This window comes from Trachypithecus francoisi, unplaced genomic scaffold (assembly GCF_009764315.1).
Source record: "Trachypithecus francoisi isolate TF-2019V2 unplaced genomic scaffold, Tfra_2.0 Lachesis_group8, whole genome shotgun sequence".
Lineage (NCBI taxonomy): Eukaryota > Metazoa > Chordata > Mammalia > Primates > Cercopithecidae > Trachypithecus > Trachypithecus francoisi.
Genome location: NW_022681473.1, coordinates 92,206,567 through 92,494,924, shown reverse-complemented (window position 1 = coordinate 92,494,924; position 288,358 = coordinate 92,206,567). Strand labels below are relative to the sequence as shown.

The following is a 288,358-nucleotide window of genomic DNA, read 5'->3' as shown; positions in this document are numbered from 1 at the left end:
ACTTTTGGTACCCAGGTAGGGTTGACAGAGTTAGCAAATTAAAACAGAAAACACCTAGTTAAATTTTGATTTAATATAAATAGTGAATGCATTTCTAGTATATGAATGTATTGTGCAATATTTGGTACCTATCTATACTAATAAATTATTCATTAGTTATCTGAAATTTAGATTCAATTTGGTGTTCTGTATTTTACCTGGCAACCCTATACCCAGATATTAGAGTCGTTCATTTTCTCAACACTCATGCCGATCAATTATTTCAAATCATCCAGGAGGCTTCGACACCCAGAGAAATATACCATTTTAAAACTCATGGTAGGTGAGAGGTAAGCCTGTCTTTTAAGGGAAGACAGAGAACCATTGTGAAAAGGGAGATGAGAAGACAAACCAACCGTGGCAACCTTCACAGTTCTTGTTTTCAAGCAGATCAGTTTTAGGAGAAACTACATATGAAAGTTGAGAGTCAGGCTATTAATTCCTTAAAACTATTTGAGCTCCCACCTCCCTGTTGGTAAGTCTTTGTAAAAACCCAGGGGCACACTTACCCCAAATTAAAGACTGTGGCTGGCCAGGCACATTGGCTCACACCTGTAATCCCAGCACTGTAGGAGGCCAAGGTGTGTGGATCACTGGAGGTCAGGAGTTCGAGACCAGCCTGGTCAACATGGCGAAAACTCGTCTCTACTAAAAGTACAAAGATTAGCGGGGCATGGTGGCAGGTGCCTGTAATCCCAGCTACTTGAGAGGCTGAGGTAGGAGAATTGCTTGAACCCGGGAAGTGGAGATTACAGTGAGCTGAGATCTCGCTGCTGCATTCCAGCCTGGGAGACAGAGCAAGACTCCATTGCCAAAAAAGTAAATAAATAAAAACAAATAAAGACCATGGCTTAAGAAATCCTTGAATTGACTGAGTCCCACGTTTTTCAAACTGATCATGAGAGCTAGGGTCAGGCCTACTAGGTTGGAAGCAAATTAACATGTCTCCTTTGCAACATTTTGCACAATTAAAAAAAATAGTTTCTCTAGATAAATGTGTCTGGGCAAGCACTGTACGTATTTGTTCACTGCGTTATTCTAGTACTAGTAGAGCGTCTGCTCAAAGGTGCTCAGTAAACCTTTGTTTACTGACTAACAAAAATGGAGCCAATCTATCCAAACTATCCACTTAGGATTTCTCTATTCTAAACCTGCATCCGTATCTTTAATGGTGTAACATACCTTGCATTTTCTTTCTAACTCTTTGTATATCTCACATACTTTATAACAAAAGCTCCTCTTTTCCTTTCAGCATCTAGCTGTTATCCTTGCGCAGGGGCCATGCTAATCTTCTCAGTGTGGTTCCAATTTTAGTATATGTGCTGCCAAAGCAAGCACAGCCTAAATATATTTTCTCTCCAAATACTCTTTTATTTTCTTCCAAGCTAGTGAATTCCAAGCTCCAAATACTCTTTTCACAACAGAAATACACAAGGAAACCTTTGAGGAAAGCGACAAGTTAGACACATACTGTATAGCCATTACTATCTTCAGTTTTCTAGGTTTGTTTATTTGTTTGTGGTTTTGTTTTTTGTTTAGTTTTTTCATTTTTATTTTTTTGAGACAGAGCCTTGTTCTGTCGCCCAGGCTGAAATGCAGTGGCACAATCTCAGCTCACTATAACCTCAACCTACTGGGCTCAATCCATCCTCTCACCTCAGCCTCCTGAATAGCTGTGACTACAGTCATAGGCTACCATGCTTGGCTAATTTTTGTATATTTTATAGAGACAGAGCCTTGCCGTGTTGCTCCAGCTGGTCTTAAACTCCTGGGCTCAAGTGATCTATCTGCCTTGACCTCCCAAAGTGCTGGGATTACAGACATGAGCCACCACACTTGGCCTCTCAGTTTTCTAGTTTTTTTTCTACTGTCAGTGTATGAGCAAGGTGTGAATGACAGAGTTTTTCACCCCATTCCTGGCTTGGAACTCTGACAATCCCTGAGAGTGATATGCTTTCAGTATCCTATTATTAAATAATCAATTTAAAAGTATGTTTCCCTTGAGGGGAATTATTATTAAAAATATTTCTTCTCTGAAGGGAATTTCACATAATGTTGTAAGAACTTTAGTTGTAGCCTAATGCTTTTTCACTGTAAGTTTTTAGATTTTTATGTATAAAGAAACCCAGGAATATAGAACTGAAAGTGAAAGTGAAATCTAACAGGGAACATGCTGTTCTGATTCCAAAGTAAATCTGAGAGTCCTTGTAAATGTTGAGAATTTCCTGGTCTGTTGATAACTTTATAACATCTTGTGAATAAAATACAATTAGACCAGCCTTGAATGAGTGCTAAAGACCAAATTTACAAAGAAACCTCCTCTAATGTAAAGCTGTAGTCAAGATGATGCAGTTTACCCCTCACAAATGGTGGCTTACTTTATTTTATACTGATAGTACTCTAATAAAATATAATTGATATCATGTAAAGTACACAGATATTAAAAGTGTGTAGCTTTATGATTTTGACAAATGAATGTACTCAGTTAATAACCATCAACCAGATCAAGATCAAGAACACCTTCCATTACCTCAGAAAATTCTTTCATGCCCTTTTCCAGTCAGTACCAAGCTATAATGCCCCCACCACCCCTCCCTCTCCCACAATCACTATTATAATTTATCACCCTAGATCTCATTTGTCTGTCCTTGAACTTCATACAAATGAAATCATATGATGTGTACTCATACTGGCTTCGTTTACTCAACATGTTTCTTAGTTTCATCAATATTGTAATGTATATCAGTGATTCGTTCTTTTTATTGCATAGTAGTATTCCACTGTATAAATATATCATAGTTTCTTTTTTTTTTTTTTTGAGATGGAATTTTGCTCTTGTTGCCCAGGTTGGGGTGCAGTGACACGATCTCAGCTCACTGCAACCTCTGCCTCCCGGGTTCAAGCGATTCTCCTGCCTCAGCCTCTTGAGTAGCTGGGATTACAGGTGTGCACCACCACGCCCAGCTAATTTTTTGTATTTTTAATAGAAACGTGGTTTCATCATGTTGGCCAAGCTAGTCTCGAAGTCATGATCCCAGGTGATCCACCGGCCTTGGCCTCCCAAAGTGCAGGGATTACAGGTGTGAGCCACTGCGCCTGGCCTACTATAGTTTATTTTTCCATTTTCCTGCTAAGGTACCTTTGTGTTGTTACCTGACTCAATCCCTTGTGAAAAGAACCTATAAACTTTTTTTTTTTTTTTTTGGAGACAGAGTCTCACTTTTTTGCGCAGGATGGAGTGCAGTGTTGCCATCTCAGCTCACTGCAACCTCTACCTCCCAGGTTCAAGTGATTCTCATGCCTCAGCCTCCTGTGTAGCTGGGACTACAGACTCGTGCCACCACACCCAGCTAATTTTTTGTACTTTTAGTAGAGATGGTGTTTCACCATGTTGCCCAGGCTGGTCTTAAAGTCCTGAGCTCAGGTAACCCACCCGCCTTGGCCTCCCAAAGTGCTAGGATTACAGGCATAAGCCACTGTGCCCAGCCCAGAACCTAGAAACATTTTAGATTTTTTTTTTGTTTGTTTTTCTTTAATAATATAGATGAGGTCTCACTATATTGTCCAGGCTGGTCTCAAACTTCTGAGCTCAAGCTCAAGGGATCTGCCAACCTCAGCCTCCCAAAGTGCTGGGATTACGGGTGTGAGCCATTGTGCCTGGCCCATGTTAGTTTTTCTTTTGGTGAACCTATGAATTCTTCCTGTTGGCTAAATACCTGGATATGGAATTGCCATTGGGTAGGTGTATGTTTTATTTTTATTAGAAATGGCCGAAAGTTTTACAAAGTCTTTGCACCATTTTACACTCCCACCAGCAGTGTATAAAAGTTCTAGTTGCTACACATCTTTCCCAAGACTTAGTATTGTGAGCCTTTTTAAGTTTAGCTCTTCTTTTGGGTATGTGGTGGCATCCCATTATGCTTTTAGTTTTTCTATCCCTGTTAATTAATGATGCTGACTATATTTTCATATGCTTCTCAACACTTTAGATATCATCTTTTGTGAGGTACCTGTTCAAATCTTCCTCCAATTTTTAAATTGAATTGATTGACTTAAGGGAATTCGTTATCTTCCCTGGGTTGAGTCCTGTCATTGACATGTGCATTGTGAACAGTTTCTCCCCATTTGTGGCTTGTCTCTACCCTTTTTTTTTTGAGAGGGAGTCTCGCTCTGTCGCCCAGGCTGGAGTGCAGTGGCTGGATCTCAGCTCACTGCAAGCTCGGCCTCCCGGGTTTACGCCATTCTCCTGCCTCAGCCTCCTGAGTAGCTGGGACTACAGGCGCCCGCCACCTTGCCTGGCTAGTTTTTTGTATTTTTTTAGTAGAGACGGGGTTTCACCGTGTTCGCCAGGATGGTCTCGATCTCCTGACCTTGTGATCCGCCCGTCTCGGCCTCCCAAAGTGCTGGGATTACAGGCTTGAGCCACTGCGCCCGGCCTCTACCCTTTATTAATACTTTCTTTTGATAAGTAGAATATTTTAATTCTGTGAAGTCCAACTTACAATATTTTTATATTCGGTGTGTTTTATATCCTGTTTAAGAAACCTTGGCCTATCCCAAGATTATGAAGACTTTCTTTTAGAAGCTTTGTGATACTCACTTTTATATTTAGGACTATTGAAATGTAAAAAGGGCCGGGTGTGGAGGTTCATGCCTGTAATCCCAGCACTTTGGGACGCCAAGGCGGGTGGATCACGAGGTCAGGAATTCGAGACCAGCCTGGCCAATATGGTGAAACCCCATCTCTACTAAAAATACAGAAATTAGCCAGACGTGGTCGCGCGCACCTGTAGTCCCAGCTACTCCGTGGGCTGAGGCAGAAGAATCGTTTGAACCTGGGAAGTGGAGGTTGCAGTGAGCCAAGATCGCCCCACTGCACTCCATCCTGGGTGACAGAGCAAGATTCTGTCTCAAAAAAAAAAAGTGGAAAAAGTTCCCTTGTCCCCCTCGCAGGGCTTGCAACAGGGACAATGGCTCACTTCTTCAGTGCCCCGCTGCTCAAACCTCTAGGGGGAGCATGCAGACGGGCAGGCTATGGGGCCCGGACCCGACGGCAGTGTCTAGGGGTGAATGTTTACAGCTGAAGACCTAGTGGGCATGTGTTACAGGGTGCTCTTTTAGTTTAGCCATCCGTAGGCGGCTTATGTTAGCTCAATTAGACCCTTGCCTTATCGCAAAGACAGCTTTCTGTATCTCAGGGTTCTTTCTTTGCTGTTCTAGAAGAATAGGATCACACATGGGGTTGGAGAATGAGTTCAAGCGTTTATTGAGTGGAAGTAGTTCTCAGCAGATAGCAGAGCCAGGAGCCAGAAGAGAAATGGTTTTCCCCTGGAGTCAGGCAGCTCGGCGGACTTGGGCTCTCCTCTGACTGTCCCAGACGAACTTTGTGTGGTTCAGCGGTCAATCGCCTGCCAGCCTGCTGGTGTGCTCCTATGCCAGTGCTTTCCTCTTGAGGTCTAGCCGCCTGTGTGTCTGCCTGCTCGGGTCTTGGACAAACATTGGAAAACAACACAAGATCATTCAAGTCAGTGTCTTCTACTTCTTTCCACAATTCCATAAACTGGCACCGATCTAAAGTATTTGCATATATGTATTGCACACCTTTCATAACTGTATCCACTATGCTTTCCATGAGCCTGATTCAGAACACTGAGCACAAATGTTTTCAGTATGTATTTATGATGGATGGATAAGGAATGAAGGAAGGAAGGAAGGAAGGAAGGAAGGAAGGAAGGAAGGAAGGAGGGAAGGAAGACATCAATTTCTTGTTTTAAAATTTCATAAATTCATAACTAGCTGAAATTCTTCTTTGACAATATTAAATATTAAAGTTTCAAATATTTCTATACCATGAGTTTGACCTTTTAGTTTACTAGTTGGCAACATTTCATAAATTTGGAAGTTCTTTGAGATGAAATATACCCAAAGTATTAATTGGGCATGACTTATCTAAAGGTAAAGGAAAACACTTGTAGTTTTTCAAAATTTTAATCAATTAAGTTGATATTCTTAAAAGGGGCTTGTAGGCTATGGGCAATTGTTTGGTAGCATAATTTAAAATATCTTACTTTTTGTGAAATATCATTTTTACTCTTTTCCTAATAATTTTCTAACAATTTCCATAACTATAATAATAATGTATTTTACCATGTCCCCATGGTTTTCTTTTGTATGCCAGAATCCAAGCCATTTAATCACCGCCTAAAGTTACAAGCCCAGATCCTGTTAAGCATAATTTTTTTAAAAAATCTGGGGGAGTTGGGCACAGTGGCTCATGCTTGTAATCCCAGCACTTTGGGAGGCCAAGGTGGATGGATCACCTGAGGTCAGGAGATGACGACCATCCTGGCCAACGTGGTGAAACCCCGTCTCTACTAAAAATACAAAAATTAGTCAGGCATGGTGGTGCATGCCTGTAATCCCAGCTACTCAGGAGGCTGAGGCAGAATTACTTAAACCCAGGAGGTGGAGGTTGCAGTGAGCGGAGATCGCCCCACTGCACTCAAGCCTGGGCGATGGAGTGAGACTCTGTCTCAGGAGGAAAAAAAAAAAATTGAAACAAGGGTATGTGAAGTTAAGTTGCACCAGACCAGCAACTACAGTTGCCGCTGTTCTAGCTTCAGTTTTGCAATGTTTCTCTTGGCCAAAAACACACTAAATCATTTTTGAGTTTGAAGCATTTAGCAAATAACAACAAAGCACAGCCACCAGAAACACACACCTGATTGCTATGCCAAATATGGTAATGCCGTGTTAGCTAGTGGAGCTAATTTCTGTATCACTGTGTGGACATAACAGCAACATAAATTGGAAGATAGTGGACCCTGCCCCCCTGTTGGTAGAATCTTACTCCAAATGAATGGAAAGAAAAGTAATCATCCCAGCTGGTATAATACTGAATTGTTTCAAAACCAACCCATCATTGATGCCAAGTAAAAGTACTGTGAACCCATTAAAATATAGCAGTATTGAAAAAATAAAGTACATTTAAAACCTTCAAAAATATTTTTTGTTAGAGATTTATTTCAGATTTCAGGTGACTAACTTAATCTATTCTTTTCAATTATTTTTGACTGTTGAGAGGAAACATCAAACTTGTTATATACTGTCTGAAAATATCTCTAATATTGTCTAATATCTTGTAAAAGTTTGTACACAACAAGCAAACAGCTTTTTTGTTTTGCTCTGCCACAACAAATTGCAATTCCCGTTCGCTGCAAACTTCAAGACATACTTTCTTCCAGTCTTTTACTTTCTTTACTGTTCTGGTTGTAGTACTCGTAGGCTCTGCATTGCCATTTGATTCTACATCACTAGTATGTCTTAGCTTTAAGCTTAAATGTTTTCCCATACTTGCTTTTAAAATTAGAACAAAATATAATTCTGTTATAATAATAAGCATTTTTATTTAATTACCAATTACAATTTATATAGGTATCAATTTAACTTGTGCAACCTGTATAAAACACTCAAATAATCATGTTACAATGTTACATGGGTGCATAGGAAAAATCACTTAAATGATTTTGTGGACACCAACTAGACTGGTGTTTATATGACATGACACACATGTGCACAGTGCACAGAACAATGTCACAATGACATTTTACATGATGCAACAGTAAAAGTGAAATGTAGCCCTATGAAACCAATGGAGTTGTATTAATGCACAAATATCTTACATTGGTTCAATTTTAATTTAAATATAAATAAAAATTAAACTGAAATTTAAAAATTTATTTTCTCAGTGGTGCTAGCCCCATTTCAAGTGCTCAAACAGCCATGTGGCTAGTAGCATCATTTTTAACACAACTGCTTTGTGCCATACATGATTGGTCCTGGCTTGCTTTTGAATCCTGACTTTGATCTTCTCATTGTTTGCTGTGCGTTGGACTCTCAACCCTTCTGGTGGATGTTAGCTCAGACTCATTGCCCCTCACTGTTCTCAAATAAATCAGACTATCGTGTTCTAGTTTCAGCTTTTCTGGTCCCTTCCTCTAGCAGCAGCTACTTGGTTAGTGCTTCTCCTAGACCAGTGTGACTTCTCTGCAAGGTTGGTGGAGTAGGATGGGGCAAACATTAGTAAGCAGGAAACAGAAGTCAGGATTAAGGAGGAGGCTATTACAAAGCAAATGGAAGTTCTAAATAATTCTTTCTTGTCTTGGACAAAGACTTTCAAAAACATTGCAGAAGGTATTACTTAAGCACAGACGTAATTATTTTTGAAAATCGCACAAAATAGTGGAAGAACTGAAAATGAGCCAATATTCTAATTTTCAAAAAGGAGAAGAAAGAAGATTCTGCAGACAATTTAGACTGAAGGCATTTAATAACCATCTTAAGCAAGATCCCAGTATGAATTTGTCAAAGAGTGCCATGTGAACTTTTAGATAGCGAAGTAGTGATTGCCAGGTGATAACTTGCATTCATATGAAACAATTTGGGCCCAACACACCCACTTCCTGTTTTGATAAGCTGATGAGACTGGTGGTAAGGCTGCAGATGTTTGGATTTCATTAAAACACTTGGCAAGTCTCTCACAATATTTTTGCGGTAAAATAGACACAAACAGGTTGAATGATAGTATCACATTGCATCTGATGTTCAATCCAACTTGATATTTGTTAAACTGGTTCTTTTCTCCCTGTAGAAGATTTGGGCAATGTCTCTGGACAGGGTCTGATATCAAATCTCTCCTTAATATTTAGTGAATATGATTAAGAGTAGATTGGCTGAGGACACTGGGCATCCTTTTTATAGGTAGCAGAAATCTCTGGCTTGATAGCCAGTAAATAGTCTCAGAATTCAAGCAGATCCCAATAGTTCAGATTTGTGGTTTAAATGTATCTCATCAGGGCATCAAATAGGCTCAAGAATGGAATTGCAGGCCGGGCGCGGTGGCTCAAGCCTGTAATCCCAGCACTTTGGGAGGCCGAGGCGGGCGGATCACGAGGTCAGGAGATCGAGACCCTCCTGGCTAACACGGTGAAACCCCGTCTCTACTAAAAATACAAAAAACTAGCCGGGCGCGGTGGCAGGCGCCTGTAGTCCCAGCTACTCGGAGGCTGAGGCGGGAGAATTGCGGGAACCCGGGAGGCGGAGCTTGCAGTGAGCCGAGATCGCGCCACTGCACTCCAGCCTGGGCGACACAGCGAGACTCCGTCTCAAAAAAAAAAAAAAAAAAAAAAAAAGAATGGAATTGCAGAGATGTGATTCGTAGTATAATTTGTGTTTACCTGAAGTCATACCAGCTTGGGGTGGGGCAGGGTACGGGGAGTATGTACAGTTCCATTACTGGCCATCTACCTCTTCCCCTCCCTCCCTCCACTCCCCCTCCCCCCTGCCCCCACAGCACACTGAGTGGCTCTCAGTGAACAGTTTGAGTTGGTTTTGAAACAATTGTTTCAGCATTCAAACAATTCAGTATTATACCAGCTGGGATGATTACTAATCTCACCATTCATTTGGGGTGGGACTCAGCCAACACGGGGCAGGTTCCATTCTCTTTCAACTTCTGTTGCTGTTTATGTTCACACAGTCATACAGAAATTAGCTCCAGCAGCTAATACAGCATTACAATATTTGTCACGGCAATCAGGTGTATGTTTCTGGTCTCATCTGCTGCTAGCACTGACCTGGCATTGCTGCCTTGTAGCCTCTGTCCTGCCAGTGGATGCAGGTTGTTGCTGTTGCTACCACTTCTACCTGGGCAAGCTCCAGCAGATCCTTGGTCCCACTGCCACTTTATCACACTTAAGTTGTAAGAAAGAAGTGCTTAACTGATCCCACCATAGTTAAGAAGTGCTCAGTTTCCACTATGCAACGCGGCATGATGATCTTCAAAGGTAAAAACTGATTTTTTGCTGAAGAAGCATTTCTATTCTAGAGGACAGAAATGGAAGTTGGAATTTGCAGCTGTCTGGCTGCTTTTCTAGTCCCCGCACATTGCCCCGAATATTGATAGTGGAGTGCCTTGGGGCTTTTCTCATTGCCGTTTATACTCATCATCTGAAGAAAATTATAAGCTGTACGCTTATAAATTTGTATCTATAGTCCATATTTCTACACTGAGATTTATTTATTTTCCTTTTAATTATTTGCTGGTATAGTATACCTAAGTGTGTTTCAGTGTAACCATCTGGCATCATAGTCATCTTTTTTTTTTTTTTTTCTGTTTTTTGGGGGTTTTTTTTGAGAGGCAGTCTCGCTCTGTGGCCCAGGCTGGAGTGCAGTGGCCGGATCTCAGCTCACTGCAAGCTCCGCCTCCCGGGTTTACGCCATTCTCCTGCCTCAGCCTCCGGAGTAGCTGGGACTGCAGGCGCCCGCCACCTCACCCGGCTAGTTTTTTGTATTTTTTCGTAGAGACGGGGTTTCACCGTGTTCGCCAGGATGGTCTCGATCTCCTGACCGCGTGATCTGCCTGTCTCGGCCTCCCAAAGTGCTGGGATTACAGGCTTGAGCCACCGCGCCTGGCCCACAGTTATCTTTTATTCATCTAGAATTTGTACCCACTAGAAGATAAGTCTGATGAGAGCAAGGACTTTGTATCCTCAGAACATAAAGTAGTGCCTGCCACTTAGTAGACACTTAATACATGTTTAATGAAAAGTTTAGTTCAATCTTAAGAACTTCTTAACCACAGAAGTGTTCACAAATGGAAAGGACTTTCCCCCAATGGCATTGAGTTTCCTATGACTGAATGTTACTTGCCAGGGATATTGAGCAATACATGCAACTACTAACCAGAAACAGGGAGGAAACTAAAAGAGATTCTATATTTTATTTGCATGAAATGTGACTATTATAGGATTAAAGGTACAAATTTAGTTGAATTTTTCATAAGCATAACCAGTTTCTCTCTCCATCCTCCAATTCTTTTTCTTCCCCATATATGTTCTCTCTTACACACACACACACACATACACACACACACACATTTTTACATAACCTGGATGCTGCTACTTGGAAACCATCCTGCCCCTTGAGATCTTGGTTGCCTTGAGCTCAAGTTGCATGACCTGGCATGCCAAGATTTCTATGAATTACTGAAAATTTCTGTGGTCCATAATCCCCTGAGCCTCAAGAATCTTCATCTATGCTATCACTGACCAGCCAGCACCAACATAGATGTGAAACCCAGCCTTTGCATAATTTTCCACCAGCCAAAGTATGTAGATTCTACAGAATCAGTGAGGTCGATCATATCACTTACTGCCCACAATGACTTGCACATTTCTAGGAAGTCCTTTGTAGACTCTTTTCCTCCAGTGTTCCATCCAACTTCTTTCTTCTTCCTCTTCCCCCTCTCCCTTCTCACCTCCTCCACTGTCCCCTTTTGTCCCCCCTCCTCCTCTTTTATCCTCTTATCTTTTCCTCCCCTTCCCTTACTTCAACTCTCTCCTTTTCTCATCTTTAAATCACACTGAAGAACACTAATTTTTTTTCCTCTGTAAAGCACTGTCCCAATCTACACCCAGGCTTTGGTATCCACCATTTATCTGACGTTTACCTATCAAATGCCTCTATTCCAAATAAAGATTATTCTTTACCCACAAACAATTGTGGTGCAAAGTATCAATATGATTTTTTAATTGCCACTTGCTACATCAATAACACATTTTGACCTCAGTACATATATGTCAGTCTTTACTCCTGTTTAATTGTTACTCTTTAGCCTGAATTAACACTAAGAAACCTAATACTGGAATTAATCCATATATGGTGATATGAATTAGATGTTGCCTCCAATCTCATGTTGAAATGTAATCCCCAATGTTGGAGGTGGGACCTAATGGGAGGTATTGGATCATGGGACAGATCCTTCATGAATGGCTTAGCACCATCTCCTTTGTAATGAATGAGTTCTCACTCTGTCAGTCACCTGAGATCTGGTTGTTTAAAAGAGCGTGGCACTTCCTCCCGCTCTCTATTGCTCCTCTTCTCTCCATGTGACATGCTGGCTCCCATCACCTTCTGCCATGATCGTAAGCTTCTTGAGGCCTCATCAGAAGCAGATGCCAGCGCCATGCTTCTGGTAAAGCCTGCAGGATTGTGAGCCAGTTAAACCTTTTTTTCTTTATAAATTACCCAGCCTTGGGTATTTCTATATAGCAACGCAAGCATGGACTAACACAGAAAATTGGTGCTGAGGAGGAAGGCATTGCTAAAAAAAAGATACCTGAAAATGTGAAATTGGCTTTGCAACTGAGTAAGAAACAGAGGCTGAAAGAGTTTGGAGGAGTCAGAAGAAGACAGGAAGATGAGGGAAAGTTTGAATGGTTGTGACCAAAATGCTGATAGAAATATGGAAAGTGAGAGCAAGGCTGACAAGGTCTCAGATGGAAATGAGGAAGTTATTGGGAACTGGAGCAAAGGCCACCCTTGTGACACCCTAGCAAAAAAACTTGGCTGTATTATGTCCATGCTCTAGGAAACTGCAGACCTTTGAACTTAAGAATGATGACTTAAGGTATCTGGCATATTGGTGCAAAGTATCAATATGATTTTTTAACTGCCATTTGTTACATAAATAACACCCTTTGACCTCAGTACATATATGTCAGTCTTTACTCCTGTTTAATTGTTACTCTTTAGCCTGAATTAACACTAAGAAACCTAATACTGGAATTAATCCATATATGGTGATATGGATTAGATGTTGTCTCCAACCTCATGTTGAAATGTAATCCCCAGTGTTGCAGGTGGGACCTAATGGGAGGTATTGGATCATGGGACAGTTCCTTCATGAATGGCTTAGCACCATCTCCTTTGTAATGAATGAGTTCTCACTGTCAGTCACCTGAGATCTGGTTGTTTAAAAGAGCGTGGCACTTCCTCCCGCTCTCTATTGCTCCTCTTCTCTCCATGTGACATGCTGGCTCCCATCACCTTCTGCCATGATCGCAAGCTTCTTGAGGCCTCATCAGAAGTAGATGCCAGCGCCATGCTTCTGGTAAAGCCTGCAGGATTGTGAGCCAGTTAAACCTTTTTTTCTTTATAAATTACCCAGCCTTGGGTATTTCTATATAGCAACGCAAGCATGGACTAACACAGAAAATTGGTGCTGAGGAGGAAGGCATTGCTAAAAAAAAAGATACCTGAAAATGTGAAATTGGCTTTGCAACTGAGTAAGAAACAGAGGCTGAAAGAGTTTGGAGGAGTCAGAAGAAGACAGGAAGATGAAGGAAAGTTTGAATGGTTGTGACCAAAATGCTGATAGAAATATGGAAAGTGAGAGCAAGGCTGACGAGGTCTCAGATGGACATGAGGAAGTTATTGGGAACTGGAGCAAAGGCCACCCTTGTGACACCCTAGCAAAAAAGCTTGGCTGTATTGTGTCCCTGCTCTAGGCAATTGCAGACGTTTGAACTTAAGAATGATGACTTAAGGTATCTGGCAGAAGAAATTTCGAAGCAGCAAATTATTCAAGATGTAGTATGGCTGCTTCTAACAGCCTATTAGTTCCAGATGCAGGAACAAAGAAATGACTTAAATATAAGTTGGAACTTATATTTAAAAGGGAAGCAGAGCATAAAAATTTGGAAAATGTTCACCCTTGCCCTGTGGTACAGAAATAATCCAAGCAGGCTGTGGACCAACCACTTGCTAAAGAGACTGGCATAACTAAAAGAGCCAGGTGCTAATATCCATGACAATGGGAAGAAGGCCTTAAAGACATTTCAGAAATCTTTGAGGCAGCCCCTCTCATTACAGGCCAGAGACCTAGGAGGAAAGAATTATTTCAGGGGCCAGGCACAGGGCATTGCTGCCCTGCTCAGCCGTAGGACACCGCTCTCTGCATCCTAGTGACTTCAGCTCCACCCATGGCTCACCGGGTCATAGGTACAGCTCAAGCTGCCACTTTGGAAAGTGCAAACCACTGTAAGCCTTGGCAGCTTCCACATAGTGTTAATTTTGCAGGTGTAGAAAATGCAAGAGTAAAGGAGGCTTGGCAACTCCCACCTAGATTCCAGAGGGTATATGGGAAAGCCTCAGCGCCCAGGCAGAAGCCTGCGGTAGGGACAGAGTCCCTACAGAGAAACTCTGCTAGGGCAGTGCTGAGAGGAAATGTGGGTTTAAGACCCTACAGAGTCCCCAGCAGGACACTGCCTAGTGGAGCTGTAGGAAGAGGGCTACTACCCTCCAGACCTGAGAATGGTGAAGCCACCAGCAACTTGCAAGCTCAGCATGAAAAAGCCACAGGAACTTAACTCCAGCCCATTAGAGCAGCCACGAATTGCATTCTGTAAAGCCATAAGGGCAAAGCGGCCCAAGGCTTTGGGAACCCACATCTTGTACCAGTATGCCCAGGATACAGGACTTGGAGGCAAGGGAAATTATTTTGGAATTTAAAGTTTAATGCCTACCCTGCTGGGTTTCAGACTTGCATGGGGCCAACTGCCTCTTTCTTTTGGCTGATTTCTCACTTTTGGAATAGAATGTCTACCCAATGCCTGTACCACCATTGTATCTTGGGTATAAATAACTTGTTTTGATATCATAGGCTTGTAGGTAAAAGGAACTCAACTTGAGTCTCAGATGTGACTTTGGACTTTTGATTGAATTATTGCTGGAATGAGGTAAGGCTTTGGGGAACTGTTGGAAGGGATTATTGTATTTTATAATGTGAGAATGACATGAGATTTGAGGGGCCAGAAGGAGAAGAATATGGTTTGGTGTTAGACTCCTCCTAATCTCATGTTGAAATGTAATTCTCAATCTTGGAGGTGGGGCCGAGTGGGATATATTGGATCATGGGGGCAGATCTTTCATGAATGGCTCAGCACCATCACCTTCATGATGAGTCGGTTCTCACTCTGTTAGTTCACCTGAGATCTGGTTATTTTAAAAAGGGCATGGCATTTCCTCCCTCTCTCTCTTGCTCCTGTTCTTTCCATGTGAAATGCTAGATCCCAATTGCCTTCCAACATGATTGTAAGCTTCCTGAGGCCTCACCAGAAGCAGATGCCAGCACTATGCTTCCTTAAAGCCTGCCGAACCATGAGACAATTAAATCTCTTTTCTTTATAAATCACTCAGCCTCGGGTGTTTCTTTATAGCAACACAAGAATAGACTACTGCATATGTTAAGTGAATTCTTATTTAGAATAGTTATAAAAAATTAGACATTAAAGCCATCTGACTGAGACTTGTTTTCCAAGACAGCCGAATAGGAACAGCTCCGGTCTGCAGCTCCCAGTGTGATCAATGCAGAAGACAGGTGATTTTTGCATTTCCAACTGAGGTACTTGGTTCAACTCATTGGGACTGGTTGGACAGTGGGTGCAACTCATTGGGACTGGTTGGACATGGGTTCACCCATGGAGGGTGAACCAAAGCAGGGTGGGGCATTGCCTCACTGGGGAAGCACAAGGGGTCAGGGGATTTCCCTTTCCTAGCCAAGGGAAGCCGGGACAGACTGTGCCTGGAAAAACGGGACACTCTCACCCAAATACTGCACTGTTCCCAAGGTCTTAGCAACCGGCAGACAAGAAGATTCTCTCCTGTGCCTGGCTCAGTGGGTCTCACACCCACAGAGCCTTGCTCACTGCTAGTGCAGCAGACTGAGATCAAACTGCGAGGTGGCAGCCTGGCTGGGGGAGGGGGCATCTACCATTGATGAGGCTTGAGTAGGTAAAAAAAGTGCCTGGGAAGCTCGAACTGGGCGGAGCCCACCAAAACTCAGCAAGGCCTACTGCCTCAATGAACTCCACCTCTGTGGGCAGGACATAGCTGAACACATCTTCTGCAGACTTAAACATCCCTGTCTGACAGTTCTGGTGAGAGCAGTGGTTCTCCCAGGATGGCGTTTGAGCTCTGAGAACGGACAGATTGCCACCTTAAGTGGGTCACTGAACCCTATGTAGCCTAACTGGGGGACACCTCCTAGTAGGAGCCAATAGACACCTCATATAGGCAGGTGCTCCTCTGGGACGAAGCTTACAGAGGAAGGATCAGGCAGCAATATTTGCTGTTCTGCAATATTTGCTGTTCTGCAACTTCCACTGCTGATACCCAGGCAAACGGGGTATGGAGTGGACCTCCAGCAAACTCCAACAGACCTGCAGCTGAGGGACCTGACTGCTAGAAGGAAAACTAACAAATAGAAAGGAATTGCACCAACATCAACAAAAAGGACATCTACACTAAAACCCCATCTGTTGGTGACCAAAATCAAAGACAAAAGGTAAAGGGATGCAAGAAGATCTACCAGGCAATTGGGGGAAAAAAAAAAAAAAAAAGCAGGGGTTGCAATCCTAGTCTCTGACAAAACAGACTTTAAACCAGCAAAGATCAAAAAGAGACAAAGAAGGCCATTACATAATGGTAAAGGGATCAATTCAACAAGAAGAGCTAACAATCCTAAATATATAGGCACCCAACACAGGAGCACCTAGATTCATAAAGCAAGTCCTCAGAGACCTACAAAGAGACTTAGACTCCCCCACAATAATAATGGGAGACATTAACAACCCACTGTCAACATTAGACAGATTAACGAGACAGAAGGTTAACAAGGATATCCAGGACTTGAACTCAGCTCTGCACCAAGCAGACTTAATTGACATCTACAGAACTCTCCACCCCAAATCAACAGAATACACATTGTTCTCAGCATCACATTGCACTTCTTCCAAAACTGACCACATAGTTGGAAGTAAGGCACTCCTCAGCAAATGTAAAAGAACAGAAATTATAATAAACTGTCTCTCAGACCACAGTGCAATCAAACTAGAACTCAGGATTAAGAAACTCAAAACCACTCAACTATATGGAAACTGAACAACCTGCTTTTAAATGACTACTGGGTACATAATGAAATGAAGGCAGAAATAAAGATGTTCTTTGAAACCAATGAGAACAAAAACACAACATACAGAATCTCTGGGACACATTTAAAGCAGTGTGTAGAGAGAAATTTATAGCACTAAATACCCACAAGAGAAAGCAGAAAAGATCTAAAAATTGACACCCTAACATCACAATTAAAAGAACTAGATAAGCAAGAGCAAACACATTCAAAAGCTAGCAGAAGGCAAGAAATAACTAAGATCAGAGTAGAACTGAAGGAGATAAAGACACAAAAATCACTTCAAAAAATCAATGAATCCAGGAGCTGGTTTTTTGAAAAGATCAACAAAAATGATAGACCGCTAGCAAGACTAAGAAAGAAGAAAAGAGAAAAGAATCAAATAGACACGATAAAAAATGATAAAGGGGATATCACCACCGATCCCACAGAAATACAAACTACCATCAGAGAATACTAAAAACACCTCTACGCAAATAAACCAGAAAATCTAGAAGTGGATAAATTCCCTCCCTGGTTTAGTCTTGGGAGAGACATACACCCTCCCAAGACTAAACTAGGGAGAAGTTGAATCCCCAAATAGTCCAATATCAGGCTCTGAAATTGAGGCAATAATTAATAGCCTACCAACCAAAAAATGTCCAGGACCAGACAGATTCACAGCCGAATTCTACAAGAGGTACAAAGAGGAGCTGTTACCACTCCTTCTGAAACTATTCCAATCAATAGAAGAAGAGGGAATGCTCCCTCACTCATTTTATCAGGCCAAAATCATCCTGATACCAAAGCCTGGCAGAGACACGACAAAAAAAAAAAAAAAAAGAGAGAATTTTAGACCAATATCCCTGATGAACATCGCTGCAAAAATTCTGAATAAAATGCTGGCAAACTGAATCCAGCATCACATCAAAAAGCTTATCCACCACGATTGAGTTGGCTTCATTCCTGGGATGCAAGACTGATTCAACATATGCAAATCAATAAACGTAATCCATCATATAAACAGAACCAAAGACAAAAACCACATGATTATCTGAATAGATGCAGAAAAGGCCTTTGACAAAATTCAACAGCCCTTCGTGCTAAAAACTCTCAATAAACTAGGTATTGATGGGACATATCTCAAAATAATAAAAGCTATTTATGACAAACCCACAGCCAATATCTAACTGAATGGCCAAACACTGGAAGCATTCCTTTGAAAACTGGCACAAGACAAGGATGCCCTCTCTCACCACTCCTATTCAACATAGTGTTGGAAGTTCTGGCCAGGGCAATCAGGCAGGAGAAAGAAATAAAGGGTATTCAATTAGGAAAAGAGGAAGTCAAATTGTCCCTGTTTGCAGATGACATGATTGTATATTTAGAAAACCCCATTGTCGACCGGGTGCAGTGGCTCACACCTGTAATCCCAGCACTTTGGGAGGCCGAGACGGGCGGATCACAAGGTCAGGAGATCGAGACCACCCTGGCTAACACGGTGAAACCCCGTCTCTACTAAAAATACAAAAATTAGCCAGGCACAGTGGCGGGCGCCTGTAGTCCCAGCTACACGGGAGGCTGAGGCAGGAGAATGGCGTGAACCCGGGAGGTGGAGCTTGCAGTGAGTGGAGATCACACCACTGCACTCCAGCCTGGGCAACAGAGCGAGACTCTGTCTCAAAAAAAAAAAAAAAAAAAAACAGAAAACCCCATTGTCTCAGCCCAGCATCTCCTTAAGATGTTAAGCAACTTCAGCAAAGTCTCAGGATACAACATCAATGTGCAAAAATCACAGGCATTCCTATACACCAATAAAAGACAAACAGAGAGCCAAATCATGACTGAACTCCCATTCACAATTGCTTCAATGAGAATAAAATACCTAGGAATCCAACTTACAAGGGATGTGAAGGACCGCTTCAAGGAGAACTACAAACCACTGCTCAACAAAACAAAAGAGGACACAAACAAATGGAAGAACATTCCATGTTCATGGACAGGAAAAACAAATATCATGAAAATGGCCATACTGCCCAAGGTAATTTATAGATTCAAAGCCATCACCATCAAGCTACTAATGACTTTCTTTACAGAATTGGAAAAAACTACTTTCAAGTTCATATGGAACCAAAAAAGAGCCCGCATTGCCAAGTGAATCCTAAGCCAAAAGAACAAAGCTGGAGGCATCACGCTACCTGACTTCCAACTGTATTACAAGGCTACAGTAACCAAAACAGCATGGTACTGGTACCAAAACAGAGATATAGGCCAATGGAACAGAACAGAGCCCTCAGAAATAATACCACACATCTACAACCATCTGATCTTTGACAAACTTGACAAAAACAAGAAATGGGGAAAGGATTCCCTATTTTAAAAATGGTGCTGGGAAAACTGGCTAGCCATATGTAGAAAGCTGAAACTGGATCCCTTCCTTACACCTTATACAAAAATTAATTTAAGGTGGATTAAAGACTTAAATGTTAGACCTAAAACCATAAAAACCCTAGAAGAAAACCTAGGCAATACCCTTCAGGACATAGGCATGGGCAAGGACTTCATGACTAAAACAGCAAAAGCAATGGCAACAAAAGCCAAAATTGACAAATGGTATCTAATTAAACTAAAGAACTTCTGCACAACATAAGAAACTACCATCAGAGTGAACAGGCAACCTATGGAAGGGGAGAAAATTTTTACAATCTACCCATCTAGCAAAGGGCTAATATCCAGAATCTACAAAGAACTTAAACAAATTTACAAGAAAAAATCAAACAAACCCATCAAAAAGTAGGCAAAGGATATGAACAGACACTTCTCAAAAGAAGACATTTATGCAGCCAACAGACACATGAAAAAATGCTCATCATCACCGACCATCAGAGAAATGCAAATCAAAACCACAATGAGATACCATCTCATGCCAGTTAGAATGGCAATCATTAAAAAGTCAGGAAACAACAGGTGCTGGAGAGGATGTGGAGAAATAGGAACGCTTTTATACTGTTGGTGGGACTGTAAACTAGTTCAACCATTGTGGAAGGTAGTGTGGCGATTCCTAAAGGATCTAGAACTAGAAATACCATTTGACCCAGCCATCCCATTACTGGATATATACCCAAAGGATTACAAATCATGCTGCTATAAAGACACATGCACACGTATGTTTATTGCAGCACTATTCACAATAGCAAAGACTTGGAACCAACCCAAATGTCCATCAATAATGGACTGGATTAAGAAAATGTGGCACATATATACCATGGAATACTGTGTAGCCATATAAAAGGATGAGTTAATGTCCTTTGTAGGGACATGGATGAAGCTGGAAACCATCATTCTCAGCAAACTATGGCAAGGACAGAAAACCAAACACTGCATGTTCTCACTCATAGGTGGGAATTGAACAATGAGAACACTTAGACATAGGGTGAGGAACACCACACACAGGGGCCTGTCATGGGGCGGGGGGATGGGGGAGGGATAGCATTAGGAGATACACCTAATGTAAATGATGAGTTAACGGGTACAGCACACCAACATGGCACATGTGTACATATGTAACAAACCTGCACATTGTGCACATGTACCCTAGAACTCAAAGTATGATAGTAAAAGAAAAAGACCAAAGGTAAATAAAACCACAAAGATGGGAAGAAACCAGAGCAGAAAAGCTGAAAATTCTAAAAACCAGAGCACCTCTTCTCCCCCAAAGGATTACAGCTCCCTGTCAGCAATGGAAGAAAGCTGGACGGGAATGACTTTGACAAACTGATAGAAGTAGGCTTCAGAAGGTCGGTAATAAACTTCTCCGAGCTAAAGCAGCATGTTCAAACCCATCACAAGGAAGCTAAAAACCTTGAAAAAAGATTAGATGAATGGTTAACTAGAATAAATAGTGTAGAGAAGACCTTAAATGACCTGATGGAGCTGAAAACCATGGCACGAGAACTTCGTGACGCATGCACAAGCTTCAATAGCCAATTTGATCAAGTGGAAGAAAGGATATCAGGGATTGAAGATCAAATTAATGAAATAAAGTGAGAAGACAAGTTTAAAGAAAAAGAGTAAAAAGAAACAAACAAAGCCTACAAGAAATATGGGACTATGTGAAAAGACCAAATCTATGTTTGATCGGTGTACCCGAAAGTGATGGGGAAATGGAATCAAGTTGGAACACACACTTCAGGATATTAACCAGGAGAACTTCCCCAACCTAGCAAGGCAGGCCAACATTCAAATTCAGGAAATACAGAGAACACCACAAAAATACTCCTCGAGAAGAGCAACCCCAAGACACATAATTGTCAGATTCACCAAAGTTGAAATGCAGGAAAAAAATGTTAAGGGCAGCCAGAGAGAAAGGTCGGGTTACCCACAAAGGGAAGCCCATCAGACTAACAGTGGATCTCTTGGCAGACACCCTACAAGCCAGAAGAGAGTGGGGGCTATTATTCAACATTCTTAAAGAAAAGAATTTTCAACCCAGAATTTCATATCCAGCCAATTTCATAACCAGACGTGAAGGAGAAATAAAATCCTTTACAGACAAGCAAATGCTGAGAGATTTTGTCACCACCAGGCCTGCCCTACAAGAGCTCCTGAAGGAAGCACTAAACATGGAAAGAAACAACCGGTACCAGCCACTGCAAAAACATGCCAAACTGTAAAGACCATCGATGCTAGGAAGAAACTGCATCAACTAACAGGCAAAATAACCAGCTAGCATCATAATGGCAGAATCAAATTCACATATAACAATATTAACTTTAAATGTAAACGGGTTAAATGCCCCAGTTAAAAGACACAGGTTGGCAAACTGGATAAAGAGTCAAGACCATCAGGGTGCTGTATTCAGCACACCCATCTCATGTGCAGATACGCATGTAGACTCAAAGGGATGGAGGAAGATCTACCAAGCAAATGGAAAGAAAAAAAAAGCAGGGGCTGCAATTCTAGTCTCTGATAAAACAGACTTTAAACCAACAAAGATCAAAAGAGGCAAAGAAAGCCATTACATAATGGTAAAGGGATCAATTCAACAAGAAGAGCTAACTATCCTAAATATATATCCACCCAATATGTGAACACGCAGATTCATAAAGCAAGTCCTTAGAGACCTACAAAGAGACTTACAGTCCCACACAATAATAATGGGAGATTTTAACAACCCACTGTCAACATTAGACAGATCAACGAGACAAAAGGTTAACAAGGATATCTAGGACTTGAACTCAGTTCTGCACCAAGCAGACCTGATAGACATCTACAGAACTCTCCACCCCAAATCAACAGAATATACATTCTTCTCAGCACCACATCACACTTATTCTAAAATTGACCACATAATTGGAAGGAAAGCACTCCTGAGCATTAAAATAACAGAAATCACAAGAAACAGTCTCTCAGACCACAGGGCAATCAAATTAGAACTCACATGAAAAAATGCTTACCATCATTAATCATCAGAGAAATGCAAATCGAAACCACAGTCAGATACCATCTCATGCCAATTAGAATGGCGATCATTAAAAAGTCAGGAAGTGACAGATACTGGAAAGGATGTGGACAAATAGGAATGCTTTTATACTGTTGGTGGGAGTGTAAATTAGTTCAACCACTGTGGAAGACAGTGTGGCAATTCCTCAAGGATCTAGAACTAGAAATACCATTTGACCCAGTGATCCCATTACTAGGTATATACCGAAAGGACTGTAAATCGTGCTACTATAAAGACACATGCACACGTATGTTTATTGTGACACTATTCACAATAGCAAAGACTTGGAACCATCCCAAATGTCCATCAATGATAGACTGGATTAAGAAAATGTGGCACATATACACCATGGAATACTATGCAGCCATAAAAAAGGATGAGTTAACATCCTTTGTAGGGACATGGATGAAGCTAGAAACCATCATTCTCAGCAAACTACCACAAAGACAGAAAACCAAACACCACATGTTCTCATTCATAGGTGGGAATTGAATGAGATCACTTGGACACAGGGTGGGGAACATCACACACAGGGGCCTGTCAGGGGGTTGGGGGCTGGGGGAGGGATAGCATTAGGAGAAATACCTAATGTAAATGATGAGTTGATGGGTGCAGCAAACCAACATGGCATACGCATACCTATAATAAAGTATAATAAAAAGTATAATAATAATTTTTTTAAAAGCGTCTGACCATTTTAACTTTTGGGGTAAATGGAAATTAAGTGACTTACTATTTTTTTTTTTTTTTTAGGCAGAGTCTTGCTCTGTCACCAGACTGGAGTGCAGTGGCATGATCTCGCTCACTGCAACCTCTGCCTCCTGGGTTCAAGCAATTTTCCTGCCTCAGCCTCGCATGTAGCTGGGATTACAGTTGTCCACCACCACACCTGGCTACTTTTTGTATTTTTAGTAGAGACAGGGTTTCGCCATGTTGGCCAGGCTGGTCTTGAACTCCTGACCTCAGGTGATCCGCCCGCCTTGGCCTCCCAAAGTGCTGGGATTACAGGCGTGAGCCACGACGCCCGGCCACTATTCGTATGGATAGGAATGAATTTAATTCCCTCCTCCTCTGTGAGAGCTATCTTTTAGAAAAAAGTAGTTTATTGTCTTTACTGGTTATAAAATTAACACATACACAATCATAAGATTAGAAAATATGGACAATTAGGATAATGAGTACGATAGCTAATAGTTTTTTAGTATGCATGATGTGTCCAGCACTCTTTTAAATGCTTTACATATATAAATATGTTGAATTCCTCATGTTACCCATGAGGTAGGAAATATTATTGCCACCATTTTGCTGATGATGAAACTGAGAGGTATGGAAGGGCTAAGTTTTTTTCTCAAGGTTACACAACCAGATAATAAGGATCACTGATAATCACATTATCTAGAGACAATCATCATTTCAGTGAATATCTTCCATGCTTTTCTGCATCATATCTTTATTTCAATGAGATATTAAATGACAATTTTGTAACCTGCATTTTTTTTAGTCTGTCTTATTCATTTGTTACTCAAAAAATCTTATTTTTGACTAGATTCAGACTTGGAAGTAGAAGCTTGCAGAGAGGACAGTCTGCGTCTCTTGTCAATCTGTTCCTGATGCTTCCTTCTCTTTAGCCTCCTTCATTTTCTTGGCCAAAAGTTTAGCATATTCTGCAGCCACTTCCTTATTTTTCTTAATTCTCTGTTTCTTCAGAGCAATATGCCACCGTTTGTGCTGCAGTACACGTGGGGTAAGTAACAAGATACTGAATCTTGGGTGCTTTAGTCCTAGGTTTCTTACCTTCTTTGTTTAAGGGCTATCTTACAACACACTGGTGGACATCATCATATTTAGAGAGACTGAAAAGTTTGCAGATTCTGCTAGCTCTTTTGGGCCCAAGGCGACAAGGCACCATAGTATCAGTCAGTCGGGGAATATCCTTCTCTCCTTTTTTCACAATAACCAAGTTGAGAATGCTCAGATTGGCATCCACAATGCAACCACAAGCAGATTTTCACTTCCTTTTTCCAGTTCTCCTTGGTCTGTAACAGGAATGCCTTTTATTCAGTAGCAGGTGGACATGGCCATTGGTCAAGACACCCTGATTCATAGGGAAACCTTGTTTGTTGTTCCCACCGCTGATTCAGACCACATAACCCTTCCAGTCTTTACCCAGAGCATCAGCAGCAACTTCTGTTGCCACACGCTTCTCATAAAAAGTATGAAGTTTGTGTTCATTGTCCACTTCAATGAGTTTCTGGCAGCCAGTGGCCGGGAAGGAGATGTTCAGCTTCATCTTGAAGCAGCTGATCGCTTTCAGGACACCATGAAAAAGAGCTGTAGCCTGCATTTTTAACTTAATAATATTACATCAGCCTGACATGGTAGCACATGCCTATAGTCTCAGCTACTCAGGAGGCTGAGGTGGGAGGATTGCTTGAGCCTAGGAGTTTGAGACCAGACTGGGCAATATAGTGAGACCCTGTCACTGAACAATTTTTGTAATTATCAGGGCATGGTGGAGGATGCCTGTAGTCCCAGCTACTCGGGAGGCTGAGGTGGGGGGATTGCTTGAGCCCAGGAGTTAAAGGTTGTAGTGAACTGTGATCACACCACTGTGCTCCAGCCTGGGCAACAGAGCAATATCGCATCTCTGTTTAAAATAATAACAACAATAATATTGCATGGATAGCTTTCCATGGCAATAAACACAATCTTCACCATCGTGTTTATGGCCACAGTGTTCCACTATATGAAGTTATGTAATGTAGCCATGATATAGTACTTTAAACAATGTTGAGATGAACATCTTATCCATTCATTTTTTGTTCACCTGTCTGATATTTTATCTTGGTACAAATTTCGAGAAGCATTGTCACTAAATCCAAGAGAATACATCAGTTTATTTTATATACTTGAGTCTAGAGATAATTGTATTTTTTATGTATTATTTTCATCACTTTTCTAGATTGAATATTAACAATAAAATGGATAATTAGGTGCCTTCCCATTAGAGAGGAAACAGATTGTTGTATGTTATTTTTTCACATCAAACTACTATCAGTAAATTTGGCAAAAATAAACAGATGAATATATTTCCTCATGAGCTCACTGGGCTTCTTCTCATAGTCTGTCACACTGAAAACATTTAATGGAGTTGTTAGCACCTTCTAGTGGTAAGAAAGCAAAATCTGACCATGACGGCTCAGGTTTGTATGGGTTGTTTTAAAGTAAAAAATCCAAACAGGAACAGAAAACCAAACACCACATGTTCTCACTCATAAGTGGGAGTTGAAAAATGAGAACACATGGACACAGGGAGGGGAACGTCATACACTGGGGCCTGTCGGGGGGTGGGGGACAAGGGGAGGGAGAGCGTTAGGACAAATACCTAATGCATGCAGGGCTTAAAACCTAGATGATCGGTGCAACAAACCACCATGGCACATGTATACCTATGTAACAAACCTGCACATTCTTCATATGTATCCCGGAACTTGAAGTAAAATTTTAAAAAATAAAATTAAAAGAAGAATGCAAAAAATAAAAATAAAAAAAAATCTATAGCTTCATAGTATTTTTACTTTTTACTTTTCTTTCGTTTTGTTAATATGACTGCAAAGACTAGGAAAGTCCAAAAAATAAATCAGATATTTTGATGTTCATATGAGCATAATTTCATCTTAAGTATGAAACCATGTATTGTAGTTCAGCTCTAAAGGTCAAGATATTTCAGGGAATGTTAGGTGTTTTTTTAAAAAAAGGTCAGCTTTTCCCACTGTCTCAGACTTGTAAACACCTACTTAAACTGTAATTGTCTTTGTGGTTAATTACTTTTTTTTTTTTTTTGGAGACGGAGTTTCACTCTGTCACCCAGACTGGAGTGCAGTGGCCTGATCTCGGCTCACTGCAACATCCACCTCCCAGCAACCTCCACCTCCCAGTTTCAAGCAATTCTCCTGCCTCAGCCTCCCAAGTAGCTGGGATTGCAGGTGCCCACCATGCCCGGCTAATGTTTGTGGTTTTAGTAGATATGGGGTTTCACCATGTTGGCCACTGGTCTCAAACTCCTGAACTCAGATGATCCACCCACCTTGGCCTCCTAAAGTGCTGGGATTACAGGTATGAGACACTGTGTCCTCCCAAAGTGCTGAGATTACAGGTGTGAGTCACCACACCTGGCCTGTGGTCAATTACTTTCTATTTAACCTCCAGCTCAGCGTAATACCACTGACTCATATTGACCTAGAAATGCTAACAGGATAGTATTGTGCTAAATCACATTCATCTGGCAACAAGAATAGATGTGACATTGTACATTTAGTAACAAAAGAAAGAAAATGCGGCCCTATTCAGACGAGAAAGTACTGAAGAAGAATTATCCTCCTGTTTTTTCCAATTGCATTCCCTGCACTGAACGGTACAGCGGATCTCTGTCCTCGTCTTATGGTGAGAAAATTTAAAACGCCACTATGAAGATTATCTATTTGACATGATTCAGAACTGTGAACATCATTAATTTGGCTCTTCCCTTATATGACAAGTCTTCCTAAGGTTTTCTTAGTTTCTTAGGACATTAAGAATGTCCTAAGAGTGTTTCATAGTTCTGAGACTTAGACCTAAGACTATAATAGGGTTATGACCAAGAGGGGATTTGAGTATAAGATCAGTTGTAACTCCTAGTTGTGTCCTTCTGTTTCCAGAATATTCCTCCCCACCAGAAGCTCAGGTAGCCTGAGCTTCTGTTGGCACCACAGAAGCTGCTGTTGGCACCACACCTTCTGTAAAAATAACAAGGTGGCATGCTGAGGAGGCAGTGAGATACCACAGGACACATGAGAAATTCATCCAAGTTGGGCTCAAAATAAGCCCTTCCTGGCCGGGCGCGGTGGCTCACACCTGTAATCCCAGCATTTTGGAAGGCTGAGGCGGGGTGGATCACCTGAGGTCAGGAGTTTAAGACCAGCCTGGTCAACATGATGAAACCCCGTCTCTACTAAAAAATACAAAAATTAGCCAGGTGTGGTAGGTGCCTGTAATCCCAGCCACTTGTGAGGCTGAGGCAGGAGAATCGCTTGAGCCCAGGAGACGGAGGTTACAGTGAGCCGAGATCATGCCACTGCGCTCCAGCCTGGGCGACAGAGCGAGACTCTTTCTCAAATAAAATAAAATTTAAATTTAAATTTAAATTAAAAAAAAAAAAAAGCCCTTCCTAGCAGAGAAGATGGTAGCAGCATTTACTGGAAAAAACTGGACAATCTAACCCTTCCTTTCTGAAAGCAGCTTTTTATAGGGTGGACAGTTGTTGCTGCACAGAGGTTGCTCATCCTTATTACTGCTGCTGTGTACCTTTCCCTGTGTTCTGGAACTCTTCACTCAACAGTCTTTACCAGAGGCCCTATTCTTGGGGCTGGGGATGCCATGAACAAGACAGGCAAAGTCCTGCCCTCAGTAAGCAGACATTGTAGCTGGGGAGACAGTGCACAAGTGAATAGTGGCTATGATCCAAAAGAAAAGACAGTGGGATAGGAAGGAGACAGCAGTGATGATTCTAGAGAGATGCTCAGGAAAGCCCATCTGGGGAGATTTCATATTTGAGCTGAGATCTGAAATAAGTGAGCCATGTGGGAAGGTCTAGGGGCAGAGAGAACAGCAAGTGTGGAGCCCTGAAGGGGACTGAGCCTAGTGCTTGTGAGGAACAAGAGGACTGCCAGGGTAGCCAGGGGGAGTACAGGAGGTGGGTGGGCAGGCGAGCAAGAAAGGCCATCGAAATAATGAAATGTTCTCCACGGCAAGGAAATGTTATAAGACAGTCTCTGAAAAAAATGCTGATGGCAAAAAATTTGGACAATCGGTAATAAAATTAATGACAAGTGCCACACTGTAACTAAACTGCAATGAAATTTACTTCTAAATGCATCTGGGATTTAGCTTCCCCAAACCAAGGCATAATAACATATGGAAAATGTTATTAATTCACTCAAGTATGTTTTCAGCACATAGAATATGCTTAGCACCTACTAGTGGATGAAGATACAGTGTGACGTTCATAGCATAGCAAGAAAGAAGCACAACAAAGTTCAAATAAATCTGGATTTGTGGATCATGGTGAGTGTCGTGGAGAAAGACATCAGGGGGATGGGAGCGAAGAGAACAGGAGAGGTTGGGAGGAACATGCCTTGAACATGTTGTCAGCCTCCTGTCTGGGGAAGCTGCATCTGAGCTGAGACCTGAGTGAGCATGAGAGGACCGGTGGGAAGACAAGCTTCTAGAGAGTGGGAACATGTGTCGAGGCCTGCGCTGAGCAAGCGCGGCTGGAGAGGAGTGAATGAGGAGAGAGAAGCAGTTTGAGAGGAGGGAGCCGGGTTTCTCAGCCTTAGCACTGCTGATATTTTGGGCTGGACAATTCTTTTTTGAGGGCTGTCCTGTGCATTGCAGGATGTTAAGCAGCATCCCTGGTCTGTACCGCTAGATGCCAGTAACACTTTCCTCTGCTCCACCCCAAGCTGAGACTACCAAAAGAGGCCCCAAACATTGCCAAATGTCCCCTGGGGGGCAAGAGAAGCACTGGGCTAGAGGCTCAGGCAAGGCCAGGTCAAGCGGAGCTTTGAAGGCCATGATAAGGCACTTTATTCTGAGTCCGATGGTGTTATAGAGGAATGTTATGCTCCCCGAAATTCATATGTTGAAGGCCTAACCACCACTGTGATGGTATTAGGAGGTGGGCCTTTTGGGACGTGATTAGGTCTTGAGGGTAGAGCCCTCATGAATGGGAATTAGTGGCCTTATAGGAAAAGACAGGAGAGTTTGCTTCCTCTCTTTCTGCTTTCTGCCATGTGAGGACATAGTCAGATAGACATCTGTAAACCAGGAAGCTGGCCCTCACCAAGTTCCAGACCTGCCAGTGCCTCCATCTTGGACTTCCCAGCCTGCGAAGCTGTGAGAAACAGGTGTTTGTTGTTTAAGCCACCAAGTCTATGACAATTTGTTAGAGCAGCCTGACGTGACTAAGACAAATGGAAAGTCATGGAAAATTGCAAGTAAGGGAACTACGTGATCCCAATTACACCATAGGTAATTGAACCATGTATTATTATCTTTGAAAGTTCTCTTTCAAGAGTATTGAACCATCGTAGTCACTACTATTTTGACTAGAACCTGCCAGTTCCAGTTTACCCTCAGCTTGTATCTGCCTGCATCCAAATCTTGTGTTAGGTTCACTCCCTGGAGTAACTTCTGCTAGTTCAGACAACCACCACCACTGACGCTGTTTTAAGCAGGCAGCTGGGGAAGAGTATGGACTGAAACATACTTTGCCTATCTGAAACATGGGATCTTATCCATCTCAAAGAGCTGTTGCAAGAATAAATGAAAAAAGTGCCTGGCACAGCATCTGAACATACTGACACTCTATAAGTCTTAGAAGGAAGTAGAACAAAATACTGGGGCAGACACAGAGGTGTGCCCCTCAGATCTCCTTTCAAGAAAAATTTCGCTGCTCAACTGCCAAGAATGCAGTGAGCTGACAGCCTCCACTGTTACCACCTCCAGAATCTGCCACTTTTTAGCTAAGGTCATCTTCTTCCTGGAGGGGCACCAGGGCCTGGATATTTCTGCAAAGTGCAGGACTCCTCTAACAGGCAACATTGCTCCAGAGCTCTCTGTTGGGTGGGTGGAGGCTCAGATCTGCAACGTTGTCTGAGCTTTTCCACCCAATACTGCTTCTCCAGTCTCTTTCATTTTTCATAGGCATTACTTCCCACTAAGCCTCTTGCACTAACTCTGTCTCAGATCTGCTTCCCTGAGGACCCAGCTGATGCATCTCTCTATTTACTTTGACTCCTGCCTGCAACTTTCTTCTTTTTCTGTGCTTCCAGATTGCAGTTTTCAGGAAACTCTTACAAGCTTCCTCCTCTGTTTCCACAAAATTTTGTTTATACCTTTATTATAGAGGAGGAAAAGGGAATAGTACTTATTGAACACCTGTTGTAGGCCAAGAGCTGTACTGAGGAAATTTTTATGTTTGTGTATCCACATTCACTCCGAGTTTTCATACTAGCCTGGTAGGTAGAGCTTAGCATTCTTATATTGTAGACAAAAACTCAGAGTTGCAGTGGTCTGTATTCCTGAATAATATTTCATTTCAGTCTGCTATTTATTTTCATTATACTACTAAGCATTTAATGTACTTGATTGTACTTTATCTGATTTCATGTCTACTTTGGGGGAGTGGAAATGCCTTATTTGTTTTTATAAACAATGACAGAACCTGGTTCTATGTAATATGCATGTAGTAAATGCTTACTGAATGAGTGAATGAATTATGGCTAGATTGGACTTGGACTTACTCTTGTTCTATGTAAAAAGGTGCATTTTGAATAATTGCTAAAATGCATGATAATGAGACTACCACAGGCCTGGATATAGCAGAGCTGCCCAGTTGCTGTTAAATGCTGGGATTAGATAAAATTAAAACCACCGGATTCTGTGGAGGCAATAATGGGATTTGCAGGTAGGATGTTTCAGATTTTAAAAACCTGTCACTTATGATGAGGAAAACAAGGCCAGGTCAGCTGGGCCTGAGGCCAAATGGAGAACGAGGCCAGGTTTAAGGATGAAAATGGCAGACCTAGTCGATTTGCAGAAAGCAAGGGATCCTTACAGCTTCTCAGGGAGAGAAACGTAAATATTAGATGTAAGTCTAGGGAAGGACCTTCTGGTTCTGCTACAACAGATGGAGGTCGGGGGAGGTTGGGGGGTGGGGGCATGGTAACTGCAGGAGCTGGATCATGATGAGCACAGGATGCAGGTGTTAAGTCTGCTGCAGGAAATTCTTGTTTTTTGGTTTTTATTTTTTTCTGAATGAACAAATAGCTCAGCATATTATCGTTATTTTTGGCTCCTAAGTTTGAGACATCTGAAAAATCAATTGCTGACAGCTACACTCCCACTGCAGTGCTTCACGGCCTGCCCCCCATTTTGTTGACCTGAAAATTTGGAGAGTTGCAATAGAATAGATAATATCTGAGATTATTTCTAAGGAGAAAATTTCATGATTCTCAGCTCCCTAGAGGGCTGGCGGGGGATGAAGGAACAGCCATAACGGGGCAGGATCAGGGGAGTTCAGACATAACATGACTCACTTGATCCCGACGAATAGCGACCACCTTCCCCCGGACTTGTGAAAATTTGCAACACAGATCCAGATAAACAGTGCCATCTAGTGGCAACTCTCTTGAACTCATCCGTCCATTTATCCACCAGCCATCCATTTAATATTTGTAACATGTCTACTATGTGCCCGCTACTATTTAACAGTAACAAGAAAGATTCTGAAGGCTCCTCCCTAGTGAAACATTCTAACCAGGGACAGACAAGTCCCAAGTCCCATAGTGGTAGTGTAGACCTCATTAATTGACAGTTCAGATGTTTCCAACTTGGAGGTCAAAATTAAATATAATACACTAAGCTACTTGTTCCCTTTTTTAAGTGAAAATTATCTTTTAATGTAGAGAAGATGAATCCAGGAGTTCCAAAATTAGCCTGGGCAACATAGTGAGACTCCATTTCAAAGAAAGAGAAAAAAAGTAAACAGGAGGTTTTTAAACTCTTTTATTATCATAGTCTGACTCCATTTTTGATGTTTGCTGACAGTTTTCAAGCCCCCCGCCCCCCAACTTCCTTGTCCTTGCCCCACCTCTGGGCAAGGTGGTAAGAAAGTGCTTACTTGAGTGCTTCCTCCTTTGGCACTGAAAGTGTGTTAAAACCATGCAAGCCTTGGCCAAGTAAGAACCCTACTCTCTAATCACAGTAAAAGCACAGTCTGTCTCCTTTCCCTGCTCTCTCAAGCCATGCTTGGACCTGCTTGGGAGCCACCCTGTTCTCTCCAGAAAGCCTCCATCCATCATGTGATTAATAAAATTAATAATTTTTTTTTTTTTTTGAGACAGAGTCTCACTCTGTCACCCAGACTGGAGTGCAATGGCACGATCTTGGCTCACTGTAACTTCTGCCTCCCGGGTTCAAGCAATTCTCCTGCCTCAGCCTCCCAAGTAGCTGGGATTACAGGTGCCCACCACCATCTCAGCTAATTTTTTATATTTTTAGTAGAGATGGGGTTTCACTATGTTGGCCAGGCTAGTCTCCAGCTCCTGACTTCAGGTGATCCACCGGTCTTGGCCTCCCAAAGTGGTGGGATTACAGGCGTAAGCCATCATGCCCAGCCCATAATTCCTATTCTTATATATGATAATGGAGGTAGTCCTATCTGTTCGTATGTCATTTCCAAGTTCTTTGTCTCACCCATCATAAGGGTCATGGCCAAAACTCCTATAACAAAAGACAGATTAGTAAGAGAAAAGCATAACAAATATATTTAATCAAAGTATTTTGTGATGACACAGGAGCCTTCAGAAATGAAGACCCAAAGTCTCAGAAAAAACGTTCTATTTTTATTCTTAGGTTTGATAAAGAATGGACAGCCATGTAGAAATGTGATTGGACGAAAGTCAGAGACTAGGGAGGGAAACCCAGCAAGGCCTGTCCGTTCAGATTCTTCTTGGCCTCTCTGTGTAGCATTCTTTCCTCCCTGGTATGAGGCAGGACCCCTCAGGAATGAAGGTCTTCAAGGGAGAAGGGAGAGAGTAACCTTTCTAGATATTATGGCTCGCTTTGCAGGGAGAGGGATTCTAATTTGTATGACCCAAAGTGGGGAAGAGGAATTATGGTTTCTATGACTCACTTCAGGGAAGAAAGGTGGGTGGGAAACAGGCAGGTGGGAGAAGGTCAGAGAAAGACTTTGCTTCTCTGTTTTGGGGGGTTTTTTGTTTGTTTTTGAGACAGGGTCTTGCTCTGTCTCCCAGGCTGGAGCTCAGTGGTGAGATGAGGGCTTACTGCAGCCTCATCCTCCCGGACTCAAGTGATCCTTGTGTCTCAGCCTCCCAAGTAGCTGGGACTACAGGTATGTGCCACCCCATTCAGCTATTTTCAAAATTTTTTGTAGAGATGTGGTCTCTCTATGTTGTTCAGTCTGGTCTTGAACTCCTAGGCTCAAGCAATCCTTCTGCCTCGGCCTCCCAAAGTGCTGGGATTACAGGCGTGAGCCACTGCCTGAGACTTTGCTTCTTAAACTGCCTCTGAGGCTTTCTAATCTCCTTTAGTTCAAAGTACTCAGAATATAAAAATTAGCCGGGCGTAGTGGTGGGCACCTGTAATGCCAGCTACTCGGGAGGCCAAGGCAGGAGAATCACTTGAACCTGGGAGGTGGAGGTTACAGTGAGCTGAGATCACACCACTGCACTTCAGCCTGGTCGACAGAGTGAGACTCCATCTCAAAAAACAAACAAGCAAAAAAAAAATCCAAGTACTCAGCAGGCCAAAGTGCCATATTTGGGGTATTGTTTCCTGAGCCCCAAGAGATGCATTCCCAAGAACACTAGAAAGTGAAAGAGAACTCCCATTCCTCATCTCTCCCCATGCCAGAATTTTCTCAGATCATCTTCCCCTCATTCCACTCTTTGAGATACCAGAACAAAAAGTTGCCAAAATACAAACTGCCTTTAATTCTATTTTACTAAAAATACACCAACAAATATCATATTAAACAATTTGAATAAGTCAAAATGCAGTGACAAATATTTTAAATACCTATGTTCAGAAAAGAATAGCTTGTGTGGCTTTTTCTTCTTTAATTTACTTTTCTCTATTTCCAAATAGAGAAAGTGTCAACCCATCCCCTTGGAATAGATTTTTTACTATAAAAACTGGCCATCTTAGCTTCCATTCTGTTTTGTTTTTCTTATAGTCTGGGCCCTAGATTTTTCAAGCCAAATACTAGTAAAGGAAAATGTAGAACTGAATAGAAATCCTAACAGCTGTGCTGGCTTCATTGGCATCTTTCTAGCTATTTAGCTCCATATTCCTGGACTTCAGAACAACCAAAGTTTTGCTATTTAAAGGTCCGTTGACCCTCTTAGGAAGATTTGGTCCCATTGGCACTTTATTTGTTTATTTATTTATTTTTTGAGACAGAGTCTGGCTGTGTCACTCAGTCTGGAGTAGTGATACAATCTCAGCTCATTGCAACCTCCGCCTCCTGGGTTTAAGTGATTCTCCTGCCTCAGCCTCCCGAGTAGCTGGGACTATAGGCCTGCACCACCACGCCTGGCTAATTTTTGTATTTTTAGTAGAGATGGGATTTCACCATGTTGGCCAGGCTGGTCTCGGACTCCTGACCTCAAATGATCCGCCTGCCTCAGCCTCCCAAAGTGCTGGGATTACAGGAGTGAGCCACCACATCCAGTCTCCTACTGGCACATTTTAATGTGCTAATGTTTATCCATAAAATGAAAGCTTGCTTTAAAATCAGGTTTGTGCCATTAGTCAACAAGTTCAAGATCAAAAAAATTAAATAGCTTATTTAAATAGAAAACATATGAAAGTAGATATCTCTGTTTACTATTCTTTGCATGTTGGGTTTACTATCCTGTAACTTCGGTATTTTACTAATTAAGGCTCTCTGAGTTGCAAAAAATGACCTGTGCCAGCTTCAGCAAATCCCAAAGCACAAATTAATCAGAATGATGTAGGTTTCCCTTAGAGTAAGCAGGAAGCAGAAACAGGAGGCTGCATCAAATAGCCTCAGGCCCTGTAACCCCCTATTTACATCTGTAGTTCAAAATTCCAGGCTCTTTTAAAAAAATGATCTGATAGGCCAGGATCAGGATTCATCCATAGACCAGTCACCCATAGCCTCTGGGCAGTCTGCTAGGAATGTCCCAGCTGTTGGCAGTTCCTGGAAAGGGAGGAATGATTCTGAGCAGGGTGTGCAACCCAAGATGCACCTGCCGCATGCACTTCGACTCATTTTCATAACATTCCTCCTCACGGTACAGATGAATGATGTTGCTCAAGTCCAACACCTACTTTTCTGCAAATGTAATCCTCAGGCTTAACTCAGTTAATGGGACTAAATGCCTATGATATGTGCAAGAAGCTACATATAAACAAGTATAAAAAGGCAGAAAAAGATATCCCCATTTCATGCTATAACTTCCAAAAAGAGTTTCGTGGTTTACATGTAGTTTCATACTGACTTCTCAGTAAAAAAAAAAATATCTATTTTCCTGATATGAGAGACTATGCCAGCACTTTATACCCAGAATATTTGATTATCATAATAACTCTGTTTAGTACACTGAATAGTATCTCAGAAAAAGTCACATCTACCTGGAATCACAAGATATGACTGTGTTTGGAAATAGGGTTATTGCAGATGCGATTAAAGTAAGAATGGAGAGAACATACTGGAGGGGGTGGGCCTCAACTCCAGGGAAATCGTCACTATAAGAGACAGAAGAACACACACAGACACAGAGAAGATGAGGCAGATTGGAATGAAGGGCCTACAAGCTAAGGAAGGCCAAGGACTGCCAGAAACCGCTACAGACCCAGAGAGGCCTGGAGTGATTTCTGTCTCAGAGCCTCTGGCAAGGAAGCAACGATGCTGATTCCTTGATTTTGGATTTCTGGCCTCCTGAACTGTGAGAGAATACATTTCTATTATTTTAAACTACCCAATTTGTAGTAATTTGCTATGGCAGCCCTGGAAATCCAATACAACCCACAAGGTAGATATCATTAAGTAATTTGCCCAGGTTAGGCAGCTACTATGTCAGTGACTACTAGTCGTCTACCAATTACCACCCTTTCCTTTTTTCTTACCAACAGAGAAAAGTTTTCTTTGGGTTGGCAATATGCCCATCCTAATTACTACTTTTTCCAGCCTACTCATAGTCACTGAGAGAGAAGCAGAAGTCATTGGGAAGACTAAATAGAGGAAACTGAGTTTTTTCTCTCAACCCAACACAGACATCATGACTGAGCTCCCATAGCCAGGAAAAAACTTGAGAATGGAAATCATATTCTATTTTTTTCATACAGGGTCTCACTGTCATCCAGGCTGGAGTGCAGTGGCATGATCACAGCTCACTGCAGCTTTGACCTCCTGAACTCAAGCAATCCCCCACCTGAGCCTTCCGAGCTCCGAGTACCTAGGACTGGAGGCTCGCGTTATCACTCCTGGCTAATTTTTTTTATTTTTTCAGACGGAGTTTCATTCTTGCTGCCCAAGAGTTTCACTCTTGAGCAATGGCGCGATCTTGGCTTACTGCAATCTCCGCCTCCCAGGTTCAAATGATTATCCTGCCTCAGCCTCCCAAGTAGCTGGGATTACAGGTGCCCATCACCAAGCCCAGCTAATTTTTTGTATTTTCGGTAGAGACAGGTTTTCACCATGTTGACCACGCTGGTCTTGAACTCCTGACCTCAGATGATCCACCCGCCTCGGCCTCCCAAAGTGTTGGGATTACAAGTGTGAGCCACTGTACCTGGCCTAATTTTTTTTTTTTTTTAATTTTTGATACGGAGTCTCGCTCTGTTGCCCAGGCTGGAGTGCAATGGTGTGATCTCGGCTACCACAACCTCCGCCTCCCGGGTTCAAGCTATTCTCCTGCCTCAGCCTCCCAAGTAGCTGGGACTACAGCCATGTGCCACTATGCCTGGCTAATTTTTGTATTTTTATCAGAGATATAGTTTCACTATGTTGGCCAGGCTGGTCTCAAACTCCTGACATTGTGATTCACCCTCCTCAGCCTCTCAAAGTGCTAGGATTACAGGCATGAGCCACTGCACACTGCTTTGCTAATTTTTTGTATTTTTAGTAGAGACAGGATTTTGCCATGTTGGCCAAGCTGGTCTTGAACTTCTGACCTCAGGTGATCCACCCACCTCGGCCTCCCAAAGTAGTGGGATTACAGGTGTGAACCACCACACCCAGCCCCTGAAATTTGAATTTAAGACAATTTTTAAAATGTCATAAAATGTTATTCTTTTGATTTTTTTTTCAGCCATTTAAAAATGTATCAACATTCTAGTCAAAACAAAACAAAACAAACAAAAAAACAGGCAGTAGACTGGATTTGACCTGCAGGCTGTACTCTGCTAACCCCTGCTTTAGACAGATGTACATTTATTCTATTTTTTTCTTAACTTGATACATTTTTTTAAATGCATACTAATGATGAACTTCTTAAAGTCACAGTGCTGGTTGGCATCTCGACCCACCAAAAAAAAGTGATTGCAAATCATAGATCCAAAATGTATCTGAGGTAGAAGATTGTTCAGAATAAAAATCACTGAAAAGATACATTTTTAGACATAACTCCTTTACAATTACTTCTTGATACACAATGGAATTTAACTCTGCACTTATATTCTAATTCTACTTTGACAACGGAACTATTGGAAAAATTTTGGCATATATTTCTCTAGTTTTGGTTTTATATTTTCTCTATAACTTAAAAAATCTAATTATCATTCTTTTTCAAGAAGGCACTCAAGAAATGCTTTTAGAATGAATGATCCAGTCTATTAAAACTGAAACATTTGCATTCACCCTGCCTTAGGCAAAATTGTAATGAAAGTTATCTTGAACAGGCACAGCCCGTATTTTTCTCTCTACACGGTATGTCTTCTGTTAATATTGTTTTTAAACCAACCTTTTCCCTTTCCTTCTCTTGCTGAGATCTCAATACCCTTGTGATCCCTTCCACTTTTTATTAAAACCTGTGCTCAGGGTGAATAAGAGCGTTACTCTTGCTATATTGTAAATAACTTCTAGCAGCAAACTGTTTTACTACTCTGTTGGGGTCATTTGCATTTTAACAGAATGAATGAAGCTTTGTATCTGGCATGTTAATACTCAGGGAACCAACAGGTGGGAAAAGCATTTCTTCCAGGAACCTCAGGTAAATTTCTGCTTCAGAAATCATGTCCCATAGGAAGTCACCTCCTTCGCCTATGAGGAAAGACGACCACGCTGTCACTGGGCGGAATGGTCACAGCTGGCCTGTGGTGGAATCATGCATTGTAACAGGCAAAGGTTCCAATCAAGCCTGTCCTCTACCCTAGATCTGGGGCTGATAGCATTCTGCGAGAAGAGCCATAAAATAAGAACAGGAATCATCTGCATTTTGGAAACACCAACACAGAGACCTATTTTGGAAAAAAACAGTGTCTGAAACGGAAAGCTTAGGGGAGACACTTCAAAGAACTCCCTGCTGAAATTTTAAAGCCCCACCACATAAAGAAAAAAGCTTGAAGTGTTTGACTAGCAACTGACAATTTATGTAGAATATCAACTTTCATATCACTAATATTTATATTGCCTAACTTTTATAAGGAACATAAAATATACACATGACTATTCAACCTGCCAAAAAATGCTAGCTCGGTACACTGTCATTGGCCTTGGATCATCGCTTGCATTGAGCAACATAATAATTCAGAGCACAGACAGAGTCTCAGACTCACGGGGAATATAAAATTCTTATCCAAGGACAGTGTAACCCGCTTGCAAATATAACAGCGCACGTGCAATTTGTCGCATCTCTCCGCTTTTGTTCATTTGCTCTCCACTAGGGGATGTGATCTCTGAAACTTTGCTCTTTATGCAGATGGTTTGCAGGGGACTGAGTGAGAGCGGGAGCTGAAAGAGAAACAAGACCTTCGAGTTCTCACATTACATTATACTTTCCAACCGTTTGAAGTTAGTGTAACCCTTTGCTAAGTACTTGGCAAACTTTAAACTATACATCTGTGAAGCTGGGTTATTTTTTTTTTTCCTTCACATTACCTTTCACCTACTTTAAAATAAACCACTCATTGTTTAAGAGGGAAAAATCAAATTCGTTTTTCCAAAGCAATCTATAATGGAGTAAAACATTGTTAGAAGGTTTGCAATTAACTAATTTACTGTGCAATCAATCTCAGAGGGAATATAAGTTAATGAGGAAATCATTTTTGACCTTCGATATTTAGGCTTCTTTTATTATTAACAAAACACAAACTTTTTTAAATTGGAAAAGTATATGAACTTGATTTTTAAAATGTTTGCACCATGGAGAAACATAAAATTAAAGTGAAGAATTAATAGTTTGTTTTCTTGTATATCTGGGTTGGTTTGGGTATTAAAATAATGAAAGCAAACATATGGAAATAAGAAATTTGATTGAAAATTTATTAGTTTAACTTTAGTTTTAACTCTATTTTCCCAAATTTTATCACTTAGAGATGACAAAAACCATTTTAAATCAGTTTAGAGTGTAAAGTGAAGGCCTACTGTGTTCCAGGCATGATGTTAGATACCAGAGGTGATATGAAGATGGAATGACCTGGAATCCTTAACTCTATAATAGACATTTGTATAAAATAAAATGGAAACTTCATACCTTGGCTGGTAAGGCCTTTAATGATCTGCTTTGCCTGGTTTCCACTGCTTTTATCATACACACCTTATCCTGCAAATACAGTTGTCTCTTGGTATCCGTCGGGGTTTCAGGACACTCCGCAGATACCAAAATCCAAGGATGCTCAAATCCCTGATATAAAATGGTGTAATATTTGCATATAACTTACATACATCCTCTTGTACACTTTTGTTTGTTTGTTTCTGAGACAGGGTCTCACACTGTCATGCAGGCATGATCTCGGCTCACTGCAACCTCTGCTTCTGGGTTCAAGTGATTCTTATGCCTCCGCCTTCCAAGTAGCTGTGACTACAGATGTGCATCACCATGACTGCTTGCCTCAGCCTCCCAAAGTGCTGAGATTACAGGTGTGAGCCACTATGCCTGGTCTCTCTTGTATACTTTAAACCATTTCTAGATTACTTATAATACATACTACAATCTAAATACTATATAAGTTGCTGCTATACTATTGTTTAAAAAATAATGAAAAGTCCAGGCACAGTGGTTTACGCCAGTAAACCCAACACTTTGGGAGGCTGAGGCGGGTGGATGACCTGAGGTCAAGAGTTCAAGACCAGCCTGGCCAACATGGTGAAACCCCGTCTCTACTAAAAATACAAAAATTAGTCTGGGCGTGGTGGCTCACGCTTGTAATCCCAGCACTTTGGGAGGCTGAGATGGGCGGATCATGAGGTCAGGAGATCGAGACCATCCTGGCTAACATGGTAAAACCCCGTCTCTACTAAAAAAATACAAAAAAACTAGCCGGGCAAGGTGGCGGGCGCCTGTAGTCCCAGCTACTCGGGAGGCTGAGGCAGGAGAATAGCGTGAACCCGGGAGGCAGAGGTTGCAGTGAGCAGGGATCATGCCACTGCACTCCAGCCTGGGTGACAGAGCGAGACTCCGCCTCAGAAAAAAAGAAAAAAAAAATACAAAAATTAGCCAGGCGTGGTAGCACATGCCTATAATCCCAACTACTCAGGAGGCTGAGGCAAGAGAATTGCCTGAACCCAGGAGGCGAACTGCACTCCAGCCTGGGCAACAGAGCAAGGCTCTGTCAAAAAAAAAAAAAAAAAAGGAAGAAAGAAGGAAAGAAAGAGAGAGAGAGAGAGAGAGAAGAAAGAAAGAAAGAAAGAAAGAAAGAAAGAAAGAAAGAAAAGAAAGGAAAGAAAGAAAGAAAGAAAGAAAGAGAAAAAAGTCTGTACATGTTCAGTACAGATACGATTTTTCTCCCCAAATATTTTCCATATGCAGGTGGTTGAATCCACAGACACAGAACCCATGGATGTGGAGAGCTGACTACTCATCTCTCTACTTATAAGGCCCTTTCCCTTGGAATTCTCCATGAAGCTCTAGTCATCTTTCACATATCAACTCAAATCACCACCACCTCTTTAATGACTGCCAGGTCCCTTAGGTAAGTAAAAGTCCTTGGGTCTGCCACACTCAAGACACGCCTATGTAACATATTTCTCACGATGGTTTCTTTTTCTTTTTCTTTTCTTTTCTTTTTTTTTTTTTAGACAGAGTCTCACTCTGTCACCCAGGCTGGAGTGCAGTGGCGCGATCTTGGCTCACTGCAACCTCCGCCTCCCAGTGCTTCAAGCGCTTCTCCTGCCTCAGCCTCCAGAGTAGCTGAGATTACAGGCACCCACCACCATGCCCTGCTAACTTTTTATATTTTTAGTAGACACAGGGTTTCGCCATGTTGGCCAGGCTGGTCTTAAACTCTTGACCTCAAGTGATCTGCCTGCCTCAACCTCCCAAAGTGCCAGGATTACAGGTGTGAGCCACCTCGCCCAGCCCTCACAGTGGTTTCTAATTAGTGATTTCTTTTTCTGTCTATGGTGAGCTCCTTAAGAGCAGGGGGTGGGAATTTGTCACCTTGATATTCCCATTGATTATCCATCGCACCTAGCACATGGTGGGCAATATTGAGAGTGCCGTGGAAGCAGCCAGGAATGAGTGACTTCCTCTTTCTGGCTGTAGGGAAAGACTTCCCAGAGAAGCTGACACGTGGCTTTGATCAGGAATTTCTCAAGAAATACCAAGTAAAGAAAATACAATCTGCCAAAGTATGTGAGTTGGTGTAGAAGCAAATGAGGCTCTAAAGTGGGTTGTGACTGGACTGAGAGGTCATTCCTGAGAAGTTCCAGAGTTTGGCAGCAGCATGATGGACACATTGGAAGATGATGTGATTAGACAGAGGGAGAACTGTTAGGAGACTATTCTCATAGTCTAGGTAAGAATAGATCATGGCCTGTGTTAAGATGACAGCAATGGGAATGGAGAAAAGCATTAAGATTAGAGAAGTGTTTAGGGCATAGAATTGAGAACTGATTTGATGTAGGGTTCTGGGATACGTTTTAAGCACTGAGTCATATGATGAGGCTTATACTTTAGAAAGATCACTGGCGGCGTCTGCGTGGAGGGCAGATGGGATTAGAGGTGCAGGCAGAGGAGGAGGCCATGTAGAATACTACTCCCACCAGCTCAATTTCAGCCATGTTGTGTGCTAAATAGACTTTGGGGAACCAGCCAGTTGACTGGACTTTTACTTATTACATTGTTTCCATGGAAAAAGTGATTTGAGTCTTAAACTGATTTTCAACCACGTTTTTGGAACGTAGCCCATTTGTAGTTTGAAACTGGCTGTACTGAGGGATGTGGTATGGTGAGCCAGGGCTTAAAGCAATGTGGGTGCCAGTCTCAGTTAACTTCACAATAAGGACAAACAAGTGATGTTGTGTATGTGAAGAAATTACCACTTTTCTGCATCAAATACAATTTGTACTTTTCCACTCCTATTAAGTGATTACTACCAAATTGCTAGTTAGTAGCAACAGAGATCAACTTTCACAATGTTTTCCTTGCCTGCCAGTAAGTCCACAAGCTATCCATTTCTCGTAAATAATAAAAAGTATATGATGACAGGAAACATTCATACATGCAACATTCGTATTGTGAGAACAAATGGATGATGATATGGGAAATGAAAATCAGGTAGAAACAGGTAAAAGCAGAGGTAACCACTTGAAAGAAAAGTCTTCCATTGCCTTTAGGTTTAAAACAGGAAAAAAATGTCATCAGTGCACAAAACAGTCTCAGGACAGGGAACTTTAATTATATACACTGTTTATAGTTTAAAACTTCAGTTTTCTCTGCAAGATAGATCTTGGCTCAATCATATGGCAATTAATAGTTAGGGATTTTTACATACTGCAAAATACCCTGTCCCACCACAAGATACGTCCCCACAGAACCTGCTGGCCCCAAGGCTAATAACTAGGTTAAGTCACAATATAACCCAGATGGGGTCATGCTGGGTCTGATAAGGAAGGAGAGGAACTGGTACAAAGAGGCTGCAGGTCCCAGCCAGCAAGTACTGGCAGCAGCCAGGAGACTATGCGTGGAATTAGACTAAGAAGAGTGAAACATGAAAGGATAAGGGAAAGGATAGTGGATAAGGGAAAGTGAGAGTTTATCAACTCAGAGCAGGATATAGCATTTAACACCTGGAAAAGACCCCCAGAAGTGTCGCAGATAGGCTACTAGGATGACCCCTAGAAGCAGGGAAAAGTGAAGGCCACACTAAGTGAGGTGGACATGCTGGAAAGCAGAAGGTATTAAAAGGCTAAGAGAGGCCTGGTGCAGTGGCTCATACCTGTAATTCCAGCACTTTGGGAGGCAGAGGAAGGCAGATCACTGGAGGCTAGGAGTTTGAGACCAGCCTGGCCAAGATGGTGAAACCCTGTCTGTACCAAAAATACAAAAATTAGCCAGGTATGGTGGTGCGCACCTGTAGTTCCAGCTACTCAGAAGGCTGAGGCACGAGAATCACTTGAACCCAGGAGGCAGAGGCTGCAGTGAGCTGAGATTGCACCACTGTGCTTCAGCCTGGGTGACACGGCAAGACTCTGTCTCAAAAAAAACAAAAAACAAAAAACAAAAAACAAAAACACACACACACACACACAAAACACCATCAGAGGACTATGTTCCATGGCAGGGCCATTTACCCAATAGATATATCAGTTTCCAAAGCAACAGAGAAGGTGCTGATGAGAGTGGCGCCAGTATCACTGCCATGGTTTGAATGTGTCCCCTCCAGAATTCTAGTGTTGCCAATGTGATAGTGTTAAGCAGTGAGGCCTTTAAGAGGTGATGAGGCCATGAGGGCTCCTCCCTCGTGAATGGGATTAAGTCTTTTATGAAAGAGGCTACACACAGCATTACCTTAGGTTGCTCTTCGGTTCTGGCATGTGAGGTCACAGCGTTCTGCCCCTCTAGAGGATGCAGCCTCACCAGACACCAAATCTGTTGGCACCTTGATCTTGGACTTCCCAGCCTCCAGAACTGTGAGAAATAAATGTCTGTTTTTTATAAATTATCCAGTCTCAGATATTTTTTTGTAGCAGCAAAAATGGACTAAGACAATCACCAATAAGTTCAGTAGGGGCTTTTCTCTCTAGGCCAGGGCTGCTATCAGGAGGCATCATTACAGAATAGGGGTCATTAACAGCCACAGGGTTTTAGGACCCTAAAGCAGAGGCCAGGTGGAAGAGCTTAGCTATTAAAAGGTGGGTCTATGCAATTATCATAATAAATGGCATGATCCGAGGGGCAGCCAGGGATGGACTGACCTAAAGAGTTATGGGGATGGTTAACAGAACTCAGCCTCCACACAGGCAGCCAGCAAGGGGGAACTCAAGCTATACAATCCAAAGAAATCAAAGATGGATAAACAGGAGGCTGAGAGCAGTTAGTTCAATTAAAAAGTCATAATGCTTTTCCAAGTTTCTGAACCTTTTTTTTTTTTTCTTCCTAAGATGGAGTCTCGCTCTGTTTCCCAGGCTGGAGTGCAGTGGTATGATCTCAATTCACTGCAACCTCCACCTCCCAGGTTCAAGTGATTCTCCTGCCTCAGCCCCCTGAGTAGCTGGGATTACAGGTGTGTGCCACCATGCCTGGCTAATTTTTGTATTTTTAGGAGAGACAGTGTTTCACCATGTTGGCCAGGCTGGTCTTGAACTCCTGACCTCAGGTCATCCACCTGCCTCAGCCTCCCAAAGTGCTGGGATTACAGACGTGAGCCACCATGCCCGGCCCCATTTCTGAACCTTGAGCCAGTTTTTCAACTTTGGAACCCACTAACTAAAAGAGAGGGTATGTCTCCAAGAGGAAGGACCCTGCAACACCATGGCAAGTTTATATGGTAAAGATTCTCCCAGCCCAAGAGACCAGTGGCCATGTGCTCAAATAGCTGCACACTGGAGAAGGGGCATTTCAAGAACCACTGGATGCCAATCTGATTTGAAATTGATACTCAGAGACTCAAAGCAATATCATGAGTCTCCTTGTAGAGTGAAGCATATGACAATAAAATAATAAATGGAGTTTAACTTAATTCATAAATGGAATGGCTGTGCATTCCAGTGGACATTCCAATGTCCATTTCCCTACCCCTTAAATGTGTTACTAGAATAGACGTATTCAGCAGAAACCCACGCTGAATCCTTAGCCAGTGAGGTAAGAACTATCCACTAACGTGGTAGCCTAAGGGAAGTTCCTGAAACTACCCTTCCCTCCTCCCTAGCCAAGATACTAAATCAAACATAGTGTCTCATCCACAGAGAAATGGCATACATTCATGACACTCTTTATGGAAGATGGAAAGGAATGCTATGGAGAAGAATAAATCGGGGAAGGGTGACAGACAGTGCTTGTAGGAAGAGAGTTGCCATTTAAAATACAGCAAACAGGGCTGGGCTTGGTGGCTCACACCTGTAATCCCAGAACTTTGGGAGGCCGAAGTGGGCAGATCATATGAGGTCAGGAGTTCGAGACCAGCCTGGCCAACATGGTGAAACCCCCATCTCTACTAAAAATACAAAAATTAGCCAGGTGTAGTGGCATGTGCCTGTAGTCCCAGCTACTCAGGAAGCTGAGGCAGGAGAATCGCTTGAACCTGGGAGGCAGAGGTTACAGTAAGCCAAGATCACACCACTGCCCTCCAGCTTCAGCGACAGAGCGAGACTCCATGTCAAAAAAATAAAAATAAAATAAAATAAATTTTAAAAAGTACAGCAGACAGGAGGGACTCACTGAGAAGATGACATTTGAGCAAATACTTGAATGTGAGGGCTGGACGTAAAATGAAGAACTTCAAGATCAACTCCAAGGTTTTTGGCTTCAGAATCTAGGAAAGATGGCGTTATCATTACTGAGATGTAAAGAAGAGAAGACAAGGCTTTGTTGAGCAGCTAGATACACAAGTCTGTAGTTCAAGGGGGAGTTTTAGGCTGAAGATGAAAAAGGAGATATTAGTATATACTGGCAAGCGGGGTTTAGAGCCATGAGAGTGGGCGATATCAGGAAGAGACTAAGTGTACAAGAGACAAGAGGACTGAACATTGAGCCTTGGCAATAAGGGAAATCAGGCTGTAACCAAGGGAGAAGAGGATCAACAAGGAATTTTACAATGCTAGAAATAAGATGTTTGCGATGGAAATGTTCCTGTAAAGAAAGGAAATTTGATCATGCAGAAGAGAAAGTGGAAACTGATAGAGTGACATCCTTAGGCATTTGAAGGGATGGGATCTAGAATACAAGTGGGGGTGTTGATTTTAGGAGTGTAAACAGTGCATGCCTAAAAGCACAAGGAAAAGCAGAGCATATGGGCAAAAAAAGCAGGAAGGTGGGTACTTGTGGTATCAGGAGGATATGCACATTCTCTTCTGATTGCTTCTATTCATTCAGTGAAATAGGAAGAAATGTTACCAGCCAAGAGGGCAAAGATGTTTAGGCTTTATACTCTGTGGGATAGAGAACCACTGAAGTATTTTGAGCAGGGCTATAACGTGATCAGATATGGGTCTAATGATCTAGGACTCAAGGTAGTGAAGGGCGTGAGATAGTTAGAGCCATTCAGACAGAGGATGATGAAGTGCCTTAATAATGTCAGTGGAATGGGAAGACGTGGTATGCAGGCTTTTAGGAGATTAAATTAACAGATATGGTCAGGTTTCCTAAAATAGCCCCCCACACTTCATCTCTTTATCTTTATTTATTTTCTGTATAGCACTTACCAATATCGGACAATAAAATCTACACTTGTTTGTAGGTTGACTGTGTCCCTCACTAGAATGAGAGAGAATGTGAGTTGTGTTAGGGTGAAGACTTTGTCTGATTCACCCTTCTATCCTTCCACATACAGAAACAGTGATTGGCACTTACTGGAGCCTTAATAAATACATATAGAAACAATGATTGGATGGAAGGGACAAGGTAGAGATAAGAGTCAAGGATAACTTCAGAGTTCTGGCTGGGGTCATTGGGAAAATGTTGGTTTGAAAACACCCAAGTAGCTGGGATTACAGGCACTGGCCACCATACCAGGCCTAAATATGCTAGTTTCATCATTACTGTGAAAGATACGTCTGTGAGTCACTGATAAAGGAAAATAGGAAATATATCTAGACAAAAAAAGATAGATGAAAGAAAAAAATTTGCTGGCGGCCAGGCGTGGTGGATCACGCCTGTAATCCCAGCACTTTGGGAGGCCAAGGAGGGTGGATCACCTGAGGTCAGGAGTTTGAGACCAGCCTGACCAACATGGCGAAACCACGTCTCTACTAAAAATACAAAAGTTAGCCAGGCATGGTGGCAGGTGCCTGTAATCCCAGCTACTCAGGAGGCTGAAGGAGGAGAATCGTTTGAACTCAGGAGGCGGAGCCAAGATCGCACCATTGCACTACAGTCTGGGTGACAAGAGCGAAACTCCATGTCCAAAGAAGAAGAAAAAAAATGCCAATTAATAAGCAAAACATATTTTTTAAATTAGAACCATGAGAGGTATTAAAAAATGGCTTTCTTTGGCAACAGAGTTTAGAATATACTGGTATTCAACACAGAATGTTAGACCTCTTAAATCCCTTTTGAAACAAGATTGAAGATTAATAAATGCAGGAAATAGTGATATCCCAAAAAGCCATTTAAAATGGACACTAAAGGGAAACCAAAATTTCATAGAAAAAAGTTTGGATTTCATTTTGAAAAACAATGAAATTATGAAACAAGTATATATTTATAATTCCAATAAATCAAGTATTTACTATTTTATTGACATCCCTTTTCAGGTATTTTTCACTATGTTTGACTTATCATTTTTATAAAAATGTAAATAGGCTTTGTCAATTTTTTTCCAAATGTCTCTATTAATCCTTTGCTAATCTAATCATTCTCTTTGGAAGTACTTACCTTGTCATCATTCTTGTTGATTTTTTTCCTTCAGCTTTTAGGTAATTTCCCTAGCAAGATTCCTGTTTGTGCAAAGAACTTGCTATCTCCATTATCACTTTCATCAGCTTAATGTAATCCTGTATATTTGACAAGATTTGCAATTTCATTTAGAAATCAATTTGCAATGACAAAGAAACTGCTTGCCAGGCAAAGATGTAGACCCAGAGGAGTGTTTGAGGATAATTCTTTATAGTTTCATGCTATGCCTTTAAATGTAGGGATTTGATATTAACTACTCTGATGACCAGGAGGCTCCCAGAGCTGGAAGGAAACTTCCAGCATTTTATCAAACTCTTGTTTTATAACTAAGCCTCAAAGAATGGAAAGAGCAATTCCAGATCACTGAACAAATTAGGAGCAACTCACGGCAAAATTTCAGACCTACATTCTGCCTCATATAACCACACAAAAGAAAGGACTTGGTGCTGACAAGATTCACTCTTTTCAACTTGCCCACCTGGAGGAACTCTGAGGAGGAGCCAATTAACTCATCCCCACACCAGCTCAGTCACCCATCCCATGCAATGATAGGGCTAGACAGAGAGAACCTGAAGCCTGCACTGAGCACATCTGAGATTAAATCACTGTTCACTGGGTTTAAATAGGGATGACAGCACGGTTATTCGCTAATCCTGCAAACTGCTGTTTCAAAAGCAATGTTTAGGGGTGAATCATTAAAATAAAAACATAACCAGCTCACATATCACCTAACAGGAAATGATGGGAGAGGAACAACCCAACTAACTTGTTTAGGCTTTTAATCCCCCAAACCAGCCTGCAAGCCTGAGCCTGAAGCCTCAGCCCTGCCCAGCTCCACCTGATTAAGCTCTGCCTCCAGAACATCTTCAAGGAGGGGCTGGTCTTAATGCAAGTCTGATAACACTTTTAACTGCCTCCTGGCTTCTTGATCCCAGAAGCTAGGCACGTGGAGGCGAGTGAGAACGCAAGTTTACAAAGCGGCAGTTGATTAATGTAGGTATAAACGTTTTATTTTTCCAACTGAATAATAAAATTTGGTTTGAAATCAAGCCTGGTTTACAGGAGGGATATTAAAACCCAACTCAATTTCAGTTATAAAGAACTAACCGATCCTTCTAGTCATTTTTGAAAATTCAGAATTACATGGCCTGACCTGAAAAATTCCAAATACTTTAGACTCTAGGGGAATTCTTTGTGTGACTCTCAAATGAAGCTGCTAATAATGAGCTTAGGAGCTAAACTGTGCCTTGCATCGATGTGATCTCTACCCAAAGGAATCTTTCTAAAATCCAAATCACATCATATTCTCTTGCTTAAGATACTTCAATGTTTCCTCTCTGCTTCAAGATAAAAATCTGTGGCCACTAGAATTTATAATTTAGGAATTCTTTCATGATCTGGCCCCATGATCCAGCTTCACCTTTCCAGAGGTGAAGCTTTCCCTGCTTTCCAGAGGTGAAGCTTTCCAGAGGTGAAACTTTCAGCTTCTCCCTGTCCTTGCTCTCATCCTACCTCTCTAACTAGCTGTAACGTGCTCTTCCTCCACAGCCCCCTCTACCTGTCCAACACCCAGCAATTCCACCCTCACAGCACTTCCCACTGCCCGTTTACCTGTTGGTCTTCTCCACTAGACAATAAGCTTCTTGGGGGTTATTTTGCCATTAAATCCCCAGTGTCTGGAAACAGGTAGACCCCCGGTAGCTATTTGCTGAATCAGACTGAATTTGGAAAGAAAAAGGAAAGAAACGAGCACTAATGAATACCTGTCAGAGCTTGGCACATAAACAATACAGATACATCATTCTTTTAATCCTCAAACAACTGTGAAATGTAACGATCATCAACCCCGTTTTGTGAATAAGGAAACTGAATCTCGAGAGTCCAGTCACTTGAGGAAGGTATATACAGGAGGTAGTACAAAATTGTCGCTAAGTCGGGCAATGCCCTCTGCAGCAGCCGAGCGGCGCTGCCTCCTGACTACCGGAGATGCCTGGGGCTGCCAGAGCTCGCTGAGCAGAGATCCAAGCTCCGGGCCCAAGTACAGGCAGGTGTTGGTGCAGAGGCCCCACCCACCCTGGCTGGAGCCCCGCCCCACCCGCATGCCCCGCCTACTCCGAGCGCTGCCCGGGTGGAGAAAGCAGCGAGGCCGCGGGGCGTGCAGGATTGACAGGGCATGCCCTGGCATTCCGGAAATGCCATGGAAAACAGCGAAACTTCAGCTCCAGGTGGCCTAGAGGCGTAGCAAACGAGAATGTGGAGGAGGTGTTCACTGCAGAAGGGTCGTCCCAAATTTGGGACCCAGGGTTCCCCGCAGCCCCGCAGAAGCCAGTCAGGCCGTGGTGCTGGAAGCTTCTCAGACTTGCCTCTCATTAAAGTCCTAGGGTGGTTATAAACTCCAACTGTCACGGCAAGTTGTGTTTTTGGAGACTCTTCCAACTCCGCCAGGCTGTAAACAACGACTTTGCCTTAGAAGTTGCAGTTGAATAGGAAGAGCTTGGAAGAGCCCTTTGAGTTGTATTGCCAAGTCGGAGCTTTTGAAGCTTCTCCGAAGTTTACTTGAATTGCAGCCCGAACTACATCTTTTCCACAAGGGCTGGACATATTTCAGGAATCTAGTGTTTCCTTGGGGAATGTTTTCCTCCCCCTGCGCTGGAAGCTGCTCTCCATGTTTTCCCCCCTCTTTCATTCCCATGGGCTGAAACTGACCCGCCCTGTGTAGAGCAAGTCCTCTGTAGGACTCTGGAGATCCGACCAGGACATCCACCAGGGCATTTTGGACCCCAACACCTTGCTTCTGTGTCTGATCTGCATTTGCCTTTCTGGACACCCTCTTCTGTGCTCCAAGACACCCTATACTTTTCTATCTTGACAGGGAACTTGACATCTTTAAACTTACCTGTTTATTTGTCCGTCTCCTCCATGAGATTATGAATTCCTTAGGTGAGAGACATTCTATCCTTATGTCAGTACCTGACACATTTGAACCATGGTTGTGGAGAGAATAAGTTCCCTTAGCCATTATGAAGGGAAACCTCCCCAGCTTGTAAACTGTCTCCTTGACTTATAGAGGACTGTTCCAAAATGAGTCAGAAGGGAAGATCCATCCAGATAAGTCGGAAGCACTGGAAACAAGCAGTTAAAACTTTCTTCATTTGATCTTTTATACGTTGGAGCTACTCACGCAGATAGATTTTTGAAGCAAATAACTGCATTTTGCATCTACCATCCCTTTTCCCCCACATTTAACCCACACATATGTAGATAAAATTTACTTGGGGAATTCTGGAACTGTTAAATTGTTTATATTCAATTAAGAGATTGTTTATTAATCTCCTCCTCCTCCGCATATTTTCATGCAAAATAATTATTGGGTAGTATAAGGGCCTTTGGGATCGTTTTAATGATCAAAAAGGCCTGAGTATGATTTTTCATTTTTTGAAGGAAGGAATTTGTGCTTAACTCTGATGTTAATTTGGTTACTGATGGTTTTTAAATTTTAACTTGTATATTCAAGTGAGTATTGTCTTTTCTTGTTATGTTTATTTAACAATGCCATCATTTCTCAAAGCATTTTATTTTACTTACTTTAGGCCATAAGAAAAGCAAGGTGGACATGGTGACTCACAACTGTAATCCCAGCACTTTGGGAGGCTGAGGTGGGTGGATTGCTTGAGCCCAGGAGTTTGGGACCAGCCTGGGCAACAAAGTGAGATCTCCCGTCTGTCTCTCTCTCTTTTTTTTTTTTTCTTAAATAAGAAGTTAAAAAAGAAAAAGAAAGAAAGAAAAGAAAAGCATACTTGTGGTAGGACACAGTGGCTCACACCTGTAGTCCCAGCATTTTGGGAGGCTAAGGTGGGAGGATCCCTTGAGCCCAGGAGTTCGAGACCAGTTGGGGCAACACAGGGAACCCCTATCTTTTTTTTTTTTTTTTTTTTTTGAGATGGAGTCTCACTCTGTTGCCCAGGCTGGAGTACAGTGGCACGATCTCGTCTCACTGCAAGCTCCGCCTTCCGGGTTCACGCCATTCTCCTGCCTCAGCCTCCTGAGTAGCTGGGACTACAGGTAGCCACCACCATGCCTGGCTAATTTTTTGTATTTTTTAGTAGAGACGGGGTTTCACCGTGTTAGCCAGGATGGTCTCAATCTCCTGACCTTGTGATCCACCCGACTCGGCCTCCCAAAGTGCTGGGATTACAGGCGTAAGCCACCGTGCCCGGCGGAGCCCCTATCTCTAAAAAATAAAATAAGATGTATATATTTTTAAAGCAGACTTGTATCTTTATCTAATACCTCATATACCCCAGAATTCTGAAGATAAGACGATCAGGCCAAGTGCAGACTTAGGGCCGCACTCCCCCTCCACGTTTTTTAGGGCCACACAACCCCTTCATGTTTTTTAAATTCACAGTTAGTGTTCTTTCAACATGAATAGACTAAAATATCTCAGTTTTCTGAAACAAAAAGGAACATGATTTATTGACCTTATTTAACCAGAGGAAACATATGGTGTCATTTAACACTAAGTCTAGATTTGGATCAAATTTTTAGAATGAGCAATGCCTCTGATTTAACTAAGCATCTCCTGCAGGAAAGGAGTGATGCAAAGCTTCATCTGCTCAACTGAGAACAGAACAAGCCAAAGTTTAACTTTATATTCCCTGGGATTCTTCAGGTTATTAAAATATTTGGCTAAATGATTGAATACACTTTACGAAAGTCACAATATTTTCATATACAACATTTGGAAATGAGCTAATTGCTGCTCATGTGCTTCTCAAATGACAGACAGTACAACCGCCTCAGAGATTCCCATAGCAATGGCCTATAGACTTTGCAAAATCATAGACTAATAGGGATGCAGTTTTTTTGGAGGATCAATTTTGCTGAATGGTGGTTAGCCTAAAATATTTTATATTAAAAACCAAACAGAATGCAACATTTGTATGAATTTTTAAGATCAAACAGGAAATTCTAAAGAAGTTTTTGTTTGCAGTGTCAGCATCATCTCTCCAACAGCCCTCTCACCCTCAGGATATATATTCATTTTCTTTTATTCAGGATTGTTTGGCAGAAGTTTAAGATATTCTGTAACCTAATATGTTGACATTAGTCAGAGCTCACTGACCTTGAGGAAAACTAACTAACCTGACTTGTGTTGTGGTCTTTATCATTCTGGTTCTTCCCTCCACCCACCATCTGTCTCCTAGGTAGGCTAACTCAAAAACAGGCACAACTAAGGCTTTCTTACCTTCACTTTTTTTTTTTTTTTTTCTGAGACAGAGTCTCACTCTGTCACCCAGGCTGGAGTGCGGTGGCGCCCTCTCAGCTCACTGCAACTTCCACCTCCCAGGTTCAAGCTATTCTCGTGCCTCAGCCTCCCGAGTAGCAGGGACTACAGGTGCACACCACCACACCTGGCTAATTGTTGTATTTTCAGTAGAGATGGGGTTTCGCCGTGTTGGCCAGGCTGGTCTCGAACTCCTAAAGTGATTTGCCCACCTCGGCCTCTCAAAGTGCTGGGAGGACAGGCGTGAGCCACTGCGCCCGGCCTACATTCCCTTTTAGAGGTTGCCTTTCTTCCTAGGCTGCACTTCGGTACTGCAAGAAGAGGGCTAAACCCTTATGAACTTTTTCTTTCTTTTAAAAAAAGTTTGTCAGCCGGGCGCGGTGGCTCAAGCCTGTAATCCCAGCACTTTGGGAGGCCGAGACAGGCGGATCATGAGGTCAGGAGATCGAGACCATCCTGGCTAATACTGTGAAACCCTGTCTCTACTAAAAAATACAAAAAACAGCCGGGCGAGGGGGCGGGCGCCTGTAGTCCCAGCTACTCGGGAGGCTGAGGCAGGAGAATGGTGTAAACCCGGGAGGCGGAGCTTGCAGTGAGCTGAGATCCGGCCACTGCATTCCAGCCCGGGCGACAGAGCGAGACTCCGCCTAAAAAAAAAAAAAAAAAAAAAAGTTTGTCTAGGCATACCTAAGTATTGTTCACAAGGCCCATGGTTTTAGACCATGCTGGTTTTCTCATATTGCATGTCCCTTTTCTGAGGTTGCTAATCCATGGACACACATGCACACTGGTCTCTCCCATCCTGCACCCGTACCGCTGACTCACCTGTTCAGATGGCTCCATTCCCTCTCTAGCACCTGCAGTTACTTCTTCCAGTTTCTTTCCATGAATACAGACCTACTTCTCCTGCTGTACTGTAAAGACAAGAGGCAAAGGCAGGAGCCGTTTTCTGTTAAAATCTGCTAATGCTGATATGGCATTTCCCACACTGGCTAAAGTTAAACATAGTTGATGATGCTATTTTAAATACTTTTTTTTTTTTTTTCTTAAGACAGAGTCTCGCTCTGTTGCCCAGGCTGGAGTACAGTGGTATGATCTTGACTCACTGCAACCTCCACCTCCCAGGTTCAAGTGATTCTCCTGCCTCAGCCTCCGGAGTAGCTGGGACTACAGGCACACACCACCACACCTAGATAATATTTGTGTTTTTAGTAGAGACGGGGTTTTCCCATGTTGGCTAGGCTGGTCTCGAACTCCTGACCTCAAGTGATCCACCTGCCTCAGCCTCCCCAAGGGCTGGGATTACAGGCGTGAGCCACTGCACCCAGCTTATTTTATATAATTGTAAAGCTTTGTGTCTTCTTTACTTTTTTCCCCATTATTTCAGCTCCTCCAGTTTTTACACAACACTTGATAAAACCTCTAAAATAAAACATTCTGTAATCAAAAAACAGGACCGTGCTCTAAAATGCCTGGAATATGAATAGAAATGATACTCTAAATGATGGTTGTATGTTAGAGATATTGTCAAAAACCTAACAAGCTCCCCTCTCTTCCATAACACAGAATAAGGCAGGACAGAAACGTCTATAGGCCACTGAGAGAGAAGATACTTACTTTCCAACGTCTCATTATCCTCTAGGGAATTAAAAGGCAGTGTCCAGGAAGAGACCAGAACAGGGTGTCCCACCTCTGGACAGATTTACAGTTCCCTCATCCACTGAAAATGTTATTTATGAGGAGCATGCAGTCAGGCTGGTGGAGAGAATAGAGAATGTATGACTATGGACTTGACTCTAAACCCCATTATTAACTACCACACAAATCATGTTTCCCATTCAAGCACACAGTAACTTAATGCTGGTTCTTGAGAGGTGTGCAATTAACTCATACCAGCACTGGGCAGAAGTTTTAAATTAAACAGATGTGATGTATATTAATGGCCTAATGGGACATCAAAGGAGTAGTTTGGAATTATTTTCTTTTTTTCTCTAAATGGGCTTTGATCTGGCTCTCTTGCTCTCATATTGCCAGGATTAGTGTGATGGCTGGAGGCTCTGAGTTAGAAATGGACTGCCACTTAAGGACTGTGTGTGGCTGCAGCGGCCCCTCACTGAACCCAGTTTCCTGCGAAGAGATGGGACCATCATTAGTTCTATTTAAAGCAAAACAAAACAAACCCAGGAGGGTTTAGTATATTGTACCAACAAATATTAAGAATCAAACTTTTTTTAAGACGCTGTTTTTATTATTCTCTTTGATGACTCTACTATTTTTCAAACATTTTTAATATTAAGACATATACTTTTGGATTTAATATGTATAAAATCTAATACTTGAAAATACAATAGGTTTAGCATATCAGTAGAGTACAAGGACAAAACAAGATATTATAATTCTCATTTTTTTTTCCTCCTTTTTTTTTTTTTGGAGACAGTAGTCTTGCTCTGTCACCCAGGCTACAGTGCAATGGTATGATCTTGGCTCACTGCAACCTCCACCTCCTGGATTCAAGTGATTTCTTGTGTCTCAGCCTCCCAAGCACCTGGGACTACAGGCATGCACCATCACCCCCAGCTAATTTTTGTATTTTTAGTAGAGACGGGGTTTCGCCATGTTGTCCGGGCTGGTCTTGAACTCCTGGCCTCTGGTGATCTGCCCACCTCAGTCTCCCAAAGGTGTTGGGATTATAGGCATGAGCCTATATCTTTTTTTCATTGTTGTTTTGAGAAGGAGTCTCACCCTGTCCCCCAGGCTGGAGCGCAGTGGCCTAATCTCAGTTCACTGCAACCTCCGCATCGTGGGTTCAAGCAATTCTCCTGCCTCAGCCTCCCGAGTAGCTGGTATTACAGGTTCGTGCCACCACACCCAACTAATTTTTGTTTTTTTAGTAGAGACGGGTTTTCACCATGTTGGTCAGGCTGGTCTCAAACTCCTGACCTCAAGTGATCCATCTATCTCACCTCCCAAAGAGATGGGGTTTCACCATGTTGGCCAGGCTGGTCTCAATCTCCTGACCTCAAGTGATCCACCTGCCTTGGCCTCCCAAAGTGCTGGGATTACAGGTATGAGCCACCATTCCCAGCCCAATATAAAGATCTTGAATGCCCCCTTTTTATTTTTATTTTTATTTTTATTTATTTATTTATTTTTTTTTTTTTGAGGCAGAGTCTCGCTCTGTCGCCCGGACTGGAGTGCAGTGGCCAGATCTCAGCTCACTGCAAGCTCCGCCTCCCGGGTTTATGCCATTCTCCTGCCTCAGCCTCCTGAGTAGCTGGGACTACAGGTGCCCGCCACCTCGCCCGGCTAGTTTTTGTATTTTTAGTAGAGACGGGGTTTCACCGTGTTAGCCAGGATGGTCTCGATCTCCTGACCTCGTGATCCGCCCGTCTCGGCCTCCCAAAGTGCTGGGATTACAGGCTTGAGCCACCGCGCCCGGCCAAATGCCCCCTTTTTAATGATGAGGAGTTTGAGAGATAAATTTACTCTTTTGGTGAGTGTCAAGTTATATGACCCTAAGAGGCCATTTGTCATTCTTTTTGGTTTCTCAGCTTTTAAACATTGCTTCCTGTATTTGGAGAGACTCACACCTCCACTACAGAAGCTGAAAATGCTGGGTATTTGCTTTCCCAAACTACTTTGCAATCTGGAATGAAGACATTGACATGAAGTTTCCATTCATCAGATGAACCTCTAATTGAACTGGAAGCAAGTGATTCAAACAAGCAGAAACCATACTGACTCTGTTTTGGCACAGGCAGCCTCGCTCCTACAGCCACTTCCCAGAGGAAGCAGGAACAGACATTTCATGTCCCTGTCCAAGAATGATGATGTTAGAGGTGCAAGTGGCTGTGTGTGTCTGCCCAACGGACTCACTCTGTAGCGTGAGTTTGGGCACGTGTGATGGATAATGTTGGGTGTCAGCTGAACTAGATTGAGGAGAGCCTAGATGGGACTAATGAGGCAATTACAAAGTCAGACTAAGGGGAGAGTTTTTGCTACTTTATATTAGGAGAAAAAAATAGACTACCTAAGGTTTATTCTGAGGGTGCCAGATTAAGTAGGAAAGATGAAAACTTTAGGCTGAAATCATCAATGTGAATGAAATTATCAGAGATTCTGAAATCACTAGGCTAGATCGAATGGCTGGGAGCAATTCTCATTGTATGCTCCATTTCTCTTTTAAAAGCTGGCCCATTGGCCAGGCGTGGTGATTCACATCTGCAATCCCAGCACTTTGGGAGGCTGAGGTGGGTGGACCACTTGAGGTCAGGAGTTCGAGACCAGCCTGGCCAACATGGCAAAAACCTGTCTCTACTGAAAATACAAAAATTAGCCAGGCATGGTGGCACAGACCTGGAATCTCAGCTATTTTGGAGGCTAAGACACGAGAATTATTTGAACCTGGGAGCTGGAGGCTGCAGTGAGCCCAGGTGGCGCCACCGCACTCCAGCCTGGGCGACAGAGTGAGACTGTGTCTCAAAACAACCACCACCACCACAACAAAACAGCTGGCCCACTGTGGCAAGCTATTGCCCAGACCTGCAACGACAAAGCCTCAAGCAGGTCTGAGGATGCAGAAAGGCATAAAAACAGCAGGAACCTGATTATGTCCCTGCAGTGAGACAAGAAGTTTTCTTTTTTATTTTCTGGAAATAGGTGGGACCCTTGAATAATGGTCAGCCTAAAGTGGTGTCAAAGGCAGTCATGTTTCTCAACTCCATTTACCTGATGAATTCATCACTCTGGGAGGGCTGTTGAGATCACCACCTGAGGGTACACCTCTGTAATTAATGATGGGGATCCTGCCAGGCAGGATGGCTCAAGTCTGTAATCCCAGATACTCCAGAGGCTGAGGCAGGAGTACCGCTTGAACCCAGGAGGGCAGAGGTTGCAGTGAGCCAAGATCATGCCACTGCATTCCAGCCTGGGTGACAGAGCGAGACTCTTAACTCCAAAAAAATAAAGTGGGGGATCCCAGCCGGGCACAGTGGCTCATGCCTATAATCCCAGCACTTTGGGACGCTAAGGCGGGTGGATCATTTGAGGTCGGAAGTTGGAGACCAGCCTGGCCAACATGGTGAAACCCCATCTCTACTTAAAAAAATATGGGCCGGGCGCGGTGGCTCAAGCCTGTAATCCCAGCACTTTGGGAGGCCGAGACGGGCGGATCACGAGGTCAGGAGATCGAGACCATCCTGGCTAACACGGTGAAACCCCGTCTCTACTAAAAAAATACAAAAAACTAGCCGGGCGAGGTGGCGGGCGCCTGTAGTCCCAGCTACTCGGGAGGCTGAGGCAGGAGAATGGCATAAACCCAGGAGGCGGAGCTTGCAGTGAGCTGAGATCTGGCCACTGCAGTTCAGCCTGGGAGACAGAGCGAGACTCTGTCTCAAAAAAAAAAAAAAAAAAAAGAAAATTATCCGGGCATGGTGGCGGGTGCCTGTAATCCCAGCTACTCGAGAGGCTGAGGCAGGAGAATCGCTTGAACCCAGGGGTCAGAGGTTGCAGTGAGCCGAGAATGTGCCACTGTACTCCAGCCTGGGCAACAGAGTGAGACTTCATCTCAAAAAATAATAATAATAAATAAATAATTTAAAAAAGGAGATCCTGAGACCCTCATTTACTCACACCAACATGTATTCTTAATCATGCGTGAAGGTTTTGAAGCAATTGTAAAGTCAAGTGAGACTTAGCTAAGTCTGAGCTGTCATTCTCACCAATGCACAAACCTTGGTTGCCTTTGTGGTCTGCCCTAGCTTACCCATGCTAACTGAAGTTGAGGTGCCAGAAATTCCTTAGTATAACACAAAGGAAGTAATTCAAAGGCTTAGGAAAATAGGAATGCTGGAGTGGATTTTTAATGGATGAACTGCTCACTCCTCACCTAAATATGTCCCTTAAAGAACTCGAAGACAGTGTTACCAATACTTTTTTTTTTTTTTTAAGATGGAGTCTTGCTCTTGTCACCCAGTCTGGGGTGCAATGGTGCGATCTCGGCTCACGGTAACCTCCACCTCCCGGGTTCAAACAATTCTCCTGCCTCAGCCTCCCGAGTAGCTGGGATTACAGGCACCCGCCACCACTCCTGGCTAATTTTTTTTTTGTATTTTTAATAGAGACGGGGTTTCAACATGTTGGCCAGGCTGGTCTTGAACTCGTGACCTCAGGTGATCCACCTGCCTCAGCCTCCCAAAGTGTTGGGATTACAGGCGTGAACCACCATGCCCGGCCAGTGTGCACCAAGACTTTGAGAAACATTGGAAAGGGAAGCACCAGCATCTTTGAATATTGCTATCCTGGCCATCAGAAAATGTCTACATTGAAATGAGCTTCCTGATTTCTATGGGGAGAAAAACCATGATCCAGGGTGGCGGAGGTTAGGCAAAGGCATGGTGGATGTTCTTAGAAAAACAGGCAGCATGGTCGGGGGAGTTTTCAGAATGGTCTGATCTCATCACCTGGCAGTAGCTAATTGATTATGGGTCCCCTATGAACAGATTATAGGGCAGCTGATGCAGGTTCTGCCTGATCTGTATAATAATTAAAAAACAAGAAAGTCTCTAGCATATGGTGAACAGAGGCCTGACTTGAATCACCCTGTTGGTGATTTAAAGATTCACAACTGCAGGACATAGCAGATGACCAAGATGGCTTAGTAAGACACTCACCTGCATTCCAGGAGGGAAGATAAATCCCACAAAAACACAAGATCCCAACACCACATCATGTTTCTTAGGGTCTAGAGGTCTGGAGCAGATTGAGAGATTTTCTCCTAAGTAAAGTTTAAAAGGACTGATAAGCGCAACCATTAAAAAGATTTCCATCAACATAATATCCCAAGCAAAGTCAAAACACTAGTGATAAGCTGGCAAACTTTTCTACAACTTCTAATCTCTTATAAAGAACTCCTTTAAATTCGAGAAAAATCTAACAACCCAACAGTAAAATGAGAAAAAGACCTGAAGGGACAATTCTGAGTAAAAGAAATACAGACTGGTGTCCGGGCGTGGTGGCTCACGCCTGTAACCCCAGCACTTTGGGAGGCCGAGGCAGGTGGATCACTGAGGTCAGAAGTTCAAGACCAGCCTGGCCAACATGGTGAAACCCCATCTCTACTAAAAATACAAAAATTAGCCAGGCATGGTGGCACGTGCCTGTAAATCCAGCTACTCGGAAGGCTGAAGCTGGAAAATTGCCTGGACCTGTGAGGTGAAGGTTGCAGTGAGTGAGACTCCATCTCAAAAAATAAAAATAAATAAATAAATACAGAGTGGCCTTAAATATATGAAAGATGCTCAACTTGATTCATCATAAGTTACATACAAATTAAAACTTTGGAGATACTGGCTGGGTACGGTGGCTCACGCCTGTAATCCCAGCACTTTGGGAGGCCGAGGCAGGTGGATTACCTGAGGTCAGGAGTTCAAGACCAGCCTGGGCAGCATGGTGAAACCACGTCTCTACTAAAAATACAAAAAAATTAGCTGGGCGTGGAGGCGGGCACCTGTAGCCCCAGCGACTCAGGAGGCTGAGGCAGGAGAATAGTGTGAACCCACGAGGCGGAGTTTGCAGTGAGCCGAGATCACGCCACTGCACTGTTGCCTGGGCAACAGAGCGAGACTCCGTATCAAGCAAAACAAAACAAAACAAAACAAAACGGAAAACTACTGAGATACCATTTGTTACCAATCAAATTGGCAAAATTCCAAAAGTAAGATGTCGCACTCTATCGGTAAGATTGTAGGGAAACTGAGACTCTCATAAATTACAGGAATACAAAAATAGAACAAGCTATATGTTCTAACATTTTTCTGTATGCATCAGATTATAAATGCACACATCCTTTAATTCAGTTCTTGCCTCTGGGACTGTATCCTACAAATATAGGTATTCTTGCACATGTACAAAATGATATGTGTGCCATGGTTGCAGCATTGTTTGAAATGGCAGAAGACTGGAAATAATACATGTTTCTCAATAAGCTATCAAATAACATACGGTACAGCTGCACAACACTGTGCAGTTGTGAACTTTTTTAATGTACTGATATAGAAAATACATATTGTGAAGTGAAAAAGTAAGGTACTGAAAAGTGCATATATGTTATGTGTTTAAGAAAGCTAAAAAGGAGGACTGGGCATGGTGGCCCCAGCACTTCGGAAGGCCAAGGGGAGGTGGATCACTTGAGGTCAGCAGTTTAAGACCAGCCTGACCAACATGGTGCAGCCCTGTCTCTACTACAAATATAAAAATTAGCTGAGCATGGTGGCATATGTCTGTAATCCCATCTACTTGGGAGGCTGAGGCAGGAGAATTGCATGAACGCAGGAGGCAGAGGTTGTAGTAAGCCGAGATCATGCCACTGCACTCCAGCCTGGGTGACAGAGCAAGACTCTGACTCAAAAGGAAAAAAAAAAGGATAAAAAGGATGTTTGTTTATATTTGATTGTATTTCTATAAAGGAACTTCAGAAAGATGCTGAAGATGCCTATATGTGGAGAAGGAACTGTATTAGAGGAGGACATAAAAAAGACAAAGAATGAGAGTTATGGGAAGTAGGGACAAAGCTTGGTGGCTCTTTAGCTATTGGAGGTAACACATTAAATGTGTGATTTGTTCTCCAGTCCATTTGTATTGAATGTTTAGTTATTGGTTTGGCTGCAAAACAGATGACACTGAAATTATCAATGCCTTCAACAAGACAGAAATGTATTTGCCTCTCACAAGACAGTCTTGAGGTAAGTGGCCCAAGGCTGGTAGAACAGCTGTGCTCCATAGAACATCCAGGGACCCGAAGTCCTTCAATTATGTGGCTCTGCTGTGCCTCGGGTGTTGTACTTTCTCACATGCTTCATTTAGCATGATAGACGGGGCAGTCATCGCCCAGCTAAAATTCTATTTTAAATTTTAACTTAAGATTTAAAACATAATGGGAAAAAGGGAGAATGGACATTTTGGGTCAACCCACATCAATATCTGACATGCTGAGTGACCTGAAAAGGCTGTCAACTCTAACGCAGCCCAGAGCATCAGAAGAATCTCCAGGTGGTTCAGGTTGGAGTACAAGATAGCTCTGCCACTTGGCCCTTGTGAGCCGGTGGATTTGATGGTGTGCAAAGTGTCTGTGGCCCTTCAGGAAGCTGTGATGTCTTTATTGGAGAATCACAGTGAAGATCCCTAACAAAGACATACTTTTTAAAGCAAATTACTATTCTTTCTTTTTTCTTTTTCTTTTTCTTTTTCTTTTTTTTTTTTTTGAGATGGAGTCTTGCTTTGTTGCCTAGGCTGGAGTGCGGTGGTGCACTTTCAGCTCACTGCAACCTCCACCTCCCAGGTTCAAGCAATTCTCCTGCCTCAGCCTCCTGAGTAGCTGGGATTACAGACACCTGCCACCACACCCAACTAATTTTTGTATTTTTAGTAGAGACAGGGTTTCACCATGTTGGCCAGACTGGACTCAAATTCCTGACTTCAGGTGATCTGCCCACCTCGGCCTTCCAAAGTGCTGGGATTACAGGTGTGAGCCACTGCGCCCAGCCCAAAGTACTATTCTTTTGAGAAACAGACCTTGTTTTATTACTGGGTGCTTGTAGCAAATAAATGCCTTATCACAGGACACTAGGAGCATAAGCAATCTGAGCTGTCTTTCATCAAGTTGATGCTCTCTGACCCTCTAAGCTATATGATCAGGCATGTCCAGGAAGATTCTATCATTAAGATGAAGTAGTCTGTACAAGATCAGACATGAGCAGGTCCTGAAGGCACAAGCAAGTTATGTGGGCAGGTGAGTCACACTCCCACCATTCCCGCCCCTGCACAATTCCTCCCTCAACACGCAGTAGAAGACAGACTAGACAGACACAAAATGAACAAATAGATCTGAAAGGCTGGGAAAGGTGCCTGTAAAAGGGAAATTCACATGCTTTCCTTTCTAAACTGCTGTTAAAGAGAACATCAGGCTGAGCACAGTGGCTCACCCCTGTAATCCCAGCACTTTGGGAGGCCAAGATGGGCAGATCACTTGAGCCCAGGAGTTTGAGACCAGCCTGGGCAATATGGTGAAACCCCATCTCTACAAAAAATACAAAAAAAAAAAATTAGCCAGATGTGGTGGTGCATGCCTATCGTCCCAGCTACTTGGGAGGCTAAGGCAAGAAGATCGCTTAAGAGACTGGGAGGCAGAGGTTACTGTGAGCTGAGATCGTACCATTGCATTCCAGCCTGGGTGACAGGAGTGAAACCCTGTCTTAAAAAAAAAAAAAAAAAGACATCAGACAAGGTAAAGATGTCTTACAGTTACTAAGACAGCAATAATGATGGACATAAAGAAGTCTAACAGAGAAAGCAGCGTATCAGAGTGCAGTCTAGAATGATTCTCCCAGAGGGGCCAACAACCAGGGAATGATTTAAGGTGGTCTCCTCAAGTTAAAGAAAAAATCCAGAATTATTATAATAGAGACACCACCTTCTATTTACCGGGATAGCCATACTAAATGGTGGCAGAATGTTAGAGCCAGTGATCAAAATCAGTGTAACACCAGTACAGATTGACCAGTAATTAGTGAAATTATTGGTAAGTTTCATTGTGCACACAATCATTATAGTGAGTTCAGAGTCATTGTTCTGAGGGAACCTAAGAATCCTTAGGAAAGGCTCTGTAAACGTGAGATTAAAGAGGAGCATGAAGAAAAATGATAAATTGCATCCAGGTATGAACTGGATGATGGTCTGACAGGGAAACATGTTTCCCAGCTGGAACTATCCAACCGAGGGAACTAAAAGTAGACAAGATGTATTTGAACAATGGCTGTTTTTCGTAGACCAACAAGTTATTGATTTTGTATCTCTCACCATAAACTACTTCATGAGACAAAGCTAGATGAATATGTTAGATAAATAAATAGGCAAAAAGGAGAGTACTGGATTCCAGGACCATAATTTTGCCTGGGGTGCTCTAGGGACTGGGGATAGTTTGTTTCTTCAATTGGTTGGATCTGGCCAGGTGCGGTGGCTCATGACCATCATACTAGCTCTTTGGGAGGCCGAGGTGGGCAGATATGTCTTGAGGTCAGGAGTTCGAGACCAGCCTGGCCAACATGGCAAAACCACATCTCTACTAAAAATACAAAAATTAGCCAGACATGGTGGCAGGTACCTGTAATTCCAGCTACTTGGGAGGCTGAGGCAAGAGAATCGCTTGAACGTGGGAGAATCGCTTGAATGTGGGAGACACAGGTTGCCGTGAGCTGAGATCATGCCACTGCACTCCAGCCTGGGTGACAGAGCAAGACTGTCTCAAAAAAAAAAAAAAAAAATTGGGTGGATCTAGCACCAGTGTTCTAATTACCTCGTGTGTATGGTAACTCAGGCTCTTTGAAAAGGAAGGTTCATGAAAGACTTGGTACTGAATTAATGCAGCTTCTGAGGTCATGAAGGAATGATATACTTTACAATAAGAGAAACTCCAGACTTTCCCTGTTGAAAAAAGCTTCAACTCTCACCCAGACTTGAGAACCGTGTAACTGAGGTTGAGCAGAATGAGCAACTGAACATTTAAAGTGCAGTTTATTTCAGGTTTTAAAATTTATTTGGATTTTAATGCCGTTGAACTTTAACATGCAAGGGGATTTAGGTTTTTGGACTTTAATTTTTCCCTGGGAATTTCATATTGGGAGGGGGCTTATATTCACATTTGGGACATTTTAAAAAATATTTTGGACCTTTTATTTTTGGAGTGTGTCTATGCACAGTACTATCAGAGGACCTTCTTTTCAAGATTTACTGTCATTGTGGAACTTCCAGTATGCTATGTTTGACAACATAGCTAGGTGTCTTGGACTGGGGACTGAATGTTTAGCCTTAGGAACACAGTGGACTTGGACCATTTGGGCCCTTTTTCAGTGCTTTCTTGGGAGACATTTATACTGCTCCCTAGTGATTCCAGGAGGACTCCCAAATAAGGAGGAGTAGTTGTAGGCGAGCCAGCACATGCAGCTGGAAGCTAATAGCCTCACTTCTGTGAATGGTGAAACCAAAAGTGTTAGAAAAAAAAAATCTGGGCCAGGCGTGGTGGCTCATGCCTGTGATCCCAGCACTTTGGGAGGCCAAGGGGGGCAGATCACTTGAGCTCAGGAGTTCAAGACCAGCCTGGGCAACATGGTAAAAGCCCATCTCTTTGAAAACTAAAAAAAATTAGCCAGGTGTTGTGGCACATGCCTGTAATCCCATGCCTGTAAATCCCAGGTGTTTACTTGATGGGGCTGAGGCAGGAGGATCACTGGAGCCTAGGAGGTCAAGGCTGCAGTGAGCCAAGATCACGCCACTGCACCCCAGCCTGGGTGACAAAGGGAGACTCTTTCTCAAAACACAAACAAACAAAAAACAACACAAGAAAGCAAAATCTGAAAAATTTGGGAAAAGTTAGGCAGAAACAATTTCTCCCTCAATCCTGATTTCCAGGAGGTGGTGGGATTTATCTTATCTACTAATCGGGGAAGCATAAGGTAGGCTAGTGGCTTTCTCCTTCCTCTTGAGTGGGAGCTGCATCCCCAGGAGCGCTTTTTATCTTTACTTGCATGTCTGAGACTTACCTTGAGAGGGGTCACCCGTCAGGAACTGTGCCCTGATCCAGAGCTGCCTGCAGCTGGGTGTGGAAGTCTGCTTAATTCTAGGTCTCTAGTATAAGGCCTGTTTGTCTCGCTCTCAAAGCTACAACATCCAGCTTAGCCTTTAGCAGAAACAAGGGGATGTTTTGGCTTCCATACAACTTTCTTGTTTTATTTCTCTCTCTCTCTCTTTTTTTCCCAAAAACCAATGGCGGAAGAGGTGTGCTATTTACTGGCCCTGCTAGGATTTGAATGTGGCCCCTAGAGTTCACGTGTTGGAAACTTAATCTCCAATGCAACAATGTTGAGAGGTGGGCCCTTTAAGAGGTGATTATGTCAGAGGCCCCTGCCCTCATAAATCAATTAGTTGTCTCTGGAGTGGGTTCCTGATTAAAGGATGTGTTCCACCCCCTTGGCTCTATCTCTCAGCTCTTTCTTGTCCCTCTTTCAGCTCTCTTTCCTTTCCACCTTCCACCATGAGATCACACAGAGAAGGCCCTCAGAAGAGGCTGACACCTTAATCTTGGACTTCACAGCTTCCAGAAATGAGAGAAATAAATTTCTTTATAAATGACCCACGGTCTCAGTCCGTGGTATTCTGCTATAGCAACACAAAATGGACTAAGACAGGCCCCCTGAAAACTGCAAACTATTTCTTTTTCATTCCAGGGTGGCTGGGTACCAGGCAGATTGGGGCTGCATAACATTTGTTGATCTTGCTTGAATTCAAAGAAAATGACCAAAAAAGGAGGCAATATACATTGTTTTTGCATAAATGAATAAAAATGGCATTTATATTTTAAATCTCTATTTCCCTGGAAATTAGGAAAGACCCTTTTGAAGTTAGCAGGAGCCAGCAAGAACTTCCAGACAACTTCCGCTTAACAGCTCATCTTATTTCTGACATCCCCGGATGATGGTCAGGAGTCAGAAGTAAACAATTCAGTGGCATTCAGTAGAGAAGTAAGAAGGCTGGAAGGGGAAAACAACAGCTGAGTCAGGGTACAAAAGTAAAAACCATTTCCTCCCCCTCCTGTATACAGAGGCAGACAGTGGTTGTGTTTTATTCCTCAGATTTCTCGCTTTCCATTCACTATTCAACCCACTGCAATCTGGCACCCACCCACACTGAAACTGCTTTTGACAACATTCTCAGTGACTTCCTAGCTGCAAAATGCAATGGACAGTTTTCGGCCTTCATGTTACTGGACCTTTTTGCCTTATTTGAAAGTCTTGATTTGCTGTCCTCTTTGTCCACATCTTTGACATAGGTTTCTCTTGGTTCTTTTCCTGCCTAGCGACTGCTCCTTCTTAGCCTGCTTCATTCATGTAAGGTCCTATGCTAGGTGCTGGATATAGCAGTAAACACAACAGACACAGTGTCTTCCCTTACAGGGAAAAGCAGACATTAAATCAATAATTATACATCAATTTTTTTTTTTTGAGAGTCTCGCTCTGTTGCTAGGTTGGAGTGCAGTGGCGCATTCTCAGCTCACTGCAACCTCCGCCTCCTGGGTTCAAATGATTCTCCTGCCTCAGCCTCCGAGTAGCTGAGACTAGAGGCGTGCACCACCACGGCCAGCTAATTTTTGTATTTTTAGTAGAGATGGGATTTCCCCATGTTGGCCAGGATGGTCTCGATCTCTTGACATTGTGATCTGCCCGCCTTGGCCTCCCAAAGTGTTGGGATTACAGGTGTAAGCCACTCACCTGGCTAATACATCAATTTTTTACTTAGGATTATGAAAAGTACAACAAAGAAGAGTACAAGGGGCTTTGAGAGCACATGCCAGGGGTCTAGTTTATACCAGGGGCTCAGCGAAGTCTTCCCTGAAGAAATGATATTTAAGCTAAGACCTGAAGGATGAATGGGGAATTGGGAGAACTGTCCTCCAGGCAGACGGAACAGAATGAGGAAAGGCTGTGAGATAGAAAGGAGTTTGCAGGTTTCAGAAACAGAGAAGCCAGCCTGGCTAGAGAAGAGGGAGTGAAGCGCAGAATTGGGAGGGACAAGATTTTACAAGGCCCTGCAATCATGTAGTGTTTGGGACTAAATCTTAAAAGTAATGACAAGCCACTCAAGTGTATAAGGTAGGAAAGTGATATGATTAGATCTGTGTTCTAAAAAGATCTCACCAAGTCTAAATCTGAATTTACCATATCCCGAATCTGTTTCTCCTCCTGTCTCCCTTATGTGGCACCACTATCCGTTAGAAACCCGGAATCATCCTAGATGACTTCATCTCCCTTAGCTTCCACTTCCAATCAATTACAAGTTTGTGAATTTGTCTACTAATTATTTCTAGATTCAAGCCCTTTTGCCATCTCTACTACCATGGACCCACTTAGGTCCTTATTATCACTCTCTTGGCCTCTGCAACAGCCTCTTTTTTTTTTTTTTTTTTTTTTTGAGGCGGAGTCTCGCTCTGTCGCCCGGACTGGAGTGCAGTGGCCGGATCTCAGCTCACTGCAAGCTCCGCCTCCCGGGTTTACGCCATTCTCCTGCCTCAGCCTCCCGAGTAGCTGGGACTACAGGCGCCCGCCACCTCGCCCGGCTAGTTTTTGTATTTTTAGTAGAGACGGGGTTTCACTGTGTTAGCCAGGATGGTCTCGATCTCCTGACCTCGTGATCCGCCCGTCTCGGCCTCCCAAAGTGCTGGGATTACAGGCTTGAGCCACCGCGCCCGGCCTGCAACAGCCTCTTAACTAATCTTCCAGGCTTGTCCTTCCTTCAAGCCATCCTCCACACTGTAACCTGTGTGCCTTTGCCTATCTCCAGCCACTGCTGCTTCCAGTCTCTCACTGGACAGCCCGGGAAAACCCATACTGTTTCACTGTACCAGTCTCTGCTTATATTTCCTTTTTTTTTTTGGAGACAGGGTCTCAGTCTGCTGCCCAGGCTGGAATGCAGTGGGTGATCATGGCTCACTGCAGCCTCAACCTCCCAGGCTCAAGTGATCCTCTCGCCTCAGCTTCTAGAGTAGCTGGGACTACAAGCGTGTGATACAATACCTGGCTAATTTTTGTACTTTTTGGTAGAGACGGGGTTTCACCATATTGCCCAGGCTGGTCTCAAACTCCTGAGCTCAAGCAATCCACCCACCTCAGCCTCCCAAAGTGCTGGGATTACAGGTGTGAGCCACTGCACCTGGCCTTATATTTCTTCTGCCTAGAATCCCCTTTCAATTTTTCTTTCAGTGGCTATCTCTTACTCATCCTTTAAAACTTAACACACGTGGCCGGGCGTGGTGGCTCACGCCTGTCATCTCAGCACCTTGGGAGGCCAAGGTGGGCAGATCATGAGGTCAGGAGATCGAGACCATCCTGGCTAACACGATGAAACCTTGTCTCTACTAAGAATACAAAAAATTAGCCGGGTGTGGTGGCACGTGCCTGTAATCCCAGCTACTAGGGAGGCGGAGGGAGGAGAATGGGGTAACCCCGGAGGCTGAGCTTGCAGTGAGTGGAGATCACGCCACTGCATTCCAGCCTGGACGACAGAGCAAGACTCCATCTCAAAAAACAAAACAAAAACAACAAAAACAAACAAAACTCAACACAGGTATTAGCCCATCCCTCAGTGGTTTTGGGTCCTCCCGAATGGTTAACAACTGGAAATTTTGAGAAGCCCCAGACACAGGTCTGTCATGCTTCTGAAGCTAGAGAATATCCACAGGCCAAGAGAATATAAATATAAAGTCTGGGTAGGCCAAGGGGGGTATCGACAATGCATCAACGGTACAGTTTCCACCGGAAGTGACACACATCCCTTCTGCTCACATTCCACAGGCCAAAGCAAGTCACATGGCTTCCAGACGGGCATAGAAGTCACCCCTACCATGTGCTAAAAAAGCAAAGAGCTGAAAGTATTTTCACCACCAAACAATGTCAAAATTAGTAAGTGATAGGAAGTAAAATATTGGACCAAAACCAATTTTCATCTATATAGTTATTTACTAGCCAATTTGGGGGCACTTTCTATGTGTCATGCAGTGTATTAGGCTTATAATATTCAGCTTATATGTTAACCAAGAAGACCAGAATGATTAAGTATTGAAATATTATTGTATCAATTGGTAAACAGTATAACTTCAGTAAGTTATAAAATGAAATAATAGTATAAATTCTAATGCAAACCATTTGTTGAAGCTAATTATTTAGAAAGTTGCAATAATAAATCAGTGAGCTCCTGTCCTTGAAACCTCTGAAGAACTCAAGCACTTTACTTTGGAGTTCAGCCTGTGTCAAGGTGGACACGATGGCTGCAGCTGCACATTCCTCTACAAGGCTCTCCGGGTGCTGGTGGGCTCACCAGTTTATAACTATCCTCAAGTGACATGGTTGTTGTTATTTCTTTTTTTTCGTTTGTTTGAGATGGAGTCTTGCTCTGTCGCCCAGCCCAGAGTGCAATGGCGCGATCTCGGCTCACTACAACCTCCCACTCTGGGTTCAAGCGATTATCCTGCCTCAGCCTACCAAGTAGCTGGGATTACAGGCACCCGCCACTGCACCCAGCTAATTTTTGAATTTTTAGTGGAGACGAGGTTTTACCATCTTGGCCAGGCTGGTCTCGAACTCCTGACCTCGTGATCCACCCACTTTGGCCTCCCAAAGGACTAAGATTACAGGCGTGAGCCACCTCACCTGGCCTTTTTTTTTTTTTTTTTTTTTTTTGAGACAGGGTCTTACTCTCTCATCCAGACTGGAGTGCAGTGGCGTGATCTTGGCTCACTGCAACCTCTACCTCCTAGGCTCTAGTGATTCTCCTGCTTCAGCCTCCCAAGTAGCTGGGATTACTGGTGCATACCACTACTGCCCGGCTAATTTTTGGATTTTAAATGCAGATGAGACTTCACCATGTTGGCCAGACTGGTCTTGAACTCCTGACCTCAAGTGATCCAGCTGCCTCGGCCTCCCAAAGTGCTGGAATTACAGGCGTGAGCCACACGTCCAGCCTGCTACTTAATAGTGTAGGTTTTGTTCTGGTTTTATTAAGTTGTGATTCTGGTATAAATAATAAGTATGTTGATAAGTAGGATTTTGAGGATTTATAATAAAATGTTAAAAAAACAGTATCAAGAGAAATGACAAAACGTGGATAAGTTTTTTTATGTCTATTTTAAATGTCATACACACGAATCTTCTGAATCTGTGTAAGAACAAAACAGAAATGATACTAAAATGAAGTATACCTTGAGCTGGCTCTTCAAAGAGGGAGGCAACTTTGGGACCACTGAGAGGCTCCTTGGCAAAGGGGTCCCTGCACAATAGCAGGGGCTGTGATTCCCGTGGCTCTCGGGGCAATTGTTGTGGCAATGTAGAAGGCAAGAGAAAGGCAGATGTGGGGACTGGGTGTGGTGACTCACGCCTGTAACCCCTGCACTTTGGGAGGCCGAGGTGGGAGGATCACTTGAGCCCAGGAATTCAAGACCAGCCTGGGCAAGATGGTGAGACCTCGTCTTTATAAGAAACATTTAAAAATGAGCCAGATGCAGTGGTATGCACCCATGCTCCCAGCTACTTGCGAGGCTGAGGCGGGAGGAGCGCTTGAACCTAGGAATTCAAGGCAGCACTGAGCCGTGATCCCGCCACTGCATTCCAGCCTCGGTGACAAAGTGAGACCCTGTCTCTAATAAAAAATATAGAAAAATAAGAAAGAAAAATGACCAACACCGGATAAGGAAAATAAAAACTACATACAATTCTGCCAGTAAGAGATAACCTCTGTGATTAGTGCATGTTACTCCCTTTTAGAAATGTATTAACGTATTTTTCAACACAAATGGGGATATATTGTCAGGGTGCAGTGGCTCATGCCTAAGTGCCAGCACTCTGGGAGGCCGAGGTGGGTGGATCACTTGAGGCCAGGAGGTTAAGACCAGCCTGGGCAACACGGCGAAACCCCGTCTCTACTAAAAATACAAAAAAAAAAAAAAAAAAAAAAAAAAATTAGCTGGGTGTGGTGGTGCATGCCTGTAATCCCAGCTATTGGGAAAGCTGAGGCACGTCTCACCCAGGAGGCGGAGGTTGCGGTGAGACAAGATCGTGGCACTGCACTCCACACTCCAGCCTGAGTGACAGAGCAAGACTTGGTCTCAAAAAATAAAAGGGATATATATAATAATTATTTTGCTACTTAATAAAGAGTATTTATTTTGTGTTATGCATGAGGTTTTTCCCTAGGAACATGATTTTGTACCCTGCCTTTTCATAAAATAATATACAATATTATAAACATCTTTCCATGCAAATCGACATGCTTTTTTTTTCTTTTTTTTTTTGAGATGAGGTCTGTCTCTGTCACCCAGGCTGGAATGCAGTGGCATGATCTTAACTCACTACCCTCTGCCTCCCGGGCTCAAGCCATTCCCAGGCCTCGCCTCTCAAGTAGCTGGGATTACAGGTGTGCACCACCATGCCTGGCTAATTTTTTTATTTTTAGTAGAGATTGAGTTTCATCATGTTGGCCAGACTGTTCTTGAACTCCTGACTTCAAGTGATCCGCCCGTCTCAGCCTCCCAAAGTTCTGGTATTACAGGCATTAGCCATCACGACTAGCCTCAATATGCATTTTTAACTTTTTTTTTTTTTTTTTCGAGACAGAGTTTTGCTATTGTTGCCCAGGCTGGAGTGCAGTGGCACAATTTTGGCTCACTGCAAACTCCGTCTCCTGGGTTCAAGCGATTCTCCTGGCTCAGTAGCTGGGATTACAGATGTCTGCCACCATGCCTGGCTAATTTTTGTGTTTTTAGTAGAGACGAAGTTTCACCATGTTGGTCAGGCTGGTTTTGAACTCCTGACCTCAGGCGATCCACCTGCCTTGGCCTCCCAGTGTGTTGCGATTTCAGGCATGAGCCACCGTGCCTGACCTTAACGTTGTTTTTGATAGTTGCATAGTATTTCATTTTGTGGATAGAACATAATTAATCCAATCAGTTTCCTTTTTTTTTTTTTTTTTAAATCTAGGTTATTCTCAGATTTTTTTTTTCTATTTTGCTAAATCTTTGTACACACCCTGAATTCTTTTCTTAGGATAATGTTCCAGAAGTGGAACCCACTGGCAACCTTGTTAGATGACTTCAGATTGGGTGCACCATTGCTTTCCCCTGTAGATACTGGGGCATCGAGCTCCCTTGCAGTGCTGCAGCGAAAGGGCCTGCTAAGCTCTGACCTCTGTCTCGGAGGTCTGTGGATCCTACATTCTGTACCTCCAGGACTACAGACCACCTCTAGTAAGGCCAAGGGGTCCCATTCACTGTACTTGTGTGTAGTTTGCTTTCAAAATATGCTAAATATATTAAGGAAAAGAAAGCTGGAAAAATTAATGTTTTAGTCCATTTGCAAAATGTTTTCAAGTAAATTTTTAATCTAGCACCCCCTCTCCCATTTTATTGCATATGTTAAATAATTTTGTAGTATGACACATTGAGGTACTTAGGTCAATTATAGGTTTTAAAATTAATATGTTTTGTACCCACTTTCTTGATCAGGTCCGATTATTACCTTGGATTATAATGTATAGTATACAGATGTGTTTTCCATCATTGGATTATACTCTAAGAATTTATTGCCAGTTGGCTGTTTGGAACCTGAATGAATTTAACCATGAAAAGCAATGTTATGAATAGTTCCCAATCTTGGCCGGGCGTGGTGGCTCACACTTGTAATCTCAGCACTTTGGGAGGTCAAGGCAGGTGGATCACCTGAGGTCAGGAGTTTGAGACCAGCCTGGTCAACATGGTGAAACCCTGTTTCTACTAAAAATACAAAAATTAGCTGGGTATGGTAGCGGGTACCTGTAGTCCCAGCTATTCGGGAGGCTGAGGCAGGAGAATCGCTTGAAGCCAGGAGGTGGCGGTTGCAGTGAGCCAAGATCGTGCCATTGCACTCCAGTCTGGGCGACAGAGTGAGACTCCATCTCAAAAACAAACAAACAAACAAACGAACAAAAGAAAACTGAGCCAGGTGTGGCAGCAAGTGCCTGTAATCCTAGCTACTTGGGAGGCTAAGGCAGGATAATCATTTGAACCCAGGAGGCAGAGGTTGCAGTGAGCTGAGATCACACCACCTCACTCTAGCCTGGGCAACAAGAGCGAAACGCCATCTAAAAAAAAAAAAAAAAATCCCAGTCTCTAGCACATAAAATTCATTTGCTGTATAGTGTACTTGCAATACTAATCAGGGGTCCTGTGGCCAAGACCCCAACCTTTGACCTAAGGATTATACAGACCTATGGAGGCTTAAGTCAAGAAGGGGAAGTTTTTCAAACAAGCCAGTTGCCTTCTCCCTGATGTCCAGCCCTGGTGAGTCAGTTGCCCTGGGGGACAGAGGCTCCCTGGTTGAACCTCAAACCCAGTCAGAGAACAAGCATCTGCTGTTGGGTGTGGAAACCAATGCCTGGCTTCACGGGGGGACTTTTTACCATCAGGAATGCTAGTTTGACTTTAATTGGCTCAGGGTCCTTAAAACTAAACGTTTCAGCTGGGACAGGGCCAGGTGGGTCGATGTGAGCCAAAGAAGCGTGGTGGGAACAGAGACTCGCTTACAACATGCCTAGGGTGACCCTCCCTCACTTCCTCCTCTGGAGCATCTTCCTGACCCTCAGGGTCTGGGTCAGGTGTCTGACGTATGGGCTCCCTTAGCACAGAGGGGTGACTCAGACTGAGGTACCCTCAGGTGTCACTGCCGCTCAACATGTCTGGCTCCTTTATTCTGGCCCGGTGGTTCTCAGTCCTGGCTGCACACAAAAGTGGTCAGGAGAGCTTTGCAAAAACCCTGACGCTCAGACTCCCTCGATCCCTTGTCCAATTAAAGCCAAATCTCTGGGAGGTGGAGCCTACACACTAAGGTGTTTAAAAAGCTTTCCAAGAGATTCTAATATTCAGCCAGGATTTAGAACCACTTCCCTTGACAACGAGCATTTTGAAAGCAAGGAACATGCTTATTCGTCATTGGTATTAAATGAGTTACCAAAGGTCTTAGAATAGTGCCTGACATACATTAAGCTCTTAATAGCTTGGCTGCTAGTAGTAGGTTTTTTTTTTTTTTTGAGATGGAGTCTTACTCTGTCATCCACTCTGGAGTGCAGTGGCGCAATCTCGGCTTACTGCAATCTCCGCCTCCCAGGTTTAAGGGATTCTCCTGCCTCAGCCTCCCAAGTAGCTGGGACTATAGGTGGGCACCACCATGCCTGGCTGATTTTTGTATTTTTTAGTAGAGATGGGGTTTCACCATGTTGACCAGGCTGGTCTCAAACCTGGCCTCAAGTGATCTGCCTGCCTCGGCCTCCCAAAGTGCTGTGATTACACGTGTGAGCCACCGTGACCGGCCATTATTAGTGGTATTAACTCCCCATTGTCCATTCCATTTCCTGACATACAGCAAGCACCTCATCGCCCATTCAACGTACATAAATTAAACCATATATTCTAGAGAAAGCAGAGAGAGCAAGAGAGAAATAATGTTTCACAAGCCTAGGCGATTCCACTGACCTTTCCACTCAATAAGCACAGGCTTCAGAGTGAGCCTGAAATGGGCAATCTGGACCTGCTGTTCTTCCATTGCTGTTAGTTCTCTAAGTGCCTTTCAGAGTGTGAGCCTTTGGCCCAACTGTATTACAGGCAAGGTCGTGGGGGTTTGAGAGCAATTTTGACTCTGTGGTTTTTACCAATATAGCTACAGGAGAAATTCATTGGGAGTGAAAAGTCTAAGGCTCTGTCCCCTGTTAGCTATATGGCTTTGAGCAAGTCACTTTGTCATTCTGGGCCTCGTTTTTCTCCCTAGAGTTCTGCAATTCTCTTTTCGTTCTTTCTTTCCCTCTTTCTTTCTCTCTCTCCTTTCTTTCTTTTTTTCTTTCTTTCTTTCTTTCTTTCTTTCTTTCTTTCTTTCTTTCTTTCTTCTTTCTTTCTTTCCTTTCTTTTTCTTTCTTTCTTTTTTCTTTCTCTCTCTTCCTTCCTTCTCTCTCTCTTTTCTTCTTTTTCTTTCTCTCTCTCTTCCTTCCCTTCCTTCTCTTATTTCTCTCCCTTCCCTTCCCTCCTGCCTTCCCTCCTCCCTTCCCCTCCTTTCCCTTCCCTCCTTCCTTCCCTTCCCTCTTTCCTCTCCCCTCTTCTCTCTTCTACCTTCCCTTCCCTCTTTCTTTTTTCTTTCTTTCTTTCTTTCTTTTTTTTTTTTTTATTGAGATGGAGTCTTAGTCTGTCACCCAGGCCGTACTGCAGTGGCGCAATCTTGGCTCATGCAACCTCTGCCTCCCGAGTTCAAGCAATTCTCCTGCCTTAGCCTCCAGAGTAGCTGGGATTATAGGCGTCCGCCACCAAACCCAGCTAATTTTTTGTATTTTTCATAGAGATGGGGTTTCACCATGTTGGCCAGGCTGCTCTTGAACTTCTGGTCTCAAGTGATTTGCCCACCTTGGCCTCCCAAAGTGCTGGAATTACAGGCGTGAGCCACAGCGCCTGGCCTATGATTCTCTCATTTCAAGACCTGGCTGAACTCTGCCTCACACCTCCTTGTCTGCTTCTGTGATCCTGAGGGATCTGGCTCCCGAGTCCTGACTGTATGGGGTCACTCCTGACCACCCTACTCAGGCTACCCTGGGCAGGGTGTCAAGGGTCTTGACCTACAAATATCATGAAGCACCTGTAACCCTCCCCACGCCTGGGGTGGTTCAGGGGAGGCTATCGGTACCAGTCCAGTGGTTCAGTAGCTATGTGAATAAGTGGTTTTGGAAACCAGTTGCCATTTATACCTTAGCTCAGAGGGAAAACACTTCACAGTAGCCAAAGAAAAAGAGGGTAGGGCTGTAGAAATTCTCCTCTTTCATAGATGCTGGTTCTGGGGAATAAAGAGCTCTAGGAGTCTATCTCAGGCTTTGGGACATCTCTCCCCACATCCCACCAAAAATGAAAAAGACCATCTGAACTTTCCTTTTTCTTTTTTTTTTTTTGAGACAGTATCACTGTCACCCAGGCTGGAGTGCAGCGGCGCCATCTTGGCTCACTGCAACCTTTGCCTTCCAGGCTCAAGCAATCTTCCTGGCTCAGCCTCCTGAGTAGCTGGGACTATAGGCATGCGCCACCATGCCTGGCTACATTTTTTATTTTTTTGTAGACATGAGGTCTCACTGTATTGCCCAGGCTGGTCTTGAACTCTTGGGCTCAAGCGATCCACCCACCTCCACCTCCCAAAGTGCTGGGATTACAGACATGAGCCACCAGGCCTAGCCTCAGCTGACTTTTCAGTCAGCCTGGCCTTTGTTCCAGTTGTCCCAATCCAGGGAGATTTCTCAGCCTGGCAACTCATCAGGAATAGCTGGACAGATGCCAACAACAGATAGTTCCTCTAGCAAATTGTAAACAAAGTGTGAGGTGCTAATCAAACACACACGTGGCATTTTGGTCAGTTTTTCAAAACACAAAGCCAATTGGAGAAATGAGGTCAATTTGTGCTAAGAGATGAAATAACAGAACTGCCAACATTCTCTTATTGTGCTTATTGGGCAGGGATTTGTATTTTATCCACAGATAGATAGGTTCTAATGGGATTCGTCCTGCGTTTAAAAATAGTGACATGACCAACCATTCAAATCCATGTTTTGTATTTGGGATGGTTGCATGTTTTGTTTTGGTTTCTTTCATTTTGCTAGATTTTTTTTTTTTTTTTGAAATGGAGTCTCGCTCTGTCATCCAGGCTGGAGTGCAGTGGCATTATCTTGGCTCACTGCAAGCTCTGCCTCCTGGGTACAAGTGATTCTCGTGCCTCAGCCTCCCGAGTAGCTGGGATTACAGGTGCACGCCACCATGCCTGGCTATTTTTTGTATTTTTAGTAGAGATGGGGCTTCACCATGTTGGTCAGGCTGGTCTCGAACTCCTGACCTTGTGATCCACCCTCCTTGACCTCCCAGGGTGCTAGGATTACAGGCGTGAGCCACTGGCCTTGCTGTTGATTTGAAAGGGGTTGTGGACTGGTCTTGTTATTTTGGGGGTTTCCTGTGTGTTGTGTTAGAGTTTAATAAGATCAAACACACTCTAGAGTTGCCCATTAAGTTCACCATCTAAATCAATTGTCCTTTATGGTAACACAGGATTCACAGAGCAGCAACCTCTTTTTGGATCAGGCAGCAACCTTTATTTGTGCTATGCACTTCACCAACATGTTTTTGTCTGGGATATTTCCCCGATCCCACTCTTCTGTTGTTTTACAGTACTTCTTGTCCTTCTCTCCCACACCTAGGCAGTTCCAAGCCTGAGCCTTTTCTCTCCCAGCACCACAACGACCATCTCCTCACCCCTGCACTGCCACTGTAGTTTCCACTTGGCCCCACCATGCTCGCCCCCTCCCTCTAGTTCACGTCACACAGCAGCTAGACACATCTTTTGAACATACTCATGTGACCACATCATTTCCCTCCTTAACACTCTTCAAGGACTGCCCATTGCTGGTACTGGTGACTCAGCAACCCTCCATGACACTGAGTTCCTGTGCCCATTGCACCTCCTCCTGCAGGCAGGGAGTCTTGGAGATATTCTAGAACAACGCATCTTGACATGGCAGCTGCCCTCTTCGACAGCAGAATTCTACTGGTGAGCCTGGTCTTTCTGCTGCCACTGGTAGATCTAGTAACCACACCAGAGCAGGGTTTGACTGAAGAAGTGTCGCTTGCTCACACTGGCTCATGATGTCTGCACACCAACTGCACATCACTCCCGTGCAAACAACCCACCTCTACTCCTGGGCAGTGAAGGGTTGAGTGAATCTTTGCATTAGCACATATGGGATCCTACTAATAATCCGTGTTGGCATGGCTACCCAAAACACATATTGGACTCTGTGAACTTAATGCTTTTATTTTCTGACCACTGGAATGTGCATTTTCCCCCAGTGATCATGATACTTTTAATTGCTTGAGGTCTGTTTTCCCACTAGACCATAAGATCACACTTTTTTGGCATTGCATTTCCAGGCCTAGCCCAATGCTTGGCATGTAGTGGGTGCTCAAGTATTTATAGAAAGCACCTAGCAAACAGTGACAAATATGACTAAACAGAAAATCTAGACTGGCCAAAGCATTTCCCTTTTCTGACTTCAGTTTTGTTCAGGCCTTTTAGTTGATCCATTCCTATTCAATGACCCCTAAATGGGTTTGCCATCTTTGGCTTTTGAGTAGCTGCTCGATAACCTCATGAATTTAGATCTTCCATAGTTTTTCTTTAGGTAAGTTTCACAAGTCAAGAATCTGCTCAGACGGCAGCTTCGCTAATTTTTATCTCTGTATAATAAATTGCACAAAATTATTTCCATTCTGTCAGATGTGGTGGTTCATGCCTGTAATCCCTGCACTTTGGGAGGCCGAGGTGAGTGGATAGCTTGGGCCCAGGAATTTGAGACCAGCCTGGGCAATGTGGTGAGACCCCATCTCTAAAAAAAAAAAAAAAAAAAAAAAAAATTAGCCAGGTGTGGTGGTGCATGCCTTTAGTCCCATCTACTCGGAGACTGATGCAGGAGGATCAATTGAGCCTGGGAGATTGAGGCTGCAGTGAGCCGTGACCATGCCACTGCACTCCAGCCCGGGCAACAGCAAGAGACTGTTTTAAAAATGAAAACAAAGTTATTTCCATTCTACAGAACCTACCACATGGGTAGATGAATTATACTATTGGGGAAACTGATTCAGTCATCTTTGAAATCACCTCTCCTCCTGTCTTCCATTTGCCAGTTAGAAAAAACCAAAACAGATCCACAGTATTATGGGAGCAAATCATAGGTACTCTGAGTTCACTGTTAATGTCTGGAAAGGTATATGCAGCTATCTGTGTTTTTTCTCTACTTGTGTGTTCAGCCCATTTTTGTTATCCTTTGGGTAAGTTCAATCATAATTTCCTCAAACTGTGATGTAATAGCCTGGACTTGAAATAATTTTTGCTATTATTGTCCTCTAGTTTGACAGACCTTCAAAGGCCTTCATTCTCATTGGATATTCAGAGTTCTCACTCTGGAATTCAAGCAATAGGCAGCACATGGTGGTAATAGGTCAGATTCTGGAGCCAGATTCTTGAAACCCCCTACTCAGATATGTGACCTCTATGTAAGTTTTAAAAAAATGTGTATTATCTTTTAACCAGCAAAACTAGGATACTACCAACCTTATTGTTGTGGGGATTAAATGAGTCAATAAGTGCTTGGGAAAGTGCCTGGCATATAATGGGCACTTGAGACATTATCATTACCTGGTTCTGGTCTGCCAAGAATGTAAACCCCACGAGGGCAGGAATTTTTGTCTGTTTTGTTGCTTACTGTATTCCCAGGGCCTAGAATAGTTCCTGGCACATATTAGACACTCAAATTATTTGTTGAATGAGTTAATCCATTATATATTTATCTATAGCTCAGCCAAACTATAATACTCCCTGACATGGTTTGGCTGTGTCCCCACCCAAATCTCATCTTGAATTGTAATCCCTATGTGTTGAAGGAGGGACCTGGTGGGAGGTGTTTAAATCATGGGGGCAATTTCCCCCATGCTGTTCTCATGATAGTGAGGGAGTTCTCACGAGACCTGATGGTTTTAAAAGTGGCAGTTTCCCCTGCACTCTGTCTCTCTCTTGCTGCCATGTAAGATGTACCTTGCTTCCCCTTCCCCTTCTGCCATAATTGTAAGTTTCCAATTCCAGAGGCCTCCCCAGTCATGCAGAACTGTGAGCCAATTAAACCTCTTTTGCTTGTGAATTACCGGTCTCAGGTAGTATCTGTATAGCAGTGTGAGAATGGATTAATACACTCCTCCTTCCTCCAAATATTCTTAGTTTTCCTTACCTAGTGCTTTCTCTGCCACGGACCACTTCTGTTGGGTTAGTCATAACCACTCAATGCCCAGCTTAAATAGAACTCGTGGCCGGGTGCGGTGGCTCAAGCCTGTAATCCCAGCACTTTGGGAGGCCGAGACGGGTGGATCGCGAGGTCAGGAGATCAAGACCATCCTGGCTAACACAGCGAAACCCCGTCTCTACTAAAAAATACAAAAAAAAAAACTAGCCGGGCGAGGTGGCGGGCGCCTGTAGTCCCAGCTACTCGGGAGGCTGAGGCAGGAGAATGGCATAAACCCGGGAGGCGGAGCTTGCAGTGAGCTGAGATCCGGCCACTGCACTTCAGCCTGGGCGACAGAGCGAGACTCCGTCTCAAAAAAAAAAAAAAAAAAAAAAAAAAAAGAACTCGTACAAGGTCTTTCCCTGATCATCCTAGGAGGAAGTAATCTTCCCACAGACTGTGCTCTCTCAGTACATTGTGTGAACTAACTTCAGCACTTAACAGTCTTACTTTACTCTCGGTAAGCTCCCTGAGTAAGTTACCATGCCACTTACTACTCAAGCTGGAATATTTTCCAAGTGTGCTTGTTGAGCAAATGTACATGATTTTTTAAAATGGATGGAAGATCTAACCTATTAGAGCATTGTCTTATTGTTGTGGCAATTTCCCCAGGATTCCCTCTGTGTGGAGAGCAAAGTCCTACCTGCAGTGGGGCCAGAGGTAGGGAAGCTCATAACTGAGAAGACAATTTTGAGCCCCAGGGAATACGGTTAGCCTTGAATACAGAAAGTATTTTCCAGTTATGGGCTACCCCCTCAACTAGTAGTCATCTCACAGCCATAATGTGGGATGTGAACCTAGGTTTGAGGCACACAATTAGGTTGTAATAATTACGTCTTATTTGATCTTGGTATGATCAAACAAGGAGGTCATATGTGGGAGCATCTCACTAACAGAATATTAAAACACTGAAAAATAGCACAGATATAAAATTGAAGAGGGTGTGCATCTTAATGACAGAACAAGACAGAGCCTTATGTACTTGTGCAGATGCCCTGGGTAGACCTACTCAAGTTTGAAGGACTATTTTGAATTATTCACTAATACTATGTCTTTAAACAAGATGATATTGAGAGGTCATAGTGATTTTAAAATACAGTATCACTTTTAATGAATGTGAATAGTTTACCAGTTGCTCTTGTAACACTTTGATCTTCTTTATCAGTGTCTGAGATAGTGTAAATTGTAATACGTTCACTTTACCCATGATGGAGAAAAAGTCTGAGAGATTATTGCTAATCCCACAGTAAGTGATGGCAGTGGGACATCAACTTAATTGGAATAATCTGCCTTTCAAATATGTCATGTTGACCAGGATAGAACAACAGAACTATGAGAACACTGGAGATGTTCAGGTATTGAGAATTTTTCTTCAGTGACTTTGGAAGACTGATAGGGATTTGGTCAAAGTTTTAGCTCCAATCAGTGTAAAATGTCCATAACAACATCCTGAATTTGGGGTCGGGTTTGCCACTGCATTCCAGATAAAGATGTGGCCTCAAAGGTGAGCTGTGAGTTGGCTGTTAAGCACCCCTCACCCCCATCCCCGCCTGCTGCCCCTCAATGAAGCATCAGCTGTTTTCTGAATGAACACTAAATGGGCTTATGCTGGTTTTCTGAAACTCCCATAGCAGAATTCCCTTGGCCTAGAATATAGAAAAGCTATGCTGTCTTTCAATGGTTTGGACTATAAAAGAACAACTAAATCTCAAATCCACATTCTCCGCTGGGCAGTCCCATTTGGGATTATTTTACAGGGCTCAAGAGACTTACTAGTGCTGAGAGACAAAACACCTCAGCAAGTGGCCTCCCTTTGGAAGATAATGCACATGTGGTTTTTGTGGTGTGACTTCAAATTACCTAATAGTCTGGTTGCCCCTGAATATGACTTATTGTATCTCTCATAAAATCTAAGGTCTTAGTTCATGGTCATTTAAGTGATCAGTCTTACCTAGTTGTGATCCTAGATTCATTTAAATTCCGCTGGGCTACGGCCCATGAGGTAGATGCCTCTGCTGAACTCTGTCTGCAGATGTGCTTACCTCCTCTTCCTTTTTTTTTTTCCTGAGAGTCTCGCTGTTGCCCAGGCTGGAACGCAGTGGTGCGATCTCAGCTCCCCGCAACCTCTGCCTCCTGGTTTCAAGCAATTCTCCCTGCCTCAGTTGCTGGGATTACAGATGCCCGCCACTGCGGCCAGCTAATTTTTGTATTTTTAGTAGATATGGGGTTTCACCACGTTGGCCAGGCTGGTCTTGAACTCCTGACCTCATGTAATCTCCCTGCCTTGGCCTCCCAAAGTGCTGGGATTACAGGTGTCAGCCACCACGCCCGGCCTTATCTCTTATTCAGTAGAAAAAAGTGCCAAATACAAGTTTCTGGGAGGTTCCCTGAAGGAGGAGAAAGTGTCTTTAGCTAGGTTTCCCAATGGCTGCATCACTACTGAAGCTGAGTTTCGAGTAGCTGGCTTCAGTAGCTCGTGGAGATAGCATTGAAACACAGGAGATTTTCCCTCAGATTCTACCATTTAATCTAGATCCTTGAGAAAATTAGTTTCTCTTTAACTTGCCACATAATGCCATCATTTTAATTGTGTAAATCCACTGTAACACAAAAACCTGATTTGAAACAGAACAAATGCTTTAAAAGGAACTGAGATGCGGGACCGGGCATGGTGGCCCAGGCCTGTAATCCCAGCAGGGGATTGGAAGGCCGAAGTGGGCGGATTACTTGAGCTCAGGAGTTCCACACCAGCCTGGATAACATGGTGAAACCCCGTGTCTCTACAAAAAACACAAATTTTAGCTGGGTGGGTGGCACAAGCTACTTGGGAGGCTGAGGCATGGGAACTGCTTGAGCCCAGAAGGTGGAGGTTGCTGTGAGCTGAGATTGCACCACTGCACTCCAGCCTGGGTGACAGAGTGAGACCCCATCTCAAAAAAAAAAATAAATAAATAAATAAAAAATGAAATAAAACAAAATAAAAATAAAAGGGAACTGAGATGTGGTTTCTAATAATATCCCAAATAAAATTACACCCAAAAGGTGAAGTTTAACTCATATTTTATATAGATTCTATGAAGGTCATGGAAACTACAATTTCACAAAAAAAATATACCTGGGACAAGACCTAAGGAAACATGGGGAAAAGTATGTCACAACCCTAAGGTTTTTTTTAAAGTTCCTTTTACAAAAAAATCAAGCCTTATCCACCAACTTGAGTGCAAACCAATACCAATTGCACAAAGTTACAGTACCTCTAGTTCTTGTTTCTTTTTTTTATTTTAACAGTTAAACAGGCCGGGCGCGGTGGCTCAAGCCTGTAATCCCAGCACTTTGGGAGGCCGAGACGGGCGGATCACGAGGTCAGAAGATCGAGACCATCCTGGCTAACATGGTGAAACCCCGTCTCTACTAAAAATACAAAAAACTAGCCGGGCGAGGTGGCGGGCGCCTGTAGTCCCAGCTACTCGGGAGGCTGAGGCAGGAGAATGGCGTGAACCCGGGAGGCGGAGCTTGCAGTGAGCTGAGATCCGGCCACTGCACTCCAGCCTGGGCAACAGAGCGAGACTCCGTCTCAAAAAACAACAACAACAACAAAAAGTTAAACAGTTTGCTTCTAAGTTAGACTAGGTGTTCAAAAATTTTATAGAAGTAGATTCTTTGCTAAGAGGTCTCCAAATAATTGCTTTCAGTGGCAAAGATACTAGGTTTTTTGTTTCTAACAGGATCATAGCAGCTTGTAAGTCAGGTCACTTTGGGGGTTTTGTTTTTTGTTAAAAGATGGCAGATTTTAATTCAGAATACCTTTTCAATATCATTTTGTTTTGCTAATGTCTTGTGCAAATGTTTTCATTTGTGGCAGTATTAAGGCTATGTTTATGGTTAATAAATTACCCATTTTACCTATGTCAGAGCTTTTTATATTCAATGTAGCAAAACATATTCCATGTGTGACTTGGAAAAACTATAGTATTAAATGTCACAGACTTCTCATCTGAATTTTAATTTAGTAGTTAAGCTTTAAATCAGAAAAGATTGTTTATCACAAGGTTCTCATGGCTAAAAAAGATTAAGTGCCAACAGTTTAAAGTGGAATAGGGATGACATGGCAGACATCCTGCCAGAGCTACTGTTGATTCCAACAGCATTAGCACATGTGGAAACCTGGAGCCAGGAATTTACCCGCAATAAAGCCAGGTTTTCAGTCAGTAAAACTGATGATTGCAGAAGCAGAGAGAGTCTGGCTGCCATTAGAGAAGGTAAGAAAACATCATCGGCTCCTTGGGGCTGCCTTTCTTTTGTAACCTCAGCTGTCCAGAAATGGGAATCTGGGTTGGGGAATTAAACAAAACCCACCAGTCTACCGATCACTTCTGCAGTAGTCACCTAGGTTTCCTTTTATTACTAGTTATTGCTCTTTTTCTCCCTCCCTCTGGAAGACTATTTTCTTGCTTATTGCAGCTGAGCAATTCACTTACTTACTGAGCTGCTGAACTTTAACTTGGGGTCTAAGAAAAACATTATGTAAATCAGGTTTTAAGTATGACTATTATACTTCTCAAGTATCTGGAATGTTCCTCCTCGTTCTTGTTAGAGGCTATTTCCAAATCTAAATACATTCTTCTGAGTATTCTGTTAGACTCAGAGTTAACTCAAGACAATTCTGGTTCAGAGATCCAAAATGAAGGCAGATTCACATTACTGGGCTTCACACCATCCGACAAAAAGTCAGAGCAACAAGCACAATGCCTACAGACACAAGGTATGGTTTCGAGCCAAGATGTACCACCACTGTATCTGAACTACAACAAGGAAATAATTTCAAGCTACACGAAATTAGTGTTCTAACATAAAGAAATTATATATTGTAAAATATGAAGCATTTTCAGATTTGCCTCACCAAAATAGATGTGTCAATAACTGAAGCTATTATACACACAAACACAGGTATCTTTTTTTTTTGTTTTTTTGAGATGGAGTCTCGCTGTGTCACCCAGGCTGGAGTGCAGTGGCGTGATCTTGGCTTACTGCAGCCCCTGCCTCACAGGTTCAAGTGATCCTCCCGCCTCAGCCTCTCAAGTAGCTGGGATTGCAAGCGTGCATCACCATGCCCAGCTAATTTTTGTATTTTTAGTACAGATGGGGTTTCCCCATGTTGACCAGGCTGGTGTCGAACTCCTGACCTCAAGTGATCCGCCCGCCTCAGCCTCCCACAATTCTGAAACTACAGGTGTGAGCAACCATGCCCAGCCATCTTTAAAGATATTCAAATCTACTTCTTACTGAAAGGTCAAGACCTACCACTTCAATTTGTAAATGTTTTTATTTATAAGCCAATAAGTAATGCTTTTTACTAATATATATATTCTCTCATGACCTCCAAAATAGAACAGAATATATATATATATATATATATATACTCAGCCTCCTGAGTAGCTGGGTTTATAGACATGTGGCATCACGCCTGGCTAATTTCGTATTTTTAGTAGAGATGGGGTTTCTCCATGTTGGTCAGGACAGTCTTGAACTCCCAACCTCAGGTGATCTGCCTGCCTGGCCTGAGAGAATATATTAAATAAGTAAAACCAAAGGCCATTCTGAAAGACAGTGCTGTCTTCTTATGTTTTCAGTTTCCTCTGTGCTGTCACATGTAGTGAAGTCATTTAAGAATGAAGCAGACACAATTCTGCTTAGACACTACCATTGATGAGGATGGTGTATGTGAAGAACACAAAGTTAAAAAAATTGTATATATCCATACTTCAAAAGCTCCAAATGCCAAGCTTAACTTAAAGCAAAACGAACCTTAAGTTTTACCTGTCTTCCCCAATCACCTTTTATTTCCAGTTCTTGTTCTATTCGAAGACCATTAAGAAGCCAAAAAAAAAAAAAAAAAAAAAAAGTTTTAAATATCAATTGTTAAAAACAACAAAGAAGAGTTTAAGGAAAGAATATATTTGAACCACATAAACAAATAAAAAGGTATTACATAAGAAAAAATAATGTAACAATTTATGTAAGTACCTAACATATGAGCATGCTCTTACATCTAAAACAAAAAATAAACAGGTAACATTGGTACTATATATATATATTTGACAAGTGTGCATTAAAGAATTCTCTAATATAAAACATTTAAAATGTGGAGAATACTTTTTCAAGATACAGAAAACAATTGTTATGATAGGCACACCCACAATTCTTATAAAAACATGCTTGCAAGGATAAAATCCACCTGAATACTCATTTCTCAGATGTACCAACGCTATAAAATTGTTAAGCACTGAATATTGCCACCCACTTTTGCAATGTTTGAGTTTCAACACTGATTGATATGAATTCTGAATTACACAATTATTTTTCAGTCTTTCTGCCATGTTCCATATAGAAGGCATGTATTTAATATGAATACTTAAAACAGGAACATTATTTGTAGCAAAGTCACTTCCCTGTGTTCATTTTTCCTTTAAAGGCACTATATTTAGAAAATAGTTATTACAACAAATAGTGCTTTGGAAGATCTGAAACTCCAAATCAATGTGCTCCATCAACCATAAGTAGATCTAAGAAGCCCTGACTGAAAAGAACACAAATGTAAAAAGCTGATAAATTTAAAGATTATAAAATTGGTTTATTGTAAAAGCAATTCAAGAATACCCAGTTAAAATCTTATCCCAATGCTACCCAATACAACCAAGAAGCAGTTAAGCACTTTTACATTAGGAACAAGAACATAAAACAAGAGACCACATCAAGACTATGATTCAAACTCAAAAAGGGAAAGGACTCTTAGGTCTCCTTCAGGTCAGTACAGAGGGCATCATAAGATCAAAGCACTGTGCCAGGTATCACAGTACTGCTACAACACTGAGGTATAACTGGGCAAATTAAAGTCGAGGGGAAATGAAGACCTCCATATTATTGTGTTGTGGGTGTACTTAAGTGATTGAAATTCTAGGAACAGCTGCCTTTAATGGCAGTAAGGTGTAAGACAAGTCTTTATTAAAGAGAAAGAAGTTTATCAAGTTCTCTATCAAGGTCCCCCTAAATCTTCACAACCCCCCAAAGTTTCCCACCCTCCCCCTAAGCTAAAGCTACTCTGCTGATATATAAGATATAATCTTAATTTGTGGCTACTGGCAAATTATAGGCACTCCTTCCAAGTAGCTTTGATCTTCTGCACATTAAAAAAAATCCCAACAACATGCTATATAATTCATATACCCAATTTTGCATTCTAGGTAGAATTTCATTACTACTCTAAAACTCCATCTGCAGTCGCCATTTCCCCCCAGACTTAATGCAAGATTTAATCTTTCTGCTGTTTTCTTAATAAAAGCCTTAGAGTCAATTATTCAGTGATCAACCTATGAACTATTATATACAACACAGTGATTGCATTTTTTTTTTGAGCACTGAAAGTACTTAAAATAAAACTTCTTACTTCCAACTTTTACACTCCTCCAAACTGAAGGGCCAAAATACTTAGATTTTGTAATTGGGGGGAAAAATCTATCTTCCCAAGCTGAGGCTTTTCATAGCAGCTTTTGCCAGGAGAAGAGATTTTATGCCTGTTATAAACCCTTGAAAATAAGGGCTTATTCTAGAAACATTGAAAGACCCTTAAAACATAGAGGTGCTAGCTGGTGCCACTTTAATTCACAACCAACTATTACTTCATAGCTTATACTGAAGAGTTAATTCATGCTCATTTTGTTCCTTTAAAAAATACTCTTTGGAAACCATTATTACTCCTGTAGACACATACTCTAGTTACATCATCTCTTCCTGTAAAAATAAAGGTATAATCATGATTATCTCTATTTCTTTGCTAAATTCAACTACCAATATACATTTATTAATCTGATCACTTTTCCAGCTAACTCATGACCTTATAATTCTATCCAGGGTCAATTTTCAGCATAGAAGTAGGAGCAAGTCTTATAAGTAAGAACAATCTTGAAGGCAATATTTTAATCTAGTCGTTAATGTGTTCATTACAAATGAGAACTACAAACTAGAATTTACTTCCAAAACTAAGGTAAAGGTAAACTTCCAAAGCTAAATGAAGGTAAACCACTATAAAGCTTATTTGTCATGCACATTATGAACCTACTCAGTGATTTCCAACCGAGACTTAAAAATTAGTCCAAGGGAGTCAATTAGTCCAAGGGAGTCCAAGGGATAAAATAAAGCCATTTCTGGTTTGCTCCTTTCCAATTCATCAGATAATATCTATCGTATGCCCAGAGGGCGTGGAGCACTCCCCTACAACTATCCATAGTAATAACTCTTTCTAGAACACTAAACTACTTCAAACATCTGCAGACTGCCCCAACCAGATTTAAACTACCAGTGAAATATAAACTACTAGTTACGTATTCTAAATGCATACAAAGCGCTACCATTTTAAAAATTAACTGGAAAGTAGGGAAACCTAAAAAAAGGATACATTCCACTACCACACTATTATAAATGTTACGTTTGGGTGTGTCTATGTATATAAAAGAGAGCAGATAATCAAGATTTAAATAAGGTGGTAAAAAAACCAGGAAATGAAGATTTTACCAAAACAACTATAATAACCGTCCCCAGCTACAACTATGAACAGATTCACTAATATGGTCATTTGCCTAGGTTCCGACAAAACCAACCAATCAACACCCCCCACCGCCCCGCCAAAAAAAACCCCCAACAAAACAAAATGCACACCCACAAAATTATCCATCAAAATCTATACTAGAGTATGTGGCAATAATTAATATATTTCTATGGAAATTGTCTCATGCCTTATAAGCTCCTAAAATAAAATCAAGGTCACTATGTGACTAATGATAGCACTAGGAGGAAAGGAAAATACTGAAAGTAAAACAGTCTTCAGCCTTGGTTTCAGCTATCTCTTCAAATCAGCATTAAGTATTTAATATCAGATAGAACATTTTTGGCTTGTCAGACCAGTAAATCATGTTTTTCCACTGGCCAAAGGCAGCTGAAGAAACAACTGGTGAGCAAACTAAATGCTGTGACATAAAGCATCTGACTTCTAAGTCTGAGTATTTAGTTAAAATGACTGGTGAACATTTAACTGGGCAAAAGGAATGGCATCCATCATCCAAACAGGCTCACTTCCCCCAGCCCCCAAAATGAACAGTAGTTATAATAGCAAAAGAAACAAAAAGTTTTTTTCTTTTTTTTGATTCTTTAGAGCCAACTGTGAAAGAGGTCAGCAATATATTAACAGCAGCAATGGACAAGGAAGAGCAAAATAGAGGATTAAAGTATCTTGCTGGACGTTTGTTCATCTTTTTCTGTATTAGCCAGAAAACTGCAACTGGCTTATGGAAATTTCAGGTGCATATGTCTCGTTAGATCCTTCACAGATTTAGAATTCAGTCTGCCTGAGGGCTCTATAACCATGTAAGAAAGCTTTCTTTATCTAGCTTGGTGGCAGCCAAAACAGACTCCATGTCATTAAGGATGTCAGAACTCAAAGCTTCCTGCAGACTTGGCATCAACTCCTCTCCTTCTATGTTCATTCCATCTCCTTCCAGTGTTCCAAGGTCCACATTTGTCCCAGGAATGGCTTCAAGGTAGTCTGGGAAACGGCTCTGCTGTGAGGGCAGGGTGCTTTGGTTGATAGTATCACCTAGTGGAAACACACACAGAGAGATAACGAAGGCCTTTTTGAAAAGCTAACATCAGGGCTGTATCATATGAGCATACAGAAATGCACAGGGAAAGAAAAGCGCTCCTGACTGACCTAAACTGATACCTAGAATTTGTATCAGATCAAACAACTCACAGATAACAAAATAACAATGCCGAGTTTACTTTTGCTTCAGCATTTGTTCAGATATCCAATAACAGCTCGATTGCTATTATGTGCTGAGCACTAAAGGGAGTCATTAAAAAAATAAAAAAGTCCTTGAAAAATTATATGCAGCAGGGAGAGAAAGAACAAGAACACAACACAACAGCATCACTACCCTGTCTTCCACATAAGCACCACCATAACAAGACTAAACATAAAAACGAGTGGTATAGAACTTCCTGGGTCTTAAAAACACTTTGGGAAACATTAAAATAAAAGGACTGCATGAATACTTTATTCCACCCTTAGGAAATGCACCTTCATAACAGCAAAACAAGCTTCCCAGAGGGCTTTGAAGAAATACATCTTCTTAGCCTTGCTTCTAGGTTTCCCAAACTTACTCGGCCACAAAGCCTTTTTTGCATATGACAACATTAACATTCCTCAGAGCTTCAATAGAACATACTTTCAGAAAAACTAATGTAAACCACTAAGTGCTATAGGGGTCTAGAGGAGAGAGAAATACAGATTAGAGGAGTAAGTAAAGGTGTTGTGTGTGAAATGGGTTTGAAGTGGCTCCTAAGGATGATTTAAAATCTAGGTAAGCAGAGAGGAGGGGGTAGTGCAGATTCTAGAAAGCATCAAAGCCAGGAGCTGGATGAGTACAGGCACAAAAGCCTTGCTAAACACTTTCAGAAGAGAAGTAGTCAGCGAAAGAGTTGGTAGCTAAAGAGCAGCTTCATTTCCCTGCCAATTCATGCAGTCTGGCAGTTGTCAAGTTTAAGGCAATCGTTGCCAGGTAAGCCACAGGAGAAATGCTTCCTTAATAATCCCTGTGAGGCAGGTATTTCTTAGCTCCTGCAAGACCCCTGTAATTAGTCCTTTTTTTTTTGAGACAAAGTCTTGCTCCATCACCCAGGCTGGAGTATAGTGGTGTGATCTTGGCTCACTGCAATCTCCGCCTCCTGGGTTCAAATGATTCTCCTGCCTCAGTCTCCTGAGTAGCTGGGATTACAGGCGCACACCACCACACATGGCTAATTTATGTATTTTTAGTAGAGACAGGGTTTCACCATGTTGGACAGACTGGTCTTGAACTCCTGACCTCAGGTGATCTGGCCACCTTGGCCTCCCAAAGTGCTGGGATTACAGGTGTAAGTCACCGCACCTGGCCTTCTGCAACTATTCTAATAAAGTAAGTGGGCCCCACCTCCTAGTCGTTCCCATCTGGTTTCCTGAGCCCCGTTAACACCTAAGGTGGACCAAAAACTCTTAGAGAAAAGATGAAGACAAACACTGAATTACATGTAGACATTTCTCAAAATTAAGGACACAAATCTGTAATAAGGAGAGAGACGTTCTAACAGGCTCTTCAGTTTGTCTTGCCAATTAAGATCAACATGCTAACTAACATTAAGTCATGTTGCCAGAGTTTTATTCAAATAGAGCTAATATATCCAATTTATGATTTTTTTTTTTTTTTTTTTTTGAGAAGGGGTCTCATTCTGTCACCCAAACTGGAGTGCAGTGGTGTGATCACCGGGGCTCAATCCATCCTCCCACCTCAGCCTCCTGAGTAGCTGGGACTACAGGCACATACTACAACACCGGGCTTATTTTTGTAATTTTTTTGTAGAGATGGGGTTTCACCATGTTGCCCAGACTGGTCTTGAACTCCTGGGCTCAAGCAATACGCCTACTTTGGCCTCCCAAAATGTTGGGGTTACAAGCATGAGTCACTGCACCCAGCCAATTCATGATATATATTTTTTTAAACTAGGAAAATACCAGTTACAAATCACCATACAGAGACAAAGCAGGCTCAATTTAATTCGAATTTACAGGATTCTAATTGGTTTTCTTCTGAATAATCTTGCTTACAATACCTTATTAGACCTGCTGATAACATATCCGACTGTAAGTCAGGTTACTAAGAGGAATAAAGAATACCAACCTGTATCCATCTCATCAACGCTGTTCAGGAAGTCATCTGGGGTGCGAGGGACACTGTAGCTGCTCATGCTTAGTCCACTGTCTGTACTCTCATCTCGAGAGTGATAGGTGCCACTACAAAAACATGACAGTTAAAGACCAACACAAAAAATTTTAAAAATCAATTCAAGGTAAAAATAAACACCTGCTGAGTACCAACATAATTCTCAAAGAGGATTAGTGAAAATTCCTGCTCTGCAATGTCTGAAACAAGCCCCTCCCTCAGGGCCGTAGACAGGGCTTGTGCTATGAAGTGAAATAGACAAGTTAATCCTAATTGAAGCTGGCAGCCCTAAGGAGCCAAGATTTCTCCTAAGGTTCTGTGCTTGGTGACAATAAGGGACAAAAAAAGATACCCCCAGTTAGTTTTCCTGGCTGGCAGACAATTCTCTGCATGAGTATTCTCCTCTCTGTAATACCATTTGAATCTGGAGGTGGGGAGGAACCCACACAACTTACTTGTCCCAAGGTCTCAATTCTCCAGGTGGTGGTGGCACAGACAGAGAGGTCAAAACACAAACTCCAGGTGGGCGAAGAGACAGGTCTGCACTAGATTCAAGTTAAATTCCTAGCTCTTGTGCAGAGAACATAAGCCAAGGAAAAATCAACCCCAAATAAACCACCAGAATTCCTTTTAGGACTGAGCCAAAATAGATGAGTCACTGCTGATAAGATAAGAATACTCATGGCTTGGTCTCCTTGCTTCTGTGTTTGGGCAGGGGAGGAAAAAGCCTCAAACACTTCAGTACGAAAGGAAACAGGAGATCATATAGCTCCAGTTAAAGGAAAGAGCAAAACAAAAAACTGCAAGGCACATCCCTTGAAAATAAAATGACCCGACACAGATTTTCACTTTAGACTAAGTTAAGGTTTCCCAGATTTACATTCGAGTATGGTAAATATCCATTACTCTGATAAATAGAACACTCTCCTAAGCTAGTAGCATCTAGACATCAGCAGGCATTCACTGAGTTCTACTAACTCTGGAAAATTCTCAGTTCTACTAACTCTAGAAAATCTTGGAGAAAAGCATAATATCAAGGCAGCTGTTATTCTTCAATGGTCTGTGTACGTGAGTGTGAACTTTAACTTTCTCTACAGCTTGTACATTTAATAAGCAGTTATTGGCCGGGCGCGGTGGCTCAAGCCTGTAATCCCAGCACTTTGGGAGGCCGAGACGGGCGGATCACGAGGTCAGGAGATCGAGACCATCCTGGCTAACACGGTGAAACCCCGTCTCTACTAAAATATACAAAAAAAATTAGCCGGGCGAGATGGCGGGCGCCTGTAGTCCCAGCTACTCGGGAGGCTGAGGCGAGAGAATGGCGTAAACCCGGGAGGCGGAGCTTGCAGTGAGCTGAGATCCGGCCACTGCACTCCAGCCTGGGCGACAGAGCGAGACTCCGTCTCAAAAAAAAAAAAAAAAAAAAAAAAAAAAAAAAAAAATAAGCAGTTATTTAACTTACATAAAAGTTAAAAAATAAAAACAAGTTTAACAATTGCTCAAGGCTACAAGCTCAGTCAGTACCCCAACTGCCTTCCCTAAACGATGCAACGCATTTGCCTTGTTCTCTCTCTCCCCTCATTCTATATACTGCAATCACTGGTTTACTCTATTGCTTCTGCCAGATTTTGCCAATGCTCAAAAGCTTCACACAGATCCAAGAAAACACGTATTTGCCTCTGAGACCATTGATATACAATGCAGCCACGGATGAGAAGGCCTCAGGATGTGGTTTGTTTGTATTTTGCCTGCCCTGATCTGGGACAAGAGCCTGGTCCTAGTCATCAGTCTATTCGGCTGCTAAGCATGGGACACATATCAGACATTTTAGTCTATTACTGAATAGCTGAACTTACAGAGTTGTGCAGAGTTCATTCCAAACCACAGGGGAAGCACATGGGCATTCCTGAGGACAGAGTTTACAGGGCCATTTTCCTGGCGAAGAACTGCTCCCTGCAGAACCTCACCTCCTACAGACTCCACTCATTCAATAAACATTCACTGAGCATCTGCTACTACATGACAGGCATTAGACTAGGCTTTGAGGATAACGAGGTTAACAACCATCACCACCTACAAACAATGTTTTGTGAGAGACTTACAACTTCAAGGAGGGAAATGAACAAATATACTACTGAATCATATACAGGGGCTATATGAACTATGTAAGCACAGTACTTTCAGAACAAACAGGGAGCTTGAAAGTAAAGGGTAAAGGTTTCATGGAGGGGGACATCTGAGTGAGCTTTGAGGGATCTCAAAAGTAAAAGGGAGATAAGGGAAGTTTGCATTACTACTAAGAGTCAATGCTATGGCAAGTTGGGGGAAAAAGTATTTAGAGCTTAAGGAATATATATAAATCAAATAGTAAACAAGAGAAAAACCATCAAGAGGTTTTTTTTTGTTTGTCTTTTTGTTTTTGAGACGAAGTTTCACTCTTGTTGCCCAGGCTGGAGTGCAATGGCATGATCTTGGCTCACCGCAAGCTCCGCCTCCTGGGTTCAAGTGATTCTCCTGCCTCAGCCTCTCGAGTAGCTGGGATGATAGGCATGCGTGACCACGCCCAGCTAATTTTGTATTTTTAGTAAAGACGGGGTTTCACCATGTTGGTCAGGCTGGTCTTGAACTCCTTACCCCAGGGGGTGGTCCACCCGCCTCGGCCTCCCAAAGTGCTGGGATTACAGGCACCATAGCCAAGAGTTTTTTTTTTTTTTTTTTTTTAAAGAACAAAAAAAAGTCAAAGTCAGATGTATGTTATTATTAGAAACTGGGGGTACTGCAGATAATGCATATATAATTCTGCCCTTAGATTAGTAACGCTGATTATCTGCCACTCTGATCTTCCCAGAAAATAGAATCTCAAATTGTAGCCCAGCTCTCATCAAAAGTTTTAAGAAAAAAAACTTCATAAGTGACTTTCAGAAGGATATGCAGCCTATCCATTTTTAAAATGGTCTAATTTTTATCCCTGGGATTAATATAGGTCCTTCAATAAGACAGGAGATGAAATTTTACATGGAGATGAAATTTTCCTTGTTGGAAAAAAAGTTTTGAGGCTATGCCTCTCTTAATTAGCCTCAGTTTAAGTCTAGAACTATAATCTTATATAAATACACTTACTTTTAGACAGAACTGTCAGAAGAGTAAATACAAACTTAAAATACATTTTAGGTGGCCTTCAAAATCAAACCTTCCAATTAGGCCACCAGCACTAACCTTAAAAACTGAGTAAATGGTGAATTCTATTGCACTAAATGTTTTTAGCAGGGTAAGATATTTTCTCTTGGAATTACTAAGTTTCCAATTTAATTGGTGAGAACTGAAAAGGTGATGTAATAGTTTTCCTAGTGCAAAATACCTTTAGGTGTTTAAGAAAGTGTGTTATTTAAATCGATTAGAAAAGGAATCCAAAGTGCAAAGTATTCCCATATTTTAAAAAGTTTGAAACTCCACAGATATTTTACAACCTAGAAGAATTAATTTTAGTTAAATCTTAATCTTAAATGACTTCCTAGGCAAAGAATATGAACTGTTTCAGCTTACAGACTTCAAAATGGCAGTTTATATAATATTGCAATCTGTCTGAAACCCAGGATTTGTGGTAACTCACTAAGAAGCATTCCTAAGCTATGTTATTTTCAAATACTGCCGTTAATCTTAATGCATTTTTGAAAGAGGCACAACCTTACACTTTATCTCCTTGGACTATAGCCTGTAAGAACATGAGGCCTTACAGTGCTGCTGGGTAAGACATTTTAGGTTGAATAGCTATGTGGAAAATTCCTTCCAGTGATCCTTACAATGCAATCCTAAATAGGTTTAACATGCAATTCATTTGCTTTCACAGAAAGGCATTCACATGTTCCTTCATGATTCTGTAATTTTAAGTAACTGTTAGTCAACAGTATAGGCAGAAGCAAACACGTTGTGACTTTGAGTAAGTATCCCTTGTACAAGTCTGAACAGCTCACTTCCTCTCACAGGAGACAACTTTTAATCCTCACCTCTGCATGTACTTGCCATTTACAGAGAGATTCATTTACAGCTATGACTTTTGGCCCACACAGATGTTCCAAATAACTATTACAAGCACTAAGCAGAATGATTTTAAAGCAATGATCCTTTTCAGACATTCATCAGTAGCAACTTTCACTAACCTGTTAAGGAAAGGATCTGAACTGTTGGTCGTCATTGTTCTCAATTCCTGAGACATCCCGGGAGAAGACACTGGATTTTGAGTCCCACCATCCTGCTCCAGTGTTGGTAACTGGCTACGCAGTGCTAATTCCTAATTAAAAATAAAGCAAAGTCAAAGAGAATCAATCTACTGATTAACATATTTAATGTTAGGTTTAAAGAAATAAAACGTTCATCAGAGTAACCGTGCAGACAGATTAAAAACAGATTAAAAGCATCTAGTTTAAAGTTAATACATTCCCCAATCAAAATGACCTAATTCTTCTATCCATTTCAAATGACTAAAAATTAAGTTACATATATTTTAAGTCTGTCTAGTTATATTAATCCCCCCACTCCCCTATATACATTTTGCTACTTTGTTTTCATTTTGTTATTTTCCTTACTGTGGCAAGACACTCCCAAATCCTCCTTTGGGTTATTATAGAATGGCAAGTCTGGCCTTTAAAATGTAATTCTTAAAGTTTGTTTTTACTCACCAACTCTCATATGGTTTTGTGTTTGGAACCCACAGGAGAAAAAAAAAAAAAGTAGGAAGAATAGCATCTGATGATTTTACTATAAGATATCAATCCTTCCCCAATCCCCAACACTATTTCACACTTTGCTATTAAATGTCTCATTCTGACTTCAGGTTTTTCTATCCTGAGCTGGATAGAATATGTTCTATTCTCTAGCAGGGAGAGAGGAGGAAAATGAAAAAAAGACATCAGAAGTAAAAACACAAGCCCAAGGCTTCTCTACCACAAACATAATATTTAAAATGGGGTAAAATGTCTTCAGGGACATCCAACAATTTCTCAGCAGGATTCTCCCTGGAAGCCTGAGCAAAGGCTGTGGGCTGCTACTCTGATGGTTCCAGAAGGCCTGCTTTCATGGGTTTCCAAACATCCCAGGTTTCAGCCTGTATTTGCCTAGGACCTCAAAAACGGTTCATCTCACTGTGACCCATCTCACTGTAGCACCCTCATTACTACTCTTGTCTTTTTTCTCTATCTGTTCACTGTTTCTTACCCTCCTAAGAATCACCTATCGTAAACAACATCTTACTATCAGCTTCCTTTCCCTCTACTTTTTGGGTTTGATTTGGAATACATACAGTTTCTTATCACAAAGGATACTGGCCTAACTCCCTCATCCTTCCACACAGCTTTCTGAGTCAAGTCTGCTCACTGAGGCACAGCCCCACCATCTCCAGCCCTCACCTCCACAACAGCCATGGGGTCCTGAAGTATGGAAAGCTTCTCCTAGCTCTACACTGCCACTGCTCAGCTACAATTCTCCTGCATGCAAATACCACTTATTTTTCTTTAGGTTTATGCCTTCTGGATATACCATCCTTTAAACCAGAGTTGCTTAACCAGCGGACCATAACAGAATTCAGTCTCTGAAGTGGGGTAAAATTGGATGGGGTTAAAAAAAAAAATTACACATTAATTTTCGCTAACTTTATTAACATTTTCTCCAATGTAGTATGTACCATTAGTATTCACTGTACCTAACTTTTCACCAATAGAACATAAAGATGTTTTTGTATCACATCGTAGTTGCTGCAAATATTTTAAAATACCATTTATGATCAGTGCTATTTCAATGTTACAGTGGTTATGTTATAAGATGTGCTTCTAGATTTTTTTTTTCCAATCTTTTTGAGACAGGGTCTCACTCTGTCACCCAATCTGGAATGCAGTGGTGCAATCATAGCTCACTGCAGCCTTGACCTTCCAGGCTCAAGTAATCCTCCTGCCTCAGCCTCATGAGTAGCTACAGCCAGAGGGGCACACCACCATACCAAGCTAATTTTTTGTATTTTTGTAGAGACAGGGTTTTGCCTTGTTGCCCAGCTGGTCTCAACCTCCCAGGCTCAGATGATCTACCTGCCTCAGCTGCCCAAAGTGCTGGGATTACAAGTGTAAGTAAGCCACTGCACCTAGCTTTAGATCTTGTTATTTATACATTAAAAAGAAGCACATTATATCACAAATTTCTATTTAATATTTTGTTAACAGTATCAATAAAAGTCCTTTTCTTTTCAATCCTATACATTAAAAAAACAATCCCCAATGTCCTGAGAGGGGACCTAGGGTCTTGGCCAAATGCCAAAATTGTTTGCCCATCTTCCCTGCAAGGCAAACAGCTTCTTGCACTCAAATGTACTGATCTCTTCGTTACTCCATCTTATATACGGGAGAATTCTGGAGCCTGGTCAAAGTCTCTTGCCACTCCAAGTATTCTCTATGCCTCAACATGCTTCAGTATTAAATGGACAATTCACTTAAACCTGACAGCTTCCTGAATGTTCTGGATTCCAGTGACCTTCATCTCCACCCCACTCAATCACCCATTGCACAGCCACTAAGATCCTGTTATTTGAAACCAAACCAATTCTAAAATCTTAAGTCATGTTCTGAGACGACGATCAGCGTTTCACTTCATTCCAACTGCATTTATCACATGGGAATTATGACATCCACACATAAAACCCATATAATAACCCATTGTTGAAATGCCGGGATCGCCTTTACACTGAAATGATACTGACCACTTCATCACTGTATTTCAATCATTAATTCTGTCAGTCATACCCTGGAACTGGCTTAGAAACTCCTCTCCCAAAAATCTTACATGCACTTATCCTACTTTCTCACCACATTTTTTCTAACCAGTTCCTGCATAAACTCATGTCCACTCTACCCGCCCTCCAACCTCAGAGACTCCAGACCCATCTCTCCTTACTATTCTAGTCTATTGGCTCTCTTTTGGTATCTTATTTTTTTTTCCTCCTTCCCTACAAGCTTGAATTCAGGACTGATCATTCAAAACAGCATAAGCACCTTTTAGATTCCTGATGTACATATAATTTTAACTCAGCCCAGCAAATCCCAACCCCAAAGCAATGCCAAAGTGTGTTTGTTCCGTTTTTAGACTGAGATTGCTGAGAAATGCTAAGGGAAAAGGAAAAAAAAAAAAACAAAACCCACACAACTATCCAGAATGTTATCATTACAAATTAATGGTCTTTGGTTTTGGATGGACCCTTAGTATCATTTATTGGTTTTTTTGTTTTGTTTCGTTCCTGGTCAGTTCTTTCTCACATCCTCATGGTCACTACTCCAAATATGGCATACTCTCTCAAGCCCCTATTCAGGGAAGTCCATTTCTTTTCTTTTTTCTTCTTCAAAACTTTTTGTAGAGACAAGGTCTCACATTGTATGTTGCTCACGTTGGTCTTGAACACCTGAGCTCAAGCGATTGGCCTCCCAAAGTGTTAGGATTACAGGCGTGAGCCACCATGCCCAGTCAGTGAAGTCCATGTCTATTTCTTTTACATCTACATTAGAACACTGAGGCCATCGGCCAGGTGCGGTGGCTCACGCCTGTAAACCCAGCATTTTGGGAGGCCGAGGCGGGCGCATCATTTGAGGTCAGGAGTTGGAGACCAGCCTGACCAACGTGGTGAAACCCCGTCTCTACTAAAAATACAAAAAAATTAGCTGCGCGTGGTGGCATATGCCTGTAGTCCCAGCTACTCAGGAGGCTGAGGTTGCAGTGAGCCGAGATCGCGCCACTGCACTCCAGCCTCGGTGACAGAGCGAGACTCTGTCTCAAAACAAGCAAGCAAGAAAGCAAGCAAAAAAACCCCAAAACAACAACAACAAAAAAACAGGCCATCAGGTATAATCTTTGATTTTTCTGGCCCCTCTTGCCACCTCTTCCTGCTCCCCTCAAAAGTAACTTCATTTACACTCACCATCTTTTTAACTTTTCTTGCAGTCTTATGGGGGGTCCCTCTTATTTCTTTTCTATCTTCTACTTTTGACACCTCCCCATGCTCTTCTTATAAAGTGAGAAGTGACTCTAAAAACAATGATACTACACTCATTGTAGTCTGTCTGTGGGAGGACACATCCTCTCAATACCATGCCTTTCTTCTATATTATTTAAGACCTGGTGAAGGCACTATCTTCTTGAAGAAACTCTCCGTGGTGATCCCATCTCAATCTTGAGATTGGATTAGACACAAAGATGTCATGTCTTTAACACCCTGAACACAGCACCTATCACACAATATTGTAATTATTTTTTCTGTGCCCCCTAAGGGCAGAGTGAATGGATTACTTTGGAGCATAAAACAACTTATAATTCCTTGAAGAATCTATATTGCTCTTAAAATATGAGGATGTATTTAACAATAAACTTTAAAATGAATACAATTATAGGCTCCAGATGAGGTGATGGCTAGGGTTCTGTGACAAAACATGGGAGTATTTGAGAATATCCTAAAGACTTTCATTTGCTTTTGATCAGAGAAGGTATGCTCATGTTTGTAGCACAACAAATATATAACACTAACCTGTAAGTCATAACTAAAATAACTGAATTGGCTATAATTTTCATATTTTTTTATAACTTTTTATTTTAGCCTTTAAATAAAATTCTGACTTTTTATTAGGTTAAAACTAGTATCCTGTGTAGACTAGACTCTCCATGTTTTTGATGCTTTGAATTTGGCCACTGTTTGTTAAAATCCATGAAATTTTTACTTTTTACTTCATTTAACAACTGAATTTCTATGTCAGCACACACTGCAGAACCAACTATGCAGATTTATAAAGAAAGATAACTTAGAGATGTCAGTAAGCAGGGAATTCATTCCATGTTACCTAAGGAGATATCTGACCCTTTGAAGGGCTATGGAAACACTCTTCTCATTAAACCTATATTTGAGCCATGACTAAGAGTAACTAACCTAAGGATTCACCTAAATTAGACTTGAAACAATCAATTTAAAAAAGACACTTTACTTACTGGTGGCAGGAGAGTGTATTATTAATCAAAGAGGGAAGAATTTGGCATGAAAACAAATATAGTCACCCTTTTATATCCATGGAGTTAACCAAGTATGGATCAAAATATTCGAGAAGAAAAATGGAAGGCTGTGTCTGTACTTAACATACACAGACTATTCTTCTTGCCATTATTCCCAATACAGAATAACAATACAGTTATAACAGTATAACAGCTTTTACACAGCATTTCCATTGTATTATTGTAAGTAATCTAGAAATGATTTAAGGTATACAGGAGGATGTATGTAGGTTATATGCAAATAGTATCCGTTTTATACAAGGGACTTGAGCATCTGAGGATTCTGGTATTCGTGAGGATTCCTGGAACCAATCCCCTAGGGGATGACTCTATAATGTAACAAGGCCAATGATACAAATAACATATATGCAGATTATGGCTAGCATACTAAAGGTATAAATACTTAGCTGAGTTTTGAAACTTTCAGTTACAGGTGATTAGATATTCCAAGTAAATTTTGAAAAGTTTTATTGATAGATAACTGATGTACAATAAATTTTAAAGTTCATGAATTGATGAGTTTTGAAATGTGTATACACCTGTGAAGCTGCCACTACAATCAAGATAATCATCCTTAGCCAGGTGCAGTGACTCACACCTGTAATCCCAGTACTTTGGGAGACTGAGGTGGGCAGATCCCCTGAGGTTGGGAGTTCAAGACCAGCCTGACTAACATGCAGAAACCCTGTCTCTACTAAAAATACAAAAAATTAGCTGGGTGTGGTGGTGGGCGCCTGTAATTCAAGCTACTCGGGAGGCTGAGGCAGGAGAATCACTTGAACCTGGGAGGCGGAGGTTGTGGTAGCCGAGACTGCGCCATTGCACTCCAGCCTGGACAATAAAAACGAAACTCAGTCTCAAAAAAAAGAAAGAAAGAAAGAAAAATCATCCTTAAAATTTTCTCCCACTACTTCTCACCTCCCCTACTTCAACCTTCAGAAACTAATGATCTGCTTTTTGTCATTATAGATTAGTTGGTATTTTCTAGAATTTTCTAAAATAAAATCTTACAGCATGTACTTTTTCACTTAGTGTGATAACTTTGGGATTCATTCATGTTATATCCACACAGCTCATTCCTTTTATTGCTAACTAGTATTCCACTGTGGGAATATATTACATTTGTTTATCTATTCATCTGGGTGGTTTCTACATTTGGGTTGTTTCTACATTTTGGCTTTGTGTAGACACACGCTTTCGATTCTCTTGGATACTCTAAAAAATTTTAAAAACCCTAAAAATATTCTAAGTGTTTCCAGACTACTGACTACTTTTACTGCCTTTCTCATTATTTTTCTAAATGATGTGGATCAAGGCATCAATTTTATGTAAGGCCAAAATACCTTAACTACCAAAAATACATGATCTTAGCATCTTTTTTGCCGTCTGGGAAATTATATTGCTACTTACATGAGAGGAGGGAAATGTAAGAAGAGTCAATGGCTTATGGCTAGGTCTTGGTTCCATAAAAGTCCACTAAATAAAGCAGGCAAACTCTTGTTTTCTTTTATGAACCACCCTGCAAAGTTTCCTCCAGAACAAACTGGGACCCTTAGTTTTACTTATAGCACAGATAGCTCTGACTCCAAATGCGTCCCAGATTAGCTAAGATTTACAAGCTCAATGGGAAAAGCTACCACATTTTTCTATTATTACAGAAGAAAATGGCTAAAAATACTTGCTTCAGTTAGAAAAAACTATTTGACCTTTGAAATACAGAACAGAAGCATGATTATGTTTTGGCTGAATTTCCTGTAACTTATTTCCGAAGTTTTGAAAGTTTGTCAAACTATTTATCCTAGTTACCTTTGGCAAAACAGAAGTTTAACTAACTTGTATTTTTAGTCCAGTATTCTAATTTTAGGCATTGTGTTCAGGATAAAATAATCCAAAAACTTCTTAGAGATAGAGGTAACTTTCAACATGAAATGTTTGAACTAAAATCAGTTTTGTAGACAATCCAATTATGTCCCAAGGCTTATGGCTCAGGATATAACTGGATTGTCTACAAAAGAGCTATGCCAGATTTACCCAATTACGAAATAATGTTGATATTCACTGAAAATGTGTTTTGATAAAATTACTCTATTGAAATATAACTGGCATTCTTTTACACAGGTGTAAGATATATACAGGCTTATTTTTAAATGCAATAAAATGGAGAATTTATATAAAATATTTTTGATTAAAAATTCAGATTAATTTGACTTCATGCTTATCCATATTATTTTTTAAAAGTACCTAGCAAAATGTCTAGATAACCCTGAAACAAATTTTCACTATTTTACATCTAAAATTCTTAAGTTTCCTAAGGTAACTTCCCTTTGACATTTACAATCTTTTGCTAAGAATACAAGGAATTATAACACTTACTCACGATGGAAACACATGATTTAACTGTTTCTCCCTAGAAGCAGAACACCTTATAGGAGAAAATTCTTTCTCAATTGTCTAACTTCATGGTCATTCTCCTTCATAATCTGACTAGGTAAAACATGGAGTAGGATACATTCCGAAACTTCCATTTCACTTCTAAGATCTGTCTCCTGAAACCTTCGTTATCTGAGTGTGTGCACACTCATGCACGCGTGACTGTGTGGGAGGTAGAGGTTGTTTTTTTTGGCAAGACTGAACTACAAAGACATGTTGTTAAGAAGGGGAGAAAAAGGATGGCCTATTTTCTTACATAAATATATGCAATTTCCCTACCCCATGTCTAGCAATTTCCTTAAATATGAACACTATTTTATTTTCCTTATTGAACCCAATGAAACATATTATATTCATTGCATATAAAAATATTAACATAGGCCAGGAGCAGTGATTCATGCCTGTAATCCCAACACTTTGGGAGGCCAAGGCGGGTGGATCACCTGAGGTCAGGAGTTCGAGACCAGCCTAACCAACATGGTGAAACCCTGTCTCTACTAAAAAAACAAAAAAATTAGCTGGGCGTGGTGGTGTGCGCCTGTAATCCCAACTACTTGGGAGGCTGAGGCAGGGGAATCACTTGAACCCACGAGGTGGAGGTTGCAGTGAGCCGAGATCATGCCATTGCACTCCAGCCTGGGTGATTTCATTTCAAAAAAATAAATAAATAAATAAAATAAGAATTAATGACTTGGGGAGCTACCTAGTCAATGTTACTTTCTTAAAGCTATTCTGTCTTTAGCAAATACTGCATTACACAAGAGTGTATCCGTTTCTGGATGATATATGGCATGGGAATAAGGGTTTTTTGCAGGGAAGGTGGTAATCAATTTGTTTAAGGAAGACTCACTTAGTGAACTAAAAATCCAAATTTAGAAATGGAGAATAATTCTAAAAACATATGCCTTGTAAATAGTTTGCCTTAGTGATACAGTTTATGTCAACAATTCTAAAAATAGAAAAAAAAGCCATTTCTTCCAACTATTTAAGATAGAGATCTTGCCATACCTCATTTTCCAACACAGCTTTAAACTATAATAGAACATTTTATTATTTCTAAAGTCATTAAAACACTGAGCCAATGCTTTATGTTTTTTTAACGTTTATGCCATTTACCAAAGAAGCTTTAACTTCAGAACAACTTTTTTGATTAAAAAAAGTATACACATGGATTTGGGGACAGTTATGAGAACTATATGATAATCTTAAACTCTGAAAAGTCATATCCAAAACAGGATGGCAGTTTGGTGTTCCCTTAGCATTATCCTAGCATTCTACACTCTTTCTCACAGACTTCTGGAATTAGGCCTTTTGTAATCTGTATTACTTAATCATGGTCTCAAAGTTACTACGGCACTGTTCAAATAACAAGGAAGAGGCAAGTGAAATAACAAATGAAAAAGCAAATGAAAAGACAAGTGAAAAAATAAATGAAATAGCCAGTTAAAAGTGTGCAGGGTGTGAGGCTAAATCTTCCCTCTTATACAGTTTTCAACATACCCATTAAAAATAAAATATAAGGCCGGGCGCGGTGGCTCAAGCCTGTAATCCCAGCACTTTGGGAGGCCGAGACGGGCGGATTACGAGGTCAGGAGATCGAGACCATCCTGGCTAATATGGTGAAACCCCGTCTCTACTAAAAAAATACAAAAAACTAGCCGGGCGAGGTGGCGGGCGCCTGTAGTCCCAGCTACTTGGGAGGCTGAGGCAGGAGAATGGCATGAACCCGGGAGGCGGAGCTTGCAGTGAGCTGAGATCTGGCCACAGCACTCCAGCCTGGGCAACAGAGCAAGACTCCGTCTCAAAAAAAAAAAAAAAAAAAAAAAAAATATATATATATATATATATATATATATAATATATATATATATATATATATATATATATAAAATATATCCATTGGAAAACATTCAAAAAAATCCATGATTTATTTAATATTAGAAGAGAAAGATAATATCTTTCAAAGAGAAAGATAATGTTAGAAAAAGTGTTAATAGGATTTTGAAAAGCTAACATGAAAGACAGTTTGAAGGGGAAAACGCCAAATATTTTACTTTTACTAAATTCAGGAAAAACAATGGTTGTTGGCAATTGTTTTCATAAAGGTCAGAACAATGGTATTATTCTGTTCTCATTAACTACAACTGTAAACATCTGAACCTCTTCACTACTGAGAGGTAATGGTGTAGTACAATATCCTCAACAGCAATACTGTGGGCTTTATCATTCATTAAACCAGTGACTGACCCTGGCGCCTATTCATTACCACCCATAAGGAAAGGCAATTACACATTATTCAATAGTTGCAAAATATTGATACTGTAATTTCTATACAGACTGAAGCAATTACTTGCCCAAATACAAAAGTAATCCCATATCACACTTTTGACCACCTAAATTGGAATTACACTGGCTACTGAGTTAAGATGTCTTTATACAGCAGTATTGTTCTTATTTCTGAGTAGTTTCAAGAATTCTCTAATTTTCTTTTTTTGAGGCACTCTCACTCTGTCACCCAGGCTGGATGGAGTGTAGTGGCACGATCTCAGCTCACTGAACTTCCCAGACTCAGGCCATCCTCTCACCTCAGCCTCCTGAGTAGCTGGGACTATAGGTGCATGCCACCAAGCCCAGCTAATTTTTCTATTTTTAGTAGAGACAGAGTTTCACCATATTGGCCAGGCTGGTCTCGAACTTCTGATCTCAGGTGATTTGCCTGCCTCAGCCTCTCAAAGTGCTGGGATTACAGGCATGAGCCACTGTGCCCTGCCTCAAGAATTCTCATAAGGGCACTTGGGAATTAATCTCACCCAAAGCCTTAAAAGAGAAATGAAGGGGGGGGGATAGCATTAGGAGATATACCTAATGTAAACGACGAGTTAATGGGTGCAGCACACCAACATGGCACATGTATACATATGTAATAAACCTGCATGTTGGGCACATGTACCCTAGAACTTAAAGTATAATAAAAAAGAAAAAAAAAGGTAAAAAAAAAAAGAGAGAAATGAAGAATCTTTACTGGTAAGAAAGGGTATAAGCAAGGTTCTTACTACGGGGAAAAGCTTGTGAGCAGAGTAACAGCAACAAGGTAGCGGAGTGCACCTAGCTAATGGAAGAGTTACTGGCTTAACTGAAATCAGTGAGTGAGAAGGCTACTGACCACAGACCATGAGCCAGTTGCAGAGTTTAAACTTGATCTCATAGGTACTAGGGAACCCCAGATACTAAGAACCAAATTCTCTCCTTTTTTTTTTTTTTTTTTTTTTTTAAAAGATGGAGTTTTGCTCTTTTCGCCCAGGCCAGAATGCAATGCCACGATCTGGACTCACTGCAACCTTTGCCTCCCGGGTTCAGGCGATTCTCCTGCCTCAGTCTCCTGAGCAGCTGGGATTACAGGCGCCTGTCACAACACCCAGCTAATTTTTGTATTTTTAGTAGAAACAGGGTTTCACCATGTTGACCAGGCTGGTTTCAAACTCCTGACTTCACGTGATCCGTCCGCTTCGGCCTCCCAAAGTGCTGGGATTACAGGTGTGAGCCACTGCCCCCAGTCCAAGAACCATATTCTTAAACACAAGAGAAGGTAGAAGTGTTCGCACTCAAGGGGAACTATCTTTCCTCAAAGTGCTTCTCTCAAAAGACCTTGAAACAGAAGCTAGAGTGCGTTCCTAAACCCACTCGCTCTAAAGGTCTCTCCAATTTACAAGTGCGCACTGATGTGTGACAGAGATACGACTAGAAAATAGCATTAACTGCTCAATCTCACAAAGCAAAGATGTTTACAGTTTCAAAAAGTTTCTTCTGAGAACGGAAATTGCTTTTGAAACATAGAAATCGTAAGTAATCAAAATAAAATTAAAATGTTAAGCTCTTTGGTCGGGCGCGGTAGCTCACGCCTGTAATCCCAGCACTTTGGGAGGCTGAGGCGGGCAGATCACCTGAGGCTGGGAGTTTAAGACCAGCCTGAACCAACATGGAGCAACCCCATCTCTATCAAAAATACAAAATTAGCTGGGCATGGTGGTGAATGCCTGTAATCCCAGCTACTTGGGAGGTGAAGGCAGGAGAATCACTTGAACCTGGGAGGCAGAGGTTGCAGTGAGCAAAGATCACCCACGCCATTGCACTCCAACCTGGGCAACAAGGGCAAAACTCCACCTCAAAATAAAAATAAAAAGTTAAGTTCTGTAAGGATGAATTTTTCCAAAATTCTGCCAACATAGTGTAATAAATTAAGGTGATAATTTCCATATTTAACTAAGAAGATATATAAATGCCTTTAAAGTTTTTTCAAAATTTTACATTTCAGTATCACTTGGGCCATGGATCTTGGAATTTTTCATTAACCTCACCCATACTGACGTTAGCATCCTACAACAGCCACGTGATTTGTTAATCCTGCTGGAAGTACTTAAAGACAGCTTTTGAAGTAATTCATAAGAATTTTGAAGTTTGGTGGCTTTCCACATCCCACAGCATATGAGGTATATGATGTGTCATTAGACAATGACACTGCTCTCACTATTCCTTGCTAACTCAGCTGCATTAATATCTATTAGAAAAGTATAACTTAAAAAACCAGTAACTTTGAACAACAGTGTCTGGTGTTCAGATACTGAATGATGTCTTTATACCCTCTGTTCTTTGGGACTGAAAAACCCTTTCTAGCTTTCTTGATTATTCTGAGAAACACTATTTAAAGCCATCTTCACTTAAGATATGACTCTTCTGGCCAGACATGGTGGGTCACGCCTATAATCCCAGCACTTTGGGAGGCCGAAGCAGGCAGATCACGAGGTCAGGAGATGCCACCCTTGATAACATGGTGAAACCCCGTCTCTACTAAAAATACAAAATATTAGCTGGGCGTGGTGGCAGGTGCCTGTAATCACAGCTATGCAGGAGGGTGAGGCAGGAAAATCGCTTGAACCCGGGAGGCGGAGGTTGCAGTGAGCTGAGATTGCGCCACTGCACTCAAGCCTGGGCAACAGAGCAAGGCTCCGTCTCAAAAAAAAGAAGAAAAAAGAAAAAGATATGACTCTTCTTTGTGATCTATTTCCTGACAACTACCTTATGGTTATTTAGAAAATAATAGGATGAGAAAAATATACACATGCTTTCTTGATACAAATACCTCCAGATTTCTTGATCTGAGCTATTTCAAATATAACCCTATACTTGATTTTCATACATTTAACTGTTAATTTTCCACAATTATGTCAGGTAAATATTATACATTGACAACTAAAGCATATATAACAAACCAATATTTTAATCTCCAGCATATGCAAATATTTTAAAAAACCTCTTTCAAGTTTTTTGCTGTGGTCTGGGTAAATCTAAGTAATTACCTCTAATCTTCACATCTTAGAAACTTTACTACTAATAAGCCTCATCTTTTCTAAAGCTTTACTATTTTAAAAAAATCTAAGAATTCCTGATAATTTTAATAACAGTAAGGATTTACTTTTCTATTCAAGTATGAAACAAAGATCAAGAAGAATTTGACTATTTACCAGATTCAGGGTATAAGACCCTGGGAAAAAAGGAAACAAGTTCTACATTTTTATGGCATGGAGGACTTTTTACCTGAATCCAAATCTCCTTTGAGTTAATTTCTGCTCCTATATTAGTTTCTATTTCATTTATCATGAATAAAAGTCTTCTTTCAGAAACACTTCAGGCCGGGTGTGGTGGCTCACGCCTGTAATCCCAGCACTTTGGGAGGCTGCGGCAGGCGGATCATGAGGTCAGGAGATCGAGACCATCCTGGCTAACACGGTGAAACCCCGTCTCTACTAAAAAATACAAAAAAAATTAGCTGGGTGTGGTGGCGGGCGCCTGTAGTCCCAGCTACTCGGGAGGCTGAGGCAGGAGAATGGCATGAACCCGGAAGGTGGAGACTGCAGTGAACTGAGATCACGCCACTGCACTCCAGCCTGGGCGACAGAGCGAGACTGTCTCAAAAATGAAAAAAGACAAAACAAAACAAACAAAACAAAACAAAACAAAAAAACAAACACTTCAGAGAAACGGCAAAGAAAAAATGGCTTCATGTTATAAAGACCCAATGCTATGCTGCACTTCACAGTCAAATGGGATATTAGTGCCCCCTCATCATAAGAATGTCTATGCTTGACTTTGGTGAAGATGGGTTATTATGAGTTATCCCTTGCTTGGTCTTTTGATGAATGGAGGCATTTATGAGACAGATAAAGAAGAATAGAGATTTTCCCTCTCACAAAATTAACTGGTCTCTATGAAGACTGTATCTGACTTTTATCATCATGGTGCTCCAATGGACAACTTAACAGTATCCAAAATGAGCAGAATTTTGCCAACTCCCACGTCTACAGCAGATTCTAAAACAATGTACTTATTTAGCCTAGTGCAGAATAAGCTACATAGAATGTGAGGCATTTTATGGTTGCTTTTGCCCCAAGAGAAGTGGAATGATCCTCTGGCTCCAAATTTCTTCGAATCTTACAGATCCCAAACACCTAAAATCTTTTTGGTTTTAAGAATGAGATTCTTCCCACAAGTCAGACAAGTGCCTGTGTTAGAAGAAAAAATGGCCACAATCTTTCCTTCTAAATAAGATGCCTTCACAACCAGGGCTCCCTGGGGTTCATCAGAGACTGCTGATAAAAGCCAACAAGAAAACCTGAAATACTATCCAGGCAGATCCTCTCCTGATAATTTTGATGTTTTTCCTTTAGAATGTTCACTAGAAAGAATTTTTCTCTTCCACATAGTATCATGACTAAAACTTCCTAAACTAGCCTACCCAAGTAAGTACTGCTTTTGTTACTGTTCAATTTATTAATTCCTTTAAATCATTACACATACTATTTAAGCTATTCAAATAAAAATTAGGCATACCTAGAAGCTGATAGGATGTACAACTGAGACACAATACATTTAAATATAGAATAAAAAAGACCTCCATGGAATCAAAATAAACAGAAACTCCCTAGGAGGAGCAGGGAGGGAGCAGACTGTGTAGACCTTCTTGGAAGGGCGATGTTAACCTCAGTATCAAAGATGGCTCAAAGTTATACTCTGGGCTGATGTCCAATAAGGATAGGACCCTGGAATGTAAGTTTATCTTTCCTAATTTAATATCTTTTTTTTTTTTTTTCCAGTGCTAAAACATCAGATAAGAGCCTACCTGACATTTTGGAGAATTTGCTGTGCTGGGATTGATATTCCGCATTGCCTAAGAGTAAAAAATAAGATGGATAAAAATTACTTTAAGCCACATGGTCTGGCTGTGTAGGCTGACTTACAAATTGTATCCAGACGTATCACCATAGCACAGAATTCCCAAGCTACCCAAGAAGAAGCAGACTGAGGAAGACAGGAGCCAATGGAGTCACCACATAACAAAACTGGAACCTCAGAAGTTTTTAACAGCATTGAGGATAGGGCAGCAAGACTTTAGGTGTCAGAACTAAAAAAATTTGATATTGGTCACGTAGGTTCTTTGCTTCTGAGTATTAGATAAAGCAGATACAATATATTTGATGTTTCAGTGGTAAGATAAACTATCAATGGAAGAAGTCCACAGGAAGCCAAAAGACTTAAGATACACTGAATTCATTGTGATTACTTAAAAAAAATCCAAAAAATAGTCTATTAGTATGAGAATAGAGCAGGTCTGTCAACTTTAACATAAGAAAAGACGACACAGTAGGTAGTAAAGATGAAACAAAGAAGTTACCTTTAAAGGAAGTGAAGCTATTCTGTCCAGGACCCATCACCCAGAGTAAGATTGAGAATTAAGATTTAGGGAAATTCTTTGAAAGTAGAGTTTTACAAATAGCAGCGTTTGCCCACCAAAAAACCCCAGGATGATCTATGGCATAAAACAAAATGTCGAATGGCCCCATTTCTAGACTTTACAAATTATCTTAAAAACAGTGTGATTTTAACATTAGTAATTAAATAACTTTTTTTTAGTTTTTTGATTTTGACAGTTTTTATTCATAGTGAAATTGAGACCTGTATTTACTCAGAACAACTACTACTCGGTAACAACAAAATGAAAAACAATGAAAATAGGTTACATAAAACATTTTTAAATTGCTTTTTTTTTCTATTAGCCACATAATTATATTTTTGATGGTTCTACCGTGTTCTAACAATAGCAGGTGAAAAATCTTCTTCTTTATGGTAATTTGTTAGAAAGTCGGAGGTACAATAATGCTTCTTTTCTCCATCTTTTTTATGTCAGATAAACATTTCTTTCAGGATCACTTTATAGGGGCCAAAAGGAAAACTTCCCCTCTGCCCTCTAAAGGTTCGCTGAAAATGAACTAATAGACAAATTAATTGGAGAAAAGGGCATACAAATTTATTTAAGGTACCCAAGCATGGGGGAAATTGCAAGAGAATGATTACCCAATAACCGAGTAAGTTCCAGATACTACATAATACCCTTCTTCACAGGGGAAGGGAACATGAGGGAAATGAGGCCATTTTGAAGGGCAGTAAATGATTTTTAGACAGAATGAATGGGCCTAGTGCTCAGACAATGGTTAGTAAATAATTCTCTTTGGAAACTGAATGGGATCTGAGAACAGACAATAGTCTGGGCAAAGTTCCTCTGAGCTTTCTAGGTGTGATATTTAATTTTTAGTCTTTTCCTTTGTCATACAAGTTTCAGTCTTCTCTGGTTAATGAAATTTTGGGGAGGGGATCAACAGCAATTGTATTTCTTTTTGGGGGGTCTGGTTTCTAGGTAGATAAAGGAACTTCAAAGAACAACCTCATCCTGTGCTTTGGGAGAGAACTTGAGGCTGCTTCCTTAGTTTAGTCTGTCAAAGAACCATATTTTGTAGCATATTTTCCGAGCCCCCAAAAGTTCCTGCCATCATATGTTGGCACGTACTGTCTTACTCCTTCTATCAGGGTTTACCTTTGATGTCAATCACACTAGAGTTGTATGGACAGATTACCGACAAAGCACAGTTTAAAGGTGAGCCTGTCTCAGAAGCCATGGCTTAATTTAACTCCTTAAATACCAGTTCCTCAAACCCCAAATCAGAGTTCAGGTAGTACTGAGTTCATATATTTTCACTGACACTCAAGAGATACTTTTAAAATATAGCCCTTAAAAAAAAACCAGACCTTTAAGTGCTTACTTCCTGGTAACAGAAATGTAGAGGGTTGTTTTTTTTTTTTTTTTAGAGACAGGGTCTCACACCATGTTGCCCAGGCTGGTTTCGAACTCCTGGGCTCAAACAAGCCTCCTGCCTCAGTCTCCCAAAGTGTTGGGATTAGAGGCATGGGCCATGAGACACCATGCCTGGCCGAGTATGATCATTTTTAAATGTCTATACTTAGCATGCTGTGATTTAGGTGGGGGAAAAAACAGCATAGATACATCTATTTTATGTATGTAAACAGAATATCTCTGGAAAAATGAACAAAAAACAAAAAATCTAAGAAACTCATAGTTATTTAGGCCCCATAGGAGAGAACCAGAAAAACAGGGAAAAGCTCTTATTTTGAGTGTACTTTCACCTTTTGTACATTTATCACTATTATACCATGTTTCTATTATCTATTCAAAAAAATTTTTATATAGAAATTTAAAAAATATCTACACTGTTTAACAAAAGACCTTATCCCCAATATCTGAACTTAGATTTAACCACTCTGAAATAAGTAAAAATTAATGTTGACATTAATTATATATATTAGGAACATAAAGACCAACAGTACCTTCTAGAAGAAAGCTGATGGAAATGGTGATTAAAGGGCTTCAAGCTCTCTACTGCTATGTCCTACTTTTCCCAACATAAAAAAAATCCATAAGCAGGTCATTTTAAAGCACACTGGTATCTTCTAAACTTGAAGATAACTTTTTGTTTTTTGAGACAGAGTCTCGCTCTGTCACCCAGGCTTGAGCGCAGTGGCACAATCTTGGCTCACTGAACCTCTGCCTCTGAGGCTCAAGGGATTCTTGTGCCTCAGCCTCCCAAGTAGCTGGGATTACAGGTGTACGCCACCACGCTTGGCTAATTTTTGTATTTTTAGTAGAGACGGGGTTTCGCTAAGTTGTCCAGGCTGGTCTTGAACTCCTGGCCTCCAGTAATCTGCCCACTCTGGCCTCCTAAAGTGCTAGGATTACAGGCGTGAGCTACCGCACCTGGCCAAAGGTAATGTTTATTTTGTTTTAAATGAAAATTCTTAGATTCGGTAATACTGAAGTATATTTGTCATTCAAGAAATGTCATATTGGTGTATCCCACCACGTTAAGTTATTAATAAAGGATATTTTCTCCCAAGTGATGTTCTAGAATTTCCCCTTTAGTGAAATCCTCAGAAAAACAGCAATCCACAATTCCATGTAGGTTAGAGAAAGCATCCTTGCTTCCTTCACTTTTTGCTCAATTGCAATGACCATGACCAAAACAGCTCTTCATGATACAGGTTTCCAAGTCACATCCCTTGTAACTTGATCAAAGGCCATTCACAGTCAGGAAACTAAGACAAGGACAGGGCTGGATAGAATGCTTCTGTGTCGCTCAGTTTTACAAAGACAACATTCTTCTGTAACTAATAAATGTTAAAATGCAATCTGCCCAACTTTAAGAAAACAAACCCCAAAAAGTGGAAGGCTGGTTTCTAACCTGTGGCCTCACCTGCCGAAGCAGTTCTTGTTGTTTCAGCCGCAGTCTCTCCTTCTCCATCTGTAGTTGCTGCAGTCGCATCTGTTGCTGCTGGTTGGAGTTGCTGCCACCCATGACGCCTCCCTGTGGGCTCTGGGGAGCCAGGGGTGGTGGCTGTTTCACTGGAGCACTCTGACTGATTCTCTGATTCATGGCTGAAATGAAAAGAAAAAAAAAAAATCTGTCCTAAAAAACTAGCGAAGGAAGAGAAAATGATAATTTAATTATTCAAAAGCAATTTGGGATATTCAATGTAGCTTTTTTGGGCAGGAAGACTGGAAATAACCTAAAAATCCATCAATATTACAATGACTACATTAATTTATTATTACTGTTGTCACAAGATACAAGGAAGTCATAAGAGAAAAGAAACAAGAGGTAGTTTTAACATGCAATGATGATAAGGAATAGTTTTTAAGGACTTACTAAATTAAAAGCAAGGTAAAGTGTTAAAAAAAAGGGGGGAGAGAGTGGGAGTGAATATATATTGCATATTCAGAGGATATAAAAATTGATGAAGAGCTAAGAAGCAACTAACATCTTTTGGTTCCAGAGATGGGAAAGTAGGTGACTAAAGGACAAAGTTGGAGAACCTTTTTTATAACTTCTGAAGTGTGAATGACGTAAATTCATTACTTCTTATGAAATATAAAAATGTAATTAAAAATTCATCCACAAAAAATAAGACAAAGCATTCCAAGCAGCAAAGCCCATGAAAATAATCAGCCCTTAATATATCCACATACACATCCCAATAAAGCAAGTAGATTAAAATGATATGATGCGTGCTCGTATCAAGTTGAGGTCACAAGTATTTGGATGACACAGATTTGTCTCATTTGACACCATGGTACCCACAGCACAAAGTCTAGATAGCAAAAAAAAAAATTTTTTTTGAAGCTGTAATACACTATTTGGTGTTCAGAAACGGACTGGGTTTTCATACTAGTGAATTTCTGTCACTGATACAACACTGATCAAACTGTGGATTAACCTCAGTGGGCAGAGGGAAGTTTTATGTGAAAATGTTAGTAAAAATAATAAACCCTTTCAGATACATATTCAACTTAAGTTGAAATTTTGGGTCACTGTTTCTACTAAATGTTTAGTACACAATGACTAAAGAAAACCCCAGGTCCCAATGGCTTTGTAGTCATTCAAGGAAGAAATAACACCAATCTTACACAATCTCTTCCAGAGCATAACAAGGATGGAATATTTTCCAACACTTATAAGGCCAGCATAACCTTGATACCATACAAGGATATTAAAAGAAAGGAAAATTACAGGCCAATCTCTCATATAAACCTTGCTACAAAAATCCTAAATAACATACACTGACAGCTCTTATAACTTAATGGTCTCCCAGTCACACAGCAAACTCCTCGTGATTTTTAATGTGTCCCATTATAACAGACTGGCTGCTTGGTAAATGCCATTTCTTCTTGGAAACTACTTGAGCAAAAACCTCACAAGGCTGAATCTATCCTATACATTAAAATTTTTCTTCTCTCAAGGAATTGCCTGGGAACGTTTCCATATTGTCTACTGATGTTTCCTGCCTGATTCTAATTTTTGTTTACAAATTTATATGCTCCCTCAGACTGAGTGCCAGAGTATGGGCCATATCCTAGTCATCTATGTGTCCTCAATACCTGGCACAGCATCTGGCACGAAGTGTGTGCTGAAAAAATACTGAGCCATTTCTACATAAATTGAGTAGTTACTCACTGAGGCAGATATTATTTAAGACAATAGAGAAGTCCTACTATTAATTTCTCTTTAGATTACTACACTTTTTTTTTTTTTTTTTCCTTTTCTGTCTTACTATGTTGCCCAGACTGGTCTCAAACACCTGGCTTCAAACAATCCTACTGTCTTGTCTCTCAAGTAGCTGAGACTGCAGGCAAGCACCATACCTGGCTCAGGACTGCCCAATTCTTCTATCAGGCTAGCATAGCACCGAGACAGAACCAAGGATATTACAGAGAGGAAAATTACAGACCAGTCTCTCTCAGAATAATGCCTTGGTTCAATCCAATCTTCTCAGCTACCTGTTAATATGACTGCATTATTAACTTATTTCCATTTTTTCTGCTCTTATTTTTTTCCCTCCATCTTTTCTGTATTTCATTTTCTAACTTTTGAGTTGAACTTAATTCATTTCAATCTTTTTTTGGAAGACTTAAATCAATAAATTTACCCTTAAGTCCTGCTTTACCTGCATCCCACATGTTTTGAAATAGTATAATTCATGACTGTTCTATTCCAAAAACGTGTAATTTCTATGGTGACTTACATTTAAGTCATGAGCTATTTAGGAATATATTTTTATGTTTCCAAACATATATTTTACATTTTGAAGGTAATTTCCATAAACATAGAAAAGTAGAAAAATTAATACAGATAATGAATCCTTGTGTACTCATCACTTGCATTCTTCCCAATTGTCAAAACCTGGCCCCAATCTTTTTTTACCTCTATCCTCAACTACTTTTCAGCGCCAATTATGTTCAAGTGAACAATATAGCATTTTACCCATAATTTCAACATGTATTTCTAAAAAGATGGGGTCTTCTTTAAAAAAAGAAAAATATAATTACAATACCATGATTACACTATCAAAATTTACCAATTCCTTAATATTATCAAAAGTCCATCCCGTGCCTACACTTCCCTATCATCAAGGGGATTATTTTAACGATTGGCTTGTTCAAAACAGAATCCAAACAAGGTCCATACACTGTATTTGACTCATAATCCAAGACTTTAATAACATGGTTCTGCGGTTTCTGGATCATCAGGAGGAAGAGCACCTAGCAATGTTTTAGCAATGCAAATTCACGGGCCCTGACCCAGGGCTAATGAATGAGAAACTATGGGATGAAGCCAGCAATCTGTGTTTTGACAAGCCCTCCCAGTGACTTTTGATTCATGCCAGCACTCTGAGGACCACTGTTTTAATACACAGGTTCCCCCTTTGTTTTTTCCTTGTCATTTATTTGTCAAAGAAACTGTCATTTGCCTCATAGACTTTTCTACAGCCTGGACTTTGCTGATTGCATCCCCATATTACTATGTAGCATGCTTTTCCACTTCTTGATTTATGTAAACAAGTTCGAATATAGAGGCCTGATCACAATTTTTGACAAGAATACCTCACTGGTGGCACATGAGGACAGAAGGAATACCTCACTGGTGGCACTACATGAGGACAGAAGGCACAAGATCACTGTCTTCATGATAAGGATGGATCAGTGGTGCAGATGTGGCAAACCTATTATATCCACTTTAGGTTATTTTTACCCAATGGTTTTTAGCAACCACTGAGTTTTTAAAACCTAAACCTATTATTTCATTAGAGGTTACAAAATGATGGTATCATTCCTTCCCATGTATTATTTGAAGTTCCATAAGTAAGAATTTTTCCATATTAAGCATTTTGTTACCCTGAAACATAATTTGTACAGGTAAGGTACAGAATAAATGTTTGATTCATTCCCTTTTTGTGTATATTTTCAGGATGATGAATTGGTCCCAGAGTCCTCCCAAAGGTAGCCAATAAGGGTTTAAAAAAAAAAAAAACCTTCCATATTAAGCATCTTGTTACCCTGAAACATAATTTGTACAGGTAAGGTACAGAATAAACGTTTGATTCATTCCCTTTTTGTGTGTATTTTCAGGATGATGAGTTGGTCCCAGAGTCCTCCCAAAGGTAGCCAATAAGGGTTTAAAAAAAAAAACATCGGCCGGGCACGGTGGCTCATGCCTGTAATCCCAGCATTTTGGGAGGCCGAGATGGGTGGATCACGAGATCAGGAGATCATGACCATCTTGGCTAATACGGTGAAACCCCATTTCTACTTAAAAAAAAAAGAAAGCAAGAGAAAGAAAAATTAGCCTGGCATGGTGGCGGGTGACCATAGTACCAGCTACTCAGGTTGCTGAGGCAGGAGAATGGTGTGAACCCAGGAGGCAGAGGTTGCAGTGAGCCAAGATCATGCCACTGCACTCCAGCATGGGCGAAAAAGCGAGACTCTGTCTCAAAAAAAAAAAAAAAAATTCTGATACTCTGCTACCTAGAGCAAAGGGAATACAATCATTATGAAATCACAGATTTTAAAATATGTTTATGATGGGTTTTAATCCAGCACAGTTATTCTGATCAATGCTCAAAGTGTGCCATATTTGACCAAGGTAAGCCCTTCAAGCTGGATCTTTTTGCTATGGCTACAGAGGGCTTGGTCTACTTCCTTGTTTGCTTTTAGGCATAAAAAGATGTTCCAAGGTCATCTAGTATATTCCCTGCCCCAAATTTTAGTCAGCCTTTTTTGAAGAAGCCCTGATTTCTTTGAGTGGGAAATGGTATGTAAGAGACATTAATCTGGGTACTAGGGAGTACCAATTATTATGTTGTCGCTTTTTTGTAACTATTTCTAGGTGGTACTCTCCTTCAGAAAATGCATATTTCCAATTCAGATTTAGGATGCATGGTTTTCACTTTGATTTCATAACAACTATTTTTTCTCATGCTGAAAAACTGGGTTCTAACAACATTAGTATGTATTGTCCTCTATACATATGCAATCATCTAAAAACAACATACTATGATCATTAAATGATTCAAGTTTCAGATTTCTTTGCAATTTTATCTCAAGATATTCCATTAAATACATAAAGTAAAATCACTATGCTTTAAAGTCACCTGAAATTATTCTTCTATAATTAGCCAACTACCTGAAATACAGGTGTACTTGTGACATTCTGCTTTTGAATTTCAGAGATGGGCTTTATTTCCCACCCACTTCCTCCTACCTCCAATAGGTAACAGGTAAACTGTATCAGTGTTTCCTTTACTCTACTCTTAGAAATGTAAGCAAACACATACACATCCCTTCTTCTTTGATATATGGTAGCATACTATGGATACTTCCTTCCACTTTGCTTTTGTCTTTCTAACAATACAACCTGAGATAACTCTAAAGCAGTATATAGAGATTTTCCCTCATTTTCCTAGTGACACAGCTGGTTAATATTCTATTCAACCAATTTCCTATTAGATTTCCATTATTAGTAAAGAGTACTGTACAGAATATACTCACACATAATTCTGTATTTCTGCTACTATATCTTTGGGTAGATTTCTATATGGGAGATTGCTTAGGTGAATGTTAAAAGCATAAATAATTTTGCTAGATATCGCCAAATTTGCACCACTGCCCCACCCTAGGAGTTGTACTTTGATGTATCCTCACTAGTAATGTAAGAGAGTGCTTTGTTTGCCCCCAAAGCCTTGCCAATTTTGGGTTTCTGCCAATCTGAAAGATGAGTAGTATCTCAGCATGATTTTTATTTTTGCTATGTCTTATTATACAATCTATACACGAAGGATAAGAAATCTGTGTCTGCGATGTAAGTAACAAATAATTTTCCTCAGTTTATCATCTTTTTTCTTGTTTTTCGTAAGAACTTGGTCTTAGCCCGGCGTGGTGGCTCACGCCTGTAATCCCAGCCCTCTGGGAGGCTGAGGCAGACGGATTACCAGAGGTCAGAAGTTCAAGATCAGCCTGGCAAAAATGGTGAAACCCTATCTCTACTAAAAACATAAAAATTAGCTGGGCATGGTAGCAGGCACCTATAATCCCAGCTACTCTGGAGGCTGAGGCTGGATAATCACTTGAATCAGGGAGGCGGAGGTTGCAGTGCGCTGAGATTGCGCCACACTGCACTCTAGCCAGGGCGAGAAGTGCAAGACTCTGTCAAAAAAAAAAAAAAAAAAAAAAGCTTATTTAGTCAAATTTATCAATCTTTTTAAAAATTTCAATTATGTTTTCTCACTTTCAAACTAAAGAGAAATTCACCCATTTTAATTAAAAAACTATAGTTCTCATTTACTTGGCAACTCAATCTGATCCACTGCAATTTATTCTGGTGAATGGCGTGAATGGATCTAATTTTATCTTCTTCCATATGGCTAACCATTAGTCCCAACACCACTTGTGTTACAGTGTATCTTCCCCCTCATCTTCTTTATCATAGACTAAATTTGACATTTTGTTATTTCCAGATTTTTTATTTTATTAATCTAACTATTTTTTTTTTTTTTTTTTTTTTTTGAGGCGGAGTCTCGCTCTGTCGCCCGGACTGGAGTGCAGTGGCCAGATCTCAGCTCACTGCAAGCTCCGCCTCCCGGGTTTACGCCATTCTCCTGCCTCAGCCTCCCGAGTAGCTGGGACTACAGGCGCCCGCCACCTCGCCCAGCTAGTTTTTGTATTTTTAGTAGAGACGGGGTTTCACCGTGTTAGCCAGGATGGTCTCGATCTCCTGACCTCGTGATCCGCCCGTCTCGGCCTCCCAAAGTGCTGGGATTACAGGCTTGAGCCACCGCGCCCGGCCAATCTAACTATTCTTATACTAGTATCACAGTACTGCCTTTATGTTTATACTATATAAACATGTAAGTTATATATATGTATATAAACACATACATTATTTAGTACATACAGTATATACAACAGTACAACCTTAGTAATATGTTTAATAGTTGGTAGGGCAAGACATGTTTTTTGAAACAATTTTTTTATTATGAATTTAAATTTAATTGCATTGAGGTTTACAAAAAATAGTCTATACAATATTGATTCTAGACAATTTGTGACTCTGTGACTTGACATGTCGTCAATCCTTGTAAATGTTTGTCCTAGGCCAGGGCCAGGTGAGCTGCACACCTGACTTTTCCCATTGAGCTTGTTATGTGTGTCCTCTTCCTTATTAACACTTTTAATTAACAGTTCTTCTCAGGAGCCAAATGGCCCCTAAACCTGGCAGCCCTCTAGCACTACCCTCAGTGCTTTATGTGGTTTTATTTTCTGCCCTATAGAGATTTTTTTTTTTTAATTCATACTCTAGTTGTGTCTTTTTGGTTATCTTGTTTTAATATTTTGTCTGAAGAGAGAAAGGATGTCAAAACATGACATACGGCTCCAGCTTGTTCAAAGCCTTATTAATCGCATATGTAAAAAAAATCGTACTTACTAACTCATGAAGACTTAGGAAATGGCTTTGTAAGAAAGTAAATGGCTAAAAATTTCATCCTTATAGGTTACAGTTTAGTATTTTATAGGGCAATGGATAGGAAAAAAGCCAACAGTTTTTGGGACCTAAGATTTGCCAGGCATCAACAACCTCATTTAATAAAATTGCTCTTTTCTGTTACCAACATATTTACATAATTGACAGGTATCATAGTATATATTTAAAAACATAGCCTTTAGAGTCAAATGAACTTGGATTAGAGTTGGGCATACTAATTCAGTAATTCACTTAATCCTCGGTTTTCTCATCTGTACCAAGGATACTGACATCTCCATTTGAGTTATTATGAGGACTGATTATTCTATCACACACCTGGAATAGTGGGTGCTCCATAAACCTTAGTCTCTCCTCTCTTCTCCAGAACTTCTTTCAAGACTCTGACTCCTACAGACTAATTCCATATTTTGATGATTCCTATACCTCTTTCCTCCTCCTCCACAAACACGCACAGACATATACATACATTCTCTTTCTCCCTCTTCCTATTTTATCATACCATTTACTGTTTCCAAATATTCCTATGATTCACAAAGACATGCATGTTTATCTTTCCTACAAGGTCTAAATAGAAAAAAGATGGGTAGTGGAGATTGAGCTAAGGGCATAAGGGGATCCTTCTCTTTTGGTGAAACATCTTCTTGGTGTTTCAATGTAACACTCAACATATTTCCACACAGAGACATTTAAAAATGTGCTGTGCCAGGTCTGATAGCATGAGTTAAATATGAATTGGGCAATTGAACTGAGATTCATCACATACAATGAACATGTCGTAAATTGAGGCCCAAGGTAAACAACTATTGGGGAAAAATGTTTTTGGTTCCAAGCAATAAAAAAGCAAAACCCCAAAAACCTGCTATAAAACAGCCCATCAGTAAGCTGAGGAGTGTTGGAATTATAAAACATTATTGATTTCAAAACAGCTTCTAGAGCTAAACATTGTTAAATATTTCATCCATTAAGAAACATTTGGATAAGCTTTTGAGCTTTCCACACTATATTTTCATTACGTAACATAACATTATTTATGAAATAACATACATTCTTGGTAAAAAAATAAAAAACTGAATAGTAATAAATTTGCACAAAAATAAAGTGGTAAATATCCTTTGCTTCTCACCAGTTTCCCAGAATTAGATACCATAAGCAGTAATCATTAATGACAACAGCCAATGCTGATGGCAAACTGAATTGGTTGGAAAGGTCTTTTTCAAATCTAAGCTTATCTGACTATTCAAAACCACGGAACAGGAAAAATAGGATATCAAAAGATGAAGGAAGAACCAGTCCACAGAATTAAACAGAAACTTGCACAAAATTATGTAAGAGAAATACTCTGATGACTATGGTCAGCACTTTTGGCTGTGTTTACCTAAATGTTGTTACCTATGGATACCAGCAGCACTACAAGGTTTCCATATAAAGAACTCACTTAAATGACCAATTCAAACAACCTTGTTTATCTACTGAAGCTGGGATTTATTCCTCTCTAGAAGCATCCTGTTCTTTACCTTCCGAGTATCTTAAGCCTTTCAACAAAGCACAGAGCGGTGCACCCACATGGGGTGCAGCAGAGACCTCACAAGCAGGCAAGAAACAAAACCGGCTTTGTTTCCTGGGGAAAGGGGGCAGGGCAGCAAGAAAAGAAAAGAATAGCATTACCAACTTCTTCCTCTGGCTATCAACTATTGAAATCCCAATGTTTCCAGTTTTTAAAAAAATTCTAAAAGGTAAAAACAAAACAAAAACTCCACAAAATGTCAAAATTTAAAAAATTGTAATATGCTATGTTTTAAAATTTAGAGTCTGTGCTTCTTGTACTACGAATAGTAACTGTTTCAAGTCTTGCTTAACAAATCAACCCTGACAGCTTTATGGTAGAAAACCAATGACTGAGCAATTACTGAAAAATAAGGGACTACTTTCTCGAAAATAAATGAAAGGGGTCATCACCATAGGTTTTTTCCCCAAGTTTTGTTCTAAACATGTGAATTTCCAAACTTCAAACAATTTTTAGATTTACATGATTTGTAACCTCAAAACTTGGATTATAACAATGTATTACAGATCTGTTAGTCATAAACTTTGGAATAATAAATTTAATTCTAGGAATCTTATTGGGTATACATTTAAAATAAGAAACAATTCTTAAACTATTAAAACATTATATCAAATCTCCCACAACAAAAGCTTTTGTCTAGCATTTTTTTCAAATCTCAGACACCGCATGTTTCCGTATTAGCACAGCTATATTAATTTGTTCAAAACATTTAGAAACAAAATTTGGGTTTTCCTCATACCTACGAGCATACTCAAAACTACAAAACAGTAGACTTGTTAAAAGAAATTAAGGTTCTTCTAAAAACACAAACTAATAGGCCATCTGTGGGTCTTAAAGCAATAAAAACAAAACACAAAACACCTATTCCTGGCTCTTAGTGTTTACTGCATGACCTAAGGGAACTGATTCATCTACAGAGAGTTGCTATAAAGTGGCGTAATCTACTTAAACATAAATACTTAAAACATAATCTACTTAAACATAAAATGTAGTTTTTCAGTAAAAAATTGCTTACTTCACACTGAAAAGCTGTCTTTTACAAAAAAAGGAAAGACGGGAGACCTAACCTAATGACTGAATACATCTTTTTATGATAAATATACAAAAGATATTTCCCAACTAAGCTATATACCTAAATGACATCATGCCTAAAAATAATTTTTTCTCTTTACTGAGATAATTCACCCTTGTTACATGTACTGTCTGATAGTCCTTACATATTCACAGAATTGTACACCCATTGCCACTAATTTCAGAACATTTTCATCACTTCAAAAAAAAGTCACAAAAACAAAAACAAACCAAAAAACCCTATATCCATCAGCAGTTCACTACCTACTGCCCTTCCCCGCAGTCCCTGGCAACCACTAATCTACTTCTGCCTCTATGAATTTTCCCATTCTGGACATTTCCAAAAATGGAATTAAGCAATATATGGCCTTTTGGGCCTGGCTAGTCTCATTTATAATGTTTTCAAGGTTTATCTATGTTTTAGTATGTATCAAGCACTGCATTCCCTTTAAGTGCCAAATAATATTCCATTATATGAATATACCACATTTTGTTAGTCCATTCATCAACTAAGGGGCATTTGGGTTATTTTCACTTTCTGGCTATTTATTATAAAATAATACTGCTGTAAACCCGGATACAGGTTTTTGTGTAGACATATATTCCCAATTCTTCAGCCTCTATACCGAGGAATGGAATTGCTCAGTCATATGGGAATGTTATAGTTAATGTTTTGAGGAACTGCCAGTCTATTTTCCAAAGTGGTTACATCATTTTTCAATCCCAACAGCAATGTATGAGGATTCCAATTTCTCCACATTCTGGCCAACATTTGTTATCTTTTCAAAAAAACTTTAGCTGTCGTAATGGGAGTTAACTGTTAACTCATTGTGGTTTTGGTTTGCATTTCCTAATGATTAATATGTGGGGACAGTTCACCTGCTCTAACATCCTACTCTAGGTTTTGTCACAGGCTAAGTAACCTCTCCATCCCACACTCTGCACTTCTTTCCCCACTTCTGGTACCAGTTTACTCTATTAGTTTGTTCTAGTTTGCTGTTAATAAAAACATACCCAAGACTAGGTAATTTATAAAGAAAAGAGGTTTAATAGATTCACAGTTCAGCATGGGGAGGTCTCAGAAACTTACGATCATTGCAAAAGGGGAAGCAAATATGTCCTCCTTCACATGGCGGCAGGAGAGAGAAGAATAAGTGCTCAGCGAAGGGGGAAGCCCCTTATAAAACCGTAACATCTTGTAACAACTCACTCACTATCTGAGATGAGAACAGGATGGGGGAAACTGCCCCCCATGATTCAATTATCTCCACCTGGTCCCTGGCACAGCACGTGGGGATAATGGGAACTACAATTCAAGATGAGATTTGGGTGGGGACACAGCCAAACCATTTCCCCAGTACCAACTTCCAGCCTCCCCAAACTGGATTAAAGTTTTCACATCTTTATCTGTTCAAAAATACTGTTAACAAATATCAATACTTTCGTCAATTCAACTTCCCCCTCCTTCAACCATAAAAATTCATTATAATGTTATTTTTCAAACAATACAATCATGAATGCAGCTTAAAGAAAACAAAAAGAAATCCAGCAGAACATTTTCTCCTCATCACCTCATCAAGCAGTTTAGGGCAGGACACAGGGGTTGGTAAATGAGGTGAGGCAGAAAAGACAGAATGTGTTCTCATTAGCTTTCAGCTCTCTTTGTCCCCAGAACACAACTAGACATTTCCCCCACTACAAAAACAAAGTTTAAGGTCTAGTTAGGAAAGAAAGTTCAGATAATGAGACTGTAGAGAAGCAGCCAGACATGGTGACTTGCACCTGTAATACCAGCTATTCGGGAGGCGGAGGCAGGAGGATTTCTTCAGGACAGGAGTTCAAGACCAGATTGAGCAACACAGAGACACACCGTCTCTAAAAAACTAAAAATTAAAAAAATAAGGAGAAGGGGCATTATCTTTTAAAATATACTTGTCACTATGAATTCATGTTAGATTAAGGAATAAACAGTTCAATTATAACACTTTATTTCTAATTTTATTTATTACTAGTAAAGCTCTTTCACAGAGGGGGATTTCTAATGTAGAAGTGATGCATACCTCAGAGTTTTTACTGAAAAGCACAAAAACTGCTCTGAAATTTGACTGGTGGCTTCCTATGTGTCTTTTTGAAAAACCCCCCTTGACCACCCAGGTACAAGCAGGTTCCCACCACCCTAGTTCCTGTCACCCCACGTTGTTTAGCACCCTTTACCGTACTTAAGACATTTGTAATGATTTATTTACTTGTTTAGTAGCATGTTCCTCCCCACCCATGGCTAGCATAGTGTCTGGCACATAAATGGCACCCAAACTTTTGTAGCATAAATAAATAAATCCTAAAACAGTTTCTCTCCCTAGTTAGGAGGATGCTATTAGTAATGCACAGGAGAATCTCCAAGTTGAAACCAGTCCAGAACGAGTTCTAAAATGACCTTAGCAACTAAGGTAGCAGAACAAAATGAGTATAAAACAAAAAACAGAATCTGAACCACTCTCCTTCTAAATCACTGCAATTACTTTTCAACAGAAATCTGACCTTTCCAATAATTCTATAATCTCTTTTTTTTTCTTATATCTGAATCTTTGGGTTGGTACACAAAGGAGCAAGCAACACCAAACACCTCTTCTTTTCCGGCATATAAGATGCTTGCTGTTAATACAGAGTTACTACAACTATACTTGAAAAACAGTTTTCTTTTAAAAAATATGTAAGGGGTTGGGCACGGTGGCTCATGCCTGTAATTCCAGCACTTCGGGAGGCAGAGGCGGGCGGATCACAAGGTCAGGAGATCGAGACCATCCTGGCTAACATGGTGAAACCCCATCTCTACTAAAAATACAAAAAATTAGCCGGGTGTGGTGATGGACGCCTGTAGTCCCAGCTACTCGGGAGGCTGAGGCAGGAGAATGGCATGAACTCGGGAGGCGGAGGTTGCAGTGAGCCGAGATTGCGCCACTGCACTCCAGCCTGGACAACAGAGCGAGACTCTGTCTCAAAAAACAAACAAACAAACAAAAAACTATTTAAGGTTTTTTTGAGTGTGTTTGATAGGGACTTTAATAACACGAATAAAGCACTAGTTTAAACTATCATCTCAGTGACATTGGTGGTCTTCAACTTTCATGTTTAAAAAATCTGGTATGAACAATGTACTCATTATGTAAACAAAGACAAAAACATTTCTTCATTGTATAATTAACTAATGGCATCAATGAAATATTAATCAAGTAGAAACTACCTATTAGTTTATCCTCCTTAACATATGTCTACTCAGCCTCGGTTAGTACAGGAGAGATTGCTTACAGTAACTGATAAACTATTTTGGCATTATCTTACTGGATCTTTTCCCTAGCTAACCAAAATATTTATTTTTAGATAAAAAATAAAACATTTTGAAAAGGAACAGCGAAATTTTACAAAACATACTTGAGACATACTGGACAGACGAATACACCTAAAATTGTTTACTTTTTAGAATATATCCTACTGAATTTAACATAAAATTTTAAAACAAAACTGCAGAGCTCAAGTGTGCAACTAATGTTGAAATATATTCTATAATCTTTTGTATTAAAGTATGCATTTCAGCAAATGCTTGCTTTTGAAGGAAAAAGAAAATGTAGTGAGGGCAATAATTAGTAACAATCTCTATTAGTATGTCTTAAATCAGGTTTTGCTAAGCACATGGCCTGGAACTAGGCTTCAAATCTGCTTACATTAGACTTTCTGTCATGGCAACTTTATGGGAGTTTTAAACTTTGGAAACAAAGTGTACCAACAAGGCATCATCTTTAAGGCAATAAAGCTGAACTTTGCTAACATGAACATGGTTAAACTCCCATATGCTTCCAAGAGTTTGAGAGTGTGGACAAAGCTTAACTATTCAGCTCAGCACTTCCCACACCCCCCATCAGATTTGTTTGCCTGGACATACTCACCATGTGATAAGGCTTATCTTTAGATTAAAGGTTGGAAGATTTCCCTGTCTCCTCTTCAAAAGTAATTCCACACTGTGACCAGAGGACCAAAGTTAAACTTAAATGGTGCAATAAATAGTTCAAAAGTATCTCTGAAACCTCAATGCACTCAAATCAAAAAGGCTATTGAGAGGTAACCTTAAGCAAGGGTCCAAAGCGGTTTCTGAGCATATTGCATTCAGTTAAAAACTGGAAATATTCTTAAAAGCATCCAGTCTAATCCAGTCACATTTTATAGATGAGTCAAATTAAGTCAAGAGAATTTAGGTATCTTTCTGATCCAGCTGGTTACATTGTGATAGCAGAACTTGGGTCTCTTGATTTCCAACTGAGAACGTAACTTTTTCTACATCCCAATTTAATTCAGTTGAATCAAGTACATTGTTGTAACTATCATGTGGAAAAGAGATGCTAGCCTCTACTGCAGATTGAAAAAAGATTTCTGGAGGGCATTGAAAATGACAGGTCAGAGCAATGCCATAACTATTTTTCTCACAGGATAATGTACATACGAAACACTACAGAATATAACACATAAAGAAGCACTAGCAAAATGAAGGACATCCAGAGGAAGTGAGTAAACTGATAAAGAACAGAGAACTCTGAACACATGAAAAACCAGAAAAACCACAGTTAGAAGACAACACTGCTGGGATTAGAGCTGTATTCACACACGTGAAAGGAAGTAAATTTTTGGGTAATCAAGAAACATAAACTTTGTGGTCATTAGAATTTTCCTTAAGTAGAATGGGCTACACTATAATGAAGTAAACTAGTAAAGGGAAAGGTCAAAGCTGAGATTGGTGAGGCATGAATTGGGTAAATAATTCAACTAGATGCCTTTCAAGTCTGTTCCAATCAGAGATCTTAAATTCTCTTATGTAATTAGAAACTTGGCCAGGCCCTGTGGCTCACGCCTGTAACTCCAGCACTTTGGGAGGTACAGGCAGGCGGACTGCTTGAGCCCCAGGGGTTTGAGACTAGCCTGGGCAACATGACAAAACCCCAAACCCCATCTCTACTAAAAACACAAAAAAATTAGCAGGGCATGGTGGCACATGCCTGTAGTCCGAGCTACACAGGAAGCTGAGGTGGGAGGCTTGTTTGAGCCCAGGAATTGAGGCTGCAGTGAACTAAGATTGAGCCATGCTGCAGTCCAGCCTGGGCAATGAAAGTGAGACCCTGACTCCAAGAAAGAAAGAAAGAATAAAGAAAGAAAAGAAAAACTCATATCTTTGGGTAATTTATTTAAGATGAGTCACAATGCAAGAAGCAAGTGCATTACCCACTATTTTTCTTCCTCTCAAATTTTCATGTATCAGCATTAGTAGGTATTTCTGAAAGATTAACTGCATTCAATCTAAATTTCTTATAAATTCTAGGTATCAAAAGATAAATTCAAATTTCAGTTTTGTCACTTAACTATATAACCTTGGGTATAATTTCCCTGGATCTCAGAGGAGCTCAGACTTTAGACAATATTCTGTAACTCTCCTAGCATTAAAAAAAAAAAAACAGTGTTGGTGGTCCGAGGACTCACAATGGCTGTGTGGATGTTCTGCAGTGCTCAGAAGAGCAGCATTCTCCCCACTGAAAAAATGATTAGAGGAATCATTATGAGGGCCAAATTTTGTGAGGTTTATCGGTTAATACATATATTTTTTTGAGATGGAGTCTCGCTCTGTTGACCAGGCTGGAGTGCAGTGGTGCGATATCTTGGCTCACTGCAACCTCTGCCTCCCAGACTCAAGCGATTCTCCTGCCTCAGCCTCCTGAGTAGTTGGGACTACAGGCGAGTGCCACCAGCCCAGCTAATTTCTGTATTTTTAGTAGAGACGGGGTTTCACCATGTTGGCCAGGATGGTCTTGATCTCCTAATCTTATGGTCCATCTGCCTCAGCTTTTGAGATGGAGTTTCGCTCTGTCTCCCAGGCTAGAGTGCAGTGCACGATCTTAGCTCACTGCTGGGTTCAAGCGATTTTCACGGTCTCAGCCTCCCAAGCAGCGGGGATTATAGGCGTGTGCTACCACACTTGGCTCATTTTTGCATTTTTAGTAGAGATGGGGTTTCACCATGTTGGCCAGGCTAGTCTCGAACTCCTTACCTAAAGTGATCTGCCTGCCACGGCCTCCCAAAGTGGTGGGATTACAGGCGTGAGCCACTGCATCCGGCCTGTTACTAATTTTTATTTTTGTTCTTAATTTTTTGAGACAGCATCTCACTCTGTTGCCCAAGCTGGAGTAGAGTGGCACAATATCCACTCACTGCAACCTCTGCCTCCTGGATTCAAGCGATTCACATGCCTCAGCCTCCTGAGTAGCTGGGGCGACAAGCGTGCCCCACCACTCCCAGCTATTTTTTTCTATTTTTAGTAGAGATGGGGTTTCACTATGTTGGCCAGGCTGGTCTGGAACTCCAGGCCTCAAGTGATCCATCCACCTTGGCCTCCCAAAGTGCTGGGATTACAGGCATGAGCCACCGCACCTGGCCATCTGTTAATAATTTTTAGTTAGCAATAGCTCTTTTTACCTAAAACACACATCTTTTCCTCTGTACGCTAAGTAATTAATATAGTCCATAACCACATACTGACAGCCCAGGATAACCAGGAAAGACTTAAAAGAGCTGATAAGGGGGGAAAAAAAGCCTCAAACCTCAAAACAAAACAAAACAAAAAACAAAAACACCTTATTTTTAGCATATGGCTATCAAGAGACTTGCTTTGATAAAACTGAAATAATTAGATGCTGACATTCTCTTTACTCAAGACTCCATAAATGAAGTTACAAATTTGGTTTCTAGAGACTTCAGTAGTTTTCCCTCAACACTAATAGGATGGATTCTTAGTTACTGAGTCGGTTGTTAGGTGCATTTTCATCAAAAGGAAAACATTATTTTTAACAACCGAAATATTTGGCTTAAAAAAAGAAAAAATGTTAATGAATGTCTCAAAATTTTTATAGATATTTAATTATTAATGCCAAATATTTAACTCTGATGAGAAAAATGTGAACAACTTTCGGCTTTAGTCTTAGTTTAATAAACTGCATATAGGTATTTGTATTTTACTTATCCTTTTTATTTATTTCAAGACATTATATTAACACATACACATACGTGTATGCATATGCACAGATAGCAAGTTTTAGGAAACTGAAACAAAGGACCTAAAAGCAACATATGAGGCTTAATACCGCTGACATTTCTACACATAGAATTTCTGTGCACAGAACTGTAGTTAGAAATTAAATATTCTGTTTTTGTCACTCTAGACTGTTTATCACTACTTTAAAACTCAAAGGTATAATTTTTCCCCCAAATCTCTGGCTCCAATATTTTCCCCAAATCTCTGTCTCCAATATTTTGTTTACACCAAATATTTTTATCCCAGTGGTGCCATCAGTACTTATTTTCTAAAACACAGATTGATAATAATATTTTAATACATCTTTTTATAATATAAACAATAGGGAAAATAACATTACATAAAAGATAGTTTATCAACTGTTAGTGTTTTAAAGATCTTTTTTTCATTCTGAACAGCAATTACAATTTCATTGTGTTTTCATTAGGCTTTTACTGGAAAATGTCCGTGATTATATTATACAAAATAGCAGATCTATAACATACAAGGTGATGTTTAAACCTGATGTTTGCCAGTACAAAATCTCCAGGAAAAAAAAATCATCTCCTATGTGTTTATATGAAATAATTTAATGGCTTGCATAATACTCAAGGATCCATTTTCTTGAACAAAGAGTAAAAACATTCCTAATATGACTCAAAAAAACAAAGCCCTATTTTTCTTAAAACTCAATAAACATCAGTGCATCCTTATTGCCATTTGATGTCACTTCATGATTTACTATAAATTACTAATGAATTCTCTAAAATTAAAATATTAAATAGCTTTTAAATGTTAAAGAAAATGAATCAGATAAAAAACTCAATCTACAACAAATTACTCTTTGATTCCCTAAAATTACATAGATAACTTATTAATTTCATGTGAGATGTGAAGGACTGATACTATAAATATAGTCATGTGTCACTTAACCAGGATACGCTTTATGAAATGGATCATGAGGCAATTCTGTCATTGTGCAAACATCTTAGAGAGTACTTACGCAAACCTAGATGGTAGAGTCTACTACATGCCTAGGCTGTAAGGTATAGCCTATTGCCCCTAAGCTATAAAACTGTACAGCCTGCTACTGTGCTGAACACTGTAGGCAACTGTAGCACAATGGTATTTGTGTATCTAAACATAAAAAAGGTACAGTAAAAACACAGGATTAGAATCATATAGGACCACGATTATATATGTGGTCTGCCGCTCACTGAAACGTTATTATGCAGCACACGAAGTGTAATTACTAAATACGGATAATCTTAAAGCAAATCACTGTATTCTAAATATAATTAACCTGGAAGCATCTGATAAATAAAAATATAAAAGGGGTTGATGTTTGAAGGAGGTAAAATTACGCTTCTCTAGAGGCTTAGTTCCCATTCTAGGACGCCAAAAGACACACATCTACTTGATTTAAGCTAAGAATTGACAAATATTTCAATATAGATTTGAAGAATACAGAAAAGCAAACTCCACAACCATGAAAGCAATATTCTACACCATTTGTTTGTGTTTGCATGGCTCAAAGGGTCAGAAATAAGGGGATAGTTTATATATCTTTGGCAGAGATAAAACATAATCCACTATGCAGAACTCTTGATTTCAAGGAAAACTTCAAATCCAGCAGCTAACAGCTTGTCTCTATTTGCTGTCACTCTAGATCAGAGAAACCCACACGTTTTTTTCTTTCCTGCCCCCCTTCAGTTACACTTGAGCTCTCTGAGTGAAAAGGTCTGGAACAGATTAAAAGTCGGGCCACAAAATAAAAAGCTTTGGCATATTGTCAAGCCTGTCTGGAATACACACACGGTGGGCCCAAAAAGGGAAACTAAATGCAATAAGAGAATTTTATGAAATTTTTTCTGGGCACATCTAATTGTACGCCTATGTGTACATAACATGCTGGAGGGTGGGAGTGTTTTTTTTTTTTTTTGAGTGCCTCCTCCACTTAAAACAAAAGACCAAGCTGTGTATGTAATCAATAGATTTACTTAAGCTTACAGAAAAGTTGTTTTATTTCACTGTTTTAAAGGAAAAACTTTTTTTCTTTAAAAAGCTTTGTTCTAATTCCTCATCTCTGCAGTTGGTAAAGTGTTCATCATCATCTTTCATAACCTTATGTCAGGGAAAACATTCTGCAACACCATTCTTTAGAATTCCAAAATGTGGAGAAATTGAATTCATTTCATTAGAGATAATTTAAGGAAACATGGTTGTTATTGTTTCAGTCCATACAAATGGCCGTATTTATTAAATTCTCTATCTTACTTGGTTTCCTGTTCCAACCACAAGGGCTAATTCAAACAGTAAAAAGAAACTGAAGTTGCAAATTATTAACATACTGCATTACTTTCTTAACACCCAAACAGGTCTCGAAGCTTAAAAGGCTAGTATTTAAGCCAAAACGGTTATCTGTCAAAATGACATCACTGCCCTGACCCTACGATTGACTTAGCTTGAATGGGGGTTTCAGTCAGTTTGGGGCAAACTTGAATTTTTTTTTTTAAAGGTATATATAAGACAAAAAATAACTGCTCATAATGTTCCTGATGGTGAAGTTATTTTATCCAACCAACTCCAGATAGAGTTTTTTTCTTTCCGCCCCGCCCCAGGGTTGTGTTTTGATGGCATTCACAGAGTTAACTCCTCTTTCCCATAAGGGCCCCGCAGTTGGTGTTAGGTCAAACCCTGTAAAGCTTCAAAGGTTCCGAGTCCCCTCAGTCTGACCTATTCAGTGATCTGCACATTGTTTTCATTTAGCTGCATCTAGTCCAAGATGAAGCTTCAAAACCACAATTATCCGCTCTTTTTTAGATGCATATTCCACGGCCTTGGAAAAATATCTCAGAAACCCAAAAGAAGAACTGAAAACACTTTAAAACACACACACACGCACACACACACACACACACACACTTTTTAAAAAAGCACTGAAGAACTGGTATACTCTTATAAAAATGTACACATTTGGAAGGGGAGGGGTTCCTTTGTGCAAATGTGATTTATTCATGAAATCTGGAGGGGAATATGGCTTTTTGTTTTCTGAATGAAGAAAAAAAGAACATTTATTTTTTGAGAGAGACAGAAGAGGTGGCAAAATGCTTTCACTGGGCCATTTCTGGGGTGCCATTTTCCCCCTTAGGATGGGAAACACTATAACACCCAGGCATGGGATGGTACTCATCACTCTCAGAAGCTAAGCACAAGCAGACATCAGGTCACTGACAAAAGCTGGTATTCCTGGTCTGAGGTGCTGCATGACAGCCTGATTATTATTGCAGCTAAAAAAAATCATTTTAAATATGATCACTGTGTTTCTCCCAAAATGTGAAAGGAACAAGTGATTTCTGGTTAGTCGGCCATTACGACATTTCCCAACCCCAACCTGAGGAGCCCCAAAAATCTGATTAAGATCTAAACTTCTCAAGTTTCCAATGAGAAGGATAAAAATTCTACTGGTAAATGTTGGGTGGGCAGGGTCATTTTTTAATACTATAAAGCAATGCAATTGTATTTAAATGTGCTTTCCCAAGTATATACATAAAAAAAAATTAGTAACCAAAAGCATCTAAAAAGGTTTTGAGATGAACCTTTACCAAAACGAGGGTCAAGCCTTGGGTCTAGCCAAGAGGTGGTCTTGTTCTTATGGTTTATATAGTAAATTTCTCCATCCTGAGTCATGGCTTGTTCCCATCCATCAGGAAGAGGACCTATAATACAGAAAAAAAAAAAAAATCACGGTTTTTATTTGGTGTACCTAAAAAAAGTGGGAGGGGGTACTAATTTAAAAAGAAAACACATCTTAACATAAAACAATTCATTGAAACATATTTAAGGCTGCGTTCAGAGAAGAAAGGTAAACCTATATACCTGCTTCTTCTCCACTAAAAAGAAACCACCAAATAATAAAATGAACATTCCTCAACACAGAGATGAAGAAAAAAAAATTTTCTCCAAAAAATCCTTTTGGAAGTCATGGCCCAAATAATTATTATTACTGTTAACACAGGACACGAAGAGTTTGCAGCTCAGAAACTACCACCCAATCCAATCAGTTCTGTGACAATACCTTCCTAGGAACGCCAAGGTTCATTAATAAGAAATATATGCAAGTATTTTTAGAACATTGAAAATCTCATAAACATTCTATTTAATATAAAGCACACTTTAGCTAAGACAGCCAAGCTCCATTTATTTCCATGTTTTATGTGACTGGCTGACACCAAGAAAACTTTAAGACAGAAAACTACAGTCCAAACAAAGCTTATTTTTAAGCAGACCAGAAATTGCTAATGGTGGGGGTTGCAGTTTGAAGTCTAAGCTTGTTGGAGGATTGTGAGGAGGCAAGATAAGTGCTAAAGTTGTTGGAAGGCAAACATTAAGGAATCATCAGTTGAGAGATAGGACTAAAGAATACGGTTAACTCTAAAAGGACTTTTCTATCTTTATGGGAATAGAGAAGTTAAGACAATTGCTCTTGGGAGGTAACAGCAATGAAAAGAGAGGCCCAGAATAAATTACTAAAGTATTCAAACATAATTCCTCCTTATTTCCCTGTCCCTCCCAACTCCCCCAGTTCCCATTTCCAAAAGGTATCAAAAGAGGCAGGGCAGGAGATACAAACTGGGATAGTCAGTACATGGCTAAAATTTTTTCTTCTGTGGACTAACACGAGTTGAATACTTATCTTGTGCTAGTCACTGTTCTTATATATTATGTACATTAATTCATTTAATCCTTACAGTAACAAATGACATAAGCAGTAGTACTACTTATTCTAATGAGGAAATTGAGGCACAAAGGGCCAGGGTGATCAGTCTGGCACAAGATCACAAAGCTAGTTAGTATCAGGAATGATAAACCCAGGCAGTGTGATTCCTAACCCACTGACTGCTCTTCACAACTATACTTCTTTTCATTCATCTCCCACAGATGACCAGAACCTAAGTATGCCTCCTATGCACAAACAGAACAATTCCCTTCTTCCTGTATTGGCAGTCCATACCAGTCTCGTGGGTGATGTTGAGTAAGTAACTTTGGTTAAACTGACCACTCACACAAGGCCCATGGGACCCAAAATCCGAATTTTAGGCTAGTTTCATTTGTATTAGGAACAGATCAATTTGCAGCTGCATTTTCAAAGGTCTACTCTGATGGGGTAAAATCCCGTTAGGAAATGCAGACGTGTGGAATTAGTTTTCTTTTTGCCTAGAATCCTTAAAAGGAAGGCTCTCCTTCAGTCCTGGCTGTGTAGTATACACTGCTAACCAAGTCCAGAGGTAGAATTTGCTGTATACATCCCAAGTTTACTAGAGGGTGAATGACAAGCAAACCTGTTTAACACGTGTATATCAAACCTTTTCCTACCAGTTTTCACTGTCATTTTGGGCTCTATTTCCTTCCCAGAAAGACAGAACTCCAAAACTGAATATTAATGGTTTGCTACTATCTTTAACTATAAAATGGCTGAATTGTAAAATGCTTTTAAAAAACAACTAACCGTATTTCAAATTTTTAGGTACTGAAAATACCATGTGACTATATCTGGTGATGAACAAGTCAACAGCAGTCACTGAATGCTTTTGGGAGCGTCAACTCAACAACCCCCAAGAGATCTCATCGTAGCTTTCAAAAGTGCTTCAATATATGGATTTCCTATGTGTGGTTTAAACACACACACACAGACAAACACACACACAGACACACACACACACCAGCATTATTCTCCACCTTAGCTGTCTGAATGAGAGCCACAAGAGATACCTTGGATACAAACCAACCTTCCCTATCTGCTCCACTCACTTCATTTTGTAAATTCCACTTATATTCTTTGCGATGGGTCTGTCCCAGTCCATCTCAGAGACCTCAGCCATCAATACTTACCAGCTCTCTTTTCTGACCACTTCCTCAGTAACTGGATTCTCATCTCTTCTCACTCCAGGGTCCTCTATCAAACAGTCACCAGGGGTTTCTCTTCTTAAAATATTTTCGAATCAAATTTTTATACATGTCATTCATTCTGACTAAAACACATTCCCATTGCTCTCCATCAAGAGGAAAATGCCTCAATTCTTTACTAGCTGGACTCATTTCTGAAGTCTTCTTCAGATACCCAGTTTTCCCACCAACTTTCCACAAAATCATGCCATCTTCTTGTATATGCCGTTCCCATTATCACACATACTCTGTACCTCCTAAACTCTTAGTCATCCTGCAAGAGACAGCTCAGATGTCACTTCTTTAATTCAGCCTTTCCGGCTGAATTAAAGCCGGATTACCTCAGACAGAAATCACTTTTCTCTTCTATTCTCCACGAACATTTAACAGGTAGAGTTGTAATTACTTGTTTACATATGTATTCTCCTGGCAATGATCAAGTCATTCATCTTTACAAGCTTGTAGGCTAATACCTGAATAGCTGCTCAATAAATGTTTGATGGAAGAATGAATGTCCTGCCTTCTAAGTAATACTTTGAACTTTCTGTAAGCTTAAAATCATGTAGAACATATACTATTTGCAATTAACATTTATACCAACATATATATACCAAATATAAAATAATGCTTTATATTCATTTTATCATTCATTTAGTACTCTCTGGGTAAAAATATAATGTTATGTGGAAAGAAATGGCCCAAAATAGGATACTTTCTTTATACTGAAAGAAAGCTGCTCACCAAAAGCAAGTAATAGACTAGAAGAGATTACCTTTAAGTAACTTTTCACCACACTATCTTTGTTATAGAATTAAGATAGAGAAAACTGAAAAGAAACAAATCCTCCAGTGTTAATGAAACAATACAGATCCAGGCTTTATTCACAAAAACAGAATTTTTAGTCAAGTGGTTCTTAGAAGAAATTCAGTGACTTGATTCTTAATGCAGGATTCCAAGTCATTCTCCTAAACTAAGCTAACTGTTGAATAACCATGAAAAGAAGAGAAAGCAAAAAGCGGTATGTTTTCTGAAAGTGAAACAAGTCACACTTAGTGAAAATGTGTTTCAATCATCTGTTTGGGCTAGGGTTAGGATGCAGTAAGGTTAAGTCCAAGGGGCGAAATGTAGGATTCCCACAAAAATAAATGCAAGAGGAGACCACAGGGGCTTGATCGAAATAAATTCAGGATGCCTTTATGTTCAATTTATATTCTAATTGTAATGTGCTATAAATATTCATCAGAATCACCTGGGGGGGTTATTAACATGCATGTTGCTGAGCCCTACCGCTATACTTTCTGATTCAGCAGGCCGGGGGCTGGGCCTGAAAATTTCCAGGTGATGCTGATGCTGGTCTAAGGAACACACTTTGAGAACCACTGATTTAAAACCACCACTTAGGGCCGGGCACGGTGGCTTACGCCTGTAATCCCAGCACTTTGGGAGGCCGAGGCAGGGGATCACAAGGTCAGGAGTCTGAGATCAGCCTGACCAACATGGTGAAACCCCGTCTCTACTAAAAAATACAAAACAATTAGCCAGGTGTGGTGGGGTAAGGGCCTGTAATCCCAGCTACTCAGGAGACTGAGGCAGGAGAATCACTTGAATCTGGGAGGTGGAGGTTTCAGTGAGCTGAGATCGCGCCGCTGCACTCTATCCAGTCTGGGCGACAGGGTGAGACTCTGTCTCAAAAAATAACAACAAAAACAAACAAAACATAACCACTTAGTATTCTTCAGGTAGTACAGAAGTATTTCTTAAATTTATCTGAATTATACACAACCACATCTATTCATTTTAGGCAGCTTGGAGATAAATCTATGAAGCCCTGCAGGTCTGGGAATAGCACACAGCCACATCTGCTAGAATTAGGCAAATCTACCATGACAAAACAGGCACCAAAAGGGCAGTACTTTTTTTTTTTTTTTTTAATTCCCATGGGAGTTATTATTATCTTACTTTTATTGAGACAGGGTCTTACTTTTTTTGAGACAGGGTCTCATTGTCACCCAGGATGGAGTGCAGTGGTGCAAACTCGGCTCACTGCAGCCTTGAACTCCTGGGCTCAAGCGACCTCCTGCCTCAGCTTCCTGGGGAGTTAGGACTACAGGCGCACACCACCACACTCAGCTATTTTTTAAATTTTTCTGTAGAGATGGGGTCTCATTATGTTGCTCAGGCTAGTCTCGAACTCCTGAGCTCAAGAGATCCTCCCACCTCGACCTCCCAAAGTGGTGGGATTACAGGTGCGAGCTACCACGCCTGGCCGAGAATTATTACTGGCCATTTTACTTCAAACAATTTTTAGTTGAGAACTTTTCACTTCCTCAATACAGATGAAGAGTTGCTTCTCTGTGCTAGTAAAAAATTTTGTTTGTATCTATGTCATAGCATTTATCATTCAGTATTTTCATTATGCATGTTTTCTTCCTGGCTAGACTGTGAAATTCTTGAACACAGGAGTATATATTTTGCATTTTCCATTTTTGTCCAGCATGGGACCTACTAATTAGAAATACACTAGGAGGCTGAGGCAGGAGGATCATGAGGTTAGGAGTTCAAGACCAGCCTGCCAACATGGTGACATGGTGACACCCCATCTCTACTAAAACTACAAAATCAGCCGGGTGTGGTGGCGCACACCTGTAGTTTCAGCTACTCGGGAGGCTGAGGCAGGAGAATCTCTTGTACCTGGGAGGTGGAGGTTGCAGTGAGCTGAGATTGTGCCACTGCACTCCAGCCCGGGTGACGGACGCAAGACTCCATTTCAAAAAGAAAAAAAAATAGAATAAATGTTGGCTGAAATGAATGTAATCAAAATGAAATTCAATTAAAATCCTTTGTTTATGCTTGTAAAACAAAATACTCTGTTTCATTCTTTCTATGTAAGCTCAGTTTCTACATTATTTTAATGTGTCATGTGAACTGAAGGGACAGGGATATAGCGAATACTTCTATTCAACAAGTATTTATTGAGTTCCTACTATATTCAGGCCCTAGAGATGGAGCAATAACAAACATAGCCCCTATCTGATGGAATTTATGTTCTAGACAGAAGACAGTACAATGCTGGCTAATGAAAAGGGCAGCAAAAATAAAGCAGCATGCATGAAAGAAAGAAAAATGAAAAATGGGAAAGAAAAAGATAAATGGGAAACAGATTTTTAGAAAAGCAGATCAAGAAGGGCAGGAAGTGACCTGTAAGCTTTGACCTAAATGCATTCCTAGCCAAACATGTGACATTCTGGGCATGGGCATTCCAGGCAGGGGAAAGCATGAAGAAGCTACTACGTGTGGATGGGGCAGAATAAACAGTTCACTTTGTTTTTAGGGTTAAGAATCTACCAGAAAAACTTTCATCATTTCAACCAGTAAAGGGTCAAATAGGTAATACTTAAAGGGGATTACCATTACTGAACAGTAATTCCAAACCCCCAAACTCATGACAACCTCTACATTGGTCAGAATGGGTAATACACATTTTCACCCCAATTAACTTTTACACACTCGAAAGCTGGGCCCTTAGACGCGAAAAAGATGTGGAAGCTTTAAGGCTGGGCTATCATGTCTGACCACCACACCAAAGCCTTAAGAAGGAAAGATTAAAAGTAGGCCCTATAGCAAAAAGGAAAAGAGAAACAGTCCAGCATTTCAATGAGACGTAAAGAGCATGATAGAGTTTGGATGTTTGTCCCCTCCAAATTTCATAGTGAAATGGGATTCCCAAAGTTGTAGGTGGGGCCTGGTGGGGGGTGGGGTCCCTCATGAATGGCTTCCCACCATCCCCTTGGTCATAAATGAGTTCTCATTCAGTTCACCTGAGATCTGGTTGTTTAAAAACCTGGGACTTCTCTCGCTCACTTTCTTCCACCCTCTCTCACTGTGTATCTCACTGGTTCCCACTTGCCTTTTGCTAGGACTGTAAGCTTCCTGAGGTCCTCACCAGAAGCAGACGCTGGCACCATGCTTCCTATACAGCCTGCAGAACTGTGAGCTAAATTAAACCTCTTTTCTTTATAAATTACTCAGTTTCAGTTATTCCTTCATAGCTACACAAAACTAGATTGACACAGGGAGAGAAATTTGAATCAGGATAAGCAAAAACAGAGTAGTAGGCAATATATAAAATAATTCATAAATCAGAATTACTTAAACTTGAGAGAAGCAAGTTTTTACGTAGATTTCCTACTAGTATTACTTGATTGACAACTTAGCTACTACAGCAAAAACCAACTCCCTGTGATATTTTAAAAACAAATACTCCATGTCATAATACTGAAGGTGACTCACCATCAACTTCCTGCTCTTGCCTAAGGACCTTCTTGCATTAGTAATGACTAACTAAAACCATCTGCCATGTCTATTCAAACAGGAAAGTCTTGATTAACTACACCACGAGTTAGACGACCAACCTTCCCTTGTCACCTGCCCCACAATTTGGGAATAAAGAAGTCACCCAGGACAGTGAAGTTTATACTAAACACAGCCTGATGAGTGGTACAAAGTACAGGATTATCGAGTAGTTTCCTTAAAAAGTAACAAGAGTAGCTGGAAAAGTAGATTCAATGACCTTTTAAAAGAACTGAATTCTAACACTTTGCCTGATGCTTGTTTTGAAATTCTGATCTCATGTATTTATGATTCACAAACTGTTCTTACTATATACAAGAAACTTTTCCTAAGTTCTTTGCAAGCAAATATTAACTCACTTAACAACCCTATGATGGAGGTACTATTATTATACCCACTCTACAGATGAGGAATCTAAGGCAAAGAAAAGTTAGCTTGTACGGGATCATTCAGCCCAACCTGGTAAATGGCAGAGTGAGATTCAAACCTTGACAGTTGGGCTCTCCAGAAATCATGCTCTTGAATACTGTGCCACAAGTATGACAAACAGTAATCATATGCTGTATTTTTTTTTAATCCTCTTTTCTTGGAATTTTCATGAAATCCCATGGCTTGTCATATTCATGTAAATGACTTCCATATCTTTAATGCCTCTCACAGGGTCAATACTAGTTTTTCTCTTCCAACTGGACATTTGACACCTCGCATGTATTCCCATATTTTGAGTGGGGTTTACTTTAAAATGTCATTTCCATTTGTCCCTCAAATAAAACTTTCACACAATTTTTTTTTTTTTTTTTTTTGAGACCTAGTCTCACTCTGTCGCCAGGCTAGAGTGCCATGGCACAATCTTGGTTCACTGCAACCTCTGCCTGCCGGGTTCCAGCGATTCTCCTGCCTCAGCCTCCCGAGTAGCTGGGACTACAGGCACCTAACATCACGGCTGGTTAATTTTTGTATTTTTAGTAAAGGTGGGGTTTCACCATGTTGGCCAGGCTGGTCTCAATCTCTTGACCTTGAAACTTCCACATTTCCATGACGAAGTTTTAGCAGTAACTTCCAAACTGATCTTATTCAACTCCAACACTAAACTCTGTATATACCACAGCCACATGATCATCTTACCTCACCTCCTCCAAGGAGGAAGTCCTCTGACTCAAGGCTCAGCTCCCTAAAGGAAAATTCGCAAATTTTTAGCAGGGTATCCTCTGCAGTCAGGCATTATATAGCACTGCTTCAGTACTGAAAGCATCCAACATACCAGGCTCTATCTATTCCTCCACAATTATTTCACATCCCTCCTCATTCAATCTTCTTTCAGTTCCTCAAACATCTCCTCTCCCACCTCCAGGACCTTCAAAAGTGCAGCTGCTCCCTTCAGGAACTTTTCTCTCCACCTTCGTTGCTTAGCTAACTCCCTCTCTTCCCTTCCCACTCTGAATGTCACTTCTTCCTAATAACTTGCCTACATACAGTTTCTTCTCCTACTTCATCAGCTGCTTTCTCTCTGGTAAGATGATTCTATCACTTTAGTAATTCATTCAGTCTTCCCAGCCGCATGGCTTGTTCACTCCTGTCTTTCCAGTATCTAACAGTGTCATGCACTTTCCACCTCCATACATTCTCAGTATGTCCACCCCAAAGCCTGTGTCTTCCTAGCCTCCACTGTTTTCAACCCACTGAAATTCTACTCACTCTCTTTTTGAGAGAGAGTCTTACTCTGTTGCCCAGGCTGTAGTGCAACGGCGTGATCTCAGCTCAATGCAACCTCCGCCTCCTGGGTTCAAGTGATTCTCCTGCCTCAGCCTCCTGAGTAGCTGGGATTACAGGCATGCACCACCACGTCTGGCTAACTTTTGTTATTTTTAGTAGACACGGGGTTTCACCATGTTGGCCAGGCTGTTCTCAAACTCCTGACCTTGTGATCTGCCCACATCGGCCTCCAAAAGTGCTGGGACTACAGGTGTGAGCCACTGTGCCCGACCCAATTCTACTCTATTCTTATGCCGTATCTTTGTGAAGCTTTTCTCCAATTCGTCCCACTAGTAAAACTCTTCCCCACCTATAAATTGAAATTGCACCTGTTCTGATTTCTTGAATACAGTATGTACTGTTTTGTGTTCATCACTCTTCTACACTGAGTTTAACTATAAGCTACATGGAATTATGAGAAGAAAAACTTATCACTCTGTCCTAGAATATCAGGAAAAAGTTCTCCATTTTTTATGATTGGGAATGTACAATTCTGCAAGGTTGCTCAGGACAAAGACAGCAGCATTGATTAGAAACTATTGCCTTGTTAGTACTTTGTGATACTTTGGTCTGCAATTTGTGCCGACTTTTGGCTTTCAATATAAATAGGAACTAAAATGTATCACCTCTGATTCTTCTTTAGTTTTCTTTACAAAGGAGTCTTCCATAAACATAAATATCTGAAATTCATTCTTGACGATATATGCCTTAAACAATCCCTAATCAAGTTCTGCCCACACTACTAAGATTTTTAGGCAGACGCAATGGAAAAAGTTATATACAAATTTGCTGCATAATGACATTTCAGTCAATGATGGATCACATGTAGAATGGTGATCCCAGAAACTTATAATAGAGCTGAAAAATTCCTGTCACCTAGAGACATTGTGGCTGTCATAAGGTAATGTCATAGTGCATTACCTCTTCTATGTTTAGACATATTTAGATACACATATACTTACCATTGTGTTACAATTGCCTACAGTCTTCAGTATGGTAACATGCTGTCCAGGTTTGTAGCCTAGGAGCAATAAGCTATATCATAGAGTCTAGGTGTATAACAGGCTATACCATCTAGGTTTGTGTAAGCATACTCTATGATGTTTATACAATGATAACATCACCCAGCAACCCATTTCTCAGAACTTACCCCAGTCATTAAGCAACACATGACTGTATTATTATCACTAACTTATTTTGTGGCTTCGATAAGCCGAATATGGGAAAATAAACACATTCACTGAAGAAAAGGCAGTCTACACATCAAGTTTTGGTGAAAGAAGTTTTTTTTGAGACGAAGTCTCGCTCTGTCACCCAGGCTGGAGTGCAGTGGCGCGACCTCGGCTCACTGCAGCCTCCACCTCCCAGGTTCAAGCAATTGTCCCACCTCAGCCTCCCAAGTAGCCGGGGATTACAGGGGTGTACCACCATGCCCAGCAAATTTTTGTATTTTTAGTAGAGACAGGGTTTCACTATGTTGGTCAGGCTGGTCTCAAACTCCTGACCTCGGGTGATTCACTCACCTTGGCCTCCTAAACTAACGATACTATAAACACACTGATGAAAATAAGCTTTGGGTAAACAAATGTAAGAGTGTGGTGGCTAACCCATCCTGCCCACCCTGTCCCGAATTCAGGTTCACCTGTGTCCTATAGGTAGCTAGAAGATTCTTCTGCCAAACTACTAGAACACGCTGATGAATCCAAGCCCCTTCTGGATTACAATGGGCAGTGTAGTAGAATAAGATGAAACTCTGGACCATACATATGAAGGCTTAGATTGGAATTCTGGCACTACTACTTACCTGCATTCTAGCACCAGCATACTGGTGCCCCAACCACTATGCTCATGTCCCCTTTATAGCAGATGCCTCTCTGATATTAAAAGTGGAAGAAAGAAAAATAGGCAAGTTATGGTCAGAGTTATTGACTGGGGATGGAGGGAGATGACAGCTTAGATTACCTTCTCCAGTGCGGGTCTCTGTAATTGACGTCTTTTGAGCAGAGATCTGAATGAACTGAGAGTGAGAGCCATGTGAATATCTGGGGAAGGGGGAGAATGTTCTACACCCCAATCATTTGCCTGCATCCTTCTGTTCTCAACAGACTCTAAGCTCTCGAAGTAGAGACACTGACTTTTTTGTCTTTGTATCCCTAGGACTTAGTACTGCTACCAAATACAACCAAAGTTTGCTGAGCTGACATGATTAAGAGTCTATCTGTGGAAAAGTATGATTGGTCTTTGTCAAGTTGCAATCTCTCAGAAACTTAATTTGTGACTTTATAAATAACAGATTTTTTTTTTTTTGAGACGGAGTCTTGCTCTGTCACCAGGCTGGAGTGCAGTGGCGCAATCTCGGCTTACTGCAACTTCTGCCTACCGGGTTCAAGCGATTCTCCTGTCTCAGCCTCCCGAGTAGCTGGGACTACAGACACGCACCACCATGCCCAGTTAATTTTGTATTTTTAGTAGAGACAGGGTTTCACCATGTTGTCCAGGACAGTCTCAATCTCTTGACCTCGTGATCTGCCCGCCCTGGCCTCCCAAAGTGCTGGGATTACAGGCGTGATCAGCCACCACACCCGGCCTGTAAATAATAGATTTAAGAAAAGTAGATAACATTTATTTTGCAGGGTTTTTATATTAAATAAAAGCTCATGAAATGATGGAACCACTCATTTGTATTTAGGTACTCAGTAAAGGTTTTATTCCAGCCTAAAATAAGAATGATAAAACGATCTCTAATGACATTTCTATGGATTTAAGTTTAAACCATACAACAGTATTCTATTTGTGTACTCCTTTAACCAGCAGTATCAGTATCACCTGGAAACTTGTTAGAAATGCAGAATCTCAGGTCCCAATCCTACTAAATCAGACCCACTGAATAAGAACTGCATTTGAACAAATCCTGAGGTAATTCCTTGACACATTACAAATTAAGAAGCACTACTCTAGAATACCAAAGACTAACAAGGACCACTTGTTCGATTAAACCTTTTCTAGAGTTACCATTAATTCAAACTTTAACAATACAGCAAAAGTACTACTCATTGGGTTACTTGATTTAAAAAATCTTTGATACATTATAAATAAAATTTATATGACTTTAATTTCATACTCAACTCTAGAGAGACAGTATAGTTTAGAGACTATAAAGCGTTTAGATTCAGACAGACCTGGGCTCAAATCTTGGATCCAGTACTTACTAGCCTTCTAACCTTGCTTAACCTGCTTGATGCTCACTTTCTTTATCTATAAAACAGAGATGAACACTCAATGGATCGTTGAGAGAATTAAAGAACGTGTGTGACACAGGTCATGGTTCACAGCAGGTGCTTAAACGTCAGTTCCCTACTCTTTCTTAGAACAGTTCTACCATTTTGTTCCAATAATATATTAAACTTTTCATGTATACTATACCTAAGAAAGTAGCTTTAAATATAAGAAAATGAGATATTTGGATTTCAAAATTCAAATGAGCAGATAATAAAAATAGGGAAAAAACCATAGAGGAAGACCCCTAAAGAAGATTTTTAATGGTATCCCAACATTTTCAGGACAAGACTCAAACTTCTTAGCTTATGACAAAAAGCCATTCTGAGGTGGTCTTCAGTCTCATCGCTCACCATCTTACCACTAGCGATATGGTATTAGAGGTTCCAGGGCTTAGTAATTGCCCATCTACTAGCTACTTTTATCTTCCCTTTTCTTCTAACTTAACTTCCCACTCGTCCACTAATACTCAAGTCCTGAACCCAATCACTTTTATCACCACCACTTTGGTCATCCTCTCCCTGGGTTACTGCAACTGCCCTCCAAGAAATCTCCCTATTTTTTAGAAAGTTACTGATACCATGTCACTCCTCTGTTCAAAACCTACAAGCACCTCTGTAATGAAGCCCCATTCTGCCTTTCACAGACTCTGTTCGTGGTGCAGTGGCCTTTTTGCTGTTCCCCAAACATGTCTCAGGGCCTTTGAACTGGTTGTTGTGTTATGCATGGAACATTCTCCCCCTTCCCCAGATATTCACATGGCTCTCACTCTCCGTTCATTCAGATCTCTGCTCAAAAGATGTCAATTACAGGGGCCCACACTAAAGAAGGTAATGCCCTCCATCCCCAATCACTCTGACCATAATTTGCCTATTTTTCTTTCTTCCACTTTTAATATCTGACTCATTGTATATCCATTCTCATAACTTAGAACCATGCCTGGCACATAGCATATATTCAATATTGGATAAAGAAATCAATGAACCTCCTTAAAGAAGTCTTAGCAGAGTGCGGTGGCTCACACATGTAATCCCCAGAAAAGCTGCCAAAAAGCTGGGACTATAGGCATACACCACCATGCCCCACCGTTTTTTTTTTGTGTCTACCAAAAAAAAAACACCGTTGGGCATGGTGGTGTATGCCTGTAGCCCCAGCTACTTGGGACGCTGAGGCATGAGAATCACTTGAGCCCAAGAAGGTGAAGCTGTAGTGAGCTGTGATCGTGCCACTGCTCTCCAGCCTGGGTGATGGAGCAACACCTTGTGTCCCCCCTCCCCCCTCCACACACACACAAAAATTCTTTACTGTTCTCCCTTTTCACTACTGACTCACATTGTTCCTCTCTCTCTCTACTACTCTCTCTCTACTTTCTCAGCACTCAGTACCATACATCTGCCATAACATTCTTCTTCTTCTTTTTTTTTTTTTGTTTGAGAAGTTGTTTTGCTCTTGTCACCCAGGCTGGGGTGCAGTGGCACAATCTCAGTTCACTGCAACTCTGTCTCCCAGGTTCAAGTAATTCTCCTGTCTCAGCCTCCCAAGCAGCTGGGATTACGGGCGAATGCCACCACACCCAGGTAATTTTTTGTATTTTTAGTAGAGATGGGGTTTCACCATGTTGGCCAAGTTGGTCTCGAACTCCTAACCTCAGGTGATCCACCTGCTTCGGCCTCCCAAAGTGCTGGGAATACAAGTGTGAGCCACCACGCCCAGCCCTGCCATAACATTTTTAATGATAATACACAAAAAGTCTGTCTTCGCTTGATTCTGCAATCACAATGCATAGCATAAAGCAGGACATTTGGTATTTGTTGAATGAATGATTTAAGAAGGGAAAAATACAATTGTCTCAAAGTAAAACTATGAAACTGTTTAAAAAATCATTTTCCTGTTTGTCAGGTTATAGCTGTTAAGAACTTTCTAGAAGAAAAGGTCAAGTGTAAGCTTAGTGAGCCCACTAATATGCAACTCTTCAGACTTTCTTCAGTGCCACTTAAGTCTTTTAGATTTTAACTCAATGAAATGGCTTAGAGAGTTAGTTTACTAAGTTTATTTATGAAAGACTAGCTTTCTGTAAAGATTTACTGAAGGAAAAACAAACAGCACATTTAGACTTCAGACTGCTCAAATAAATACCTGTCACTAAGATTTTAACCTAAAATAAGTTTTACCACTTCCTTACCTTACTAACATCAAAAGAAAACCTTATCTTGGAAAACTGTGACTATTGTTGCAAGATTTATTCTATTTCACTTATGCTGCCTATATATGGTAGTCTATGAATATCATTTTTAAAGAATTAGCATCTTAATCTTTCACACAAATATTCCTCCTATGAGTCATAAAATTATTGTAGCAATAGAGTAACCAGAAGGATTTAGAAATCAGTGGGAAAGACAAAAATAATATTCCAACACTTATCAAGAGAATAAAACAGGCATTTGAGCTGGTTCTTAAATGGAAATATTCTAATCTCTTTCTCGTTCTCTCGACTCCAAAACTGAGCAAAGTTTCCAAAAATCTACAAATAATCACTGAAGAAAAGTTGAACACAAATACTTCTATTTTTATGCCCCAATATGTAATAAGTCATTTTATTAAGAGAGCTGGTGGAAATGATACTCATGGATCTAAAATTTTTTTCTTTTTTTAATACGCAGTCTGGCTGTCTCCCAGGCTGAAGTGCAGTGGTACAATCACAGCTCACCTCTGTCTCCTGGGTTCAAACGATTCTCCTGTCTCAGCCTCCTGAGTAGCTGGGACTACAGGCACCCACCACCATGCCTAGCTAATTTTTGTATTTTTAGTAGAGACAGAGTTTCACCATGTTGGTCAGGCTGATCTCAAACTCCTGACCTCAGGTGATCTGCCCACCTCGGCCTCCCAAAGTGCTGGGAACACTTTGGGAGGTGTGAGCCACCGCACCTGGCCTACCTGAAAATCTTAATAACACTCAAAATGTAAATGAACTTTACTATCCCAAATGATTACTTCAAAGGTTTCTAGTAAATTTTTAAAAATATTTGACACGTGTGCTCTAAGATCAAGTCAAGAGCACTCAACAGCCTTGAGTTTCTATATGTTTCCCCCTTTTTAGAAGATAATCGCTAAAGTAAAGCAAAGAGGGCAGGAAAGAACTACCTTACCTGGAATAATCAAGCATGTAACTAAGTATACAAAACACAGTACTTCTCAACACATTTGAGATTTCGATAGTTATTGTAGATAATCATGATTCTCAAACTGAAATAATCTTTTAAAAATATGTGGCATTATTAGAAAAAAATACTGATCTGCAGCTACTGAAAAGCAAAGTAACTATATACCCACATCTCAGCTAATGAATGTGGGTTTCTTTAAAAAAAGAAAGAAGAAATTAATACTTTAAAAATCATGACTGGAATTAAACAACATGAGAGTGATTCCCAGTGGAGAGGAAGGGAAAGGCTCTCACCATCAGAGTCAAATCAAAGCCATTAGTTGCCCTGACATGAGTAGCATCTTCATTATGCAGGTAAGTCAAGAGCGATGATTAAAAAGTGCCATTTATCAGCCATCACTGGGTTTAACAAAGACTTCGGAAGAACTCCCATACTAGAGTAGATACAATAATTACAAGCTAATGCCATCTGCAACTTTGATATTATAATTGAATTACTTTTTCTATTTCAAAAAGAAAAATTTTAAGTCTTCATATTCCATATTGGCATCTTTTATTAAAATGAAATGGATAGGCCATAGTTTTAAGTAAGAAAAATGGTGGTTGTTTCTATAGTATCATTTTTTAGGAACTAAATCATCAAATAGATCAAGCCACAAGCTATATAAAACAAACCAAGCTTCTTAAGGATTGGTTATATTGATTCTGGATTATTATGCTTTTCCTTGTGCTATTTCTCCATTTCATAGGGCCATTTCTCTTAATTTACCTGAATTTCTACATGGGAAAAAGAAAGCAGCAATTTTGTTTTTTAAAAAAAAAAGTGTTTTTATTTTAAAAGTTTTTTAAAAGATATTTGGAATACAAGCCTGAGAGTAACCAGTCAAATACACTGTCTCTGTCCCTTCGTTGCTCTGACTTTGGGCTTTATTTGTTGTAGTTCATTGCTAACAGGTTTCCAGTTAGTATAGTCTTTTCCCATATACTGTTACTTCAGACTGACAACTTCCATCTTATAATAATCCAGAACTGTTAGAAGAATCAGGAACCAACTACTTGGATAAGAGCCAATGGCCTCAATTTGATGATAAAAAGCTTAGAGATAAACATAACTTCAAAGACAGTGTGGTAACAGATTTTTAACAAAGTAACAGTGGCTACCAGGTATTACAAACTCATTAAATTGTAAAATATCAGATCACATTTATTTACCTATTATATATGCAAGACACTATACCAGGCACTATATACTATTAATAATACATTTTAACTATGTGATATGGATTCTGTCTTTTAATGCTTGCAACAGCCCTATGAGTTATTAACTCATTTTTCCAAGTGAAGGATACAGGTAGATACAGTAACTTGTCCAAGATTTCATGGACAATAAAGGATGCCTGGGATTCAAACCAGGTCCATGGGATTTCAAGAGCCCTTGGTCTTAAACCTTACTGTAAACTGTCTCTCAGGTTCAAAGGTGAAAAGTAGAACTTTAAATGAACTACAGTACATAAAGTAGGAGTTACCAACACCTCAACCCTGTCGGCTCTACAACTTCTCACACATCTTTACCCTCTCTGTGCTGTTTAAAGTTAAAGTCTAAATCAATGTGTAATTTACCCATCATTTTTATATTTCACATCTATTTTCCAGCTCTGTCATTTTTCTTGGTAACAGTCTCTCATTTGATCTTCGGTGCTGAGAGATATTACACAGGCAGGAGAACACAAGAGGCAAACCTTAAGGCAGCTCTATGCTACTCACTTTGCTTGCTTCTGAACATTTTTCCCCACTTCAAGGAAGGTGCTTACTACATTCCTCTAACATGTATCACCTTTCATGATCAAGAGAGCATTTTCTCCACCCATCTTGAGGTATTTCCTAGGAATTCCTCACAGTTTGTCATAATAGAGAAATCTGAGTGCTACACTGGTAGAGTTGGAAATTGTCAAATAAATCCCAATAATTTCTAACTTTAAAGCATACAAATAATGAATTCTCTAAAATGTACCTGTAATAAGACATTTGGGCTCTGGATTGTTATCAAATGTACATTTCTCAAAAGCAGATAAATGGGTTGATTCTGCTTAATATAAATCTAAAGACATAACTTTTAATGATCCTAAATAGTCATTTGGCATAGTTATTTCTGGATTATCACAGAATATACTTTGACTTTACTGTCCCTTTAAGATTCAGTAATCTTGTGGATCAGTGTTAACAAGTATACTATTAAAAAATTTAGTAACACTTGGACTCGGGAAGGGGAACATCACACACCAGGGCCTATCATGGGGGCGGGGGGAGGGGGGAGGGATTGCATTGGGAGTTATACCAGATATAAATGACAAGTTGATGGGTGCTGACGAGTTGATGGGTGCAGCACACCAACATGGCACAAGTATACATATGTAACAAACCTGAACGTTATGCACATGTACCCTAGAACTTAAAGTATAACAACAACAAAAAAAATTTAATATATATCATACACATAGAGCTAAGGAAGTATCACTTTTCACTCCCCAGGGCTTTCTTTTCTAATGTTGAACACAAAAAACATGAAATGTTTACCTGACTCTCAATATGTGGAGAAAAACTACAGGTCCTAAGCAGGCATCAAAACGCTATTATAAATATATATTTAATAACTAATTTATATTATAACTTTTTCTTTCTTTTTTTTTTGAGACAGGGTTTCACTCTGTTGTCCAGGCTGGAATGCAGTGGTACAAACATGGCTCAATGCAGCCTTGACCTCATGGGCTCAAGCTATCCTCCCAATCTGAGTCACCCAAGTTGCTGGCACCACAGCAGTGTGGCCACCATGCTTGGCTAATTTTTATTTTTAATAGAGATGGGGTCTCCCTATGTTGCCCAGGCTGGTCTTGAATTCCTAGGCTCAAGCAATCCTCCCACGACCTTGGCCTCTCAAAGCGCTCGGACTATATGAATGAATCATCACACCCAGCCTTATAAATAATAACTTTTTTTTTTTTTTTGAGATGGAGTCTCGCTCTGTCACCAGGCTGGAGTGCAGTGGTGCAATCTCAGGTCACTGCAACCTCTGCATCCTGGGTTCAAGTGATTCTCCTGCCTCAGCCACCAGAGTAGCTGGGACTACAGGTGCGTGCCACCACGCCCAGCTAATTTTTGTATTTTTAGTAGAGACAGGGTTTTACCATGTTGGCCAGGGTGGTCTCAATCTCTTGACCTCGTGATCTACCCGCCTTGCCCTCCCAAAGTGCTGGGATTACAGGTGTTAGCTATTGCGCCCAGCTATAAATTTTAACTTTCAAAGGACAATCACCTCAAGTAATTTAATGGACTAGACTTTATATATACATATACTTATACATTGAACATTTTAATATAGAATAAAGTAAAATAAAACCATTATCTTAATAAATTATTGCATTTCCTCGTTTTTCTATTTTCCTCTTCCTCACCTTTCAAATTCTTTCACAATGCGGTGGCTCATGCCTGTAATCCCAGCAATTTGGGAGGCTGAGGCGGGTGGATCACCTGAGGTCAGGAGTTCGAGTCAAATTCTTTCACAAAGTTCACTGTCATATACCCTGCAACTTAAGTGGCATAGTTAAAGAATATAAATTAATCTTCTTTTAAGGGTGTACTGAGTGTTGCCTCTAGAACATTTTCCAGGTGCACCTTTGTTTTGGGTGATTCTCAGTTATAGATATTTGGATATTTGCTCAATCATAAACCACTGGTCTCTAGTCTATACATAAAATCCACCATTTCAACCTCATATTTTGAAAAAGGACTTATAAAAGCATAATCTGATCATTTTTGCTGAAGCAAATTAGAAAACAAAACAGGGTTTCATAAAATCTTAAGAATTGGAAAGAATCTTAAAAGATCTTTCAGCCTAGTCAACCACGAAAATTTGAAGCAAACAGGTTTGGGGAAAATGACAGTATCTTAAGGAAAGCAGTCGGATGAGGAACAAGAAGTCAGAGCAGAACATGAAGCTGGACTCAATTATGAATGACAAGAATTCTTTTTCAAAAAAAAAGCAAAGCGAGAAAGTCCTTATTAAATAATGAGTAAAAAAAAATGTAAATCAAGTTGCATTTAGCATGATTAACCCAGGAGAGTGCTTCAAAAGCATGGTGTAGCTTTCTCCTTTTATGTGAAGGCTTCAGGTCAGCAGATTCAGAAGACATTCCCTTCAGGGTGAAACTTTTCTGTAGACAGCCTGCTTCAATGGAAGCCATTTTCTGCTTTGTTACATTAAACGCCCTCAAAATTTACTAAATGCTCTCACAGTTGTCCTTGTTCCCTGTAAGATTTTTAAAACTCTGTAAAAGATCATTTTGCCAAGTAGAGAAGAAGAGCATCCTTTTGCTTACTGAAACTTTATTAACATGCTAACATGACGTTATGGTTATTTCATTGAACATGAGGTATATGAAGATTACAGTGACATTCATTCCAAAGCATGTCAAAACCATGGGCTTCCACTGAAATGGAAGAAAAGACAACAAACAAGTGCATGTAATTTAGAGGAAAAAGAGGCATGTGCTGCAAAGATATTATCAATACCCTCAGCACTGGACCAGCAGGCCTCCATATGACTCAATTCAGAATAATCCAGAAATAAACTTGTCTTGATTCTGGGAATTCATATATATTTAAGATAACACTTCACTCTAATTTTGAAAGTTATGACTGACTCCTAGTATCAGTGTTGCTGTTGATGTTTTTCAAAGCCTTTGGTTTTGGACCCATCAGCTAGTCTCTTGTCTCTTCCTTTCCCTATCATACCGTCTGACCGTCCCCATAAAAGGCAATGACCTCGAGTGTTCTCTTTGAATATTCTCTTCTCTTGAGGGAACAATATTTTATTTGAAACAAGACCTCCTTAAGCAGACATCATCTCCACACCCACCACCTTCTGGAGAAGCAGTTACTCTATATTATCTACTATTAATAGTATTTAAAAACAGTGCCTCCAGGATGCTCATTAGTGGTTCCTTGTCATTTCTGCCTTCTCTGAGGCTTCACTCTGTCAGTTATCCTATCTTTGGTTAACATACAGTGAAGAACATGGGATCTCAAATGAGACAGTGCAAAATGGACCTTCACTGAATGCCTGGCATACAAATAAGAATTATTATTATACTATTATTATTGTTAAATACCTTCTAGCACCATGTACACATACTCAAGCCTCTTCAGAGGTGACTCTTCCCATTTCAGTTCCTCCTTCCAACTCTCTCCTCGCAACCCTCTCCTTTATGCCTTCTCCCCCTCACTCCTAACCCTCCAGTCATGCTTTTTGCCACTCCACTGAAACTGTGTCAAAGTCACCTCTTTACTACACACAGCTCTATTATTTAGACATGTATATGCATACTAATTTTTATGTACTATATTAAAACATTTTGTATTTTAGAAACAAGACAAAAAAATTTTTTGTTGTTCTTAAGACAGGGACAGGGTCCCACTCGAGCCAGGAGTATGGTGGTGTAATCACAGGTCACTGTAGTCTCAATTTCCCAGGCTCAAGCCATCCTCCCACCTCAGCCTCCTGAGAGCTGGGTGAGACTTCACTTATGCACCACCATGACAGACTAATATTTTTTTGTAGAGACAAGGTTTCACCATGTTTCCTAGGCTGGTCTCAAACTCCTGGGCTCAAGTGATCCTCTCACCTGGGTCTCCCAAAGGCTGAAATTATAGGTGTGAGCCACTGTACCTGCCCAGGACATCCAGCTGAAATAAAACATCCACAATTCTTTTCAAACCCACTAAAAACGGCTGGGCACGGTGGCTCATGCCTGTAATCCCAGCACTTTGGGAGGCGGAAGACAGGTGGATCACCTGAGGTTGGGAGTTCAAGACCAGCCTGACCAACATGGAGAAACCCTGTCTCTACTAAAAATACAAAATTAGCCGTGCGTGGTGATGCATGCCTACAATCCCAGCTATTCGGGAGGCTGAGGCAGGAGAATTGCTTGAACTGGGAAAGCAGAGGTTGTGGTGAGCTGAGATCATGCCATTGCACTCTAGCCTGGGCTACAGGAGCAAAACTCCATTTCAAAAACAAAAACAAAAACAAAAACAAAGAAACCCCACTAAAACCAAGTTGATATATACCTTTGATTTAAAGCATAAATTTCAGCCAAAATACTCTCATTTCTCTAGACCATGACCATCAGAAAATGTAATGGGACACAACCAAACCAACGTTCTAAAAGAATTACAGTCAACCTTGTTAGATGCAAAATACTTAACTCTTCCAAAATAAAGTTTAAATTAATATTTGTCATTAACTGCCTAGATAATTTTTAGATGGAGCATGACAAAATGAATAATGTGAATCATCTTGTTTAATCATAAATACAGGGCAGATTTCACAACTTTATATGAAAATTTGGTAATTAAAAAACATAGTAATAGTTGCCAAGTAAAAATACTTTGTTTACATTAAATGTCTACATTAAATGTCACATATAAAACAGATTCTGAGAATGTATTCATATTATAATGAGTTAAGGATTTAAGGAATTAATTTTTCTTCAGAATTTAAAGTCTATGTCAAGAAAAGCCCAATCACAAATGTTGCCCTTTTTTTTGTTTTCCACTCTTAACTCTTTAGAACTCAAATGTTCAACCCACCAAAAGCAAGAGCAGAGGTATGTAACAACAGAAACATTCCAGCATGCTGGCATCATCTTCAGGGCCAGAAGGACGTTTCAAGTTCTGTGAATTCGCCTAGTCAAGGAACCCTCCTGTCAACTAATTGTACCACCCTTTCCATCCAACCACAACAGTCCCTTGCCAAAGACTGCTGTTTAAGAAATCTACTGTGTAGCTACTGAATATTATGTTGGTCAGCTTGTTGGCTGGGGAAAATGCCTGGGTGGTGGAGAAAGCCATCAAGTCTACTAGAGCTGCCACATACTATTGTTAATATCTATTTCCTGAACCTGGGCACTCAGCAGTGGAGTAATGTGTGGGGGCCAGGGGAGTGGTCAGAAATCCAGCCCAAATGCTCCAATCTCATATGCCAGGCATACTGTTACATCTTCCCAGAGGAAGGGCACCTTTCCCTAGCATGTACAAAGGTACATAATGGGCTAACTGTGGCCTTCGACCCACCTAACGAAGGAGAAAGAGGCCAGACAGTATCTGATAGGGAAGATGAAGGAGCTAAACTTTCACTTAGTACCTACTCTGTAATTACTAGAAGCTTCATATGAATTTTATTATTTCCTTTCATATCCTCCTTTCTATCATAAGGGGCACTGTTACTCCCCATTATGTAGATAAGAAAAACTGCAGATTCAAGTAAATTGCCAAATAAGAGGTAGAAAAAAAAGATTTATACTCTTCTGTAAAAAAGATGAAGATATGTTTAATAATCCATGCTCGCCCTGGGAATAAGAAATATTCTTTTGGGTTTACAAAAGTTACTGCCTTCTAAATATTTTCAGGGTAGAATGAATAACCACATTAAAAGTTGGGTTAAGAACACCATAGCAAATAAATAGATAAATAAATAAACAAGAACACCATAGCTTGGCTTTCCATCCAAACCACAAAGGGAAAAGGGTAACTTCAACTCAAATACCTGAGACCCAAGAAAGTAGCAGAACAAAACCAAACAGGTCAAAATTAACAGAACTTAAAATCTGAGATACTCGCTTCAGAATCAGATCTTAAAGAACCATTGGCTTTCAGTTATTGGTCCCCTTATGCATTAACGACTATACAAGGCAATAATATAGCTTATGTTATTTTTAAATAGACTATGTCTTCCGTATGAAACTGGAGAGACAATAAACATCACACATGCCCCAGTTTCTGTAAACAAGTAATGACTGTTTTCCACATCAACTTTTACCAATGCATAAGCATTATTTCATGTGCTGTAATTACAGTGTCTCACTCACCTGAGGCTGAGTTCATCATATTCTGCTGCACTGGTGGACTAGTGGGGGCTGTAACGTTCATCTGGGACAGCATGGCCTTCCTGGGGTCCTGCCATGTTGTTGTCTGATCGATGTGACTAAGACAAAACAAACCACTGCATTAGGAAACAAATACCAGGTTCCAAAAACAATTCTTATCTTGTGGGTTCATAAACAAAGGGTGCCAAGAGAGCGCTGTAAAAGCATTAAGTCACGGAATCTCACTGCTCCCACCAGCCTCCCTCTGCAACAGACATTTTTCACCCTTAAATCACTCAACTTTCACTTCTTAGATCTTACAAGTGCAACATCTGAAAAAGTTATGCCTGGAATTTTAAATGAAAGGAAATCATCTTCAATTAGTAAGATAAATATTACCCACTTTTAATGCAAAGATACAATGCAGTTTATAAACTAAAAGAGTAACCATATGACTAAAACCCAAGATTCGTAAGAAAATCATACACTTTCCCCCTAGAGATAAGAATGCCAAATAACATAATTTTTAGGCCTAAAACCCCTTTTTAAGGTAAAACACCACAGAACCCCAAAACTCGTCTTCTTATATACTCCAAAGCCAAAGCAGAATTTAAAACTTCATCTGTAAGTTTTCATTTTCTCCTGTGGCTGCTGAATAACATGTTCTTACACAAAGCTCTATGATATTTGCTGAACATTTTCTATATAATTGTTAACTTACTGAGAAATACATGTATACATATAGATTTCTTAATCTATAAAGTTGGGAATTAAAACAGCCAAAGACTATAAAATGTAAGACTGCAAGGTATCTAGCACATTATCTGATAAATAAACTTCCAGTAAGTACTAAGTTTTCTTGTAGCAAAGTTTCACTGTTTCAATGAAAGAAAAACTAGATACATTATACAAATAAAACTACCTGAAAAAGTATCCTGCATTAATAGCAGAAGTAATCAAAACTTTATATATAAACATCTCTTCAGTATCATTTATTACAGCAAACATTTGAAGCCAGTTAACATTTAATGATAGGGAATTGGTTAAATAAACATGGATATATATGATGGACTGTATGCAGCTGCTGAATATGTTTTAGAAGAATATATAATATGAAAAAATATAATACAGTTTTTAAAAATAGGTTATAAAACAGTATGTACTGGATAAGGCTAATTGTTTAAAGTGTGTGTGTGGGGGCTGTGTGTGTAGTGAAAGTATATAGAAAGAATTAACATCAAAATGTTTTAACAGTGTTTATTTCTGGAGGGTCAAATCACTGTTTTGTTTTCTTTTTTGCAGCTGTTTAAGTTTCAAATCTGAGTTCTCTCTTCTTTAATCATCCTATTGATAACTATGTAAATGGCAAAGAAATGACGCTTTGTGCCATTAGCTATCCGGAAATGGATCCAGACTGCTATCTCATCAATAATTCTATCTTACCACTAATACACTAAGAAAGAATCACAGGCTTTAGCTAGAATGGGACTTAAATAAATATTATTTATTGGAGATGAGAGAAGAATTCTTTCTCTGTGTGTTTTTTGAGATAGCCTCACTCTGTCACCCAGGCTGGAATGCAGTGGTGTGATCTCAGCCTTCCAAGTAGCTGGGATTATAGGTGTGTGCCACCACACTGGCTAACTTTTCTGTATTTTTAGTAGAGATGGAGTTTTACCATGTTGGCCAGGCTGGTCTTGAACTCCTTGACCTAAAGTGATCTGCCCACCTCGACCTCCCAAAGTGCTGGAATTACAGGTGTAAACCACTGTGCCTGGCCTGGGAGAAAAAAAGAACTATGTCTCTTTAAGGAATAAAGATGCTATTACCTAAATTTCCAACTATAAATACATGCACCCAGCCAGGCACGGTGGCTCACGCCTGTAATCCCAGCACTTCGGGAGGCCGAGGTGGATGAAACACGAGGTCAGGAGTTTGAGACCAGTCTGGCCAACGTGGTGAAACCCCGTCTCCACTAAAAATAGAAAAATTACCCAAGCATGGTGGTGCGTGCCTGTAATCCCAGCTTCTCAGGAGGCTGAAGCAGGAGAATTGCTTGATCATGGGAGGCAGAGGTTGCAGTGAGTCAAGATCACGCCACTGCACTCCAGCCTGGATGACAGAGTGAGACTCTGTCTCGAAAAAAAAAAAAAAAAAAAAACATGCACCCATTTAGATGCCAAAGAAAATGTCTTTAGAATATTTTGTTTTCATTTATTCTATAAACTATGATAAAGAAATAATGTTTTATCAATTTGCAACAGTATACAGTTGGCCCATGAACAATGCAAGAGTTAGGGGCACCAACCCTCCCATGCAGTCGAAAATCTACATTAACTTTTGATTCCCAAAAACTTAATTACTGACAGCCTACTGTTGACAGTCCCTTATGCTGTATTTATATATTATATTCTTACAATAAAGTAAATTAAAGAAAAGAAAATGTTATTAAGAAAACCACAAAAGGCCAGGCATGGTGGCTCACACCTGTAATTCCAGCACATTGGGAGGCCAAGGCAGGTGAATCGCTTGAGCTCAGGAGTCCAAGATCAGCCTGGACAACACAGCAAAACCCATTTCTACACAAAATATAAAAAATTAGCCAGGCATATGGTGCACACCTGTGGTCCCAGATACTTGGGAGGCTGAGGTGGGAAGACTGCTTGAGCCTAGAAGGTGGAAGTTACACAGTGGACTGAGATCGTGCCACTCCAGCCTGGGCAACACAGTGAGACCCTGTCTCAGAAGAGAACAGAACAGAACACCATGAAGAGAAAATGCATTTATAGTACTGTATTGTATCTGTCAATACCAATACCATTAAGTGTATATCCTTTGTTTACAAGATGAATCTTTTGTCTGAAATGGTGACAATCACAGCTACCTATCAAGGAATTCAACTTTTTCTTCTAATGCCATGACTCTTCTCTGCTTCACAGGCGTGTGTAAAAGTTTTGATAAATTTTAACTTCTATAATAAATTTATATGTATTTTATGGTAGGAAATGATAAAACAGACTACTGTCTATATATATTTTATGCATTCATGAGACACCTAGATTTTCCTTAATTTTTTTGATTATTTCCAGGGTATGAAGTTCATCTAAATTTTTCCAAATTGTCACCAATCTACAAAAGAATTTCCAATATATTTATTGAAAAAAATCCACATAAAAGTAGACCCACACAGGCCATATCAATATTGTTCAAGGGTCAACTGTACACACACACAAAATCCTTCTTTTTAATCACAAAGACTCTACAAAAACATCGCATATCACAAACGAACTATTTTTGCTAAGACCAAACGAATTGCTTGCCAGGTTCACTCGTCCCAGATACCTGCAATGGTGCCTTCTCTTACCTCCCTGTCTTTGCTCAAATGTCATGTTCTCGGTAAGGCCTTTGCTGGACATATCATCTAAAATTCACCATATCCAAACTCCTAACTCCCTCTGCTTGACTTTACTTTTGCTTGATAATACTTTACCTATTTTGTTTGCCTGTTTTCCCCAATGAGAACATAAACTCTAGAAAAATAGGAACTTCGTCCATTTTATCTAGTACTATATGGTCAATGACTTGAAAAGTGCTCAATAAATATTTATCAAATAAATTAATAAAAAGAAAGCTATTTTCTTTTGCCATCACAAACTTTCTCTAAACATCTTTGTAGCCTTACTGACTTTAGCAACACCTACCTTTTCCAAAAATGAAATCACAAATAAGGATTGCAGACCTACTAGGATTAGCAATACAGAAATTATTGGTGACACTGGACAACAGCCATTTCAGTGGGACAGTGAGAGTACAGTGAGTAGGAAGTAAAGAAGCAGACAAATTCAGTTGTGTACAGGAAATCAATAAAAAGCTAACTAGATGGTTATGAGTTTTCGTTTTTTCAAGAGGAAGGGACACAAGTATTTAAATGTGAACACAAAGTAGCTGAAGATGTGCGAAGGGATTATTGATGGGGCACGATCATCCTTCAGAGAGTGGGAAGAACAGGATACAAAGCATTGCTTCCACTGTAACAGGAGGTAAGAAAGCAAGCAAATAACTTCATTGGCTGGTGAAAGTTAAGCAAGTTCTCGTGTTACTGGCAACTGCAATGCCAGTTATGTGGTATCACCAGGATTAAAAACACATCTTTTAGCTTCTGGCTCAGGAGTTCTTGTCACTCCATCTCACTGGTCTCAAAGTGGAAAAGGGTTTTTCTAAAATGATAGTTTGCTGCTAGCCGAGTAGAATTTTTACAGAGAATAATCAGTAAAACCAGAATCCTTTTAAATGCTTTCTTTTTCAAATCATCTATTAAGACAAATCCAGAACTAGCACATAAACTCTGCTGTCAGAACAGAAAGCTACATATACTATACATAATACGCAATGTTCATGATTTGCTAACTGATCGCATTGGTTATGGCGGTATTATGCTTACTATTTCTACGTGGTTAAGTTGGTGGTTCGAAGCTTTAAAAAAATATGCTGGGCCGGGCGTGGTGACTCAGGCCTGTAATTCCAGCTCTTTGGGAGGCCAAGGTGGGCGGATCACCTCCAATCAGGAGTTCAAGACCAGCCTGACCAACATGGAAGAACCCCGTCTTTACTAAAAACATAGAATTAGCCGGGCATGGTGGTGCATGCCTATAATCCTAGCTACTCGGGAGGCTGAGGCAGGAGAATTGCTTAAACCCAGGAGGCAGAGGTTGCGGTGAGCCAAGATCACGCCATTGCACTCCAGCCTGGGCAACAAGAGCAAAATTCTGTCTCAAAAAAAAAAAAAATCCTTTATGTAAATCAAGTGTTGTCTTCTATACAAACTCAATATAGATTTTTGATTCTTTTTTTTTTTTTTTTGAGACGGAGTCTCGCTCTGTCACCCAGGCTGGAGTGCTGTGGCCGGATCTCAGCTCACTGCAAGCTCCGCCTCCCGGGTTCACGCCATTCTCCTGCCTCAGCCTCCCGAGTAGCTGGGACTATAGGCGCCGCCACCTCACCTGGCTAGTTTTTTGTAGTTTTTAGTAGAGACGGGGTTTCACCGTGTTAGCCAGGATGGTCTCGATCTCCTGACCTTGTGATCCGCCCGTTTCAGCCTCCCAAAGTGCTGGGATTACAGGCTTGAGCCACTGCGCCCGGCCAGATTTTTGATTCTTTTGAAATATCTGCTACATTTCTTGAGGCTACTCTTCCTCCAGAGGTAATGTTTTCCCCAACTGCCCACAAAGCACCTAATTTCTATCCAGCCTTTTAAAGACCTAGAAGCCTCCTCCTTTTAGAAGCCTCCTCTGTAGAAAAGTAAGGCAGACATATATTACAATCCCAGCTCTGCCAGTGACAATCTGGATTGTGTGGGTAATTTTTATCAATCTGCTCCACCTTTAATAAAGTGGGGTTGATTTATTTACTTACTTTCCAGGGTTGAGGTAATTATATTCAGCAACATATATAAAAGCAACCAGGACTATGACTTCTAGTACACAAAAAGCCCTCAAATATTTCATTCCATTGCTACCCCAATATTTAAAATAGGAAAAACTTCATGGTGAATGGGCCAAGAATATGTTTTGTTAAAAATGAGATAAGAGTTCACTTAAGCGAAGATGACGGGCCTAGTTTAAGAGCTTTAAAAGGAGTTTGGTTTTCACCAATAAGTAATGAAGAGATGCAGCAGGTAGACGCTACAAGTTTGAAGGCAAGGAATAGAAATGATAAAAATGTTTCTGGACCATTACTTCAACCTGCAGAGAGCTATCAGCTTAGAGAAAGAATGAACTAGAAGCCTGGACATGTGAACGGCGACCCCCCTGCCACAGGCCGAGCACTGCGCCCTGGGTACCTGCTGGCTGGCTGGGCTCTGAGAACCTGTGTGGCACTGCGACCTGTCAATAAATACCTCACCAGCAAAAAAAAAAAAAAAAAAAAAAAAAAAAAACACAGAGAGAGAATGAACTAGAAAAGGAACTCAGCAAGTGTAGACATACTGGCTCCTAGGGGAAGAGAAGCAACATAATAATTTGGAAATAAAATAAAAATCTCATTCTTATAACCAAATGCCACAAAATATTACTTGCTAAAAACCTTTCCATACAATCAATTTTTACTTAAGCCATAAGACAGTCAGATCTGTCAATATAAACCAAAGCAAAGAATAAACAATATTTCTTAAGTATTAGTCAAAGCTCATCCTAATACATTCTAAGACACACTTCAAATTCTTGGTTGTGTGTTTTATTTTCAAATGCTGAATTTATAACCCTTATTTAAGGAACACTGAACAACATAATCAAAATGGGTTTTATAGTAATGAAAACACTGATGACTTTCTTACATCTATCTTCAAAGTTTAGGATTATAATTTTATAATGCTAATTTGTGAAAGCACTAGTAGGAGGTTAGTACTCATGTAGGTTAGTAAAATAAATTACTAAAAATAATATACTAAGAAAGAGATTAACATTGATACTGTGACAAGGTTTGGAAACTTCAAAGAATGGATACTATCAATTCTTTCATATCCCTGCTACTCAAGTGTGGGCCTTGGGCCAGCAGCACTGACCACACCCAGGAGCTAGTTAAAACTGCAGAAACTCAGGCTCCACCCAAACCACTGATGAAGAATCTACAGCTTAATGAGATCCTCTGTATGTTCATTAACGTTTGAGAAGCACTGCCTTAGATACTACTTTGAGATTTGATCATCTACATTGTTTTAAGAATGACATATGAGTTAAGCATCCTCTGCAACTCTGTTTGTAAAATGATTCCATCTTCGTTAAAATCTAGAACTAGTATCAGTAGAATGAAGTTGTTTTTAAACTTAAACCTAACTATATTGTATCTTTTGTCCTCTTTTCATAATCCGTTTTTGAAAATACGTTTCTTCTAAACTAAAAAACTTGTAAAATCGATTTTTCACAAAATCCCAACAGTGTAATCTCAGATCGTTTGTACCTGTGCACAGCTACCTAACAAACTGGTTCCTTCCAAATCTGCTAAGATTTCGTGATGTCAGATGGCACAAATTAGGCATTAGGAATTTAACATAATCTACAAACGATAAATAGAAGCTTTCTTTGGACACTGCTAATATCATAATTAGAAACTTTTAAAAAAATGCAGCTGTCAAGTGTTTAAGCCCTTAAAACATCTTTAAGACCATCTTTGGCCGGGCGCGGTTGCTCACACCTGTAATCCCAGCACTTTGGGAGGCCAAGGTGGGTGGATCACAAGGTCAGGAGATCGAGACCATCCTGGCTAACAGGGTGAAATCCTGTCTCTACTAAAAATGCAAAAAATTAGCTGGGCGTGGCGGCAGGTGCCTGTAGTCCCAGCTACTTGGGAGGCTGAGGCAGGAGAATGGCATGAACCCGGGAGGCGGAGCTTGCAGTGGGCAGAGATCACGCCACTGCACTCCAGCCTGGGCAACTGAAAGAGACTCCGTCTAAAAAAAAAAAAGACCATCTTCATTGTGTTGTAAGGGGAAAAGAGAACGCGCTTTTGATGACAGTGACCTGCTCAGACACTGAATTTTTCCTGATAAAGGTGAACAAAGATAACATGACAAAAACGTGTTTTATGAGCCCAAAAGAGACATCTGGGCAACCAAGTCACCCATTTCCCTGAAGAAGAGTGAGAAAATTTAACTTAAATATATTTAAAACCCCCAAAGCCTAATATTTAATGAGAAATCAAGTGACCAACTAGTTTCTTTTTTTTATTAAGAAAAATTGACTTTTAGGAAACAGTAAGATTAAAACTGGAAAACCAGGAATAACAGAAAATGCTGTGAAGAATGTTTTAAGCTTCTAATACTGTCAGACCCTCAAAATACTACGATGGCTGTAGTGGGAGTGGGCAGTCAGCCCAGATTTACTGCTCACTTATCAAGCCCATGTTTGCTGTGCAAGTGTTACGGAGTCACATGCTAGAGGCTGTTCCCAAACTAGCTAAACCTACAAGCTTAATTGACTCTAGGAACAATGATACATTGTTCAATTTAATCCTTCCATGAGCCACAGTTCCTAAACCACAACTATATGCTTTTTATATTTGTATATGCCCACAGTGGACTATTTCTAGAACCTCAAAAATTCAGTGATTATGCATATACTATATTTCCTTGATATGCATGACAAGACTTATACATTTTTCCTCTACGGTAATACGGTTTCTGCATTACAGGAAATCAGAATCTTAAATTGAAATTTAAATAATTAAGCTATCACTGCTGTTAATGAGTTAAAATTATGAACAAGTGTGAGCAGAAATTCATAAAATCAAAGATGACCATTTATTGTAAGTCTACAAACTGTACACCACACTATAATCTGACCCTATAGCTTTAGGTTTGATAAAATTAACATTTGCCCGCAAGCATGAAACCAATTTAAACACAACTTAACCATGCTGACAAATAAAAAAAGTGACATGCTGACATGTTTACATATAATACATCTCCCCTGAGAAATGATTACTCCCTAAGGAAGGGATGAGGATGGACCAGCCATGAGAATAATGCCAACGCTCAAGTGAAGGCTTCCTGAAGCAAACACAGTTCTCTCAATCTTGATTCCAAATGGCGTTTATCTGAAGTTATGTTCGGCAAAATTGAACATCTTTTCCTAATGCCATAGTGACTGAGAATATTCTTCCCAAAAGTTCAACAATTGTATTTGTCCTGATTTCACGATATAGAAAATCATAGGTATCATTAGAGTATGAACTGAAAACAAAGACTAGAATTCCAATTACAAGGTCCACCTAGCTCTTTTCGTAATAATCACCTTACCGGGAAAAGGGAAGAAAACAGAAATGGCAGAACTAAAAATAAAAGAAATTTAAAAACAGCCCTGAGAAATTTTAGTTACAGAAAGTCTACTGTGAATGTTTTTCAAAATGTGATTCCCAAACAACCTGCATCAAAATTAGCAGGGGAGACTTATTAGCACACCTGGGTATCTTTACAAATAACAGTTATTTTAGGAAAATAATTGACCTAGCAGTTTTACATGTTCTTTCACAATCTCGGATCCTTACATACAATATGACACTTATTTACCCAAATGAGCCAAATTAGGAATTCAACTTCTTCAAAAGATGGTTAGTGGTTTTCTCATGTTCTACTGTTTTGCTTAAACTGACATTCCTGAGCAAATACTATTTTAAATGGAACTACTACATGTCAGATGTCAAAAAGAAGTGAACTTTCTTATACAGGTTAGAGACACTGGCAGTATTCTCTTTTCATTTTATAACTGTCAGTCTAGGCACAGAATAAAAACAAAAAGTGTGAAGATGAAACAAATGTGATGGGTACCAACTCTGACCTCATTTGTCATGACAAGACTTAGGAGTAATGCTCTCAACCAAGGACCAGTAAGGAAGACAGGTTGAGGCAGTCAAACAACGTTATAATCAGTGTTCTGTGGCCACATCAGACACCAGTGGCTTCCAAATAAGGATCTGTTCAGTCGGCTGGCTCATACGACTACAGTGAGGGAATCTAGTTACAAATCTGGAACCACATTCATTGTATATTTATGGTTACATTCAAATTTTCAACTGTTAACAACATAACAGGGCTTCAGCCACCCAAAATATTAATATAACACAAGTCTAACGGCCAGGGAAACATTTCCCAAAGGGTAATCACCAGGAAGAGAGTCAGGAAAATCCACACTAAACACTTCTTAGCTAAGTGGGCAAATGGTCTTCATCAAAATAAAGTGTATATGGAACTTGTAACATAAACTGCTGACACAACCCACTCCTCCTCCAGCCATTTTGATGAAAATAATACAAACAGAAAAGGAACCTTCTGTATTCTTTACCACTTACTTTTAACAAGTTTGGTTAACACTACAGAATGTCTTCAATCATCTAAAAAGATTCATAGTTAGTAAAATAACTTGCGGAGGGACCCCAAAACATAAAACAATTTAACTTTTACATATTCTATACATAATGTATGTCAAATAATGACATGGTTTCTATACAAATAGATACTAAGCACAGTCTTAACTACTCAATAAATGATACAAAACATCTATTTTAATGATGTTTCATTATTTGTTAGATGTCATTTTAGGAAATGTATATTTAGATAACTTTGAAACTTTGCTAATGCTTTCAGGGCTTCCACCATCAGAAGAGAGGGCAGCACAGTGGTGGAAAGGCATTAGATTTATTTAAGTTGGGAGCTAGGTTACCCAATCTCAGTGAAGTAATTTGACTTTTCTGAACCTCTACTTGGCAGCTGTGATATATAATAGGCCACCATTAAACAGGAACAAACACTTCACCTATTGATTGCCTACTGTGCTGTGCAAAACAAAGCATGTTATCCATATAACCATTTTTAAAGTAAATAAAATAATACCTGATGTCAACACTGTTCAGTCTTTTGGCTCACATGTGTGCTGTGAGGGAATCATATTTAGCTACAAACCTGAAACCATATTCATTGCATATTTATGGCAACATTCGAGTTTTCAAATGTTAGTAACACACTGGGGGTTAAATTACCAATAAGTAACAAATTACTTTAAAGTAAGTAAAGGAACCCTTGGCTAAATAAAGGTTACTGGTGATAATAATAAATTAATGAATAGATTTTACATGTAGGACTATGACAGATATTAAGGCGGTTTACCAGATCTGTGGATTTCATATGTGGCAAAAGAGTGATGGGATTCTTTTAATCATGGCCAAAAATTCTTGCAATAGTCACCCATCATTCTTCCATTAATATCTCTTTGTATGAGTATAACATGCTATGTTTTCTCTGTATATATGCATATACACACATACATATATACACACACACGCATGTATAATTCTTTTAAAAGAAAATAAATGCTAGACACTCATACAAATCAAGCTTACAGGACTGGCTTACTTAGAAGAGTCAGTAGTCTTTCAATACCAAATTATAAATACAGATTAAATGTCTCCTTTCTGTCTCCTCTGGATTTAACATGTTCACAGAGAGACAGTAAGAGAACACAGCGTGGTATAATCATACAAAGATACTTTAAATTCCCTAGGTCACCAGAATCAGAACATTTGTTCAGGCTGAAAACTAGGATTCAACTTGCTTTCTGTTAAGTTGCAGTGAAAAGTGATCCTGTCAGTGAAAATACAGCTTTCTTCTTTGAATCTCTCAAGTTAAATGACTATGAAATTCCATTATACTATGAAATATATTATCACCTTTTTGAGGGGAATTTTTATGGATATTGGTAGAAAATGTTACTAATAGTCACAGTCATGGTCATTAAAAAGACATTATTAAAAAGGTTATAATGTAAATATTAAATAACATGATCACTTAGAGACTGCCTCAATCTATGAGACCCATGCTAGCAGGTTGGATCTTTAGTGTTACTTACATGAGGATTACACAGAGCGTGTGTTCACAGGTTTCTAGGTCTTATGGACTTTTTTTCTTTTAAGAGTTCCTCTGTATGGAGAGGAATATTCTAGTCTCTCATTAAGATGTCAGATGTCAAATGCCTAGCAGCTCACTAAGAATAAATTCAAGCTCTGGGAATCTAAAAAGTTAGTAAAAAGGCTGTTTACTAAATTGGAAGAAGATAATTGAGTACAGCAAATATATTAGGAGTTTCATTGAAATTCTTTTCAAAATTCTTCCAATAGCTAAAAAGATTAATAATTACTGAGAAAGGTTCCTGAAGCAGGAACTCAATTTGGTTATCCACAGAACTCACTTCATTGAATTTCTAATTCACGTATAATAAATGCATAGAAAATAACTGATACTTTAATGCTGTATCAGAAAACACTCTTGGATTTTAAGGTGAGAAGACTGACATAGCTAAGAAATACAAAAGAAAGATGACTTCTCTACTATCTTTTTTAAAAAGAAGACAAAGTTCTATACACGTAAGAGCTTTCATAAAATGTTTTGTCCACTACAACTGTGGTGGGGAGGAGCAGTGGCAGAGTGGACAGTGACTTTAACCATCTGTGGATCACTCATATCTGTGATACTGTGGAAAATTTTGGTCACTATTGCTCAAGACTGACATGTAACTGCTACACAAAAGATGAACTATGAAAATGGCTTAAGGGATGGAACAAAGAGTACTCCTAACTGGACTTGGAACACCTCAGTCTATAAAGATGAAGTCCACGTGGAGATGTGACTAAAATCTAAGAGAAAAGGACAACTGGAAAGTTCTCAAAATATAAAAAACACTTCACATCGGAAAGGAAACTTCAGCCACAGATCACTATGTCATGTCTCCATGCCCTTGTTCACATAGTACCTCCGCCTTCAATTCCCTTCCCATCCCCACTCCTCTCCTGTCACGTCTTTGAGGCCAGCTCAAACGTCTGCTCTTAGGAAGGTTTCCCTGAGCTCTCTCAGCCTCCACACAGCAGCTAACAGATCCGATGCTCCTCTCCTGTATTTCTGAGGAAAAACCCAGAACACATATATTTCCAAGAAAGGCTGTTAAGTTTCCCTTTAATTACCCAAAGACAGCCCAACTTACTTCTACTAATTGAAGCAAACACTAAAATATATTCAGATTGCTCCGTTATGTTCCAGGCATAATCTGAATCTTTTGAAACACTCAATAGTTTAACCTTTTGAATGGCTTCATTTGGTGATTAAGCAAACAAAAGTTGAATTGCTGAAATCGAAGGGCAAACTTACACAGAAGAATACAATGCTGGAAGGAAACGGAGACCACCTGACCAACTGTTTCATTTTATACAAAAAGAAATGGACATTTAATTAAGGGCCCACAATGAGACTAAAACACATATTTTCAGACTCACAGAGTAGCCTGGCTTTCCCTAGACAAAACCCAGACTTACCTCTCAAATCAATGAGGCTAATCTACAGAGGCCAGAGTGAAAGGCACATGGCTACCGCCTTACTTGTCACCTCCCCAACAACTGCTAACATCGGGGTCACTGGTAGAAGCAGCATCTATGACTACTTTCAGGTCAATGACTGAGAGGCTGAAAACAACTCACTACAATGCTGTTTCGTCAGCATCTTACAGCTAGCTTTTCATTACCCAGGTGAGAAATGGTTACTGAAGACTATATATGAACCAGATTGAATACAATAATAGTTTACTTATCCAGGCCATCAATAAAGACAGTATAGGCCCAAAGTTCCTTCACAGATAAGTGAAAGGACCTCTTCATTTGGACTCCCAGGTGCTTGGCATTTCCTATTAACTACTGTTTCTAATCTGTTGTCTTAAGTTATGGGGAAAATATCTGGCGGTTACACTGAAGCCTGTTTATTCCTGGACACACAGCTGTGCTCAATAAGGTTGTCTGGCCTCAGTTAAGTGAGCTGTGGTACACAGCTTATGGGATGACTGCTCCTCTTAACTTTGTAGCCCAATCCTCCCTCACTCTGTACATAATTAAAGCTTACAATGGTCGCTCAACCATGCCTGAGGTGATGGCACTAATGCAGGCAGAACTAGAATTCAAGCCTCCTGTCAGCTTCTCTCCACAATCCCAACCCTCTCCATACCACCAAAAAAAACCACACGAAACCTAAGCCAAACAATATTATCTGAGCTACGGTTTGTCTAAAGCACTTACTGAACACCTACTAAGTGCTAAGTACTGCTGACATCAAAATGAATAACACATAGTTCTTGAACTGGAGGAGCTTATCTTCTAGTGGGAAAGATCCATAAAGATAAAACTTGAATACAAAATGATAGAGGTTAGAAAGGAATATAAAATGATCTATGAATGAATATAAAATGACAGAGGACAGAAAAAGGTTTAGGGTGTTTATGGAAAGGTTCTTGGTATAACCTAGCGATACAGAGGAGGACACATAAAGGTGATAGCCTCTGAAGGGAGTGCTGAATAATCTATAAAATTAGCCAGCTAGAGAGACTGGAGAAGCATTCTTGAAAGACAGGCAAGGGGAAGCCATGGGCTAAATTACAGAGATGTGATTTCTGTACCACTTAAATGAGAGAACCCAAGTACATTTCAACTAAACCCCTTTGGCTGAAAAAAGGCTTAACATGATTCTAGCAACCAAATGTATCTCCAGACATAGCCAAATGTACCCAGGAAGAAAAGGGACAAAATCATCCCTTGTTGAGAAGTACTGTTCTACTCTTAAGAACAAAGACCATGTTCAGCTGGGCACTGTGGCTGAAGCCTGTATTCCCAGCGCTTTGGGAGGCCAAGGCGGGTGAATGATGAGGTCAGGCATTCGAGACCAGCCTGGCCAACACGGTGAAACCCCGTCTTTACTAAAAATACAAAAATTAGTTCAGCATGGTGGTGCACACCTGTAATCCTAGCTACCCAGGAAGACAAGGCAGGAGAATCACTTGAACCTAGGAGGCGGAGACTGCAGTGAGCCAAGATCGTGCCAATGCACTCCAGTAAGAGTGAAAGAGAAGACTCTGTCTCCAAAAAAAAAACACTATTTGGATGTATGTGTTTTCATTGAAAAAAGATTTGCATGTGTAAAAAATTTTTGACAAGGTTCTATTAATATTCTTAATATGACTTAATATATTTTTTTAATGTTTGAAGGTTTAAAGCATAAATTAAGCCAATACACGTATTTTTAAATTACTGCAAGCCATACACAATTCTATAGACATGTGGGGGCTAAAAAATGAGTAGTAGAAGACAGAATCCCTACACTCGAGGATGTCATTTAAAGGGAGAAAAAGATTTGGGTGAAACCATTAGACAATCAAATACATTATATAATGCAGGCTTAACTTGGTAACTAAACTATTTGAGAATAGATTTTATATCTCGACAATTTGCTATGTAAGATAACTAAGCACTAAGTCATCATTTTAAAATCTCCCAAGACACTGACTGGCAATACTTTACCTGGCCAAAGATCAAAACATTCTGAAACTTCTTGGTTGGCAGACAAAAGACAAGAGACACTAAAACGATACCTCTAATTTCTGTGTAAAGTAGTAAGCAGGCCGGGTGCAGTGGCTCACGCCTGTAATCCCAGCACTTTGGGAGGCCGAGGCAGGAGGATCACCTGAGGTCAGGAGTTCAAGACCAGCCTGGCCAACATGGTGAAACCTCGTCTCTAGTAAAAATACAAAATTAGCCAGGCATGGTGGCGCATGCCTGTAATCCCAGCTACTAAGGAGGCTGAGGCGAAAGAATCGCTCGAACCCAGGAGATGGAGGTTGCAATGAGCTGAGATAGCCTCACTGCACTCCAGCCTGGGCCACAGAGCAAGATTCTGTCTCAAAAAAAAAAAAAAACAACAACAACAACAAAAAAGAAACACCACTCAAAATCTCTTTTTTTAGCAAATATCAGTAGAGGAGTGAAAAGATATGCTCCAGTAATCTGTATTTCTTCATATATGCAATTAGTTAATGAATGTTCCTGAGCAACAACTATGGGCAAAGTCATCATGCCAGGTGATGTGAGGTACAGAATAACGGAGATCCAGTCTCTAACTGGAGTCCAAAGTTGCAACAGAACAAGGAAGAGGAGGAAAATAAATTTAATCTTTTATGTAACTGAAAACAAAGGTATTCATCGTTCCTTTCCCAAATTCTTCCTACTTTTCCATGATCACAAAAGCAATATTAAGTTATTTACATATCATTTCTGTTTTTACTTTCTATACTCAGCAATAACAAGTTTGGCCAATCATTCACATACACCTTACTTAAAGTGTACTCCCTGCTGCACAAGCCACATCTTCAACACAATTCATGTTAGTCTTTCCCCTCCCTTGACAATAAACCTGCCTTCCCTCTTTCATCCATCTCCTGGCTTAACATCCATTTTGAACCCATTATCTCACCAGCTTCTTTTCTCTCTTGAAGGTGTCCTATCAATTTCTAATCCAGTATACATATCATATCCATTGTATTCCATCTCCCTGTACAAACCATGCCTCTTTCTTCTCTTATCCTACAGCTCCTTCAAAGCCTGGCTCTAAAATATGTCTGTTCAGGAGGTTGTAGGCTGACCCCAATGGCTGGTGATCTCCTATCTAAATGCGCTCAGGTTACATAGCATTAATATACCTTCAATTTGTTGCTTTATAGGAACAAGATTTCCTCCAAATCCTCCAGTATTGCATTTTGCCCAGAAGGGTCACTTTAATAACCAAAAGAAACTCATATTTCAAACTGTAACTAACAAAAACTACATAGCAACACATGAAGAGGTAAAAGATATCAAAATACCACACAAAGTAGTAAAAATGTAGTATTTTAACAGGCTCTATCATATGCAGCTAGTGAAACAACAAATAGTTATAACTGTACTAGAGAACTGTTTGGCAATATTCAAAGATTATAGTTAAACAGTCTGAAAATATACAGCCAATATGTTATCAATGGGTTACGAGATCATTTATTTGTTCTTTTGGCTTTTATATATTTTCAAACATTTCCTCCTATATTAAATCTCTACATGTGCAATAAAAGGCATAATTTGTATATGTTCTTAAAAGTAGATTGATATGGCCGGGCGCGGTGGCTCAAGCCTGTAATCCCAGCACTTTGGGAGGCCGAGACAGGCGGATCACAAGGTCAGGAGATCGAGACCATCCTGGCTAACACGGTGAAACCCCGTCTCTACTAAAAAAATACAAAAAACTAGCCGGGCGAGGTGGCGGGCGCCTGTAGTCCCAGCTACTCGGGAGGCTGAGGCAGGAGAATGGCGTGAACCCGGGAGGCGGAGCTTGCAGTGAGCTGAGATCCGGCCACTGCACTCCAGCCTGGGCCACAGAGCGAGACTCCGTCTCAAAAAAAAAAAAAAAAAAAAGTAGATTGATGTAATGACCAAGAACAGACAGAAGGTGAGGAAAGGCATTTCAGATACTGATGTCCAGAGAACAGTAAGATAAATACTATCTTAAAAATATATTGAATAAATACCTTATAATGATTCTAGTGCTCTATGGCTACACTCGAGTTGACACCAATACTGAGTATCATGAACTCTCATGGGTTCCTTAAACCAGACACATTAATGCCATCCAAAAATCATCAGCATGAAGAACACTTTAAGTACATGGGATTTACTGAACTGAGTGAACCACCAATAAACCACGTAAGTCTTTGTTATAGCTCTTGTTTTTTCAGTTCTTGTCTATTACACAAGATTTCTCAGATAAACTTAATCTAAAGCTTCTCTTTTTGCAGAAACATAAGTGTCATAAATGGACACTTATTTCAGCTCTCAAACCAATGATCTTCTTAGGCTCCCCCAAAGCCTTGAAACCATGTGTTTATAGACAAGTCAGATGTTTACTTGCAGCTTAGAGATCAAAGCTGCAATTTCTTATAAGTCAACTAAGAAACACCAAAGTTTCCCAATTTTAAGCATGCTCTATTAACTTCATATGTTATAAAACTGGGCCGGGCGCGGTGGCTCAAGCCTGTAATCCCAGCACTTTGGGAGGCCAAGATGGGCGGATCACGAGGTCAGAAGATCGAGACCATCCTGGCTAACATGGTGAAACCCCGCCTCTACTAAAAAATACAAAAAACTAGCCGGGCGAGGTGGCGGGCGCCTGTAGTCCCAGCTACTCGGGAGGCTGAGGCAGGAGAATGGCGTGAACCCGGGAGGCGGAGCTTGCAGTGAGCTGAGATCCGGCCACTGCACTCCAGCCCGGGCGACAGAGCGAGACTCCGTCTCAAAAAAAAAAAAAAAAAAAAAAAAAAAAAACTGGCTAGAATTTTAAAACAGAGTAAAACCATTCAAAATTCTTAAGTGTCTAATACAGACTGTACTCTGTTAATCTAAATAACCAAGGATAGCCATAAAGTTAACATAAATCTAGAAAATTCAAAGATGCTTTCAAAAATCCTTTGTAAAACTTTAACTTCCACAATACACTCCAATAATTTCTAAAATCTACATAGTAGACATTTTCTTCTCCTTTTACATGACTATCATTCTAATATCTCTAATATACCAGTTTTTAAAGCCCGTGGTATAGCTGGCAGAGAAATGGTGTGGTTAACATTAAGTAATATGTACACGGTTACGAAATGTTTAGTAAAAGCTGCTGAATATAATTAAAATACGTAAGCAAAGGACAGCTAATGATCTAGTTTTAAGATAACTTAATGGTGGAATAAAAGAATGGTGGAGAAGAAAGACTTCCTAAAAACCCCAAAAATAAAAATAATGTCACAGAGGCTCTGCCTGTGTAGAAGCCATTCTCAGGGGTGGAGATCCAATGCTGAAACTGATTCTGCCTGTACTTCTTGTTCAATAACCTGGTCATATTATTTAATCTTTAAACTTCCTCTCCTCATCTGTAAATAGGGATAATGTGCACCTGCCTTAAGCATAAAAGGTGCTCAATGTTAGTTCATTTCCACCAGAGTTTGGATTTATTTCAGCAATTAAATTTAATAATTTCAAAAGGTAGAAAACACTAGAAAGATGATCTTATTAGCCCTCAAACTCCAGCACGTACATGTAGAAATTTACTATAATATGTTTATCTCTTCATAGTATCAGAATAGAGACTAGAATTTACATCTAAAGATGACTACTGGAGTGCTCTGGCATATTACACTATAAATCCTCATGAGGCTATAATGAGGATTACATTTAAAAAAAATGTAGCTAAAGCACAAAGCGCAGACCTGGTTAAACATTCAAATACATTTTAGTATATAATAGTGGTTACATGGGCTTTGGTGCCAGATTAACAGAGCTAGAATCCTAAGTGTGCCACTTCTTAGTTCTATGATTTTGGCTGAACTGTACCCTAGCTTTCTCAAAAATAAAATAGAGATAACAGAGTTACTGTGAAGACTCACTGAGTTGCACCAAATAAAGGAATTAAAGCAGTGCCTAGCACACAATAAGAACTCTCTAAATGCTAGTCATTATTGTTATTATTGATAGATTTCAGAACAAATCATGCCCTTGAAATTCCCCTGAATACAGTAAAAGCCAGATACAGTATTTTAAATCCGCTTAACAACATCTGAGCATAATGAGTTGCCGTGCTGGAAGAGGAATTAGAGATATGGACCCAACGAAGAATGCAAGTTCCAGAAGTAAGGCAAGTACAGAATCTCAATTCTGCACCAGAATGGAAGTACCTTGTTTAATCAAAACTAAGAACCCATGAATTACAAGAAGTACCCTAATTTCAGAGGTTAAAATGTAAAAAATAGACATATTAGAGCTGAGGAAATGCTATAGGAATAAATATGAGTGAAGTAATGCTATGAAAATTGGGATGAGGGAGGGGTTCAAATGTTATTAGTACGAGCTCCAGGAAAAAAACTGTGACACATTTCAGTTAGAACTGAGCCTTAAATGATAAAGTAAAAATGAGGGGTGTGTAAGACCTTCTCAGGGTAAGTAGCCGAAGTAGTAAGAGCATGTACAATGCTCCAATGCATGCATGAATATACAACATGCAGAAGAGGTGCATCTCTTTAGTGCACTTGATTGGTGGTGTCTCACAGGCAGGAAGAGAGGAGTGAGGAGAAAAGGTGGCAGATGGAGATGAGGCTAGAGGCCGGGGCATGGTGGGTCACGCCTATAACCCTAGCAGTTTGGGAGGCCTAGGTGTGAAGACTGCTCGGGCCCAAGAGTTCAAGACCAACCTAGCCAACATAGTGAGACCCTGTCTCTATCTGTTTTTCATTAATTTAAAGAGAGGGAGAGATGAGGCTTCTTAGAAAGGTGATGTGGGGCCAGGCCATGGACCTTAATCTGTAGGTGGTTGTTGTATGACTTGTCCAAGTACCTTACTTGTATGTAATTTAAATAACTTAACTAAGTAAACTGATTCCTTGACATACTGACTTAACTAACTTGACCTAACTGAATTTTGATCAAATGATCTGTCTTTACTATCTGGGTCAAGGAAGAGGGTTTCTCTTTTAGTCTCTCTGGCAGATGGCAGTTTCATAGCCACTTATGTCCTGAAAGACTTCAAGACAGTCAGGAATCAAAACACTGCAAATATTGGAAAGTCCAATGAGCAAAATGAGTGAGCAAAGGAGTAAGGAAAGTAGAAATATATATAAGGCATCTTGGATCTGAGAATAGGAATACTGAATTTATGAAGTATTATTAATCCTGTCCATCAGATGGAAACTTGTGAAGCTCACTAAGTTCTGATTTTGAACAGTTCAAACTAATAGGTTAAATAATATAGTCAACATTTTACATTTACTGCCTCACAAATAACCTAATTCTTTACTTGTCCTAATAATGTCTTTTACCTTCCATTTTTTTCTCAGTTCAATATTTATAGTTTATAGAACTTAGGTCTCCAAGTATTAGAGACCTAGATGATACAATTATTATAGGTTTCTTATCAAATTGGTTACATTTAACATTAAAAATGGACACTTCTTTCCACAGTGTCTTTCCACATTTGATAGCAACTTCTATGGGGCAGGAACAGAAGCAGGTCATACATATCAGTGGTATTTTTGATATACCAGAATTCCTTCATGAACTCTTTGAAGAAATTACTCACATTACACCTCCCTTTATCCCTACAAAGTAATACTGCTTGGCCACTCAAAACCCAATTGGTGAGATTCTCACCAATTACTGGAGAACACCAAAAGCACCGAACTGAACTCCAATCATTATAGAGCACTTCTATTCTTAGGAAAAGGAAGGGTATGGTTCAGTTGGCAACAGTCCTGGCCTCTGGATCAAGAGGTCACAGTCTCACATTTCACATATGAACTCCGGTTTACAACTCTTGCTAATACTCCTGCAGAATAATTCAAGAGGCATTAAATGACAGCCCTACCAAAAACCAAGTATCCAGTAAAACTTCAAACCCAGAAATATAATATAGAAACAAATTTGATATACTAATCCTTCTTTTAAACAAAAGACTCTGTGCTCAGAAATAGCCAAGGGAGGAGGAAGGAGAAGGAGAGAGAGAGAATGAGTGTGTGTGTGTGAGCGTGTGTGTGTGTGTTTTGGCCAAAGGGAGTATAAATGAATTATATTGCATAACTACATCGACACATGTTTTTAAACACTAACCTATTCCAAAAAGGGTAAGACAACATTTGCAATATTAAAAGTAAGCTTCTGGTCTCTTAAACATTTCTATTAAATAATTTAACTTCATGCTAGGCTGGTGGGCTAAAAATACAGAAAAATTTCTTGCAGAAATGAGATGCCATATCAAGTGATTTCATGTGAACAATCTACAAGCACACAACTCAGACAGGGTGGCACCAAGTGATTAACAGCCCTTTACAAAAATAGATAAATAATGTTGCAATACATGAGCTCTCATTTGAAATACTAGGCTGAATTCCTGAAAGCAGAAGCTTATTCGGTTCTTTAAAAATATGCATCCTAATAAAATCAATAAGCCACATTACCAACTCATACAGCCGCTGACTTACTTTAAATACCAGAGGTTCTAAAATGGCATAAGGTAAATTTCTTTACATAAATTTTTTTCTCCAATTTAAATAATGCAATTGAATATGTATTTTACTCCTATAGGAATAATTTGGCTCTAAGAGCATGACAAGAACTATATAACCTGAACCAATTCTGTACATAGTTGAGAAAATATTACTGGGATTTCTCTATGTATAGAGGTATAAAATAGCGTTTCTACAATGCCAAGAATTTTTACTTTTCATTAAAAATGAGTTTCTCTGGTATCATTACTTTCAGTGCTCAATCAGCTATACTTACGGACTCTTCATCACAGGTCCGGAGTCAGAAAACACGCTGGAGGTCATCCTGTCTCTTCTCAGGCTGTACTGCCAAGGTTGGAATGCCCTCTACAAATACCTGTCAGCCTCTACATTTGCTTAATTTTCTTTACACGTCTTCATGCTGAAGGCCACTTTATCTAAATCAGGTACTATGAAAGAAATCATTCCTATTGCTTATCATTCCCAGAAGTGGGACATTCCAAGCAGGACAGTTCCATTAAGGAGGTTACAACAAATGACTGTCAATTTGAATTTGCTACTGCTTTCACAGTTATCATACAAAAACTGAGCAACACAAGCATAAACGAAATCTTTATCAACTTCTAAGTCAATGTGTAAGTACTAACAAGTAATCTGTTCGATTAAAACACTGGTTTTTAGATAAAACAAGATGGGTATGTATCCTTCCTTTCATGCCTACACTCTGTGACCTGCTGTTAGCAATAAACAGTCAGGTAATAAAGGGAAATATATATATATGGCCCTTTATAGTTTATGTAGTAGTAGTATCACACATTATCACACATACATAAAATAATCAAGGAAACTTGAGGGTTGGGGCAGAGATGGGGGGTGTGCTGGCTAATGCTGGTGAACATTTCCACATTTTTATAATGAGGGTCCACCCATCTCACGGCCTGATGGATGTATTTGATGATATGAAAACGTACATACCAATCGTATCTTGAATCTGAAATTTTTCCAGTTCATTCAACAACTATTTGGTAAGTGGACGGATACATCAGAATCACCTGGTGAGCTTCTGCATCAGTACTTAATTCTTCCTTATTCATGCTACTTCTCTTAAGGAACACAGCAAGCGCCCCAGTTTAATTCAACAAGTATTTACTGATCACCAAATGAGTAAGTACGCCATATGAGACACTACAGAAAACACAATATAGTCTGTATTTCTCTTAACCTATGCCAAAACTTGTTGAAGGACAAAAACAAAAGAAAACAACAAAAAAAAAACTTTTAATGGTTGTAGAGAGGCAGCCATAGGGTCACAGAAACTGTTCCTGCTTTGGAGTGACACAGACCTGGATGGGTGAACCTATTTAAGTTACTTCACCTCTTCAAAGCAGACCCCCAATTTATAAAACAGGTAACTATGAAGAGGATTAAAAGAGACAACACAGGCCGGGCACACGGTAGCTCACGCCTGTAATCCCAGCACTTTGGGACGCCAAGGCAGCGGATCACAAGGTCAAGAGATCGAGACCATCCTGGCTAACACGGTGAAAGCCTGTCTCTAATAAAAATACCAAAAATTAGCCGGGCGTGGTGGCGGGTGCCTGTAGTCCCAGTTACTTGGGAGGCTGAGGCAGAAGAACGGTGTGAACCCGGGAGGTGGAGCTTGCAGTGAGTGGAGATCGCGCCACTGCCCTCCAACCTGGGCGACAGAACGAGATCCTGTCTCAAAAAAAAAAAAAAAAAAAAAGAGATAACACATGATAAGAGACTACACCTAAGTATTTAAGACACAGTTGCTCTCACTTTAAAGCAGTAATATCAAATGCAGGACATAAAACAAATGTTATATGCTCAAAAGGAACCTCCTTTAATATCCAATTACTAAAAAGAAGTTTGAAAATATATTATTAGCAACAAATGGTTCTTTGAAATTAAATCTAAGTATACATCATTACCCTACTCACAAAATATAAAAATTCTTCCATATACTTGAAGGGATAAAGCAGCTAATCATCAGCAATTTTCATTATTGCCCTGATAGTTTTTTTTAAAAAATCCTAAGTTTTACTTGACAATCCAAATAATTTAAAACTGAAACTGATTGTAAAGAATAAATTCTGAAAGCTATGGAAAGTGACACACACAAAAATTCTGAGTTGTACTTGACAATCAAAACAGTCTAAAACTAAAACTGACTGTCAAGAATAGATTCTCAAAGCTATGGAAAGTGTCCGGCTATGCCATGGCTCTGACATCATTGAATAGCTCTTCCCTCAGAAGACTGAAGATGGCCCTATTTTGGCTGTCAGGAATGGTGACTGCCTCAGTCTTCACGCTAAGAGAGAAGTACAAATCAGTAACAGCTGCAAGTTAAAATCTCAAACTTCTTTAATTTCTTTTCTACAGTTTGACAGATAATCAACAATTTGTGATGTTAGTATTTTCTCAAACAGGACAAATATTGCTTAAAATCACTTTGCATTCTTACCAAAACTACAACCAAAATCTAATCATTGATTCTTTCTCTAGAAAGGTTGGCCCTCCCTTTTTCAGCCCTAAATATCAACTCACTCTTCATTTCTACCTAAATTCTATAATGTCACTGTTAGAGCTTTTACTCTTCATTTTCCTCCAAAATATCGGTTAAGTCACAGTAAGAAAAATCCTTCTGAAAATACTCCTCCTATCACTAAGTCTTCTGGATTAATGGTAACATTTATATATTAAACTTATTATACTTTATTCTAACTGAAAAACACTGCAAATACAATGTTATCACACCAGAAAATACTTACATATATAGACCTGGGAATTCACAGGAAATTGTTGAATTTCACAGCATTTTACAGCTGGAAAGGTTCTTACGAATCACATATCCAATCCCCGAATTTTACAAATGAGGAAAACAGCGCCCCAGAATTCAGTCAGTAAATCAGCCAGCACAACACATTCTTAAATATCTATTGCATACCAGACACAATATGCTACATGCGTAAGACATAAGGGTGAGCCCAATGGACCTTACCACATCTAGTGGAGGAGAATAAGCAATCAGGCAGCTAAAATTCAAATGAGAGGGAATTTTTTTAACCAAATGTAGAAATACTAAAATTATGTGTTATAAAACCATCAAAGATAAAGCAAAGTCAACAAAAGGATTCAATATAGAATAAAATCCTATTCTGTCTATTCTTATCCATCATCCAAATACAACCGAAGACCAAACTTCTCCAAGAATTCCAACACAGAAGAAAGTCTTTTTTCCCCTCCCTGAGTTCCTAAGCTGTATTACTTAGGGCTTACCACGTTGTTTAGCGCCAACTAGATATTTTTTCATGCCACTTCTTACCATTACACCCATCTTGCCTCCTAACTAAGGACAGGGACTGCATCACTCTCAATCCCTGTCCCATAGCTCTGAGCATGGTGCTGAAGCTTTATGAAGACACCAAAACAGATAAAAATAACTCAATGCTTCTGAAATGACTGGAAATAACATTTAAAAGTGGTTCTCAACTTCTTTTTGGTGAGCATTCATATTGTGCTGTATCACTATGCTAGGCACACAGGACACAACATCGAGTCTAAAGTGAAAATTCGTATTCCCAATGCGGCCTAGTCATGAAAGGCAACGAGGGACTCCCAAGGCAGACTTTAGACAGGAAAAATCTAGGAAGACTCCTTAGGGGAATTAACATCTGAGCTGAATCTTAAAGGAATGTGTATTTTATTTAAGTAGCTCCGGAAAAGATGGGGGTGAGGCACAAAAATGAGGCAACAACATCTAAGGACCAGTTCCCAAAAGCCACCATCTAGTGAAATAGAAATGTCCTCAATTTATGTAACAGAACCAGAAAATTTATCTCAGTTATAACTGCCACAGTTAAGAAACTCACCATTTCACCCAACCTTACTGAAACCCAAGTGAATTTAGGGATTAAGATGCCTTTTTTTTTTTTTTTTAAATGGAGTCTCACTCTAGACTGGAGTGAAACGGCAGGATCTCAGCTCACTGCAACCTCTGCCTCCCAGGTTCAAGTGATTCTCCTGCCTCAGCTCCCCCAAGTAGCTGGGATTACAGGTGTGTACCACCACACCTGGCTAATTTTTGTATTTTTAGTAGAGACAGGGTTTCACCATGTTGGACAGGCTGGTCTCAAACTCCTGACCTCGTGATCTGCCCGCTTCAGCCTCCCAAAGCGCTGGGATTATAGGCCTGAGCCACCATGCCGGGCCTAAGATGCCATTTTAAAAGGCCTAGTAATTTGGGGGACATCCTTCAATGACACTGTTCTTTCTCTTTTTAGTGTGTGTTGCTATCATGCGTAGTTGTTTTGGCATGGGCGGGGGTGCTGAAACAGATTAAAGAAATATTTCCCTTTTATAGAATGCCCATATGACTTTTAAATATCCTAGATTATTATATAAAATATGAACACTTTCAAAGAATCTTAATTTAGAGCAGATTTCAATCCTTAAAACATAATTTCTATCAATTGATGCTTTCTTGAAATGAAAATCATAGATATTGCTAAAAACTAATTTTCTAGTAGTTACATAAAATTTTCCCAAAATTGAATTTTTTCCAGAACAATGGAAAAATACAGATTTTTTTTTTTAACAGGGACAGAGAATATCATGCAACACCACCCAATTTTTTTACACTGTCAGACTACATACAGAAAACCTACCATGCTTTAAAAGTTTGACACCAAAATGTGAAAATGTTGTAAGATTCACAGGTTAGAAGAGTCCTATTTAGGATAAACCCCTGTTAATATTGTCCTGAGCAGATAAAAGCTCATTGATTTTCAGTTTATCATTTGCTGATACCAAATAAAATTTTCCAGCCAAATTCAGATAAGCCAATTTCATCCTTTGATGATAAAAAACACAATTAGGCCACTTATTTTCATTTTCTGTCACCATTTAAAAAAAAAAAAAAAGGCTCACAAACCCCTACACAGAAATAAATGATGTTTTTATAGATAGGCAACAAAGGTATCTAAAATCTAAAATCAAATTCTCCTCAAACCTAGATTCCAGGTCTACAGGATATAATTTCTTTGAGAGACAACCCAACTTCTGTTTTTATAAGCGTAAGTAAAACTGCTGGAAAAAGTCTGCATTTTATGGTAAGATGATTTCATTTTAAGTAACTAAAAGGGGATAGGGGATGGGGGAATCACTGTATTCTTAAACGCTGAACAACTTTCCAAAAACCCAAAAACTAGTTTATATCCTATAACTGCTTAATAATCTACCAGTTAACAAAGTGGGTTTAGAATGCCTGAAACCCTCTGCTCTTTAAAAAGTAGGCAACTGATAAACACTGCAGAGGGCAAACTTTGCACAGCAGTAGTTCTGAACTCACTCCACACAGGCTGCAGGATGGGGGCTTGAGTGACTGTTGGCCTGCAATCACGGACTTGCTCAGCAACTTTGCTATAATAGCTTCAAATTGCAGGCCTGAGGAAATGCTCCATAAATAGCTGCTCTTTTTTCTTGCAAAGCCTCTTCATAGACCCAATACAACTCCACTACCAAAAATGGAGGAGTCACCATGGACTTTTTTTTTTTTTTAAAGTCAAGAGAACAACTAGGAATATCCTGCTAATCATGTTACTCATTTTGGGAGTATGAATCACAGTGCTGAAATCTGATTCACTGTTTAAATTCAACTTTTGGATAACAAAAAATTACAATGGACTAAGTCAGTTTTTATAATCACTCAATTTTATGAAGAGAAAAAAAACTTGTTTTCATGGGCCTTTAGAAAAAGACATATACGCTTTGTTTTTGAAATTAAATGTTTAAGAATGTGTTAATTACCCTCCAGTGAAGCAGTGCTCCTTAAGTGTTCATTCATAAGAAACCTGAATACGTGTGGTGTAATCACAGAAAACATTTCTGGGAAGCAAGAACCACAGGAATATAACAATCATCCTAAAGCCACTGCAAGTATTCGCCTCCTGCATTACTTTACCTATATTTGTGTATATAAATACCCACATACACGTATGTAACTTGATAACTCAGGTAATTTACTAGTCTGTAAATTAACTGAAATGTTCAATGAAGAGCAAATAAAGTCTAATCCATCAGTAATAACAATGAACACTTTTCTCAACTTAATTGAACTCAGGGAGGGAGAGAAAGCAACAAAATAATTAAATGAAACACAGGTAACAGAAAATCCAGGATCCATTTCTGCTACAGTCTTCCATTTCAGTTCATGCCTAAACTAATCCACAACAGAATGTGGTAGAAGTGAAATTGTACAGCGGCCTCAGGAGGCCTTAAAGCTTCCACCTTCCTCCTCTTGGAATGCTCCCAGCAACATGTAAGGAAGCTTGGACTAAACAGATGAATGATGAGAACATGTGAAAAGAAAGGCCCAGATGAGCTGGCACCAGATATTTGAGTACGAGACCTTCCTAGACCCTCCAGCCCCAATATAGCTGCCAGACACAGATGCATGAGTGACTTCAGGCAATATCAGCAGAACTGCTCAGCTGAGCCCAACTCAAATGACTGAATTACTACTTGAAGCCATTAATTTTTTGCACAGTCAGTTAATAAAGCAATAGATAACCAATGTACCAAAGAACTTAGTTCTCCACTAGCTGGGCGCTGTGGCTCATCCCTATAATTCCAGCACTTTGGGAGGCCAAGGCAGGTGGATCACGGGGTCAGGAGTTTGAGACCAGCCTGGCCAACATGGTGAAACTCCGTCTCTACCAAAATACAAAAATTAGCCAGGCATGGTGGTGCATGCCTGTAATCCCTGCTACTCAGGAGGCTGAGGCAGGAGAATTGCTTGACCTTGGGAGGCGGAGGTTGCAGTGAGCTGAGATGGCACCAGTACCCTCCAGCCTGGGAGACAGAGCAAGACTCCATCTCGGAAATTTAAAAGAAGAAAAAAAAAAAAGAACTTAGTTCCCTTTCACCTCTCCAAAAATCAGTTAATTATGAGTTGTGTTGTAAACATTTTAAGAAGATCTTATAAGGTTAATGATATTGAGAAAAGGAACTCCATAACTTTAAAAAAAAAAAGAAAAAAAACTCAATGACTCTAACAACATGTGAAATATTTAGAAGTAAATCAGCCCACAAGAACATGTGTGTGTGCTAATAGTTTCAATAAAACATTTAATCTAAAAAGTCAGAGTTAACTTGGCTTTACTGTGATTTCACATGCAGCAGGGACAGACAGCAAAGTCTTTTAAATATTCTGTATTTTCCATGTTATTTTTTCTCAAAATTTTATGAAAATTCTTCACACACAGCAAAACTGAAAACTTGCACAGCGAACATTCATATACCCATCACCTAAATTTTACCCATATGTTACTTTAATAAATTTGTTAACAAGGATATTAAAAAATTATACGGCACCCAGTTTAAAAATGAATATCCCATAAACTCAGAGGACGACAGAGAGATGTAGTATAATATTAATTCCATTCACTAAGAGATATTTATTATGCACTAGTTTCTATACTCAGGGTTTTAACATGATACCTTACTCTCTTAATAACTTTGCTTGGTAGGTATTACCACTTATTTTATAGATAAAATAACTGAAGTTTAGAGAGTTTATGTGACTTGCCTGAGGTCCTAAGGCAATAAGCAGCAGAACTGAGGTTTCAACCCAAACCTTGTTGGTTCCATCTTCAGATTATAGAAACATTTACGTGAAGGGGCAAAGGAGGCAGACACTTATACCATTGTCATAAGACTAGAAGACTGAATGTAAAGATGCCAATTCTCCAAATTGTTCTATCGATTCATTGCAATCTCAGAATTTCAAGAGGTCCTTTTCAGAACTTTACAGGCCAATTCTTAAATTTATTTGACTATAACAAAGAACAGCCAAGACAAGACAAAAGGACTTTCTCTATTATCAAGACATATTCTAATGTTCTAGTAAAGAAGACAGTGCAACTGACACAGCGATAGAAAGACAACAAACAGGATACAGTAAAAGATCTATGCAACTTTTATGGACAGAGGTGGAATCACTAAACAGTGAGGAGTGAACTTTTCAGTAAATGGTCCTAGGAAAGCTGGATACCCATGAGAAAAAAACTCCTACACTCATACTATTCATAGTCAATTCCAAGAAGATTAAAGACATATATATGAAACTTTTCGAATATAGAAAAATGAGGCATGCAGTGGCTCACGCCTGTAATCCTAGTACTTTGGGAGGCTGAGGAAGGTGGATCACTTTAGCCCAGAAGTTCGAGACCAGCCTGGGCAACATGGTGAAACTCCACCTCTACCAAAAAAACAAAAACAAAATTACCTAGGCATGGTAGCAGTAACCACCTGTAGCCCCACCTACTTAGGAGGCTGAGGTGAGAGGATCACTTGGGCCTGGGAGATAGAGGCTGCAGTGAGCTGAGATTGTGCCACTGCACTCCAGCCTAGGCGACGGAGACCCTGTCTCAACAAAAAAGGAAAAATGGCTCCACGTCCTAGGCACATGAAAGGATTAAAAGCAAGCAGTTATCATACAGGAAAAGGGGAAAAAATTCAAAAGAACAGTGGACAAAACATTTGAGCAAGTACTTTAGAAAGTAAAATAAATGGCCAAAATGTATATGAAAATATATCAGATCCACTGGTGATCCAAGCAATGTAAGTTAAAACCACAATGGTATACTAACATAAACACAGAAGACAAGCAAAAATACCACGCACTGGACTGTCATGTTAAGATGCACATACTTATCCTGTGACCCAGCAATTTCACTCTTACACAGCCTAGAAAAATTCTTATATATGTACACAGAGAAATCCTTGCATAGAAAACATACACATGAATGTTCACTGCAACATCATTATATAACACAAATGTTCCTCAATGACAGAATGGATAAACTGTGGTCTAGCCATACAATAGAGCCATACAGCTAGGAAAATAACTATACAGCAATAAAAATGAACTACACTAACATTCATGAGTCCCACAAAATTGATCAAAAGATGCAAACTGCAAAAGTGTTTGCAGATATTACTTTATATACAATTTTAAAAATTAGAACTATTATAAGAACTGTGGCAAATTAAAAATGACCACCATTTTTTGCTATTCCTCCCACTGAAAAATGAAGTCTAATTCCTTTGGCTTGAATCCATTCTGGTCTTGGTGATCCGCCTGACCAATACAAGGGGACGTCCAAGGTTAGGTTGTAAGAAGCTTGAAAATTCTGCCCAAGCCTCTTGAAGTCGCCTCTCTAGGAAATCTCAGTTGCCATTTAAGAAATCCAACTACCTTCAGACCGCAATGCTAGAAAGGACACGTACACACACTCTGGTAGATAGTTCCAGCTAAGCCCTGCCTTCCAGCCGTCCACACCAAAGTGTAAGCAAGACCTATGAGTGAAGCTATCTTTGGATCCATCTGCCGGCTGAATGGCACTGAGTGACCTCCATCAATGCTACATGGAAAAGAATCGCCCTGATGTGCCTTGACTGAATTCGTAATTCACAAATTTGTAAGATACAACAAAATGGTTGTTTCAAGCCGTAAGTTTTAGGGTAGTTTGTTATGCAGTAGTAGGTAACTGAAACAAATACACATGTAGATGGTAAAACTAAAAAATAATCCAGCCTAGGCAACGTAGCGAGATACCATCCCTACAAAAAATTAAAAATTAAAAATTACGGTCAGGCTATAATCCCAGCACTTTGGGAGGTTACAGTGGGCAGATCACCTGCGATCAGGAGTTCAAGACCAGCCTGGCCAACATGGTGAAATCCCGACTCTATTAAAAATACAAAATTAGCTGGCGTGTGTCTTTAATCCCAGCTACTCAGGAGGCTGGGGCAGGAGCATCACTTGAACCCAGGAGGTGGAGACTGCAGTGAGCTGAGGTTGTGCCACTGCACTCCAACCTGGGCAAAAATAGTGAAACTCCATCTCAAAAAAACAAGTTAGCTGTTATGGTGGCATGCATGTACCTGCAGTCCCAGCTACTCAGGAGGCTGAGGCCGGAGGATCGCTTCAGCCCAGGAGGTCAAGGCTGCGGTGAGCAGTGATCAGGCCACTATACTCCAGCCTGGGCAACAGAGTGAGACCTTCTCTCTCAAATTTGAAAAAAGGTAAGATAAAGGCCAGAAGTTACCTCTGGATAGAGGGAAAGGGATATGATCTGTGAGAGGTACATGGAAGGCTTCTAAGTAACTAGCAATATTCTCTTTATTAACCTGGAGAGTGGTTAACCTGGAAGGGTATTTCCATCAAAATTGCTATTTAAAATAAGTGTGCTTTATGCATTCTTATACATATATATTTAATTTTTCATAGATTTAAAAAAAACCATACCATAGCATATTAAGACAAAGTACATACCTCTAATATGGAGAACAATACTGAGATGTAAAAAAAAATCCAACTCAATCGTATATCTGCACATAATTCCATGCTGTTTATAGCATCTTGGTATTTCTAAATCATAATAACAGACTAAGTATGATAATAAGGTGCTAATCTAGCACCTTGAAATGAGAAAGCGAAAGATTTCCCTAACAAGTCAATGCCAAATAAAGCGAGAGACCATCACTACCTAAATAGCTGATTTTTTCAAACATAAATGTCCCTAATGCAAACTCTTTTCAGTTAAGACGGTGTTTTGGACTAAATATCTGTGTCCTCCCAAAAGTCATCACTGAAGCGCTAATCCCTCAATGTGCTGACATTTGGAGACAGGGTCTTTGGAGTTAATTATGATTAGATCAGGTCATGAGGGTGGTGGGGTCCTCAAATCAGTTCCCTTACAAAAAAATGACATGAGAGTGTGTATTTTCTTCCTCTATGTACAAAAAGCAGTCGTCTGAGCAAGCAGAGAGACTGACAGCCACCTACAAATCAAGAGAAGAGACCTCAGGATGAAATCTACCATGCCAAAACAATGAGAAATAAATGTATCCGTTTGGGCCACTCGGTCTATGGTATTTTTTTTAAATGGCTGCCCAAGGTGACTAAGATAACCAGTAACCATAAATGACCTCCATGTGGCTTCCTATAAAACAGCAGAGTTGAAATCTTAACAGCCTAATATGCTATTGTCAACTAAATTTACTTCTTAATTATAAGCATTTGTGAAACTCATAACTTCCTTCCAAAACCATATTAAACTTTGACATTAGATAAAGAATTCTAGGCCAGGCGTGGTGGCATATGCCTGTAATCCCAGTCCGGTGGGAGGCCGAGACAGGCAGATCACTTGGGCCTAGGAGTTTGAAACCAGCCTCGGCAACATGGTGAAACCCCATCTCTACAAGAAATACAAAAATTAGCCGGGCATGGTAGCGCATGCCTGTAGTGCCAGCTACTCGGGAGGCTGAGGCAGAAGAATTGCTTGAACCCGGGAGGCAGAAGCTGCAGTGAGCTGAGATCACCACTGTACCCCATCCCTGGGGTAACAGAATGAGACTCTGTCCTCCCAAAAAAAACAAAAATCCTGTGTGCCACAAAAGTTTTATGAATAAATTTAAAATCCTCGAGTTTAGTAAGAATTATAGTTTTAAAAATCTTTTTAACTGAAATTCTAGTATTTTTTAAATGAATTTATTTATTTATTTTTGAGACAGTGTCTCACTCTGTTGCCAGGCTGGAGTGCAGTGGTGCGATCTTGGCTCACTGCAACCTCCAACTCTCGGTTCAAATGATTCTCCTGCCTCAGCCTCCAGAGTGCCTGGGATTACAGGCACATGCCACCACTCCCAGCTAATTTTTGTATTTTTAGTAGAGACAGAGACAGGGTTTCATTATGTTGGCTAGGCTGGTCTCCATCTCCTGACCTCAGGTGATCTCCTGCCTTGGCCTCCCAAAGCACTGGGATAACAGGCATGAACCACTACGCCTGGCCCCTATGCCAGTAAAAAATAAAAAAAGTATAAAATAGTAATGTTTTACACATTTTACTATTAATTCAATTTGCAGTGATAATTACTAACTAAAACAGGAGTAACCAATGTGTGTAAAAGGTTTATATTCACTTTGCACAATTCTAATAAGTTTATTGGTAAACAAATGAACATGAAGCTGAATTTACCAAAAAATGAAATGCAAACAATCCCTTTCAACCAGCATTTTCTGACAAACGGGGTCAAAAAGTAGCAAAAAAGGAAAATCTTAAACAGGTGCCAACATCAAAATAAACCTTTTAAAAATGTATATACTAGATACAATTATAGTTAACGATGTTCATGTAATGCATGGTCCTCACTTTGAAACAATCTGTCTCAAGCAGTGAATAAAACCAAGTCATTAAATGGCTTTTCAAGTGTTTTGATATCAGAAGAACTGTTTTTCAAAAAATGAAAAAAAAACTCAAAGTCAGAGTGCAAAGTAAACTGAGATTAATTAACAGCATCAAGCGAGGACTCTCTTGAGATGCAATGTCATTCAAAGTGGGGAGGGAAAAGACCTTTGGTTTTACCAGAAAACCTTTTGGCAGCTCTGTCTTTGATTCCTCCAATGTCCGCACAATCAATAGTTGAAAATGCTAACTCCTTTAAGTGTGACTTGAGTACTATCTGACCCATGCTACCACCTCATGACTTTTCTCTCAGCCTCCCAGAGTTGTCTGCTCACTGGTATCACTTTTTTTTTCTTTTTTTTGACACAGGGTCTCGCTCTGTTGCCCAGGCTGGGATGCAGTGGTGAGATCTCAGCTCACTGCAACCTCCACCTTCAAGTGATTCTCTTGCCTCAGCCTCCCAAACAGCTGGGATTACAGGTGTACACTACCATACCCGGCTAATTTTTATATTTTTAGTAGAGACAGGGTTTCGTCATGTTGGCCAGGCTTGGTATCACTTTGACAACAGAATTTCTTACTCATTTAATCCTAAAGCAATCAGATATTCACTGTCCATGGAACAAAATTTTTTTTTTTTTTTTTTTTTTGAGACGGAGTCTTGCTCTGCCACCCAGGCTGGAGTGCAGTGGCCGGATCTCAGCTCACTGCAAGCTCCGCCTCCCGGGTTTACGCCATTCTCCTGCCTCAGCCTCCCGAGTAGCTGGGACTACAGGCGCCCGCCTCGTCACCCAGCTAGTTTTTTGTATTTTTAAGTAGACACGGTTTCACCGTATTAGCCAGGATGGTCTCGATCTCCTGACCTCGTGATCCGCCCGTCTCGGCCTCCCAAAGTGCTGGGATTACAGGCTTGAGCCACCGCGCCCGGCCGAACAAAATTTATAACACCATATAATACCATATACTGTTGCTTTATATCCAAAAGACAAAGAGTACCTTTTTTTAATAGTTCCCGTTAAAGCTTAAAAATAACCTCAAACTCATAAAATTAACTTCAGAATACATATAGTAAATACTCTAGTTTGCATATGTAATTTATCATCCATTGTGGGATACTCTCAAGAGTGAAAAGGGCAATCGGAATTATGCAGAAACTACAGTTATCCATCAGGAAGACTATCGACCAATGGACTCTGAATAAATGAGCAGTCTATGGCGTGTCATCTGCCAATAAATGTATCAAGAGCTACACACACAATGCTGAACAAAGATGGCAAGATCTCTATTGAACTCATAGCCTCAATCGTGAGGGACAGTTACCATGAAAAGGCAAACAAGACAGACGACTAACAATGAAGTTTTGAGACCTACCCAGTCCATCAAGACTGACATGTTATTAATTTTGTCCCAACTACACAGAGTGGGATCCAGTAAACCCTTAGAACAATGCCTGCTACATAAAACTACTACATAGGTGTTTATAAAATCAAGAGATCAAAAGCACTTATAGTGAGTTCATAGAAAAGAATGGCAGGAAGAGCAACATTGACAATGGCCTACTAAAGACTAAGCATTGGCTACTTTTTGGGCTATAGTTTTAGAAACTATAACTACATCAAAGCAAGTAACCGAACACTTTATCCAGAACTATGTGGGTCTTTTTTGAGAAAACCACCCAGTATTTGAGGGACGAGAGAGAACTGGCTTATTGATAAGCTATGCAAATTCTTTTTTTTTTTTTTTTTTTGAGACGGAGTCTTGCTCTGTCGCCCGGGCTGGAGTGCAGTGGCCAGATCTCAGCTCACTGCAAGCTCCGCCTCCCGGGTTTACGCCATTCTCCTGCCTCAGCCTCCCGAGTAGCTGGGACTACAGGCGCCCGCTACCTCGCCCGGCTAGTTTTTTGTATTTTTTTAGTAGAGACGGGGTTTCACTGTGTTAGCCAGGATGGTCTCGATCTCCTGACCTCGTGATCCGCCCGTCTCGGCCTCCCAAAGTGCTGGGATTACAGGCTTGAGCCACCGCGCCCAGCCCGCAAATTCTTATCTGCAGTATGACAGGCACTAACTCAAAGCAGACAGGTATAAAAAGGGCATGATTTATCCTCAAATACAGAGGACAGTGACACTTATATATCATTGTGAAGAAACAGTGACTATTTTCTCACCCCAAGAAGAGATCCGTACTAGTTCTAACAGGAAAGCCTGCATACCCTCCAGCTGGGAGGGGTCAAAAGTTATCCTATTACATCATTTGGAACCCATCCAAACTACATGATTTTGGAAAAATAACCTATATCAGTCTGAACATGTGTAGAGGAAAAACAGAAATATATGTATTTGGACAACTCTTTACCAGTTTTTTTAAATCTTAAAAAAAAAAAAAAAAGTAGTTATCCAGGAGAGGCCAGGTGTGGTGGCTCATGCCTGTAATCCCAGCACTTTGGGAGGCTGAAGTGAGCAGACTGCTTGAATCCAGGAGTTTGATTCCAGCCTGGGCAACATGACAAGACCCCATCTCTACTAAAAACACAAAAATTAGCCAGGTGTGGTGGCACACTCTTGTAACCCCAGCTATTCAGGAGGCTCAGATGGAGAATCACCGAAGTCCAGAGGACTGAGGCTGCAGGGAGCCAAGATCGATCAATCAATCAATCAATCGATCGATCAATATCCAGGAGAGCTCAGGAAATTTTAACTGTGACCCTAACACTGGTAAGAATTGGTTCCAGGCAGGGTCTCAGGGATCTCCATTTATTTAGATCATTTCTAACCTTAGCACTTTGCTATTCGAACACACTTTCTTATTTTACATGAACTAAGGTGTACCAAATTCTGTTCCACTCTTCCTCACACCATTCACTATTTTAATACCTTTTACGACTCAGAAAACCCTCTTCTCTGACAGCTATACAGTGCTCTGGTCTGGTTTTGCTTGCATGCAGTTTTAAAAGGTTTCTGGCCGGGCACAGTGGCTCGTGCCTATAATCCCAGCACTTTGGGAAACTGAGGCAGGTGGATAACTTGAGGTCAGTAGTTCAAAACCCCATCTCTACAAAAATTAGCCAGGTGTGGTGGTGCATGCCTGTAATCCCAGCTGCTAGGGAGGCTGAGGGAGGAGTATCACTTGAACCCCGGAGATGGAGGTGGAGGTTGCAGTGAGCTGAGATAGCACCACTGCACCACTCCAGCCTGAGCGACAGAGCAAGATACCACCTCAAAAAAAAAAAAAAAAAAAAAAGGTTTGCTTCCTTTTCACCCAACAGATTTTCCATGTAACCACTTTTTACCTAAATAAGGATGAGACTGCTGAAAAGGGGAACTGGAGAAATTCAACTTGAGATAAAAAACAATAAAGGGTCCCAACACATCTCGGCCAACATCTATGGGTGAATTTTTTTTTTTTTTTGGAGACAGAGTCTCGCTCTGTCACCCAGGCTGGAATGCAATGGTGCAGTCTTGGCTCACTGCAACCTCCGCCTCCGAGGTTCAAGAGATTCTCGTGCCTCAGCCTCCCGAGCAGCTGGGATTACAGGCACCCACCATCACGCACAGCTAATTTTTGTGTTTTGGAGAGGCGGGGTTTCACGATGTTGGTCAGGCTAGTCTTGAACTCCTGACCTCGTGATCCGCCCACCTCAGCCTCCCAAAGTGCTGGGACTACAGGTGTAAGCCACCGCATCCGGCCTGGATGAATATATTTTAACCCAAACCCAGTCTTCATGAAATTCTGACTCATTCTCTAAAAATGCTTACTTGACCATATGATAGTATACAGGAAAAAAAAATATTCTATGACATCAACAGTGGTCTACTAAGGACTGAACGCAGGCTCCTCTTTTGAGTTCTCTATTAAATGAACACCACTTGCCAGGGAAAAACTGAGACAAAACCCAGTTAAATACATCTCAGGGTTAACCTATGCAGTATACTGCATATTTACAATTACTGAATCAATTTAGATATGTATAAACATTTTCCTACCACCATCTATACTGATGAGAGAAAGAAAGAGACAGCATCAGGAGAGTGGGGAGGGGACACAGGGTTTGGGGCAAGGGAAGCAAAGAGCGAGGGAGGGAGGTAAGAAAGGAAGAGAGGGAGAGGCAAAGGAAGAGAGGGAGAAGCCAATAATTCTATAAGGCTGTTCTACTTTAAAGCCCTAATTTTTAAAGCTGTGTATATTAACTAGACAAAGAACTTGGAAATGGCATACGAACAGACAAGACTACCTCCCTTATCATATGTAAGAATAGGAATTATGTCTCCAGTCTCTCTGACCAGAATCCAGACCTTCTAAACAAAATTCTGTCCAATCAATGCTAACTACTCTCGTGTCACAGTCTATAACTCTCCCTTTAAGAAAATCTAACACGCAAAAAGGTAAGCTAGCAAAACTGATACTGATAAGGACAAATATAACTGAAGTAAGCACTTGCTTGTTAAAAGCACTTAAGGATTGTATTAGTTCATTTTCACAGTGCTGATAAAGACATACCTGAGACTCGGAAGAAAAAGAGGTTTAACTGGACTTACAGTTCCACGTGGCTGGGAAGGCCTCAGAATCATGGTGGAAGAAGGTGAGACGCACTTCTTACACGATGGCGGCAAGAGAGAAATGAAGAAGCAGCAAAAGCGGAAACCCCTGATAAACCCATCAGATCTCGTGAGACGTATTCAATATCATGAGAATAGTACAGGAAAGAGCAGCCCCCATGATTAAATTACCTCTCCCTGGGTCTCTCCCACAACACATGGGAATTCTGGGAGATACACCTCAAGTTGAGATTTCAGTGGGAACACAGCCAAATCATATCATGCCACCGTTGGCCCCTCCAAATCTCATGTCCTCACATTTCAAAACCAATCATGCCTTCACAACAGTTCCCCCAAAGTCTTAACTCATTTCATCATTAACCCAAAAGTCTACAGTCCAAAGTCTCACCTGAGACAAGGCAAGTCCCTTCCACCTATGGGCCTGTAAAATCAAAAGCAAGCTAGTTACTTCCTAGATACAATGGGGGTATAGGTATTGGGTAAATACAGCAGTTCCAAATGGAAGAAATTGGCCAAAACAAAGGGGTTACAGGGCCCACGTGAGTCTGAAATCCAGTGGGACAGTCACATTTTAAAGCTCCAAAATGATCTCCTGTGACTCCAGGTTTCACTGACACAAGAGATGGATTCCCATAGTCTTGGGTGGCTCCACCCCTGTAGCTTTACAGGGTACAGCCTCCCTCCTGGCTGCTTTCACAGTCTGGCACTGAGTGTCTGCAGCTTTTCCAAGAGCACGACGTGAGATGTCAGTGGATCTACCATTCTGGGGTCTGGAGGATGGTGGCCCTCTTCTCACAGCTCCACTAGGCAGTGCCCCAGTGTGGATTCCGTGTGGGGGCTCCAATCCCACAGTTTCCTTCTGTACTGTCCTAGCAGAGGTTCTCCATCAGGGCCCCACCCCTGCAGCAAACTTTTGCCTGTACATCCAGGCATTTCCATACATCTGAAATCTAGGCAGAGGTTCCCAAACCTCAATTCTTGACTTCTGTGCAACTGCACACTCAACACCAAGTGGAAGCTGCCAAGGCTTGGGGCTTTCACCCTCTGAAGCCACAGCTTGAGCTGTACGTTGGCCCCTTTCAGCCACAGCTGGAGTGGCTGAGACCCAGAGCACCAAGTCCCTACACTGCACACAGCATGGGGACCCTGGCCCAGCCTACAAAACCACTTTTTCCTCCTGGGCCTCCAAGCCTGTGATGGGACTGGCTGCCGAAGGTCTCTGACATGGCCTGGAGACATCTTCCCCGTGGTCTTGGGGATTAACATTAGTTTCCTTGCTACTTATGCAAATTTCTGCAACTCTCTTGAATTTCTCCTCAGAAAATGGGTTTTTATTTTCTACTGCATTGTCAGGCTGCAAATTTTCTGAACTTTTATGCTCTGCTTCCTTTATAAAACAAAATGCTTTTAACAGCACCCAAGTCACCTTTTGAATGCTTTGCTGCTTAGAAATTTCTTTGGCCAATCAGAGAGATGCAAATCAAAACCACAATGAGATACCATCTCACACCAGTTAGAATGGCAATCATTCAAAAGTCAGGAAACAACAGGTGCTGGAGAGGATGTGGAGAAATAGGAACACTTTTACACTGTTGGTGGGATTGTAAACTAGTTCAACCATTATGGAAAACAGTATGGCAAATCCTCAAGGATCTAGAACTAGATGTACCATATGACCCAGCCATCCCACTACTGAGTATATACCCAAAGGATTATAAATCATGCTGCTATAAAGACACATGCACACGTATGTTTACTGCGGCACTATTCACAACAGCAAAGACTTGGAATCAACCCAAATGTCCATCTGTGACAGACTGGATTAAGAAAATGTGGCACATATACACCATGGAATATTATGCAGCCACAAAAAAGGATGAGTTTGCGTCCTTTGTAGGGACATGGATGCAGCTGGAAACCATCATTCTTAGCAAACTATCACAAGAACAGAAAACCAAACACCGCATGTTCTCACTCATAGGTGGGAACTGAACAATGAGATCACTTGGACTCGGGAAGGGGAACATCACACATCGGGGCCTATCATGGCGGGGGGGAAGGGGGAGGGATTGCATTGGGAGTTATACCTGATATAAATGACGAATTGATGGGTGCTGACGAGTTGATGGGTGCAGCACACCAACATGGCACAAGTATACATATGTAACAAACCTGCACGTTATGTACATGTACCCTAGAACTTAAAGTATAATAAAAAAAAAAAAAAAAAAGAAAAACACTATAAAAAAAAAAAAAAAAAAGAAATTTCTTTGGCCAGATACCTAAATCATCTCTCTCAAGTTCAAAGTTCCACAAATCTCTAGGAAAAGGGCAAACTGCCGTCAATCCCCTTGCTAAAATGTAACAAGAGTCACCCCTGCTCCAGTTCCCAACAAGTTCCTCATTTCCATCTGAGACCACCTCAGCCTGGACCTTACTGTTCACATCACTATCGGTACTTTTGTCAGAGCCATTCAACAAGTCTCCAGGAAATTCCAAACTTTCCCACATTTTCTTGTCTTCTTCTGAGTCTTCCAAACTGTTCCAACCTCTGTTACCCAGTTCCAAAGTCACTTCCACATTTTTAGGTATCTTTTCAGCAACACCCCACTCTACTGATACCAATGTACTGTATTAGTTCATTTTCATGCTACTGATAAAGACATACCCAAGACTGGGAAGAGAAAGAGGTTTAAGTGGACTTACAGTTCCACGTGGCTGGGGAGGCCTCAGAATCACGAGAGGCAGCGAGAGGCACTTCTTACAAGGCGGGGGCAAGAGAGAAATGAGGAGGAAGCAAAAGCGGAAACCCCTGATAAACCCATTAGATCTCATGAGACTTATTCACTATCACCAGAATAGCACGGGAAACACTGGCTCCCATGATTCAATTACCTCCCCCTGGGTTCCTCCTACAACACGTGGGAATTCTAGGAGATAAAATTCAAGCTGAGATTTCAGTCGGAACACAGCCAAACCATATGAAGGATTCAGTAAAAAGTGACTTTGTAATGTTTAAATCAAATCATAAAAAATTGCTAATAGTCACTGTTTTGCGTTTAGAAAATTGGCAACTTTCTATAGTCAACCTGTAATTATAAACTGGATTCACAAAAATTCAGCTTACATACAACTTTTTAAAAACCTACTGCATACCTCTCTGCTCAGCCCAAGGAGGAAACTGATTATTCAGATTTCAGAGAAACAGACCTGGAGACTTTGGATTCAAACACATGACATAGCTGAGAGCAGGGATGAGGCCCCACACTGTCAAGCCCAAGAACATTGGTATTCAGTCCTAACCCCCATCACCACTGGTGCTCTCCAGACTGGCAGACTTTTAGCTAGAGATAGTGGCTGCTAAAAGAGGAAATTACTAAGACAGTGGCATTCAGGGGTCCCTGCAACTTCAGGGCCTGGCCCTTGTTGTATTACTCTCCAATGAAGCCCACCTAGACAATGAAGGCATCAGCACAAAATATAAAAAGAAACAGTATAATATCCTGAGGGAGATATTACATTACTACATCCATAAAGTAAGAACAGCATGTTATTAAAAATAACAAACAAACAATGAGCTCACAAAAGACTCACTGGAGATTAAGAATGCTAAACAGGCCAGGCATGATATGGCTGACATCTGTAATCCCAGCACTTTGGGAGGCTGAGGTGGGCAGATCACTTGATGTCAGGAGTTTGAGACCAGCCTGGCTAACATGGTGAATCCCCATCTCTACTAAAAATATAAAAAAATTAGCCAGGCACAGTGGCAGGCGCCTGTAATCCCAGCTACTCGTGAGGCTGAAGCAGGAGAATCACCTGAACCCAGGAGGCGGAGGCTGTAGTGGGCCGAAATTGTGCCACTGCACTCCAGCCTGGGTAACAGTGCAAGGCTCTGTCTCAAAAAAAAAAAAATGAGAAATAGCTTTTTGGGGAAAAAAGAAAATCAGGCCAGGTGCACTGGCTCACATCTGTAACCCCAGGGGGGAGGCCAAGGTGGGTGGGTCTTTTGAGCCCAGGAGTTCAACACCAGCCTGGGCAACACGGGAAAACACTGTCTCTACAAAACATACACACACAAAAATTAGCCAGTCCCAGCTACTTGGGGAGGCTGAGGCAGGAGGATCACCTGAGGTTCAGAAGTCGAGGCTGCAGTGAGATCTGAGCGTGCCACTGCATTCCAGCCTGGACAACAGAGGAAGACCTTGTCTCTAAATCAATCAATAATTAATCAATCAATCAACCAATCAATCAATCTGGCTAGGCACCATAGCTCATCCCTGTAAGCCCAGCACTTTTGAAGGCAGACGCGGGCCGATCACTTGAGCTCAGGAGTCTGAGAGCAACCATGGGAAACATGGTGAAACCCCATTTCTACCAAAAACACAAAAACCTAGCCAAGCATGGTGATGTGCATCTGTGGTCCATCTACTTAGGACACTGAGGAGGGAGGACTGCTTGAGCTCAGGGGGCAGAGGTTGCAGTAAGCTGAGATCGCACCACTGCACTACAGCCTGGGCAGCAGAGTGAGACTCCCCTCCACGTCATCTCAGAAACAAAACAAAACAAAATCAACAGAAAAATTAAAGGTTAAATTTGAAGGGATCTCCCAGAAAACATAACAAAATGCTATGTGAAAGAAAACAGTGGGATAAGATAAGAAAATTAAAGAGTTATTCTGACTAGCAAGAATTCCAGAAAAAAGAAAAGATAAAACAGTCTGGAAGAAATTACCTGGAAACTAATAAAAATAATGTCTTCCAGGACTGAAAGATCCCATGCCTGAAATTGTACTTTAGGGCAACTGTACTGCAAAATCTTGAGGGGCATCATCCATACTGAAGACCGAGTTTCTTTACATGAACTGATACATGACCAGGCATTGTTTACAATGAATTTTAAAAGAGCATATCAAAAGACATCATAACATTTCAGACCCCCAATATAAAGAACAAAACACTAAAATCCCCAAGGAAAGCAAACACTCAATGGGAGCTAGAAGAAAATAGAGTGCTGGGCGCAGCGGCTCACTCCTGTAATCCCAGCACTTTGGGAGGCCAAGGCGGGCGGATCACTTGAGGTCAGGAGTTCAAGACCAGCCTGGCCAACGTGGTGAAACCCTGTCTCTACCAAAAATACAAAAATTAGCTATGTGTGGTGGCACACGCCAGTAGTCCCAGCTACTCGGGAGGCTAAGGCAGGAGAATCGCTTGAAACTGGGAGGCAGAGGTTGCGGTGAGCTGAGATCGCACCCCTGCACTCCAGACTGGGCGACAAAGCAAGACTCTGTCTCAAAAAACAAAAAACAAAAAAAAGAAAATGGAGTAATGCCATCAAAATTTCAAGAGAAAATAACCTTAAATGCTACAACCAAATTGCCCACTAAATGTTAACAGAGAAAGATCGTTATAGACACAAGAGATCTCAACACAGCCACCTCCCATGTACCCCTTTCCTCTGCAAATTTCTTGGGGATGAACTCAAAGGGTGAGCAAATAAAGAAAGAGAAAAATAGGGTATTCAAGCCATAAGAGTGATCCAGAGACTCCCTAGGATGAAAACCAAGGAACATCCTAATATGACAACTCCGAAGCAACAAATCTAGCACAGAGCAGGAAGACAAAGGACTCTGAGGATACCTCCAAGGTGGGCAAAAAGCAACAGAAATAAAAACAAAAAATCATGGCAATTAACAACTGGTCAGGCAAGGAAATACAGAAGTTTCCAGAAAATCATAGTACATTATATGACTCAGCTGTAGGTACAACATGAATTGTCATATTGTAAACACGTTTAACAAAACAATTATAGTCATTATAATGGGAGGATTAAGAAAAGAAGGATTTTGAGGGGTGATGAAAATTCAAGAAATAGTAATGTAACATATTTTATAAATATGGAAATTTTAAAAGTACCTGGGGAAAAAAACACCTAAAAGGAGTGGAAAGGGTTTGCCTCTGAAGAAGGCAAGCCAGAGATAAAGAAAAGAGGGTCACTGCTGTTTTTCTCTTTTTTTTTTTGAGCGAAGTCTCACTCTTGTCCCCCAGGCTGGAGTGCAATGGCTCGATCTCGACTCACTGCAACTACCACCTCCCAGGTTCAAATGATTATCCTGCCTCTGCCTCCCAAGTAGCTGGGAATTAAGGCACCTGCCACCAGGCCTGGCTAATTTTTATATTTTTTAGTAGAGATGGGGTTTCACCATGTTGGCCAGGCTGGTCTCGAACTCCTGAACTCAGGTGATCTGCCCGCCTTGGCCTCCCAAAGTGCTGGGATTACAGGCGTGAGCCACTATGCCCAGTCTGCTCTTTTTTCTTTATAAACCTTACAGTATTTTTTTTTTTTTTTTTTTTTTGAGACGGAGTCTCGCTCTGTCGCCCAGGCTGGAGTGCAGTGGCCGGATCTCAGCTCACTGCAAGCTCCGCCTCCCGGGTTTACGCCATTCTCTCGCCTCAGCCTCCGAGTAGCTGGGACTACAGGCGCCCGCCACCTCGCCCGGCTAGTTTTTTGTAGTTTTTAGTAGAGACGGGGTTTCACTGTGTTAGCCAGGATGGTCTCGATCTCCTGACCTCGTGATCGCCCGTCTCGGCCTCCCAAAGTGCTGGGATTACAGGCTTGAGCCACCGCGCCCGGCCTATAAACCTTACAGTATTAAGGGATTTTCTAAATCAATGTACAGGTTACTTCCCTAAAAATTAAATTTCAAAATATATGTTTACACACAGACTATGAAAACAAGGTCCTTCAAACACCTCTTATTGGCAGAATCTGGTTGTTCCTTCCTTTTCTTTTTTTTTTTTTTCCCCTTCTCTTTCTTTTGAGACAGAGTCTGGCTCTGTCGCCCAGGCTGGAGTGCAGTGGCGTGATTTTGCCTCATTGCAACCTCTGCCTCCCGGGTTCAAACGATTCTCATGCCTCAGCCTCCCAAAAGGAGCAGCTGGGATTACAGGCATGTGCTACCACGGCCAGCTATTTTTTTTTTCCTTCTATTTTTAGTAGAGACCGGTTTTTACTGTTGGCCAGGCTGGTCTTGAACTCCTGGCCTCAAGTTATCTGCCCACCTCAGCCTCCCAAAAGGCTAGGATTACAGGCATGAGCCACCGCACCAGGCTCCCTTTCTCTTTTCCTGAATTTTCTGATTCTCTCTAATAAATGTTAGTTTTATAATAAAAACCATATGCCTGGCCAGGTGCAGTGGTTCATGTCTAAGGCTCACTTGAGTCCAGGAGTTTGAGAACAGCCTGGGCAACATGGTGAAACCCCGTCTCTACAAAAAAATTTAAAAATTAGCCAGGCATGGTTGTGGATGCCTGTAGTCCCAGCTACTTAGGAGGCTGAGATGGGAGGATTACACAAGCCTGGGAGGTAGAAGCTGCTGTGGGCAGCGACCATGCCACTGCACTCCAGGTCTGGGTGACAGAGTAAGACTCTGTCTCAAAATAAACCAAACAAATACAAAAAAAAAAAAAAATCATATACCTTATAAAAGAAATGCAAAAAATCAGAGGTAGCAGTCCCTCACTTATCCTCAGGGGAAATGTTCCAAGCCCCACAGTGGATACTTGAAACAGTGGATAGTACTGAACCCTATATCCTATATATATACTACGGTCTTTGGATCTGACAACTGAGGTGGCTACTAAGTGACCAATGGGGTGGTGGGGTGGGAGGTAGCATGGACAGTGTGGATGCATTGGCCAAAGAGAGGATTCACATCCCAGACTGGACAGCACAAGACTGGAGGATTGCATCATGCTACTCAGAACATTGCAATTTAAAGCTTATGGTTTTTTGTTTTTGGCTTTTTTTGAGACAAAGTCTCACTCCCATTGCCCAAGCTGGGCTGAAGCGCAGTGGCACAATCACTGCAGCCGTGACTTCCCAGGCTCAGGTGACTCTTTCACCTCAGCCTCCTGAGTAGGTGAGACTACAGGCAGGTGCCATCATGCTCGGCTAATTTTTTTGTATTTTTAGTAGAAACGAGATCTTGCTATGTTGCCCAGGCTGGTCGTGAACTCCTGGGCTCAACTAATGTGCCCACCTCAGCCTCTCAAAGTGCTGGGATTACAGATGTGAGCTACCACACCTGGCCATGAATTATTTCTGGAATTCTCCATTTTAATATTTTTACACCACAGTTAATGGCAGGTAACTGAAACTCTGGAAAGGAAACTCATGGATGCTGGGGAGGGACTACCGTACATGAAGGAATAAGAGTGAGGGAGGACTGTTTTATAAATATAAAACAAAAGAACCCCCACATCTATTTCCATATACAGGTAAAAAAAAATCCACATCTTGTTTCACCTTCTAGGTGGTAAGGTATGTACTTCTTATCCCAAAAGCCTGCTCCGTATTACAGTCAGTTCAGGATATAGGACAAGTTGAATTTCAAGCAACTTTTATATGCTACATTCCATTTTGTCAAAGCACATAGTAGCACTTTAACAAACACACTATCTTTACTCCAAATCCCAAATCAAATCTGCGGCAATTCTCATGCAAATATCAACTCTCTAAACATACTTACTGGCCAAATAAATACCTTACTTTAAAAACAAAAACCCTCCTCCCTTTAGGTTGAGTAAGCAATTGCAAGAAGATAAAGGAAGGAGTTTTTAATAAAATGTCCCCTCACCCACCCCCAACTGAGAATCCTGCTGAAGAATTTGATAGTCAAGTGACTAACATCCCATAAACAGATAAGAGACACAAATTAAAGTGACAGCAAATGAAGTAATGGCACTCACCACAAATAAAGCATTGAAAACATTTGGTGGAAGAAAACCCAAATAATAGATACTGCCATTTGCATTATTTTATTAATTTGCAACATCATTTAAAGAAACAACAGAATATCACTTGGTGTGTTTAAAAATTATGATTCTTCTCATGCTAGGAGCAAAATGAGGATTAAATACCGACCATTTTCCTTGTCTAGAATATTAAAGGGGGGAGGGGGAAGACGGCTGTGATTTAAACCAAACTTCTTTGTTTGCATTTAGAAGGGGTCAAGCCCTACGTAAATAAAAGTGCTTCCACGGTGGCAGTACTTGTTCCCAGGAAACTTGGTGCTACAGCACTTGAGCAACCAGAAGCATGAAGCAATTCTTCTTCATAGAAAAGGCAATGTCCCTTTCATGGCTTGAAGTTCTGATTAATCCTAGAATCAGAAGCCCTTTTTGTCAGAAGTGCATCACTTAGTAACCACAGTTATAGAATGACACAGCTCTTTAAGACCTCCTTTATACAATGCTACTCAGCTATTATTAGAAACTTTCAAGCCACAATTAATGGCTAAATTATGCTATTACAGAGGGTAGCAAATTAAGTCTGAATAATCTAAAATCTTAGCAACTGATTTTTAAAATGACTTCACTTTGATTGGTCCTAAGACTAAATTTCAATATACATTTTCGCAACAAAAAGGTTTAGCGTTTACCTCCCCTCAAAGCCTTAAGGTACAAGGCAATGCAGAGTCATGAGTATTTTAAGCTGCGAATTCCCATTATTTTTCTAACTACAAGGTAAAATATTTCTCTACGTAACTGAAGAGCACTGATCTTAGGGTTGTAAAAACCTGGGTTTTTTTGGGTTTTTTTCCCCCCAAGTTTCAACTATTTAAATGCTACCTAGATGTTTTGGTTTTTATAATGGCTAAGATAAAGCTTTAGGAAAGGGTATTTTTTTAAGTGTGATTTTAAAAAGAAAATTAGCCTACCATCTTGCAGTCAATTGTGTCTGCTACATTTAAACTTCTAGAGATATTTCTTAGTTCACACTAAAAAGATTCCATTACTTTTCCCAGGCAATATGTTAATCTCTATGTTCTATTTACTCTGTCACATCTACTATTTTCCAATTGTTTTTCTTCTGCCACCAGTGAATACGGTTTCTCCAGGGTTTTCTCCCTAAATCACTGTGGCACTGTGTGCCATTCTTCCCCGTGATGCCCACCCACTGAGCAGAAGTAAGCTTTCCCCCACCCCCCAGAGCTGAGGGCGTACTTTCATCTTCTCTCTCCACTCAGCCTCAATAGCAAGACAAACACCCAGAGACTGGCCTTCCCTCAAATAGGGAAATACTTTGTGATTGCAATTTGAACTGGTTTTTTGTTTGTGTATACATGTGCACGTGTGCAACTTAACATTTAATGGCAAAATTACAAGCTTTTCAGTTTTAAAGGGAAACTGGGTTATACTTGATACAGAAAGAAAGAGCATGGCCTTATTCTTCATGAAACTTCCTTTTTAAAACATCTAATCTTTATTATGAAGATACACTCTATATGTTCTGAATACACTGTATACATATCAGGTACACTGTATACGATAACAACATACACTGTATATGTTCATAGTTTTTTTTTTTTTTTTTAGACAGAGTCTGGCTCTATTGCCCAGGCTGGTGTGGAGTGACTCAATCTCAACTCACTGCAGCCTCCACCTGCCAGGTTCAAGCAATTCTCCTGCCTCAGCCTCCTGAGTAGCTGGGACTACAGGTGTGCGCCAACACGCCTGGCTAATTTTTGTGTTTTTAGTAAAGACGGGGCAGGGGAATCACTTGAACCCAGGAGGCAGAAGTTGCAGTGAGTCAAGATCGCGCCACTGCACTCCAGCCTGGGCGACAGAGCAAGACTGTCTCCAAAAAGAAAAACAAAAAAAGAAACAAAGAAAGAATCAGCCTATAGACAGCGATCAATTATATCTACAGGGCAAATTAATATTGGAATATGGGTAAGCTGTATGCCACACAATGTCAAAAATCTCTGAAAAACAAATCCTTTTTAAATTGTATACCAAGACGCTCAATATAACTTAATCAAATCACGGCCACAAAGAACCCTGAATCTTCACAGACTAAAAACATTATGGCCAGTTATTCAGAAAATGATAAACAATGGAAATGAAACAAAACTATCCTTTAAAAATTATTAGAACATTATTAAAACAATGCAAATGTACAAACTTTTAAAATGACTGATCCAGATTCCTTAAATCAAATTATAAGGTCCTACATGGTACATTATATATATGAACACGTCTTTGAACATGGTAATAGTTACAAGGCATCAGAGTCAATACAATAAACTTGCAAGTAAAAACACTCCTTGAAACCAGAGATATTATAGAATACTGATTCAGGAAGTTATTCAGCAGCTTATAAAGAAATAGGAAGTTGTTGACCAACTACTTGAAGAACTATTTCCTGTAGGAAAACCATAAGACAGCTTAAGAAGGTAATAACTCTCAGAGTCATAAAGACAATGAATTCTTTTAAAATGAAAGCTCAATGCAATGGTAAAGAAATTGGTTTTGAATAGTAAATGCCAATAGAACAAATATTATATGGCTAAGCCTTGTTTACATACTTCACATTCATCCCAGAGCTTGAAAACAAGCCACTGATAAATGTGGCTAGCACCATACTTCCACCATATCACTTGCCAAAATAAGATACGAGTCTTCTCCACAAGATCTCACTGACCTAAGGAGGGCTTTAAAATGACCAATGATTGCCTGCTTATAATCTTTCAGTAATCATGCTGCCTGGAAACTAGATGACAGGCCAACTAACTTCAAAAACTCAATCATCTATGGTCACAAGGCAACAACTGGGTAGTTTCTTAAGTTAACATTTCTAAGTTTTTTCTCAAATTACATTGCCTTGCCTGTCTGGACCATTTATAGTCAGGTTCTTCATGCCAAATATAAATCTCAGTAAGTTATAGACCTTGTAACTTAAAAGTCAGTTCCAACGAATATCTAAAAAGATGCATTAAAATAAAATGTTTCACTGTGGAAGTAAGTGTAAAATATGCAACTAATTTAAATCTTCATTCTACATCTGGTTGACAACAACAAACTTCTTTAGATACAAGAGGAAAGTATATAAATATTGATTACAAATACAGCCCTATTTTAAAACTAGGATAAAAATGAACTTTGACAATAGAAACTTGGCACCAAAAGCTTAGTTTACCATCATCTTTGACTAATGGTTAGGATATTAACCTCATTTATGTGTTCAGTACACAAAAAGAAGTTATAACAACTATACATCCCATAACATCATGGAAGTAGCTAACTAGAGAAGGTGAAATAATCTTATTTCAAAACATTTCTCCAAATTGCATATTTTTCATAAAGCAGATACTCTTTATCATACAAAATTTTATAAGCCCACAGCATTCATCTTCCACATTCAAGGTTTAGGGGCCTGCCCAGAATCCCTGACAGACACCAAGTAACCATGATTTTACCTACATTTATTAAGCAAGATTTACCTGTCCAGGAAAACTCTTCCAGTTCTGAAAAGTTTTATATAAGAAAATTCTTCCAAGGAATCAAAATTCCTCACATTTCTTATATAATAAGACTAATCTTACTCTCACATGAAAGTTCCCCAGAAACACTGAAACAACAATCATGTCTTATCTCTCCTCCTCCCAGTTTTTTCTTTTCCAGGTAAATATCTCTCTACCCTTGCAACCTTTTCTCATATGACATAATTTGAGATTTATTTATTTTGGCCTGGTTTATCTTCCTTACAGGCCCACAGGTGACAGGTGTGAACTGAGTTGACTGGGGCTGGAAGGTATATACCCTTCATTAATCCATCTACATATACCAATACCTTTAAGACAAACATTTCTTCACAAAGGAAGAATCACTGGAAATGTTGAAAAATGAATAGTCATTTCTTAGCATCTGTGGTCAAGGATTGGTTCCAGGACCCCCTACATGTACTAAAATCCACAGACACTCTGGTCTTTCACATAAAGTGGCATAATATTTGCATATAACCTATACATATTCTCCCATATACTTTATATCATCTCTAGATTACTTATAATACTTAATACAATGTAAATGCTATATAAATAGTTGTTACGTTATTCAGGAAGTAATGGTAAGGAAAAAAGTTTGTACATTAGTCAACACAGATGTAATTTCTTTTCTGAATATTTTCAATCAGAGGTTGGTTGAATCCACGAATGCTGAATCCACAGATACGGAAGGCCAACTGTATCTAGAATACTGATTTCAGCTCAAAAAAAAAGATCATTCATTCAAAATAATGAAACTGTAGGCAGATATCACCTACAAGCAATTATTACAAGATACAAAGAACTAACAAGAAGAGCATAAATGTTGCTCTTTAACCTTATACTTTTAGCCACAGCATCCACCAAACAAAGAAGGCAAGCAGGCTATTAAGCTGTTTAAAAATCTCCCCAGGTCAGCATGTGACCCAGCAGGGAGAGGTTCAAAAAAGTGCAGCCTTTCTTTTTCTTCCTAACAACCTGGTTTGTTTCCACTCCCTTCCCCTTCAAGACACATCCTTCACAGCTAGCAGCTCTTTCAATCATTTACTTTGGATGTCTGCTTGAGAACAAATGATCTTGCTCATGCAGATGAGTTTGCCAGACTTGTGTGTACTTTCCAGTCTCAGGCCCTTTACTGTTCTGGTTGAAACCTGATCCTTTGAAATGGATACCAGGACACCAGAAAATGAATTTAAAAACAAAAAGAAGAAGAAAAACAAAAAGTTGCAGGAAAGGGGACAAAAAAAAAAAAAAAAAACTACGAACTTTTCACGATCAAACCTTTTCCTCTGCTCTTCTGTAAGTCTGTCACAGAATTTTCTATCTTACATTACAAAGTAGCAACCCACCCTGGAAGACAATCAATATAAAACACATATTAGGATTCACACAACAAAACATCCTTAATGGTATTATCTGATATGATAAATAAATGTTACACTTGCCTTAGGAGTAGACTGTCAAGACAGATCTGAATCAAAACTTACACTGTTTTTCACTTTATTATCTCAACCTGATTAAACACTATTAAGTGAGCTTTTTTAAAGACATCGATTTCAGTCTATAATAATTAGTTTTAGTCAACACTTTATATATACTTGATCCAAACAAGCCAGAAAAAAACTGAGGTCCTATCTGTAATTTCAAAATTAGAGGAGAGAAACTATTTAGATCTTTTCAGCCTAGTGCAATTTTGCCATTTTGTTAAACACAAAAAGACTGATAAAAAAAATAAACAACCCAACGGTCATGTTTTTGTTTTCCCAGAGAGGAGAGTTTCTATTGTGAAGATCTACTAGCTTGAAAGAAGTTTGCCACTGAGAGACTGCATATGAAACCTAAAAATTTATATTTCCCTTTACATTTTGGGGGGAAATATTGGTAAGTCACATCAAGCTTCAGTTGTAGTGCCTGTCATTTCACAATTTAAAATACTGTAAAATTAGACTCCCCAAAAAGCCCTACTTATTTTGTAGTTCTCCACCAATAAAATATTTATTTAAAAAGATACAAGTAGCACCACACGTACTTCATAAGATGCTGCTAGCCCTAATATTCTCAGAATTTGAAAATTTTCACGGTATTCTTTCTGTTTTGTGCTAGGGCTAATTAACAGGTTTGGCACAAGCTCAAAATGAGAATAACCAAACTTCCACAAAAGAAAAGATTATAAAGAGGCTCAGAACCAAGACTCAGTAAAGCTCTCAAAATATTACCCATGCTAACAAAGGTATTTAGGTCATACCAAACTTAAACATATACATGGGAGATGTAACAGAGCTCCAGAGCTTAACATAAATATTAAAAAAAAAAAAATGATATTCTGTATCTTGACACCACTTTACTGTGTTTTCCAATACATATTTTTCTTAGATAACTGTCTCCCACCATTATTTTCACTTACTTTAAGAAGTATCTCTGACCAGAAGATGTCTTTGCCATCTCCCAACCTGCTGGCAGAGGTACATCATCAGGTATCTCAAAAGAAGACTGTCGAAGATGCTGAGCTGTGGGTGTAGCTGCTGGACCAGAGACTACTCCAGTGGGGGTCAGTGTCCCAGGAGAAACAGCTCCCAACTGCAGAGAAGCTGGAGAGGAATGAGCTCGAACATGCTGTGGAGTCAGGGCTCCTGCAGTGCCTGCATCAGTACTGGCCTATTAGGAATATTAAGATGAAAAATTAAAAAAGAAATACAACTTTTTAGAGAGTCCCTTTAAATTTCCCAGTCAGTGCTTAATTGCAGCCGAATATCTAAGTGCCAAACGAAAATTTCAACATTTAATATTCGACACTGGAGAACACAGGTTTTCAAACGGACTACTTTTAATATGGTATAATTTTAATATAAATTTTATATTTGTATTTTTATTGATGAGCAGTCCATCTAATGAATTTCCACCTACTACACACCTGACATGTAAGGGCAACTAGTACTGAATGAATAAAACATTCCAAAAATAATAGTGAATTTTAAAACCTAATTTTTAAAAAGTCAGTGCAGTTATGGGTGCTTTTCCAAGTTCTAAAATGTTCTAAGTATAAACACAACGCAAAGAATATGCATTTTTTACTAGGTTTTAAGTAATTAATTTTTTTCTAGGTCAAGCCCAAGAAAAAACAAGCCCTTGTCATTTTTTCCCACCAAGATAAAACACCATCAATAAAGATATCATAACAAATTACACAATTTTTAATGAAAGCAACAAATTTGAACTGCCCAAATGTTCTTAAAAGCCATCTACAATGAACAGGATGAAAAAAACTCAACTGTATCTTTGTATGTAGAAGATAATAAGGTTATCAGTCCAATTATAACTTAAGAACTCACAGACATCCACAACTCTACACAAGCAGAAAAAATTCTGCATTCAGACCCCAAAGATCTGAGTTCCAGTCCAAGCTGGCTAGTGTGACACTGAACAAGTATGTTAACTTCCATATGCCTGTTTTCTCGTTTGTAACATAGTTTTCAAGATAGAAAAATGGATGTATATACAACAACTTATAGTCACCAGTTTGTGTTGAGAACAACAGTATTCACAACCTACATTTTACTATTCATAATCTTGCATAGTTTTTAAAATGTTTTTAATTAGAATTAGAGTTTGATTATCAAAAAGTTAGAATTTCCTAGATTCACAAAGGTTAAGGAAACCGGAAGGACTCAGTAGAGTCATTAATGCCTTAAAGTGATATACTTTCTGAGTTTCCCATCAGAATAAGTATGATTTAGAAAATCACTAGCAGAAATAAAAGTCCAATTTACAGATGAGCAACACTTAGTTAAAAACTTATTAAAAAACAAAACTATAATATCTTATGAATTTTAGAACTGCTGGATATAAATTCTTGTAAAAATTATTTACTAAGGCCGGGAGAGGTGGCTCAAGCCTGTAATCCCAGCACTTTGGGAGGCCGAGATGGGCGGATCACGAGGTCAGGAGATGGAGACCATCCTGGCTAACATGGTGAAACCCCGTCTCTACTAAAAAAATACAAAAAAAAACTAGCTGGGCGAGGTGGCGGGAGCCTGTAGTCCCAGCTACTCGGGAGGCTGAGGCAGGAGAATGGCGTGAACACGGGAGGCAGAGCTTGCAGTGAGCTGAGATCCGGCCACTGCACTCCAGCCTGGGCAACAGAGCGAGACTCCGTCTCAAAAAAAAAAAAAAATTATTTACTAGAAGAAAAAGTACACTTTCCAGTTGTGACTCTTTGTCACAAAATGGGGGATCCAATCTATGTGTATTATACTTTGAAAAAATACCGTGTAGTCTGTAGGATGCATGCCAACATACATTTACCTACAATGAGTCCATAAACCCACTTCCAGGGGTAAGAAAAAAAGTATAGCTAAGTCTACTTCTGACAAATTGAAGTGTTTAGGCAGGCAGCTAAATTGTTTTTCCTTCCTTCCTCCTCCTTAACCCGGGTTTTTGTCATCAGGTTAAGTGAGTTTTTCTGAGTTCCAAAACCTGTGGTCTCTGACAGAAGAATATACAACAGGCCTGCAAATAGGAGAGGGAATGGGAGTGGGGGCGGTAACTCTTTTTTCCACTCAAGTTACAGCCAGAGTGGGCTAACTACATTGCAGTATTTGGAAAACCTATTAACTTTTGGGCAAAGTTCCTATGCTGAAGTTTAGCCTGAAGCAAGTTCTTTAAAAAAAAAGAAGAAGAAGAAAAAAGAAAAGAAGGAAAGAGAACCCTATACTAAACAAATCCACTGGGACCTATCGGAATGTTAACACTCTCATTATAAATAGTTTCACTTCTATGCTGAATCAAGCTGGCAAAATAATCGAACGTTGTGTATGTGGAAAAGCAGCCATGTTCATATCCGCAATAAGAATTAAAAAGCAATGGCGATCCTAGAATTAGTCATCGCTTCCCAAACATTAACTTTTAATCACAGTTGAACTAGGCAGGACTTGGCCTATGAGTCAACCCGCAGTGTATTATCAAAGGCTTGTGTTAAAACCTCGGTACTGTAAAGCGCAACTCAGTTCCTGCGCAACGTACAGATGTGGCTAATTCAAAAGCTTTTCAGCCGTCTGTAAATAATAGCCTACAATCGGGAAACCAACACGCAACCTACTAAGTTTGATAAGAGCGAGCCGACCCAAGTTCCAAGACACAAGGGAAGCGCAGGGGTGAAAGAACTCCATAAACAACTTCCAGGAAAGTCTGGGCTGGGGAAGCCCGAAACCTGTATTCAGAAATCGCCTGAGCCGCGAGGAAAATAAATGCTTACGGGAGGGGGGGGGGAACCGGTGGGGGGGGAGGGAAAGAAAGAGCAAAAAACTAAATGGACCGGTTCTACCCCCACCTCTAATCAACACTAGAAAACAAGAGAACAATTATTTGACTCCCCCAGGAGACTGAAGTGGACCGAGAGGCCGCAAAGGAAAGGGGCCCAGGGCTCAACTTCACAAACTCGGCCGCCGCTGGCAACTCACCCACACACAAATGCCAGAGGCCCCCCTCCCCCTTTCCCGGCCCGGCCCCGGCGGGAGCGAAGGTGCGGAGCGCGCGGAGGCGCGCGCATTGTGCAAGCCCACCGCGGCCCAGGCTCGGCTCTCCCCACCCCCTTCCTTCCTCCCCAACCCTCCTCCACTCCCGCCAACCTCCCGGGAACCCCGGGAAGAAAGAAAGGAAGGAGGGAAAGCACGCCCCCCGGGGCTGCAACCGCAGAGAGAAACTCCGAAGGGAAAAACAAATCTCAGCCCCGGACTCTGGGAGGAGTGGGGAGCTGGTCACCGCGGTCGAGCGGACGACTCCAGTTCCTCCACTTCGCCGCGGGACCCCCTCCCCTGGCCAGAGCTGGCGGCCGCGGCTCCCGAGCGCCCCCCCGGTCTGAGGCCCGCCCGACGGGGAAGCGGGGAGAGGGGCGACGAGGTTACCTGTCGGGAGTGGGATTTGGGCTCCGGCGGCTTGAAGAAGGAGTCGGGCAGCTTCCGGAGCCTCATAGGCACGGTCTGGGGCACGTTAGCCGTCTTGGGGTTCATGACGGCGTTGAAGAGCGCCTCCAGGTCGGTCTCCGAGTCCCCGCGGACATGCACGATCTGATGTCCGGCGGGGGGTGCCTGCGGCGCCGCCTGGGTCGCCGCGGGTGCTGGCTGCCCGGGTCCGGACGGCGGGCCCTGCCCCTGGGGGGGCTGCGCAGGCGGCTGCCCTTGGCCCTGGGGGGCCGGTTGAGGCGGCGGCTGCTGCCCGGGATCCATGGCTTCTGCCTCCCCCGACGCGCACCCCCTAAACCAGGCGAGCGAGGGCTCCGCCCGGACGCCCCGGCTCCACAGGCCGAGGTGGAGAAGCGGCGACGGCTGCGGGCCGGGCGGTGCTGGGCGGCGGGAGCGGCGCTCTCCTCGCTCTCAGGACCGGGGGGCTGCGCCGCGGCCCCGCATCCCCCGCCCCGGCGCCTCCGCCCCCGCCCTGCGCCCCGGCTCCACTGGTCTGGCGGCTGCGCCTCGGGAGGGGCTGCGAGGGACTCGGACCTGCGGCGCCTGAGAACTTTTTCCCTCCAACTCCCTTGACGGAGGCCGGACAGCTCGTTGCCTTTCCCCTCCTCCCCCTTTCTCTTTTATTTCCTTTTCTTGTTCCTTCCTTCCTCCCTTTCTTTTCCCTGGCGGCGGCTGCGCCCGACTGAGACAGAAACTCGCCTCAGACGCCAAAACTAAAGTTGTGAGAAGCGCCCGCCCGCGCCGCCGCGGCCCCGCCTCCTCTCGGCTCTTCCTTCCTCTGCGCGCCCGCCCGCACCGGGGCCCGGCCGGCAGCGCAGGGAAACTTTTCTCTGCAAGTTGCTACATTCCTGCACACTCCCAGCCTGCGGCGCCTCTCCCGGTTGCACGTGACCCGCTCGCCCTGGTCCGGTCCGGTCCGCCCTTCGCCCGCGCTCAGCCGGGCAGGGGACCGGAGCGTGCCCTGTGTTCTACGCCGCGAACCACAAACGCTGGTTCCATTCCCGGGCCAAACTGTGCTCTCTGCAGAGACCGCGGCCGCCCTTGGCCGCAGGAAGTCCTTCCGCCCCGCTGGGCCCCTTTTCCCCGCCCGTGCTCGGGAAAGGCGCTTCCAGCTCGCCTGGACCTGCGAAAGGGCCAAGGCCGAAAGAAGTGGAGAGAGGATGTGCGAACCCACCTCCTCTTCGCCGCGTTACCCCGGCTTGACCGAGCGGAGCGCCAGTGCGGGCTTAAAGCCGCCAGGATAGATGGGAGTTAAAATATATACGGTGAGACGGCACTGTTAATAAAGGTCCATTGTTTTCAGCATTAACTTTATTTTGTAATTCTGTTTCACTTATCTGTTATTATGCGAAAACTCACTTGAAAGGGGTAAACGGTTACTGTAATTGAAGCTTTGAGACCAGGGCTGTGAGTCAGTGTAACTTATTAAAAGAAACAAAAACACTACATTTTCTAAACAGTGAAATCACATCAACTGTTTTAGTACTCGAGTTTGCAACATAGTCCCTGGAAGCCTCAACCCAAAATATCAGTGCTTTTTCAGGTACAAGCATTCATTCCTCTGTACCTGCCTTTCATCTTCAGGGAGCTAGGTGCCTACCCCTGCTATCCCTGTGCCTGGCCCAAGAGTAGACTCCGTTAATGTGGACTGAATAAGAAATGAATGGGCAAGTAGGTCACCCCAGGCACCTGATGTACAAGGAGCCCATTGGAAGCCACTCAAAAACAATGGAAATATGTTGTTTAAGTCACACTCTGGTTTTTTTTTTTTTTAAGCATCCTTGTTGAGATGTAATTCATATACCATACAGTTTTTGTAATATTTGTACATATTTGTATATTTAAGCAATTCAGTGGGGTTTTTTTTGGTTTTTTTTTTAGTATATTCATAGGATTGTGCAACGTCAGTCTAATTTTAAATGCACTAGCCCATTCTAAGGAAATCTGGCTTTCTTGTTTTAATGATTTTGTCTACAATGCTAGTGAAACAGAGGTATAAATAGGATTAAGCAAGGAAAAAGTCCGGGAGCAAAAAGATAATCTCTTCCTCCAGCCAGAACATGCCCAGGAGAATTCTGAAGGATCTGTATCACTTGGTGTGGTAGGGCTCGGCCAAAGGAGCAGCCTTCGGACACTCAAAATTCTAACAGAAGATTCCAATCAACTACTCTGAACCCCCCGTTTCCTGTCTGAAGAAAAGGATCAGAGTAAATGACACCCATGACTAGTTCTTGGATTTGTTCCCACTCCTAAATGTCAAGTGCATCTAACGACAAACTTGTAGGTTCTGGAGTTACAGAGTTTTGAGTTCAGGTCCCAGTTCTGCCATTTACTAGCTGTGAGATTTTGGACAAGTTATTTATTTCCTGTTCTTTAATATCAGCATCAGAGGTAATAACACCTACCTCATAGTTGCTGGGGCATTAAATGAGTCAATGGATATAATGCACTTAGCCTAGTTTAGGACGTGCAGTGAGTTGCGCATCAATGTCAGTTGTCATTGTTGTCCCATATTCACAGATGACTTCACAGGTAGTAACATAGCCTCTCCTTGCAGCAACCCTCTCTTTCTAAGCACAGCCTTAGGGACCCTGTTGGTAATCCCTTCCTCTCCTATCCAATAATCCACACAAACAAAATCTTTGGGCAGAAACTGTGCATTAAAAACTTTACTTGAAAGAAAACTTTAGGAACCAAAGTGGGCTGGGCGTGGTGGTTCATGCCTGTAGTACCAGCACTTTGGGAGGCTAATGCAGGGGAATCACTTGAGGTCAGAAGTTCAAGACCAGTCTGGCCAAAATGGTGAAACCCTGTCTCTACAAAAAATACAAAAATTAGCCAGGTGTGGTGGCATGTGCCTGTAGTCCCAGCTACTCAGGTGGCTGAGGCATGAGAATCACTTGAACCCAGGAGGTGGAGGTTGCAGTGATCTGAGATCAAACCACTGCACTCCAGCCTAGGCAACACAGTGAGACTCTGTCTCAAAAAAAGAACCAAAGTGATTGAAAACCTGGGATTGGAATGGAAGCTGTCCTTTCACTAGAGCATTTACTACTATGAACACTAGCTAAAGGGCTTAAGGTACAGCAGAGGCTGCTTTGTTCAATATTGTTTCGCCTGCCATTAAAATGAGGACAAAATTACTTTGATAAGTGGAGTGAAAGGGTCTTTAGAGTGACTATGTTCTGTAAGCACTTCTGTATCATCAACCAAGATTTTGGAACTTCCTATTCCTCGTTTATACAATTTCAGCCACAGTGTAGTAGGGGATAAAGATAACATATTCAATCCTTTGTCTACTCCCTTCCTCTTCTGCCCATTTTGTGGGGCAATTATCTGTTGACAACATCTTAAAATAGGGAGTCACCTTCTTCATACAAAGATTCACGCTTATCCTGAATCATTTTCAATGTCCAGGTAGATCGCTCCAGGTAGATCAAAATACTCATCTCCCAATTACTTGACCTCTCAACTACAATGGACCCTCACCTCTACTTCACTTTAGCCACCTACCTGTTTGTCTGTACTCTGTCATCATCAGAAATACTCCAGTAATGAAGTCAGACTATGGTATACCATATTCTTAATAATCATCTGGTTCTCTTATTTCATTACTCGCACCTCATTTATCCTTCACCTCTCCCTTTTCTGCAACCTATCACTCCCTTCCCTTTTCATTTCTGTTATGGTTTGGATGTTTGTGTCTCTCCAGAATTCATGTTGAAACGTCTCCAATGCATCGGTATTAAAGAGGTGGGGCCTTTGGGAGATGATTAGGTCATGAAGGTTCCTCCCTTCTAAATGGGATTAAGAACTTTATACAAGAGGCTTCACACAGCATTCAGCTGTTTTGACCTTTCATCTGTCTGCTGTGTGAGGACACAGCTTTCATCCCTTTAAGAGGATGTAGCAACAAGGCACCATCTTGGAAGCAGAAAGCAGCTGTCACCAGACAGCAAACCTGCTGCTGCCTTGATCTTGGACTTCCCAGCCTCCAGAACTGTGAGAAATAAAATTCTAGTTTGTATAAATTATCCAGTCTGTGGTATTTTGTTATAGCAGCACAAACAGCCTAAGATAACATCCTTGCCAATTCTGTTTGGAAATCATAATTCATTGTTTAAACTTCCCATGCTGGGCATGGTGGCTTATGCCTATAATCCCAGCACTTTGGGAGGCTGAGGTGGGTGGATCACCTCAGGTCAGGAGTTCAAGACTAGCCTGGCCAACATGGCAAAACTCTGTCTCTACTAAAAATACAAAAATTAGCCAGGCATGGTGGCACAATGTATGTAATTGTGTCTATAATTACAGGTGGCCTGTAATCCCAGCTATTTGGTAGGCTGAGGCAGGAGAATCACTTGAATCCAGGAGGCGGAGGTCGCAGTAAGCTAAGATCGTGCCACTGCACTCTAGTCTGGGCAAAAGAGCGAAACTCCATCTCAAAAAACAATAATAATAATAATAAACGTCTCACAATTATCTAAGTCTTCAATCCCATTCTCATGGATTTTAATGAACTGAATCTGTTAAACTGTTTTAATCTGGTTTTCTGTGTTTTATTCCAACACCTAAGCTTATGGGGCCCTAGCCCCACATTCATGAGAAGCTTCAATGAAAACTTTTGACATTTTGTCCAAATCAGGTATACCTTCCCAAAGATATGCCTACACTATACAATTACAAGGAGGCACTCTTTGTAGAACTTCAAACTTTGTCTCATTACCAAATGACCCTATCTATAACATATTATGAATTAATAGTTTAAGTAGGTTGAGTGTGGTGGCACACACCTGTGGTCCCACCACTTTGGGATGCTGAGAAGGATGTATCACCTGAAGTCAGGAGTTTGCAACAAGCCTGACTAATACGGTAAAACCCCGTCTCTACTAAGTACAAAAAAATTAGACAGGCTTGGTGGCACATGCCTGTAATCTGAGCTATTTGGGATGCTGAGACAGGCGAATCACTTGTACCTGGAAGGTGGAGGCTGCAGCGAGCCAAGATCGCGCCATTGCACTCCAGCCTGGGCAACGAGAGTGAAACGCCATCTCAAAAAAAAAAAAAAAAAAAAAAAGGCCGGCACTGTGGCTCACGCCTGTAATCCCAGCACTTTGGGAGACCGAGGCAGGTGGATCACTTGAGGTCAGGAGTTTGACACCAGCCTGGCCAACATGGTGAAACCCTGTCTCTATTAAAAATACAAAACTTAGCAGGGTGTGGTGGCGCATGCCTGTAATCCCAGCTACTCCAGAGGCTGAGGCAGGAGAATCACTTGAACACAGGAGGCAGAAGTTGCAGTGAGCCGGGATTGCGCCACTGCACTCCAGCCTGGGTGACAGAGGGAGACTCCATCTCAAAAAAAAAAAAAAAAAAAAATAGTTTAAGTAAATTCTATAACTATCTGGTGAATATCACAATTTTTTTCTTTGTAATTATCCCATGTTAAAAGTATTAACTTGTTAAATGTAAACGTTTGAAACATACTTATGTTTTAGAACCTTCTCTTGGCATTCTGGCATGCTAAGTACACTGGGAACTTGAAAGAAGTGGTCAGCTGTCTTCCAGCCTCCAAGAAGCCTGGCTAACACCTTGGTTTCTGGGGCCAACAGAAGGGAATCTCACAGGTGAATGGATTAGTGTCCTTCCACATTTATAGTCTCTAACCAAACCATGTTTCCTTGCATCTGTAATTAGCCTTTTCTCGTATGATATAGCTATTCTAAACTTGGTCACACAACTCATCACATTTATTCATTATCCCCCTGCCCTGCAGAAAATGACATCTTCTCCAATTGCTCAGAGATACGGAGGACACCATATACAAAAGTCTTGAAAGTCTTTCCCTGGCCAGTCGTGGCGGCTCATGCCTGTAATCCCAGCACTTTGAGAGGCTAGGGCGGGTGGATCACCTGAGGTCGGGAGTTCAAACCAGCCTGACCAACATGGAGAAACCCCGTCTGTACTAAAAATACAAAAATTAGCCGGGTATGGTGGCACATGCCTGTAATCCCAGCTACTCAGGAGGCTGAGGCAGGAGAATCACTTGAATCCAGGAGGCAGAGGTTGTGGTGAGTTGAGATCGTACCATTGCACTCCAACCTGGGCAACAAGAGCGAAACTCCATCTCAAAAAAAAAAAAAAAATTCATTCCCTGACCTACATAAATATGTCTACATCCTCACCAGTTCTTCCCTTCACAGGTACATTTTTGGAAAGAGCAATCCACATGCCTGTTTACTTCACTTTTTGTTCATTTACCTTTGACTCAATACATCTAAAAGTGAACTCTTGGCCAGGTGTGGTGGCTCACGCCTGTAATCCCAACACTTTGGGAGACCAAGGCAGGCAGATCACTTGAGGTCAGGAGTTCGAGACTGGCCTGGCCCACAGAGTGAAACCCTGTCTCTACTAAAAATACAAAAATTAGCTGGGCCTGGTGGCACACACCTGTGGTCCCAGCTACTTGGGAAGTAGAGGCACTGAGAATCACTTGAACATGAGAGGTAGGGGTTGTAGTGAGCTGCGATTACACCATTGCACTCCAGCCTGGGCGACAGAGTGAGACTCTGTCTCAAGAAATTAATTAATTAATTAATTAATTAAAAGTGAACTCTTTACCTCTACCCTCCTCCATCACCAGCCATGTACACAACCTCACAAGCCACATCCTTCTTCTGATTCACCAGCTCAGTTAATGGCATCATGGTCCAGATGCTTGTTTAAGCCAGAAAACTGGGCATCCCCTTAATCACCTTCTTCTCACCATCACTTACAACTTACTTATTACTCATTTGTGTTAACTTTGTTTCAGATATTTGAAAGTCTACCACCCAACCACATGCCCGTTTTCACTTCTGTAATACTTCACTTCTCATCTTTTTTTTTTTTTTTTTTGGCAGAACCACCAAAATCATGCTCCTGGTTCTAGTTCTGTTTTTTGTTTTTTGTTTTTTTTTGAGGTAGAGTGTCACTCTGTCACCCAGGCTAGAGTGCAGTGGCACAATCTTGGCTCACTGCAACCTCTGCCTCCCAGGTTCAAGCGATTCTCCTGCCTCAGCCTCCCGAGTAGCTGGGACTACAGGCGCATGCCACCATACCCAGCTAATTTTTGTATTTTTAGTAGAGACGGGGTTTCACCATGTTGGTCATGCTGGTCTCTAACTCCTGACCTTAGGTGATCCACCCACCTTGGCCTCCCAAAGTGCTGGGATTACAGACATGAGCCACTGCTCCCGGCCTCCTGCTTCCAGTTTTACCTGGCTCCATCAGATTTCTATTTTGATGTCAGAGTGAGCTTCCCAACATGTAAGTCTGATCAAGGTGTGATACCATTCAGGACAAATTCAGTCCCCTTAGAATGGCATATGAGGCTTTTAACCATTCTGGTCCTTGCTGCTCTCCTCAACCTATCTTTTGCCACTCCTCTTCTATGTCTGCTTTGTTTTCCAGACATATTGAACCACTTTTGGTTTCTTGAGTGAGCCATTTTTCCTCTCATCCTTTTGCCACTGCAGATGTTTTTACTGCTGCTTGGAACTCACTTGCCACCTTTTCACATAGTTTCCCCTGAAACTCAACCTTGAAGACTTAACCTCTAACAGACTGCCCTCATGGTTCTCCCCTGCTCATCGGTCCCCACCCCAGAGTAGGCAAGGGGCTTCACCTCTGGGCTCTCAAAGAATCTAACTTTTGTCTCCATCATGGCATTTACCATAGTTTGTTGTAACAGTTTACATACATGTTTGTGTCCCCAGCACTCCTCTGAGTGCTTCTGCAACAGTATCTCCCATCTCTATATCCCCATGACAGCAATGCTCAACAAATAACAGGTGTTCAATAAATGTGCAAAAGAGGGAGGGGAGAGAGGTAAGGAGAGAGATGTTGGAGGCCAAAAATGAAGATACGGTTGAATCTCAAACAACTAACTTGCTGCCATGATTCTAATTTTGAAAATTCAGCCTCCACAGACCAGACAGATGTTTCTATACCATATATCTCCAAGACATCACAACATGGACTAAATGCTACTGCATTTGTCTGTAAGCTCAAATGTTTTTGATGGACTAAAAGTAACAGTTGGCCAGGCATGATGGCTCACGCCTGTAATCCCAGCACTTTGGGAGGCAGAGGCAGGAGGATCACGAGGCCAAAAGTTTGAGACCAACCTGGCCAACATAGTGAAACCACATCTCTACTAAAGATAGAAAAAAATAGCTGGGCATGGTGGCACGCACGTGTAATCCCAGCTACTTGGGAGGCTGGGGCAGGAGAATCACTTGAACCCAGGAGGCGGAGGTTGCAGTGAGCCAAGATTGCGCCACTGCACTTCAGCCTGGGTGACAGGGAGAGACTCTGCCTCAAAAAAAAAAAAGAAGCCAACATTTAACTGGCTTCTCTGACCCTGGTTTGTATATTGAGCTAATTTGTTCAATACTTTTTATTTGTTTGTTTGGTATGTTGGAGATGTCAGGCCTCTTCCAGAAAGGCTTACTCCTTTCAAATATATGTCATTTTCATATTATTCCAACTATAGATGCATTTTGGTTAATCAGCTTCTTTTTTTAAAATATAAAGTCATGTGCTACAGTAAAAATTAATTTCCAATTAGATTTATTTTTCTTCTAAAATCTAGCTAAAGTTATCCTTATGAGAGAAATTAAAGTAGGGCCGAATAGCCGGGTGTGAAGAATTTTGGAGTATGAGGCCCTTCATGCTTAGGGCAGAACTGGGTGTGGCATGCACCAAATAGGCCCCTCAAATAGTCTCTCAAATGCTATATACAATACCAGTTATCAGATTCAGGCTTGTACTTTTCCACATCCCGGCTTGAAAATAAAGGCTACCAGATCTCATTATTTACTATACTTTACTAAATTATACTAAAAAATGTAAAGATGTCTTCTAAATATATTAAATATATTCCATGATTATCTATCAATGATTCTCACAGTGTGGTCCCTAAACCAGCAGCATCAGCATCACTAATCTCTGGCCATAACCCAGACCAATGAAATCAGGGACTCTGGAGGTGCACACAGCAATCTGGGTTTTTTTGGAGTTTATTTTTATTTATTTTTTTGAGACAAAGTTTCGCTCTTATTGCCTAGACTGGAGTATAATGGCGCGATCTCGGCTCACTGCAACCTCCACTTTCTGGGTTCAAGCAATTCTCCTGCCTCAGCCTCCCAAGTAGCTGGGATTACAGGCGTGTGCCACCAAACCCAGCTAATTTTGTATTTTTAGTGGAGATGGGGTTTCTCCATGTTGGTCAGGCTGGTCTTGAACTCCTGACCTCAGGTGATCCAACTACCTCAGCCTCCCAAAGTGCTGGAATAACAGGCATGAGCCACTGTGCCCAGCATAATCTGCGTTTTAACCAGCCCTCTAAGTGGTTCTGGTGCATGCTGACGTTTGAGATCCACTGCTTTATATTATCTTCTACATTCTGTTTTTGTTCTATTAATATTAATCACCTTTTGTAAACATTATGCATCAAAGTAAATGTCTTCATTTTATAGGCAAATCCTTTAATCTCATTTTCCCCACAAATATCTATATCTAGCATATAATATGTATTTAATTGATAATTGAAAATATCTATCTGATTCATAATATATTCATGTTGTAAAGGATCTTACAAACTGAGGTCTTGAATCCTACCTGAAAGCTGACAATTAATCCTATTTTAAAACATCTCTTAAGCAGTGATTCCAATTTGTTGGTAGTTTTTTTTTTTTTTTTTAACATGGAGACTCTGTCACCCAGGCTGAAGTGCAGTGGTGCGATCTCAGCTCACTGCAACCCCCGCATCCTGGGTTCAAGGGATTCTTCTGCCTCAGCCTCCTGAGTAGCTGGGACTACAGGCGTGTGCCATCATGCCCGACTAATCTTTCTATTTTTGTAGAGACAAGATTTCACCATGTTGGCCAGGCTGGTCTTGAACTCCTGACCTCAAGTGATCCATCCGCCTGGGCCTCCCAAAGTGCTGGCATTACAGGCGTGAGCCACTACACCCAGCCATGTTTATAGTTTTAAAATTTTGTGACTGCTGCTTCGTCATACACATATCTTCAACATAACATAGCACAATTTTTTTTTTTTTTTTTTTTTTTGAGACATCGTCTTGCTCTGTTGCCCAAGCTGGGGTGCCGTGGTGCGATCTTGGCTCATCACAACCTCTGCCTCCCAGGTTCAAGAGATTATCCTGCCTCAGCCTCCCGAGTAGCTGGGACTACAGGTGCATGCCACCATGCCCAGCTAATTTCTGTATTTTTAGTAGAGATAGGGTTTCACCATGTTGGCCACGCTGGTCTCAAACTCCTGACCTCATGATCTGCCTGCCTGGGCCTCCCAAAGTGCTGGGATTGCAGGCATAAGCCACCGTGCCGGCCGCACAATTACGTTTTTAAAACCGTCAAGTAGGCCGGTGCAGTGGCTCAGGCCTGTAATCTCAGCATTTTGGGAGGCTGTGGCCAGTGGATCTCTTGAGCTTAGGGGTTCGAGACCAGCCTGGCCAACATGGCAAAACCGCATCTCTACAAAAAAAATATAAAAATTAGCCAAGCATGGTGGAGCATGCCTGTGGTCTCAACTACTTGGGAGGCTGAGGTGGGAGGATCACTTGAGCCCAGGGGATGGAGGTTGCAGTGAGTCGATATCGTGCCACTGCACTCCAGCCTGGGCAACAGAGAGAGACCTTGTATCAAAAAAGCAAAACAAAAAAACTATTAAGTAGAAAACACTAGGCTGGGCGCAGTGGCTAATGCCTGTAATCCCAGTACCTCGGGAGGCCAAGGAGGACGGATCACCTGAGGTTAGTAGTTCAGGACCAGCCTGGCCAACATGGTGAAACCCTGTCTCTACTAAAAATACAAAAATTAGCTGGGTTTGGTGGTGGGCACCTGTAATCCCAGCTACTTGGGAGGCTGAGGCAGGAGAATCGCTTGAACTTGGGAGGTGGAGGTTGCAGTGAGCCGAGATCATGCCACTGCACTCCAGCCAGGGTGACAGAGCAAGACTCCATCTCAAAAATAAATAAATAAATAAAAATAAAAATAAAACACTAAATTTCTTTTGATAATTTAATACATCAACTCTCAACTCTCTGAAAGTGCCTTCTAATATCCACTTATTTCCTCTTTAACCTAAGTTCCTAGTGTTTTGTCTAATAAGTGGAGAACAGCTAGATACCATTTCTGTCTAATAACCCTTCATATACTTGAATGTAATCATTATTCCCTCAATCTTTTTTCTAAACAATCTGGGTCCCTTAACCTTTACTCAGTCTGTTTCTCAACTCTTTAATCATCTCACAGCCCTCTGAAGCCTCTCCAAGCAGTCCACGTTCTTATTTATTTTTTGAGACGGAGTTTCACTCTTGTTGCCCAGGCTGGAGTGCAATGGCGCAATCTCGGCTCACCCCCACCTCTGCCTCCTGGGTTCAAGCGATTCTTCTGCTTCAGCCTCCCGAGTACTTGGGATTACAGGCATGTGCCATGCCACCACGCCCAGCTAATTTTGTATTTTCAGCAGAGATAGGGTTTCTCCATGTTGGTCAGGCTGGTCTTGAACTCCCTACCTCAGGTGATCTGCGCACGTTGACCTAACCAAAGTGCTGGGATTACAGGCGTGAGCCACCTCACCCGGCCTCTTCTCTATTTATTAATGTCATGATATATGCTACGGACAGTCCAAAACATCATTTGTGTATATACAATTGATTAAAATGTATCAAGATTTTCTATATATAAAAAGTGTATAATTTAACATTCTTTAAAAATATTTTTTATTAGGAAATAAAAATGTAAGCTCTTCTCTTGTGCCCATGTATTTATTGTGCTGAATTCAGAAAAGAACATTTTAGAACTAAAAGGCAAAGGAGATCACTTAACTTCCTCATTTTACAGAACTCAAGGACTTGGGAGGTTAATCTGCATCATCCAATATGGCAGCCGCTAGTCATATTTTAACAAAAAATTCAGTTCTTTAGTCACATTAGCCACTTTTCAAGTGCTCAGTAGCCACACATGTGGCTAGCAGCTGTGGTAGATAGCACAGATATAGATAATCGTCTCTTCATCACAGAAATTTCTCTTGGACAGTGCTGGTTTAAATGATTCGCCCAAAGCAAATCATTAACCAGTGGCAGAGCCAGAACTTCCAGTTCCTAGTCTAGAGATATCTCACCATACTATCTACTACCTTTTAAAATAAGATGAAATATGAGCGATTACATCTCTAATATACAAGCATTTATTACGTTTATGCAGAAAGCATTGTGGTAGGCATGGATCCTGACCCCAAAAAGGTTGTTTTTGCTTTGTTTTGAGATGGAGTCTTGCTCTGTCGCCCAGGCTGGAGTGCAGTGGCGTGATCTCGGCTCACTGCAAGCTCCACCTCCCAGGTTCACGCCATTCTCCTGCCTCAGCCCCCCGAGTAGCTGGGACTACAGGCGCCGGCCACCATGCCTGGCTAATTTTTTTGTATTTTTAGTAGAGACGGGGTTTCACAGTATCAGCAAGGATGGTCTCAATCTCCTGACCTCGTGATCCGCCCACCTTGGCCTCCCAAAGTGTTGGGATTACAGGTGTGAGCCATCAGGCCCGGCCTTTCTTTTTTGTTTTATAGACAGGGTCTCATTATGTTGCCCAGGCTAGAGTGCAGTGGCCATTCACAGGCATGATCATAGTGTACTGAAGCCTCAGACTCCTGGGGGTCAAGCGATCTTCCTGCCTCAGCCTCCCCAGTAGCTGATAGCACAGGCACAAGCCACTTGCCTTGCTCCAAAAAGGTTTTAAAAAGAAAATTACTTTAGATCAGGCACAGCGGCTCAAGCCTGTAATCCCAGAAATTTGGGCGGCTGAGGTGGGCAGAGCACTTGAGGCCAGGAGTACGAGACTAGCCTGGCCAACATGTTGAAACCTCGTCTCTACTAAAAATACAAAAATTAGCCAGCCATGGTGACATGCACATATAACCCCAGCTACTCAGGAGGCTGAGGCAGGAAAATCGCTTGAACCCAGGAGGCGGAGGTTGCAGTGAGCCAAGATCGCACCACTGCACTCCAGCCTGGGCAAAAGTGGGACTCTGTCTCAAAAAAAAAAAAAAACAAGAAAGAAAGAAAATCACTCTAAATAAGATTACTGCCTATACAGAAAATGACATACAGTTTGGTCACATTTTTCCTTTTGGCCTCTAGCTATTTAATGTATTTATGTATATAAATGTGTATATGTTTTACTGAAATATCTCCAATCCCTTTGACCTTCCCTGGGACATCAGATACTTCTCAGCTCATACCTCAATTTCTGCAGCCAATTCCTGGCTGGTTTCCCAGGCTCCATAAGGCCTTTCCTGTTTCTATCAATCTTCTTCAATTCTACAGCCATTTCCCTCAAGTACCATTTTCACCCTTGTTCACCCACTCAAAACTGTGTTTGATCACTATAGTGTATCATACAGTAAAAACAATCATGATGAAGTTAACAACAATGACTTACATTTGTGTGACACACTTTTCTCAAGGCTTCCACACATCATCCTGTTTCATTTGATTCCTGTCCTTCTCTCTGGATTTCAAAGCCTTCAATCAACTGTTGCTCTTTTATTTCACAAGATTGTTTCTTGTTAAATATTTCAAGTAGATCAAGGCTGGATGTAGTGGCTCATGCCTGAAATCCTAGTGCTTTGGGAGACCAAGGCGGGAGGATCACTTGAGGTCAGGAGTTTGAATCACCCTGGCCAACATGGTGAAACCCCATCTGTACTAAAAATACAAAAATTAGACGGATGTGGTGGTGCACACCTGTTAATTCCAGCTACTCGGGAGACTGAGGCATGAGAATTGCTTGAATCCGGGAGGTAGAGGTTGCAATGAGCTGAGATAGTGCCACTGCCCTCCAGCCTGGGTGACAAAGCCAGACTCTGTCTCACAAAAAAAAAAAAAAAGTCAGGTAGATCTATTATAAAAGTTCTATAACTAGGAGGCTGAGAGTCTCCTTGACTTTCCTAGTTCAATCCATCAGCAAGTAATATTGGTTTCAGGTCCAAAAGTACATCTGGATATACCTACTTCCTTCCATGTATATTAGTTTGCTTTAGACTGTCATAACTAAGTACCACAGATTTGGTGGCTTAAACAATAGAAAGTTATTTTCTCACACTCCTGGAGGCTAGAAGTCCAAGATCAAGGTTCCAGCAGGATTGCTTATTCTAAGACTTTTCTCCTTGGCCTGTAGATGACCATCTTCTTCCGGTTTCTTCACATGATTGTCCTTCTGTGCTGTGTTCTTCTTCCTCTTGTAAGGACAGCAGGCAGATTTAATTAGGGCCCACCCAAATGACCTCATTTTGCCTTCATTACCTCTTCAAAGGACCTATCTCCAAGTACAGTCCCATTCAAAGGTACTGAGGATTAGGATTTCAACACATGAATATGGGGGATAGGGGCACACAGTTCAGCTCATGACACTCCATCGTCACCAAAACCATCCTTGTCCAAGCTGCCCTCATTTGTCGTTAGACCGTGATGCTAGTTTCCTTACTTCTGCATGTCCTCTTGAATCTACTTACCACATAACTGCCACAGTGATCTTTCGATCTTTCAAAAATGTATAGCACTCTCTTGCTTAAAATCTTGTACTGGTTTCCCACTGCACTTAAGCTAAATTTCAAACTCCCCTCATTGGCTTACAAGAGGTATGTGATCTATCTTTCTAACTTTCCAACTTCAATTCATGCCACTTTCTTTCTTGTCGACTTGTTCCATTCACAATGACTTCTGTCAGGTCCTAGAACATAACAAATTCATTCCATCTTGGAGCCCTTGCATATGCTATCATTGTTTTCGAGAACATTAACATGCTTAAGTCTCAATTTAAATGTTAACCTCCTCAGAAGAATCTTCTCAGACTTACCACTATTATTTCCTAGTATAATCATAATTTATAATTACTTTATATATTTTACTATATTTTTCGGTCACTAGATGGTAAGTTTCTTCGAGCCATGATAATGTGTTTTGTTCACCACTGTTTCTCCAAGCTTAGAATTGTGTCTGGCACCCAATAAACATTCTTTGAACAATCTACTCTTTCGGCAGATCTCTTGCTCTATTCAAGAAAGTTTGTAATTGCACATTTATTTCCTACCTCTGCACCATAGCATGGAACATTCTTTCTACCTAGAATTCTTTCCCCCTCTAAGCCAATCCATGGCTATCATTTCTTTTAAAATAAACCTCAATTCCCTTCCCAAGGAAGCCTTTGACTATGGATCATCCTTGACTGTCATCTCTCTCTCTTGGTTCCCTTAGAACTTCACTGATATGTCTAAATTTATATTTACTAAGTACTTAAAAACACAGTTCTTTCTCTTTCTTTGTTCTTTTTTTTTTTTTTTGAGATGGAGTCTGGCTCTGTCACTCAGGCTGCAGTGCAGTAGCGCTATCACGGCTCACTGCAACTTTTACCTTCCAGGTTCAAGCGATTCTCTTGCCTCAATCTCCCGAGTAGCTGGGATTATAGGCACCCATCACCATGCTCAGCTAATTTGTGTATTTTCAGTAGAGACGAGGTTACACCATGTTGGCCAGGCTGGTCCCGAACTCCTGACGTCAGGTGATCCACCCGCCTAGGCCTCCCAAAGTGCTGGGATTACAAGCGTGAGCCACCATGCCTGGCCAGTTTTTTCTACAAAATGTTTTATTTTACAATATATTAAAGGAATAAAGGGTGCCAGTTGATTTAAAAAATTGGCTAAGTAAAAGTTAATTTAAAAGTTAACTTATACTATCATACATGATTTTACATTAATTTCACCCTCATACCTTTCTAATAGCAAAGCCGATAAATAATATAATTTATAGGCCAGGCACGGTGGCTCATGCCTGTAATCCCAGCACTTTGGGAGGCCGAGGCGGGCAAATCACAAGGTCATATCAAGACCATCCTGGCTAACACAGTGAAACCCCGTCTCTACTGAAAATACACACACACACAAAAAGAAAATTCAGCTGGGCAGGTGCCTGTAGTCCCAGCTACTCGGGAGGCTGAGGCAGGAGAATGGCATGAACCCGGGGTTGGAGCTTGCAATGAGCAGAGATTGCGCCACTGCACTCCAGCCTGGGTGACAGAGCGAGACTCCGTCTCAAAAAAAAAAAAAATGGAATATAATTTATAGATCCATAGTGTTTGTTAAAGCCCCATGAGGTTACTTTTTTCTCTTTGCCAAAAAAAAAAAAAAAAAAAAAGGGAGAGAGAGAGAGAAAGCATGAGGAAAGAAACATAAGCAGGAATGGTATTGCTTTTCAGCCTTTTGGCTAATATCAAGTGTAGCAGGAATGGTAAGTTTCAACCTTACTTAAACCAAGTTTAGCCTGCTTATTCCAACGAACTTGGCACGTGTCCCAAGTCAGGAGATTGAAGACTTACCTTAGAGGATATCAGCTACTAGAGTTTACCAATTGGGACACTGCTAAATGTGGCACTAAACGTAGCTTTTAGTGTTAATGAACGCAGCTTTCACTGTAAAAGAATACTTCCCTGTCTTTTATTCTTTCCTTTGTTGTTTTGTTTTTCTCTATTCATTTCTTTCTTTTTCTCTCTGGTTTTTTAAACTAGAGGAGTAGAGAGTGGAGTAGTCATTCCAAACCCTGGAGCTGCCAACCAGAATGAATACACATTTTAAAGGCAATATACAAAATAAAGCTCTTTCTCATAAACAAGTTAGACCAATTAAAATAATACCATTTTGGCCTGGTGCAGTGGCTCACGCCTGTAATCCTAGCACTTTGGGAGGCTGAGGCAGGTGGATCGCCTGAGGTGAGGAGTTTGAAACCAGCCTGACCAACATGGAGAAGCCTCATCTCTACTAAAAATACAAAATTAGCCGGGTGTGGTAATGCATGCCTGTAATCCCAGCTACTGGGGACGCTGAGGCGGGAGAATTGCTTGAATCCGGGAGGCGGAGGTTGCAGTGAGCCGAGATCATGCCATTGCACTGCAGCCTGGGCAACAAGACAGAAACTCTGTCTCAAAAAAAAAAGCAAAAAACAAAAAAAACATTTCAGGCTGGGCACAATGGCTCTCACCCGTAATCCCAGCACTTTGGGAGGCTGAGGCAGGCGGATCGCTTGAGCTCAGGAGTTTGATATCAGCCTGGGCAACATGGTAAAACCCCGTCTCTACCAAAAATACAAAAAATTAGCTGGGAATGGTGGTGTGTGTCTGTGGTCTACTCAAGAGGCTGAGATGGGAGGATTGATTGAGCCCTGGAGTTCAAGGCTGTCGTGAGCCAAGATCATGCCACTGCACTCCAGCTTGGGTGACAGAGTGAGACCGTGTCTAAAAATGAAAATAAAAATAAAAACACCACCATTTCACATTCATCATATTGAAAAAAAATACAGATTTGACATATACTAAGTGTTATCTAGAAAGTTGTAAAATGGGAGTTCTTACATCAGTAGTGGGAGCATAAATTTGTGCAATCATTTTGAAGAGCAACTTGTCAATATCTAGTAAGGCTGAATATATACTACTAACCATCAATTCTATCAGATAGAAGCCTAGAGATCCAGGAGCTCAAGCCCAGCCTGAGCAACACAGACAGATCTCATCTGTAAAAAAAGAATAAAGGCTTAGAGAACACTTCAGAGGAAGACATGCCCAAGGATATTCATTCCAGCATTATTCATGCAACCACCATGTCTAATAATAGGGAGATGGATAGATATGGTAAGGCCATCCAGTTAAAATGGATAAACAGGCTGGGAGCTGTGATTCATGCCTGTAATCCCAGCACTTTGGGAGGCTGAGGCAGGCAGATCACCTGAGGTTGAGAGTTTGAGACCAGCCTGACCAACATGGAGAAACTCCATCTCTGCTAAAAATACAAAATTAGCCAGGGTGTGGTGGCAGGTGCCTGTAATCCCAGCTACTCGGAGGCTGAGGCAGGAGAATCACTTGAACGCAGGAGGCGGAGGTTGCAGTGAGCCGAGATTATGCCATTGCACTCCAGCCTGGGTGACAAGAGCAAAACTCCGTCTCAAAAAAAAAAAAAAAAAAAGGATAAACAGGAGTTATTTGTATCAATACAGGTAAAATTTGAAAAAATGCTGAGTAATAAAAGTTTGCAAAATTTTAAAGCAGTATAATATATAATATATATAACAGTATATAATGTTAATAGAAACATATGTAGTAAAAGTATAAAACATACAGAAGGGCTGGGTGTAGTGACTCATACCTATAATCCCAGTACTTTGGGAGGCTGACGCAGGAGAATCTCTTGAGGCCAGGAGTTCAAGACTAGCCTGGGCAATACAGGAAGACGTCACTCTTTAAAAAATTTTAAAAGGCCAGGTGTGGTGGCTCATGCCTGTAATCCCAGCACTTTGGGAGGCCGAGGCAGGTGGATCAGGAGGTCGGGAATTCAAGACAAGCTTGGCCAAGATGTTGAAACCTCATCTCTACTAAAAACACAAAAATTAGCCGGGCAGGTGCCTGTAATCCCAGCTACTCCGGAGGCTGAGGCAGGAGAATCGTTTAAACCCAGGGGCAAAGGTTGCAGTGAGCCGGGATCCCGCGATAGAGTGACACTCCATCTCAAAACAAACAAACAAACAAAACAAAACAAAACAAAAAAATTAGCCAGGTGGTCCCAGCTACTTGGGAGGTTGAAATAGGAGGATTATTTGAGACTGGGAGTTTGAGACTGCAGTGAGCAGTGTCCGCACCACTGCACTTCAGCCCGGGTGACAGAGTGAGACCCTGTCTCAAATAAATAAATAAATAAATAAATATATACAAATAACAAATATCAGATATATAGTAAGGCCAGGAGCAAGGTCACTGTGGTTATAACAAGGTAATATGAGATATCATTGTGTTGTTGGAATTGTTCATTATCTTTTTATTTTCATTTATTTATTTATATTTTGTTTATTTATTTATTTGAGACGGAGTCTCATTCCATTGCCCAGGCTGGAGTGCAGTGGTGCCATCTCAGCTCCCTGAATTCTCCACCTCCTGGGTTCAAGTGATTCTCCTGCTTCAGCCTCCCTAGTAGCTGGGATTACAGGCACCCACTACCATACCTGACTAATTTTTATACTTTTAGTAGAAATAGGGTTTCACCATGTTGGCCAGGCTGGTCTCAAACTCCTGACCTTAAGTGATCCACCCGCCTCTGCCTCCCAAAGTGCTGGGATTACAGGCATGGGCCACTGCACCCGGCCTTTTAAAAAAGTTTTATTTATTTATTTTGGAGACAGGGTCTCACTCTATTGCCCAGGCTGAGTGCAGTGTCATGAAGAAGGCTAACTGCAGCCTCAACCTCCTGGGCTCAAGGGATACTCCTACCTCAGCCTCCTAAGGAGTTGGGACTAGAGGCACACACCACCATGCCTGGCAAAATGTTAATTTTTGTAAAGGCGAGATCTTTCTATGTTGCCCAGGCTGGTATTGAACTACTGGGCTTGGGTGATCCTCCCGCCTTGGCCTCCCATAGGCACTGTGCCCAACCTCTGTTCGTTATCTTGACTGCTCTAATGAATAGAAAAACTTACACAGGTGATAAAACTGAATAGAACTTAATATACATACCACACACACACACACACACACACACGCACAAATGAGTACAAATAAAACTGGATAAATCTGAATAAGATAAGTGAGTATCAATGTAAGTATTCTAGTTATGATATTACACTACAGTTTTGTACAATGTCACCATTAAGGGGGAAACTGGGCAAAGTATACAAAGGATCTCTGTATTACTTCATACAATTGCATGTGAATCTACATTTGTCTCAAGAATTTTAATTTAAAAATGTTAAATATGGTAAAATGTTAACTGTCAGATCTGGGTGGAGGGTATGTTATGTATTCCCTGCACTTTTTTCATATTTAAAAGAAAAAAGCAACGTCTGGAACCCACTACAGAACTGATTCAATCACCAGAAGCAGAAGTAGAGATCAGTCATCTATACAGTCCCTAACTTACGATGGTTCAACTTGAGATTTTTCGACTACAGTCGTGCAAAAGTGATACACATTCCATAGGGACTGTATTTCAAGCACCCATGCAACCATCATTTTTCACTTTTAGTACAGTTTTCAATAAATTACATGAGATATTCAACACTTTGTTGTAAAATAGGCTTTGTGTCAGATGATTTTGCCCAGCTGTAGGCTAATATAAGTATGCTAAGCACATTTAAGGCAGGCTAGGTTAAACTATGATGTTTGGTATGTTAGGTGTCTTAAATGCATTTTTGACTTCTGATATTTTCAGTTTACAATGCATTTATTCGGACATAACCCTCTCATAAGTTTGGGAGCATTTGAATTTGTAAAAAGTTTCCGTCATTATTCTCAAGCAAAGCCAGGATTGTAAATCATCTGTTACTTTGGAGTGAGACCAAACTGGGTTCAAATCCTGGACCCAGCAATCACTTGTCCTGTGACCTATGGCAAATTACTTAACCTCTTTAAGTTTTAGCCTACTCATATAAAGTGGAAATGTAATAGAACCTTGGTAATCCACTTTTTGGGATATATAACATATCTTCTGCTTCCATAAGTATAAGCACATCCTTGACTGATGCAGGAAGCTAGCTTACTCCTTTTCCTAATGTCAGGCAATGCTGCTCATATACAGTGCTGCTCCTCTTATTCTAGTAACTGCTCCTCCCCATTTTGAGCTTAGCGTTCTCACTACTCCTTCCATCTGGTTGTCATGTTGTTGATTCCACCTCTGGCTGAGTAGTATGTATCTCAGATCTGGCCAATCTGAAGCTAGCATTTCTAAGGCTGCAGGGATTAGTTAACAGATGGTCAAACTACCCCACTTGAGCCAATGTGACAAGATGGGATTTTTGTTGAGATTCTTGGGAATCTTGAGATAGATGTTATTTTCCCACTAGTTTTTTAAAACTGACAGGATGTATGTTAGGTATACTAACATTTTTGTATGTGGAAAGACACAAACTAAGAATGGAGTCAACAGAGAGAATATGAACTGAGAGAGAAAACGGGTCTTGCATTAAATCAGACCAAAAAGCAAGCCAAACTACTATGGGACTCTTCAGTTATGTGGGCTAATGAATTCACTTTTTGCTTAAGACAATTTGGATCAAATTTTATTTCACTTATAACACCAAAGATTCTACTGACTTAACCTACTTTGAAAGGGTAGTTGAGAAGATTAAATAAAGTAAGACATGTCAAGCAATAACTTTGACTAGAAACAAATACAACAACAGGCTGGGTGCGGTGGCTCACATCTGTAATCCCAGCACTTTGGGAGGCTGAGGTGGGCGGATCACGAGGTCAGGAGTTCGAGACCAGCTTGACCAACATGGTGAAACCCTGTCTCTACTAAAAAATTAGTTGGGCATGGTGGCAGATGCCTGTAATTCTAGCTACTAGGGAGGCTGAGGCAGGAGAATCACTTGAATCCAGGAGGCAGAGGTTGCAGTGAGCCGAGATCTTGTCATTGTACTCCAGCCTGAGTGACAGGGTGAGACTCCGTCTCAAAATAAATACATACATACATACATACATACATAACATAAATAACAACAATAAGACTGTCTTTCTACTTCCAGAGCCATACCCTTTGACTTATAAGGGATGCTAGTTTGTTCCAGTTATTAATGTCAGACAATGCTGCTAGTATAAAATAGAAATAAATAGGTAATCTGATTTGTTGCCAATTAATATTTTTTTTTTTTTTTTTTTTGAGCCGGAGTCTCGCTCTGCCGCCCAGGCTGGAGTGCAGTGGCCGGATCTCAGCTTACTGCAAGCTCCGCCTCCTGGGTTCACGCCATTCTCCTGCCTCAGCCTCCCACGTAGCTGGGACTACAGGCGCCCGCCACCTCGCCCGGCTAGTTTTTTGTATTTTTTAGTAGAGACGGGGTTTCACCGTGTTAGCCAGGATGGTCTCGATCTCCTGACCTCGTGATCCGCCCGTCTCGGCCTCCCAAAGTGCTGGGATTACAGGCTTGAGCCACCGCGCCCGGCCGCCAATTAATATTTTAACCATTCAGTTAATACAAGGGAGAAAGATAAGGAAATCCCTACAAAACTTTAAGTTTCTTTGGAAAGATACTCCTGCCTGTGGAACAGTTTAATCTTTCTTGACTTTTGCCTTTCTTCAAGGTACCTTTCCCCATTCTTTGTTTCTTCAAAACCATTACCTAATAGGACTCCTAGATCCATTTTGAAGAATTTCCTGACTACTTCACAGGCATGATTTCTTCTGAAGTTTTTTTGCAATTAGGGTCTTTGCTAGACATCTGATACTTACGTGCTGTTTTATACTATTAGTAATACTAACATGTATGATTGCCTTATGTCTCCAACAAGACCAACTTTCTTGAGTAATTGAGTCTTTCTCTTTCCCATTGCACCTAACACAGTTATGGGCACTAGAATGTAAGCTCCCTAATTTAGAAATTTTTGTTCATTGGAGTATTTGCAGTGCCTAGAAAGCGGCCAGAACATAACAGGTAATCAATAAGCATCTGTGGGGCCGGGCATGGTGGCTCACACCTGTAATCCCAGCAATTTGGGAGGCCGAGGTGGGCAGATCACTTGAGGTCAGGAGTTCAAGACCAGCCTGGCCAACATTGTGAAACTCCATCTCTACTAAAAATACAAAAATTAGCCAGGTATGGTAGCATGTGGGTATAGCCCCAGCTACTTGGGAGGCTGAGGCCCGAGAATGGGTTGAGCCCAGGAGGCAAAGGTTGCAGTGAGCTGAGATCGCGCCACTGCACTCCGGTCTGGGCGATGCAGCAAGACTCCGACTTAAAAAAAAAAGCACCTGCAGGACTCATGAGAATGAACGGTAGTTCTTTAAAAATTCTTGTTGATTAACTGGATGACTGAGAAGCCTTCAGGGTAGATAGTTTTCCCTAAGAAGCCTCCAGTCTGTTTCTAGAACCTTCAGATCAGTTTTCAAAGTTTTAAGGACCAACGCTGGTTAGAGATGAGTTGGAACAAGGATGACAGACCAGTGAATCTGAATACAAGGAGAGCTCAGGACAAGGGAGCTTTCCTCTCTGACCACAGCTTCCTATCACAGTTCCCAATTTCCAGTTCTTAATATGTCAAACACCAACATTTAATAATTCACACAGTCTGCTACCCTTTTTTGGGCCATATTTGATTTTTTTTTCTATCGAGCATTCTGTTGTCCCATACTTCATGATGCCTTGAGATGTTACCATTGCTATGAGCTCAATTCAGTTAATTCTGTGCTTTGACAGCTACTATGTACCTCTATTTGATCTTTGGACTTTTTTCACCCCAATTTATCACTGCCTGACTGATCTTTCTAGAGTATCACTTTCATGATGCTACTACCCCTATTCAAAAGTCCTTAATGATTGCTGTACATCACCTACTTAAAAGATTTCAATTTCTTAGCTTTGTGCCCACAGCCCTCAGTGACCAAGTCCCCGGTAATCTATCTTCCCTTTAATTATCCAGAACTCCAAAACAGAACTTACTAGTGTTAACTACTCAAATGTACTCATGTCCCCCCAAATCACCTTGTTTTTGTATCTTTGAATTTATTTTTGCTCATGTGACCTAAATATCCCAACTTCTCTAAGTTCCTCTTTTTAATGTGCAAATTACAATTCTGCAAGACTCCTCTCTTTAAGTAGCTTTTGGAATTTTTGAAGAATGTTCTCAGAAAGTCTCAGAAAACCATTCTGTGGTCACTTGTCACCATGGCCAGTTGTCTCACTCCAGACAACCCCTCTTCTCTCACTTGATCACAGTTTGCTTTTACAAAGCTGGCTTCTACAGGCTGTGGCTACTGCTCTCTAGGGACAATCTTTGCCACAGGCATATTCCTGGGCTGCATATCTAATCCCATGCTGGGCAGCTAAATCCAGACTACAGTATGAATCCAGACTATAATAGTTTGCAAAATTTAACAAAAGGTTGAAGTATAACTAGAGGGATGACTGTACAGTAAATTTAAGGTGGGCATCTAGGTATGAAGGCTGCTAGAGTCCGCCAGCTCAGCCCCGGCAGAGGAGGCTTCCATGCTGATGATCTATGACCTTCAGCACCAACCTTTCCCCCCCTCACTTTCCACACTCTGCACAGTTGCACTTCAAAGGCCAATTTCTCTCTACCAACAGTACTGTGTCTGTCAGAGAATGGATATTTATTGTCTTTCAAGTTCTAGACATTGTGGACACAAAGGTAAACAAAACAGACACAGTACCGGTTTTCATGAAAGATATTAAACAAATTATGACAAGTAGCTGAGCAAATAGTTCCAAGTGTACAAATGCTGCCAAAGAAATACCTGGAGTCCATGCTCAGGACCTCTACATTCTCTGGGGCCTCCAAAGAAGAAGAACCCATTTTCCCATCTCTTATACTCTATCTAGTCAAATTAATAATAATCTGTACAAAAGCAATTCTGGCCCCAAGAAGATAGCTCTTTACATTATTATGCAGACAGTTAACTGTTTCTCTTTTTTTTCTTATTTCCGCAGTAGAGAATGAATGCAGCCAAAATTCATGAGCAGTTAAACTATGTGCCTGGCATCATTCAAAGCCCAACATATGTATTAATTTATATAATTTTCCAAAAAACTTATGAGGTAGTCCTATTATTATTATTTTTTTTATTTTTATGTTTTTTTTTTGAGATGGAGTCTCGCTCTGTCGCCCAGGCTGGAGTGTAGTGGCGCGATCTCGGCTCACTGCAACCTCCACCTCCCGAGTTCAAGCCATTCTCCTGCCTCAGCCTCCCGAGTAGCTAGGACTACAGGCACCCGCCACTACGCCTGGCTCTTTTTTTTTTTTTTTTTTTGTATAGATGGGGTTTCTTTGTATTAGCCAGGATAATCTCGATCTCCTGACCTCGTGATCCATCCGCCTCGACCTCCCAAAGTGCTGGGATTACAGGCGTGAGCCACTGCGCCCTGCAAGGCAGTCCTATTATTTTTTTCCATTTTATAGAAAAGACAATCAAGGTGCAGAGAGTTAAGTAACCAGCTCAAGGTCACACAAGTAATGGCAAATTTAAAAATCCAGGCAACCTGACAGCCCAGCCCAAACTCTTTATCACTATTCTGTTATGCCTTACAATATAGATAATTTACATAAACACAAATAAATCATCAAACGATTTTTCCAAAACAATGGAGCAATCTTTCCTCAAAGGTCCTATCTACCTCCACCTTTAGAGCTGAGAAAAAATAGTGGCAATTCCTCAGTATCACTTTCCCATCTGTTGCCTCTGAACTTACATCTGAAGGCCAGGCCCAGAGTACTCTGCCACATCATGCACTCCCTTCAACTGCTGTTCTCTTCCGTTGTTGAAATCCCACCAGTCTTTCCATAGAAGCCAGACTAAGCCTATCTTAGCTCAGAGTGATCTCTTCTATCTCTGAATTCATGTAACAATCACTACTGGTAGTCACACTCTTAAAGAGTACCTTCCTAAATAGGTTTATAGGGAGTGTATGTTTCCCCAAAGTAAACTGCCCAGTGCCTTGCATAGATTTGGTGTTCAAAAATAATTATTGATTGGCCGCTTGATTGATCAAAAGGGTCTCCAGGTCATAGGGAACTGTGAGGTAAGCAGCAAAGCTGGTAGCAAACAGACATTTCGGTTCTTGATTTTATGTTTTTATGTAATTAAAAAAATCTATGGGTATTATGAGCATATCTGGAAAGTAGTTATTCATTCAATAAACATTTAATATGCTAAGGCATTGTGCTAGGTATTAGAAGTAAAACATACTCTTTCTCCTGAGCTCTATACCCAAATTGCCAGCTGCATTCCAGATTCAAATCCAGGTTCAAGTCCAAGATTATCATCTTTATCCCACAACACAGAAGCACATCTTTCAAACTTGCTCCTCCTCAAAACCTCAACATTTCTTACAGGCTTCCCATGACCCATGGGATATATGTCAATGATTTTTGCCATCAAAAAAACCCAAAAATCTAGGTTATACATTCATTCTATGAATGAAATAAGGAACAGTACTAAGATAACCTGCTTCTCACTGTTTGAACAGCCTACTAATACCATCAGGCCAACTTTCTCTGTTTACATGTAGCTCTTGTATTAGCTGTGGGACGGCTGCAGCCTTAATTTATTATGTGATAAAAGAGTTTACGACTACTTTCAGAACCTTTTTTTTTTTTTTTGAGATGGAGTCTTGTTCTGTTGCCGGGCTAGAGTGCAGTGGCACAACCTCGGTTCGGCTCAGTGCAACCTCCGCTTCCCGGGTTCAAGTGATTCTCTTGCCTCAGCCTCCTGAGTATTTGGGACTACAGACACGCACCACCACACCCAGATAATTTTTGTACTTTTGGTAGAGACGGAGTTTCACCATGTTGGCCGGGATTGTCTTGATCTCTTGACCTCGTAATCCGCCCGCCTTGACCTCCCAAAGTGCTGAGATTACAGGCGTGAGCCACCGTGCCAAGGCCCAGAACACTATCTTTTTATTGAGGCTTTTAAGTGGAACAAATAAAGCAAAAGAATTGTTATGCTTTTCCTAGCTTTAGAGATGTAAATGCTTGTGCAATGAAGAAATGTAATTAAATGAAACAAGTTAAATAAACTAACAAGTTATATTAATGATCAGTAGTAGAAATGTTTAGTTTTCTGCTACATTTGCAATCCAGAATTAATTAGCTTATAAATTAAAATACATGGAAAATTGAGGATTCACTTGAATCACAATGCAAATTAGAACTAGATTTCTAGTTACAAGGAACTCCTTGTAACTTTTTGTAAAAATTCCACAATTTTTTTGGTATAGATTTTATTAGGGATGAAATTTGATCCCCAGTTAGTATTCCACACAAATTTTTAAAAAGGCATCTTGGTGTTTGCTTTCTTTTGCTCTAAGTAGGTTCCTTACATTTTTCTTGAATTAATTTGCAAAGTAAATGTTTATCTATTAGTGTTAAAAGAGAAAAATGATAAATAAAAAATAGTAGAGGTACATAATTTGAAAGAGCATTAAGACATGTCTCCCACACCATAACAGTGGTATAAAACATGAAGATGACGCCTGATAGGATCCACAATAAAGTAAGAAAATGTCTGTTCATGATTCTTAGATGAAGGATAGCACATACCAGCAGAATCCTGAAAAAGACAAACCTAAATTATTATTATTATTTTTTAAATTTTATTTATTTATTTATTTTGAGATGGAGTCTTGCTCTGTCACCTAGGTTGGAGTGCAGTGGTGCCACCTCGGCTCACTGCAACCTCTGCTGCCTGGGTTCAAGCAATTCTCCTGCCTCAGCCTCCCGAGTAGCTGGGATTACAGGTGTGTGCTGCCACGCTCGGCTAATTTTTTGTATTTTTAGTAGAGACAGGGTTTCACCATGCTAGCCAGGATTTTCTCAATCTCCTGACCGCCTGTTCCACCCGCCTTGGCCTCCCAAAGTGCTGGGATCACAGGAGTGAGCCACCGTGCCCGTCAACATTTAGGGCATTCTTATTTATCTGCCCTGTAAATGATGGTTTGACAGACTAAGAGAACTGTGTTCTACTCCATCTGAGTCACAGATTTAGGTCTAAAATAAGCAGGCAATGTTATTAGATACAGATGACAGAAAGGAGCCAGGGAAGAAAGTTCAAACTGTTCTCCAAACAAAAGCATACTCTATCAACTTTTAATTTTAACAAAACTCTAAATAACATTGTCTTTTCTCCTAGGCATAACATTGTCCTAATTGTTAACTCCAGTTGTAACAACTGTATTAACAAAAAGTAATTAAATTCTTTGTTTGCAAAAGTTCTCTCATACTTACGTAGGCTGAAACTTTAAAGACAGAAGAGGTAATTTGTATTTTCTTGGTTTGAGGATTCTTTCGAACACTAAAAAAGGAAGAAAAGGTGCTTTTAACATATAATAGGCATTGATATATACATTTAAGTAATGATCCCTTTTAGTATTTACATATTCTTATTCATATAGAACATGGAAATACATACTATCCAACTAAGTGGTTTAAAAAATGGCATCTGAGGCTTCAACCAAGAATGGGCAAGGTCAACTGAATTGAAATAGCAGAAAATTGAATCTTACAGGTAGAAGGTTTAAAGTCAGTCTGAGACTCAGATGATGAAATTACCTTCACAGGCCACAGAGACAATTATTGGACAAATAGGGATTGGTAAAAATCAGACTGAAGTGTAGACAACCATATGGGGGTAGATAAAAGCATGCTAGACTGAAGACGTAAACAATGCAAATACAAATGCTAGTGCTGCCACTGACCTGCTCTTTCACTTTAAGTAAGATTAACCTTTCTGAGCCTCAATTTTCTCATATGTAAATTGGGAATAATATGTTCCTTTTAGTATATGAAAATCAAATGAGATAATGTATACAAAAACTATTTGTTGGCCCGTCACGGTGGCTCAAGCCTGTAATCTCAGCACTTTGGGAGGCCTAGGTGGGCGGATCACCTGAGGTTGGGAGTTCGAGACCAGCCTGATCAACATGGAAAAACCCTATCTCTACTAAAAATACAAAAACTTAGCCTGTAATCCCACGTACTCGGGAGGCTGAAGCAGGAGAATCGCTTGAACCCGGGAGGCGGAGGTTGCGGTGAGCCAAGATTGCACCATTGCACTCCAATGTGGGCAACAAGAGCGAAACTCCATCTCAAAACAAAAACAAAAACAAAAACCCAAACAACTATTTGTTAAATTATATATTGCTAAGTTATATCATATTAAAAATAATTTTTTCTCAGTAGCTTTCTTTCAGTTACTCTCCTCACAAAAGATTTCCTGTGGCAATATGTAGTGAGAAAGCAAACTAAGGATTGAGAAAATAAGCTACAGATATATATTTAAAATTTGTTACATATATAAATAAATATACACACATTTTCTAATGCTTTACAGTTTGTAAAACATTTTTTACACAATTTTTTTAACTTTTTATTACTTTTTATTTTTGTAGAGACAAAGTCTTGCTATATTGCCCAAGCTGGTCTTGAAACTCTGGCCTCAAGAGATCCTTCTGCCTTGGCTTCCCAAAGTGCTGGGATTACAGGTGACGGCCACTGCACCCAGCCTCCAAAATACCTTTATATACATTACCTCATTTAAAGATCACACAACTCATTGAGGTAGGCATTATTTTGCCAATTTTATGGACAATATAACTAAAGAAGCTAAATGATATAATTAAGATAAACTAAATAAAAGTGGTATTTCTGGGAATAGAATACAGGTGACTCAGAGTCCAATCATCTTTCTGCTACACCTCAGCTGCTTATCCCAGACCTATACACTCTATAAATATTTAACACATATGTATCAAGGGTATTATTAATGTGTGACATGTATAGGTAAAATTTGAAGGAAGATACCCTCTTCTCTACTTCTTTATGTGAAAGTACTGCTTCTCCCTCTACTACACATGTAAAAGTAACTGAGAGAGGGAGAGAAGAAGGAGGAGGAGGAGGAAAAAGGAAGACTCAGTTTGAGCGGTGTGTGTGTATGTATGTATGTATGAGCTTGTGTACCTTTTGGGGATGACCAGCCATAGCCATTTCAGGGTTTAAGATTCTTAGGTGGTCTTCATCTCTACTAGATATTTCATTTAGACTTCAACCCAGGATTAAATTGATTTCCAAATATTTCTATGACATAGGTCAAGTTCATTTTCTTTTGATTTCTCTATTGCTTAACATACTGCTTAAAAGTTGAATACTACTTTTAAGTTTTTGTGCTTACCCAAGGGATGACTATAACCACTATATATAAAATCCTTGCATACACCTATATAATCACCTAGATCAATATAAAGAACGTATCTATGGTTATATCTAATTATAAACATTTATTTGTGGTTGGTTACATGTTATAAACATACATATTCACCAAATTTTATGTATATTTATGATTTGTTCATTTTACTATACATAAATTATTTCCAGTTTGAAAATCTGAGGAAAGAAAAAACTTTGTAAAAGTGCTTATCAAATCAGTTTAGGGGAAAATTTAGTATTTGATACTAGAACAATTACTTAACACCTATAAACATGCACCACAAGTATATCGGCCAGACGTGGTGGCTCACACCTGTAATCCTAGCACTTTGGGTGGCCAAGGTGGGTAGATCGCCTGAGGTTAGGACTACCAGACCAGCCTGGCCAACATGGTGAAACCTTGTCTCCACAAAAATACAAAAATTAGCTGGGCCATGGTGGCATGTGCCTGTAGTCTACTGGGGAAGCTGAGGCACGAGAATCGCTTGAACTCGGTAGGCAGAGGTTGCAGTAAGCTGAGATTGCACCACTGCATTCCAGCCTGGGCAATAGAGTGAGACTTCATCTCAAAAAAACAAAAACAAAAACAAAAATAAGTATATTGTTTTAGAAAGAAACTGCCATTTGTACATTATTAGAAGTCAGTTACTAATAGAAAGAAAGAAATATTATTCCATTACCTCTGATCCTACATTAGTATTACTTTAAAATATCTCTAAAATAATTTGTCTAATTTTTTATAGGCCTAGCAAGAAAGTACAGTTATCATCTGTCCTATATCTCTTAAGAAAAAAGGAAAAGGAAATATAAAGGGATATTGATTAGTGCTCTATGGTGTTCTACTAATAATTGCATTATATCAGATCTTTATCCATTACTAACTCCATCCTCTGATAACCATGGTTTTAAGGATACTGGAACATAATTTCTATATAGTATTTTTTAAAGTGTAATTATATTAATGGTTTGGACATAATATAGTTGTTTCTTGTCAACATTATTTGCGATTATTTCTGAGGATCAGTCCCATATTGACTCTAAACTCCAGGGTGTCCAGACTATTCTAAGTAACTGCACATTTTAAAAAACAAGGACCTGGCTGGACACAGTGGCTCACACCTGTAATCCCAGCACTTTGGGAGGTTGAGGCAGGTGGATCACCTGAGTCCAGAAGTTCAAGATCAGCCTGGGTAATATGGTGAAACCCCATCTGTACAAAAAATACGAAAAACTTAGCCAGGTGTAGTGGTGCGTGCTTGTGATCTCAGCTATTGGGGAGACTAAGGTGGGAGGATTACGTGAGCCCAGGAGGCAGGGGTTTCAGTGAGTTGAGATTGTGCCACTGTACTCCAGCCTGGGCAATAGAGTGAGACCCTGTCTCAAAAAAAAACAAAACGATAAAAAATAAATAAAACAGGCCGGGCACGGTGGCTCACGCCTATAATCCCAGCACTTTGGGAGGCTGAGGCAGGCATATCACAAGGTCAGAAGATCGAGACCGTCCTGGCTAACATGGTGAAACCCTGTCTCTACTAAAAATACAAAAAATTAGCCGGGTGTGGTGGCGGGTGCCTGTAGTCCCAGCTACTTGGGAGGCTGAGGCAGGAGAATGGCATGAACCCAGGAGTCAGAGGTTGCCCTGAGCTGAGATCACGCCACTGCACTCCAGCCTGGGTGACAAGCAAGACTCCATCTCAAAAAAATAAATAATAAATAAATAAATAAAATAGAAAAAAAACAAGGACCTACTGCTTAACTAGTATCTGAAGGGCGTAATCTAAGCTTCTCAGTTCAAATAATAAAATTTCACATCTGGGGTGGATACATGGCTTGGGGGAACTCTCCTGAAACTTTGACAAGAGCATGTGTCTAATGTCTAAAGCAGAAAAGACACAGGCACCATTATTAACTATGTACATTTCTGCATATACATTTTTGAAACGTAATAAAACAATTGATCATTTACTCTTTAACAAAATGGGTGGTTCTAAAGTATTGCTTATTTGGTTTAAAGAAATCTCAGTCTTTTTAAGGAAAACATTTTTAAAAACATTAAAAAGGTATATTTTGGCCAGGTGCGGTGGCTCACGCCTGTGATCCCAGCAGTTTGGGAGGCCAAGGTGGGAAGATCACCCGAGGTCGGGTGTTTGAGACCAGCCTGGCCAACAAGGTGAAACCCCATCTCTATGAAAAATAAATACATTAGCCAGACATGGTGGCTCAAGCCTGTACTCCCAGCTATTTGGGAGACTGAGGCAGGAGAATCCCTTGAACCCAGGAGGTGGAGGTGGCAGTAAGCCGAGATCATGCCACTGTACTCCAATCCGGCCTGGGTGACAGAGTGAGACTCTGTCTCAAAAATAACTAAATAAAATTAAAAAAATACAAGGTGTGTTTTATAGGACCTGTTATAATGGATAAGGACGAAAATATTTTAATAATATTTTTACCCTTTTGTTTGAGTTAGAGACTCCTAAAATCACACTCTGTAGCGTGCTCCCAACATGTACAAACATAAGGGATGGACTGTGCTAGAATGGATTAGCAGTAACGTTTATCTACAAAGGCAGGTTAGAAACTGTAAAGCAGTCATACTTTTTCTTAGCATCTAAAAATGTAGAAGAGAATTGCAGATGAGAATCTGGAGAAGGGAATGTTGGGAAAAATAGCAGTTTCTTCAATGTGTAGGTTCTAAACTTATTTCTACTCCATATATCTCCAACACAATCTCCTCCTCCATAGCACACAGTAGTGAGGAATTCCACAGGTTCATGTGGCTGATGGGGTACAACACGTTGTGGTGGTAGTGGTAGTAGTATGTGTGTGCATGCATGAGTGCATGTGTGTGTGTGTGTGTGTGTGTGTAGCGTGCTAGAAGCAGACTAGCAGGTTTACATGAACTTCAAATAATTAGGACAGTATGTTTGATGTATTAATAGGTATGTACATGCTTTTTCTGAAATTGTTTCTAACATATCTTCGTCCAATAATCTGTATGTGTTGACAATAACTTGTTCATTAAAATCATAGGAAGATTATAGAAACATTTTTCTGTTTTTAAAACCATATCATAAATTGATTGAATAAATAACTAAATTATGCAGTTTGCTGTATAGCCATATGACACAAGGAATGGATGAGAATTAAGGTGCTGAGTATAAGTAAAGTAACAATTATGAGTCCAATGAGAAGCTAATTTTGGTTTTCTCTTATGAAAGTAAAATTATATAACTAACTTTTAAGACCCTTTGCTCTCTGTTGTTTTGCCTATTAAGATGATCCAATATCTTCACAACTGAAAAACCCTACCAAAGAACATTCACTTCAGTTAAAAGAAAGGTATAAACAAGAAATTCATAAGGTTTTAATTCTCATTAGATCTTCAAAAAGAAAAATGCTACCAAAATACCTCAAACTGTATAGCACTGGGATTAATTTGTAAAGGTAAATATTACACCTATATGAAAATTCTTCCACTTCTTTGGAATAAAGGTAATAATTGTTTTTACTATTAGTTAAGCAAACTCAAACATCTGGAGGGATCTCTTGCGTTCCCTTCAGATTTAAAAAGAGGCTTGGTAAGAAAAAAAAGAAGGCTTGGAAGATGGCAGTTGGTAACAGGTCTGAATGAGGACAAAAGCAGAAGAGGTAGATGAAGAATGAGAGGACTGAGAACTAAATAAAAGAGAAAGCCAGAAATCTTTCTAGTCTGGACGAGAGGGGAAAAGTTATGAGACGGAGGTGAGGGTAGTGCTTTTTATATGCTTTGGTTGTTAATATGACCACTGAATAATGTTGTGTGATTCCATCATGGTTAAACAAATAATTTATTCTATTAACTAGAGATTTACATATTGTGATCTAGCAATATTACCTCACTAGATCCTTATAGATAAGCTTTGCTGTTTCCAGATATGGGCTAATCACATCTTCATATTGACAAAGGGCTCCACCAAGGCAAAGATGTTTGAAAAGACAAAACAGGAACTCTTCTCTATCTGGTTGGCTGAATATTTCATATTTTTCGGAGTCTTCCACTAGCAAAACCTAAGATGATAAAATTCATCTTAATGTAACATAACTCAAGGTTTTAACTTTTATGTTTTCAAAGGTTTCATTTTATATACTTAAAAATAATCTTACACCTATTTTAAGAACCAATCTTGAGTCAACTGAAGACAGTAACCTGTAATCTGCATTTATTTGCCTCTATTTTATCATTAGGAACTGACAATCAATGAAAAGAATAAATCAAAATTTAAAACACAGTGGCTAAGTCTTCCCTCCTTCCACTTTATGTCTTTATTCTAGTTTATATTTTTAGTAATTGTTTTAGTGTTATGCCACCTCAAATCTTATTTGGAAATAAATAGGAGCATAAATAAATGAGAACACTTCTCCATCCCATAAGGCCTCCTGCCTTGGCTTCTACCCAGAGACTAAATGGTCATGTTCTAAGCTCTCTCCTCTTATGGAGTTTGGATGAGTATTGTTCTTATTCCCACAAGTACTCCTTTTTGAAACTTTCAGGTGCTGGAGCCTCATATCCAGCTCTCGCTTTCCTGCTCTCTAGTAAGATCACTTCACACATCACCTATTGACATTGACTCTTGCCCCTCTGAGGTCTTACCATCTCATACAGAGAGCAGAAAAACTAGATATGATGTAGGGAATTTTCTTATGCCGTTAGGAAATACAGACCACTGATTCATTTATTGATTAGTGGGCATAAAAAGGTGACCAATGTAAGAAATATATTTCTTCCATTGGATTGTTTATATCTTAGCTACTTTGTCTATTTTTTCTTTTTTTAGAGATGGAGTCTCACTATGTTGCCCAGGCTGGTGTCAAACTCCTGGGCTCAAGTGATCTTCTCACCTCAGCCTCCCTATTTTAAAAAAAGAATGTGAAGGCTGGGCACAGTTGTTCATGCCTACAATCCCAGCACTTTGGGAGACCATGGCAGGAGGATCGCTTGAGGCCAGGAGCTTGAGTCTAGCCTGAACAGCATAGTGAGACCTCATCTCTAGTAACCCCCACCCTCAAAATAAGCTGGATGTGGTGGTGAATGCCTGTAGCCCTAGTGAATCAGGAGGTTGAGGTGGGAGGATTGCTTGAGCTCAGAAGACGACTGAAACGGCGGTGAGCCTGGGTGACAGAGCAAAAAAAAAAGAATGTGAAATAGCTAAAAATAAAACATAGATATAATAAGATCCAAATAATAAAGGACAAAAAACTATGGTCAAGAAATAAAATGAAAAAAATAAATACATATAAACAATTTAGATAGGAGGGATGTCAAAATGGTTGACTAGAGGCATCTGGCACTCACGTTCTGAACAAAGTAGAACCAAAATAGCAAGTAGATAATCACACTTCAAAGAGGGAGTCTAAGAGAGAACACTGGAATTCAACAGAGAGGTGACAGGAAATACACAGGCACAGAAGGAGATGGGATTGGCTGGGAGTCTGAGAGGCTTCCCAATGCAGGGAAATGGTAAGTGAAAGACCCCTAGCAGTCCACATTTCTACTGTGGACCTCTGCAATCCTCACCATGGGAGAGCTCCTCAACCCTCATGGGCCCTGAGACTAGTAATAGGGTGCTGCCTGGAGACCACACAATGGCACTGCTCCAGAGAGGAGCTCATGCTGGCTCCCACAACCCCTCCCCCACCTCCAAGTCCTAAGGAGCTGCAGGATGGCACCATTTTGAGAGTCCAACTCCTACCAGACTGCATCCTTCCTTGGGGCCCAACAGTCCCTGCATTTCCACATCCCTAGATCCCCAATGACATCCCCAAATGTCCACCTGGACTCTGCATGGTGTCTTTTACCCCAGGGAATGAGTAATGCAATACACTGAGGAGGCTGCCCTTGAGACAAAGGGAAACAAAATGTGTGCTCCCCAGAACCTGAAACCCACTTACCTGGGGCTGCTGTTACTGATAGCAACCTTGCCACCACCAGCAGCAGGTCTACCATGCACTTGCATGCTCCCTGAAGATGGAGTCTCCCACCCACAGCTGAGGGGCTGAAGCATACGCCACTGGCAGCAACCTTGTACTCCCCATTCCCTTGGTAGCAGGGCCACTACACACTTGCATGTGCCCTGAAGACTGGCTCTCCCTGCTGTTGCTGCCACTACTGCCATGGCCACTATTACTGGAGGCTAAAATGTATGTTCTCCAGAACCCAAGAGCCACCTGCCAGTGGCTGTAGCCACTGACAGTAACCCCACCCCAAGCCCTGCAGCAGGGCCACAGCTCCCTCGCGCATGCCTTCAGGATGAGCTCTCTCCACTCATTGCCACTGCTGCTGCCATCTGAGCACTTTGCTAGGGGGCTTGAGGATCACCCTGCCCAACTCACAAGAGGCTGCATCTGTATGCAACACTGGGGGACCTGAGGACAGCCCCTCTGGCCTGGCACTGTCCCCCATCCAGTGCCCAAGCACACCCAGGACTCTGGGGTTTGCCCTGTCCCATCCACCACTGCTGATATTTGTGCACTCCTCTCGGGGACCTGAGCAAAGGCCCATTCAACTGGCCACCACCATAGCATACTTGCTCCCTGGGGGCCTGGGGACTGGCCTGCCTAGCATGTCACAGCCACTGCTAATATAAGTGTGCACTGCTTGGGAATTCAAAGGTTGTCCCACCACTGCTACAGCCATCATCCATTTAATGCACACTGCCTGGGGACCCAAACACACATCCACATACCCAGCCCACCACTAACACTGCTGGCATATGAGCAAGCTGCCTGGAGGCCCAAGAGTCAGCCTGCTTGGACCTGCAAACACCACTGCCTGCCTACACTGCTCAGGGGCCCAAGGACAGGTGTGCTTTGGCCAGCTGCTGCCACTACTGGGACCCAAGAACTGGCCTACCTGTCCCCAGCAAAACTTCACCCCAGCCTCTACTAACAATTGCAACCTAAGCCACTGAGGAAACCACAGACACCAGTGATGCTGAGTACACCTCAAAAAATCATATGGAGACTACACTACTGCTTGCACCCAGAATCAGAACCAAAGTGCTCTACCCAACCAACACTATAAGTACATTTTCAGGAAAAAGTTTTCTCCTAAAAAACCCAATCCAATAAATTCAAAGAAGTGACTGTTAAACTAGATGCACAGATATTAATACAAGGACACAAGAAATATGAAAAAGCAAGAAAGATGACACCTCCAAAGGAACACAATAATTCTCTAGCAACAGATTTAATCAAAAATAAATTTATGAGCTATAAGAAAAAAATTCAAAATAATGACTTGGCCGGGCATGGTGTCTCACACCTGCAATCCCAAAACTTTGGGAGGCTGAGGTGGGTGGATCACTTGAGCCCAAGAGTTTAAGACCAGCCTGGGCAACATGGTGAAACCCTGTCTCTAGTCCTGAAAAAAAAATTATCTCAAAAAATTAAAGAAATTAAAGAAGCTCAGTGAGATACAAGAAAGCACAGAAAAAGGATACAAAGAAATCAGAAAAACAATTCAGGATATGAATGAGAAATTCACCAAAAAGATAGATATCATTAAAAAGCACCAAACAGAAATCCTAGAACTGAATAATTCAATGAATGAAATAAAAGATTCAACTGAGAATTTCAACAATAGACTACATAAAGCCAAAGAAAGTGTTTCAGAACCTGAAGACGGGTCTTTTGAAGTAACCCAGTCAGACAAAAAAAAGAGAAAAAGAACGAACAAAGCCTACATTACATATAGGATACCATAAAGCAAACACAGTTTTGAATTATGGGTGTTCCAGAAGGTGGAGAGAAGCCCAAAGGCATAAAAAAAATCTATTTAACAAAATAATAGCTGAAAACTTTTCAATTCTAACAAGAGATTTAGACAACCAGATACAGGAACCTTAAAGATCCCCAAATAAGTACAACCCAAAAATGTCTTCTTGAAGGCACATTATCATCAGACCATCAAAAGTTAAAGAAAAGGAATTCTAAAAACGGCAAGAGAAAAGTGTCTAGTCACATATAAGGAAACCCTCAATAGACTCACAATGGATTTCTCAGAAGAAACCTTACAGGCCAGTAGAGGATGGGATGATTCAAAGTGCTGAGAGAGAAAACAAAGAAAAAAAATGGCAGCCAAAAATACGATACCCAGCAAAATTATCCTTCATAAATGAAAGAGAAAGTATTTCCTAGACAAGTAAAAATGGAGGGAATTTATCATCACTAGGCCTGCCCTGTAAGAAATGGTTAAGGGAGACCTATAACTGAAAGCAAAATTTGAAAACACAGAAAGGATTCAAATATTACCACTGCAGAAAACCACCAAACCACAAAGATAAACAAAAAGAGAAAAAGGAACAAAAGATATCCAAAATAACCAAAAAAATTAACAAAATGACGGAAGTATGTCCTCACATATCAATAATAACCTTGAATATAAACAGACTAAATTTTTCACTTAAAATGTGTAAACTGGTTGAGTGGATCTAAAAAACAAAAAGCATGATCCAACTAACTATGTTACCCATAACAAACTCACTTGACCTGTAAATAAAACAGTAAAAAGGGACAAAGAAAGTCATTATATAATGCTAATGGGGTCAATTCAGTCAGAGGATATACTATTCTTAATATATATGCATCCAACACCAGCAGACATAAATATATAAAGCAAATATTATTAGAGCTAACAGAAGAGATAGACTCTAATACAGTAATAGTTGGGAAATTCAACACCCCACTCTCCACATTAGACAGATCATCTAGACAGAAAATTCATAAAGAAACACTGGATTTAAGCTGCACTGTAGACCAAATAGACATCTACAGAACATTTTATCTAACAGCTGCAGAATATCTATTCGCATCAGCACATGGAACATTCTTCAGGATAGACCATATGTTGAGTCACAAAACAAGTCTCAACACACTTAAAAAATTGAAAACATACCAAGTATCTTCTCATACCACAATGGAATAAAATGAGAAATCAATAACAAAAGGAATTTTGGAAATTATACAAATACATGAGAACCAACAACATACTCCTGAATGACCAGTCAATGAACAAATTCAGAAGAAAAATTTAAACTTTCTTGAACAAATAAAAATAGAAATATAATATACCCATGCCTATGGAATATAGCAAAAGTGTGCTAAAAGAGAATTTTACAGCGATAAATGCCTACATAAAAAAAGTACTAAGACTTCAAATAATCTAATGATGCACCTCAAGAAACTAAAAAAGCAAGAACAAACCTAAAGTTAGTATAAGGAAATAATAAATATCAGAGCACAGATAAACAAAATAGAGACAAAAATAAATAAACAAACAGAAAGGAACTCTAGATGGAGAAAGGCTATCAAAATTCTACCTTACGCTTAACACTACCATACAAGGAAAAAAGAAAATACAATGAATTATACAATGATCAGTGTCTAGTAGAAAGTGCACTTAATTATGAAAATTGATTAAGCTCATTTACAATCTCTACAGAAAACTTACCACAGGTCATTGCATATAAGAAGTATTTAAAAACTCAACTCTATGGTGTTGTCCATACACAGTTTATTTATAATGCCTTGATGAAAACCAAGGCTGGGTATGTCTAGGAAAATATAGGTAAGGGAAAGCAGTCCATATACTTAATTGCTCTCTGGGTGTGCCACAGGTAACACTTACACATCTCCACTTCCTTCCTTCCTCTCTCCTTCCCTCCCTCCCTCTGTAAGAAAATAATGTGTTATTGTGGCCCATGTTTGCAACTATCTGAAGATCTGACTTAAGAGAAAGGTGAATAAAGTACTTAGGAATGAATAGTTAACACATTTCTTACATGAATACTCTCATATATTGAACTGATTAGGCTGTGCAATTTTTGGGGGGGTGGAGGAGACAGGGTCCCACTCTGTCACTCAGGCTGGAGTGCAATGGTGCCAACTTGGCTCACTGCAGCCTCAACTTCCTGAATTCAAGCAATCCTCCCACCTCAGCCTCCCAAGTAGCTGAGACTACAGGTATATGACATCATTACCAGCTAATTTTTTTTCTTTTTCAGAGTCTCGATCTGTCACCCAGGCTGGAATGCAGTGGTGCAATCTCAGCTCACTGCAACCTCTGCCTCCTGGGTTCAAGCGATTCTCTTGCCTCAGCCTCCCTAGTAGTTGGGATTACAGGCATGTGCCACCTTGCCTGGCTAATTTTTGTATTTTTAATAGAGATGGGTTTTCACCATGTCGGCCAGGCTAGTCTTATACTCCTGGTCTCAGGTGATCCACCCGCCTCTGCCTCCCAAAGTGCTGGGATTACAAGCATGAGCCACCATGTCCGGCTCAGCTGTGTAATTTAAAAAAACATAATTAAAAAAATTTTTGGAATGAATGTGAAAACATAATATTCTATGGCTTTTCTCCATCTCCATTCACATACAGATCTCTTCACCAATGTAGCTCTTAGACAGTAGGTCAAACTTCTGAGCCACAGTCAGGAAAGTGGTTGTTAATTAGTACTTACATTACAGTGAGCCAATAGAATCTGTAGTGCTGCACAATGGGGGACGCTTTTTAGTTCAGGCTGAAGCTGGATGTTAGTTTTTTTTTTTATTAGCCAGAAAGCAATCAAGTTAAAAGCCTTTCCTCCCTGTTGCCACAGGGTAGCAATGAACCCAAGAGCAAGTCATACAGGCAACTAGTAGAAAAACACTGAGCTCCAGCATTTCATGAATAGAGGTGCTATTCATGGCAATAAATAAGATAGACAGCAAGCAGTTTTGCAGAGTATTCTGTTGGAAAACTAATCCTTCTTTTTTAAAAAAAATGTCCACTGATGATGCTCTTTCTGTAGAAGTGACAGTGAATTATCTAAAATTAGAGGTAAGGGTCTTTAGACCCTTATGCCAGAGAAGAAGTGTGAGAGACAAGAGTTGACAGTAGTATCCAAAAGGAGGGAAACCCAGACCAAACATTTCCTAAATAGTAATTTCCAATCCTTGGTAAGAAGAAGTAGAAATTAATATCAGATCCCTACTGTATAGTATTTTTTGTTTTGTTTTGTTTAATTTTTTCTTTTGAGACGAAGTCTTGCTCTTTCACCCAGGCTGGAGTGCAGTGGCGTGATCTCGGCTCACCGCAATCTCTGCTTCCTGGGTTCAATGAATTCTTGTGCCTCAGCCTCTCGAGTAGCTGGGATTACAGATGCCCACCACCACACCTGGCTAACTTTTGTATTTTTAGTAGAGACAGGGTTTCGCCGTATTGGCTAGACTGGTCTTGAACTCCTGACCTCAGGTGATCTACCCACCTTGGCTTACCAAAGTGTTGGGATTACAGGCGTGAGCCACCACGCCCAGCCATGTATATTATTTATATTATCTCATGTTAGATATACTTCATTTACCTAAGAGCAAACTATATGTAGTCTCATTCAATTGTGTGTGTTTGGATATTCTCAGCAAGTTAATTTTATTTTCTTCTTTAACTAAGTTAATGAGTGCTTTTAGGTATTGCCTTAGGTATTGCCTAGTTGGATGTCTCCCTTTCTCTTACAGACAAGATTCCTGTGTCTGGAATGATGGATCAGTAGCTTCCCTAGTTCATTGCTACCTGGATTTGCAATACATCTGACTTGTATGTCTCCCTTCTCTCTTAATTGAGGACAATAATAACAGTAGTAATTAATAGAAGTTGTTAATATTATGGAAAACTTACTAAGCACCAGCCATTGTGCTAAGCAGAGTAAGTACATTATCTCACATAAATCTCATATTATGCCTACTTTATAGATGAAGAAACTGAGGCTTAGAGAGGTTAAGCATCAGTTATTAAGTGACAAAGGCAGGATTTGAACATATGGCTATTTGACATGAAAACCCTCATTTTTAACTATTTTAATACTCTCAATAATTGTAACAATGATAATATCAATAATACATTTCTTTTTTCTGTTTTTTAGAGACAAGGTCTCACTCTGTTGCCCAAACAGGGGTGCAGTGGCACAATCATAGCTCACAGCAGTCTCAAACTCCTGGGCTCAAACAATCCTCCCACCTCAGCTTCCCAAGTAGCTGGAACTACAGGTGCACTCCACTGCACCTGGCTTATTTCTTCGTATTTTTGTAGAGATGGGAGTCTTGCTCTGTTGCCCAAGCTGACATTCCATTTTAACAGCATTCAATATTTCTAAAAGGTACATTTAAATGCTTCCTCAATTAATTTTCTCAATGATTTTAGGAAGAAGGTAGAATGGGCACTTTCATCTTCATGTTGTATAGATAAGATCTTGAGGCTCAAAAGATGGAGAAATTTGCCTAAGATTATTATCTTCTAAATAATAAATCAGGAATCAGGTAAGTAATCTATATATTTTCATTCCAAGTTCAGTATACCTTTCACTAAAACAAAATTGAATTTAGTTAATCCAATGGCTTTGTTGATACTAGCAATGAGATAAAAAAGATTCTTTTACTCCTGGGATGTTTTTATTTATTTATCTAAGTTTATTTTTCAGACAAAGTCTTGCTCTGTCGCCCAGGTTGGAGTGCAGTGGCATGATCACAGCTCATTGCAGCCTTGACTTCCAAGGCTCAAGCAATCTTCTCACTTCAGCCTTCTGAGCAGCTGGGACCTCAGCCTTCTGAGCAGCTGGGAATACAGGTGTGAGCCACCAGTCCCAGCTAATTTTTGTAGTTGTTGTGGAGAGAGTTTTGTCATGTTGCCCAGGCTGGTCTTGAACTCCTGGGCTCAAACCATCCACCCACCTCAGCCTTCCACAGTGCTGGAATTACAAGCGTGAGCTACTAAGCCCAACCTCGGGATGCTTTTTGGGACTTTTTAAATATTAATTTGATAAGTTAAAAGGCCCACATTGAACAAAAATGACCTTACTAAATAGGCCAGGATTTCCCTGCTTCAGCACTAGAGACATTTTGCGCCAGAAAACTTTGTTGTGACTGTCCTGTGAGTTATATGACGTTTAGCAGCATCTCTACCTATCAGATGTTAGTAGCACCTATTTGAGAATTACTGAAATACACAAATAATTAAGTTGACTGTTAAAGTGCCATCTAAGTAGAAATCTACCAATGTTAGGATTATTACTGATCATTATTTATAAATAAGAGGTACTTTATGAGAAGGTATTTTATGCTTTAAGCAGGCAAAGTTTTTGACATTTTTGCATTTCCTGAAATACAATTCCATTGTGAAATTTTAAAATTCTGTACTTACTCTTCGTAACTCATCAGAAATGAGAAATGGATCACAAAAAGAATCTAAACATTTAACAATATGTCCACTGTCTCGTACAATATCTTCATCATATAACCGATGAAAAAACGACATTGAAAGCTGTGTGCAGGGAACATTTGTAGCTTCAATTTTTTTCACTTCAGTTCCTGAAAAAAGATATTTTTTAAAGAATGGAGATAGAAAAATTAATTTAGCATTCTCAACTATTTCCAAAATAAATTGCTATGCAGAAATTCTAAGAAGTTAACAAATATGACATTTTTGGTATATTTAAAATATTTATTAGTTTATGAATTTTATTAAATTCTTATTTTGTAGCTTCTTCATTTGTATTCATCATTAAGAGTTTATAACAAGGCCAGGCATGGTGGCTCATGCCCGTAATGCCAGCATTTTTGGAGGCTAAGGAGGGCGGATCACTTGAGGTCAGGAGTTCAAGACTAGTTTGGCTAACATGGCGAAACCCCGTCTCTACTAAAAATACAAAAATTAGCCGGGTGTGGTAGCACATGCCTGTAATCCCAGCTACTAGGGAGGCTGAGGCAGGAGAACTGCTTGAACGTGGGGGGGGCAGAGGTTGCAGTGAGCCAAGATTGTGACACTGTACTCCAGCCTAGGCAACAGAGTGAGACTGTGTCTCAAAAAAAAAAAAAAAAAGTTTATAAGAAAAATCTCATCATTTCAGGACTAGATGAGTATGAATTAGAGGATACTTAAAAATGAAATACATTTTTAAAAATGTAGTAGAGGATTCTTAAAGCATATATTATCAGAATTGCCTATAAAAGCATAGGAATTGCTTCATATGATTTTTGATTCCTATTACGCTTAATGCTTTATAACTCACATTCTTTTTTTTTTTTTTTTTGAGATGGAGTTTCGCTCGTTTCCCAGGCTGGAGTGCAACGGCACAATCTTGGCTCACCGCAACTTCTGCCTTCCTGGTTCAAGCGATTCTCCTGCCTCAGCCTCCCGAGTATCTGGGATTACAGGCATGTGCCACCATGCCTGACTAATTTTGTATTTTTTAGTAGAGACGGGGTTTCTCCATGTTGGTCAGGCTGGTCTTGAACTCCTGACCTTAGGTGATTTGCCCACCTTGGCCTCCCGAAGTGCTGGGATTATAGGCATGAGCAACTGCACCTGGCCACAAAAATTTTAATTGATGAGCATTTGTAAAGTCCTTGAGTGTATCTTGAAAACCTTTTCTCTTCATTTAAAAATTTCTTTGCTGGTGTGGTGGGTCACACCTGTAATTCCAGCACTACGGACGGCTGAGGCAGGTGGATCACTCGAGGTCAGGAATTCGAGATCAGCCAGGTCAGGAGTTCGAGACCAGCCTGGCTAACACGGTGAAACGCCATCTCTACTAAAAATACAAAAATTAGCTGCTTGTGGTGGTGGGCTCCTGTAATCCCAGCCACCTGGGAGGCCGAGGCAGGAGAATCAGTTGAACCTGGGAAGCGGAGTTTGCAGTGAGCTGAGATGGTACCACTGCACTCCAGCCTGGATGACCAACTGAGACTCTATCTCAAACAAACAAACAAAAAATTTCTCCTTTGTGATTTCATCTGTAGTATTTACTACAAAAAACGGTTTTCTAAGTGAAGGTAAATTTCAAATCAGGCCCTAATCAAATTATCACAAATTCAGAATTACAGAAAATTGAAATAACAGCATTTTGTCTATTTTTCTCTTGTAGACTTAGTTTTGCCCCATCCTCCATCCCCTATCCCACGCTTATTTCCTGAATTTATCATTCAGGAATGGATTTTCTGCTACTAGAGGTCCCATTAAATTACAGAAAGTCACAAAGATTAAAATGAATATTTTTATTATTACCTCCATCGATCACTGAATCAGTCTCTCTCAATGTACACACTTATACACACACACTCATTCTGATAGAAGGGGGTGGTGTTCTTTTGTTCAAAGTTCTAAGATTGTAGACCTAGGTGTGGTGGCCCTCAGTGCATCCCTACCCTGGATACATTTGCTGGGTCTCTGACCTAAGAAGCAGTTTGTGCTTAAGAAGAGTAAGTAATGCTGGTGAATGTTTACGTTAGCTATTTTTGCTGTCCACTTGAGAGTCATGCTAGGACCTGTTATTCTATGTCCGGTGCTGGGCTCATGTGGAGGCATGAAGGATGCCTGGAGCCAGGAACTGTGTCTGCCTCAGTAATTGCAAAAGCTATGCTGCTAAGAAGCTTCCTTTGTTTAGAGGTAAGATCCTCTGAAGGATTAGATAAAGAAAAAAGGAGACCATAGGAAATGATAAGAGGAGTTCTAGGCGATGTCGAAAGACCAAAAAAACAAGAGCAGTGGAGAGTCTGATAGTTTCTGAAGACTGGTCAGTGGACACAGGAGGAGGGACTGACATTGGGCATGCCATTTTAATTAGTCTACCCTAGCTCTGATTTGGGGAGTAGAAGGAGGGTTTGGATGGTGAAAAAATGTGATTAAATTCAAATCACTTAATAACAGACATGAAAATAGCATTTGCTATGGACTGAATTCTGTCCTTTCAAAATTCATATATTGAGAGATAAACATTGCATTTTCTATGGACTGAACTGTATGGCCAAATATTCATATATTGAAACTCTAACCCTCAACATCATGGTAGTAGGAGATGGGGCCTTTGGGAAATAATTGGGTTTCAATGAGGTAGAGGGAGGGATGGTCATGGGACTTCAAAATATGAATTAAGGAGGACATAGTTCAGACACTGAGTCTATAACATGTAACCACTAGGACCCCAAATTCATGTTCTTCTGACACGCAATATACATTCATTCCATTCCAACAGCCCCACAAACTTTTTTTTGTTTTCTTAAACAAGGTCTCACTCTGTCACCCAGGCTGGAGTGTGGTGATGTGATCATGGCTCATTGTGGCCTCAACTTCCTGGGCTCAAGAGATTCTTTTGCCTCACCCTTCTGAATAGCTGGGACTACAGGTGTGTGCCACCACAGCCAGATAATTTTTTTTTTTAGAGATAGGGTCTTGCTGCGTTGCCCAGGCTAGTCTCAAATGCCTGGGCTCAAGTGATCCTCCCACCTTGGCCTTTCAAAGTGTTGGGATTACAGGCGTGAGCCACTTGTCCTGCTCCCAAAATTTTCACTCATTCCAGTATCAACTCTAAAGTCCAAAGTCTCTTCTAAATATCATAAAAATTGGATAAGGGTAGACTTGAGGTATGATTCATCCTAAGGCAAAATTCCTCTCCAGCTATAAACCTGTGAAGAAGGACAAGGTACGTGTTTCCAAAATACATAGGTGGGACAGACATAGGCTAGTCATTTCCATTCCAAAAGGGAGAAACAGGAAATAAGAAATGGGTGACAGGTGTCAAGCAAGCCCTTAACTTAGAAAGGCAAATTCCTTTAGATCTTAAATGCTCAGGGATAATCTTCTTTGGTTTGATACTCTGCCTCTGGACCCACTGGGGTGGCAGTCTTGCTTTTACCCTGGTGGCGGTAGAGCCCTGAAGGCTCTGGGTGGCCCAATCTCCAAGGTTCCACAGGGCCAACTTAGCCCGTATGCTCTGCAGAGTGACCCTGCCTCCAAGGCTTTGGTTGGAGGCCATCTGCCCTGTTTAATGGAGGCAGTGGCCCTGATGGCTCTGAAGATCTCTGAATTGCTTCAGGGTCTTTCTCATCTTTTCTGAAGAATAACGCATGTTCACAGCCCAATAGCTCTATGGTCCAGTCTTGTAGGATCTAAGAAGTCCAACAGCCTTCCTTCATCTCATCTCATTGTTCAAACTAGCAGAGTCTTTGCTGCTGATATAATTCCATCTCTATTCCTGACTCTGTTGAAATGGCTGATTAAGTCCATGAGTCATACCCATGATCTCTTTATCAAATGGCTATTCAGTGTTCTGAACAGTGTTCTCTTCAGAACAAACTTCCTCACTTTTTACAATAAGGGTAGGTTGAAAACTTTCCAAATCTTCAAATGTTGATTCATTTCTGGTAAACAATTCCTTCTGCAATTCATCTCTCTTCTTTCATACTTTACTATAAGCAAGACATTGCTTTAAGACTTTACTTAGAAATCTCCTCAGCTAAATCTCCAGTTTCATCACTTATAAGTTCTGCCTTCCATAAAACAATAGAAAACAGTTCATCCAAGTTATTTGTCACTTTTTAACAAAGATCACCTTTATCACAGTTTCCAATAACATATCCCTTATTTCCTTGGGAGCTATCACCAGAATTGCCCATAATGTCCGTATACATGCACCTCAAGCTTCCATCCATTATTCAGTTCCAAAGCCACTTCCACATTCTTAGGTATTTGCTACAGCAGCACCTCACTTCTCAGTACCAAGATCCGTCTTAGTCAGCTTGGGTTGCTATAACAAAATGCCATAGTCTGGGTGGCTTAAACAATCGACGTGTTTTTCTCAAAGTTTTGTAGGCTAGAAAGTCCAAGGTCAAGGTCCAGATGATTCAGTTGCTGGTGAAGGCACTCTTCTTGGCTTGCAGAAAACTGCCTTCTTTCTGTGTACTTAGATGGCTCTAGTGTTTTTACTTCTTATTATAAAGGCACTAATCCCATCATGAGGGCCCCAACCTTGTGCCCTCATCTAAACCTAATTTATTTTCCAAAGGCCCCATCTCCAAAAACCATCACATTGAAGGGTTAGGGATTAAACATGTGAATTTGGTCGTGGGGACACAACTCACTCCAAAGCAAATCCTATTTTTTTATGTAGGAATTTCATTATGTCCCCAGCATTTATAAGATATGTAATGCATCACAGTGATCACATACAGAAAGAATACAGTTTTTCCCCTAATACTAGCATTATAAAACACTGGGTGCTTCCTTATCATTTGCTGTCTTAAGTTAGTACTTTTCTGGCAACCCCATCAATGTGGAAGTGACAGAGGCAGGACAGTGAAGTGGTCAACGTCTTGAATTCTGGAGCCTCGATCTGAATCTCAAATCTGCTCACTCAGCCATGTAAAACTGCACACATTACTTAGCTTATGCCTCTGACTATTCATTTGTAAAACAGTGATATATAATACTACCTTTCTTGCATTGTTTCATGAATGAAAGGAGGTAATGTGCATGATGCCCTTAGCTGAGCACATAGGAAGTATCCATTATATGTTATTAAAAAAAAACAAAGTGTATCTAAACATAGGAGCTATGGCAGCTGGCTGAGAGGATAAAACAGCACCGAAAACTGGTAATCTCCAGGGAGTGCAGCACAGTGAACCAGGTTCCATCATCACTTTCTTTAGAACTGGTTCACTTGCCAAAAGAATGTCTCTTCACCTATTTTAAAAAGCGGCTTCTTTTGCTTTAAAAGGGCCCCAAAGGAAAATAAGAGGGGGGTATATCAGAAAAAGAAATATAGCAGAAAAAGAAAAAAAGAGATAAAAATGAGTTAATGGAAGAGTACTAACAATCCACTAGAACTTCTACTTCTGAAATAGAGTGCTATCATTCTTCTGTACTATTTTTCAGAGTATTTATAATTCATCAAGTCAGGCACATGTGGTATTTGATAACCTCTTCTTGCAATGATTTTTTCAAAAATTAGTAAAAAGTTAATGCTATTTTGTGTATGTACTAACGTGGGAGAGGGTTGAATACTTATTTCAGCGAACCTTATTTTTTCAAATAGATTGACTGAAGTTACTGTAAACATGCTTTATAAGCACTGTGATACATGTGATACACTGTGATACACTCTGATTATTTCCTTTTGAAAATTTTGAGTTGGGTAAATGTATTCTCTCAGATACTCAGTTTAATTTTGTAAGTGGTCTGTACCAGCTTTTTGCTCTATAAATTTTGCAGTAGTCTTTAGCCAAAAGCAATAAAATCTGACCTACCAAGTCTAACATCACGAACTGTTTGTAATCTTGTTCTTGACTAATACTTTGTTACTTTTGTGTAAGGCTACTAGGCTTCCATGAGAATATAATGCAGTAATTTACCAAAATACATTCCCAAACAAACAAAAAAAAAATCTAATTTAAAATGCATTTTATTGAGTATAAATCCGTATCACCAATCAGATTCTCCTTCTAAATGGAATGTTGCTTTTATTCATTCTGTTGCTAAGATATCTCAACCTAAAATTTAAAATATAGTTTTCATATTTTTTTTCCAAAATAATCTTATATTAACTCTCTGCGTTCTTCCTTGACCCATGAGTTTTTGAAGGCATTTAAGTGACTGTTACTAAGTGTTTAAGTGTTTGGGTAATTTTCTTAAAAAAAATTTCTGGCTCTTTCAATGTATTATGAAATAATACATTATGAAAATATAATCTACTTGGGCACGGTGGCTCACACCCATAATCCCAGCACTTTGGGAGGCCAAGGTGGGTGGATCACTTGAGGTCAGGAGTTCGAGACCAGCCTGGCCAACATGGCGAAACCCTATCACTACTAAAAAAAAAAAAAAAAAAAAACTTAGGCTGAGCATGATGGTTCACACCTGTAATCTCAGCACTTTGGGAGGCCAAGGCTGGCAGATTTACTTGTGGTCAGGAGTTCAAGACCAGCCTAGCCAACATGGTGAAACCCTGTCTCTACTAAAAACACAAAAATTAGCTGGGTGTGGTGGTGCACTCCTGTAATCCCAGTTACTTGGGAGACTGAGGCAGGAGAATTGCTTGAACCTGGGAGACGAAGGTTGCAGTGAGCTGAGATCACGCCACTGCATTCCAGCCTAGGTGACAGTGAGACTCTGTCTCAAAAAACAAACAAGCAAAAAAACAAAAATTAGCCGGGAATTAGCCAGGTGTGGTGGCCCAGGCCTGTACTCCCAGCTACTAAGGAGGCCGAGGCATGAGAATTGCTTGAACCCAGGAGGCACCACTGCACTCCAGCCTGGGAGACAGAGTGAGACCTTGTCTAAAAAAAAAAAAAAAAAAATCCTGTGGTTGGCCGATTCCTCGGTGAGAAATCCATGTACCCATGGAGTACATGTACCATGTACTCATCTCAATTGAGATTTTGCCCAAATATCCCCGTATCAGTGCCCAGTTTTTCCCTCTGGGCAAACTGACCACTCTTGTCCACTTTCTAACTTTTTTTATTTTTTGAGGCAGTCTTGCTCTGTCACCCAGGGTGGAGTGCAGTGACACAATCTCAGCTCACGGCAACCCTCCATGTCCCAGGTCCAGCTGATTCCCCTTCCTCAGCCACCAAGTAGCTGGTATTACAGGTGCTCACCACCACGCCTGGCTAATTTTTGTATTTTCAGTAGAGAAGGGGTTCCACCATGTTGGCCAGGCGGGTCTTGAACTCCTGCACTCAAGTGATCCGCCCGCCTCAGCCTCCCAAAGTGCTGCAATTACAGATGTGAGCCACCACGCCTGGCTCTTGGCTACACTTCTATGGTAACACCTTTGACACATTAGTACACATACACACACACACATTTTAACGTATCAAGTTCCTTTAGTACAGGTTTTCTTATTTACCTTAATGTTCCCCTATCTAGCAGAGTACATGGAAAACACACAATAAATACTTTTATATGAATAAAAAGAGAGAAAAATTGCTCTTATGTGTTAAGCCAGGATAGTAGCAGTAGACTCCCAGGAAAGAGATGCAGAGCAGGCCTGGCACAGCTGGTCATACTTGATCATGATGTATCAAACAGATGAGGCATTCCCAATTTATATTTTAATAATGAAAATTTCTGAGGCAAAATTTTGTTATAATAGTAAAAGAGTATTTGAAAAGATGAAAATTTTGTTTACCTAATGTAATCCATTGTCCAGAAGAATCTGAAAGTAACTTCAAATTGGGAATAACATTTGGGTCTTTGAAAAAAGCCTAAAATACAAATTTGAGGGGAATAAGTTAGATATTTTATTATAAATGATAGTAAAAATTAACATAAAATAACTATAATCTTCTTTAATTCAAATGGAAAGGACAATTTTAAATTGGTAAAATGTCTTGAGTACTAGTTTATAAATAAATGAAGTTTTATTACATTCAAGTTGGAAAAGTATGAACATTGTGTGTCCAAGTACAGATGTCTTTGGAACTTAATTTAGAAAATAATGATATACAATAAACATTAGGAGGTCATATAATATTTGAAAACTTTGTTTTCCTTCAGTCTTGCTTACTGAATTGCCTTAGTAACAACTCATATACTAGATCTAAATCCAAAAGTAACTGTCAATTTAATTCTTTCCAAGAGGCATTTAAAAAAGTGAAAAATCTAACTTCCTAAAAATGAAACATTTTCTGTATGACAAAAGACAACAAAGCAGGTAAGAGTTTTAGTTCCAGATCCTTTTGTAGTTTATGAGTATGATGACTAGGTGTTCGCAGGTATGTGTGAGATGTGCCACCCTCGAACCTTGTTATGATGTCGGCATATTGTTAGTCTGACATGAAAAAATAAAAAAATATATAAAATAAAAAAGAGCTGTAGTTCTAAGCACCAGCAGCTGACTGAAGCTGAAAAGGCAGAAGAAAATTTACTGAAAGCATCTCAGGGAGTCCACAAAATGTTCCGGAGGTGGAGGGCATCAGGTTGATGGCTGGACCCAGGAACGATGCAAAATCATATGCAGAACTGCCTTCATGAGGAAACTGTCACCCCTGCTGCAGCCCCATCAAGCACTACAGTTGATACAGTTGATGGTAGCCAAAAGGCCGAGAAGTGATAGCCCCATCAAGCACTAGAGGAAGCCACCACCACCCCTTTCTCCTACTCAAGTACTAACCAGGCTCAAACCTACTTAGCTTTCAATATCAGGTACACTCAGGGGGATACGGCCATGAACATCAAGTACTAACCAGGCCCAATCCTGCTTAGCTTCCAACATTCAGGGTGGTATGGTCATAGACATCAGCATCACTCCCTTCTAACCTAGGCCATTGCTGTGCCAGGTCTGTCTGGCCTGAAAGTGGTCTCTGCCACTGCCTTTGCCAATGAAATGAATTCTGTGTGTGCCTCCTTCCTTAAGTTGCTCGCTTCAAAATTCCAGTCTTGTACTGATAAGTCTGTTTGTAAACCTAGGTCCCACGCTTACGATCTGGATGCAAGGGAGTTCCTTGCATTTTGGGAGGTTTCACTTGCATTTCCCAAAGTTACCCCCAAATTGCATGGTTGTTCACAAGGTGTTGGACAGCCAGAAAACATAATGTCTGTGAAGAGCAATAAATAAAAGAAAAATAATAGACTGAGAGAAAATATTTGCAACACATATGTTAAAACAGAGAAACTGACATCCTAGTGGTTAAAAAAAACCCTAAATGTAATAAAAACTGACAAACCTAAATTTTCTTCTGCCTTTTCAGCTTGAGTCAGCTGCTGGTGATCGGAACTAAAGATTTTTTTTTGAGATGGAGTTTCACTCGTCGCCCAGGCTGGAGTGCCGTGGCGTGATGTCGGCTCACTGCAACCTCTGCCTCTCGGGTACAAGCGATTTTTCTGTCTCAGCCTCCTGAGTATCTGGGATTACAGGTGTGTGTCACCATGCCCGGCTAATTTTTTGTATTTTTAGCAGACACAGGGTTTTACCATGTTGGCCAGGCTGGTCTCGAACTCCTGACCTCAGGTGATCTGACTGCCTTGGCCTCCCAAAGTGCTGGGATTACAGGCGTGAGCCACCGCACCCAGCCTAGCTCTTTTTTATTTTATAATTTTTTTTCTTTCTTCATGTTAGAAGGGTAATAGGCTACTGTCATCACAAGGTTTGAGGGTGGCACGTGTCACCAAAGGATAAAAATAGGCATATAAAAAATAAAAATAGGGCCAGGTGTGGTGGCTCACGCCTGTAATCCCAGGACTTTGGGAGGCCAAGGTGGGTGGATCACTTGAGGCCAGGAGTTCAAGATCAGCCTGGCTAACACGGCAAAACCCCGTCTGTACTGAAAAAATACAAAAATTAGCTGGGCATGGTGGCACATTCCTGTAAATACAGCTACCCGGAGGCTGAGGCATGAGAATTACTTGAACCTGGGAGGTGGAGGTTGTTGTGAGCTGAGACTGTGTCACCGCATCCAGCCTGGGTAACAGAGTGAGACTATCTAAACAAACAAACAAACAAAAAACCAAAAACCAACCAAACAAAAAAACCCCACAAATAGCCAATAAACTTCAGGAAAAGATGCTCAATTTCAAAAGCAGTGAAAGAAATGAAAATAAAATCCAGAAGATACCACTTTTATCTGTTACAATGCTAAGATTTAAAAAGACTGGTAACTTTTGGTGAGAGCACCAGAAGACATGCACTTCCACAAGCTGCTGGCAGAAGTGTGAATCTTTATAACCCATTGGGAAAGTAATTTGCTATTATCTTGAACAATAAAAACATGCATACCTCATCCAATAAACTCTGCTTCTGGGTTCTGAAACCACCAGTGCATAAGATTTAGGTATAAGGAGTTTTTTGTTTTAATACAGTATTGTTTGTAGTGTCAAAACTTGGAAACAATTTCAATATCTATCAGTAGAAAAACAGTTGAATAAAATATAGTCCATCTATATCAGACAGAATGCAGCTATTGAAAAGAAAGTATTAGAATAGAATATAAACTCCCTAAGAGTAGGGGTCCTGTTTTTCTTATTCACTGCTATATGCCAGGACTTAGAACAGGGCCTTACTAAATAACCATCCCCTGAACAGACCATGTATTGATTTTGAGGAAAAACCATAAATACTTTCAGTTAAAAAAACGTAGTTTAGGGCCGGGTGCGGTGGCTCACGCCTGTAATCCTAGCACTTTGAGAAGCCTAGGCGGGCAGATCACGAAGTCAGGAGATCAAGACCATCCTCGCTAAGGCGGTGAAACCCCGCCTCTACTAAAAACACAAAAAATTAGCCAGGTGTGGTGGCGGGCGCCTGTAGTCCCAGCTACTCTGGAGGCTGAGGCAGGAGAATGGCGTGAACTCGAGAGGTGGAGCTTGCAGTGAGCCAAGATAGTGCCACTGCACTCCAGCCTGGGCAACACAGCAAGACTCCATCTCACACACAAAAAAGGGTAGTTTAAGAATATGTATATGTTCAGGTGCGGTGCCTCACGCCTATGGTACCAGCACTTTGGGAGGCTGAGGCAGATCACTTGAGCTCAGGAGTTCGAGACCAGCCTGAGCAACATGGTGAAACCTCATCTCTACTAAAAATACAAAAAATTAGCTGGGCACAGTGGTGTGCACTTGTGGCCCCAGCTACTCGGGAGGCTGAATTGGGAGGACTGCTAAAGCCCAGGGTAGTGGAAGTTGCAGTGAGCTGAGATTGCACCATTGCACTCCAGTCTGGGTGACAGAGTGAGACCCCATCTCAAAAAAAACAAAAGAGTAATACATGTGATAAAACAAAATAAAACCTCTATACATTTATATGAGCATAAAGAAAAGTATGTAAGAATATGTATCATAGCCGAGTGCGGTGGCTTACACCTGTAATCCCAGCACTTTGGGATGCCGAGGCAGGTGGATCACGAGGTCAGGAGTTCAAGACCAGCCTGACCAACATGGTGAAAGGCTGTCTGTACTAAAAATACAAAAATTAGCCAGGCGTGGTGGCACATGCCTGTAATCCCAGCTACTCAGGTGGCAAAGGCAGGTGAATTGCATGAACCCAGGAGGCAGAGGTCGCACCACTGCACTCCAGCCTGGGTGACAGAGCAAGACTCCGTCTCAAAAAAAAAAAAAAAGAATATCAAACTTCAGAAGTGGTGGTTACAGACTTACAGACTCCTGGTAAGAGGAGGGTCGAGAGGGTAGGGAGTAGGAGTAGATGGGGTAAGACTGACTTTTTCTATGAATTATTCTTTGTTGTTAAAATTGTTGTAATAAATATTTTAATTTTTTGAACATTCCCTTCAAGTGATCACTCACTTTTCCTAAATACCTTCTTGAGAGATGAATCTAAACTGTCTCACTTTTTTTTCTTTTCTTTTTTTGAGACCAAGTCTTGCTCTGTAATCCAGGCTGGAATGCAGTGGTATGATCTCAGCTCACTGCAGCCTCCATCTCCTGGGTTCTATAGATTCTCCTGCCTCAGCCTCCCAAGTAGCTGGGACTACAGAAGTGCACCAACACGCCCAGCTAATTTTTGTATTTTTAGTAGAGACAGCATTTTGCCATGTTGGCCAGGCCGGTCTCGAACTCCTGACCTCAGGTCTCCAGCCATCTCAGGCTCCCAAAGTGCTGGGATTACAGGCGTGAGCCACCAAGCCTGGCCTCACTTCTCTTATCTACTTCTCATTCCTCTCTATCTGGCTCCTGCTCCTATCACTTAATGAATAGTACCCTTGACTTCCTAATACTAAAATCCGTTGGACAGTGCTTGCCTTCATGGGCAGGCAGATAGTAAAAGAGAAGATAGTTACATGACACGTATACTACAAAAAAGTGCAGGTGCTATCAAAGTACAAAATGGACAGACATAATCTAATGGTATTGGGAAGAAATGTTAATATAAAAAGAACATTTAGGTTTAGATCAGAAAGTTGAATAAGAGTTAGCTGGGCAACGGGGTATACTGGCAAGTATTTAACAACTGGCCACCCTTCTCCCCCAAAAAGCCTTGATTGTAGCATTTGCCTGTTTCCATGGTGAATTTCAAGTTGCCAACAGTATAACAACCAACAAACAAAGATTCCTGAAAGTCTAGCAATCAGGCTCTCCTAAACTGGTTCCAGTATGCCACTGGAATTACCATTTTTTAAGGGAGAGAAAATGGCAAGTTTGAAAGCTGTAAGGTGAGAAAGGATGGCACATTCCATTAAAGGAAAGTGAAGAAGTTTGGTGTGACCCAGAAGGCGCAGTGGTCAGATAAGGCTGGGGAGTTAAATTGACCTTGCAGTCAAGTGAAGAATTTTAATCTTGATCTAAAATCGATCTAGGTCTTGATCAGTATTTTGATCTAAGGGCAGTGGGAAAACACTGAAGTTCTTTTTCTTTTTTCTTTTATAATTTCATAATACAGACAGGGTCTCACTTTGTTGCCCAAGCTGGTCTCAAACTGCTGGCTTCAAGTGATCCCCTTGCCTTGGCTTCCCAAAGAGCTGGGATTACAGGCATAAGCCACGGCACCAGCCACACTGAAGGTTTTTTTTTTTTTTGACGGAGTTTCGTTCTTGTTGCCCAGGCTGGAGTGCAATGGCGTGATCTCTGCTCACCGCAGCCTCTGCCTCTCGGGTTCAAGTGATTCTCCTGCCTCAGCTTCCCAAGTAGCTGGGATTACAGGCGCCCACCACCACGCCCGGCTAATTTTGTATTTTTAGTAGAGATGGGGTTTCTCCATGTTTGTCAGGCTGGTCTTGAACTCCTGACCTCAGGTGATCTGCCCACCTCAGCCTCCCAAAGTGCTGGGATTACAGGTGTGAGAGCCACCATGCCCAGCCTTTTTTTTAATTTTATTTTTTAATTAATTATTATTTTTTGAGGAGTTTTACTCTGTCGCTCAGGCTGGAGGGCAATGGCGTGATCTCAGCTCACTGCAACCTCCACCTCCCAGGTTCAAGCTATTCTCCTGCCTCAGCCTCCTGAGCAGCTGTGATTATAGACACCCGCCACCCATGCCCAGCTAATTTTTATATTTTTTAGTCGAGGCGGGGTTTCACCATGTTGGTCAGGCTGGTCTCGAACTCCTGACCTCAGGTGATCCACCCGCCTCGGGCTCCCCATGGGCTGGGATTACAGGCTTGAGCCACTGCGCCTGGCCAGACAGAAGGTTTTTAAGCAGAGGAAACAGTTATCAGAATCATCTATTTTTCTTTAAAGTTCATTCTGGATGCAGTGTGGAGAATGAATTGAAGGGCTGGAAAAAGACTGGTTAGGAGGAAGGTTACTGTTGTAATTACGGAAGAGCTGATGTTCCCATCAGTCAAGGAGATACCAAGTGGGGAGGAAGAGAAGTAGATGGATTTAATGTTATTTAGGAGGAAGAAACAAATGAAGAAGGAAGAATTGAAGATGACTCCTGGGATTTCTCTTCATGAAAAACCATTTAATAAATGCTATTTAACAAGAAAGAGAACAGAGAAGAGATGTGAGCTGAGGATTATTTACAAATGTCTACATTATGCCAAGCAAGACACAGTCCCTGTTCTTACGGCATTTACACTCTAGTGGTGAAGAATTGAAGGTAAACACATTTTTTTCAAATAGGTGTCATACATGCTTAATTATAAAAAGATAAATTTTCCCCAAAGTTATTTCTAGACAAAAAGCAAGTTGCCTTATGACTCTTCAGGCTTTCAAATAAAAGAATATTTATGCAAGTATTTTAATTTATATACTGGTACATTTTGAAAAAGACACATACATAAACTGGAAATAACCTCAATTAATATTGGTTTTGAATGCATTTTAGGCCTTCTGAATCTCTTAAAAAAAAGAAAATTTAATTCGGATTTAGTCATTATTCCTGGAGGTTATTAACTTAACAGTTACATGTTAGATGTCATTATAAATGGAGCAGCAGGTCAACTAGCCTGCAGTGAATTGACCTAGAACCAAAGGAAATGAGTCTTTATAAGGGACCCTCGAATAAGGCAATGCAAAGTACATTATTGAGATTACGATTATATGTCTAATAAGTGAATTCAAAAGAAAAGTCTTAATACATGCAAATTGCATTCTGGAATGGAATTTCCAGCAAGGCATTAGAAGAGATTTTCTGTATCTCAACTTTAGGAAAGCTGATTGTGCTTTGGAAAAATATAAGATGATTCCTAAACTAGTTACAGTAATAACAAAGATACTGATGTCAAAATGCATGTGAAAACGTTAAATAAACTTGTTTCATAAAATGTGAAAGTGGGCTGGGTGTGATAACTCACACCTGTAATCCCAGCACTTTGGGAGGCTGAGGCAGGAGAATTGCTTGAGCCTGGGAGTTTGAGACCAGCCTGGGCAACATAGTGAGACCCTGTCTCTATTAAAAATAAACAAATAATAAATAGAAATCTGAAAGTGGAAAAAGATGTTTCTCTATTTTAATTTTTTATTAATTTAATTTTTACATCCAGAATACATACTGGACAGACAATATTTCTAATTTATTTAAGTATATATTTGAATATATCATCTATCTGGCAGACTGATGGTTTCTAATCCAATATCAATTCTTTCTTCCTTAAGGAATCTCATTTTTATTTGGGACAGCAATATGCTCAGCTTAGTTTGCATTTCCAGCCTCCCTGGGATGTGGGAGGCCTAAATTCTGGTCACATGCCTAAGTTCTGGTAATGAGATGTAAGCAGAAGTGTTGTGCAGGCTTCCAGGAAAGCTCTGTAAATTAAGGCACTTCCTTGCAGTTGTTTATGTGGAAAATTCTCCTTATCATCCCTAGTCCCATCGTGAAGATGTCAACACTGTATACTGAGCCCAGAGCTCTCTTGAAATCCAAAGTTAAATGTTATATTCAACTATCTAGAATACTGCCACTTGTATGTACCTCAAATTCAGCATGCCTAGAACTGAACTCATTTTCCTTGTAATTCTGTGTTTTCTACACTTGTAATGGCATCATCAGCCACTCGAGTCAACCAAGCCAGAAACTTGGGAGTCATCCTACATGTCCCCCTCTCGTTTACTCTCAATATCTTACCATTCCTTAAGCCTTTCTCCTAAATCTGGGCCACACTGGTACTCGACATCAACATGTAACTGTCTAGAGGACAACAGTTTCCAATTTGGTGTCACTACTTCCTGACTCAGTCCTAACAACCCACTCTCCACACTTTTGGCAAGGTGATCTCAATATTTTACAATTTAAAGTCTTTCTTAAAACCTTCTCCTTCTTAGCCCAAATGTCTGTGCATGGCACAAAAGATCTTCTAAAATATTATCCCACCCATCTCTCAAATATTATCCTTGCCAATTCATCGACCTGATGAATTCCTACTCATCTTTCAGGCCCCACCTTAAGAGTCTTGTCTTGTTAAATGCTCTTCTGACCACCTCAGCCAAAAATGATCACTTTCTCTTTTGTGGCACCAAAGTACCTTATGCCTCTGCTATGTATTATATCACTTCTCTCTCTACAATGCAGTTTTGGTTATTTCCCTTGCTTTAATTGTGTCTATGCATCTATATAGACCTAGGAACTAAAGAAATGTTTGCCAGATAAATGTTTCCTCCCATTCATTTATCATCTCACAAATACACTTTTGGAACAAAATTTGTTTTTAAATTGAAAGGGAAAATTCAAAATCTGGAATTCTAGTTTAAACAATACCCTCTGTTCAGTAATGAGTTTTTGTAGTAGAAACAGCATGGTATCTAGAGTCAAAATGCCTGGGTTCTGCCCTTTGCTGAATGTTTTTGCATAAATTACTTACCTTTCTGAATTTTAAGCTATAAAATGGGAGTCAGAACACCACCAAACTTAGCAGATTATTGTAAAGATTAATGATAAATGTAATATAAAAGTTGCCGAAAGCTAAATCTGCACACACTGGAGTCACTACTGCTATAGAATAATACTTTGTAAAGTAATATAGAATTTTTTTTTTTTTTGAGACAGGGTCTTACTTTGTCACCCAGGATAGGGTGCAGTGGCACGATCACAGCTCAAGCAATCCTCTCACCTCAGCCCTCAAGTAGCTAGGACTACAGGTGTGTGCCACCACACCTAGCTAATTAAAATTTTTTTAAAAATGGCCACAGGGTGTCACTCTGTTGCCCAGGCTGGTCTCAAACTCCTGGGCTCAAGTGATCCTCCTACCTCAGCCTCCCAAAGAGCTGGGATTACAGTTGTGAGCCACCATGCCCTGCCTCAGACTTTTTTTTTTCTTAACATTTCTAGCTCCCCAAACTATACATGCCTTGTAAGCTGGGATCAGGTCTCTTCATCTTTTTAATACTCTCTAGAGGGACACAGTAAATATTCAACAAATATTTATTGAATAAATGAATTACATTAAAATTTTTACAGTATTCTAAAATTCAGTGACCTCAAATCCTGATCTTTTAAAAAAAATTATAGACAGCCAGTACTAGTATAAATAAAAAATATAAAAAACTACATAATAATCTAACCATGAGTATTTGAGAAATGTTATTAATGCCATTATCAGTAGCATTCTAATATAATGGCACTATCACACTATCTTAGAGAAAGGGAGATAGACATTTAACCAATTTACTCTCTGTTATGGGTTGATAGTGTCCCCCAAAATTTACATCCTTCCTGAAATATCAGAAAGTGACCTTAGTTGGAATTAGGGTTGTTGCTGATCTAATTAATTAAGATTAGGTTATGCTGGGCCCTTAATTCAATATGATCGTTGTCTCTATAAGAAGAAAAGAGATGCAGACACATGAAGAGAAAGGCTATGGGACTGACAGGCAGAGAAGAAAGTGCTGCAGCTGCAAGCTAAAGGATGTCAAGCGTGGGTGGCAACCGCCAGAAGCCAGGAAGAGGCAAGGACGGATTCTCCCCTACAGGTTTCAGAGGAATGATGGCCCTGCCAACACTTTAAGACTTCTAGCCTCCAGAACTATGACACAATCCTACCTAATGTTCTCCTTTCTCCATTTCCTCCTCTTTTCTTTACTGCCCTTATCACTATATGAAATCATCAGATTTTAAAAAAATTTATTGTAGTCTTGCCAAGGCCTGTACAATCTTTGACAGCTGGGTTCTTGTCTTGTTCCTCCTCTTATCCCCAGCACTGGAAGGAATTCCTAGCACATGACAGGCCCTCAGGAAGTGTTTATTATGCCAAACTATAAACTACAGTGAATGCATGAAGAACATGAATGACAGAGAATGAACATAATTTCATAAACCATAATAGCGTTTTCCATTTGATTGAGGAGAGAAAAAAACAAAAACAAAACAGGATTGAAAATAATGGACTAAATTTTAACAAACACACCAAAACTTAAACTTTCAAGTGAGTTTTACCTCTCTCAAAGTAGTCACCTCTAGCAGTGGAAAGACTTATTCAAATCACGATGCTACGGCTTCAAACTTTTTTGGGGGAATTCTCATTTGGAACTGCTAGTAGAGCCTGAAGCCCAGTTCTCAGAATGGGTGTGATGTTGAGAAAAAACTCAAAAGTAATTTGGAGCTAGTAAATAAAGCGGTGATAAAGCTGTGTGATAATATTCAAAAATTTTTTAAATGAGGTGTGCCTATCTAAAAAGAGAGGCTGGGGGTGGATCCCAGCACTTTGGGAGGCCGGGGTGAGCGAATTACTTGAGCCCGGGGATTCAAGACTAGCCTGGGCAACCTAGTGAGGCTCTGCCTCAGAAACTTTGTTTTTTTTTTTTTTTTTTAATTAGCTTGACGTGGTGGCCTGCACCTGTAGTCCCAGCTACTCAGGAGGCTGAGGTGGGAGGATCACTTGAGCCCCAGAGGTCGAGGCTGCAGTGAGCTGAGATGGTGCTGCTGCAATTCATTCAGCCTGGTTGACAGAGAAAGACCCTGTTTCAAAAAATAAGTAAATAAAATAAAATAAAACAAAATAAAATGAAACAAAAATTAGAAAAGGGAGAAACTAATCTTCCAGAGAGCAGGCGATCTTCCAGAACTGCAAAGTTCCCTGAGGCAAGATACAAGATGCTGAAAGTAGAGAAAGAATGAACTAAATGACAAATTTATGATGGGTGATTCGAAACGTAAAAGTTCCTTTAAAAAAATCATTTGCACCTTTCATTACTCCCAAACGCCAAGAAAACGACGACATTAAGGAATGGCGTGTTCACAAGAATCCATGGCAACGTTGGGGGGAAGTTTAAAAATCGGCAGAGACCCAAGGAACTCTCCGACCCCCATACTAACCATGACGAAATCATCCTTCCGATAAGCCTGAAAAGTCTGGTCAAAGCCGAACGCCTGTGCCTTGATTCTGCCCAGCATGGACCTGGGGCAGAGAAGGAAAAAGACGTCATCTGGGGGCCGGCACCCTCTCAGAGCGCACCGATAACCGATCCCACCCACAGCATCCGCCCTGCCCGGGTGGTTCGGGGTTCACTCAGGAAGCCTCGGGGTTCACTCAGAATGGCGCCGACCCGCGCGGGCCCCTTAGATGCCCGGCTCGCGCCTCCATAGCCGCGAAGACGAAGGGCCTCTTCTCTCCCTGAGCCTCGGTTCCTCACCACTGGCGGAGCCGGCTAGTGATCTCCTTAGAGCGCAGAGACTGGAAGGTTTTCTGAGGCAAGAACCTGAAGTAGTAGCCTCCCACGTCCCCGAGCTCCCCAGTAGCCATCGTGCTCTCGGCTGCGTGGATGCCTGGGCCGTTTCCATGGAGACGCGGCGGCCGTCGGGTCGAAGCGACGCTGCGGGGGCGGGGCCACGCGTCTCTAGGGAACCAGGGGTCACGGCCTTGCCGCAGCGGGTGCAGGGAGGGAGGTCAGCCAGTCTTTCCCGGGAGCTTGTGCCACTCCACTCCCCCACCCCGGGCTTGGCGGTTAGGGAAACTAGGGGTCGGGGATGGAGACAAATTGCCAATCGATACTTGTTGACGTTAACTTTTAATAATAATTTCTCAGCATAGGTTAATGTCCTAGTCTCAAGAGCTATAACCTCAGATTTAGAGTTATCTACGTTTGATGACTCAAACGTTTCCGAAGAAAACATTATTCTGAATTAGGTTTATCTATTTTGGAAGACAAATGTCTATGTGACTACTTAGGAAACTATTCTGTTTTACCATCTGTGGGGTTTTTTTTTTTTTTTTCCTTAAAATGTACATTTAAAGGCCAAAAAAAAAAAGTTCCCATACACAGTACATTACAACATACTGTTTATTTATTTTTGTTTTTTAGACCACTTTTGTTCTGGTACAGCATGCTGTTTAATAGAAAACACACTTTTCTTATTTTCTATTGAAAATTGCCTTCGTTTCTACTTTTTTTTTTTTGAAATGGAGTCTTGCTCTGTTGCTCAGGCTGGAGTGCATTGGCGCGATCTCGGCTTACGGCAACCTCCGCCTCCAGGATTCAAGTGATTCTCCAGCTTCAGCCTCCGGAGTACCTAGGATTACAAGCTAAGTTTTTCTATTTTTAGTAGAGACAGGGTTTCCCCATGTTGGCCAGGCTGGTCTCGAACACCTGACCTGGAGTGATCCACCCGCCTCAGCCTCCCACGGTATTGGGATTACAGGCTTGACCCACCGCGCCCGACGTGTTTCTACAGTCTTTATTTTTGCCTCATAACAATGCATTTGGACTTCAGAATTGGGGGGATAGTTCTTTTCCATCTCATTGCTTTCTTTCCTTTTCCCCTAGCCCTTGAGAACTGACCTTGATTATTTTTTAGCAGCATTAGCAGAAGAGACAGGGAACAAGGACAAAAAAGAGAAACGGAGAGAGAGAGAGAGATTATTCCTTTTCATTGATGTTTAGTATTCTGTAACTTGACTATACTACAGTTTATCCTTTTGGGCTGTTTCCTCCTTGAGGTTATTATGAAAGCAGCTATGAACATTCCTGTGTATGCCTTTGGATGGACTGATGCACTATTTCTGTTGGAAATACATCCAGGGTTGGAATTGCTCAGTTACATGGTGTCAGTATGTCTAGTTTCACTACATACTGTCAAAAAGTTTTCTAAAGATCAATTTACATCCCAACCAGCAATGAATGAGATCTCCCGTTGTTCAACATCCTTGCCAACACATAGTATTGCCAGTCTTTTAAAATTTTAGCCATTCTAAGGAGGTTGTGTTAATTTTTTATCGTAATTTCAGTTTGCATTTCCTTGATAGTTAATGTTGCCGAGCAACTTTGTAATATGGTGGGTCATTTGGATATCTTCTTTAGTGAAATGCCCATTTGTTTTATCCATTAGGAGGAAGAAGGTTGTCAGTCTTTTTCTTACTAATGTTTAGGAAGTTTTTATTTAATATGGATATGAGCCCATTGCCAGATATACATATTATGAACATTCTCTTTGCTTGTAGCTTGCCTGTAGCTTTGATGCTCAGAAATTCTTAATTTTAATGAAGTTGGATTTGTTGATTTTCTTTTTTATGTGTCAGGTTTGACTTCTGCCTAAATGAAGTCATGAAGATAGTCTCACATTTATGTCCATAAGCCATCTCAAAATAATTTTTTAAAGCTGAAGATTAGTTCTTTCCCTGTGGTTTTTCAGTAGACCCAGCTCTATATATTGGTAAGACCATTTCTAATCCAGTGAATTGCTGTGGCACTTAAAAAAAAAAATCAAGTGACTGTTTTTGTTCTTTCTATTCAGTTTATTGGACGGTCCTTACACAAATGCCACATTGTGTTAATTACTGTAGGATTATATAAAGACATAATATCTGATGGTATAAGTTGTGTAACTTTGTTATTCTTTTTCTTCAAGATTGCATAGGCTGTTGCCTTTTCGTTTCTGCATAAATTTTAGATAGGGTTTATCATTTTCCATTAAAGAAACCTGATGGGAATTTTTTTTTTTTTTTTTGAGATGAAATTTCACTCTTGTCACCCAGGCTGGAGTGCAATGGCATGATCTCGGCTCATGGCAACCTCCGCCACCCAGGTTCAAGCAATTCTACTGCCTTAGCCTCCCAAGTAGCTAGGATTACAGGAGTCCACCACCATGTCCGGCCAATTTTTGTATTTTTAGTAGAGATGGGGTTTCACCATGTTTGCCAGGCTTGTCTCGAACTCCTGATCTTAAGTGATCCGCCTGCCTCAGCCTCCCAAAGTGCTGGGATTACAGGCGTGAGCCACCATGCCTAGCCCACCTGATGGGATTTTAATTGGAATTACATTGACTATCTAGATGAATTTAGGGAGAATTAACCTTATAACAATATTGTCTTCCAAACTATAATAAATATCTATTTATTTAGATCTTTAATTTCTGTCAACTATGTTTTAAGGTATTGAGTAGAAGAGTATTGATATCTTTCATTAGATCAACGATTCTCAGCCATGGTTAATTTTGCTTCCCTCGGGGACGTTCGACAATGTCGAGATATTTTTAGTTGTCCCAACTGAGGTGAGGAGTGCTGTTGGCATCTAGTGGGTACAGATCAACTATCCTGCTAAACATCCTGCAATGTACAGTATAGGCCCTCCACAACAAAGATTGATCTGGCTCAAAATGTTGATAGTACCAAGGTTGAAAAACCCTATGGTAGGCCAGAAGTGATAGCTCATGTCTGTAATCCCAGCACATTGGGAGGCTGAGGCAGGCAGATCACTTGAGGCCAAGAATCAGGACCAGCCTGGGCAACACGGTGAAACCCTGTCTCTACTAGAAATACAGAAACATTAGCTGGGTGTGGTGGCACATGCCTGTAATCCCAGATACTAGGCTGAGGCATGAGAATCACTTGAACCCAGAGGTGGAGGTTCCAGTGAGTCGAGATCACACCACTGCACTCTAGTCTGGGTGACGAGGTGAGACTCTGTCTCAAAAACAAACAAACAAACAAACAAGCAAACAAAATTGCATTTTTTTGGTGCTGTTATAAGTGATACTTTAAAGAGCTTATTTTCTTCCTGTTTGTTGTATTATATAGTTACACAATTTATTTTGTATATTGATCTTGTATCCAGAGACCTTGCTAAATTGTCTTTTTATGTTTCATGTATTGTTAGATTTTTTTTTGGAGTTTCTATATATATAATTGTGGTATCTGGTTATAAGAAGAGCTTTACTTCATTTTGTTTAATAGTTGTGCTGCCCACCCAGCTGGCCCTAATTACTTTAGTGCACTGGCTATGATGTCCAGGATAATGTTAAAAAAGAAGTGGTAGTAGAGGACATTCTTGCTTTGTTTACAACATCATAGCAAAAAATGTTCGGTTTTGGGTTATTTTTTGATTAAAAAAATTTTTTTAACCATTACATAGGGTAAAAACTGTAGGTGTTTTAGTTGATACCTGTTATCAAATTGAGAAAATTTTCTTCAATTTTTTTTTGAGATTTAAAATATTGTGTAAAAGCATTAATTTTTTTCCACATTTACCAAATTGACCATATATTTTTTCTTCTTTATTCTGTTAATGTAGTAAACTAATTTGTTTTGTTACTGTTGAGCCAACTTTGCATTTATAGAATAAGCCCCACTTTGTTATATTTTTCTTTTTATAAAGCACATTATTAAATGTGATAAATGTGATAATACCATGTTTAAGATGTTTGATTCTATGTTCATGAGAGATATCAGTTTGTGATTTTCCTTACTGTTATATGCTTGTTAAGTTTACTATTAATGTTTTTCTGACCTCCTAAAATGAATTGAAAAGTTTTGTCTAATTTTCTATTGCTAAACTTTTTTTTTTTTTTTGAGACGAAGTCTCGCTCTGTTGCCCAGGCTGGAGTGCAGTGGTGCAATTTTGGCTCACTGCAACCTCCGCCTCCTGGGTTCAAGTGATTCTCCTACCTCAGCCTCCTGAGTAGCTGGGATTATAGGCGTGCGTCACCATGCCTGGCTAATTTATGTATATTTAGTAGAGACTGGGTTTCTCCCTGTTGGTCAGGCTGGTCTTGAACTCCTGACCTCAAGTGATCCGCCTGCCTCGGCCTCCCAAAGTGCTGGGATTACAGACGTGAACCACTGTGCCCAGCCTAAACTTTCTATAATATTGGTAATATGTATTTCTTTTTTTTTTTTTTTTTGAGACGGAGTCTCGCTCTGTCGCCCAGGCTGGAGTGCAGTGGCCGGATCTCAGCTCACTGCAAGCTCCGCCTCCCGGGTTTATGCCATTCTCTCGCCTCAGCCTCCCGAGTAGCTGGGACTACAGGCGCCCGCCACATCGCCCGGCTAATTTTTTGTATTTTTTTAGTAGAGACGGGGTTTCACCATGTTAGCCAGGATGGTCTCGATCTCCTGACCTCGTGATCCACCCGTCTCGGCCTCCCAAAGTGCTGGGATTACAGGCTTGAGCCACCGCGCCCGGCCATATGTATGTTTTTAAATGTAAGAAATAATATTATGCCAATAAAACTGAAAATCTAGATGAGGTGTTCAAATTCCTTAAAAACTGTAACAGTCATAGATGGAGTTTTCTTTTTGGCACAATTTAAATTAAAAATGCAATTGAAAAGCATTTAAATAAATGCTTTTTAAAATTGTGCCAAAAAGAAAACTCCATCTATGACTGTTACAGTTTTTAAGGAATTTGAACACCTCATCTAGATTTTCAGTTTTATTGGCATAATATTATTTCTTACATTTAAAAACATATCTTTTAAATGTTTGTGGAATCTATAATGGTGCTATTTTTTAGTTTTATTATTGATGATTTATATATTTTCTGTTTGTCTTGACCAGCCTTGCCAGTGGTTTATCGATGTTATTCTTTTTTTTTTTTTTTTCAGACGGAGTTTCGCTCTGGTTGCCTAGGCTGGAGTGCAATGGGGCAACCTTGGCTCACCACAACCTCCACCTCCTGGGTTCAAGCGATTCTCCTGCCTCAGCCTCCCGAATAGCTGGGATTACAGGCATGTGCCACCATGCCAGCTAATTTTTGTATTTTTAGTAGACACAGGGTTTCACCATGTTGGTCAGGCTGGTCTCGAACTCCTGGCCCCAGGTGATCCACCCACCTTGACCTCCCAAAGTGCTGGGATAACAGGCACGAGCCATTGTGCCCAGCCGTGGCCTTAATGTTATTCTTGACAACCAACTAACTCTGGCTTTGTTGAATTTCTATATTGCATGTTTGCTTTCTACTTAGTTGATTTCAGTTCTTATCTTTACTGTTTTCTTCTGTTGAGTTTAATTTGCTGACCTTTTTCTAGGTCGTTAATTTCTAAGCTGGGATCATTGATTGTTGACTTTTTTTTTTTTTTTGAGACAGTCTCACGCTATTGCCCAGGCTGGCATGCAGTGGTGTGATCTCAGCTCACTGCAATCTCCGCCTCCTGAGTTCAAGCGCCTCTCCTGCCTCAGCCTCCCAAGTACCTGGGTTTACAGGTGTGTGCCACCACACCTGGCTAATTTTTGTATTTTTAATAGTGATGACATTTCACCATGTTGGTCAGGCTGGTCTTGAACTCCTGACCTCAAGTGATCCATCCATCTCGGCCTCCCAAAGTGCTGGGATTACAGGTGTGAGCCACCATGCCTGGCCAATTTGACATTTTAAATGATATATGCTTTAAAAGATGTAAATAGGCTGAGTGAGGTGGCATACACCTGTAATGTCAGCACTTTGAGAGGCCAAGGCAGGTGGATCTCTTGAGCCCAGGAGTTGGAGACCAGCCTGTGTAAAATGGTGAGATCCCGACTCTACTAAAATTTTGAAAAAGTAGCCGGGTGTGCTAGTGCGTACCTGTAGTCCCAGCTACTGGGGAGGCTGAGGTAGGAGGATTGCTTGAGCATGAGAAGTCAAGGCTGCAGTGAGTCGTGATCCTGCCACTGCACTCCAGCCTGGGCAACCAGAGTGAGACCCTGTCTCAAAAAAAAAAAAAAAAAAAGATATAAATAAATAGCTTACACTATTTTAGTTACATCCTACATGTTCTGACATGACATATTTTCTTCATCATTCAGTTCAAAATATTTTCTAATTTCCAATAGAATTTATTATTTGATGAGTTATTTAAAATATGTTTAATCTTAAATATTTAGATATTTCTATTTTTCATTTTGTTGCTTATTTCTAGTTTAATTCTACTGTGGTCAGAAAACATAAAACATACTCTGTATGATTTCAGTTCTTTCAAATGTATTGAGACTTATGGTTTTGCATATGCTTTATTTTGATGACTGGTCTATGTACACTTGAAAAAGATATATATTCTGTAGTTAAATTTGGTGTCACATATACGGTAATTGTTCTGTTCAAATATTTTGTATTTTCACAATATTAAGTTTGCTTTTCTTAACAGTTACTGAGAGAGGAAGTTTAAAATCTGTAGTGGTTGTTGTGGATTTGTGTACTTCACCTTTTTGTTTACAAAAGTTTATAAATAGGCCAGGTGTGAGGCTTACACCTGTAATCCCAGCTCTTTTCGAGGCTGAGGTAAAAGGATCGCTTGAGCTCAGAAGTTGCAGACCACCCTAGGTAACATGGCGAAGCCCTGTCTCTACAAAACACAAAACATTAGCTGGGCATGCTGGTGCATACCTGTAGTCCTAGCTATTCTGGAGGCTGAGGTGGGAGAATTGCTTGAGCCCAGAAAGTCAAGGCTGCACCGAGTTGCAATCACACCACTACACTCCAGCTTAGGTGTGTGTCTCCATTAATCAATCAATTGATCAATCAATCAATCAATATGTTAGTCATTTCTTTCTATCGCAGTGAACCTTTATCAATATGAAATACCCCTCTTTGTCTATTGTAACAGTTGTGCTTGAAAATCTACCTGTATTAATATAGTTACTATAGCCTTTTTTGGTTAATATTTTTGTGATATGTCCTTCCATCCTTTAACTTTTTCTTCTAAAAGGCACATATTTGGGGCTTATTATTCTTTAGCAAGCATTTGTCCATTCTTATACATTTGCTGAGGAGTGTTTTACTTCCAATTATGTGGTTGATTTTGGAATTAGTGTGATATGGTGCTAAGAAGAATGTATATTCTGTTGATTTGGGGTGGAGAGTTCTGTAGATGTCTATTAGGTCTGCTTGGTGCAGAGCTGAGTTCAAGTCCTGGATATCCTTATTAACCTTCTGTCTCGTTGGTCTGTCTAATATTGACAGCGAGGTGTTAAAGTCTCCAATTATTGTGTGGGAGTCTAAGTCTCTTTTTAGGTCTCTCAGAACTTGCTTTATGAATCTGAGTGCTCCTGTATTGGGTGCATGTATCTTTTTTTTTTTTTTTTTTGAGACGGAGTCTCGCTCTATCGCCCAGGCTGGAGTGCAGTGGCCGGATCTCAGCTTACTGCAAGCTCTGCCTCCCGGGTTTATGCCATTCTCCTGCCTCAGCTTCCCGAGTAGCTGGGACTACAGGCGCCCGCCACCACACCCGGCTAGTTTTTTGTATTTTTTAGTAGAGACGGGGTTTCACCGTGTTAGCCAGGATGGTCTCGATCTCCTGACCTCGTGATCCACCTGTCTCGGCCTCCCAAAGTGCTGGGATTACAGGCTTGAGCCACCGCGCCCGGCCTATGGTGCATGTATCTTTAGGATAGTGAGCCGAGCACCACATTGCACTTATTCCAAAATCGACCACATAGTTGGAAGTAAAGCACTCCTCAGCAAATGTAAAAGAACAGAAATCACAACAAACTGTCTCTCAAACCACAGTGCATTCAAACTAGAACTCAGGATTAAGAAACTCAAGCAAAACCGCTCAACTACATGGAAACTGAACAACCTGCTCCTGAATGACTACTGGGTACATAACGAAATGAAGGCAGAAATAAAGATGTTCTTTGAAACCAGTGAGAACAAAGACACAACATACCAGAATCTCTGGGACACATTTAAAGCAGTGTGGAGAGGGAAATTTATAGCACTAAATGCCCACCAGAGAAAGTAGAAAAGATCTAAAATTGACAGCCTAACCTCACAATTAAAAGAACTAGAGAAGCAAGAGCAAACAAATTCAAAAGCTAGCAGAAGGCAAGAAATAACTAAGATCAGAGTAGAACTGAAGGAGATAGAGACACAAAAAATCCTTCAAAAAATCAATGAATCCAGGAGCTGGTTTTTTGAAAAGATCAACAAAATTGATAGACCACTAGCAAGACTAATAAAGAAGAAAAGAGAGAAGAATCAAATAGACACAATAAAGAATGATAAAGGGGATATCACCACCAATCCCACAGAAATACAAACTACCATCAGAGAATACTATAAACACCTCTATGCAAATCAACTAGAAAATCTAGAAGAAATGGATAAATTCCTGGACACACACACCCTCCCAGGACTAAACCAGGAAGAAGTTGAATCCCTGAATAGACCAATTAACAGGCTCTGAAATTGAGGCAATACTTAATAGCCTACCAACTAAAAAAAAGTCCAGGACCAGACGGATTCACAGCCGAATTCTACTAGAGGTACAAAGAGGAGCTGGTACCATTCCTTCTGAAACTATTCCAATCCATAGAAAAAGAGGGAAAGCTCCCTAACTCATTTTATGAGGCAAACATCATCCTGACACCATAGCCTGGCAGAGACACAACAAAAAAAGAGAATTTTAGACCAATATCCCTGATGAACATCGATGCAAAAATCCTCAATAAGATACTGGCAAACTGAATCCAGCAGCACATCAAAAACCTTATTCACCAAGATCAAGTTAGTTTCATCCCTGGGATGCAAGGCTGGTTCAACATACACAAATCAATAAACGTAATCCAGCATATAAACAGAACCAAAGACAAAACCACATGATTATCTCAAAAGATGCAGAAAAGGCCTTTGACAAAAGTCAACAGCCCTTCATGCTAAAAACTCTCAATGAACTAGGTATTGATGGAATGAATCTCAAAATAGTAACAGGTATTTATGACAAACCCACAGCCAATATCATACTGAATGGGCAAAAACTGGAAGCATTCCCTTTGAAAACTGGCACAATACAGGGATGCCCTCTCTCACTACTCCTATTCAACATAGTGTTGAAAGTTCTGGCCAAGCCAGTCAGGCAAGAGAAAGAAATAAAGGGTATTCAATTAGGAAAAGAGGAAGTCAAATTGTCCCTGTTTGCAGATGAAATGATTGTATATTTAGAAAACCCCATCATCTCAACCCCAAATCCCCTTAAGTTGATAAGTAACTTCAGCAAACTCTCAGGATACAAAATCAGTGTGCGAAAATAACAAACATTCTTATATGCCAATAACAGACAAACAGCCAAATCCTGAGTGAACTCCCATTCAGTATTGTTACAAAGAGAATAAAATACCTAGGAAGCCAACTTACAAGGGATGTGAAGGAAGTCTTCAAAGAGAACAACAAACCACTGCTCAGCGAAACAAAAGAGGACACAAATAGATGGAAGAACATTCCATGCTCATGGATAGGAAGAATCAATATTGTGAAAATGGCCATACTGCCCAAGGTAATTTATGGATTCAATGCCATCCCCATCAAGCTATCAATGAAATGACTTTCTTCACAGAATTGAAAAAAATTGCTTTAAAGTTCATATGGAACCAAAAAAGAGCCCGCATTGCCAAGACAATCCTTAACCAAAAGAACAAAGCTGAAGGCATCACACTACCTGACTTCAGACTATACTACAAGGCTACAGTAACCAAAAGAGCATGGTACTGGTACCAAAACAGAGATATAGACCAATGGAACAGAACAGAAGCCTCAGAAATAACACCACACATCTACAACCATCTGATCTTTGACAAACCTTACAAAAACAAGAAATGGGGAAAGGATTCCCTATGTAATAAATGGTGCTGGGAAAACTGGCTAGCCATATGTAGAAAGCTGAAACTGGATCCCTTCTTTACACCTTATACAAAAATATTAGACCTAAAAATATAAAAACCCTAGAAGAAAACCTAGGCAATACCATTCGGGACATAGGCATAGGCAAGGACTTCATGACTAAAACACCGAAAGCAATGGCAACAAAAGCTAAAATAGACAAATGGGATTTAATTAAACTAAAGACCTTCTGCACAGCAAAAGAAACTACCATCAGAGTGAACAGGCAACCTACAGAATGGGAGAAAATTTTTGCAATCTACCCATCTGACAAACGGCTAATATCGAGAATCTATAAAGAACTTAAACAAATTTATAAGAAAAACATCAAACAACCCCATCAAAAAGTGGGCAAAGGATATGAACAGACACTTCTCAAAAGAAGACATTTATGCAGCCAACAGACACATGAAAAAATGCTCATCATCACTGGTCATCAGAGAAATGCAAATCAAAAACACAGTGAGATACCATCTCACACCAGTTAGAATGGCAATCATTAAAAAGTTAGCAAACAACGTGCTGGAGAGGATATGGAGAAATAGGAATGCTTTTACACTGTTGATGGGAGTGTAAATTAGTTCAACCATTGTTGAAGACAGTGTGGGGATTCCTCAAGGATCTAGAACTAGAAATACCATTTGACCCAGCGATCCCATTACTGGGTATATACCCAAAGGCTTGTAAGTCATGCTACTATAAAGACACATGCACACGTATGTTTATTGTGGCACTATTCACAATAGCAAAGACTTGGAATCAACCCAAATGTCCATCAATGATAGACTGGATTAAGAAAATGTGGCACATATACACCATGGAATACTATGCAGCCATAAAAAAGGATGAGTTCATGTCCTTTGTAGGGACAGGGATGAAGCTGGAAACCCTCAGTCTCAGCAAACTATCACAAGGACGGAAAAGCAAACACCACATGTTCTCTCTCATAGGTGAGAATTGAACAATGAGAACACTTGGACACAGGGCAGGGAACATCACACACCAGGGCCTGTCGTGGGGGTGGGGGGAGGCAGGAGGGATAGCATTAGGAGAATTACTTAATGTAAATGATAAGTTAATGGGTGCAGCAAACCAACAGGGCACATGTATACATATGTAACAAACCTGCACGTTGTGTACATGTACCCTAGAACTTAAAGTATAATAATTTAAAAAATTGAATAACTTTTATTATGTTGTTGGTCAAATTATCATCTTTTTTCAATCCTATAATCAGTGATTAGACTTTGAGTGTATAAAGTGCAATATTTACTGGAAATGGATAGTTTTCTAAGTGTTGGTTCTAACTCAAATATGCATGACTGGTATATGTTCTATATAACCTTCATTAATTCAGTCTTGACAGTGTATTTTTATTTTTTAGTACCTTCCAATCATCTTTATAGTTTAATAAAAGCTTGTATAAGTAACACACGCTTAATATAGAAAACAAGCAAAAGAGTAAAAATTACCTATCATCCCAGACATAGAACTTTACATTCTATGTGTATGGCATTTTTGTAAAGTGTATTTTCTTCTAGGCTGGGTGCAGTGGCTCACACTTGTAATCCCAGCACTTTGGGAGTCCGAGGCGGGTGGATCACGAGGTCAGGAGTTCAAGACCAGCCTGACCAA

General features: G+C 40.6%; 2 protein-coding genes, 2 non-coding genes and 1 pseudogene across 18 annotated transcripts; 1 reads left to right on the top strand and 4 right to left on the bottom strand.

Moving 5' to 3' along the window:
• Nucleotides 1-1,269: 1,269 nt before the first annotated feature.
• On the bottom strand, nucleotides 1,270-1,377 carry LOC117081811. The gene has a single exon (XR_004436295.1). It is a non-coding gene; the product is annotated as a U6 spliceosomal RNA (small nuclear RNA).
• Nucleotides 1,378-23,863: 22,486 nt separating this feature from the next.
• LOC117080556 lies at nucleotides 23,864-24,633 on the bottom strand (annotated as a pseudogene).
• Nucleotides 24,634-86,603: 61,970 nt separating this feature from the next.
• YAP1 (Yes1 associated transcriptional regulator) lies at nucleotides 86,604-214,991 on the bottom strand. 12 transcript variants are annotated; one of them, XM_033204372.1, is made up of 9 exons: nucleotides 214,359-214,965; nucleotides 210,863-211,113; nucleotides 157,893-158,008; nucleotides 135,086-135,205; nucleotides 114,616-114,809; nucleotides 111,147-111,194; nucleotides 96,634-96,764; nucleotides 92,435-92,547; nucleotides 86,604-90,315 (listed from the first exon to the last, which is right to left on the bottom strand). In XM_033204372.1, the coding sequence occupies exons 1-9, from the start codon at nucleotides 214,677-214,679 to the stop codon at nucleotides 90,077-90,079; spliced, it is 1,533 nt and encodes a 510-aa protein (XP_033060263.1). In that variant the 5' UTR covers nucleotides 214,680-214,965; the 3' UTR covers nucleotides 86,604-90,076. The 12 variants fall into 12 exon arrangements, with proteins under 12 accessions (XP_033060263.1, XP_033060267.1, XP_033060264.1 ...); XM_033204376.1 differs by having other exon boundaries at nucleotides 89,557-90,315; nucleotides 114,628-114,809; nucleotides 135,092-135,205; nucleotides 214,359-214,991; XM_033204373.1 differs by having other exon boundaries at nucleotides 89,560-90,315; nucleotides 135,092-135,205; nucleotides 214,359-214,679.
• Nucleotides 214,992-241,055: 26,064 nt separating this feature from the next.
• On the bottom strand, nucleotides 241,056-276,811 carry CFAP300 (cilia and flagella associated protein 300). 4 transcript variants are annotated; one of them, XM_033206262.1, is made up of 7 exons: nucleotides 276,515-276,811; nucleotides 276,198-276,279; nucleotides 265,188-265,263; nucleotides 257,426-257,592; nucleotides 248,094-248,266; nucleotides 242,243-242,309; nucleotides 241,056-241,568 (listed from the first exon to the last, which is right to left on the bottom strand). In XM_033206262.1, exons 1-7 carry the CDS (start codon nucleotides 276,622-276,624, stop codon nucleotides 241,440-241,442), a joined length of 804 nt encoding a protein of 267 aa, XP_033062153.1. In that variant the 5' UTR covers nucleotides 276,625-276,811; the 3' UTR covers nucleotides 241,056-241,439. The 4 variants fall into 4 exon arrangements, with proteins under 4 accessions (XP_033062153.1, XP_033062152.1, XP_033062155.1 ...); XM_033206261.1 differs by lacking the exon at nucleotides 242,243-242,309; XM_033206264.1 differs by lacking the exon at nucleotides 242,243-242,309 and having other exon boundaries at nucleotides 248,099-248,266.
• On the top strand, nucleotides 265,732-265,835 carry LOC117081895. The gene has a single exon (XR_004436366.1). It is a non-coding gene; the product is annotated as a small nucleolar RNA U13 (small nucleolar RNA).
• Nucleotides 276,812-288,358: the final 11,547 nt, after the last annotated feature.

Bases quoted from the DNA above. Each gene is read 5' to 3' on its own strand.
- YAP1 (XM_033204372.1), bottom strand. From the start codon at position 214,679: ATGGATCCCGGGCAGCAGCCGCCGCCTCAACCGGCCCCCCAGGGCCAA. The intron at 211,114-214,358 runs GTAACCTCGTCG...TATTCCTAATAG, and splicing joins CCAAATCCCACTCCCGACAG to GCCAGTACTGATGCAGGCAC. The intron at 135,206-157,892 runs GTGAGTGAGACA...TCTGTATTATAG, and splicing joins TATGATGAACTCAGCCTCAG to GTCCTCTTCCTGATGGATGG.
- CFAP300 (XM_033206261.1), bottom strand. From the start codon at position 276,624: ATGGCTACTGGGGAGCTCGGGGACGTGGGAGGCTACTACTTCAGGTTC. The intron at 257,593-265,187 runs GTAAACAAAATT...ATCTTTTTTCAG, and splicing joins TGGACAATGGATTACATTAG to GAACTGAAGTGAAAAAAATT. The intron at 248,267-257,425 runs GTAAGTACAGAA...TTATCATCTTAG, and splicing joins TTTCTGATGAGTTACGAAGA to GTTTTGCTAGTGGAAGACTC.